Source organism: Perca fluviatilis, chromosome 10 (genome assembly GCF_010015445.1).
Source record: "Perca fluviatilis chromosome 10, GENO_Pfluv_1.0, whole genome shotgun sequence".
Lineage (NCBI taxonomy): Eukaryota > Metazoa > Chordata > Actinopteri > Perciformes > Percidae > Perca > Perca fluviatilis.
This window is the reverse complement of record NC_053121.1, coordinates 30066009-30332541: the sequence shown is the minus strand read 5'-3', so window position 1 is coordinate 30332541 and position 266533 is coordinate 30066009. Positions and strand designations below refer to the sequence as shown.

At 39.3% G+C, this 266533-nt stretch overlaps 5 protein-coding genes across 14 annotated transcripts; 2 read left to right on the top strand and 3 right to left on the bottom strand.

Moving 5' to 3' along the window:
- Nucleotides 1–49914: 49914 nt before the first annotated feature.
- gria2b (glutamate receptor, ionotropic, AMPA 2b) lies at nt 49915–104569 on the bottom strand. 8 transcript variants are annotated; one of them, XM_039813728.1, is made up of 16 exons: nt 104202–104568; nt 103937–104077; nt 75733–75972; nt 66389–66585; nt 63315–63368; nt 63042–63200; nt 61468–61635; nt 60253–60357; nt 59991–60098; nt 59292–59498; nt 58832–59199; nt 57132–57330; nt 56432–56679; nt 55019–55133; nt 52690–52824; nt 49915–52043 (listed from the first exon to the last, which is right to left on the bottom strand). In XM_039813728.1, the coding sequence occupies exons 1-16, from the start codon at nt 104284–104286 to the stop codon at nt 51879–51881; spliced, it is 2694 nt and encodes an 897-aa protein (XP_039669662.1). In that variant the 5' UTR covers nt 104287–104568; the 3' UTR covers nt 49915–51878. The 8 variants fall into 8 exon arrangements, 6 of the variants coding, with proteins under 6 accessions (XP_039669662.1, XP_039669663.1, XP_039669664.1 ...); XM_039813729.1 differs by lacking the exon at nt 55019–55133 and adding an exon at nt 54410–54524; XM_039813730.1 differs by having other exon boundaries at nt 51909–52043; nt 52576–52824.
- An 8526-nt stretch (nt 104570–113095) lies between these two features.
- On the bottom strand, nt 113096–139636 carry glrbb (glycine receptor, beta b). Its single transcript, XM_039814341.1, has 10 exons — nt 139283–139636; nt 135385–135523; nt 132794–132900; nt 131508–131575; nt 125324–125550; nt 123796–123878; nt 123042–123182; nt 121142–121294; nt 117811–118103; nt 113096–114681 (listed from the first exon to the last, which is right to left on the bottom strand). The coding sequence occupies exons 2-10, from the start codon at nt 135504–135506 to the stop codon at nt 114385–114387; spliced, it is 1491 nt and encodes a 496-aa protein (XP_039670275.1). The 5' UTR covers nt 135507–135523; nt 139283–139636; the 3' UTR covers nt 113096–114384.
- Nucleotides 139637–147849: 8213 nt separating this feature from the next.
- Nucleotides 147850–192733, top strand: pdgfc (platelet derived growth factor c). 3 transcript variants are annotated; one of them, XM_039812588.1, is made up of 6 exons: nt 147850–148609; nt 177605–177797; nt 182378–182558; nt 189863–190070; nt 190320–190540; nt 191583–192733. In XM_039812588.1, exons 1-6 carry the CDS (start codon nt 148432–148434, stop codon nt 191694–191696), a joined length of 1095 nt encoding a protein of 364 aa, XP_039668522.1. In that variant the 5' UTR covers nt 147850–148431; the 3' UTR covers nt 191697–192733. The 3 variants fall into 3 exon arrangements, with proteins under 3 accessions (XP_039668522.1, XP_039668523.1, XP_039668524.1); XM_039812589.1 differs by having other exon boundaries at nt 147851–148609; nt 190323–190540; XM_039812590.1 differs by lacking the exon at nt 147850–148609 and adding an exon at nt 161349–161394.
- Nucleotides 192734–229622: 36889 nt separating this feature from the next.
- neil3 (nei-like DNA glycosylase 3) lies at nt 229623–241594 on the top strand. The gene is made up of 10 exons (XM_039813901.1): nt 229623–229963; nt 230093–230202; nt 233637–233771; nt 234167–234380; nt 235389–235463; nt 235784–235950; nt 237393–237556; nt 239894–240308; nt 240609–240789; nt 240971–241594. The coding sequence occupies exons 1-10, from the start codon at nt 229859–229861 to the stop codon at nt 241151–241153; spliced, it is 1749 nt and encodes a 582-aa protein (XP_039669835.1). The 5' UTR covers nt 229623–229858; the 3' UTR covers nt 241154–241594.
- Nucleotides 241590–256281, bottom strand: aga (aspartylglucosaminidase). Its single transcript, XM_039813903.1, has 9 exons — nt 255897–256281; nt 252258–252411; nt 250831–250943; nt 249951–250063; nt 246847–246955; nt 246274–246349; nt 244087–244194; nt 242558–242691; nt 241590–241805 (listed from the first exon to the last, which is right to left on the bottom strand). The coding sequence occupies exons 1-9, from the start codon at nt 256003–256005 to the stop codon at nt 241705–241707; spliced, it is 1017 nt and encodes a 338-aa protein (XP_039669837.1). The 5' UTR covers nt 256006–256281; the 3' UTR covers nt 241590–241704.
- Between the last annotated feature and the right edge of the window lie 10252 nt (nt 256282–266533).

Below are 266533 nucleotides of genomic sequence, written 5' to 3'. Positions count from 1 at the left end.
AGGAGCACTGTGCAAGCGATAATATTGAAATGGAAGGAGTATCAGACCACTACAAATCTACGAAGACCCGGCCGTCCCTCTAAACTTTCAGCTCATACAATGAGAAGACTGATCAGAGATGCAGCCAAGAGGCCCATGATCACTCTGGATGAACTGCAGAGATCTACAGCTGAGGTGGGAGACTCTGTCCATAGGACAACAATCAGTCATATACTGCACAAATCTGGCCTTTATGGAAGAGAGGCAAGAAGAAAGCCATTTCTTAAAGATACCCATAAAAAGTGTCGTTTAAAGTTTGCCAAAAGCCACCTGGGAGACACACCAAACATGTGGAAGAAGTTGCTGTGGTCAGATGAAACCAAAATCGAACTTTTTGGCAACAATGCAAAACGTTATGTTTGGCGTAAAAGCAACACACCTCATCACCCTGAACACACCATCCCCACTGTCAAACATGGTGGTGGCAGCATCATGGTTTGGGCCTGCTTTTCTTCAGCAGGGACAGGGAAGATGGTTAAAATTGATGGGAAGATGGATGGAGCCAAATACAGGACCATTCTGGAAGAAAACCTGATGGAGTCTGCAAAAGACCTGAGACTGGGACGGAGATTTGTCTTCCAACAAGACAATGATCCAAAACATAAAGCAAAATCTACAATGGAATGGTTCACAAATAAACATATCCAGGTGTTAGAATGGCCAAGTCAAAGTCCAGACCTGAATCCAATCGAGAATCTGTGGAAAGAACTGAAAACTGCTGTTCACAAACGCTCTCCATCCAACCTCACTGAGCTCGAGCTGTTTTGCAAGGAGGAATGGGCAAAAATGTCAGTCTCTCGATGTGCAAAACTGATAGAGACATACCCCAAGCGACTTACAGCTGTAATCGCAGCAAAAGGTGGCGCTACAAAGTATTAACTTAAGGGGGCTGAATAATTTTGCACGCCCAATATTTCAGTTTTTTATTTGTTTAAAAGGTTTGAAATATCCAATAAATTTTGTTCCACTTCATGATTGTGTCCCACTTGTTGTTGATTCTTCACAAAAAATTACAGTTTTATATCTTTATGTTTGAGGCCTGAAATGTGGCAAAAGGTCGAAAAGTTCAAGGGGGCCGAATACTTTCGCAAGGCACTGTAATAGGGAGTGAGATAGGGAGTGAACAGGCTCTCCATAGACAGGCTCTGCGACAGCTGACAGCACAGGGAGAGAACAGATTTAAAGCAGAGTTGTAATTAAAATATGTTCAGTGAACCAAAGTCGCCTACATCAAACGTGAGTTGTCAACAACGCGTCACCAACTGGGAAATTCCGTTATCAAAATCCAGCCCGAGTTTCCTACCTCTGATTCCCACAGGACGTTACGTGAATGGTGACGTTTTCACTAGGAAAAACGTTTTTCCGATGTCCATGAACGCACGGTGAGTAGTGATTGGGTTAATGACGTCTTCCTGAAAGAATTTGCGCTGAGCTTCATTAGTGTGTCAAGAAAATAAAAGTCTATTGTTTTACAATCCAAAACACACGTGTGGTTCAGACAGGGGGCCATTGTGCAGTCAAGCAGTTTAAACTGATTTTGATCTTGATTGTGTATTATGTATCCTAAAGCTCCCAATATTAATTATTCTTATCTTATTGTTCTTATCTTCTTATTCGAGCAGATGGCTTATTCAGTTGTCCTACTCCCTCCCTCATCTCAGCTCACTCCTAACTGTTTCAAACACAAGTAATGAAGTAAGATTTTGCAGGAGCATGCAGAAATGCCAATGTTGAAAGTGTATTATGCATAAAAATGGGATTCAACGTATTACAAATAAGATATCCAGCTGTAACTGTCAGTGCTTTCCTTGTGTGCATACACTGTGGAAAGCACTGACAGCAGAAAGTGAATCACATTGATTGAGTAAAGAGAAAAGAGTGGCTGGCAATTTGTGATTTAATGTATAGAAACTGTGCCATGTCATTTTGGTGAACACAACAGAACTATTCTAAGAAAAACATTACAGTTTGAGAAAAGACTTACTGCACCTTAAATATTGTATAAAATGGTGTTTTCTAGCTATGAGGTCTGGTACATTCAAATCCCAAGTCCCAAGTCCCAATCTAACTGAATTTGACTGTAGGCAGGGAAAAAACATATAATTCTGGATTATATATAGAAACGTGATACAAATCTGAATGCACATGAATAATACTAGAAATGACTGTGCTACATGTTGCATTAGATGCTGCATTAGCTTTGCATGAAAAATGCATCTCCCTCAGGCTCCTAAATGTACCTTCTCTTATGTGTATGCCCAGTCTGAACAGATGAACTGTTGCTTCCTGAGTGTCTAGTGAAATATACTGTAAACTGTAAGACTGTAAAAATAACTGCTGTGTGTTTTTTCCATCAGCGCTCTCTGTCTGCACCAAATCACTTTAGTGATGGAGTGTTTCTTGCACTTGTGGGATCGTTTCCATAGCGACTGTCTAGATGTGGCAAGTTGTGTCTCAGTACTACCCCCCCACAGCTCATACAAAATGTTAAAATGTGAATGGTGTGCTTGAGTTCTGTCTCTTGTGTGGATGTCTGACTCAACTGTCTCAAAATTTGAGAGAGTAGAGTGAACAAATGTTTGCACATTGCTGATAATGTGGCCCATATAAGAAGTAAGGGTTAGAAAACTAATCTTCTTTACTATATAAATAAAATGCTTAAATGGTGCAAAACGTGTTGAAGTAAAAAAGGACATCATCAGACAACCGTCAATGTCATATTCTATCTAGACCAATGCAAAGAGGCTATGCTGATATCAGCTGTTACTTGTTCGAAGAAATCCACATTTGCCTACAATACATAAAAAGTGTCAACAATTCCGTCTCTGCAGCCACAAAACAAAACGAAACAAAATTATATCTAAGAAAGTGACCATAATCATGCCATGCATGCTTTAATCTCAATTTATTAAAAGCAGTCTCTACAATACAACATGCTGGTGGATGCTTCTAATGCCCTAATGCTTTATAATTATTGTAGCATAGCTGGAACTAGGGAGCTCTTGCAGTGCCATGTTCTACCTACACAGCCAAACAGGGCCACCAAGACCACTTTGTGATGAAAAATGCATCATTTACACCCACAGAGTGTCTTCTCTCTTGTCTCTTTGTTCATGCGGTTTTCTGACATGAAGCCTTCTCTTTTGGGAGATGAGAAACTAGAAATACCTTGACCTCCTTGTGTCAAACCCCTCCCGTCTCACAGGGTGAAGCTCTCTGGTGGCCAAGCTGACAGTGACAAACTGACAATAGCTGAATGCTCCACTTCACATTTCTAACCTTTGTCTGAAAGTGCATCTTTTTCTTTGTTCAATTCTCTGTAGAGCTGGAGAGAGAGAGAGAGAGAGAGAGAGAGAGAGAGAGAGAGAGAGAGGGTGGTTGACTAAGAAAAATAACTTTTAGCTCTCCAAGGACGTTTTACCTGAAGTCACATGGGGTTAATACGACAGATATGTCACAGATCCGGGACAGCATGTTGCTCAAGGACACATGGGTGGACATGATAGCATGCAAATGATTTAAATTGCACAACAAAAGTTTTTTTGGGGGGGAATCTTACAACAGGAAAGTTTTTACTCGTTCCTATTCTATCTACAGTATGTTGTGTAAGACACTTATAAAGTGTACAGTATGTGCTTGTTTTCATTCATTTTTGCTGTGTGTGTGCGCGTCTCAAAATCTTTGATGATTTTCTCCTTGCAGTTCTTTACGGAATTCTTGAACTTTGTACATTTTGTCACGTTGACTATAATATATCCGATAATAAAATCCCTTTGTCTGACTTTGGGGACGTCACGTACGTTTAGCAGCATGAGTTCAAGCTAGGTGTGAGATAATGAGACAGGACACCAGTTGGCAAGCTGCTGTCACCACTTTAGCACAGATGGTTTGACACAAATGCCTCATTCCAGGAACTGCGGGAAAATGCTAAATATGCACCCATGAATGGCAGTTTTGATTTCGTGAAAATAATTGCTCTGTATCGGGCTTGAGATGTGTCAAAATGACCTGCTTGCTGATTTAAACAGCACACACGCATGTTTATGTGTGTGGCCCAAAGAAGAATGTCTCATTGTGCAGACAGTGGAGGACAGGATGATAAAAGTACAGTTACTTCCAAACTGCAGCTAAAATGTCCCAATACTTTAGTTTTTTTCCTCAGCTCTGATGTTCTTGAATACATTTGAAAAAATGGCAGCTGGAATAACAAGTTACATTTTAGAATCATATTTCATTCTGGACCATGTGGGTATGTACTACAAAATCATGAGGCATAAATCGTACATGTTGCTTATATTTGGGTGCCCAGATTTGTCAGAGCTGTCATGCCAGAAATAGAATCTTATGTCATTCACATGAGAATATTTTGGTAGCACAGCATATGGGTTAAGACATTGGCGCCACAATAGAAGACACCATCGATGCCTTGCAATGCCTCAAAGGCACTAGAAAGCACTAGAAACAACTGGTACAGAAACAGGTGTCATTGCATGTTTTTGACATTCCTGGCAGTTCAAATTGCAAGTGTGTTTCATCATAGAATAGGTATGAGGTAAATCAGATTTGAGTAGCAATTTGGCCCAGCTTGCAATGTAAATGCATGCAGCCTCATGATAATCTACTTCACTTCAGACAGGGAGGCAATGTCCATTTAACACAATCCTTGTTGTTAAATGTGATTTTTCTTTTTCTTTTGTTCGCTGCTATATTTCAAGTCACATCTTAAGAAAACTTATTTAATGCTGAAAATGATGGCACATACTGATTTCATGGTATCCAAGAGAAAAAGGTCCAGGGGGAATTGGGAGTGCCGGTAATTTAGCTTGTCTATCAAAGTGCTTTAATCCCCTCCCTCTCACCAGCATCCTGCCTCTCTGCTGAGGGTAGAAGCTGGCACTGATAAATGAGATGAAATAACATTTGGACAGTACAAAGTCGGCAGCAGGGCCTCTGCTCTCATCTCTCCTCCTCTGGGGACTGGAGAGAATAATAACAGAAGTGGAGATAGTAAGTAAGAGGGAGAAAACGAGAGACAAAGGAGGAAAAGGAAGAATTGCAATACTACGTTAATCTCTCTGAGGAGAGGACAAAAAGAAAACAGAAAGTGAGAGTGACCACAGAATATGCATGAGAAATTTCAAGAGAAAGAAGAAGAGAAAAAATATATTAAAGGAATAGTTCAACATACATGATATCTTGCGGACATTTGAATGAGAAGATTTATAGCATGCCTATATCTAACTGTTCAAGATAAGGCTACAGCCAGTGTCTGGTTATCTTAGCTTAGCATAACAACCTGCAGGGAGAAACGACTAGCCTGGCTTTGTCCAAACACAAATCTGTCTTACCTAGCATTTAAAGGCTCACTAATTAGTACGTTATAGCTCTAGTGTTAAATCCGTACAAAACCAAACTGCAAAAATGACAAGTTGTGGTTTGACTCTTTCTTAGTCGGGCATTTTTACTTTTCATGTTTTGTACGGATTAATCAGATGAGATATAACGTGTTTATCAGTGAGTTTTCAAGTTACTAATCTAGCTGTTATTTCCTTTTTCCAGTCGTTGTGCTAAGCTAACTGCCTGCTGCCAATAGCTAAAAGACAGATATAACTCTCGGCAAGAAAGTGAATAAGTTATGGCCTACAGTGCCTAGTGGGTCAGTCATTACAAACTCATGTTGGCAACAACATGTTGTTCGACCCATGAAACTTTATTTTAAATTCTAATGGAGTTTTCAAAGATACCAAAATGTGTCACTCAACGTAACATCATATGGTTTCAATGAAGAACTTCAACAAGCTTATAGAGAATATATGATGCTGTCAGTAAGGAATATGATGATTTTAACAACCTTAAGGGGAAATAAAAGGGGAAAACTGATCGTTAACGATACCGTGATAGAAAAAAAAGACAGAGAATAGATAAACTACAGTATGGTGTAAGTGGGAGTGGTAAGTCGAAGAAAAAGAACAAGAAAGAAAGACAAAGACAGATAACGTCACAAATAGAGCAAGAAGGATGGAAGACAGCAGATAGAAAGAAAGAGAGATGTCATGGCTTTGGGGATTGAACTTGACACAGGGCAGGGCTGAATCCCTGGATTTGTAAGGGGAGCATCCATCATGTACCAGTCAGAATGAGATTGCTTCCTCCTACCTGCAGCACGGCAAACATGATATCATGTTTCGTTTACATGCTACATCTTGGAAACCCATACACAGGTGAGATGGGTACCACGTTTTCATTTCTGCACAATCTAATCTCTCTCTCAAAATAAGTAAACAGCAATCTTATGTCATTTTACATTAGGAATAATCAGAGGTGTAAAAGATCACGCCTCAAAAATCCACCCTCACCCTATATTATTTCCTTATATTACTGGATGCTTTATCATCATGTTAAAAGAGAAAATAACGGTTATATTAAAGGAGATATTTGGCAAAAATGTTTTACTTATTGTCAAAAAGCATACAAAAAGACCAAAAACAAGTATTGCCTTTGTAGCCAAAGCCTGATGTAGCTTAATTATGCCAGTGAGCATAAGTGGTGATCTGTTTCCTTCTGTTTCCAGTCTTCAAGTTAAGCTACAGGAACTGTCAGCAAGAAAGCAAATAAATGTAATTCTCAAAATGTTGCACTATTCCTTTAAAATAGTATTTTAAGGTATGGCATAACTAGTCCTTTTTTGACATTGATTCTTTATTCTATGGCTGTATAAGCATTTGGGTACATTTCTGTTTTCATTATAGCATTCATACTAGGACTGAAATAAGAATGGATCAATTAAACGTAATAACATAGACATCCAAATATTGGGTGAACTGTGGTTAAATGTAGTAGAAGGTTACATTGAATAAATACAAATTTCAGTTTGATCTACACACCACATATAACAGACAGTGGCTGTGTCATAATGTTTCTAACATTGGATAACAGGCAATGCTTTACAGTTTAGACAAATATATTTAGGTTTGTATTTATATTGCTCCTTTGCTCATGTCAAAAACATCAAAGCATAAACCTCCCTCGCTTTATTGTTCCTCCAGCTGCAATTTTATTGATGTTCCATTACTGCGTCACATCATCAGTTAGCTGTTGGAGAAATAAAAAGGATCCAGATATAATGAGTCATCTGCCAAACATGTACTGCTGAAGAACAGTTTGTGCTACATGAAGCACACTGTGTCAAGCACCAGCTGCATTAAAATATCACCCACTCAAGAAGCCTATATAGTGTGTGAAAGGAGCTGAGAAGAAAGAATGGAGGGAGGACTAAAGGCAAGACGGACGGAGAGACGATCTGAGGTAAAAAAAACAAAAATTTGATGGAGCGAGGAGGTGGATAAAGAAAGGTAAAAAAAAACAACCACCAAACTGGAGGGTGAGCAGACAAAAACAGGAAGGGAATAAGAAGAGGAACACAAGCAATGAGACATTTTTGAAGATGAAGCAAGCACGACATTTGGAGAAAAAAATACCAAAAAATGATACTACAGACAGTCATAAATACTAGAAAAGGCGTACCAGAAAGATAGATTCACTCACCTTTATAGCTGATAAACTTTAGTCCACCAGGTTGCACTGTTGCACTTCAATCCCAGTGAGTAAGGAGCCTGTCTTGACCTTATGTGAGGGGGAGGTGGAGGAGGAGATCATACAGCAATTTTCAAAAGATTTACAAAGGCAGTGAATCTGAAAAATACATGTAAGAGAGGAGGTTACAGGACACGGCTGCAATTAAAACCAGACAGCACCCAGCTGAAGACAGCAATAGATCTGAAACAACAGGTCACAGAGACGATATATTTGCATTGGTAAATGCTGACAAAGCAGTGGATGCATGAAGAAGAATGTAACAAAGAGTGATTGCACTATAACCAAATGCAGTAGCTCTAAAATGACACTAAACCAGCACTGTTTGATAAACTGAATTAGATTTAAAACATGTTTGAAACACATTTTCTCACAGAACAAATAACAGAAGGATGCTTCAACTGCATGTCTCATAATGTGCTGCTAAAAGCTGTGGATTTCATAAAAGTTTAATTTGTTTAACAGAACAACAAGCCGGATTTGACAATCTTACCCAGATTACTAATTCATTATTACACAGAAGAAACTACTGCCACTCCCAAAACAGGAACTGTTGAGTCAAATCTAAAAATATATTTGTTAACTGCAACTCTAATTCCAGTACAGTGTAGTTGTCGTCAATGATTAAAGGACAAAAATGAATCCTTGAATTGAAAATGACAGTGATAGAGGAGACATGTAAAACATCTGCTTCTTACTCCAAAGCCCAGGACAAACCCAAACGTGTTAATTACATCTTGTGATGTTGCGTCAAACCATCTCTGTCTCCATTTCTGTCTGCACCCATCAACACCTTGAATACATTTGTGAAAATAATGTGCTTGGAATAAGCAGTGCTTCTCGCTAAATTTCATCTTTACAGAATGCTAATGAAAGAACAAGCTAATGGATACCATCTAATAATGGTAGAGTCTAAGTAAAATAATGTGTGACAATTTGTGATGCATTAATGTGTCAATGTTTGTGGTTAGTGGCTTTAATTTCTTAATTCTCTGGCAAATATAATAAACCAGATATCCCTAACGCAGCTAAAGTGGATGGATATTTCCCTTTCTATAACAGCTACAATACATGGGGATGGTTTTGTGTGGTAAAACAATGTTGTGCTTATAATCCAAGACAATTTCAGATGCAGTGCGTTTCTTAATCTTCATCTGCGCCACATATCACAGTTACAGTGTAATAAGTCACCTTTACTGGTAAAAAATGGACAAACTGTGTTTTTGCCTGAAATAAATAATGTTAATCAAAAGGGTAGAAGCTGAAAAAACTGATAAATTATTGGCAAATGAAAAATATTTCAATACTGTGCATCCCTAATTTATACTATTTTATGCTGTGCTACCACTTAACGCTGGTTGTAATGCTTCATGCTGTGCATACACTAAATTCAGCCCATCCAAAGGCCAATTTAAGGCTAAAACAAAACCCCTATGTGCTGTTTGTCACAGATGAACCTTGATGGTGACTGGCTGGCTACTTCCAGACTCACACAGAGAGGCCGCTACGCAACACAGCCACCCTTCCAAGACCCCCTCTGATGCACACACAAACACAGAAAAGTCTAGATACACACAAAACAAGGCAGAACACACTGCCATCCCATAATATTATCCCTGCTGGATACTTTGAGACCCCCACCCACCTCCAACAGCTCAGGCTGAAGACACAGGGAGGTGAATCAAGGTGCAGAGAGTGTACAGTGGTCTCAGAGCTGATACAATCGACTCTTCCTGTCAATCTCCTGCCGCCGCACGCACACGCACACACACACACACACACACACACACACACACACACACACACACACACACACACACACACACACACACACACACACACACACACACAGGCACTACCTGGAGGTCAGTGAGTGGATTGGCTGAGAAATGTTTGCCTTACCCAAGCATGATGTTGATTAAATTAACTCCCACTATTACACACTCACTCCCACAAGACATGTCACTCCCACTGGAGAGGGAATTAGACCAGAGAGAGAGAGAGAGAGAGAGAGAGAGAGAGAGAGAGAGAGAGAGAGAGAGAGAGAGAGAGAGAGGGAGAGAGAGAGAGAAATGGGGAACTGAAGGTGACAAGAGAGACAGAGACGGAGACCGAGATAAGCTCAATCATTTTAAGGATAAGCTGTTTTAGCTACTCAACCACATTCATTGAATCTCCATCAGTCTCATCCAGTCAGTGGACCCGGCAAATCAGTACAGAATAATTTGACAGTTCTGAAGGAAGTGCTAGGACCACTGGAAACCAAATCTGCTCTTTTAGTGGTTAAATTACAGATGCCACTGAATAGTGTAGGAAAGTTGCTGTAGGAAACCATGGCAGCTGGCAGCTCTAGAGGTATGAACAATCTTTACTTCAATACGCAAAAACACCAACATCAGTAAATTGTACGCAAGTGGCTCATGTTCACCAGCTCAGCTCGATGTTTTACACCAACCGATGCCATTGAGCCTTTTCTGGATGGGATGTTTTGTAGTTTTTGCTCTGTGATTCTCTATATTCTACATGTATTTGTACATTCTTTAGATAGGATATTTATAATGAATCGTTTCTTGTTTGTCTGCATTACATGTTGTATGCAACATGTCACATTTGGATGCCTATTTATAGTAAGTAAGTAAGTAAAGTTTATTTCTATAGCACATTTAAAAACAGCTTTGCACTGACCAAAGTGCTGTACATAGCGCATTAGCCACAGGGTAATAAAATAAAAATTAATTACACTTATAAATCAGTGATTTAGACTAAAACGACATCAAAAGACAAACACTTAATTACAAACATAGCAGGATAAGACAATTAAAATGCTGGGAAGGCCAATGTAAAAAGGTGAGTTTTGAGCCTGGCTTTGAATATCTCAATTGAAGGGGCATTTCTGATGTCAGGTGGCAGTCGGTTCCAGCAAAAGAAAAGGCTCTGTCTCCTTTTTGCTTAAGCATGGGATCATGGGACATGAAAGAGACCTTGGCTGGAGGATCTGAGGGACCTGTCCTGGGAGTTACGTGGGGATGAATGATATCTGCTATGTAGCTGGGGGCCAGGGCGTGAAGAGCTAAAAACCATCAACAGTATTTTAAATTGTATCCTAGACTGGACTGGAAGCTGTAGTATACCTATTGCTTAAGCAGCCATACTCAATGTTTCAATATTAACAGTGGATCACATACTCTACTACGCTTTTAGTGATGAACCCAGAGAAAATATTGTCTTTCAGCTCATGGTTTTGGTTTTCCGGCCAACAACCCTGCCGTTTTGAAAGTAAAAAAAAATCTCGAAAATACCCACCCCATGGACTTTATTGCTATGGTCACAGTGATTGCCCTGTGAATTCTTTACTTTAAAACGTTGGTGACATACACAATCTAAGTAAGTGGCTTTTATCCTGAAGAGGAAAAGTTCTGCCAAAACATAAAATTAAAGAGTCAAAAAGTTTGCATCACAGTTATAAAAGTGCAGCTTTCTCCTATTTTCAAAGATCATAACATAGGCCAGTTTTTTCTCGGGCTGGCATTTCTCTTTAAGAAAGCTTAATACAGGATTCATTTTCTACTGAGAACATTATTCAAATGTTCAACGGAGTGGGTGCCAGCAAAATCAGTTAAAGTCCTAATTATATGCCGGGATTTCTGTCTCCCAGCCCACTCTGTTCTTACAGCAGCAACAGCAGCAGCAACAGCAGCAGCAGCAGCAGCAAGGAGAAATTCTATTGCACCTGGGAAATGAGAGACAAAATGGTGAGCAACAGTATCTTCCAATGGCACATCTATCTCGTTAGAATTTACAGAAAATAAAGTGGCATAATGTGATCAATCTGTACCTGTTCAATTATCTAACTTTGGTATTGCTGGTTCTGTCCTACTTGCTTCCTTTGCACTGTACTGTATACGAGGTCCAGTTTTTAGAACTATAAAAAGTCCTTGTTTTTGATGTATTTTGCGCTTTGATAACCAAATGAAAGTCAAAAGAAGTTGACAGCAACATATTTCAACAGTAGCATTCTTGAGATCTCTGTGGTAGTTCTGCCAAGGCTTACAAAAAAGGGTTTTTTAGGAGGTTATGCAATTCCGCGCCAGTTTTTTTTTTTTGTTTTCCACCCACTCTGCACATTGTTAATACTGAATGTCCTTGCTCACTTGCTTTTCTGTTGGGAACCATGTGTTCATCATCCTTTAAAATATGCCTTCTTGGTCTTCTCTCCTATAACAAAGGCTGCCTTCACCCTCATAACCTTCACTGTCTCCTCACGTCTTTGGCTTTCCTTGAACCGTTTGGAGCCTTGCAACCACATTACATACTTAAAATAAAGAAGGATTATCTGTACTCTATCTACATCACAGGCACTTTGATTTTTCACACCTGTTTATGAGAGACTGTTGACTCATGATAGTATTTATATTCCATATGCATATGCGTCACGTTATTTTAGTACCAAATTGCTGTTTCCCTCAGGAAGTGTATGAACCAGACGGTATGATTAGTCTTCATTGGCGATAACAGATATCCAGTGAGTAGAAGATAATTATAATTATCATGGTGGGAGAATGAGTTTTTTAGGAAAAGCTCAAAGCCAACATATTAAAGTCCCAGCGCTAACTTTATGACAGCTGGTGTGGCAGCAGTTCCTTTGCATCCCACCTGCCATGGTGTGACGCCAAGTCAAAGATCAGATTTCCACAGTGCCCCAGCACCTCCAAGAGAGTATGAGATTCAGTTAAAGCCCACTGAGGAACTCCTAGCAGGTGTACACAGCAGATGAGTGCTTAAGACAGTTAATGTCACATATCACACACACACACACACACACACACACACACACACACACGGCCATCCTCTGCATCACAAATGAAATTAAAAGTAATGGATTTCAAAATCAAAGTTAGTTTGTGCAAAATGAGTTGCTTCTGAAATAAAAAAAGAAAGTGACAATCTTTTCTGATATAAAAAGAAAAAGAAGAAATGCTCGCTAAGAGATCATCACGCCTCTTTGGCTAACACTTGAACCAAAGTTGAACATTGCTGACATTTAACTGTGTTTCTGGGAGTTGTTCAGTGTCACAAAGGTCTTTTCTGCTTCTTTTTTTTATTTTTTTTAAATGCAACAGAAGACATTGACAGATTATGAGTGAACGCATGGCTGCATATTCTGCCCGGATGGAACTACTTTAAATGTCAGTTTGGATCAGCACCTTTGTGCCCTTTTTGTTGAATGGCAACAAGACACACTGTGGGGCAATGTGTTGTATGCTCGATGGTGTTTTTAAGCCCCCAACGTCGACTTCAAGGCAGCGCTGCGATGTCGATTTCAAGGCACCTAACCCTAACCTTAACCCTAACCCTAACCATTGCCTAACCCTAGTGCCTTCCAGGCAGCGCTGCCTGGAAGACGACGTTGGGGGCATAAAACACCAAACACCATGTTGTATACGAAGATAGAGATTTTAAATTCTGTGTCCTGACCAAGATACATTCAACAGATAAATGGGCAAATGTATCATTCACAGTAATGTGAAGGACAGTTAATACAGGGATCCATCTTGGGTGAGGAGTGGCTTTGCTTAAAAATAGTCAAATACAACTTCTCCGACACTGAGGATTAAATACTTTGGATTTCAGCCTGCTGTATGATAATAAACGTATAAATAATTTCATCATGAACTGGAGTGACCATTTCTATTGGATCAGATGTTTCTTATTTGATGATAACAACAACAATACATTGCTGCCAGTCTTTATAAATGATAATATAAGCTGGTTGGCACTTGGAAACCTGAAGTGAATGTTGGCAGGGAGCAGCACTAGATTTATGAAACAAGCAAAAAACATGCCAAGGAAGGAAACCAAGACAATTATGTTCAAAATGTAGTAAAAAACCTGATAACACTTGCAGATAATCTCACTGAGATCAAGATGTCTTTCGCACAAGAGACCTGAGCACAGCGGGGAGAAAGGAGAACAAGCAAAAGCTAGACAAAACTAAAATTTAAAATCTGCCATTGGGAAAAGACATTAAACTTTTTTAATCTTATGTAATGAGGTCCATTTATAAGGTGCAAAGCAGTGAAAGGAAGTCTTTCCAAGTTCAGGATTTACCCCGAGGGGTAACAAGAGTCAAACAGTTGAACAGGCCTGGGATCTGGTCTGCTGAGCAGCGGTTTTAATTTAGAGAAGAGAAGTGATATACGGAGTCAGCTGTAGCAGGAGACCTTCATGAATAAAAATGATAGAATTAAGTTCTCTTCTTATTGCTAGTGAAGACCAGCCTACCTTTTTCATATAGTACATAGTAATGAGTATGATATGTATCTCCTGTAATCAAATGCAGAGCACAATGATAAAATGAGAGTTTTTTTTAGGTAAAATAAGCTGTATGAGAACAAAGGATATCTCCAACGTACAGTACATACATTACATGACTGGCATTTTACCATCTCAGCCTGGAACATACCCCCTATTCAGGTATAGGCGCATGGTGGGCCTGAGTCTGACACTAGATACTAAGAATACAAAATAACCACACAAAAAAGCATTCATTCAAAATGTCTCAGTTACTGCTGAAATCACAGTTTACCTTTGGGCAGATGCACGCCAATGAGTGCGCCAGTCGTAACAGAATTTGATTTACTGCAGGATTATTCTACCATCCCTTCACAAGTTGACAGTGACCAATCAGTCAGCACTTAGAGGAGCTAATGATGCATACCTGTTTTCAATGTCACTGATTGAGCAGATAAATCCACACCTACATTACAAACGGAACTACAACAAAACATCATACATCACCACAGTGAGGCTGACCCCCTTTCAACAGACCATCACACAAATAAACCACACACACACAGACACACACATACACACGCACACACGCGCACAAACACCATCACTGACAAAACATCATTGACTTTCAGGATAAAATGGGATGCTAAGATCTTTCTGAGGTGTCAAAGTCACACACTTGCAGACCCAAACATGACACGTTGCGATCACTCAAACCACTGTCAAACTTTTCGTAAAACTTCACAAGAAAGTATTTTAGGTATAAAAAATCAACCGTTAGATTAAATGTCATTTTTTAAAGTGTCATTTCTGATTGCGACACTGTTGAGACATTGTTATTTAGCCTGATTGAAACTCCTAACTTATAAAGGAATTGAAAACTATTGTTTAAGCAGCAGTGCCAGAGTGCTCTGTATGACCATAGCTGGTCTGTGTTTATTGAAGTCATACCAGCATCTTGCCATAGTAGAAAACAGAGGTCGCTGGCTAAAGCTGCTGCTGTTTACAATTTAGTACTGTGTTGATTTGGTGCTTAGGAGCCGTCGTTGCCCTGGGCATCATCATCATCAAAGGCAGACCTTCATGTCAGGCTGTGTACAAATCCTCTGGCTGGGGATCGACAAAGTTTGACCTCAACCAGAGTATTATGTAAATCATCTATAACTACAAAACGTGATGGGAAGTTCAGGGGAAAATCAAAAAACAAAATGTTGCTTGCCATTGTGTTATGAGTCAAGTACTGAAGATATTGAAGAAGTATGTTCTCTTCTGCCAGCTGAGCGTAAGAATTTGAAATGAGAAAATAGAAGAAAAAGATTGTAAGACATGACATGTGGCATTTTCAAAATGGAGAACTTTGAAGATAGATGTGTTGGTAAATTTGGGTTAAGTAACTTATTTTCTGTTGGAATGGCAACTAATAATTTTTTAATAATAATTCTAATAATAAACATTTTGTCTAATTTTTTTAACCACAAATCATTTCATATAGCCAATTCATATTGGGTGTTTTAGAAGGAAGACACTTCCAATTGCATAGGCACATGTTCTTTATATATGACCACATATGTACTGAGCCTCATGCTCATGTCCCCATACACTCAAAAAATAGGCTACCTTAACTACACACACCCACACACCTTTCAAACTCTTCTATGTCTGGCAGAATCTAAACACTCACATATTGTTTTTTCTGCAACACAAAACAATTCAGACAGTCATTGTTAGCACAAATAGCTAAAACATAGAACTGGCCTTTTCGTTCAGGCACCAGGCAAGAAAAATCCTCCCCTTTCCAAAATCAAATTTCTTTTCAATGCTTCCAACTGTGGGCACACAATGACACCTGAGCTGAAACCACACAGGAAGATCAGCCAGGGCTAATTCTGCCTCTGTATTGGACAACTCTATTAACCATAATCCCCTTTGGCGCGCCAGAGGTGAATCCAACACACGGCTGCTATTGAGGAGGAATTAGGCTTCACGTTGAGGGTTTACAGCCTAATGTCATGAGGGGACAGGAAGTTTTTGGTGCTTTTTGAAAGAGCTGGAGAGGGGGGTAAAAGATATTAGCTGGATGTTAGGAGTGAAATGATTCATGAATGAAAAATGGGACTTAGCACCTCTGTGAAATGAAGACTTTACAGGATGCATTTTTAATGCCTAAATTCTGAACTTATTCAGCCTTATACATATAGGCACACTTATCCAGATTCTTGAAGAGTTTAAGATGAACATGGAAAGTTATCCATGGAAGTATAATGTCAGCTTAATATTCTAAAAAGGTACTTTGAAGAATATTTGAAGCATGGGAAGATTTCAGAAAAGGTTTGAACATTAAGAGAAAACCTAACTGCAATTTTTTTTGCTCAGATCTGAGACATGTCAAAGGTTTTTTTTTTCCATCTCTATCCCTCAAGATTTTGTTCGTAAAAAATAATGTATGTAAATCTGCAAATGTCATCTAACATCTATTAGATGAGTAAACACAGGTCTAAGGGGATGCCAATATCACTCATGTTTTAAATCTACAGTTCAACGATTAGTCTCTGGAGAAAACATGCAATAAACCCTTTTTCCTAAAACAAACAAACCCCAAAAAATAACAGTTTTTTTTTGTTTGGTGCCATGAAACAACTCTAACAAATGATACATATGAATTTAAAGTTTAATAACATACATATAAAACTTTCTGAAAATGTTCTTTTTTTAACTTAAACATTAAGTAAGCAATGCATGTATGATCAATCTTGTTTTTACAGCTTCATATTCTATGCACCACAGGGGGCAGCTGAATGATGTGGTTTGGCTTGAAGCAGGCATCTGTTACTCAGTCTAACTGAACCAATTTAGACAGCAAAAAGACAATTCATGTGCTGGTGATTCATCATTATGTCTCCATAACAACCGTAGTATTTATGTAATGCTGTAATTGTCAAATGTTCAATATAAACAGGCTTTTATAATTTGGTTTTGATGGCTGACTATACAGTATTTCTCAGGAACTGGGACATCTTGCCTATATTTAACTGTATTTTCTTTTCTACAAATGGATTCATCTGCTGAATCCTTGCAAGAGGCTTTCTATAAAAAAACATGTGCCCAGTCTGCCTGCTCAAAAAGATGAACATATACACACAATACATATGGGTTTGATGATGCGGAAGTTGCCACTTAATTATATGCATATAGTGGTATATTTAGACAACTGAATTCACTGTTTAAAATTGATTACAAATGAAGTCTCTGTGAGATTGTGTAATGCTGACAGTCACGTTTAGAGTCTGATTATTTGTTCGATGTTTACTGTCTTGTCAGTAAAAAAGTCAAAGTGACACACCTATTAATTAATTGCAAGAACAATGTCAGGTGTACATTGTGGGATGTACTGTATTATAAAACATTGCTACCGTGTTTGTTAAAGCAGCATTAATCAAAAGTTTGTCCTGAAGGGGGGCAGAAAAACAGCTTGACAGTTATTAGCTTATTGTTGTCACAGCTAACGCGTGTTTGCAAACAGTTGTATACTTATACATCCAGCATACTCGAAGCAGCGTTAGCATGAATTACCTCCGCAAAGGAGGTTGTGTTTTTCGGTTTGCTTTGTCTGTTGGTTTGTTTGTCAGCAGGATTACGGAAATACTACTTGCCAGATTTTAAAAAAACGTGGTGGAAGGGTGTAGTATGAGGATGAACCCATTACATTTTGGAGGGGATTTGTATCACAGTTCTTTTTTTTCACTTGCAGTTCCCCACTGGGAAAATTCACAATCCATTGACATTGCGAGGGCATGGCTTGGCAGAAATTTGCCCTTCTAGTTTAGAGGCGAGTTTTAAGCCAGCCAAAGAATGTAAGTCCAGTTAATTAAAAGTCCCATTGCATGAAAATGTCACTTTATGAGGTTTTTTAACATTAGTGTTCCCCAAGCCTGCCTATGGGCCCCCAGTGGCTAGAAATGGCGATAGGTGTAAACCGAGCCCTGGGTATCCTGCTCTGCCTTTGAGAAAATGAAAGCTCAGATGGGCCGATCTGGAATCTGCTCCTGATGAGGTCATAAGGAGCAAGGTTACCTCCCCTTTTTCTGCTTTGTCCGCCCAGAGAATTTGGCCCACCCATGAGAGAGAGAGACATCATGGCTTTCAAATGAGCAAAGTGGCAGTTGGTCAAGGCCACACCCCCACCTTCCACCTTGCCCCCCCTCTCTCCTCCTCAATAGCTACAGACACAGAAATGGCACATCCTAAGGAAAGCTCATTGTGGGACTGGCTCTAGTGGCTGTAATTCTGCAACAAGGCTGAATTTCGGGAAAGAGACTTCAGATACAGTACTAGGGGACCACTAAGGCATATATACAAGTATCCAAAGAGCACCATGTCATGGGACCTTTAACACATCTGTTTTGGTCTTCACTAACATCAGCTCTTCTAAATGTTCTACATTCCTCAGTAGCTGTATGCACACTGTGTTTGTCTGTTCTTTGGTCCTGGGCATGTAGCATACAGTGCCGTCAGTCTATTTGAAAACCTTTAAATATACAAGTTGTAAAATGTGAATAAGCTCAAAAGCTTTGTAGAGCTGCAGAAATCTGTACAATTCAAAACACATTCAGGAGTTACATTATATATATATATATATATATACAGTGCCTTGCGAAAGTATTCGGCCCCCTTGAACGTTTCGACCTTTTGCCACATTTCAGGCCTCAAACATAAAGATATAAAACTGTAATTTTTTGTGAAGAATCAACAACAAGTGGGTCCCAATTATGAAGTGGAATGAAATTCATTGGCTATTTCAAACTTTTTTAACAAATAAAAAACTGAAAAAGTGGGCGTGCAAAATTATTCAGCCCCTTTACTTTCAGTGCAGCAAACTCTCTCCAGAAGTTCAGTGAGGATCTCTGAATGATCCAATGTTGACCTAAATGACTAATGATGATAAATAGAATCCAGCTGTGTGTAATCAAGTCTCCGTATAAATGCACCTGCTCTGTGATAGTCTCAGAGGTCCGTGTAAAGCGCAGAGAGCATCATGAAGAACAAGGAACACACCAGGCAGGTCCGAGATACTGTTGTGGAGAAGTTTAAAGCCGGATTTGGATACAAAAAGATTTCCCAAGCTTTAAACATCCCAAGGAGCACTGTGCAAGTGATAATATTGAAATGGAAGGAGTATCAGACCACTACAAATCTACGAAGACCCGGCCGTCCCTCTAAACTTTCAGCTCATACAATGAGAAGACTTATCAGAGATGCAGCCAAGAGGCCCATAATCACTCTGGATGAACTGCAGAGATCTACAGCTGAGGTGGGAGACTCTGTCCATAGGACAACAATCAGTCGTATACTGCACAAATCTGGCCTTTATGGAAGAGTGGCAAGAAGAAAGCCATTTCTTAAAGATATCCATAAAAAGTGTCGTTTAAAGTTTGCCAAAAGCCACCTGGGAGACACACCAAACATGTGGAAGAAGGTGCTGTGGTCAGATGAAACCAAAATCGAACTTTTTGGCAACAATGCAAAACGTTATGTTTGGCGTAAAAGCAACACAGCTCATCACCCTGAACACACCATCCCCACTGTCAAACATGGTGGTGGCAGCATCATGGTTTGGGCCTGCTTTTCTTCAGCAGGGACAGGGAAGATGGTTAAAATTGATGGGAAGATGGATGGAGCCAAATACCGGACCATTCTGGAAGAAAACCTGATGGAGTCTGCAAAAGACCTGAGACCGACGGAGATTTGTCTTCCAACAAGACAATGATCCAAAAACATAAAGCAAAATCTACAATGGAATGGTTCACAAATAAACATATCCAGGTGTTAGAATGGCCAAGTCAAAGTCCAGACCTGAATCCAATCTAGAATCTGTGGAAAGAACTGAAAACTGCTGTTCACAAACGCTCTCCATCCAACCTCACTGAGCTTGAGCTGTTTTGCAAGGAGGAATGGGCAAAAATGTCAGTCTCCGATGTGCAAAACTGATAGAGACATACCCCGCGTACACTTACAGTTGCAATCGCGGCAAAAGGTGGCGCTACAAAGTATTAACTTAAGGGGGCTGAATAATTTTGCACCCAATATTTCAGTTTTTATTTGTTTAAAAGGTTTGAAATATCCAATAAATTTCGTTCATCTTCATGATTGTGTCCCTCTTGTTGTTGATTCTTCACAAAAAATTACAGTTTTATATCTTTATGTTTGAGGCCTGAAATGTGGCAAAAGGTCGAAAAGTTCAAGGGGGCCGAATACTTTCGCAAGGCACTGTATATATATATATATATATATATTTTTTTTTTTAACCTGTTCTTTTCCTCATCTTCATTATTCCTGCATTCAATTTTATGTTCTACATTTATCAGGGCTCGCTCTGTTGACCCCCAGAGATTGTGTTTGAATGTATTTATTGTCAGCTTTGGGTTTAACGGAATGGAAAAAGCAATAGTGATAAGAACATGAACAGTGGAGTGAGATGTTCTGTTTTAAAGACATTATGGCTGCATTGTGTTCTGGTATATTGAGGCTACTGTCAGTGGGGAAACTGATATCTTGGCTTCTTCATAATGGAATTTTCACTGTAGGCCCATGGTTGTTGAATGAACAAAGTGTTTTGACTAGAATAAGCCCTACTTTTTTATTTTTAAGAGTGACATCTTCTGTTAAACTGCAATAGATGCTCTAAAAAATTAATCATGAGTCATTTCAAATACATTTTTCATTTAAGACCTTTGAAGTTTCATTGGGTTTTGCTTTGTTCCACTCTATATGGCTTTTAATGTCTAAAATACTGTTATTACACCTTAACAGAAACATACCCCTATATCAGTCATACCACACATTATGCTCAGTACCAGTACAAAATATGTGTAGAGTCCAATAGTGCAGTTGCTGCCAAAGCTCGACAGTGACTTAGATTATGGGAAACCCATCACTGTTTGATAACATGGGCCTGCGGAAAAGCCTCATTGTAAGCTCCAACAAAAAGGCTGCATTGATTTGTGGTAGCAACCACACAAAGCCCAGTCCGCCCCTACTTCCACCGTCCTCAATGAACAACTTTATCTTCTGGTGAGTGCAAAAGCTGATTCAACATTTTCACCTGTGGCTCAGCCCTCTTCCCCTCAAAAAAAAAAAAAGTATCATCTCAGCAGACAGGAGGGCAAATGAAGTTTCACCTTAGTTTTTTTTCTCAGTGAAGTTCCACAGAATAATACTAGAGAAAGAAGGTCACTGCCCGAGTGCCCGTGGCTGCTTACATTTTCTCTTTTTTTGGACTGACTTGTACGGTGTTGACTTCTGATCATAACAACGATGACGTGATGAAGATTATGATGTGCTACTTTGTTCAATTCCTCAGAGGAGCAGTCTTGTTAACGTGTGTAAGCTTTCTCTTCAGCGGAGGCAAGAGGTTATTTTAAACGTTTTAATAGGGCAAATACTTTGAAGATTGAAAATTTGCATTGAAGATTTGAACCTTTTGAAACATCCTCCCTGCTAAAGAACCATCTCCTCTCTGAAGAACTCAAACAATCTCCCTACCTTGGTATTTTTTATAAAATAGGTACAAAATAAGTCCTACTTTTCTTTCACAATGTCATAATAATTTGGAAAATCTTTAAAGGTCCTATGACATGCTGCTTTTTGGATGCTTTTATATAAGCCTTATTGGTCCCCTAATACTGTATCTGAAGTCTCTTTCCCGAAATTCAGCCTTGGTGCAGAATTACAGCCACTAGAGCCAGTCCCACAATGAGCTTTCCTTAGGATATGCCATTTCTGTGTCTGTAGCTTTAAATGCTATTGAGGAGGAGAGAGGGGGGGCAAGGTGGAGGGTGAGATATGGCCTTGACCAACTGCCACTTTGCTTGTTTGCAAGCCATGATGTCTCTCTCTCTCTCTCATGGGTGGGCCAAATTCTCTGGGCGGGCAAAGCAGAGAAAGGGGAGGTAACCTTGCTCCTTATGACCTCATAAGGAGCAGATTCCAGATCGGCCCATCTGAGCTTTCATTTTCTCAAAGGCAGAGCAGGATACCCAGGGCTCGGTTTACACCTATCGCCATTTCTAGCCACTGGGGTACCATAGGCAGGCTGGGGGAACGCATATTAATGTTAAAAAACCTCATAAAGTGACATTTTCAGGCCATGCGACCTTTAACAGTCAGGGCCCACTGACTATTTTTTTCTTCCCCAGAGCCTTTAACTTTATTGTATCTCCAACTGTGCAAACTCCATCCACCAAGAAAGAGCTTCGAAATTTGGTTGATAAAATATATATATATATATATATATATATATATATATATATACTGTATATATGCATATATACAGGTTTGAGAATGCTCAATAGTAACACTGTTATTCAGTCCATCCAGAAAAAAGCTATTATGCGATCGCATGATTCAATGCATAATCAGCCAAAGTCCGCATATTCATGCGGGGGCCGCATTTTTTCAAATATGCCGCACTTTCGGCGCATAAATTGCCGATTTCCGTGCAAAATATGCGGTGCTTGCATGATTTCATAATCCCTGCATTTTCGTTGCAAAAAGTCACATATATCTAAGCAGAAAGTTGAAAAAAATGTTGCGTTTACTTCACACAAGAGCAGCCATTTTCCCCTGTTGCCATGGTAACGTTATGAAGTGACGTAATTACGCGATGTGAACATCATTGAAAAGCAGGTGTTGGAGGTTGAGACTTTGAGTCTCTTAAGTTGGTATCTAATAAGAAAGCTATCTTAATATCTGATGTCTACTCAAATTTCTTTGTTTAAGTCTCTTTTGTATCTTTTATTTCCCTCTGTTTAGACTTTTATTTTTACTTTAATATTATTTGTATATATTTTTGTATCTTATTTGTTTACTTATTGCAATGACTGAATATCTGTAAACTATTTTTGGAAATTAATTTTAAAAAAAGCAGGGTGTTGGGGGAATCACTTTTTCTTCTCTTTTTCATCAAACCGCAGTTTTTGCAAGTTCCCGCAATTTTTGCAAGTTCCCGCATTTTTTGCAAGTTCCCGCATTTTTTGCAAGTTCTCCCAATTTCATTGCATAAAATTGCATAAATATCCCGCATATTCCATCACATATTTTAAGAAAACGTGCCGCATAATCAAGGATTTTTGCCCGCAACAATCACAAATTTTTCTGGAAGGACTGGTTATTGCTACAAAGGGCAGCTCAGATTGTTGTATGACTTTTAAAGCAGGTTAGGTGGATTTGGTGTGTTCAAGGATGCGTTTGCACAACATTAAGGCTACATTTTAATCCTAAAGATTTCAGTCCTGGTTGACATGGTGACACCTGTAGTTACTGGTGGAAAAAGTGTGGTTTAATGCTACAGCACATACAACAGAGGAGCAAATGAGATTATGTTGAGATGTATGTATTTGTTTTCCACACAACAGCAGGAAAAAGGAGTGTGTAACCTTGCTGGGATGTTGGAGGTGTGCAGCATGCAATCCTTAATTTAACAGCTCCCCGCTGCTCCCTAATCCCTGCCACATTTAAAACTGACAAAAAATTATGAAAATGACTATTGTCTTGTTTCATAGATGCTTTTTTGATGACCTCAGTGACTGGTTGAATGCTTTTAATGGGATGCGGCAGCAGAAGGATGTCTGGTTTGCAATAGCAGTAACAGCTGAGAGTGAACAGTAAACAGTGAGGCTGTCATTGATGAAATCAGATTTTAAAGCAGTAATGCTGGATTACATGCATACATCATTTCCAGTGAATCCCTTGTGCGTTTGACAGCAATTTGAATGCAGCGATGGTATGGCGGACTCTGCCATTTACAATAAAAACTACTTGGGTTTGATTTTTACAAATGTACTAAAATCTTGAGGAGGATAGCTTTAAAGCCTCTGACAAATGGGTTAAAAATCTTCTCCATAATGTTAAGTATGTATGAATAAATAAAGTTTGGGAAAAAATCCATTTATTTTTAAACACTCAAAAACTCATAGGGCCCTATTTTAACGATCTGAAACGCAAGTGTGAAACGCCAAACGCAAGTAGCTTTGTGGGCTGATCTCTGGCGCTGTTGCTATTATACCGGCGGGTTAGATGAGTCTTGCGCCCGACGCAAATCTTAAATGGGTTGGTCTGAAGTAGCTAGGTGTGGTTTGGGCGTAACGTGAAAATAACCAATCAGAGCGTCATCTCACATTCCCTTTAAGAGCAGGCGTATTGGTCCGTGGCGGATTATTTACCTCTAATATTTCCTCATTTATGTCATCAACACATCCATGATTCATGGAAATGTTGTGTACAACACAAGCGCATTTTCATTAATATTTTTCTTTGTAATTAAGTATGGTTTTCAAAAATGGGAACTGCTGTAGATGAGAGAAGTGTATGCGCGTTGTGCACACGCTACATTATGGCCAAGCATTCGTCCCTAAAATAGCATCTGAATAACGCGCTACTGACTTTAGACTAGCGCCACTGACTTTAGGCCAGGTTTTTCCTGGTCAGTGGCGGAATTGTTTTCTGAAACTGCAAAATAGCACCAAGTAACGTTTGCGCCTGAACACGCCTCCTCTTTTCGCTGAACCGCCCCCGGGAGCACAAATACATTCCCTAATTTACCGACGTGCGTCTGTGGAGGGAAAAGTCCGCTGTGCATCGGGTGCAAAATAGGAATGATACATGCGTCGGTGTACAAAGGTAATTACGCTGAGTGCAAGATAGGGCCCATAATCAGCTTGATCTGGTCCATATGGGTGTGGTTTAACTGTTGCAGTGCTGCCATTTAGAGCAAATAACCCCACATCATATTTTATTATGTTGCTAAGCTCAGCTGTGCTTGGTGCACAGAAATGTGTGGTATCACCTTTTTCCAACTCAGTTCCGTGTTCTTTCCCATCTACATCAAACCAGTGACAAAAGCCAGGACAAAAGCACAAATACAGAAATCGCTCATGTGGAATAATTAGAACGGTTAGAACTTTGGCAAAAAACTGTGTCCTTGTTGGATCCAGTTGCTCAGGGTAAGAATCCAATTAAGAAAAATGATTTTTTTTTTTGCAAGGGCCTTACAGTATATAGGTGCACATTCCGGTCAGAGTGACATCTCAAACACAAAAGGGTCACCCTGCTTTTGTCACCTCGATGTAGAAGGTACTCATCTCAGCCAATACTGGTGGACAAATGAAGTTTAACCTTTGTGTGGTCACTATGTGCATCAACATACAGACCAGCAGCAGCAGCTTTCCAGTCCAATCAGCATTCACAACACATCTGACAAGCGTTACAGAAGCATGACCACCATCTTCTGGAGACTAAATCCTACATGTTTTGGCAAGTAAAGGAGAAACGTGTGCTGAATGTTATTCGACAAGTCAACCCATGAAAAAAAGATTAGGTTGATTTCTTAGATCAAGATCATCAAATACAGTGTGGTCGTTTTTTCTAGAAAGCTGTGTAACATCTGCGAGATGTTTTAATTTGATCTACGCAACAGAGTTTGAATATAATGTGTGACCTGGAACAGGAAGTGAGGTGAATGCTGTGTCCAATTAAAATCAAAACTGCTAAGCTGACAGACAAGCCTGCATGATGCACCCATGCTTGGTCATCACCCAACTGCAACACCCACACAGACAAATCCATCCATCTCCCCAGTTTCCCGTATAGCAAGCATTGCAGTTACCATAGTCCTTGATCTGTTGTTGGTGCCTTTTAAGCCTCACTTCTAATGGAACAGGACGGCCAAGCCAAGGCATCATTTCACACATCAAACCTAATCAGGCATTCAAAATGGCCTCATCCCCCTTAGTGACCTGCAGCCCAACACTGTGTACTGATTAATCTCACCCTGCAACACTATTTGTCTAGTTCACCATATTCCAGCTCAATCTTAGCTGACTTCCATCCTTTTAAAAGAGAAAACAAACAAGGGCATGTATGCATCTGGTTCATGTGTGCATCCATGTCTAAGTGTGTGTTTGTGAGTGTATGCACGCCATCTGCTCTAGCCGTGCACATCAGCAGTGGACATTACAGGGTGAGACGAGAGGTCCTGGAGCAGATGTGCCAGAGGAGGGGGTTGACATTGACTGAAATGGGAGCAGAGGTGAGATAACCAAGGGAGTTTATCAGCATGTCACTGAGCTCATTAACAAAAAGCATCACTTGTATATTTCTCATTACCCAAAAATATCACAGCACCTCCAAAATGATGGTTTGACCTCTGGCCTCAGGTTGTAAATCACACATTTGGAACAGCATACGCACGGATGCAGTGCATGCTAGAAAGACTGAACCCACCAACCTTTGTAAAAAAAATGAATGAAGATGTTTACAACCAAAATTGTTACGTTTCAGTGAAGAGCAAATGCAGACACAACACAGAGCCAGAGTGGGAATTAACAGGTTTATTCAAAGTACTTAAGTACAAGTCCAGGTTTCCGGAAAGGGGAAAAGCATGTCCAGGTTTCCAGGGAGACGAACAGGTCCAGTGGGTTCCGGGCAGGGGTGGTTCCGTCAGAGTAATACAGTTGTCGGCTAGTGGTGAGGTCCAGTGGTGGTTGTCTGGTCCGGTGGATGGCAAGAGTGAAGCGGTAGCAGGAGTCAGGTTCCAATAGTAGCTGAGGCACAAGAGAAAGGATCAGGACAGGCAAATATACAAATGACAAAAACAGGTAGCGAGGTTTGTCAGGAGCAAGACTAACTGTGGTTGTCTTGACTATGATCTGACGCAGAGTGGAGGATTAACCGGGTATATGAAGCAGAGGTTGATTGTGGTAGATGAGATGCAGCTGGAACCCTGACTCCCGCATACTAGACTCCACTCCTGCAGTTAGGACAGACAGAGGGGAGGGAGAGAGGAGAGACTTAACAAAAATGGCAGAGAAAAATCCTGCTGAATGTGACTCTCCTTGAGCGATGGACCTCAGGAAAACATTATCTGTAACATGAAGCATTAAAAGCCAAACACGGTGTCGTCATATCCACTAATGGTTGCATGGGAGGGATCGTAATATCTGCACATGTGAATTTGCCCAGAACATAAACAATCTTGTCACTGACTCAACAAACACGTAAAAAGCCCTCAAACATAATACTGAGGTGTCAGAGCACTACAGCTGGTGGCTGGTCCACAACAAAGGATATACTGCACACACAGTAGTGTTGTCTGTGAGAACACTTGAAGCCAAAACATATGCAACTCAATGACGCTCTTTAAAGGCCAAAGAGGCAAGTGACTGAATGGGGCTGCTGCTGGTGGTGCATACAGATGGGAAGTGGGTGGAGAGTGATTTATTGTTAAGCGACGGAGTGGGTGGGATGGTGACGAGAGGGCTGTCGCAAAAAGCACAGACGTACAACTTCGATACAGGAGCAGGTGTGCAGCTTTACTAAAGCAATGCATTAATGTTGAATGGAGAAACAGATGATTAAATATATATCACAGCATGATTGCATTATCAGTGTGTGTGTGTGTGTGTGTGTGTGTGTGTCTGTGTGAATCATATGTGTAATTCATGTAGAGGTGTTTCATGTGCTTAAGGCAACTTTGGTTTATTAATGATCTTACATCAGAAATACTCAAAAGTTTAGGAAAGAAATAAGGAATAAAAAAGTTCTGTGTCTGTGTGTAACTGTCTAAAATGTAATGTGAATACAGGCATGACCATAGATGCAGTATGGTAAACTCTAAATATTGTTACTACAATTATGGGTTCCTAGTTGCAAACAGTTTGCAAAAAAATGCTTTGATTGAATGTTTGCATGTTGTAAATCACCATACTCATTACCAGGATTTAATTCTACTTTTATACTGACAAAACCAGATTGTTGTGGCAACATTTTTCTACCAATTTCTAGCATATCTGTGCATGGCAACTATGTTACAGTATGGCTAGGGAAAATCAGCAACATATATATATATATATATATATATATATATATATATATATATATATATATATATATATATATATATTCAACAATATATTCCAAAATGTTCTGGAAAGAATGTCACATAATTTAGACTTTCTTGTCTTTGCTTATAAATAGCAACCATTGATTTACTAGCAAGGACTACATCATCAACCAGATACGTTTTGAACAATGTAATAATGAAATATGATTTGAATGCGTTGTGAAGTTGCTTGTAGTCATCAGTTGACTTGATGTTAACTGCATTTGGGGGGGCTTCGGTAGGCCCCAGGCACGACAGTCCCCCTTCGGACCTACAGAAGAGGAGAAAAGAGAGGAACAGAAATAGGGTGGGAGGGAGGGGTGCAGAATGCGGGAGCGAATTAGAGGAGAGGGTTAGGTGGGTATTTATAGGAATACCGGAGAGGCGTGTTTGAGGTGTGGCCCTGTTCCTGAAACTCTGCTATGTAGCGTAAAATACAACGCAACTGGCATGCTAACAATAAATCCACTTCACGGTTACTGTTGACCAATTAGTCGAGAAGCTTTATGCTCCGGGACATGCAGAGCACAGTAGGTTAAGGAATCCCAGACAGCTGGAAGCGTCTCTAAACATATGTTTTGAAGCATAAGCTGTTATATAGCCAACAGCACTATAACAGCAGAGACAGGCTTCCCTTCTCGTGTCTCTGGTGCTTTCTTTGTTTGTTGTTCTCTTTGAAATGCATGTTACTTAGGAGTGCTTTAATCCAAACCACAATCTTTTTCCTGATCTTAACTAGTCATTTTGGTGCCTAATCTCAACTTTCGTCGCTGCAAAATGCTCATTTTGTGGACTAAATTTAACCATAACGTCCACCGAAATGATTGATGATGAAGTGATTTGTACCCGGCTCAAAGTCACCTATTTCTTAAAAATTAAATACATTTCTAATCTTGAACAGCAGCAGGTAAATACGTCATCTAGAGACTCATTGTAAATGTCTAAAACCTTTCACCATCTCCGACCAGGAGCTAAGGAAAAGGTAAGCAGCACACGTCATGCTGATGTAATGAAGTTCTCAAAGTCCCGTGCTACCCTCCAGTGTTCGAACTATACCGTGGCCTTCGGGGGAGCCCACTTTTTTTCCACACGGGGTCGTGCGCTTGCAACTTACAATGACTTACAAAGATACATAACAGCTACAAGTGTATGCACTACAGGATTTACCCTATCATACTTTATCGACAGGAATAGATAGGGCAAACAGCCAGCCACAAATATATAAACAAAGCATCAGGCTGTTTTTGAGATTTCACATGAACAACGGTGAAAGTTACTCAGGCTACCGAAGAATACCAGAATTCGCACCCCAAGCTTCCATCCTTAACAAACAGCCATGTATATGGGCTCTTCCAGGCTCTCCACTGCTGGCTGTTCCAATTTAACGGGAGAGAGGAGCGAGAGGGGTTAGGATCATCTTCAGCCAGAGACGACATTATTTCTTCAGCTTCTTCTTGCGTTGTCACGCCGGTGGGAGGTGTGCTAAGTGGGCTTGCAGCAGGTGAATTAGTCGTGCTATTAACGTCATCGCTACACAGTTTCTTAGTAAAACCAAAATTAATTATACTGTTCCTTTTTTTTTTTTGCCATGGCTATATGATGCTTACTGCCGAATGGATTTCAAGGACTTTGCGCACCGATTAATGGCCTCCAATGTTTATATTTTTTCTACGAATCTTTGAGTTAACATGTAGCCTACTAAACATGAGTTGGATTTGCACCGCACGCCCACGCCTTGATGCTCATAACAAAGAATAGTATGTATAGTTTTCTTTATTGAAGTGAATTGGGTTTAAATCACCATCACGCATGGATTATATTTTTGAAGTTTTACACATTATAATCCACGATTATCACATTACACAAAACTGAAATTGCACGTCAAAATGACACATTGTCAATTTTTTTAGAGACCCCACAAAATTTCACAAATCACGTTTTCAGGGGAGCCCATGTCTTATTAAGGGGAGCCGAGCTCCCCCTAGCTCCCCCGTAGTTCGCACCCTGCTACCCTCTCATACCCTCTTTTTGACCACATTGTTCTCCCTTTCTTTTCCTCACCTCCTTTCCCTTTGCTTGTTACTTTTTACCATTATCCTGTTTTCCCAGTGCTTCCCTATTTTTTTTGCGAAGGGTTTATGGACGCCTGGATGAACCCAAAACCTCAGGCAGGCAAACTGCAGGCACAAGAGACGGGATTAGAGGTTGAAAACATACAAGAACAACAAATAAGCAAAGTTGGCTGGAACGTGACTAACTGTGAAAGTTTTGTCTACTATCTGACTCTGAGTTGAGGAAGAACGGGGTATGTGAAGCAGAGGTTGATTGTGGCTGATGACAAGCAGCTGGACACCTGACTTTCGCACACCTGGCTCCACCCCTGCAGTTTTGACATTGTATTGTACATTTGTGTCGTTGTATATTAGAATTAGAATTTTACATAAATATGAAGAACACAGACTCGGTTTTACAGGGAAAACGCAATACAGTCGCTGCTTCCTAAACAGGAAGGAAAGCTGGCAAAAAAAAAAAATTGCCGACGCTGTAGATGTTTAAATCACAACTCCAATATCACTTCCCCATCAGTCAGGACCAAGATCTGACCATAATTACACTTGGGCTTTCCATAAACTGTCGTTGCTTTAGCCTTTTATTTCAGTTGCAACCCTGGCAGTGGGAAGCGACCGTGAGAGCAAATAAAAAATATAAAAACATAATTCAAACCGATGTGCGCATTGGCGACACACGGCTCAAGAAGCCGATATGTAATTCCCTCCCATTAAAATATATATATTTCATACAAATACCAATCAGGGAATGTTAACGGGGTTGTCGGTCTCTAAATGTTTTAACTTTGCGCGCCTCTCTCCCTCTTCTCCCTCTCTCTCTCTCTCGCGCACGCCTGATCTTCTTTAAGAACGGTGACGCCGTTATCAATCGAGTATTGATTGGTCAGTAGGCGGTGCTTTTACACCGGTTGATCTCTGATCTCCAACTTAACCTGCTCCCGACCATGTTAGGCGTCCAGCATGAGTTACCACGGCGATAGAACCCGAAAACAAGTGATCCACCTTCGTGATACAGAAAATCCTGGGTTGAACCTGAAGTTAGCTCGCTAACGCCAAATCCTGCTTCGTAGTACAGGCCTCTGGTGTTTCTGAAAGCTTCACAGACAAAATTGATAGGGCCTAGTCATTTTTATCATTTCACAGCCTTATTTTGAATCAAAAGTGTAATACGACATTGAGAAAATATGAAATAGGTTATTCAATGCTAATTCTTTAACACAGAGCAACACATTATATACATTTACATTATATTTGAATAGTTGTTATAGTATATAGTAACTAACACTCTCAGTATAGTTTTGGTATAAGCCTACAATATATGTTCAGGTACAGCAAGTAGCCTACTTTATCTCTGAAGGTGTTGTCAATAATACTCTGTACTGTTTTATAATTACAAGTTTGTGTAATTTGGGGTTTCTGTAGCCAGTGACATTTCATTATTTGTATTTTATTTTCAATGCAGATGTAATGGCATTGTACGTTTTTATTTGAAGGCTGTGGCTTTGTGTAAACACAACCCCAATTATCATCATTGGGTTTGAGATGCTGTGAATACCTTGTCTGATAGGCTACAGTATTGTGGCATAGTATCAGGACATCCTGGCTAGTGTCTGTCACACACGGCTAGGGGCGAATGGCTGGATGATGGGCGTGTTTGAGAGAAAGTTCAGGGCTGTTTTTTAGCCCCAGTCCATCCCATCTATCCATCCCTGGGTTTTTGTACATACCGCGGAATACATGATTAGGCGCACTTTAAGCTTCCCCTCCCATCTCTTTATGGGAAACTCCCACTTTCCCGTTGACCCTCCCATGAATGCATATGCATGACACGGAAAAGCGCAATTTGCCATTTTCAGTTCCCGCTTTTACCTCAGTATGGCCTGTTTGTAAATACCTCGCTATGCTTTTACGCACATGTTGTGGGCGCAAAAGTGTTAGTACATCTGGCCCAAAGTCTCTCTCTTTGAGTGCATCATTCATTGCTGAGCTTTACAAAGCACTCTCATTGTTAAAATTTAATTGAGTAAACACAAGTGCTTTTCTACGTCCTTGCGTGGCTGTTAATGGCATCATGCTTGACTAACACCTAATTTAACCTGGAGTTACAGTTTCCTAACACATTTTATTATTAATAATTTATAAGAGTTTCATAAGGGCCATTACCGAAGATTGTATTAGTAAATTAGGGCCGTCAGGACTTACTTTCCCCAACTAAGCAGCTCTGATGCTTTCCCAAGGGAAATGAAGAAATATGCAATAGACAAAAGAGACCATTGAAGCCCGTCTTGGGGATGGAATTAAATATTCCACTCTGCCACTGAGATCATCTTAATATGTATTCATATTATTGCAATGTGCATACAGGAGCCTACAGTATGTACTGCCCACACAATGGTACTAAGAACAGGGAACATCATAAATAATCCTACATTCTGTATTGTAAACACTGTAAAAAGTCTAAATTATCCCTAATTGACCCTCACTGATTGTGGTTGGAGTCACCATGGTCACTAACAATACGAATCAACAAGTCAAGAGGCATTTCTTTGAGAGTACATGAACAGACATATCAAGGACGGCTGGGTAGTTACCCCTCAGTAATAACATGTCCCATGATGCAGTTTGAATGCAAATATTTGAATTGACCCTGAAGAGAAGGCTTTCTCCTTGCTGACATTGTAGGTTACCAGTGAAAATAAGATAACTATTTCCACCAACCATTTTCATCATTCCCTTCAGATCACAGAAGCCTGTCTCAAAATCTGAATAGAGTTATACGATTGTAACCCAATATATCCAGTCATTAGTTCTGAAAAACTTGAAAGTATTTTCTTGTTTGCCTTCTTTGAATACAACACTACAGAATAATCAGTAAACTTCTCAACTTTCCACTAAAATGTTCAAAATTTCTTTTTATTTAATCTAAATGCAAATAATGAAGTACAATCATTTTCCATTCAAAGTAGCAAACCTTGATGTTGTGTTTATGTATGTGCATGTATTAATTTTGTGCGGACATGCATCTGTACATACAATTAAATTATGGACTCACCCCCTATTTGGGAATATAATTGGGTCCCCACAGGCATTAACTATTAACATTAAATGTCAATGCCCTCCTAAGTAAAAAAATAATTATCAGTGCCGGCTGTGTATACACTATAATAAACGATGAAATAAATCTTATTAACAACTACCCACAAAAATTGATTATCTTCACATTACCTCCCTTCCGATGTGTGAACTAAGAAATTATCCAAGTAACTTTAACTATGCAGCGATCAGGATTTCCAGATCCAATAGCCTTGAGGCTGTATAGGCAGACTGTTCACACACCATCCCCCTTCATGACAACAGTATCTTTCTTTTATCTATGAAATATTCTGAATGTACACTGCTAGCTTTTCACGGAGTACTGGAATATGTTGTTTCTGGAAAGCACTGTATACATCACTCATATAGTCATTTTAAAAAGGAAATTCAGCTGACACTCCAACACTCTTATCCATAACCCACATGAAGTGCACCAATGCATTTTTAGAACACTAACATTACAAGCAGTCAAACAATGGACGGGTAAGAGCCAGGGCTTTGGCAGTATTTGTGAGAAATGGTCCTTCATAATTGAGGTTTGATGGCGATACAAGGTTATAATCAGCAACAGCAACAAATAAAAAGGCAGGAAGAAAAGATTGAAAGTGTTTTTTTTTTCATTATGCAAGACAAGACTTTGATTTGATTCATATTTCAGCCCTTGATTGGGAAGGAAGTTTGTGTGTACTGGGGAGGGGAATTGCTAATGTTTATTGAAATCCTTTTACATTTGTTTATTATCTCAATCCTTAGTGTTGGAGAGGAAAGATTTGCAAAAAGGATATTTTTTTTTAAATCAAATATTTGTTGTATGAGAAAAAGGAAAAAACTGGATGACATTTCTGCTACACCTCAAAGTACCTGCATAATGTAGGTACTGCAACACCCAAATCAGAAATCTCCATTTTTTTTTTCTCATAACCTGGAAGATATTTTTTTTTTCTAAGTTTGCTCCATAATTCCCTACATTCATATCTTAACATTCATTTAGTGGCTCCATTATACAGTATTGCAATAATGAAAATGAGAGCTGCTATGGGCAATATTCTAGAGGTCTAGATAGGCCAACTGTAATACTTGTAGATGCATTTCACTGCCTATTCTAAAAATGAGAATCCTTTAATATTGGAAAATTAAAAGCAGTGCATTCATTTCTGTTCTTCAAGAGACTTGAAAACGGAGGTCCACTTATTGGTTGGCTGTCAATACAGGCCCTTTGTTTGCTTTGGAATCAGAAGGCACATAGCTTACTGCTAAAAGTAGTTTGAAGAATTAGCTAACGGCAACCCTGCAACATTTGTTATAATGGGTTTTGAGTTATTGACTCCTGTCTGCCCATTTCCTTAACAATATTCAAACCAGTCTCTGTCTGACCGCACATGTAGCCAGGTGTCTAAATGCCTCAAGCCAGCCAACAATGTTTTGAATCTAACCAATTCAGCTGATCACTTCTATAACTATGGATTCAATTTAGTTCCCTGTTCTTGGCATGAAAGTGGTGGTCTCAGAAGACAGACACAAATAAGACTACATTACACACACTCATTAATTCAGTGTTGATCGAAAGCTGTCCCCAAGTGTGGCCTGTCCTTTTGACATCAGCGTCCAGGTCTCGCCACCAGCTGTTTCTGGGTCGACCTCTTCCTTTTCCCTTGGGGATTCCCCCCAAAGATAGGTGTGGAGGGTGTAAATTATTAGTAAATTATACTAATCTTACATAGGTAGTCTTCACAAAGTTTCCAGTTTTATAACTGTGGCGGTAGAACATAACAAAATCAAAGGTTTTGGGTTCATTTATATGATCCCATTGTTATAATATATGCAATATGTTTCACATTAATGACAGCAATGTATTGCGATGAAAGCATTTTCTAGATTACATACATTTTAAATCTGTTGATGTGGATTTAAATCCAAATTAAATATAGAAACAGAAGATTAGGTGACTGAGGATTGAACCGTGGGGGACACCACAAGGAATAAAGTTGGTGATGATGATGGATTAATTTCTGAATATTTAGTTAAACTGTTTCACTGTGACTGAGAAAGTAACCATTTAAGTAAAGTCAGACTGACCCATAAATGCAAGGAGATGTACTGTATGTTAATGTACAATAAATGGATTAATATACACTAACAATGCTGATGAATGGATTAATGCTGGTCAAATACATTTCAAATAATCACAAAACAAACTGGAACGTTCTTTACTCAGCTGTTTTCTATCATAAAATAGGGTTTTAATTATTAATTGGGGCAAAAAAATGACTTGATGGGCTCTGAGGCAGCATATTCAAATCAGAATGGAGTGTGTAATGCTCCTGTCTTCATCAGCTCGACCAAATATTTTATAAGCAACTTTATATATGAACATTATCAAGTCAGCGTATTGAGGCACCTTAGTGCACATATTTCAAAGGACTAATGCCAACACTGTGGAAAGCCAATTTGTAGCGGAAGAATGATTCTGTTCTCTTCGGCTAAATTATTAACAGGCAACTACAATGGGTATTTTTAGTTTTCCACACCTTACAATATTAATACTATTAACCATACCTGCCCATCACCTTTAAAACTGTGGACGTTTAATTGCAGCATTAACCAAATTTGCCAACAAAGCAACAACGACTGCTGGGCTGTGAGGAAAATTTAATAAGATGGCAGTATTTTTATTTTCATGTCCTCACATTTGTCTTAAAATCCTAGATGGCCCAGAATGTATAATGTTAAATTATCTCAGAAATCTTTGATTTATAATTAAAACATAATTATTGATATACTTATATGACTATCTTGATTAATTTGTTTTTATATATATATTACTTCTGAGGCTTTAACATTATTAATTTACCACTTGCTGAACAACACTTTAAAACTATCAAATGAGAGACATTCCCACACACAGTTTTGTTAATCCCTTGCGATATTCTTAGCCAAAAGAAGAATGAAAAATATGTCTTTCACTTTTTCAATTTCACCAATTAAATAATGCATTAGAGTGATTCCCATCTGAAGCGTGAAGAGGGCATGTCCTGGACTTCAAGTCACTGATGTGTCTCTCTCTGAAAACCACATTGAGGGTTTCAGTCGGAGTTCCATATGAGGGCCTCTCTTTCCTAAATGCCATGGGCAATCTTTGTTCATTCAACTGTATAACGACAGAGGTTATTGCAAAGTATACCAGGGATCTATGGGAGATTGGAAACTAGATGCAAATGGCTTACCTTATCCACAGGCTTGTTGATGCTGGCTTTCATATTCAGAGACAACTAGCAGGATAATGGCAGAGAGAGTCTTGCTGCAGGCGTAAGATGTTAGGTGGCAAATATTAGTTGTAGATTTGTGTTGGTTGTGGGTTTGCTGATGCTTAGATCGTTTTTAGTCACTGCTTAAAAGAAATGTTTGCTAGCACAAGTTGGCGGTGGAAGTTGGCTGCCATGGATGTGCTCTCTGAGCCCATAGACTTTTAATAGGACTTACCTTGTGTTCATTAAAATAACTCTTGTAGGCTCTTGGAAAGTTTTAAGCCTTCATTGTTTAAAAAATTCATACCTCAAAGAGTAGTACAAAGTGTATCTTGTTTGCAGTTCCAGGTGTACTTTAAACTGTTTGACCAACATATCTTTTATTTTTTTGTTGCACTACTACGTTTGGCCACTGGGGCACCTCGGCAGGAAGGTGACTGGTCGCACTGTTTATCAGTATTTAATACTATCCATTCTTATTCTTAAAACTGTAACAGCAGCTTGGGCTGCTGATGTTTTTTTTATTTATGATTCTGATATACTGTATAAATAAGCTTTTTAGGAAAGAGAATAAATAGAATAGTTGCACAGGGGTTATCTTTTGAGTGCAGGTTCATCTTTTTTTGTCGATTTTGGTTTAAGTGTTGATGAGTTGGTGGTGATTAGTTTATTGTTGATGTATTAGTCCATCCAAATCTGAGGAAAGATAATTGTATGTCTGTATGTTGGGTTTGTTGTTGGTTTGGTGGCAGAGTATATGGACAGAAAAAGAAGAGAGAGGTCTAATGCTGAGATAAATAGAAGTGCTGGGCTAGATCAGGAATGAAGCGGTAGGTGGGGGTTGGCGTGGGTTTCCATTTAGAAACAGATAACTGCTGAGGAGCACCTGTCGTCACAATCTGTCCACCTCCACAGTGAAGCTCTGTAATTCTAAGAATAAAAAAGCGGCTGCTTCAAATCTTTAGTTGTGGTATTCGGTTGAAATGTTTGATGTCGATCTGTATCTCTGCTTCTCCGTTTCTCATTAGTACTGCATTTCCTTCTCACACAAATACAACATCTCACTCACCGTCTTTTTCTCTGAAGCATCTATGGATGCTCTATTTTCTCATGTAGCACAGCATGGCTGCTGATGTCTCGCACTTTCTTAATAATCAATGGGAGGACAATATAACAAGGGACACCTACTATTGTGTGTCGCTTTCAAGGACAGGGCAGGACTCATTTTACCAGGTCATCCATTCCTATATCTGTGTTATCCTGTGCATGTGTGTCTTCCGCATTGTCTTTGAAAAATGTTGATGGATGAAGTTTATCTGGCGCAATGAGCGTAAACATAATATTGATGGGCGTGGCCCCTGGGTCTCCTGGTTAATAGGTTCTGACACCTTGGCATGGGCTTGATAGATCAGGGGCCAAATAGACGAAGGCTGCAGGCATGGAAAGCCTTATTACAGCCTGACAGAGAAGAGTAGTGGCTGAGATCCATCACCCTCTGGGGAACTGTGTGCATGTGTGTGTTTGCAGATTTAGAAAGAGTGGTGTGTGAGGGGGACATCACTGGCAAACGGAAATCTACTGAGTGCCAGGTTTCACACAAGGTGGGGCTGTTTTGCTGTCTGGACCAGTCTGTCACTAAGAAGCTTGAAAGCTCAACCCCATACTGTAGGTATTCCAATGGTATCTGTGGGGGAGGGGGGGAATAAGTCATATGGACAGACAGGTAAACCATTCATTGGACGGTTTTGTGTTATCCTTCATTTTCAGCGCTGAATTGTCCAAGATGGCTATTTTTTGCCTTTATTTTGGTCATATAGAGCTCATGAAAAACTACTGAGACCACAAATAGACCTCATATATCATGAATAACGGTAGACATGTAGAAACAGAATGAAAGGAGGCATCTTGCGATATATGTAATATTTTTTTCTATGTAAAACTGGCAAATATAGAGTAGGACACAAGCACAACACACATTCTTTTTAACCCATTTTTACTGAGTGATTAAATCCCTGCACTTACTTGCTTACATGCATGTGTTACCATGGTTACCAAATGCTATAGAGATCACTTCACATTAGCAGATGCATGTAAATTAAATAATTTATTTAGCTTTGAAATTCATACCAAAAAAGCCAGTCTGCTTTATAGACCGCGAATGAAGTGCACCTAATTGGAACAGGTGGACTGGGACCTGACACCTGTTCAGGCAGTCACAGTGCAGTTGTTTGGGGCAGCACCAGAGTTCACTTGACAGCCTAAATGAAGCAGACCAAACAGGCATACCCACCAGAGTTTCTTTGAACAGAACCAAACAAGTCAAGTGTGAAAGCACTGTACATCTGTTTTTCAGGCAATGGCGAAAAATCTTTTATTTTCTTTACTTCCACTCATAGTGACCAAACATACAGTGATTGTGAATCTTTGAACTGAACTGAACAAAATGATTCAAATCAGAAAAGTGACAAATCGACTGCGGGGGCCTATCTTTAAAAAGTGCACAGCAACGCTTACTCCTCTTTTTTCTTCAGCTTCACAGACAACAAAATATTGTAATCTGACCACATACTGATCAAGGTCTGCTCCAGCTTGGATAACACAGCTGGGTTTTTTGCCTCAAACTACTTGGCACTGATCATGTTAAACAGGATCACAGATTAACTATAATAATACATTTAGCCTGTCTTCCACATTTTCCACAATCAGGATTCTTCTACTGCTGGTGGTCACCAACATTGCAAAATCTAGTTGGTCACACCCACAGGTGCATGTGTTTGTGCTTGCAACTATCCCCTACAGACAAAGACAAGAAAACAACATAACACCTTTGCAAGATATTCCCCCTGGCTTCCCAATCAGTGACGGTGCCAAAAACCCGGCACTGCTGACAGACCTCCCAGCACCCTAAGCTGTTGAGTTGCGCCTTGTCCAATACACAGGCAGATTAATAACTTAAACAAGATTGCTGCCACCATAGTGTGGAATGTCATGGCCTTATGAACAAAGTTGGTTTCCAGATCCGGTGCAAGAAAAGGGAAGATCTTCCTGGTTTTCCAATGTTATCTAACGACTATTCAGCGCATTTATTTTCCTTTTTAGTCAGTATTTTCAGATACATTAGGAAAAGAGAACTTTGCACTACTACACCACCAACATCTCTCACTCTCTCTCTCTGAACCATCTATAGATGCTCTATTTTCTCATGTAGCACAACATGCCTGCTGATGTCTCACTAATTCTTAATGATCAATGGGAGGACACTGCAACTCTTGTGTACCATTTCCAAGGACAGGGCTGGACACATCCATCCCTATACCTGTGTGTCTTAAAACATGTTGATGGATGAAGTTTATCTGGAGCAATGAGCGTAAATATAGGTGGAATTTATATCTAATAGGAAAGAATAGGGCAGACCTTGGCTTTAGAACTGCTGAAGCCAAGGTCTGCCCCCACTGGTCATGGCCAACCAATCTGGGAAAGAAGTGAATGTAGTCCCAGCCAAGACACATGGTGCTATGACTTTTCCCTCGCGGATGGGAATCATCCTGCTGAACTGCGGCAGGCTACATCCTGTCCCCATCCGTCCCTGTCCACGGGTATTTTTTTCACCCACCCAGGAAATATTGTTTGAGTCTTATGGCCTGTTGGACAACTGACTTAAAGGACACCTTTAAAAGGTTTTTAGCCTTTCAATGTAATATAATATACAATGTAATGCAAGTGTACATGCTTATATTATAATACAAATTAAAATACAGCAAATATTGGCTGAGAAAAATATATTTTCTGCTTACAATAAATATACTGACTATTTGTTTCAAACATAATACTTAAAATGAGTTGTACACACTGTGTTCTGTGGGAAAAAGAGCAGGCAATTTGCCCAATACTGAATGTTACCATATTACACAGATGTCCTGCTGAATTCCACTGGGTACAGTAGGAACCATTAATCCAGTTGGGGAAACTCCAGGTGGTTAGTATCACTATGTTGCTGGAGGGGTTGTCCCAGAGGGGCTGTTTTTCATCCTTCTAAAGGCAATTTATTTTTTGGTTTAGTTTTTTTAGTTGTTAGTCTACAGGGCTTTGAGAACCCATCCCCAGTCTTTTACTTTATCTTGAATGTCCTGTCTTTTTTCTTGTACCCAGCTGCATATTTAGGGATGGTGGTCAATATAGGCCAGAGCTGAGGATGGATCTCTGATTCAATGGGTGGATCTGTGCCCAACAATCTTCAAATCTACACATGCTGTGAAGAAGTATTCCCAGTGGTTTAACATATCAAAATAACAACTGTATTAAACTCCATCACAGAGCATCCAACTTGGTATGTTCTCTGAAAATACTTCAGGGTTGCATGCAGGCTTCATCCCTGAACGAATTAGATCCTCCTGAAAGAAAATCAAAGGGCCTCCTCCTGAGGAGGTGTTTATGAGGGCGAAAACAGAGATGGAATCCTGGTGAGGAGACTATAAAAATGGTCATTCATCCATGACAACACTGTCAATCCACCCTCACCTCCCCTGCCAAGTGTTGGCCTTCTGTTCTACCTTGGCTTTTATAGCCAAACAAGCCCATACGTTCATAAATCTCCTGGGACCACTGCACGCTTCCACCTGGGCTCATGGAAATATGAAAAACAGGAACACATAAAAAAGATAAACAATGTATAAACTTTATTTAAATGTATATGGACCTCTGATAAAGAACAAAAAATAAATTAAATAAATAATGACACACAAGTGACCATCATTGACCTATTGCATTCCTTAGGCCCCTAAAGGGTCAACCCCAGCAAAATTGGTGAACTTTGACATGCAAATGTGTGCTGTTGACCAATAGCAAGCCATCTTGACAGGGCTGACCTTTGGTGGAACAGAGAGCCAGAGCGTCTACAATAGAGGAAGCTTGTGTTGCTCATCAGCTGTGTTGTACCAGCCACTTTTATGCAACCCTCCTGTGTTACGGTATAAACTGCTCCACAAAAGAGGCATGGTTTGCTGTTGTTGATTTTTTTTAATTCTCCCTTCAGTAACTCTTTATTTACTGAAAATATGTACAAAAACAGTGCTAGGATGTTTGCCATCAGTTAGCTCGCCAACAGTAGTTACCAACTAACCATTAGTTGTCACTACACCTCCAGGCTTCTAGAACCACATATTTTGCAAAGCTGTATGGATAAACTTCACCGTGCCACTTTCTGGTGTGACCGAACCATAACTCTAATTTCAACCACCATGCCTATCACCTTATCTTAAATCATATCTAAACCTAATCCTGACCTTGACCCTGAAACAGCCTTTTGAAGCAATAAGTCACGGCCGATGGGCTTTTTGAAAACGTCCTTACTCTTAAGGTCTAAAACTCAAAAGTACGCAAGTAAGCAAACACACACACATAAACATGCATCCAATCCCTCACCCTTATTCGCACATATGCACACACACTGCTGCCGATCAGCAGCAGGATGATCCTCTGCTCATGCATAGCTGAAAGGCAGTTTGCTCATGCGGATAGCATTGCAATCTACATAGGCTACATAAATCAGGGCAAGCCAGTGTGATTTAATCTCAGTAGCCTTCAGTGGACATGGAAGATCCATCTCCCAGACGAGAGGTCCATTTCCCTTAACGCCCCCTAACAATGCCAGCTCCATCGAAGACAAGATATTTGGAGGCAGATGGTGTCTGTCTGAGAGTGGAATCGTCCTTTGAAAACCAAATGAGTCCCATTTCTAAACGCCTCAGATCTCTGGCTACCATTTCATTTATTTCTAACTGAAATTAATATTTTTTTAGGAGGCCTTGATGTGAATGCAGCATCAGTGACAAATAAACATTTCATATTAAGCTCATACAACAGTCTATAAAATGAAACAAAAAACACAATTCAAATTGCAGGTCATTATCAATAGAAATCAATGTTTTGGAATAAAGGGGACTGGAAATAGCAAGGGACTGGCTTTTACAGCTCAAGATTGTTTTGCACAGATGGGAACTCACTGTGACACACCCCAAACAGCTGCTGCATAATTTATCCTTCGTCAGATGAGTTGCAATGTTGATTACCAATTTCCTATCAAAGTCATCATTATTTTGAAGATTCCTTCATGCATCATTTATAGTGCATCAACTAATGGTGGCATTTTACTGAGGGGGGTGTGTTTTGCCAAGTGCAGTATTTGATGTTTTCATGCCTTCTGTACTATATTGAATGTACATGCAAAATGACAAATATATACAAAAATATGCTTAAAATGTATTTTTATCTACACTTTTATTACACATCAGAGGGATCTTAAAAAAGAACTTTTATGGCCATCAGTGAATATTGAGTATTAGTTTTTACCTATAAAGATGACTTAGAAATTTGCACGTGTGAATCAGCCCCATAGGAAGCGCGCCAAAATTGGACATAGTGGCCAAACATGAACTCATCAATAGACATAACCCAACCCGACATCTCCGTTCCTCTGGCAGCCACAATCTACAGGTCCCCAAGTCCAAACTCCGCACTATGGGAGATAGGGACTTTCAAATGCCCTCCCAAACAATCTGAGGGCGCCACAATCTATAGAGGTTTTTAAAAATAAATTAAAGACCCACTTATTTTGTATTGCATTTTCTTAATATAATCGTTGTTTTCTTGCTGTCTTGTTTTTAACTGTTTTAATGTATACTGTTTTTATCTGTGCACCTGTAGCACTTTGAGATGTGTTCCTCATGTGTAAAGTACAATACAAATAAAATGTATTATTATTATTATTAAACAGTGGAATTGCAACTCTTGGCTCATCACGTGATGACCTCTGGCCTATAGACTCACATGGCGAAATATATTCTGGTATAAACATGATCAAAAATGGCAATGGTTGTTAAATACTGTTTTCGAACTATATTACACAGGAAAATTTTGTTTTCACCGTAAAAACAAATCTTCAAATGTGTTTTTATCTTTTCCGTACTTTTTTGTGGAATTGTTTTTAAATGTATAAGCAGAATTCCTGATCTGGCTTATTTAGATTTGTGGTGTCTTGTAAGCTCATGCTAGCTGGTCATAGTTGTACAGTATGCATGGCAGTAATAACAAATAAAATGCATTGATTCATACAAGGTTGTATCCTGGGTTGGGTAAAATGGGAAGAAATCCACAGTGCATATCCATACAGTAAATTTCTCTAAGCTGGATTTTATCTATTGGTATGATCCATTTTCTTGAGAGCTCACAGCAGCATCTAAGGATGGCCTCCCTCTGTACATCGTCATATATCCTACAATATTATGAGACAGGCCATTAGTTTATTGCTCAGCCAGCATTTGCAAGCAAGTGAGTGTAAACAATGCGAAAAAATGTAAGTGGAGAGGAACTTTCACCAATACATGGCGAGAAAAGACAGAAATTTTTGTTACTGACTGATGTTTTTGTTTCGTTTGGGTTGCTGGCTTGAACATGACCAAATTACTCTGAGTCTAGGAAAATGGAAATGAAGATGGATCTTTGAACACACACACACACACACACACACACACACACACACACACACACACACACACACACACACACACACACACACACACACACACACACACACACACACACACAGACATCTGATTGATTGCAGTACATTTAGTACTTAACCTGTCACACCACTAAGGAAACTCATATATTACACAAATGTGATCAAAGTTGGCTTTATTTTGAATGTCACTGCTGTCAAACACAGCTGCTGCGTCTGCTAAGTTGCATCTGTGGCATTTGCAGAAGAAATGCCACCTCAAAGCAGCTCGCACACCTTCGATGTGCTTGAAGCGATAGAAAACAACAGAACAACAGCTTGCCATGGTCCGTAACCATGGCAATGTGTTCGGCCTCGTTACAAGAGAGAAGCTCTCGGTCCATTTTAAATCACCTCTCACTGCCACTCTATCCCAAATCACACATGATTGTATACCCGCTCCACAGATGAAATACAACAGCTATTTGTTTTATTCTCATGGGTGACTTAAAATGGTGGTATGCACGGAAAAGCAGCCCCCCCCACTCCTCTCGCACTCCAACAAGCAGCTACAGGGATGACACACAGTACTGGAACATGAGAAACCCAGCTAACACTGTTGCCATGACAACCCTGCCAGAGGATAACTGTTTTACAGCATAGAACACTACCCACTACCTTGGCTGCCTCAGAAAGATGTTAGTCTTCTTTGCTCTGTATGACATTGGTGAGATGCTTTGGTAGTTACTCAGGGTTTCTTATCACTCACTGTGGTGATTAGACTACTGCACTTCCAGAAAAAGAGTTCTCCCCCCATTAGAGCTATAGACAAATGAAAGAAGTAAACGCCAATGGACCATTCTATTGTTGGCTGTGAAGTAATTAATCGACAATTGTTACATCTGCATTGGAAATGTAACTGATTTTAGGAGTTGTACCCCAACTCATAACCATATCTCTTTACCATCTCAATTTCTATTCAGTACCAGATTAAAACAAAATAAAGGCACATAGCTATCATTTATAACAATATTTTATCAGGAACATTGTCATCTAGCTTCTGGATGATCAGAAGGATTTTTAACCTCAGCAGTACAAAAAAAACGTCATTCTTTCCTTATAAGAAAGGTTAAAGCAAAATTTAGTTTCAAATACACAAAGAGCCCTCTGTTACATGTTCATGCTTTTTATGGGGACTTATGGAGTCAGCAGTGTGGGTTTATAGTTTATCTGGTAATGCTATTGCATATTTTTTCTTTCTTAATGTAATATCAGTTTGTACATTGTTTTTCTTTGTCTCATTATTAATGTCATCAGTCGCCAGGCTTTTCACTTTTTTTCCTACTTTCTTACTGTAAGCAGGGCCCCCAAAACAAATCCTTAATTCTATTGATCCCTAAGGCAAAACCAGATTCCAATTAATTAGATAAAACAATTATGTGTGACCTATTTATCAAAAAAATATTTCCACCAAAGGAAACAATGGGCATTACATATTGTAATCTTGTTCTGTCGTAGTAAACATCCCTTTGCTATTGGGGTTTGCAAGGCACACACAAATCCTTGTCAATGGTCATCTGAATCATTGTGATGTAAATTAATCTGATCCAGCATTAGCATTGCTGTCTTAGTAGGTAAGGTGCTAAGAGGACTGGACATTGCTATCCTCTGCCATTAACCTGAGCTGCTGCTGAGCTCGATGGTAGAGCTATCATTGTCATTTCAGTTGCATATGTTTTGAAATTAAATACTTTTCGTGACCTATCATATCCATAGTATGTTCCATGTTCCATTGGCTTATGAAATGGGTAAAACAGTAAATATTATTGTGACATGAATTGTCACCTTGGTTGAATTCTGGTGACATTTAGGTGACGTGTTGTTTTAAACTGGATAGAACAATGACATCCTGACATTACCTGAAACAAAAGATTGAAAGCAGTGGTTCAGGTATATGACAATGAGTATGGCAATTCATTGATGAAATTTGTAAACACTTCTGGTTGCAACAAGCTGTTGCATCTTAAATCGGCACCATCATTGCTATGTGAGAATTTTTGTGCCATTGCTGCCTTTTAATGAGGCCAAGGCAGGCAGTCAGGCCTTAGTTAATAAAGCTGCAGATGAAGAATTGCCATGGCTGTGCTATTGACGTCTCCTATAAGGGGTGGCAGATTCAGGCCATTCTGTGTGTACCTTCTGTCATCATTAGCTTCAGGCCAGGGAGGATCCTATCAGAACATCCATTGACAACCAGCAATGTGAAATGCTGGAGGAAGAGAGAGAGAGACAGTGCTCGCACCACTGAGGCTGATTGCTCACATGGGTGAAGATTCATTTTGGTTAACCATCCCTCCATGCCGTGATTGGCTGAACTAATGGCCCATAAGCACACTTGATTACACAAAGGTGGTGAGACTGATTGGTGGAATGATAGCGTCGCTCCTACGGAATGTAACTTCAATAAGTAAGCAAAAAAAGCAATAAATGGCAAGAAACCTCGGGTTACTCTCATAAAGGAGCAAAATGCTTGCCATGTAGCCATAGGACAATCCTAACCTTTAAGAAGTCATTGGTCTTAAAGTAAAAGCTAAAAGTACAAAAAGCTAGACTGATTATGGTTATGCAAATCTCTTTATTTAAGCAAACAGCAATATGGTGCTTAAAAAAGAAAGGAACTTACATGGAAAGGTAGCCTATAAAAACTGAAATAATAAGATTTGCTTATGTTTGTATTCACCTTTAAAAAGCACACATTTCGCTGTTTTAAAGGCAAAATACAATTTTTTGAGAGAATATGGCTTTATGTCAAACTGTGGATATCACAACTAAATCCTTCTGTCATTTAAGAAATTAGAATCTAAGAAGACATATAACAGGAAGGCTTAATTCTTCAACACATTTAAGCTGAAGAGGGACAGTAACTCTCATACATTTCTATCTTTCAAATTCCAAGACTTTACTTACTTTTCTTATTTAATTTCATTTTATGAGATGGTTTTATATTCAAGCTAATCATTGTCTGTCCTTTTTTAATTTTCAAGTAACTCCCATGGGCCTGTCAAGTTATATTAATCTATGGACATATCTTAAATGCTTTCTGACTGCTGGTGATGTGCACTTGGGTTGCTTTTATCATAACAACTCTTGCATACCATAAGTCTAGCTGTAAACTGTCCATGAATCACACAATCTATCTGTGAGACACAGTATAAGCGTCAATGTCCTCACTGCTCTCTAGCTTTAGTAGACATTAATTTCAGATGATCAGGATATGTGAGTGGAGTGTTGCTGGAGTATGTGGAGAGCAAAGTATGATTTTAGCCTAGAATGAAGAGTGCCTTTTTAGAAAGTCAAAGTGTTTGAAGACACTGTCCAACATCCAAGTCCAACATGAACATTCTACAGTGTCATGTATGTAGGTAAAAACATCAAAGTTTGAAAAGGCGGGATTAACTAAAACAGTTAAAATAAGGTAAAGTCTGCACAAAAATATTAAAAATAAAAATGTAATAGTGCAGAATCAGGTACAGGATGTGAAATCAAACAGTGACAGTGAACCTCTATTCATCTACTCAAAGGGAAGTCAATTTGGAATCATAAGAAAACAGAGCTTCACAGCTTGGATCGACAGCCTACAGTAAAACTCAAGGTTGAATCCTTGGTACAAAAGATGAGCTACTGCCTTTAAAACAGATCTGATTATTGGTAGGGAACTAATGCAGCCGGTTAAATTAGTTCACATTGATTTCAGGTAAATGGTAACATTAATTGAGCAACTCCAGTGCAGTTGTTCCCAATTGCAAAACTGATGTACTCTGAATTTGTTACAGCTCTAATTCGCCGCTCCCTACCAAATATTTCCAGGACCAGCAGCACCTCGCTCCTCATAACTCTAAACGGTGTACTGTATTTAGCTAAAACACTCACTTTTTGGACAAGCTGGGTATTTATTTATTTTATTTTTGTTTCAGAAGAGTATCTAATAAAATGGCCGCAGAGTTAACGTAGTACATTAAGACTTCAACCACTATGGTGCCAATCGTCTTGAGAGAAAGAATCTTGTTTTCCTGCTCAGAGATCAGTTATCAGTTGCCAAGTTGTTAACATCAAACCCAAAAGTGCATGGCTGGGAGAGATACTTATTGATAACGGTTACTGTGGCCTATGATTCATGTCACATTCACAGCTTTTTTATATGTAAAAATGTCCAACAATCAAGCTCTTATCCTAAAAAAACACAAAAAGAAATACACAGGTGCTGAAGAAACAGTCGATACAACAGCCAGTAAAACATTTTCTGTTTCCACAGTCCACTTACTATAAGGAGCGTGGCCAAACATGATTTGAATATGATGTAATTAACTTCAAGGTGTGATGGAAAATGAATACAAAGTACGGTAGAGGAACATACTGTATAGCCTGATAGGGAGAAAAAAAAGGATTATCTTTATGGAGCAGAGGGAAGTCAAACCATCTTCATGGAGATATGTGACATTCATTACCACACAGCAGAAGGAGGGTGGACTAAATAAGGCACCTCATCATTCTACTGCTTTAAACTCATAACTAGGGGATTTATTCTCCTCCATGGATTGTAACAAGCTACAATGGCTTAGCCTCGAGTTACCATGGTGCCATTTGTGGACAAAATCCTGTATTTACAAAAATACAGTTTTTAAAGAATAAATCCTAATTCATTGTGTATGTTCTTGTATGTAGAAAGTAACACAATTGGCATTGGGTCAAATGTAAGGGCCAGGAATGCTGCAGTAAATGATTAGATTATCTGAATAGGAAACTTTACATTGACCGTTGTTGAAATACCTCAACGAAGTGTTCCTGACTTTAAAAAAGGAATTACTTTGGGTAAAAAATTCCTACAATATTTATTATTTGAAAAAACCAAAATATCATTTAAGTAAGCATGTAATAATATTCTGTAAACTTTTACTAACTTTACTTAAACCAATTATCATGTAAAAATATTGTACAAAATAAAGGTCCTCGCCTACACAGGTATTTCAGTTATCTGGCTGATTCAGCAGTAAATTGTGCTTATTTTAGTCTTGGTTGCCAAAGCTCTAAATGGGTTTTGGGGACAAACTGCAGTCTAGACCCGTTGATTGTCAACTTTCTTTGGGACAGCCCGAAATTGCCAAATGTTAGAGAGTCTTAGCGCACAAACTCAAGTGTAACTCTGTAGTGTGACTGCCGCCTTAGTTCATTAAGTTTGGTGTCATCGAGTTACTCCCAGCAAGGCTTCACCCAGTCTCAACCTGAGGGCTAATCAGCCAGAGTAATTGAAAACGTGTGGGTGTGCAGAGATTTAAACAGGAGAGTCGGAGGCCCTGTTTACACGTACATGGTTATTTTGAAAACGGAGACATTTCCCTTTGTTTGTGCCCATCGTTTACACGCAAACAGAGAATTCGCCTCTGAAAACGAGTCTTTCTAAAGCCTCCGGACAGAGTGGAGATTTTGGAAAACTTTGGTTGCACGTTTGCATGTAAACTGAGACAAAAAGAGGTTTAGGCAGCCGAGGAAGTGAGGAAGAGAAGAGAAAGGAAGCAATTTGTTGCGATTCGTTGCTGTTGTTGCTATTTCTGGGATTCAAATTGGCTAATGTGGGCTTGAGCTTCTCGTTACACTGCCACCTACAGGTTTGGCATGCTCTTGACGGCATTGACGGCATATATACATGGGTACGTGTAAACTGACAGCTGTGCACAATGTTATTTTTGAAAACGGAGAGGTTGAAATGTCCGTTTATGAAAATAATCGGCCAAGTGTAAACGTAGCAGGAGTGTTGTCAATCAAGCACACTCTGCACACAATCGTGAGGAGTGGTCTAATCAGGGAAGTTAACCATTTGTGATTGGACCACGGGTGTGTGTGTAGGGCTTTCACTACAGCTACACAGACAGATGACTACTTAATTCATGTAATCAAAAAAAAATACTTCAAGAAATGTAGAAAAAAGATTTAACTGGTATTTAAATATGTTAACTCATCATGGTCCATCTCATTTAAACCTTTCTGTCCATTTAAGACATTTTATTAACGGGGTTAAACATAAACATTACATCAATTGTTCTGTGATGCTTTCCTCAGAATAAATAACAACTCATTCTGAATGAATTACACACACAGAGATAATAAGAGATCAGTCACTTTTATTTAGAAAGAGTCCCAAAAAATAATCAAGTTAGCACACATTCCATATACAAAATGTCAGTGAGAATAGCCTGAATATGCAATGAAGTTGATAAGCAACTACGGTATATGTTTCTGTTGTTACATCACAACAGTGATAATAATAACATAGTTTACCTCCCTTTGTGTTGCAGTGGTTGACTAATTCATATGTCAATTTCACAAAAGAAGATCAAATAAAATGTGTCTTATAATTAGAAGTGCTTGTCTGTACTAGTTTTGTAAGTAACTTATGGACAGCAAATTTTCTAAATAAGTAACCAAATTTAGTATTGAATGGAAGCAGAGTAGTTCTGACACCATAATGAAAAGGGGCTATAAGTTTTCATATTCAAACTTTTTATATAAAATATATGCATATTTGTATATATTGTATGTCTAACATTGTATTTCCAATTTTAAACAATTAACCTCACAACGTCAACATTTAAATGAAAATGCATGTTTGGCAGTAATGAAATAAACGTATGTAGTATTTGCGGCAACAACATGCAACTGGTGCTACTTTATTGTCAGATCAATGCAAAATACATGGAGACTGGAAAACAAAGCGTAAATGCTATTGTATCAGCACTGTCATTGCCACCAACTGTACATCTAGTTACAAAAGTTACAGATTGTATCATTTACATTCACTGAGATGACAGTGATTGATTATATTAAGACTATATTAATATCTACTGTCACTAGAATTTGGCACTCTTAACTTATTTGGCATTTGAAACCACCACGAAAACCATGTGGATGTTGATGCCTCTTTTTGATGTCACTTCAAAATGTGATGCGATAATACCAGACCATACTATTTTTGTTTTGCATTAATGGCATGTAAACACGTGAATTTCCTCTTGAAAGTAGAACAACCCTGGTTCTCGTCAGAAAACAACAAAAGCACTGAAGCAAACAGAGACAAAAGTATAAAGCAAAAATCGCTGCACCAACTCCAACAAGAAAAACATAGAAGAATTGATTCCAAATGTCAAGCATTGACATATATTTCATATCAACACCAAATGTTAAAGAATAAAATATACAGGAAAGTTTAGAATAGGAATTAATTACATGACTTCAACATCTCAGCCCCATATGCAATGTATTTGGCATTAAAAATATGGAACTAGAAGCTGTTTAGTATTTTTTACTCACACATTAAGATGTTTATATCCAACCAGTATGTAAGCAAGTTTATTTAAAAGCTATTTTGTGAAAATACATAAAAATATTTTTTTTTCAATAAACTTTTTTTGGAGATTTTCTTAGGAAAAAAAAAAGGACAATTTCACATCTTAATGCAGATGATATCAAGTGTGCTTGAAAATCCTGTTTGGCGGTGGTGGCTACAGAAACAGTGTGTTTTTGACGACATCTTTCCTTGACGCACACACACCCATGCTCTTCACTCACACACCCCTGCGCATGCGCACATATACACACACACACACACACACACACACACACACACACACACACACACACACACACACACACACACACACACACACACACACACATACACACACATACACACCAACAGTTGAGATGACTGAAACTCTGACTCCTAGAAGCAGCCGTTGGCGTCAATCAAGCTCTCGTTTCTGTCTCAGTCCAGTCCAGACAGTGAGATATGAAAGCATGGTGTCATCAGTTTAGAAAAAAAGAGGCTCCCTTTTATATTCCGAGATGTAATTCCACTCAGAGAGAGAGGTGTTTTATACGGTGAGAAATAGAGACAGAGAGCAACAATACAAGTCTTTGTGAGACACAAAATGTAGCCTCCATCTCCTACCTTTCCTTTTTCACCAGACAGAGACAGAAAAAGCGCTGGAACAGAAGGAGGGCCGAAGAGGACAGAAAAAAATCGCTCTATATAAACCATTGTAAGGCACTCAGAAGTTTCTCATTGATCAGGACAGATCTGTCAGGCTGACGTTTAATCCCATGTCAGGTCTCACATAAGGGACAGCATGGACAGCTTTAGGAAACTCTGGAGTCATCACCCGACCATTCTCCCCAGTACTCCCAGTGACGGAAAGTCTTGCTTTGTTCCTCATGGCGTCCCCAAATGTCATCTAAACACATGGAAGTCACGTGTACAAGCAGACACAAGCAATCACAGACATTAACACATTCACAACCACAAGAATCCACACACAAACAAGGAAGCAACATGTTAGGTTAGCGGATATCCACATCTGTAAGCTTAAAAGATTATAAATGTTCAAAACATGACTATGTAGATGAGAACTAAATATGATATCCATGGGTAACACAATGTGAGATTCAAATGATCATGTAAAGACTTATGCATGGTCATTGCAAGCATTATTGTTGAAATGTGTTACTAGGACAGAGGTATTATCAAGCATGGCCATCAACAGTCATACATGAAAATGGTTTCAAATAGCAAGGAAACTTAAATGGACAAACACAGTTTTAATTTTTAAAAAGGGGAATATCTCTCTCTCTCTCTCAATAAATCATAAATCACCAGTACATACGATCCTTTGGCCAACCTCTTCATTCACTAACACTGAAGGATGGAAAGGATGGAGCCAAAAAAGCGTGCATTTGGGGGGAATTTATGAAAACCTCGTTCCCTACCCCCTAAATTTTTACACTTTCGATCCCATATACGTTGTAACCTTCCTTATAAGTTGCAAAATTCTGTGAATTCTGCGAGGAAGTTGGATTAATATTCTGTGCATTCTTTGCCACCTTCATTCGTTTCGCCTCGGCTCGGGACTTGTAACAGAACTCAATCAAGGCCACCAGCATGGCCAAACCGAGTCCTCCGACCAGAATGTAGAAGACCCCAGCCACGTTGCTCAGGCTGAGGGCGCTCGTCTTCTCCTGCGAAATGCACACGAGACAGAGGTCAGCGGCAGGGCAAGGGTGAAAAGTTGAAAGATTTAAAAATGTACATGAATAAAACAATCACATCCACAACAAAAACTAAAAATGCACACAAATGCACCACTATACCTAATAACAATAATACATTTTTCGACAGCCAATAATATCTAAAAAGCACAGAAAATAACAAGACATAACACACAGGTGCTTTTTTTATTTTGGGTAAATTTAAAGCAATGTGGGTAAGGTTAGTACTATAATCATAATGAAATGCAGCAGCAGTTTGTGTGCAGTGCATATAAAGTCTATGTGTTGTGGATCTACATCCGAAATTTGTACTGTACAAGGACCATTTACATGGGTTGCCCATTACAAAGGGCTAAGCTGTTACAAACGTGCTCAAAGACCTTACTTATAGACAGAGACAAGAAGGAAGACAGCTTACTAATAAACCAATTGGGGTCTGACACATAGAGTACAGTGAGTTTTCTTTAGCATATAAAACACCCATGTATTCATTTAAGGTGGATGCCAAATGGATACATAGGGCTCTACCTTTTCAAAGTGGTGCACAATATGTGTGTGTGTGTGTGTGTGTGTGTGTGTGTGTGTGTGTGTGTGTGTGTGTGTGTGTGTGTGTGTGTGTGTGTGTGTGTGTGTAGAAAGTGACAACATGGCAGCCATAGACAACACAGTTACAGTTACATATTTTAAAGTTTGGAGTATTTAACTGACAAGACAGAGGTGAGTATCAATTATCAAGGAAAAGAAACAAGTGCCAACTGAGGAAAGAGAATCACTCAGAACAAAGTGCTTCATTTTTTTTCACACAGATCATTTCATTAATAATTGATGTCTGTGGTTTTATGGAGCTTTACAGTGGGAAAAAGGTAGGTGAAGGAGCAGTTGGCTATTTTAATTATTATTATTTTTTTTAGAAATGGTGGATTTCTCATAATTTGTGAGATATTTAAAGTGATAAGAGTGAGACGTAACTGTTGTCTGTGAAATCAGTGTGAACTTCAATAATAACACTCTAAGATCAACACGAGGCCACGCAAAAAAACAACAACACAAGACTCACACAGTACTACACAGTGAAAGACAGTGATACAAATACAACAGAGGACATTTAACACCATTGGACACCCTTAATAGATGGTCCAGAGATTAGCCAATCACTGTCAGATTTCAGTATTCAGTGCTGTGAGCGTTTCCTTTGTGTAACTGCGTCCAAATTTTTTAATTGATAAATATCTCATGAAAGCTTTTTTGTAAGAAAAAAGCTTTCCATTTCATTTGTCATTGGATATTGGGGAGCTGGAAAGAGGATTTAATGGGTCATTTTGATAAAAGAGTGCACATTTCAAGAATGACATTACATGCATTACTGTATTATAAAATAATATAAATGGTATTAATCATTAGTAGGTCTGCAGGCATTAGTAAATTACATCTTACCAAGGCATCTCATGCTTTGTTTGTGCATTTGCTTGAAATGATTTATCATTACTTTAAATGGGGTCATTCCCTCTAATAATTATGAGTGTGCTTGAATCACATAGAACCTGCAGCGACTAACCTTACTTCCAGAGTCCTTGGCTCCACATTCACCCTTATCGTACCACCATTTGTTTTTCAGCTTGTCTAAGACTCCTTGCTCACTGAGTTTCAATACCGCAAGGTTTACTGGCGTTCTTCACGTGGAAAATAACATAAATAACATTATCAATGTTATTTTATGTTATTATTACATTTACACTGATTAAACTTTTTTTTTTTCTGTCTTTGATTCTCTTTCTTACATTTCTTTCTCTTCTTTCCGTTGCAGTGGCGATGGACGTTGATGCGCCATTTGGCCTAAGCAAAAGCGAGTTTTGCAGAGCCAAATGTGCATTAACGTATCGCCTGAAGTAAGCAGCAAGGGCAACAGATATACTGTATGTCCAAGTACAGTGAGCCAATGGGAAGAGGCCAAGCTACTGAACTCGTGCTACATGTCTTGCACTTTCTTTAGAGACCTGATTTTCAGTACGTGCTGATGATTCACGTTGCTGAGGGTTGCTAGCTTTGCAGCTGATTCAGCAGGTGACTGGCCTGCTGTCAGTGTGGATTGGGATCCTGTGCTGGTTTGCTGCTTACTTTTGGGAGTTGCAATGAGTTACCCATCACTTTGCTCACTGGGGCTGACCTTGGAATCACCTCCCCCGCTGCCGCACTCTCCTTTGTCGTACCACCATTTGTTTTTCAATTTGTCCAACAGGCCTTGCTCATTCAGTTTTAGTACTGCGAGGTTAACCGCATTTCTTGAAACGATAAAACATACTTGTAAGACAGGGTGAGCCACTTATCAATTGTCTGTCTATCACTCCCTCATTTTAGAGATTAAAAAATAGATTTATGTCTATTGTCCCCCCCACCCCCCTCTTATGGCATTTGGGTAGTTATATCACAAAATAGCTATCTTATATAATCAGGATCAAATGTGAGTGTAACATGAATGTTTGTCAAAGGTGGCAGAGCTTAGCCGTAACACAACAGAGAGGACAGAGTGCTAAGACTAGGGGGACTAGTGGCTACAGCAACGTACTCACATCCACAACATACATATAACAGTGTCTGGCAAGTGACTCCACTAAAAGAGAGACAGCAAAACAGCAGTAATGGGGAAAAAATGGTTAGACCTCATGGAAATATGTCAAAACATGCAACATTCCCTCAATAAATCACCATCTAACCCAACTACCCATTAAATTATCTATGTGTTTAGGGATGGAGGGAGTTTTTAGTGCAACTGATCCAATTGAGGGGCACATTGAGAAAAAGGCTATTGCTCAAAATCAAAATGGCTTCAATAATCAACATTAGACAATGCATATTAAATACATATTGAAACCCAAGCAGTGCCACAATTAAGACGTATACAATTTTTGTTACCTCCAATTTTTTCCACAAAGGAAATGTTCATTAAGTCATTACATAAAACAAGTGTACTGCAAGGGTTTAGCAAAAACACAATAAGTAAATACACATTTAACTTTACATTCCTAAAATATCTTATCATGAACATACAAACTAATCAACCATTCAAAGTTAATCCATTGAGAAAAAGAGCAAAACGACAAGGCAACATGTTAAGCATATAGAAACATGGAAAAACACATAAGCTAGGACAGTACTAGACAGAAAGACTGTAGGAGAGCAATCTAAATTTAGATTACCGTAATGGGTGAAGCAATAGAAAAGGTTCAGATTAAGATTCAAAATCTTTTTAATAAGAGTAACTAATTAGAATAGGTATGAAAAACCCTGCTGAAATCCAGCCTGGATCAGAAGAAAGAGTCTCAATATACTCTGTAAGTCATTAATAATAGTAATTTGGAAAATTATTGGATCAAATTAGTCAATTATTTAAAAAAAAATGACTAACATTTTTTTTGCAATTTATCGACTTACAATAAATTGCAATGGTTTTAAAGAATTTGAAGGGGAAGGGGCGTTACCTCATCTCCTTATACAAACCAGAGACAAATAAGCAAAGCTACATCAGGGTAGGTGGGATACTATAACAACATTGGACACATTGTTATACTATTCCACCCACCTTAATGAGGATCCTTTCGGCGTGGCGATCCCGTAGCCTTTGGAGTCCAGGTTGCCTCCCACCTTCATGGTGTCGCAGGGTTTTCGCTGCTCGATGTACTCGTTCATGGTGGACTCCAGCAGGTAGGCATACTTCCCCTTGGACTTGCGGACCCTCAGAACCCCTTCAGCTGTGGTTTTCACAAACACAGAGGGCTCCGCACTGCGCATGTATGTCCACATTTTGTCAAAGAGGGCAATTTTTGAGCGCTGTTTTAGAAAAAAGACAATGGAAGAAGCACCTTTTGTTAATACAATAAGTTTATGAACGCTTCCAGACACATTATTACTTCCATGAAACATTGCATGTAATGCTGATATGATTTTTTTTACTGAATCAAAGCTTAAAATGACAATTATTATATAAATCTATTTGAGGTAGGTAAGATTTTTCTTTTTTTTTCATGAAAATCACAAGATTGCTTTGCCAGGTGCAGACTTCTGGCCTCCAAAACTTAATTTTCAGTCCATGTTATGGGACAAAACCTTGCTACCTACTAAAATTTCAATATTCTCCTTCAAGGAAGATTTAATTTCCTGCACCAAGTTGTATTTTCAGAAGAGGAGCATGGTTCACTGAGAAGTAAAGTAAGTTGCATTTAACTATCAAAAGCTAAAACCTTGTTTCCACAGGTGTAGAATACAAAGAGAGGATCTCTTACCCTAAAAAACTCTTTAGTAGAGCCAGAGTCCAGAGTCCCATAGGCTATTTCGGTCTGTTTTGCAAGGTCCTCTGCACTTTCAATGGGAGAGACCATCCTCTCAACAGTTAGGAAAGCAGCCAGGTTAGCGGTGTAGGAGGAGATGATGATTAAAGTGAAGAACCACCAAACTCCACCAACAATGCGCCCAGACAGAGATCTATTGAAAATAACAGATAAAGAAATATTCACTTGTGCTTATCATTCAAGCACTGTTTTAACAAATCATTCAGTATCAACAACAGATTCTGCACTAAGTGAATGTGATTTCATTGAAATTTCATGTGTTAAAAAAGAAAGTTTTCTAGAGGGATATTTTGAAGCAAGTGAAGTGATTTACTGAATTACTATAAAAGACAGATATTGTCAGATTTGTACTATTATTTTAACAAAAAAGGTCAAAAAGGTTCAAAGTATGATGTCCCTGTTGGAGAAATAAACTAACATAATAAAACACTAACACTATCAACTGATCCAAAGTCATGCTGACAACCGTCACATCATCAGGAAGAGATGTAGAAGACACGTTGATTCATCCCTTTGGAATTCATGACTCTAACTTTACTTATAAGTGTCTGCTCTCACAAGTTATTCAATCTATACATATAAAAGTTTATCCAACCCTGATTTTGATTAGGAGACAGACCGGACCTACAGGATGTGTAAGAAAAATAATACAAAATAAAAGAGGGATATGATATAATTTTTTAGCCACTGATGAATAAATAATTGCACAGCAGGATGGCTCCTACCACCACTGACATTGCGTATGTTTAAATATTTACAGCCCTGCTGGTGGCCCAGGTTGTAAAGCTCATTGCCAACCAGCAAACAACAGTGTTATTTGAATGAGAGCATTTTTTATAAATCTAAAGATTCTCTCAAGAAATGAGCAAAATGTTAATGTCAAAGCTGATCATCCTCTTTGTCCATTGATTCTAGTCCATCAAATAGATACGGATACTTTACTCTGGACTTTTAATTGGTGGACCAACTAGTCTCACATTGCCAGACCTATCTCCACAGCGCTGCAGAGGAAGGTTTGGCTAGTTTTAGATGAAGTTATCTGTTCACACAATACAGTAGCGTGAGCTATTTAAATTATCTGGATACATGGTTTAACATAATTTGCTCTAACCAGTGTATCGCTATGTGTATTTTGTCCCTAGCAAATCCCCACCAACCAGTCCCAAAACGTCCCATTTAGAGAGTAACTGCCGTAAATATATTCTTTGTAAATTTTTACAATCATTGCCCGAAAGAACCAAGCAGGCGTGCCTTATAACACAAACCAAATTTTCCCTAAAACTTGCCATTTTCAGCTTGTAACATTGCACAGAGGTTCCGGTTAATGTTGCTCGATGCAACCGGAGTTTAAAGTTAACTCAAAGAAAGTGAAAAGTGAGGGACATCCGGCGTAACTTCCTGCGGCACCGGAATTCATTCATAAATGAACCGTCATCAATATACTGTAGAACATGGACCAAGAGACTGCTAAAAACACATTTGCAAAATCATAGTTGCCAATGAACTCTGTAAGCAGTTACTGTTGAGTGTGAAAAAGCCCACTTACATTCCAAGTTATTAATGCATAAAGTCACCAGTTACTTCTGGTTGATTAAACTGAGAAAAATCCGCAGTCGTTGATTTGTCTGACCTACCTAGGTGATATGTCACAGCCTTGGCGCATGAACGCTCCGAGGGAGAACCACAGGCTGTTGAATATGCCAAACTCGTTTGTCGACTCATTGGTCTGGATCTGCCCGTCCTCATACTCTTCAGTGTGCCACTCATATGGGCTGAAGCGGCTGACGAGGAACAGCACCACGCTGACACCGATATAGGCAAAAACAATACACATCCAGATCTCGTAAGCCAGCGGGTCCAAGAAAGAAAAGACTCCTGGTTTGGATTTCTGAGGCTTCTTTATCATGATAGAGATTCCCAGAGACATGAAGGGTTTGGAGAAGTCAATCACCTCTTCTCGTACCAGAGTGATGGTCAGAGGAGCCACTGCAATGTCTGCTTTCTATCCACAACAAAGACAAAATAGAATACCGGATAAAGTGGCATGTGGTGTTAATTTAGGACGTTAGTTACATCGTATTTAAGACAACTCACCCCATAAACTAACTCTCCAACCATCCCGTTCCAGATTTTGGTCTCTGCATCTCTGGCGCCATATTTCCCATCTGACACTATTTTCAGTTGATATTTGAAGCCGCAGTGCTTTGCTATCTCTGCAGCTAGATCTACACAGTAACCCTCGTAGCGCTCATTGTCTACAAAAAGGTCAGCGTTCTTTTTCAGCATTACATATGGAGCTTCCTGAAGGACAGAGACAAAAACACCACTCAGCACAAGAGGATTGAATTACAATGTTAAAAGCAGCTTCAATAACAACAGATTTCACATCAGGCTGACAGGTCATTATTGATACAAGAGAGCACTGGTCTAAAACAAAGCACATACTTGTAGCAAGAAATTAGAGGCCTGGTGTTATTCTGGTTGTCAATGTGAATACAAGATTGACACAGAAGAGGTGTGCTACAACAGAAAAAAACTATCCTCTCCTTAATCGACAACGTGAAATTCAAAATACCTTAATCATATAGGCAAATTTAGTCTAAATAAAATACAGTTCTATTTAAAAAAACAACAAAAGAAACTAAATTATTGAGGTTATCCTTGGCATTGAAAATGTGGCACCATACGTTGGTTTAGGAGCTAACTGTTTCTCCAGCTACTTAACACCAGAAGGGTGACAATGAAAAGACAATTGAAGCAGTTTATGCTGCAATCATATATTATAATATTTACCAAGATGGTGGTGACAATAACTGTTTTGTTTTCCATTCCTGTTGTGTCATTTGCAAAGACATCAGATTTAGTGACAGCCATTCTGTCAACTTCATTCCAGTATCCAATCTGTTGATAGAAAAAGCAGTAATATTCATGAAACGTGTATGGTTAATCTTGAGTGCTACTGTAAGATTGCGGCTTCACATAATCTGAAAAAGACTATTAAATTAAATATGTATTTAACTTCATTTCTAAAGAAGGGGTCCATCCAGATGCTTACCTTTACAGGGCCATTGGTCTTTAATTCCATTATGTTCACTGAATAGTTGACTCTCTTGCCATGTTGATCAAACTGGATGTTTCCTGTCAGGCCTTCCACACGCACCTTAGAGATAGCAAACTGAACCTTTACAACATGGCATCTTCACTACCACTGCTTATTCAAATGAAAACAGAGTTTTGATGTGTTATGTATAATATACTGTACTGCATTCTGATTGAAACAGGTAGTTGGATGTGAGTTAATGTGGATGGAAACATGTAAGCCTTGGAGAAGTCTCTGAACCTATTGGCTTTAAGGCACAGTGGACATGGGTGTTGTGTTATTCTCTTCTCTTCTACAAAGTTAGTGCCATGATCCTAAATTACTATAAATGGGGTTTCATGTCGAACATAAAGAAACTAGCACTGTCCAGATTGGAGATGAGATCGCAGCGTGTGTTGAGAAAAAAATATTTTCCATCTTTTTTCTTATTTGGCAGCCAAATTAAATAACAAAAGGGCTCATGCAGGAAGGACCATACGTAGGATTGATTGTATCCTGTGGAGTTTTCTTGTAAACACAGTTATGTTTAAATGCAGTGTTTCTAACCAAAACACATTGGGTGTATCTTTGAGGCCTGACAAACATGTTAAATTAATTGTATTTCTTAGAAAACATGTGCATAAAGCATGGGCTTCTCATGTGGCATGTTTTACACAGAGAAAGTGGCACTGATGTGTTTTATCTGGGTGTTTTGTTTAGGGCTGCTATGGCTGCAGGCACCAGGCTTTTGCCATAGCAAGCTCTCTTGCACCTCAGGGACCTGTGCCTGCATCCAGAGGGCAGAATGGTGAAATGGTGGTTGAGTGGGTATGTGTTGTCCTGTGCTATTGTGGTTGCAATGCGTGAGATGGCCTTGAAATTGAGCTCTGGGAGTTAGCTACATCCTTAAAAACACTTTGACTTCACATTGGCTGTCAGGCTTCATTTCTCAGCAGGAGTTAAGCTAATGTTGTCTTGATTCAAAGCTCAGAGGACAGTCTGTGGGTAGACCTTTGTTTCTCTGTAAGTATATCTGTATTTGTCTACACAAATGGTGAAAACATCAGTCTTTAGTCAATCTCTGTGAAGCACTTTCTGTGGGTGTTTTATGCATTTTCGAATGGAGATCTGCTGTTACCACGGCAACAAGTCTTAACCAACAAAAGGATGTGTGTATGTGCAATGTGTTACCTGTTTCAGTGCTCGCTCGATCTCAACTCCCTGAGCCCAGGGAACAGCAGGATTGGCCAGGCAGTCACCATTGTTTGCCCTCCTGGTGAATTCAATTTGCTGTTTGTGCAGGTAGCGAAAGGCCTCTGTCATTACCTGCACGGCGTCGTAGGTCAATGCTGATGTGTACTAGAGCAAGACAGTGGGAAAAGATGTTGGCAACGGGGTTGTCAGAGAGGTAGGAATCCCTCAGCCTAACCCTAACTACTAACCACAATGTCAACTCTCTCCCAACCCTGATATAGCTTATATTAATGTGCAATAGACTTCAGTTCTTGTTTAAGAACTGTTAAAACTCATCAATCGGCCATTCCGTTGCACTGGATAACATGTTCTTTCATTACATAATGTACATGGGCACTGTAGTTCATTTTGAGTTGAACCAATATGTGTTCTGCCACCTTAAATACTAACAAGAGCTACAAATCCACAGCTGAAAATAGTCCATTACACAAACACTAAATTGTACTCCTGATTGAGTAAGATTTGCTAAAATTGTCTACAATAGTGCAAATCTATAGGGGTCAAGGACATAGTTCGTTTTTGTCACTTGTTATTTATTGGTGGACAGATTTCCAACAAAACAACTTTACTTCCATTTCAGCAAAACGAGCAGATCTGTGGGGTCTCAATTAGCAGGAATGAGATGCTTTGCTTCATTGCAAATGACTTTGTGACTTGTCTCAACAGCATCTGTGCATCTAAATATTATTCTGCGATGGTTTAAGGCAAACTGCAAAGGAAGTGTCAGGTCTGTGCCTCAAACCATGGGTCTTGAACACAGCCTCGCCTCATCAATTCTTTAGGGAAGAATAATTAGTTGAAAAATAAGGCTAAGGTTGAGCCATAAATTCAACTATCGCACAAATGGGGATGACCAACATGAGCTTAAAAAAAGTATCATCCTCTGAAGTTCTAAAAACATGCACACATCACACCACCTGCTCATTATCCTCACTGGTATTTAAGCATCTTGTCCCAATTAGAGTGCATATTATATGTTTGGTGGTCTTTTTTTATTGTTTATGCTGTATCTATGGTCTGTGCTGTTCTGAGCTGCAAATGTCAGAGTGATTTTTCACCCAGACTTGAACCACTTGGAGCAACCTGGCTGTGTGGCAATAACAGATCTTGAACTTTGACAATTGTGCTGACAAAGGGTGGGAGAATATGTTTGGCCATGGCAGATATTTCAAATGTGAGTAGTTCACAGAGACAAAGAGTGGGAGGTGAATTTAGTTCTGAGAAAGCTAATACTATTAGTTACAGCAAATGCTAGTATAGGCAGTAAATAGAATAAATAACTTTCATAATTCAATATCATAACATCCTGTTTTTATTTACATTGCATGTATATGAAAGTATATAATTTGTATTAAACATGATAGCACTTAGCTAATGGGGCAATGTATGTGCTGTTGTGTAACAGTGCACAATAATCTTTATTTATAGATGTGTTTAATAATGCACAGTGTGTATGTGGCTGTAAAGTTGGGTGATGCAGATGGAGACAGCATAAATATCCTTAAACTCACCCTTATTTTACTGTCGGCACCAGGATACTCCTTTTCTTCTAGTGCCTCCCATCTCTGGTCAAACTTGGACACCAAAGGATCTTCAAAATCAACAATCTGAAAGCCTGACACATTTGCACCTCCATACTGGATTTTCGATAGATCCCCATCAATGAAACCCTGGAAACAAAAATTGAGACCCAGATGTTTATGTGCTCTTTATACAAGGCATTTTAGACACATATAAAGTGAAAACACAATTCTTGAACAAACATAGAAGTTGTGTAAACTTACCAGATTGGCTATAATGTAGTGGTAGCCTTTAACATGTCTGCCAATTGTGATGACCTGCATGGTTATGGGACACACAAATTATAAGCTCCCACTGGAATAAAGAAATAAGTCTTGGGCAAACAAAATAGTATAATAAAAGTATCTGAAAGTGTCTTTCATAATACAGTTTTGTCATGTCATGTGATTAATTGCTATTTCAAAGCTTTTTCAGTCATCTCTATTATTTTGGAAAACTTTCATTGTAAATCCTTAAAGAGTTTGACAACCGGAGATAAGACAATCATACATGTAATAATAGTTATATCCAAACTACACAAATCTACCATTATATTTAGACATTATAATTTGTCACTCACAGCCCTAACATAGCTGACACTCCTGGCCATTATAATGGAATGAAAAAAACTGTGGCGTTCACAGTCACAAATACTGCCACACAGAGATATACAATTCCACATACACTTCCCTTATCGTTAGAGCAGAAAAGCAGAAAATAACTCAGCTATGTACCATTTTTGTATCTCACATAAATAAGACACCTGAAACTAATCCTGCTGCTTGACTGGAACCTCCGTTTGTCAGGGCCGTTACTTGAAGCAGATTTGAATAATAACGTCTAGTTTCTCCTGCTGTACGTAAATGTCTTTGACACGAAGCAAGAAATTTCCACCTGAACGGATTCTGTTTTTCCTAGATAAACAGGAGCCGAGGCTGCAGGCATTGATTTCATTCAGCATTCAGTTAAACAGATGTTGGCATGCTTTAAATGCTAATCAATAAGCCTCTCTCCTGGGTAAAAGGTGGAGTAAATATAGCCTGTTTATGTGCATCTGTTTTGCCTTTAATTGCAGTTTTGTTTACAGCCTAAATGAACAATTAGTGTGATTGTTGTGGTGCCTTTCTAAATCTGCTTGGCTGCCGGGTCCATGTGACAATGTTGTTTTTGTAAGTGCTGTATCAAATGCAGATATTTTGGCTGAATATCACTTTTGTCCCACTGGAGTAATTAAAGGACAATAGGATTGTTAGCAATTACTGCATTCCCTTGTTGTTTAAAAAATACTGTCGATAATTTGCTAGTGTTATTTACACTTTTCCATTTTTTCTATTCTATTCTTACATTGTAAGATATTTTTATTTTCCTTTATTCTTGGCTTCAAATTAAATATAGTGACCAGATACAAAAAAGAGTGTACCAATGCAATGCACTAATTGTGTAAAATTATTATATTATTATATTATTATATTATTATTATTATTATTATTATTATTATAGTATTTTTCTGTAGTACTGTAGTTAGTAAAAGTCTTGTTTTGGTTTGTCTATTGGCTTGACTGAGTTGTGATTTACCTAATATACTTGGTCTGGTACAATATGACCAGTAGCTTATGGTGGCTAAAGTTAGCTAATTTTAGCAAATTTTAGGTAGATATTGCTGTGTAATTAATAAGTCTCTACTACTCTCTAACATCCTGTGCATTTCCATTGTGGCAACATTGGCTACTATTCAACAATAGTTACTCTCACTTTCAGGTGAGTCCCAATTGAGAACCAGATAACACAATCAGTAGATTGTGTTGCCCAATATTGGTGTTCTAATGCAACACTGAAAACACAAATGAAAAAATGATAAAGAAAACTAAAAGGAATCAACAAAACCCACATCATACTTAGCCTATACTCATATCTTTAAAATATCAGTAGATTTAGCACATTGGTGAAATTTCAGATCGACGAAACACTTCAGCAAAACCTAATAAAACTTCCCAGGTAAGCGAGTCAGACCTCTTTAACAAAAAATAATAATAACAAAATTATCCTATGCAATTGTAATAATTTGCATTCTGACAGTTTAGGAAAAGAGAAACCAATATCACCAGAATATATTCAGGCGCTGCTCAGTAGATTATATCAGCAGCAAGATATCTCACATTGCCAGACCTTCCTCCGCAGCGCTGCAAAGGAAGGTCTGGCTAGTCCACATTCTGAAATGGTAGAAAAGGGTGCTCTGGCTTATTGGCATTTCTTTAAACCAATCACAATCGTCTTGGGCGGCGCTAAGCGCAGGACGCAATGACGGTGTCTCTGCAAAATAGCCCGGGAAGGAACTTTCAAACGTTGTTTTTGTCATGCAAAAGAAAACTCAAATTCGACAGACTAGTCTAGCTATCTGTCTCGATTTAACCTGCCGAGATCTGAGGAGTGGTTAACCATAGTCCTCATAAATCGACCAAAGTTTAAAATGCCAACACAAAGAAGCGGAAGGTGACGGACATCCGGACGAAAATTAGGGACATCCGGCGGAATTTCTGGCGGCACCTTCACAATCCCGGAAATGAAACGTCGTCGATATAGACTGGCAGCTAACAGCAACTAACAGAAGCCTGTGTTGTCAGCAGTGTTCATATATGGAACCAAAACCATATCTTAAAAAAAGTAGTGCATGTCATTGTGTAGCAAACAGGGGCACGCTATTAGATGCTGAGAGGATCAAAAGAAGATGGAGTAAGCCAACAGGCAGTCTGCAAACTATTATTCCCTCCATTGTCTCCCTCCATGTCTCTGATAGTAAAGAGAAGATCATAAGAAAAGAAGATAGTATCTTCCTTGTGTTTCTGTCAACCCAGAGGCCTGCCTCACCCAGTGTTAACACCCAATCCAGAAGCCACATAAATGTTGAATGAAAAGTTAGAAGAAGACAAACTGGACCTGACCAACCCACGGCAGTCAGACTCCTAAGAGAAGACACTGTAAGTGCATTATTTGTTCCCTCAGTTGAAAACATGGCAGCAGCATCCCATATTCCTTTACCTGAATCCCAGTACACCTAACGTCAGCAGTGGAACACAAAACTGTTTCACTTACTGCCACATCAAAGAAAGACAACACAACAACACCACACCCCCTGTGCTAAAACTGTTGGTTTGGACAACAAGTCTGAAGTGCAGGTTTTCAATGGATTCCTGCATTTATTTAAGTTTGCTCTCATGGTTCATCAGGTTAAAATATTTAAAGTTGTTACAGGATGTTTTTTGTTGTGGTACAGCGGTGTATAGAACCCTCGACACTCTACCTGCTCCATGATGTCTTTCACTTTGTCCTGTTCACAGTCCAGGATCACCCTCCTTTCTTTCTTGTTCTCCAAATCTTGGAACAGAGAGCGGTAGGCCTCATCCTTCTTCTCATCTTTCAGGTTTCCCACATTGATGGCTGTCACTTGCCACTTCCTTTCTGCTGCTGTGTCCAAAACAACCTGCAGCGTCGTAAGCCCTGAGGACGGAAAGAAAGTGAAATTAAAACATTATTCGTGCTCTCTGTCTGACTGATTTATCCATGCCATTCTTTGTTACTGAGGACTTTTGGAGAACTATTGAGGTTTTCAGAGATGTCCTGCTGACAAATGGGACCACAAACATTGTATCACATTGGAAAGGTAGGAATAAAGAATACATTATACATTTTGTTTTTGCACAGTTTGTCTCTTTGTTGTCTCTTTCAGCTCAAGTTATGCATTTAATTTTGGTTTTCCTGAAACCAGCTTTCCGAATTTGGTTGTATATGATTTTCTGTGGGCTTGTTGTAAGGTCACATCCATACAAACTTCAGAAGTAGCCACTAGGAAGGAAAGTCATGAGAGCAAAAACCAATGGCAGAAGCAGAAAAAAATCTGAAAATAAACTCATAACAATTGTATCAGACGAGATTTATTCAAAACCATGGGTAAATCTTTCACTTCAGACTATCACTGTCTGCTTATTCAACCCCTGTGGAGGTTTTACAGAGACGAAATGCCTTATGTAAGAGCTCATCAAGATGAGTCACAGGGGTTCTGGTATGAACCTGACCAACATGTGGGAGGAAAGTGTGTCTAACAACACGCTTGACTGCATCAATACCAAAAGTTTTATATTGCTGATTTATGTTTAAACACGTTTTTCTTTTCAATCTTTTAAACAATTTAGTCTAGACAAAAACAATCTCTACTAAATGTCCATTTAAAATAACTATGTAACTTTGAAATGTTTCTTAAACGATGTAATATTTAATTTGATGATCATAAATGACATGTAACAGCAAACAAGATGCTATATTTATTTAGTTTTTTTTTTTATGTCTTTGCCCGGGTCCGATTTTTTCGGCAGGTAGACGGCGCTACAGTCACACATTCTGACCGGTCACAGATTTCGGCGTAACACCGGAAAAGCCTGTGTTAGTGTATCCAGCCAGGGAAAAGGGTAGCAGGAGATCTCTTTATATAGGCCTAATTGTTTTTAAATTTAATTTAATTTTAGAAGTTATCTGTTGTGGCTATGGCTGGTTCAGGGGCAGGGCCATCACAGAAAAAAAAAATGATTAAACGAAGAACAACTAAAAGCTAAAAGGGAAAGTGATAGACAATGGGTAAAAAACCTGAGTCAATCTCGGTCTGACTTTTAGCAGATGGAGACAATTATGGGATTGTAAATGATTCAAAATGGACCCCGAATTGGCCCTCAGGTATGTAATTTGTCTATTTTATTCATGAATTAACTTCAATGCGCAATTTGGTTGCAAGTCAGTAGCCTACATGAAATGACATCCCCCGTCCATTTAGCACCTGGTTTTGATACATTTTCAGTCAGTGTTTATGTTGGCCTACTATTTTCTTCTCCCTTGTCCCCCTGTACTTGTGTAAAGTGTTCTTAGGTTTCATGAAATGCGCTATGTAAATCTAAGTTATTATTATTAAGTTTGTACAACAAACTCTTAATGCTTTGGCTCGTGAGATAGTGACAGTGATACCAGGTTTAGCTTATGATACATCCAAAGTAAGCTAAATTACTGTATACAACACTTGAAATGCAACGATGCATCTGTAACGTATTCTCTTATTGTAAATGAATGATTTTCTGTCTGAGCAAAACATTCATTGCAACTATATGACCTCCCAGTAACGCTAACTCAGTAATACAGCACCGTAAATAAAAGACCTTTATGACAGCAGGCGTGGTAAAAACACTTGCTCTTTTGTCCAAAGTGGCCGCTAGAATCAACACAAACTGAAAGTTACATGTAGCCACTTTAAGCTTTTCACCGTATCACACAGCCTTTATTAGATGAAGTTTGCTCAGTTGTCATGGAGCTATAGCTCCATCACTGTAGCTCCATCACTTTTCGTTCTTCTGAGGACTTTTACTTTTTAAAAAGTCAATAACGAACTGTCAAGCTCAATGTTTCAGCCAATATGGAAGAAAAGTCCTAAAAGTGCTCAGAATAATCAAAAGTTTGAACATCTACTGTTCCATGACAGCTGAGGAAACTTCCAGAACAAGTGAACACATATACCTTGAGTGGAGATAGTTTTGACGACTGTTGTTTCCAAGAAAAATAATTAACCATTCAAGCTCAATTTAATGGATGTTGCTTCCCTTTCCCAACCTTTCGCTTGGTCTTTAGGGAAGGTATAGATAACCATGTGGTGTCCTCCATCCCGCCATCATCCCTCACTGGCTTCCCACCAGTGAAAATGATCTAAATGTGTTTGGTTGAAGCACTCAGCCTGGCTGGAGGCAGCTTACCTCGGTTTGTTGTAGAAGTGGGTGAGTGTTAATAAAACAATCTTTACATCAATACTATCCTATATGCTTGCCTGTTTCATTCTTTACCCCAAAACGAATCAAAACTAAGTGATACAGTAGAGAACAGACACAGGCTGCCATATGTGAGTAAGTCAATTAAACGTTGCACCTTTCCATCAATCTGTGTGCAGTCTGTTAGAGGCAAAGACCACAGTCTCCATTTGAACTTATATTCCTATCACACTCTCTATCTAGTTTCCCAGCTGAATCTCTGCAGATATTGATCCCTGGTCTGCAGAGGGCAGTTTGAAAGCAGTTTGATAAAAATGGTTGAGTGTTTCATTCCACGATGCTACAGCGGGGTGAATTACAGATGTAATCAATTTAATGTGACGCAGCGGTGATTTTATGATGGTGGGGAGGAAATGGAGGCTTGCAGTTTTATCTGAATTAACTATACATCACAATTACAGTAAGGTCATTATGCTGTGGTTACATTTGACTATTTCATCAATGCTTATTACAAGAGATAATTAAAAATAATAGTGATTTACAGAGAAGATAAAGCAAGGACAAAAGAAAATGTTAGCCTAAAGGTTAAATCTGCAATAATGGTGGTTCAGGTTAAATGATAATTCTACATGATGAGTGTCTTTGAACTGTATGTGAGAGTGGGTCTGTCCTTGAATCAGGCATGTCACACATGTAAAATGTGGCTCTATCTGTTTAAACATGATTGTAAATGTCTTATTATACTGGGCGATTTGATATTTTCTCACATTTTAAATGGTATATGTATTATTTTCTGAAAAAGCTCTGATGCCTAAATTAATATAATTACATGTCTATTATTTACAAAGTAGCAGCTTCTCCTACTTAGAGCAAGAGAGTAATGTTTACTGTAATGTTGGAAAAGTCCTGAGTTTAATAAATATGTATATTGATCAAAATACAAATTAAAATATATAATATATTTTATAGTATAATCTACTCACATTGTGCAATTTCAAATATACAAAATAAGTTAAAATAACAAAATGCATAACTTCATGTCACTGTGGTCACAGCCTTTGTGTTATGCATTATTTTTTAGATAACCACCTCACTCATACAATTTGTTAACAGTTTAATCAGTGTTCTATATTAGGCCACAAGGTAACCAACCGTAGCAACACAACATTACTTGCATTACTCAGTCCATCTCTATCAAAAGCACCTTCCAAAACTCCAAAGCCTTCAGACCCACACGTTGCATCTATTGTATTAAACATATAAAAATATATTAGGCATTGTGGTTTAACAAGCAGCCAGGAAACAATTTTGAGGAATTCACTGACCATCATGAGCTAACACTAACTGCACAGCCCTGCAGAAGTCCTTTCCTCACAGTGAAGCTTCAGGGTTTACACACAACACAACCTCTAACTCTGAACTTAACCCTGGTAACTCCTGAAAGCACTGGCTAGCTAGCGAGCGAAGAACACACATGTAAATAAGACAATTTTGTAGTTATCAAAAGGTGCAATCCTCCTCTCTTGGATCACCATTTCCCACTACCTGCAACCCCAGAGCCAAGCTAACACATCTCAGACGACTCAGAAGTCTCTGCATGTGCACACAGAAACAAACCTTAACTCTGGGTAAGACTGCCATATAAGCCAACCCCTACAATGTTAGGGGGCTAAATGTGACTGAAACAACAAGTAATGCTTTACTGCCCATGGTTTAAATGGAAATAGACTGGAGTTAGTTTGGCTCAAGGGATTAACATTGCTGGGAAAAAGCCTGACATCCAGGGCGTATCTCATGTGCTGGATGTCCCTACCCTGCTCGCTATCTCTGCTATCGGGTCTTAGCGCCAAACAGGACGGTTGTGATTGGTTTAAAGAAACAAAAACAAGCCAGAGCGTTTTGTCCCCTATCCCAGACCAGGTAGGCATTGTAGCCAAACCATACTTCATTGCTGACACAGCGCTTTGGAGAGAGGTCTGGCAATGCGAGACTAGACTGGAATGGACTGAATTATATAATACAACAGTTTAAATTAGTGTCTTCAGTGAGTTAATAATATCCACAACATCATTAAAAGGTCAGTTCACCACTGCTTAGACACTTCTAATGGCTTTCTTTCTCCAATCTGCTGCACATCAGTCTACTCCAGATATTATATATCTATGTATCTGTACAGTGGATCTTGTGATATAATAAAGAATAATATACAGTAACACCTTTGTTGCTGCTCCAAATCAAGAACTCAAGAAGATACTTGGCTCCACTGATTTCCTCTGCAGTTCACAGACTGCTTTATGATGCATATTCTATATTATGCCATCCATTCAAACAGACATGTTCCAAACAATGCACTGGAGAGTAAAGATGTTATGTGACCTCACATTTACCACTAAGTTGCCCTGGATTTAAAAGGTCAGGTGAGAATTAGGAGACATGAATTGTTCAAAATAGAATTCTGTTATTCAGAAATTTGATAAAACATAGAGGTAATCACAACTGTGATGTTGTAGTAATAGTAAACCATAACTTCCTTTGAGAGAGTGAGAAGATGATCTCTTCTCTTTGAGTGATCGCACATGAAGCCTTGACTGTGAAAGCTGAACTTCATGCACATTGACCAACAACATCTCAATGAGTTTATGTATGTGCCTGCATGAGAATATGCATAGTATGATGCAAAACTATTCAAATGAGGCAAGAAAAGGCTCATAAATAATGCATAGAGGAAAGCAATTCAATACGTACAATTACAGCTCCATATTAGCTATAATCTCTTTGCTTCATCCACCGTGGTATAGGTCCAACATCCTTCCCCAGGTATACAGTACATGTCAACTTACTGCATAATACCAAATGAAGCATCAATTAAATCAATTGGTAAGTGGTTATATGCTCTGTTTGAAAGATATGACAGCAGACTTTTGTGATTGCATGCAGCGCTGCAATAAGAGAAAAAATCTGTAAATGGTAATTTCCTTAGGAAGAAGGAAAAGGGCATTCATCCTCTCATGGATGGCCATGACTTTTTGAATTCTTTGAATTTGTTAAATAATATCATGACAGGTCCACAGGTCATACATTTTACAACATATACATAGTGTCAACAAAAGTAAGAAAAATGAAAAAAAAACAGCTATTGGGCTTTTCAAATTGAGTGATGTGTGATAAATGTTAGCTCAATATTCACTCTTCTTTTGGCTCTGTTTTACTTTCCACTACCTCTGAGGGAAATATCCACCTTTTTATCTGCTACATGTTCAACTGCGTTCACCAGCTAGGGCCGAGCACCAGCTGGACAGCAATAACTAAAGCCATAACCACAGCAAAACAAAATGGCTAAAGACACAGCAAACAGTGTGGACACCCACAAGCTTGGCTTTCCTAAAAAAGCTCTTTATAGAGCTAAGGGTAACTTCAGCATTAGATGAGGGATAGGCAACCACAACACTTACCTAAAGTTAGGGAAAGATCAAGGCTATGGTTAAAAGACAAAGTTTGACATTGGATGTAAATCTAATACAGTTCCTAAGGTTACTGGGCTGCTTTTATAGGAATGGTGATTAAAGACCCAGGTTGTAAAAGAAAAACTATTTCCTTTTCCTTTCCCTTATTTGTTCATTTCCTATTAATCCAAGAGGCGGTACTTTAATATTAAATATTTAGTAAGAAAATGCATTTATAAAAGTCTGACTGAGAACATGTCTGTATTAGTGCCTATCCACCCACATACACATTCATTATCTGAACTGACTAACTGACAACAGCTGACAATGGTAGTGCTGGTTCATAGTCTTAATGTGCTAATAGAATTCATCACAACCAGTGGCAACGCTATGGCTTTGTCTCCCGCTCAGTCACTTACAATCTCTCTCTCTTTCTTTCTCTCTCTCTGTCTCTCTCCACAATCCAGTTGCCATGGGAATGAGTGGATCACACTGACCTAATTAGACAGCCATGCCATGATGAAATATGCACAACAGGCCCTTATACTGTAGCCATCGCTGACGTACAGTATAGAGGCAGGTCAGAGCTAGCATTAGCATGAGGACAATCTAAAACAGCAGGTTGGAACCTGTCCTCTGATTTAGGAGAGGGGCAATATTTAGTTCTACTGTCAGAACAAGGATGACTGGGAAGATTAGCAATGGATTCTGGCAGAAGAGCATGTGGAAAGAGATGAGAGGGAGGGTACAGCATAACAGAGATACTGTAGTTAGATCCAGCATGTGCATGTCAGGCGAAAAGGTGCAGTGAGAGACTTTAAGTGATGTGAAACGGTAAGTTAGAGATAACAGAGAACATAAAATGCACTAAATCCTTCCTAAGCCACTGGCACTATACTGTATTCAACCCAAACACTAGTGTATAGAAATTATAGTACTATTACTCTCAGTGTATTAGTTAAATGTTCTGGTAAAAGCCATCTTTGGGCATTTGTGAAATATCATTCAAAACCTTCAAAGTGCTTTTTGGAAGTGATTCCCAAACTCCTGCTTTTAGTGTGCAGAAAATAAAAAATAATGAATGATTCATCTTCAATAATGACAAGTAAAAAAGGGGACTTAGGACGTGTAACCTGAAAGCCGAACATCCCTATCAGACAGAAAAAAGGAACTCTTGATAGTGTTATTCCACTGAAACTGGATAATATTGAGGTCTTAAGTCTCTTCTTTCATTGAACTCTATCTGTAGAAGAGATGTCTTTTTCATTGTGGGACCAAATGAGTAACATGCAAGCAGCAAAGAGAGATAACACGCAAGCAGCAGTCATGTGTTTCCGTTATTGTTTTTACACTTCACACAAGGCTTTCCATGTTGTGTGATATTTAGACACTAGATGTGAGTGGTAAGGCTGATAAAGCATGATTCAGATGGCAAAGAAAATCGTCTGCTAAATTAAAATTTCTGCTAAATTAAAATTTCCAGATTTAATATCAGTGTGGAATTGAAAAAAAATCACTGATGGAATATATCGAAGAATAGATGGAATATATATATATATATATATATATATATATATATATGTGTGTTAAAATTTCCAGACTTAATATCATTGTGGAATTGAAAAAAATCACTGATGAAAGATATCGAAGAATAAATGGAATATATAATATAATAATAATACTTAATATCAGTGTGGAATTGAAAAAAAATCACTGATAAAAGATATCGAAGAATAGATGGAATATATATATATATATATATATATATATATATATATATTTGAATATGAAGTAAGTCTGGATATTACATTTTCAGGTTGGACAATTGTTTTCATCTTGCACACAATCAGTCCATGGTCTTATCCAGGATCGCTATTACAGGTGTACAGGCTGAACATAGAGACACTCTTACTTCTGACTGCAACATTTATGATTTTGCTTTACTTAAATATGCAGACTGATAAATAATGAGTGACCAGATAATCATCAATTTAAATTGCTGTGTGTGTGTGTGTGTGTGTGTGTGTGTGTGTGTGTGTGTGTGTGTGTGTGTCTAGTATATTTAGTGTGAGAGTATCTGTCTCCTCACTAAAAAGAGCCATTTACCCTTAGGCCAACAGTACAAGACTGGGTAGCTCCCAGGTGTGAATGTGAGTTTACTGTGTGAATGTGAAGCAGTTCAAAGCTGAATAAGAACTTAAACTCAATGCTCAACAAACCATACATAGAATAGACAACAAATTGTTCAATATCAGAGTACGTGTTCAGATCTCATAACTTCAGGAGGTTTTAAGATTCTCCTCTGACACTACTGCATAATATTCAACAACTAACTGTCTGCATAATTACATACAGTACAGGCCAAAAGTTTGGACAAACCTTCTCATTCAATGCGTTTTCTTTATTTTCATGACTATTTACATTGTACATTCTCACTGAAGGCATCAAAACTATGACTACTTTGATAACTCTGCAAACCCTTGGTGTTCTCTCAATGAGCTTCATGAGGTAGTCACCTGAAATGGTTTTCACTTCACAGGTGTGCCTTGTCAGGGTTAATTAGTGGAATTGTTTCCCTTATTAATAAAAAAAGCAAAGGGTGGCTACTTTGAAGAATCTAAAATATAAGACATGTTTTCATTTATTTCACACTTTTTTGTTAAGTACATAATTCCATATGTGTTCATTCATAGTTTTGATCCCTTCAGTGAGAATCTACAATGTAAATAGTCATGAAAATAAAAGGAAACGCATTGAATGAGAAGGTGTGTCCAAACTTTTGGCCTGTACTGTACAGAAAGTACATGTATCTTCTGTCTACCACTGTAATGGCCAGCTGTGAAGCCAGATGCAACTTTGTATTACTCAGTGTTCATATCAGCAAACACATAATGCAAACAAATCACACCTCTATGTGGGATGAGTGTGGAAGTGCCTGACTGCCTCCCCTCCCCTCGATATTTCGGAAAATAGACTCTCACAAACATGAGGTGCTATAGTTGATTCTTTGTGACAAGCTATTTGGCAGGCACCAAAATGCCTTTTACCTCTATTTACCGATGCTGCGTTACATGTATACAGTGTGTTACAGGTGTTAGTGCTGAAATAAGCAGTTTGACATTCACATTGTTTAAGCAAAGGGCAATGGACGATGTCATGTTAAAATGGAAAACATTTAATTTTCAATCAAGCTCTAAATATGCCTGCTCTAAATATGTAGCTAAAGCCCCATACTGTATGTATTCCATTAGACTATGCCTCCCAGTCCAACTTCCAATGGAAACACATCAAAACAGGAAAACAGGTAATTCCATTATGCCAAAAATGGTGGCAACTTTTGGGAAAACAGATCTGGAAAGAAGCTATCAAAAGAGAAATAATGAGGTCTTACTGGTCTGACTTACCTCGATCGCTGTCGTACAGGTAGGCAAACTTGTCCCACTTGTAGTACTCGATTAGGCTGAGGAGGGGCCCCTTGATATCAGGTCTCATCTGGATGATAAACTGCTGATTCCCATCCAGAGGGAAGCTGGGCGTAATGAAGGAGACATGGAGCGTCCCACAAAATGACGTGATGGTGTTGACAGACTTTTTGTCGTAGAATCCGAAAATGGCGTACACTCCTCTTGAGAACTGTGAACAGACTGAAGCAGAGGAAAGAGGTTTGTTAAGGTGTGTTGCATGATGTTTAGCACACATACTCTAAATCTTGATGTCTAGTGGGTAAAGGGTCTCTCTGTAGTTTTTCTTTCATGCCAGGAATTATCTGGTCAGAACAATGACATTTTTTTCTTTTTGAAACAAACTCTTCCGACATTTATTTGCGATGCTTTCACAGCTCTTGGCCATAACTCAGAAGAATGTATATATCCAAGACTTTTATTACAATCCTTTAGTGCACATTAAGGCCTCACACAACTGTTAAGGGTCGCCTCTTTATGTTTCTCTTTCAGCTGATTAATGGATAGCCTTCCATAAGCTCTGCCAGGGGAGTGCTTGTATTTAACAGTAAAAGATCCACTGTATGCCAGTCACTTTGTGAAACTTTCATGAGTTGTCCTATGTCTTTTTGATACAGTGGGAATAAGCGATGTTGAGTATGTCATGCATTCACCATAACTGCACATTAATTATTAATATGGGATAGCCATCTGTGTTGATTTGCTGTAATGGCGTTTGATTTTTGCTCAGGCAGAAAACCAAAAACCATTCCTCCTATAAGATGTGATATATCCGCTCTGTTGCCTCTTCGGTCCGGTCTCTGGTCTCTTTGTCCACCGCCACCAGTGTCTGGACTCCATCGGGGGGTTTTGTTCCTGTTCTCTACCCCCTTGAAATATATTATTGATTCGATGGAGTCTAATCTCCAAAAGACTTTGTACATTTCATATTATACAGTTGTACAATAAATAATTTTGCATATCTGCAAACGAAGTCTCTCCTGATTGAATTAGCAGTATACTGTATGTGTCCAAGGTAGATTTTATACCATTCTTTATGCATCTTTTTCGGAGGCCATTAGATCTAAATGATCATCTTTGTTAGGATCCATTTAGGGTAAGCAAACAGCATTTATGATGACTCTGTGTGTTTGCACCAGATTATTTGTATTACGTCCTCATCTTGTTGACTCTGCAAAATCACCTTTGTTCAATAATTCATGACCCATGCTCAGGTACATACGGCACAGTACCTTTTCTAGCCTCAAACATTCATTATGCACCGACCAGAAAATGGCACTCTGCACTGAAGATAAACATGAATACTGAATTTCTAAGTAATCATGAGGTTGCAGGCTGTTCCTCTAACATTGTACCAGGGTCAGCAGGTTGGCATGTTGCTTGTAAATGTGTATTGATCAAATGTAAGTTAATCAGGCTTATTGACCTGGACATATGTGTTCTCCAATGTAATTAATCAAATGAGTCATTTCCTTTTCCACAATACTGGGATGACTTGCTGACGAAGGGAACTGGAGTCCATACATCATCTATTAGCTATAGTAGTTTGGTGTAAGTACTGTAGGCATGCTGCCACTTCTGCAGTGACTGTGGCAGCTATCATTGATGAATTGAAACATGCTGGGTAAGAGGAAAGAGTGACTGCTGTGGTCTTAGCAACATGGGAATGAAGGAATGTTACCAACATATATACAGTACATCAGGGTTCGAAATGACTTAGGACTCTTGGGGGGTCCCCTAAAATGTAAGTATAAAAAATACTGAAGACTACCTTGCTACACTATATACTGCAGGCAAAATTATATTGACATATTTTGAAGGTGGGATAATGGTCTTGGGATGTTGTACATGGTTTGGGCTAGTCCCAGTATTGTAGTGGTGTCTGGAGAAGTGGATTGGCTATAATCTAACAGGTAACCCTCTAATTCTGGAGCAACAAAGTTACAGCACCTTATATAAATCCCTGACATGACAAAGTGGATAACAGGTCATTCTTTCCTTGAGCAAGGAATTTAACTAAGTTACCTAAATCCACCAGGTGTACTCATTATGGCAGCACCATGCACCTTCAAAGGGTTTGATCAAATACAAATGGCATTTCTCATCCCTTATGTTAATGGAATTTGTAAAACAACTAGCGGCTGGATTGAGTAATAATGATGTCTATAAAGACTGTACCTACATTAGATAGTTTACTTTGTTTTAAAGTAGTCAATCTATAACCTGAACTAAAATCTTTAGGGACACGTTTAAAAAAAAAAAAGTAAGATATTCTAACATGACTGAAAGCCATTAAAATGACAATAATCCAATAGTAACCACATTATTCAAAATCACTGACTGGACAATTAGGTTGTTATGCTAGCTTTGAATAACTAGTCTAACTGCTATATGTCTGCTGTTAGCTGGCAGATTATTTGGCTTCATACCTATGCTTCATACACATACAGCTAGCAAGAAACGTTGACAAACGCACTCTTCTAATCATTACGTTACACTGGGTATCTAAGTTAGTTAATGCAACTTTTGATATAGGAACACCAACTCCAAATATTTTACTATAATAAGCAATTATTATGGAGATATAAACATAATCGAAGCACTTACAGGATTTTCATTAGGGATTTCACTCTTTGTGAGGCTTCGTTTTTGCCGCGTTCAACAATAACATACGTGTCTGCGCCATAGACTGTACTGTATGCGCCGGAAGACCACAACAACAATCTGTGATGCTATTAGCTGCCCTGATTGCTGCCCAATTGCGCTAGGAAATAAATTTATTATTGTTATAAATATAAAACGTCACTAAAGACCTATAATTTTCACAATCATTTTTAATGTTAAAAATATTTGTCGGGGACCCCCCAAAATCTAAAAATAAATTCTTATAGGGGGTCCCTAATGACTTATGGGGGGTCCGGGACCCCCCCAGACCCCCCTCATTTCGAACCCTGCAGTACATGTTATGTTAAGAGGGAAAGTTTTGGAAAGGTTTTTGCTTTAATGTTTCACACATACACAGAGTGTACTTTTTACAGCCACTTTATACTGTTAAGCACCAAGCAGCTTCATTAGTGAAGTTTGGGTCGAAATTAACAGCAGCTCATTAAAAATTGTCCCTGGTGACTGAATCAAGCTGCCTGCAGTTTTGGGGCTTTATCTATTCTCAAACTTTGTCCCTGCTGAGCAAGACAGACTCACTTGGACCATAAAGATCTTAAATCTAACTGAAAACCAATTCCTTCTGTCTCCACTAGAGTTGTGAGGTTGGAGGAGATATTCCAGGCACCCACAGTTCCTGAAGTAAAAGTCCAATTTATTTTTTCCATAGACTATGGTACAGTAGGTGCCTGACTTAAACAGCTCTGATGGACATGCAGCAACTTATTTATCAATATAAAAGACAAGCATCTGTGTTAGAATGAAAAATTAATTATATTTGGCTGGTTATACATAATTTGCACCCACACTAATTGTACCATCCCGTGAGCCATGTTTAAGAGTAAGTTTATTACTTTAGTCAAGTACACCAAGCGATATTTTGTGAGGCTGTGAGAGTGTTACTTCAAAATCTGATTTTCTACTTAGACTCTGGTATTCAAAGCATTCATCCCATAATCAAAAAACAGCTACTTCATCCTTAAGAATACATCAAACACCGCTGTCTTTTACCCCCCAGAGTCCCAAAACATGCAGAGCTCATCAAGAATGGCCCAAAATAAACAGAGGCAAGGCCAGCTTTAATCCACCGCCGGTGTCTATATGCTGCCGAAATCTTTACCGATCCGTCGACTCAAGCAATTAAATGTTCATCACAGTCATCCGAGACAAACCATTAATGGCAGTCCGATCACCTCCATCAATCTGTGGCACCGTTCCTAATCTTTGTAGCAGATGACAGTGGCCAGTGATGTGGTCACAGAGAAATCTGACCTCACTAATCTAATTTCACTTTTGTCTAACTGGGAGCTAATAGAACCCAAAGTGTGTCGTCCGTCTAACTGTCGCAATCTAATTGGAAAATGATTACGTACAATCCAGTGAAGGCAATGAAACATTCCTCAGATGAGAGGTTAGGTTCCATTTTAAACAAGTCATGGCACTCTGTTCATGGGTAACAGCTGAATGAACTGAGAACAATGAAAATGTTTCCTTTTAATTTGATTTCAGGTATTACATTTATATTGTTTTAGGACAGATTTGTCTGAAAATGTACTGAGAAAAAAACTGAGTGATAGTAAAGACGGGAATATTAGTATGGTGCTTTGTGAAGACAAAGCTGTTGGACAATGTAGAAACTCTGTGCCCAGTTCTCACCAAGTAAATATCATTTATGCATATCCTTTGTTTCACAGTGGACTCCCCATGCTACTTTATTGTCCAGCATTACATCCCATTTATTACTTCAGATTATCTACTGTAGCAGATGAAATAGAAGTTCATGTAAATTCATGTCATATAGTATTTTGCGTTCAAACTTGTATGCCTGGCTTACATCTGTTCCTCGAAGAAAATGAAACATCCAATCTCATCATGGCCTCACAGGACAGAATGATTCTAGCAACCCTTATTTCCACCCCCTGAAGCTAACAGAGCTGTAGAGTTTTCTTCTGTCCCTGTGTCACATCCGTTCATTTTCATGTTTCTCAGGCTTTCTTTGCTGGCGCTCTCTCTCGCTCATGAGCTTGCTGAGTTTGCCCAGAATTAAAACTCTCTGAGCTCATGCTTAGAGACTGGATATCCCCATGACTGTGCATCAGCTTATGCCAGAGCGAACAGTTTGACAACATGTTACTTTATTACCAAGTATGGTAATTCACATCCAGAACCCATGCAATACCCATTTCTCCATGCAGCAGCTGTTCAGAGAGGATTTTGCTGGCTCTGGAACGTGACAGCAAAACAATGAAGAGCAAGAGGTTTTTAATGGGCGAGACATCTATGTGTGCCTCTTAAATGAGGAATTTAGAAATGTTAAATTAGGGAAGAAAAGCCAGCCACAAACAGTAACATTTAGAAACAGTGAGGATTGAGGAAAAAGCCATTAAGCATCAGTCACATCTGACCGCTTTTCAATGAAACCAGGGAGTATTTATCCTCAGAAATCCTCCTCCAAACACAGAAAAAGAAGCTGGGTAAATCTTTTTTTTTTCTGGTGTTGATGAGGTCACCCTAATTTGTAACCATGAGCAAAATGTTGAAACAAATCTTATTATTGCTTACTGCTGGGTTTGAAAGCTGTGGTATAGACCCAGTTTTCTCTCTCTATCATTCTGTTCAAAAAGATAAACTGAAAGAAAATACAGTTCTTACTTAATCTGGGAATGTTTTAGTAAGATAAACACACTGTTGACCTGGGGACATGTAATCCTGACATTGTAGTTACAGACAACAGTGCATAGCGCATAATACACTGCATGTAAAATTGCATGCATGTCTGGTTTCTCTGTGTTCGGTCGTTGGTGTGTTAACTGGTTGGTCTAAAAATTCCTTCTGAAAAGTTTTTAATCCTTTCATCTGTAAACCAGTAATGTCAAAGGAAATGAGCCTTTTGACAAGGATAATGTGAAACATAAGGTGTATTCCTAAGAGATAGCTGTAGAACAAGAGCAGGGCAGACAACCATTACTGTATGTCTCTGGGTTATTAAGCTGCATTTAAAATGTCATTGAAAGTGTTGTTATTTAATAAAAGAACAAGTATATCAGAAGAACACCACACTCTTCAGGGTGAGCCATGGTTTCTATATCCTCTTGCAAAAAAAAAAAAAAAAAAGCGGGGGGGGTGGGAAAATTGGGGGGGGAAAAAAAAAAAAACCGAAAAAAGAAACAAAAAAAGGGCGGGGCAGAGAGAAAATTTTTTTTTTTTTTGGGGGGGGAATTTTTTTTTTTTTTTTGGGGAAAGTTTGGGGGGGGGGGGGGGGGAGGTTTTTGGTTTGTGTTTGGTTTTTTTTTTTTCCGATACCGGTGCTAAAGCGATACTTTTAAAATGGTGCCAGTGCCTAAATGGTGCCTGAACCGAAAAAAAAGATGAGCACTAATCTACAGTCTGCAACATTAAAGAACGGCTTGTTTATTGCTAAGGCCATATGATTTAATAATAATGTAATGACAATAACGTATAACAATAACTTATTTCACCAGTAAATTGATGTTAAACAACTAAAATAACCACCAGATTGGGAAAAGGGTATTTTACAAACACTCTGAATGCACCATGAGGCTTAGGCTACCAGTTTAAAATGAACGCACTGCTGTGTTGTTTTTCCGACAACGGCAGCTGCAGACTGTTACTTCCTGGGGTTGGAATCCTCAACAGTGAAATACAGTCACACTTTGTCAACGTTTAACATTAGCTGTCAGCATTTTAACCGTGTTTAATCCAGCTACTAGCTAACGGTAGGCTAACATCTACTGCCAAGTGTAGTGTTAACTAGCACCACGTGCAGCGATGCTTCCGTTGCCTGCAATGGCCGTTTTGGCGCATCACAGAGAAGTGCAGGCATTTCAGTGGCACCGAAATGAGGCACCGAAATCCGCGTTACTATTCAGGCCGGTAGATAACGGTCGTTTCGGCACCGGCGCCATATTAGCACCAGGTTTCCGTACCCAAATCTAGTATGGGGTGGCTGTGACTCAGAGGTAGAGCTGTCGCCCCTCAACAACAACACTGGCGATTCAATCCCAGGCTCCTCTGGCCACATGTCAAAGTATCCCCGAATAAGACACAGAACCCCAAGTTGGTTAAATGCAGTAATTGAATTTCACTACATTGTACTGTCAATTGGATGTGACGATTCAAGAATAGTTTCATATAGGCTCTCGTCGGACACTTGGGGGTCATTAGAAGGTCCTAATCACCTCATTATCACCAGCATGTTAAATTTGCCGCAGCAGTGAGTGTGGCACTGTGTTTCACCTTCCAAGGAGAAGGTGCACCCTGTAAAATATATTTAGCCGTCCCAATTAGCTGACCTCATTTCCACCCCCATGGCACTGAAGGCATCTCCACCACTCCACTAATGTTTACATTACTGCTGTGTCGCTGATCAAAGATTACACTTGCATAAATGAACTGCTAATAAAACATCAGAATTCAGCTCACATCTAATATGCCTTGCATCAGTGGGGCATTTTATTAGGGGTAATTTATTTGGTCATTTAGCAAACGTTTTTATTTCTATGTTTGCAAATTCAAGTAGTTTGATGCTCTCAAATGAGACCCCAAAACCTACAGATGTGTACACCAAGGTTTGATCACAATGAAAATGCTTATGAAGCCATTGTTATATTAATATGTTCTGTATGTTTAAATGTGATTGGTATCATACCACATTTAGGCTTGAAGACATTTGCGTTGTGCTTCAGTTATAATATTGAAAAAATATTTAGACCTAGTGACTTTAGGTTTTAGGAAACTTTGGAATTAGTCAATTTAATTAAGAATTAGTAAAATAACTGGATACATGAAAGACATGAGCAAGAAAATGTGTAATTGAAGCCTTTACAGTAGGTATTCATGCAGCTCTAAGGATTAGCGAGGGCATTCATTAAATCAGCAGTGGACACTACTATCTGATATTTAATGGAAGACCAACAGAGGCCCAATGCATCAGCAAAATGATGACTCAGTTTAACACTCACATACATAGAGACCACGTCACTGTGGTGATGATCATCAGCAGTCCAGTCACAGCTAACAGAACTGACTGTTAGATATCTCACCCTGTCCAACACTTCTGTTCTCACCACAGCCTCTGGGCTTTGGGACTTTTATGTAAAACTGATCTGTCACCAGTTTGCAAGGCGGCTTAAAGCCACCACCCCTTTCACCAGAGCAACCTGAGCACATTTGTCACTGATAGTTGCTGTACGGCTGGATTTTGACCTTGTATATCTCCAAAATAACTGGACAAACTAGGTGATATGTCACTGCCCTCTTAAACAACCCATATGACTGGTGCAAAAACAACCGGTGATGGATTTCTAAACTGCCACCGGTTGTTTTAGGTATAATTTAGGCAACTAAAACTGCTTAGTTAAGGTTAGGAACAAATAACTTTCAGCATTCAATTAAACAATATGTCGACTGTTGGTGAGAAACAGGATGAGAACCACAGTCCTCAGTGCCAAAATCACACACTTTCTACACCCAACCAACATCTCCAGCCTTCTTGCTCAGACTTTTTGCAGTGTAACATTGCTACACTTCTGCCTGTTGATACTAAATGGAAACATACATTTTTGAAGAAGATGTGTGCTTTTGTTTGGTGAGCATATTTTTGTGGGAAAGGTCTTTGTCTATGAGTGTAGACCAACATATTCTAAAGACAACCTTGTCTCATAAAAAAACATATTCATGTACAACAAATTGTCATCAGCAAACCGTTTTAAAGGAAACAAGGTTGATTACTTTTCTATACTGAACATGCTCAGCATCAACATATCTCATTTGTTAATCCTGCAATATGCTCCTGGTAACTTAATCAGCATTATATTTTAATGGTTATGTTAAGCCAACTCATACATGGATAAAGAAAAGGTTTGACATTTATGGAAATACACACTTTTGCCGAGTGTTAGATGACAAGATTGATACCACTCTCATATCTGTATGCTAAGCATGTAGCTGCAGCCAGCAACTGGATAGTTTATCATAAATACATGAAGCAGCTACCTTGGATCTGCCCAACAGTAAAAAAAAAAAAAAAAAGATCACGCCTACCTGCACTTCTAAAGCTCAAAATTGTGCATGATAACTACTTGTTCACTCATCATCAACACTGTTCTGGCTTGTAAATATATATCTGAATTGATAGACTTTCCAAATAAAATTTAAAAAAAGTGATGTTTCTACTTAAATTTTGACAGCAGACACCTTTCAAGCATTTAAAAATACTTCATGTTTTGACTCCTCTTTGTTTTGAGTCCTCCTGTCTCTCTTACAGTGAAGCAAGGGCAACTCAAATATGCTTTTGAAACCCAAATCATTCCTTTCTACCTCTTGTAATGTCAGACTGGATGACTCTTTCTTTATTAAGTACTTGCTCCCTTATCATTCCACCTCATGCAGAGATGTTTCTAACTGGAGGCTCTGACACAAGAACAATTTTGACTTTCATCTTCTATTCTCGTCTCAATTAATACACTGTTTAGCCCTCAGCTGAATTCCTATTCACACAATTCCCAAAGGAGTTTTTTAGGTTAAAGGATTATTTAAGATTGTATATGCATCACCAGGCTGGGACCTGCAACACTTAAGGTAAGCAAAATATGTATCAATAAGCATAATCAAATTTATGGAGCGTAGGCAGGGTTTTATAACTTCTAAGAGCTTTGTCTGCAGCCAATAACAACATGATCTGGTTTCGTTCACTCTGTAGACCGTTGCCAGGGTAACATATTTCAGCCATGTTCCCTCTCTACACTGCAGAAAATATTCACCTTGGCACATCATTTAATGTAGTGTTGAGGCTTTAAATGTCATTTTCCGAAAGCAACTGACAAAATCAGCCAGATGGGTTAGATTCCTGCTCCTGCACCACTTCTTTCAAAACATTTATCAAAATTACCATTAATAAAACATGTAAAAGGGTTAAATTAACTCAAAATTCCTATATCACGAAACAAACTTACTTCGGAAAATAGTGTTATTATGAAATTCTTTTGAATGAAACGTGCATAGCAGCACCACAGACTGTTGCCTTGGTGACAGCTCTCAGTCAGCCTGAGTGGCCGATAGGAAGACTTCTGTGAGGTGTCACTGTGGGCCAGCGAGGCGCACTTGGGGGTGTTTTTGTCTGCCTTCGAGCAGCTCTTCCGGCAGCTGGTCTCTAAAAGAACAGTACAGCTCAGTTCTTATCAATTTCTGAGTCCCCCTCCTCCCATCTCCCATCCTATTTATCTCGGTCTCCTTCCCTCTTTCTCCCTCTGTCGCTTTGTTCACTGACCTGTTTCCTGGAGGCTTTCTGACGGCTGTGGATGGAGGATGTAGGTTTCACAAGAACAGAGTCTGATGAATGTTCTCTATACTAAAGGCACACTAGGCAATTGTTGTACAGCGCCCCCAATGTCTCAATTGTCCTTTCAGCTTGCCTTTTCTTATAGGCACCTTTGATAGCTGCAGGGATGGGGTGAGGAGTGGCTGCGTGGAGCCCTGTAAGATGCCTGAACAGCTCATACAGGCCAGTTATTGATGAAGTATGACTGCTGACTGTAGCTGTATCATCATTATTTTTCAATATCAATATCATTAAGGACATCAAAACAGCTCCACTGATGTTATACATAAAGGTCTGTGTATTAGTTATCATTTGTAATATTCAGCCAATGAAAACAGCATATTATATATGATTGGGTGGCTCTGGAGTAGATTTTTCAAGTCATTTTTCAAGTGAGGGTTACCTCAGCTTGGGAAAATCCTCTACAACATCCTATACAATAAACTCTAACAAAAAGATGCCACCAAGTTGCATTGGTGTAAGCGCCAAGGTTTTTGGAGCTTGGTAAAAGTGAAAAAGTGTCATGTAAACAACTGAAAACCACTTAATCTGTTTCTTACAAGCACCGTGAATTTAAGTGCAATAAGACTCTTTCAGGGCTCTCAAGTGTCACGCATTGAGCGTGACAGTCACTCATTTCGGTCTTTTGTCACGCACTCCCGCCACACATTGTATTTCTCACGCAGAAAAACTATTTATAATAAATTGAATATGCCGCAGCGCCCAAAATGTCTCTGCCGGCGCCGCTCTCACTATGGAACCGGCAGGAATCAAGCGCGTCTCCCCTGCAGTTCTTAGTCGAGCCTGCCACTTATCAGCCAATCAAAAAAAAGAAAGGGGCTACACAATAGCCAATCAGAAAATAGCATTATTGTATCTGGGTAAGATCTGGGTAACAACCAATGGAAAAAAGCAAAGAGCAGCGTACAGCCACTTCCCTAAACGTTCGCTCATTCAGAGACCAGAGACCCAAACGGGGCTCTGTGTCTGTCAGGAGGTCTGAGATCTACCGTATCAGCAGAGTAATCACGTAATGCACAGCAGACTATGGTGCAGGTAGATTATTTTCTGAAATATATTGACTATTATAACTTTATTTTTCTCAAAATATCACGACTCCTCCAAAACTCAGATAACACAGATATATTTTGAATGTGCACAAAGTTTTGGACATGAGCAGAAATGTTGCTCAAACAAATCTGAAATATTATAGTCCAGGGGTTTATTAATTCATTAATGAATTTATCATTGACGTGAATAATTGTCATATGCACATTTAAGGAGTTTAGGCTACTTCCTCAACAAAAGATGGAAAAGAAAAAGGAAGAGTAAATGATGCTAGGCTGTGCAGTGTGCTGACTCAGATATAATTAGAAAAGCTGATCTACAGGAGAATAAATAGATGAAAACAATACAGAATGCCTGAGAGCCTTACTGCAATATATTCCATTATGTTTTTATATTTGGATTATAATCTATGTGTACCTTTTACATAAAGATTTCCAGCATCAATTAATTCAGAAAAAGGTATAAATAGGTGCATACAAATTCACCAGAATGCAGGAAATGAAGAGTTTAATGCTCAAATTTTCTGGGGGAGGATCCCCCAGACCCCTCTGCATCATAAGTCACCATGCGGAAATTGTATAATTACTTTGTATTTGGTTGAATTGTCAGTGCCATGTGTCAAATCTTTTCTTGTGTAAATCTGAGCAATTATTAATAATAACATAAAAAAATACTAATAATAATATTATTAATTTTTTTTTTTGGGGGGGGGGGAGATGTCACTCATGCCTGTCTTCAAAACTTGAGAGCCCTGCTCTTTTATCGGAACAGCAGTGCAATTTGTGATATGATAGCAGCTTTCCTGATTTGTTCTAACAAAGTCAGGAACATCATTTTAAATTAACTTGACTTCAGTGACTAAAGGTGTGTGATTGTTAGTGTTGCTCTCAGCGTAATGTGCTAACCAAAACCACTGTGTTGTAATTCGCGGTTCAGCCATGTGACTTGACTTTTAAACACTGATCTGGATCACACAGCTTTTCTGGAGGACACTCACTCAGAAACACTGCATATTTAAAAAAGAAAACACTATCATTGGACCAGCGTGAGATACTAAATCCCTTATAATGTAACCTATAATCTAACCGAAACAAAATTATGCTGTCCTTTGATCATTGTTTTCTTTTAGATTTATTAACATAAAAACAGACACAGACAACTCAGTCCTACATCTTAGATCTGAAGAAAGAGAAACACTGTGTTGCGTTGCTGTGCACACCAATCCATTCCACTAAGCACAATACAGAATTCTTTGGCCATATCGATTCTGCAAAGACGATCCATACATACGCAGCTACTTTGTTGGCATTCCATCTGCCTCCTGTAATAAAACATACCGTATGTCCACTGACCTTTAGTGGAAATACCAAAGGAGACTTTAGATCTGCTGTTCTATGTCCTAATGATCTTGGAACAAGCCCGAGCAAAATTAGTTACATCTATAAAAACACAGCTTCATCCAACATCTGAGGGAGCAGCTGCAGATGAATAAGGACCAACTCGGTGAGGTGGATCAAAGCAAAGAGACAATACACATGATCTTGTCTTTGATGGCTCATTTCTCAAATAAAAGCAGGTATTTAATAAATGTATAGTAGCCACAGACGTGGCCAGCGCAACCAAATAGGGGCCGGTCTTTAATTAAGGCTGGAAAATAGTGAGGAAGTGTGGATTAAACTTGTACTCCTAATAGCCAGACTGATCTCATAAAGTGGCGTATGTATGACACGCCAATTCGTATGCGGTTTTTGCGTGTTTATCAACACCTTTCGGCCGCCGTTGACCAACATTACGTGTGAATTTTCGCCGTAGCGAGTAGCATGAAAGGACGTAAGTCTGCAGAGGGAGGTTGGTTGGTTGGTTGGTTGGTTGGGGTGGGGGATGGGTAAAACACAAGACTTTCACCGTATTCATTTTTTTAAGCCATCCTCAAAGTTTCTTTCCTAAACCCAACCGTTTATTGTTTTCCTAAGCGTGTGACGTTGGTCACCGTCATGTTTTTGTCATTTTTTTGTGTGTTACTAAAGCCTTTTTCAATGTTCTTTTCCTAAACCCAACGTTTTTTCTTTTCTTTTTTTTCTTTTGTTCTCGCGATAGTACGGAACATTCTCGCGATAAGACGTTGCGTGGTGTGTATGTTTACATCCGCTGTATACAGCGTAGACATACACGTGGATTGCTCAAAATGCGTACAGATAACACGCCATTTGGCTTAGGAAAGTGGCGTGTATGTTTACGCAAAGTCATGATGCCATGTTGTAATAGCTCACATGAAAAATTCAGTGTAATGTACCGTTATACAGAATTCCATCAGTACAACCGCGGAGTCACACCAATCTGTTGCTCCAAAGTTCTCTTTTTAACAAAAATACTGTTTTCATTAACTAATTACTGCCGTTTCATTTAATTTTTTTATGTTGTTGTTTTATTGAGCAAGGTTAAGTTCTAATCAATGGTCAATCAAAGTCAACCTTCCTGTAGATGTTTAGATGTTTGTGGCTTTGTTAGTCCACATGTCTGCACCTCAAATAGTTGATTTTTATGCCTGCAGGAACTAGAATGACTTTGTCCTTTGAGCTCAAAAAACTCAAAACAAAAAAAAATGACAAAATGGAAGTGACTAGAAATTGTTAGTCAATTAAACAATACTTCTATTAGAGAAGAAAAAATGAGCGGATTGGTGAGTAACCATGAATGTTATGGACAAGTTCATGCAAATCTCCCACTAGAGACTGTATTGGACTTGAGCTTTAAATGGAAGGTTTTAAGTGTGCATTAACAGCAAGGCATCAACGGTGGACAGATCAGAAAACAGGGAGGCTTCTTACTAAAATATTTTAAGATATACTTGTACAATATTAGAAAAGGCATGTCTCTTATATAAGCCTGTTTCAAATACAGCCCTTCAGGTAAACAAAGTATAATTTACTGTAAATGGAGACGATGAGATGCACACTGATTCAGTGTGATGATTTGCATGAAACATCCTACTGAGAGTGAGAGGAAGCCAGCAACTCCTGATAATCCCCAGTGCTCCCTTGTACTGCTTAAAACACTTTTGACATTGTGTCTTTGTCAAAGCTTTAAATAAGTGGCATAAAAACGAAAAATGGAGATTACACAATACTCCGACTTCAAAAGGAAGCTAACGGAGTTGTGACCTTCCGGAGGCCTCGGTTTTCAACAATAAAGTGAGCATTAAAAAGTCAAATTTAACGTCTTCATACAAATCTGACTATTTTTTATGAATGACAGAAGGCTGCATTGTTGTGCAGGCACAATACTGTACAAAACATAACTTCTTATAGACAGAACAGTGGTCCATGACATACTGATATTTTCTCAGCAGTAATCTTTTTGAATGGCTGAAAAATAAATACCATTGTACAGTATAGCAGTGTATTAACGTATTAAATGTGATTAGGATGGTAATGTAGTAGAAATTGTGAGGATTATGGATGGTTTTACCTTCAAGTATTCAGGTATCTCAGGTATTTTTCTAACTCCGTTCAGTCAAACTTGCTCTATTTGCAATGAAGTCTGGATAACGAAGCAGCGACACGCTGGCATTGTGATGGCTATTGGCAAAGTCCTCTTCTTTGCAATACATATCTTCTGATTCCTGCTGATGACATTATATTGGAGCATAGATCCGGGTGTAAAATCTACTTAAAAAGACTGTATTATTCTCTGGTTTATCTGTTTGGTTATCAGACCCTTGGATAGAATTCTCGGTCAGTTGGTTCACCACTTTGGTCCAGACTTAAATATATCATCAACTATTGGATGGATTATTGTAAAATTTTGAACAGACAGTCGTGGTGCCCAGAGGATGAAGCCCACTGATTGTGGTGATCCTCTGACTTATCCTCTAGCGCTACAATGAGGTTGGAATGTCTCAACAGCTATTGACAAGATTGCCATGACATTTGGTTCAGACTAGGAATGGGCCTGAATCAATATTTTATTCTAAAGTTATTATGCCCAAGATATCATCAATCTTTCCCAAATTACTACTATTAGTGTTAAATACTGTGAAATTACTTCACAACATATTCACATTGGACTTAATCAAACCTAACAAACTAAACAATGAACTGTATCCTGCAGGGTGCTGATAGTTAAAAGGCAGAATGTTAGAGAGAGTTAGAAGTTATTTGTCTTTCTTTCTTCTTTTCTTGACAATTATCATAAACTGCATTTGTAAAAGAGCCATTAATGTAACCGGGCTACAAGTAGAAAAAAAATTGGTACAAATCTGAAAACCCTTGTGTCTATCATCTGAAATCCTATAGGCAGAACTAAGAGATAATAAAAGGTCAGCATTTGGATGTATTATAACAGATGTAACGCTATTACTCTTGTTTTTCTTTTGTTTCCGGACAGAAAATGGTGAAATCAGAAAATATAAAAACATAATTTATGCAACTCCCCCCTTTTCTCAGTGTTTCTCCTGCTTTTTTATCACAGCAGTGGAGATGTGGAGCTGCTAAAATATGTTAGGGCTCTTTTTTCCAGCTTGTGTCATCTTGAAATGTTTCTGCTGGACTTGACTGCTAAATCATACTGTAGGTCCCAACCCATCATGTTCCAAACTCAGAGCCTACCTGGACATGAGCAACTTTACTCTTGTCCACTTCAGGACCAACAGTCTAACTTTAGTTTCACTGCGTTTAAATAGGAGATGGCAGTTGGGAGTCAGTTCGGAGTTGCCTCTTGCCTGCTGCAACATAATACTCGCTGCCTGTCTGCTGTCTGTGCGTGTCTGTTTGTTTGGCCTCTCTTTCAGACATCTGTTACACATAATGATCTCACCTGCCAGTGGACATGGTTGCTGACCTAGCTTTTGTGGGCCCGCCGCTGGCCGAAGTCTGACAGTATCTGTCTCTGCCTCGTCACATTTCCCTTGTAATTATTTTCTTATCTCCTTCTAACTGTCCATGTCATTGTCCATTTAATTGTTTCGTCCTAGCACCTAGTATATACTTGGCTGTCTAAGCGTGTGAGGGTGATGGGCTCAGTACACTTCATTCAGTTACACGTTGTTTCCGATATATACTTTTTTGTAATATCAAATCACTGTATCATATTGTTTTGTGATTGATTAATTTGCACATCTGCTGATTACTACTACCACTACCAATGAGATGAGATTATTTAGAGTTTATGGTGAATATGATTCCATTTGTGGTGCAGACAGCATTGAAATTTACAGGATGAAACCTGTGTTCTGGCTTATAAATAAGGATACATTAGCTAAAAAGCTAATGCACCAGTAGTTTACAGTTCATAGTCTGTCACTCTTTCTAGTTTTTGTCTCAGGCTGTTGTAACTGGTGGTTTTGGACTCCTTTCTGCAGGTATTTTTCCCTTTGTCTAATTTTGAAATGCTTTAACAATAACCTTGCAAGTTGGGGACATACTGTTCTCATTTGTCTTTATCTCTGAGAGCAGCAGAGTAATAGACCAAAACTACACCAAAAAAACAAACAAAGAAGAACGTAAAAACACCCCCGCACAAACCTTCCTGACACAATGAAGCATCCACTGCACAGCCACCCTAAACAACAGAAAAATGTCCTGTTTCCATTCCATGAGCTCCCTGCACTGAATCCATCTACAGACCCATGAGACGGAGCAGATCAAAGAAACTGCCCACAGACTTTGGCCTTACGGGCCTTCACATAACACCCAAGGTTCCTTTATGTAATAGGGACAAACATCTTCTCAAAACTAGGGGAGCAAGACGGGTACACGGCTGAAAACCAAGTCAACTCTCCCTGTGAGAGTTTACTCTCAAACACAGAAAATGTTTCAGTTCTCTGCATTGAAAGCTTTTTCAACTTTATGGTCCCCCAGGGGAAATATTTCCTGCAGCCAGGTAACACATCACACAGAGACTTAAGCATAAAAGACTCAACATTTGATGATAGTATGATATGAATTTCTCTTTCCAATACTATGTTCTTACTTTGTGGGATGTTTTTTTGTCATGTTGAGTCATTTTATTATCATTAACTACTCATGGTGGGTTTGAATGAGCTTGAACTAATAGTAAAGATCTATTGTAGATGTAACAAAGTGATTTGAGTTTGTCAACTTTGTGAAACATAAGTACATATAAATATAAATTTTTGGTGTTGTTCCCTTAAAATCAAAAAATATATTTTTTTCTGGGCTAACATTTTGCAGAAGCATTTATTAATAATACACACAGATGCACAGACAATCAATTTACCGTCACTAGTCCACAATGCAAAGCAGACATGCAACATATTCTTTCTTTTCTTCTTTTGGAATTGCCATCACTTTTGCCACCCAGCTAAATACAAGAATTTTAGATCTGTTTACTGAAGAACGCTGCAAGTCATTCTGGGAAAAGCAGGAAATCAGTAACTATAGAAGAAAAGGCACACAAAGAGAATAAGAGTCCAGTAATTAAACAGATGGCAAAATGTCATTACAAAATAACTCCTAGAATGCAAAGTGTTCACATTTAAAAACTAAACTAAAAAAACATCTAAAGTTGGCTTTTGTTGTGTTCTGTTCTGTATTGTTCTGTATGAGCAGGGAACATTGGACAGTGCAGTATCAGTTTCACAGCCTGCACCTTTTTAATGCATGAAAACATTTCTATACCATTGCAGAAAATGCAAATGACGAGCCAACAGCTGCTGAAATGCATTGGCTACAGTCCAGATGATACCTTTTGTTTAAGCAGGCAGACCATCAGGAGACAAGTTCCTACAAGAACACAATAGCACTGTCTGCAAAACAGACATTGCTGAGCAGCACTGCTGACAACATAAAGAAATGTTTCAAGTGAATTTAAAGATCTAAATTAAGTGGACAGAGTTAAGAGACAGAGCTGAGAAAAAGTGCAGACATTCAAGGAAATGCAATCATCAGCCCTGCATGTTGATTTATTGGGTTGTTTGGAGGCATGGCACTGTAGGTTTTACAGAGACAGATTGTTTAACAAAAGGTTAAGCAGGTGAGAAAACAGTTGATGTGAGTCAGCATTACACAGAATGCGACAGAGGATAAATTATGCTTCTAATTAGGCAATGTGAAATCATTATGTATAATTTTGAATACAATGCTGTCAGTATGCATAAATGTACTTTTTGTGAATTAAGTAGAGTATGAGTAGATTGATATCCTTAATATTGGGTCACACTGGAGGTAGTCTTGCATTGCCAGACCTTCCTTCGCAGGGCTGCGGAGGAAAGTCTGGCAATGCTTGTCCATACAGCATTCCGGGATGGGAGAAAAACGTGCTCTGGTTTATTGGCATTTCTTTAAACCAGTGGATATAGACTACACTGAAGGTAAACGCCTACTTTGCTGTAAAAAACAGGCACTCCAAGATTTCTTTCCCTGATCATATCCACCTTGAGCCTGAGTCATGCTGACCTTTTTAAAGGACACAGCCTGCCCAAAGACAGTCACTCTTACATTTCCAATACATTTACATTTTGTTCAGGGAGACATAACATTAGAACAACAGAGGTAAAGGGGCATGTCTGTCTGCTCACTGCACTCTTGCTCTGCTTATCACACCATAAAGACATTCTGGCTTTGTCCTGTCATTTTCATTTATAATTTTTCATTTCTTTATCTTTCTCTCTCTCTCTCTCTCTCTCTCTCTCTCTCTCTCTCTCCACACATGCACGCACACACACACACACACACACACACACACACACACACACACACACACACACACACACACACACACACACACACACACACACAAACTCTAATAAATTTGCCAAGAGCACCCTGTAAGACCAGACAAGGCAACAGGATCAAATGTTACAGTAATCACCACAATGATGGGAAGGGCAGATTCTCTTCTATGAATGCTTATGAGCATCTCCCTTTAGCAGAACAGGTTATTTGGTGAATTAAAGAAAAAAAAATATATATATATATATTTTTTGGGGTATTTTAGGCCTTCATTTGACAGGACAGCTGAAGACATGAAAGGGGAGAGAGAGGGGGGAAGGACATGCCGGCTGCATCGAGGTGTAAAACTCTATATATGGCCGCCCGCTCTAACTACTACGAATTAAAGGAAATTTGACTCATTCTCAGTCAAGTGAACTTCAAGTTGAACGAAAAATATTTCAGTGTGTTGGCGACGACAGTTACCTTTAGGGACCAAAACGTCTGGTTAAGTTTAGGAAAAAGATCGGTTTGGATTAAAACACTACCAAGAAACGATCACGCGTTTCCTGGGTGAAAGTATTTTGTTTTCGCCCAGAGGCAAACTCTGCTCCCTGGTTTGAAGGCGCTGTGTTTTATGACCCACCTAGTCATAATCCACGACGTTCCACTTTCCGTGCGGAGCTTAGCACCACCCATGAACCAGAGCACGTTTTTCTCCCATTCCTGAATGCCGTGAGGACTAGCCAGACCCTCCTACGCAGCGCTGTGGAGGAAGGTCTGCCAACCCATCCATCCCAACCACCTCCCTACGCTGCCCCCAGCATTCATATACAGCAGCAGTCATTGTGGTTCATACAGCAAAAAATACGTGGAATGCTTACGAATTACAGTGCTTAACTTTTCATAGTTTTATGTCGGTTCAGAGCCTGAGCTCAATATGTGCCGTCACCGCGTTGCTAACAGTAGTCATGTTTGGTTTAAACATTCAGTATGATAATATTAGGTGTTTGCTTACCGGTGAATGAGACGTGAATTACAATTGCAGTCCTTTCCCCGCTCGCTCTGAAGCAGCAACGCAGCGGCGCTCGTGCACGTCCGTGTGTGGGTCGGAGTGCCGAGGGCAGGGGGAGGGGTTAAACGGAGACCCGAGGACATGCTACTTTTAAATCTTGCTAGGTTTTCAACATTACCAACCCTGCCTTTAGTGTTGATGTATTATAATTTGAGCTTTTTACTGTTACTTTACAACAATAACAAACAAATAAAATTCTTAAAACTTTTTTCAAGTCCATCTGCTTTACGATGGCCATGAACTATGTCGAAATGCTTCTCCAGTGCCGAGAATAGTTTGCCACTTTATTGGGATGTGTTTTTTCATTAATTACAGATTTCAACAACTCTATAGTGCAAAAAACAATAGCAAAAACTAGATACTAACTAACTTTAGACTTTAGGTCAACATTGAGTTATATGTTTAAATATGTTTATTTTCAGTACAGAGTCATTTATTTCTGTCAAATAACCATGACTGGCTGTTGATTAATACATATTTTATAAACCTAAATGACTTCATTGTTGTGAATATGACCATCTGCTAATGTTTGTATGTGTCTTTAAGCTGCTACTGAATCTTTATTCAACCAAGCTTTATGGATGCAGTTGTGAAACAATGCTCTTCATCATATCAGTAATGAGTTCTATGGCAGCTGATCTGTAATCTTTGTAGCCAACCTGCCTCTCTCACACAGTGCCTGACTCTTAGAATAGATTTAGCTTCTGCCATGTAGACAGCCCAATACCTGACGTATTCACATACCGAAACAGTTAGAGTAAATGGTGTTGTTGGCGTTGATGCTGTTGTCGCTGTACAAGTTTTTAGAGCTTGACAAAAGGCTTCAGAATAATGAGCGAGTTGTTCTTATTTATCAAAAGAAAGATGTGGAAGGGGACCTTTATGGCGTTTTTCCATTACATGGTACCTGCTCAACTCGCCTCAACTCTACTTGCCTTTTTTGCTTTTCCATTATGAAAAAAGTACCTGGTACCTGCCAACAGGTACTTTTTTTAGTATCACCACCATCGAGGTTCCAAGCGAGCTGAGGCGGTACCAAAAGGTGACGTGAAAACCTGCAGACTACTGATTGGTCAGAGAGAATCGTCACTAATCACTGCGTCATCATTGCTAGCGAGAGATGAGGGTGTCCTGAACAAACCCGGCATTTTGAAAACAACAGCCACATGCCCGAGAGTCAAAAACAACACACCTTCGATGTTCTGTTTGTGTCGCGTTAGATCACGGCAGTTTCCTGCAGCGTCGCTATGTCGACCACCCACGCTCGCTTCACCCATGAGGCGGGACTAAATCTGCAATGGAAACTGGAGGACGGGGCACCGCGGCCGAGTCAAGCCAAGCTGAGCCAAGCTGAACCGATCAGAGCTTGTACTAGCAGTGGGTAAGCATCAATAGAGAGGTAAAAAGGGGGGACAAAAGGAAATGATGATGCAGTGTGAATTCCAGAAATCAATGCCAATATTTCTGTTCCATTCTAAGATGCAGGATGGTGTCGTTTTACCAGTGAATAGAGCTTCAGCTAGGGCTGGGCGATATGGAGAAAATCAGATATTACGATATTCTTGACCAAATACCTCGATATCGATATTGCGGCGATATTCTAGGGTTGACAATTGGTGCTTTAACAAAATATCTTCACACTTAGATTTTAGATAAATAATCACCAGTAATGTGGACATAATGTCTAAGTGGGGAAAAGGCAAATAATAGAACAGCTAGTACAGTTTGGTAAGTTCAGAAGAGTACATCGCTTTACTGTAATGCAGAATTTAAAACCAGTAAAAGACAATTTGATTTAAAGATTTTGTTTTTGTCATAGACTGAAAGAAGAATTAATAATGCATGGATTGCAATTCACACATTCGTAATGCCTTGATGAAGACCTTGTGGTTGAAACGTTTAATTAAAGTGCTCATTGCTGTGATGACCAGCCACGGTACTAAATCTGCAATGGAAACAGGAGGATGGGGCACCGCGGCTGAGTCGAGCCGAGCTGAGCTGAGTAGAGCTAGCAGTGGGTAAGCGCCATTAAATAAAGGGCCAAGGATAAAGCCTTGGTTACATCTTTTTAGGATAAGGATCTGTGTTCTGTGGAGACAATCTCTGGATCTCTTTTTGCCAACAAAAAGCATACAAAGAAATACGTCTTGGGCACTGGTGCAGCGACACTTAGCGCTGGTACCTTAGACAAGAGAGAAATATGTATACTGTAACACTGTCTGAATGAATGAAACCCAATTCCTAGTGACTGAGGTAATTTTTCTGTGATGGAATTGAGCATGGAAATACATTCTTAAAATAATATTAACTCCCAGTCCACTTTCTAGCTTTTTTCCAACCACAGTTTATGGTCTTCATCAGTAAATGATATTGATTCTCTTGTCTTATCACTTTAAGTTCCATATGTTGTGTAATGACAACAGAGTCCACTCCATGATAAATGAATAAACTCTTTTCACTGATGAAGCAAGTAAGTGGATCTTGATTTAAGATTAGTATGTCAAGTAATAATTGGGATGTGTATGTATATTTCATGCATATATTTGTATGTAAAATCAAAATGCAATAGTTATTTTAAAGATGGTGTTTTTGACAGTTTTGGTGAGTTTGGTCCATTTCTGCTCTGAAACATATTTTAAAAAGTGACCCAGGTAACTCTCTTAAAGCCAGGAGGAAAACAACACAAGCCATAAGATTCTGTTAAAGTTTAGCTTTGTTTCGACCGTCCATCTACTAAATAATTTAAAGTCTTATTCTGGCTTAAACATCTTGTTTGATGCTTCTTGGGGTCAACGCGGTCGGGGCGGCGTGAATGGCATGCATGATCGCCGCAAGTCTGGTCTTTCATACCGACTGCAGTCAGAGCGGCTCAAAGAATGGACTACTTCTGCACTGTAGCCGATCATTGCAAGGGCGTTGTTACAAAATCTTGGAGGTGCACGGCTCGGTGAATGAACCAGCTTTTAGTGATTGGATACAAGACAATAGGGGACTTCCAGCCGAGAGCCTTTGAATCACGGTGTAATTGATGCTATCTCAGTCTTGTGTTTTATGAGGACAGAGCGATAAGGGCTTGGTTGAGGGCTGTATTCAGGGCAAGCAAAGATCCACAGAGGGTTCTTTAGACTCATTTTCTGACCGGCCAGCTCCCAGGCCTATTTAATATTTCACAGCTCCGTCTGAAATGGAGGAGAATGCACTTAATTAAGTATGAACATTAAATTGGCTATAACCAATGCTCTGCAGAGAATATATATTCAGTTCACGCTTTTGATCATTCAGCAAGGTCCCTGAATGCATGCGTACGTCCCTGAGATGCTATGTGCATGTAGATGCATGAAATTATAGTATGACGTGATTCAACCATGACAAACTAGAACTTTGAAGTGTTAAATCGCCGGCCGGCTGTCGTGACCTCAAACTGCTCTGCTGCTCTCAGAGGAGGAAGAGTGGCTTGCTTTGAAAGAGGTGGGTGTGAAATAAAAGCAAGGGAGCATGCTATAACAGAATATAAAGTTTAATTTGGCAGGCAAACACAGACACACACACACACACAATGCCAGGTGCACAGTGAAATATAAAGCTTTTCACTACATTAAAGGAGAAGTGCATCCCTAATGTACATAATATTGCTCTGCTACTTATAATTCATTGATGGGTCCATGATGATGTCCATTTTGATTTAAATAATTTAACGATTTGCAAGAAAAAGTGTGAGTTGTGAGCGAATGATGCGTGTGTCTCAGTCTTTCAAGTAACACAAAAGTTGTTAAAAATGGTGTCATATTTTGCACTGCTGATGACAAAAGTGCAAGCTGTAGCTGCTTTGCGTTCTGGAGACTGATAATTGGACATTACAGTAATGGAAAATTCAGACTTTAGAGAGATCCCATGCTTGAGACCCCTTATTTTCAAAGCAATGTCTACTTGTGACCCCTCATCAGAGTGTGCATAACTATGAGTTCAGAGTTCAATCGAAGAATGACTTTCCTTTTTGTTTCACTCAAAACTGCTTAGATACATTGTGTGACCCGTTGAGCCCTCATTTCTTAATTAATGATGGTCCTGTACAGTAACAAGGTTTTCTAATTTTGTTTTGTTTTTCCCAGCTGATCTGGACTCCCTTCCTCCCTCCATGTATGAGTGCCCTGGTCTATGTGCTATGTGTAGTGATGTCTATATGTCTAAAATGATGGTCATTGTTGTTTAGTTTTTTGTCTTTTGTTGTCAAAAATACCTTGTGATTTCTGTTGCAACCTAATTTCCCCACAGGGACAATAAACAAAACGAACTCCTAAAACTAAATCATACTGTTTTCTGGGTGCACTTTTAATCTTCAGTGTAGCTGTGCAGGAAATATTCCAGTATGAGCCATTGTGTCTACAATGGCAGTTTGTCCACAGAAACAAGGAATACTTTAGAAATGGCATATGCGTTGTATCTAATGCATTTGTTAATGGTAAGAAAATTATGTATTGATGCATTAAAGATCATAACCTGGCAACCAAAAACTTGTCCTTATTAATAAATTATCGCTGACCTATAAAGCACTAATAATATCCAATATGTAGAAGTGCAATATCTCATCTATATACTGTTTTTATAAGTCACAGCAATGCTTTTAAAATCCATAACATATTTATATTTAATGTTTATTTTTTATATTTGAATTTTTTTTTATTACTGTTTCATGTGTTAATATGTGTAAATATATGTGTGAATGCAGCCTCAGGATTGATACTTAATTTATTCGTATACTCAATGTACAATGACAATAACTGAATTCTATTCTATTCTACTACTAATCTATTAGTTAGAGTTTATAAACCCTTTGTAAAGTATACACTATTTAAAAGCTGAAATATACTACACCAAATAGAAACATAGCCCTAGAAATTCAACTTCCACAATACATATCTATTATTTTTAACAGCAGTGTAGTGTTTTAGGGTGCATTCATCATTTAACCACACAGGGTCTCAGAGGTGATTCTATTCTAGGAAGTTTGAACAAGAATCTCTTCAATATATTGCTCTGGGTGGACAGCACACCAATATAACTGCACACATATACATGCACACACACACACACACACACACACACACACACACACACACACACACACACACACACACACACACACACACACACACACACACACACACACACACACACACACAGTCAGAATGACTCCCCTGGTCTTGGCAGCAGATGCAGGCCTGTCCAGATGAACTGTTATTGATGGAGGAATGTATCATCTTCCCTCCCACTGTCTCTGACACACTGCATTGATGAAGTATGCTGCTGCACAGACCAAGTACAACCAGAGTGTGAAATGTCTGTGGGGCACAGATCCATATGTTCTAACTCTTATTTCATTAACTTAAATAATCTAATTAATAAATAATGGTCTGGCAAAGAAATAAAAGACTGATATACTTTATCAGACCATACTTTTATGATTGCATAAAGTCAGCAAATATCTGATAACATAAATATGTTAACAAGTGTTCTGTGCCATCTTTTGGTAGTCAAATCTGTCACTCAGTTTCTGTTGTTCACTTCAATACAATTTGATTTGGTTTCACATTTTCACTCGTTACCCACTTTATTAAAGACAAAGGTGCCTTTGTTGTGACCCACAGCCAAAGTAAGCAGCAGCTCCTTAGTAATGGAGTGTGTGGGGAGTCCTGGAGCTCATCAGAAAGCTTACACAAACCTGTAGTTATAATATTTTAGCTTTCAATATGCCATGTCAGCCTCAATATTTTCTTCTTTTATTCTCCACTGCGCGCTGTCTCATAAAGTACATTTTGACAAAAGGTAAAGTGGTGGTGTTAATGCACTTTAATTACACATGGAGGTGTCATTGTGAGGCAGACTGCCATCTACCGGCTTAAAAGCAATCCCCCCACCTCACCTCGCCCCTCCTAATTCTAACTCCCACTCAAGTAGTCAATTAGAGGAGGTAGACAGAGTACATGCACACACCGTTTTGAAAAACCAAAGTTATACAGTGCACACATTCGGCCTGGGTGCTATGTCGAGGGACAAGAAAAATCCTCAGACTATTAGCAGCCTTTTCAATATTTAATGTGACAGTCATTCACTCAGTTCAACATCACAAATCAAAGTTCACCCAGCCATGCGTTAGTTCATTTTCTATACTGACTCATTCCCTATTCAGGATCACTGATAACTTTGTGCAGGTCTCAGTAATTTGCCGTTTCAATAGCCCAACAGTAACTGAACTGAAGTTGTGTTGTTGAAGTGGAAGTGAACCAGACTCACAGTGTGTCACCCCACACTCTGAAATATCACAAGTGTCAGCTGCTTTGCATAAACCATCATGCGGGAGCTTCAGTTAGTCTTAATACCAAAATTATAGCTCAACCATTTTGAAGGATTGCAATACACTGATTTCACCCAAAACTGGAAGCCAGCAGTAATCATATGTGCTACAAAACAAGAATAGGAAACTAAACGGCTTTACTGGTGTTTATTTGCATTTTTCAAAACTGCATCATGCTAAAGTTTGTGTTTACTTTATGAATTGTTGCATTAGGTTCACTCCCTGACCTTTCTGGAGCATGTGCAAAATCAAAACATTTTAAGAAATGAGGCTATGGTAATTAATTGCATGACCCAGTTATTTGAAAATAAAACTCCAAGTAGCCTAAATTAAGTAAATTAATCACGCTAGAATTCTCCAAATTTGATCCTAATTGATTAAGATAACACAGTTAGGTGTTTATAAGCAACTGCTTGCTAAATTATAATTGAACCGAATCAAACACACACACACACAAACACACATGCGCACACACATTCTCTCTCTCTTTCTCTCTCTCTCTCTCTCTCTCTATCTCTCTCTCTATTTTGGGTAGAAGGAAACACATTTACACGGCCTATTCAGGATGTGGTTAATTTGCACTTTACTGCACAATTACAACAAGTTAGTCAAACGAAACAACTAATTTCTGATGCAATTGTAGGAGAGAGATTGCTGTAGCTGTCAACATCAAATGAGAAAACAATATTTCCAGAATCCCCCAACAAATTATCAAGTCTTTGCAAACATAGGGTAAGCTTTACTGTTTTCATTATTTCAAACAAGGGACAATGATATTTGCATGTTGAAGATCGACATGGCTCTCGATGCAATGAGGATATCCAAGCAGGAAACGTTTATATGGTAATGACATCGATTGAACCGATGCACCAATCAAAAGCGTTTGATTTATGTTTAGGGACTGTTGAAAGGAGTAGTCGCTTGGCAACCGCCTAATGAAATGTAAGAGCTGTGGCTGTTAAAGAAATTGCGCCCTTAGAACCTATTTGCTGTCTTTTTGCTGCGGCTTTTTCAAAGAAAGTAGCCAGCATCATGGTTCTTTTGATGAAAGAAAGGCACGATTGTAACTGATTCTCAGTGAAAACTCTCCGCTGTCTAAACGAAATATGGTGATGATGTTGGATGTGAGACAGGTAATCGTGATTTAGGTTTATTATCGCCTACTATTCCCCAAGGAACTGCCGATCATTGATTGGCCTCTGCTGTTAATTCATCGCATCCTATTACTGTAATCCTCAATGCAAATCTGTGTAGGCCTATGTATGTTGCCAACAATGTATGAACACCGCTCAATCGGAGCTGAGAAAAGACGAGACATCGGTACACACTGGGGGAAAAAAATGTCCATCTCAGCAAGTCCTATCTCGCGCTTTTCTTATTGAACATGAGAGAAGTCCCTAGTTAATGTGGCGAGATAAATTGAACATATAGCCAATTTGAAGTGCTGTTTTCTTGCAAGCATGGAATACGCAAGAACAAAGTCAGATCTCTACGTTGCCAACCTATAGAAATAACAAGAAACAGGTTGACGTTCGTTGGAATCAATTAAAATCTCACTCCAGTCCACTGACCGTAGTAACAAAAAAAAAGCATTCGGTTTAAAAGGCAGTTGGATGAAAGGTAAAAGTAGAATCGATATTTTTGCAGTCTAGCCTTATTTGATCTCTGAATCTGAAGGAATGAACATGGGTTAGATGTGACTGCAACCGACTGTTACTGTGGAAACCAACTTCCCCCTGCCTACACGATGCTAATTCATCCTCAACTACCCAGCTCAAAGCGTTGATAGGCTATGTTTGCTGACAGAATAGGCTCCAAATAAAACAGCTCAGATGATTTCCATCTCCATTGCAAGATACATTTATCCAAACTCATCAGATAAAAACGCACAAAACGGGCATACACAGTTTATAGATGACATGAACACTTGTAAAAAGCGATTCGTTTCCTTTTAAAATTGGGAAAATATGTTTGTCACTTACAGCAGTTGGTTACAGCAAAACTGTTCGCCACTTCCAGGTTGTCGATGTGGGGCGTCAATCTGAATTCCGAGGTGCCAAACTGAACCATTCCTATCCGAAACGCGCTGTACTCTTGGTCCGCGCCCCTTGGAAAGAGTCCCCCTGAAACCCAAATATAAAAATCAGCTACACTTGCACATTGTGCTCTGGTAAGAGACATTTTACGCAAAATGGTTTCATTTTTTTTTCAAGTCGTGTTTATGTTTGAACTAATGGGTATACCTACCAATTTGAACACTGGGTGAGCTTCCATGCACGCATCCCCATAAAACCAGAAGAACTGAAACGGGTAAATTCACTATCTTTTCCATGTCCACAGTTTAGGTGTCCACATCCACCAGGGGAGTCTGCTATTCCTCGATGTCTCCGGAGATGTTAGATCCGACACATATTGGAGACCCTCAGCCTTTGGGAGAAAGAATGAAAAATCTTCAGTAAGTGACCAATTTTTTCTGCAGGTGTCTCTCTGTGAAAGGACACCAGCAGTGAAGGAATGGTCGCCGGCAAGGCAGGTCTGCTGTCTCTTCTTCCGCTGCTCCACGTCGCTCTCCTCCTGCCGGCAGCTGATGCCTCCTCTAAACGCACAGGGACACTGCGCGCCTCCGCTCGGCGCGCCGGAGATCCTTTCAGCATCACACCCACAAGTGAGGAATGCTAATGAGAAGGCGGACAGAGACGAAAAGAGCCGAGTGGCAACTACTTGGTGACAAGAGTGCACATGTTGATTTCAATATAATGTCCTCGCTATGTGCGCAATTATAATGTTTAAACCTTCCTTTACAGAGTCCCAGTTTTCCAAAAGGTCAATCTGTTGTGATGTCAAATCTCAATTGTCAAAAGGATTTCCAACCCTACACTAAGAACCTCAAGTGGACTGCCTTGTCATCTTCCCCACCATGCTTAACCTGAATGATAAAGTAAATATTCCAAAAAACCTTCTTAAATATATTCATATAGTATCGCTTTTAAATGTTTACATGTATGAGACGATACATACACATTGACTGTAACTCAAAGATTGTGTTTATACATTTCATGCACGATACTGCTATACAGAGCTTGATATATTGAACAGACAAAAGCAGCAAATGAGAAACTGGAACCAGAGAATGTGTTGGCATGTTTGCTTGAAAAAGGACTGAAACAACAAAAAAAGATGATCAAATTAAATTTTTCTGTCCATCGACTAATCAGTTTATAGTTTCAGCTCTGAAGTTCGAGTGAGTAGGCTGATAAAGACTGCTTAAGATCACTTCACTCTTGCAGGGATCAGCAGTGGCAATCCTAGACTCTGGGGAGCCCCAGGCAAAGAAGCTCACTGAGGCCCCCCTCAATAATCATAACACCATGCACACACATCTGAGTATTTCAACAACAAAGGAGGAGTAACATGGACATATGTAACACCAAATATGAACTCACAATAATGCTTATTAGAACTCTGTAACATATTCTGAAACAGCTGGTGTTCTTTGCACATGATTTATACACAGCTAGACAAAAAACATAATCGGGGCCCCTTCTAGCTATAGGCAGAATGGTTTTGGACAACCCGGTCTAACGCCGGTGAAATAGTCACGTTATTTAGATTTATTGATATGTTTACAGGTCACGATTTTGACGTTTATTTTGTGTACACGTCACGAATTTTGAACGTGTAGAGGTCACGATTTCCGAACCTGCTCTGGGGGACGCAACAACGGGGAAATGAGGCGCCACACGCCGGTCACAACAACAGGACGGACCGCCACATGTGGGACGCGATCCCCGGGCGCATCCCTAGGCGCAGGGGCACACAACAATGGGGAAATGAAACGCCACAACAAAAGGATGGTTGTGGTTAGGAAAAGAAGAACGGGAAAAGGAACCGTCACACGCGGGACACGCCGACAATAGCGGGATGGTTGTGGTTAGGAAGAGAATAACGAGGAAAGGAACTGCAACACGCGGGACGCGATCCCCTGGTCTCCGGGGTCAAAGTCCTGTGTTGTTTGACCAATCCACCACCCCGACCAACCTCCCTGTGCGGACTTTCGCCTTATCAATACTACTCACTACCGTCATTGTTCTGTGATCACGAAATATGCTTCCCATTGAAATACATTGCTTTAAAATTCGTAATCACCACACGAAAAAAAATACATTATCGTGTCCTGTCCACGACTCAATAGATTCAATAACGTGATCATATCACAAACTGCCATGAGACTGAGGATGAGGCTGTTTTGGAGCAGCGGCGTTGCACTGAATAGTGCCTTTATGGGAGGTTTCAGGGGGGTTGTATATGTCATTGCAAAATGTGCCACTATGCGTGGCCTCTTTTTGGAGTTAGGTGGGGCGTGGGGGGCAACCATTTGCCTTGTTTGCCTCTCCTCAAGGTGCACCCCTGGGGTCAGACTTATGACCTTAAAACAGGATGAAGGTGTCCTTAACTACCATGCTACCATTGGCGCCACAGCAGCAGCATCAGCAGCAGCATCATCATCATCAGCAGCAGCCGTATATCTATATATACGTAAAAGCATGCCTCTAAAATCTATAATTCATTGTTTCTGCTGTTTTTCTGCCAACCACAATGCATGCACATCTATATTATAAGACTGAAGACAAGTCCAAAAGTATAATTTCCACATTAGCATTGAATATTTACTCAATGTGGGTCAATGTGCTGATTACCTTTGGTCTACAGATTTAAACTATCTAGAAGACATAATCCTTTCTCCTCTGATAGATCCTGAATGCATAATGGGATATATCTGAAGATATTTGCAACCTTAAGAACTGTTTTGTATAACTGACAAAATGTCAAAAAGGCAGCAAATGTATATATTGAATAGACAATTTGAATTGAGACCACCTTCAAACATTGTTTTGTTGGTCACTTGACAAACAAGTCTTCTCTTATTCATGTTAAAGGCCGACATTTCATACTGAAATAACTCATCAAGTGCATCAGCTGGAGGCAATCATTCATGCCCTCCAGGAATACCCATCAAATGAATCTCCTCTTTAACTTTGATCTAGCGCTTATTTTCACCCTCTGCATACAAATCCAATGTAAATCTATGGCTGGTTGTAACTGCCATTTTGAACAGGGTTAAATGGAGAAGAGCTGCCTCACAGCTAACAGGAAATAAATGGCATTCCTGTCTCCTTGTTTTATGACAGGCATATCTCAGCCTGCACAGAAAGATGTATATTATCCATTGCACAGTGTGAGATATATATATATATATATATATATATATATATATATATATATATATAATATACTGTATATAGCAATATGGGAGCAAACTAATGAGGCAGAGAGTGAGTGGGAGCTCAGGTTGGTGGCAGATAGAAGCAACAGTGTGTCAGATTTCAGCACCACGGACAGCACATCACATGCAACAGTGGCTTTTTTGCAACAAATCATTTAGCTCTATGAGTACACATGGGTGGGAATTTAAAGGAAATGTTTGGTATAACTTGGGTTCTATTTTCTTGGTCTTGGCCATCATTTCTATTGGATATACCAGTGTAGTCATCAAAGTAACTGCTGAAATTAGGCAACACAGCAACATTGCTTCAATAAAGTATGACAGCAATTTGTACACAAGCAGAAGATCAGATTAATCAGATATCTAAAAATGAAATAAAAAGAAATTGTGAGCACCCAAAATATAAGTAATATTTCATCATTGCACAGGAATTCCCAAATATTTTCTTAGAAATATCTGACACGTTTCCACGTGTTATTACTACTTCTGCTATGCGCCTCTGACTTTCTTTATTTTTATTTTTATTTTTTTATCTGTGATTCCCTTCAAGCCCATCACTATCCATCACCCCCACCCATCCATCCTACTTTGTCCCAGATTGATCATGTGTATACACACACATACACACACACACACACACACACACACACACACACACACACATAAGACAACTGTGTTAACACATTAACACACACGTGAAAATTAAAAAGAAATTGTCCCGTAGGCACCATTTTTGTTTGTTTTGTAACGTTTTTATAATAATAATAATAATAATCATATATTCATTTTTGGAAATGTTACTTTTAATGTTAATGCCTGAAGACAAATCCAACGTTCAGTTGAACTGCTTTTCACCGACTAAAAGACTCTCAAGGTTAGCAATTAGTTGATTCTATTTTCCCTACAATCAGTACAAGAAACATCTTGGAAATTAGTGGAAAATTATTCAGAAATTATGGACACCTAAAACTGGGGTTTGTTTAAAACCTGTATTTCTGCTTAAATCTTCTTACTGTTTCAATTCCTTACACTGTCATACCTTGTGTAAGCGATGTCACCATGTTCTCAGAATTCAGCAATAGCTACAATATTTATATTAACAATAGGAATGATGGCCAAAACTTCAAAAAATGAAACGTTCAGTTGTATGAAACCAGAATTTCCCTTTACTGCCAATACCTGTTGCCCTCTACACCCAAACCTTTGTTTTCTGGTGCCATTCTCATTGTAAATCCTACTCATGGCAGAGTACATAGCATGCTCAGCTACTTGTGTTTCACATACTCACATATGTTCATCTGTTTGACTTTGTCTGGAGGTTCGGTCGTGCATGGATTCACTCTGCTGCTGCTAGAATTAAATGTAATTTCAGTTCAATTATCTTAGAGCACGTTTCGCAATTTACTGAATTTGCAGCCTGAGAGATAATGTAACAGTTGCAATGCTGAAGAGCGCTTCAATGAGTTTTTAGACGTGAAATGAGAGTAACTCATAATCAAATCATGAACCCGCTGGCTGTGTAACAATGTTTACCTTTTGAGCAAATTTACACAAATAAACCTCAGGAGTGTGATGGAAATTTTACACATGCTAATGAAAGCATTTGGTCCTCCTGGAGAATCCAGCACTTTGTAGCTGCTCAAACCAAGTCAGTGACCTTTTGAGAAATGTTTAACCACTCAGTTTTGTATGTCCCAGAAATCCTGTGCAACTGCTTCCTAGAAAGCATTTACATTTCTGGCATTTAGTTGGTGCTCTTATCTAGGGAGACTTACAATGGGTAGCATTTTAGTGTCTCACTCAAGGGTTCAGCAACAACACTCTTATTTTCTGATGGATAACACTCGCTGTTATACTGTGGGGATCTGACACATGACCTTTTGGTAACATAATTTAATGGTTTTAATGATTCTCTTGCCGTCATTAGCTGCAGACAGTACACAGAAAGAATGGATACATGTTTCTGCAACTAGCTGGAAGTCCATAAGGAGCTACAAGGAAGTCTGTTTTCTCCTATATTGTTTTATTACAATTTAGGTTTAGACTGACCTTCAAAAAGAGTTTTGCTAACCTACATGTTTTTTGTATCCATCTGATCTGCATGTCTAAGTAGAAAACCTGGACAATAAAAATCACCAGGCAACTGTATTAGCTCTACCAAGACACTAGACACTGTGCTGCCCTCCAGGCTCTTGTAAGACATTGGAAAAATGATTTTTGATCGATATTATGTAGTGTTAAAAATTCAACACTCCTCTCCTTCAAGACAAATGGAATGATAACTCCAAATTAACGATTAAACAAATGAATGCAGGTTATGAATTCCATTACAGGAAATAATGCACATAATGCATTAGCGATCAATACTTTTGGGTATTCCTGTAAATTCATCGCGCTATAATATTTTATTATCTCAGGCAAACCGCTGATGCCAACAGCTGAGCACAAGAAACACCTGCAGCACAAACAAAATGCATTTAGAGGGGCATATGTATGTATTATGAATTATGTCAATGATGTTATTGTAAAAAAGAGGTACAGCATTTAGTGATATTCACACATTAGCTAATTCTAGGTACTACAACATTTAAACTAATCATTCCTCTTTATTTTGACAAGGTTTTGGTAATTCTCTATGTTGTGTCAATTGATCAGGAATTCAGTGCCTCTGTGACTTAGAAGTACATTACAGTTGCTGCTGACGTGACAGTGACTAAGAAGCTGTTTGAGCATACAGTGAAGAGGTGATGTGAATACATAACAAGGCCTTCGGACACACAGAAGTTGCTAAGCCAAGCATTTACTGCCATTAGAACAGTTCTGGGGAGTTAAAACCTGCAGGGATCGGTCCCAAGGTCAGAATGAGTGCTGAGACTGGACACTTTGACTGCATCAGCTTACGTCAATAGCATTCAATCTGTACCAATGTTGCACTGAGCTCCTTTTATAATTTGCCCTCCAAAACACAGTTTCAGCCTTGGATCAGATGAGAGGTTCAAAACTAATAACATAAAACCCATTCAAACCTTATATAAGTAATATCAAAGTAATAATGAATAAAATATTCATGTTTGTGTGCAGAGTTTTAAGAACACTGCAGCACTTGTATTCCAAAACTTTAGATTATGAAACTGACTCTTGCATTTAAAATTAGGCATATAATGGGTTCCTATTTGCTCACATAGTAGAGTTAATCACTGAAACATCAAAAGACAAAGTGATGTGCTAAAAGTGGGCTCCGAGGTATGAAAAGCATGTGACTTTGCAAATGTGAAGAAGTGTTGTGCTGATAAACAGCAGTCATTCGCTCATCAACATGGAATTAGTTTCCAGCTGTCTGTACTGTGTATTTCATCTCTTGCATCTATTTTTTTTAGTTCCCTCTGCCTTTTACTAATGATGCATCCTCCAGAACCCAAGCTGCTTGATCATATTCATGTTTCCATCTGAGCAGTCGCTGTTTTATGACCCTATGGTCATGAACACCCGTTCAAAATATCTGTTTCAAAACATAAAAATATCCATAAAAAATAGTGCAATTGTTTCCTATTCTTAAAATTGACATTATAATTGAAGACACACCATTCTAATTAGAAAGGGGCACATGGTCTAGCCCCTTATTCCCTCCACAATCAGGCTTTTCAGCCTTGTGTGAAAATGTGTGATTGTGGTGTTATTTCTCCTTTACCATCTTCCTGTCTCTCTTTACTCTATCTTTTCTCTGGTTTGGGCAGAACTAACTGTAATGACGGGACCCACAGTCATGGCTATTTTACAGATTGGTTGAGTCTGGCTGGAACTGAGCTCCTCGCCACCCTGACCTCTAACAGGAAATGACATCCTCCACACTTTCTTTACTTCCACATTTCAAGCTCTGCCAAAAGCCTGCCACCAAACGGCCACCATGCCCATGAGGGAATGGGAAATTGTAGCTGACCTGAAATCCACTGTGGAAAATAGCCTATTTTGTCATTGGTTTCAGATTTTAGTGTGACAATTCACTCATGACACTGTACAAATATGACAGTGAGTAAACAAAGAAACTAGCTAACAGATACACTCAAAATGAGAGTGCAGAAGTCACTGTAAGTGTAGGTAATGATGGTAGGTTAATCATATAGGTAGGTTATCATATCGTAGGTTGATCATACTAGTAAAATATGCCCTTGATAATGTGATATATTTTGATAGAAAAGTATTTACAACACTGAAGATAACATCACATGGATCTGGATGTATGTATTTCTGTGGCTAAGATAATGATGTAAAGGCACTTAGCCAGTTTCACAGTAAATGAGTTTCCAATAAGCCCTGTGGCCTCTTCTCCCCCACTGTTCCTTCACTAATCATTGCCTGACTGTCATGGTGGTTTTCTTGGTGGCCTGGTTGGCTGCCTGGTGAGAGGTCATGTTGGATTAGAAAGCACCCTGTGAGATATAGGTTACTGCACTGTGCTACTAGCAGGGTGCTGGGGTGTGGGGGTGGAGCGTCACACACACACACACACACACACACAACACACACACACACACACACACATACACACACACACGCACGCACACACACACATACACATACACATACATACACACACACGCACGCACACACACACACATACACACACACATGCACGCACACATACACACACACACACACACACACACACACACACACACACACACACACACACACACACAAAGAGATACGAGTCACACCAGTCACACCAGTCACACCCGTGACGAGGACTTTATTTGATAGATTTACTGTCCTGGTGTTGTGGATTTAGCCCCTTAGTGTTGTTATCTTGTACCATTGGTGGTCCATGAGTTATGTTTGTTGCAGGTAACAGCCTCAGCTAATAACCAGGAATATTAAATTGCAACTGCTAACTTGCTAAACATCACTTCTAAAGGTTTTCGACATTAATAATTTAATGTAGTTTTACCACTGAAAATATCTGGTTTATGTACCAACCTGAAACTATTTTAAGTGCATACACCTGTATTTTAGCATGAAGTGGCTTCAGCCCATTTTTTCTGTAAATGCCATTATCATACAACACACAATCTGGCACTACATCTGGCATTTTTATCTCCATATTACATTACTGTAAACAAATATAGATTTGGCCATTGGAGGGCACTGCAATGCAGAATCCTTGAGTTTCTGTTAGAGCTAAAATGTTATTGCTAAAATGACAGATACGTTTTTTTTTATTAATCTGTGAAAACATTTGCTTCTCTTGATGATTCATGTTTTATCTGTGCTTTTAGTAGCTTTTTCCACTTGAGTCTAGTTCCAGTCTGACTCCCATTCTGTGTCTCAGGCAGGTTTATGATAGTGACAGACAAAATTCCTTTCCCATGTCTGTAACCATGGCAGCCACAGATAGAGAGAGAGAGAGAAAGAGAGAGAGACAGAGAGAGAGAGAGAGAGAGAGAGAGAATAAATTGTGTTTTATGATTTTCTGTTAACCAAAAAAAAAAAAAAAGATTCCAGCAATTACAATTACAATTTTGCTCTCTTTACTAGAGCAATCCTAGTCCAATTTGCCTCTAAAACGTCATATTTATGACCCTGTTGTCATGACGTATGGTCAGCATCTACTTGCTTCATTAAGCTGGAGACAGATTTCATATGAGAAGTCTCGCAATGATAGTCAGGGGTCATTTTCCAGGCAGGTTTGCATGAATAATAGATGGCTGGTTTGGCTGGTAATGGTTGATTAGGAGAGGTCAAGCCTCGGTGGAAGAAACAGCTGTGTTGTTGTGTGATGTGCAGGATACATGTCGGCAAAAATCCAAACCGTATAGGTGCACTTTCATTGATAACAGTCACAGAAGAAGAACATACAGGGTTTAGGAATTCAAATCTGTGTTAATTTTTAATTACATCAAATGGTGAAAAGTCATTGGATCATTTATTTGTCTTTGCTTGTAAACTTCACAAACACATGGCCACAGCTCACTAGTGACCCATTTACACACGCTACAGTTGGGTGATGTTAAACAGTAAATTTGTTGGAAAGGTGGCAGTGTTACATAACCATCTGAACAGGAACAGTGTTTCACATATCCATTTATCTTCTCAAGAGCAAATCATAAGAATAACATTTTATAAATACTTTATATATATATATATATAACTTTATATATATATTTTTTTATTTTAAGATTTTATTTTGATAAACATGCAATTTGTTTAACATGCAATATAATTACAATGTTACACTTCGCAGTGAAGCTTAAATAAAACGCTTTAACTTATTAAACTTGCAGGCAGACTCCCACTTGGCAAGGAAGTGAAAAATCAAATAGCTATTTACAAATGCTCTTTTATAGATCTGTGCATCTTCTAGTCGGTTGGTACGGATTCAATCTTTCGTGGGTTATATCTGTATTAACCCTGTATTAACCCCAAATCCTGCATTAACCTCTCAAGTACAATTAACAATAAATTAAGTATTTCAATACAAGATGCTATATATCCATTTTATGTAAAGAAAGATTAAATAAGAATAATTGTTTAATACAAAAATGATGATAGCTGTATATTTGTATGTAAATACAAATGTGATAATAATAATAATAATAATAATAATAGTAGTAATAATAATAATAATAATAAATATACATTTTATTTTCTTCTTATGATTATTTTGTATGGGTATGATTCACATTTCTCTATGAGTGCGTTTACATGCACACTCATGCGCTTTCTCACTCTGATCTGGTTTTTGGAGTATCCCGGTTATCTGTCGCACATGTAAACATCATAACCTAGTTTTAGAAACCTGGATATGCTAGCTGGAGTACTTTGATAGAAACCAGGATACCTTGGCATTTAAACGTCTTATCAAGGTTAATGAACATTCTTTGTTAGTACCAAAAGTAGTGGCTAAGGTGGTGAGAACGCCTGCAGACAGACGATCAGAAACCTGGATTCTGTAATGATCATGTATACAGGGATATGAATAACCAGAGTTTTCAGGATAAGACTCAAAACCAGGATACTAGTGTGCATGTAAACACACTCAATATTAACTTTGGAATTAAACTTTTTGAATGTAATCAGATTAATAAAGCACTCACGGGAGGAAAGTGTGGGGGGGGCGGGGGTGAACAATACAAGATAATTACAAAATTTTCACAAGTATACGGACCAATAAACCACGTTGAAGAAGAGAAAGGAGAAAGGGAAGAGGGCTCGGGCGTACAGGTCAACCCTTTTGGCAGCAGAGGGGATGACTGGTTTCGGAGGAGGAGGTTTCTTGTTGTTCTTGGCATGGGATTTGCCGTGAGCACTGGCGATATCGATGGGCTTCCCGTAGCAGTCAAAGTTTGACAGCTCAAAGTCCCGCGGGAGCGAGCCCACAATGCTGAAGTCGTTGGTCCGCAGGTCTGATTTGGAGGTGCACACCTTCTTACAGCGAGTCTCCGCCACCTGGGTGCAGGAGAACAACATGAGGGAAAACAGAACTGATCATTAAATTCTGCAGCATTTCATCTGAAACGTATAAACCGAGATACGATTAGTCTAATAGTCTGAAAGCGCTGCTGGCCGCCCCTGAGGCAGTGTAACCAGACCAAAGTGGTTTAAAAATGACCGACTGAGCAGTGGACTGGGATTGTTGTGCATAGCGCAATGCACTCTGTCTAGTGGTACTAACAAAGATTATTCCATCCTGCAGAATAAATTATTCTTTCGGAAAAACAGTGATTAACTACAGTGGCTCTTGACTTTATTTAACTGTTACTTCAGTTAAACTAATCTCTACTGTATACTGACATACAGTAATATGTAGGACTACAGTGAGAATGTAATATATAAAATAAAAATGGTAAATGCTGATGCCCACACCCACATTTGCACCTGCCCCTCATTCCCTAATTATTTACCCAGTATTTATACCAGCCCCCTTTTCCCTGAGTCTTTGCCAGGTCATCTATAGCAGCCTTAGCATTCTAGCCCTTCCCTTAGTTACCTGCCTTCCTAACACCAGCCTTGTTTTGCTTCGCCTGCCTTCACTGATTAAATAGCTGTTACCAACTTTTTGCTTTTTTTTTGGCTAAACTATTTAAAAATGGCGGGTTTGTTCAGGACACCCCCGTCTGTCGCTAGCAATGATGACGCAGTGATTAGTGACGACTCTCTCCGACCAATCAGTAGTCTGCAGGTTTTCACGTCACCTTTTATTATGGCCTCAGCTCGCTTGGAACCTCGATGGAGATGATACTAAAAAAAGTACCTGCTGGCAGGTACCAGGGACTTTTTTTCATAATGAAAAACAAAAAAGGCGAGAAGAGTCGAGGCGAGTCGAGCAGGTACCATGTAATGGAAAAACGCCATACTATGTCCCCCACAGGTATATCTGTTTATCAATCTACTGTGTATGTACTGTATGGAGAGATGTATAGATACATGGATAGATATGTACACATACCACCACAACAGATGCCACAGACATCCACTAAACCCTTTTTGAACCACAGCCATCTGAGAGTCTATTCATGTCTGTCTGTTTATTTGCTATTAATCAGTTTTTCAATCTTTCTGTCAAGTGGGAAGAGTTTATGAGCTGACCAAACTCTCTCTCTCTTGTCCTTGGTTAAAATCCATGTCCTTTCTTTATAGATCCCTTGCTGGTTGACCAAACTGCACACATATATATCATGTAGAAACTGACTCTGCAACTCTACAATCATAGATTGGAAAAGGACAACTGAATGCTCCACTTTCGGATGTACTGTTCAACGCATAAAAAAAGTGCTGTAGGAATCATCTAAACTGTGAGGAACATTTAAATGAGGCTGTTTAGGACTTTGTTGGACTCAGACTAAAAACAGACCACACTTTGAAAGCCCAGTAAAGAAGCTGTTTGATCCTGAAGCTTGGACAGAACTCAAACTGATAAATCAAAACTACTGTTATTTAAAGAGAAAAAATACATAATTTTGGAGCCAAAATTAGATTTACTTTGTGCTCTACAATGTTGACTAATATGGTAGCTGTCTCATCTGGAGTCTTGTAACTCCTCTACACCCTCTGTGTGCCATCACAGTGGACAAACAGTGCTAATAAAAAACTATCAGCAAAAGGATGTAGTTTAATGTCGTCCAAAAAAAAAAATCCTTTTCATCAACTTCCCTGAAGGCCTGTGGGGTGAACGGGATGTAATCAGACTATAGATGCTTACTCACTGAAGTCATTAAGCTCATTAGAGCTTCATTATTTTGATTTGGTTTTGACAAGAAAACCTATTAAACCTCAATGGAATAATGTAATCCCCTCAAACCAAATGTGGTTCGGACAAAGGTAGACTCAGAGGTAAATGAATTTCAATTAGGCGTACAATTGAAAGACCCATAAAACATACTGCATGCCTGATGTGCATGTTAAGTGTCAGACTTGAGTCGTGACGAAACTGTGTGTTAGAGGCAATGGCAATTCTTAATGACTGGATTTCTGTTTTGCATTTAGATTAGATCTCTATGCCCCACTGTTACAAACCTGCCTGAGAATGTTTGAGCTGTAATATACATTTTGTCATTGTGTGCTCCTGTAGGTGGGAGCTTACTTATCATATACAGTACAGGCCAAAAGTTTGGACACACCTTCTCATTCAATGCATTTACTTTATTTTCATGACTATTTACATTGTAGATTCTCACTGAAGGCATCAAAACTATGAGTGAACACATATGGAATTATGTACTTAACAAAAAAGTGTGAAATAACTTTAGATTCCTCAAAGTAGTCACCCTTTGCTTTTTTTGATAGCACTGCAAACCCTTGGTGTTCTCTCAATGAGCTTCATGAGGTAGTCACCTGAAATGGTTTTCACTTCACAGGTGTGCCTTGTCAGGGTTAATTAGTGGAATTTTTCCCTTAATAATAAAAAAAGCAAAGGGTGACTACTTTGAAGAATCTAAAATATAAGACATGTTTTCAGTTATTTCACACTTTTTTGTTAAGTACATAATTCCATATGTGTTCATTCATAGTTTTGATGCCTTTAGTGAGAATCTACAATGTAAATAGTCATGAAAATAAATAAAAAAACGCATTGAGTGAGAAGGTGTGTCCAAACTTTTGGCCTGTACTGTACATAAACACAGACATATAAGCACCCGCTTACACAAAGCAACACTAAATTGTAAATTGTTCTTTTTTTTGACGATTATGTTTTGGCATTTGACCTTTGTTTTAGATAAAGTGACAGTGTGGATTCAGACGGGAAACAAGGGAAGTGAGAGAGGGGTAAGACATGCAACAAAGGTCCACGTCGAGAATCGTACCAGGGATGTTGCAATCATATACTATAAGTCTTAACCAATAGGCCAACAGGAAACCACCAAAACAAAATCTGACCATGAGGCAAGATCTCAATTGGCCTTACACTTAATGGATATGGAAAATACTACTATCACTGTAAAGAGGAGATTTTGCTGATTCCATGTGTACGAAGTCTGCACACTGTGGTTTGACCGAGTAAGAATATACAGTAACTCTTGTAATCTATGAACACACACAAGCAAACACACTTAAGTTATCAAAAAAAGATCTACTGACGTGCAAGGTGCTGACATGCAGCGGCGTCCCTCCGGTCCCGTTGACCGTGTTGTTCTTGGCAGTGGGGCTCTTCCCTGCAGCCTTCTCCTTGGATGCCATCTTGGCCTTCTCGGCCTCGATGCGCTTCGGGCTATTGAGCATCACTTGAACCACAGCGTACTCCACCAGCGAGGCGAAACCAAACAGCAGGCAAGCGATGAGCCAGATGTCGATGGCCTTGACGTAGGACACTTTGGGCAGCTCCGATGCCAGGGAGGTGCACTCCGAGGACAGAGAGAGCACCGAGAGGATGCCTAAACGAAGAGGAAAGTCAATTAACCTTGTCAGTCAGCAAAGTTAGAGGAAGTTAGATGTAAAGAAATTGAAATTCTAACTTTTCCCCTATCTATGATTAATACATCTTACTTCAACACTTCCTGTAATCTACTTATCTGATTAAAGAATAGGTAAAGCACAGCAATAAATCTGACCAGGCAATCAATGTCAAATTCTGTTACTTGACAGTTTTTAATATTTGGTGGTATGGACACATTTCGGTCCGTAATAAAAAAAGTAATAGCAATACCTAGCTAATCATGTGATATAGTGTCAACATATACCAACGACATGAAACAGTCCAACTCGTGAAGCCTAGATGTTTGATCCCACTGAGGAAAACCATTTGATCCACTAACTGCTGGGAGAACAAAACTATGCATTTCCTCTTCAAAGCACAAAATACTGAACAAATTAATCCTCCAATATGCACAAAAGCTGTAATAAAATGCTCACATCCACACAGGGTTTCTGAGAACATGACTGCAATTAGATATTCATGACCCTTCCTTTACCTCCTTTATTAGGACATCTCCAAGAGCTCAGACAGCCTATAATAGCAGTAATTAAAAAAAAATTTGTTTGTTTTTTTATCTATGATAGCTAACAGGATTACAGGTTTCGAGATCCCCCCCGCACAGCAGCAACTCTTTTAAGCTACAGTAGAAATCATTAAAACCACTGTCTTCAGATGGTATTATAACCACCACTGAATGGCTTTACTTCCCTTTCCCTTCCTATAATGATTTTTTAGAGAGATAATAAATACAATGGAATGACCAATGGGTTTTGCCTCCAGGCCTCAGTATGGTCACTCATCAAGGATGAGGTTCGTACAGGGTTCACAATTTATAATCTAACTGTTCCTTTCACACTGGTAACAAACTGAGCATTGTCATCCTGAAAACGGCCACCTATTATCCATGAAAAAAGTAAAACACGAAAGGTGGCGATACTACAATAGCTTTGTTTGCCTTGTTCCCCAATGACAGACTCAGCTGCGTGTACAAAATAAATCTGGACTTCAGACAGACAGACAGAAAAACTCAAACTCTCAAAAAATTGCCTATTTCTGGATTTAATGCAATGGTAAACCCCAAAACACACATTCTCAGTTAAATGAACACATGGGCACATATACACAAGGACACACACATAAATGCTCACACACAGAGAAGAGCAATAAATGAGAGTCGTCCCACACCTAAATGTTGACTGACCTGGACTGATCCCATTTAGAGAGAAGTCAGAGGAGGCTTCCAGGAGGAGTTGGAGTGATGATAGGATGAAAGTAGTGATAAACAACTGGAGGGAGGATGGAGGAAAGAAGGCAGTGGACGACTGGAGGGGGATAACAATGGACTATGGTATCCATGCAGCCCTGCACACACAGAGGTGCCCGCGTGATACGGTTTGTGGGTGACAATGACATATTATACACAGGTTCAACTATGGTGGAGTAAGAAAAAGTAAAAAGTGGAATGGCCCTTTTTCCAGCAAACACAGCTTGGTCAAAATTGTTAATATTGTATGTACATTTTACCATGTGCAGTGTACATACATGCAAAGCCTGCATGTATGGGAAATAAATTATGAATGAAACACATTCATATTACCAAACAAAGTATAATATTATGTCTTAATATATATATATATATATATATATATATATATATATATATATATATATATATATATATATATATATTAAGACATAATATAATGTTTGGTGACTTATAGCAAATGGAAAAAATAAATTAAGAAAATGGTAAACAATGAGGATGTGATGAGAAATTGTGCTTTAATAAAGGTATAAGTATAATCTATAAGTCTTCCATTTGGATCAAACAAAGTGTCTGAACCTAGTTCAAGAGTTTCTGCCCCTTTTCCATCATGCAGGTAAGGCTAGGACTGTGCCAACAACTAACACCGTGAGGGAGGCACAAGAGAGACACTAGAGATAGCTCATCTGTGATTTATTCAGTGTCTAAACAAAAACACACCATAAATTAAGCACTAGCAGTACTAAAGCATTCTAAGCACCTCCTTTGAGCTCAGGCTAACAGTCTCGTAATCTAGCTGGACCTTCTTCAAGTTAGAAAGATGTGTGCTTTTTCAGTTTGGAAAAACAGCACTACTCCTCAAACGCCTCAGCACACCCCTTCGTTAATTTGGGTTAATGGGGATCAGGTGTACCTTGTTGGCCAGCTGAGTGTCTCTCAGTCTCCTGAAAAACTCCTATTGGCCACAACTGATTAACATAAAGATTTACCAGAAACACAGCATGCACTTGTTTCCAGCCATTAGCTAAGCTTTGTACCTGCATATTTTAAACTTGAGTTGAATTGAGTAGCCAAAGCAATTTTGTCAGTGGAAATCTGTGTATGTGGCTAAAAAGGCATCACATCACAGTTCAACAGGAAAAGATGCAGGCTAGAAAACTGAATCCAGTGCAGTGTTTTTTTTTGTTTGTTTTGTTTTATGTTTTAGGCATTTAGGTAGTTTGATGTGAATGTTGGCAGACCGATGACAGACGTGGAAATCAAACCTATTAGCCTAAGTGCCGTTACTGCACTTAAATGGGCTTAAATGCCCATGTATTTAGACCTAAACTAGATAAATGCCTCCTAAAAGCACTAACTTACTTAAAGCACCACTGTGGTGGTTCCCGTCTGTCAATTACAGCTATATTCAGTGATTTGTGACATATAAAACAATACTGGACATGCCAACGTGCTTGATAGATAAAGTCCTTCATGGTGTCAAAGTGAATGATGTTGTCATGATGGAGATGAGTGGGGCCACAATGTCAATGATCCCTAAACACATTTATTTGATCAACTTCAATTTTCCCCCCATGGATCACACACAATCACAGTACCTCACCCACCCCTCTTTTTGATCTAACGTCCAACCATGCACTCAACCCTGGTTGAACAGCACGAGGAATATTTACACATTCTGTGTTTTGGTAAATGTTAGTGGAAGGTGGGGGAATTGATCAAATATTCCTTACCCAAAGGCACCCTGGCGGCACTCGCATCAGGGTTGATCCAGAAGGACAGCCATGAGAGGACTACAATGAGCAGAGTGGGAGCGTAAACACCCATCATGTAGAAGCCAACCTGTCTCCTTAGGGTGAAGATAACCTCTACACAAGTGTAGTACCCTATACCAGAAAGGATATAATGGTCAAATATGATTGATGATGAAATAACTTCAGTAAGAAACACAGCTTACCTTAAAAGTAAAATAAATTAGAATCAGACAGAGTACATAAGTTACTGGCACCATACATAATTGTATTCCAACAAGATACAAACAGCGTATAGCTCCTTTTAAATGAGATGAATTCATATTAATATCTCTTTGGAATTACAAGGTGGCGGATTTGAAAAAAAATCCCTGACTCGGCTGCTCTTAATTACAGTCCAAACGATGTGCCATGAACACATCATCAGACGACTTGGGTCAATTCAAAGAATTTGGCCCCTCATGACTTATTTCGGTCTAGAAATGTTAACTTCTTTCCGTTGATTGGAAACAGAGCAAGTGAGAGGAATTGCCCTATAGTGACTTGGTCTATTAAATCTGTATTAAACATTTAGAGGAAAGCTAGCAGCCAGGTTAAGTCCTCACACAGCTGTGTGCACCATTAGTAATAGAGAAAACTAAAAAGAAGTGAAATGAAAAGGTCAATGGGCATAAGGACTTTAACATCACTTTTTGCTAACTTCGTTAAAGCTTAGACCAGTTTGAGCACTCAGAGCAGCACTCCAAAAAGCACTGCTTTCAGTTTAAACATGTCTATTATATAGGAGACATTGATCTGTCCTCTGCCAGTTAGTATTTTTAGTGGATAGGAACATGTTCCTGTTTAGAGGAGGTTCTCATTCTTAACAGTACAGAATACATTTCCATTCATAAATGATCAATTCTACCCGATCCATCTCTACTGGAAATGTGGTCTTCCTTAGTCAAGCTTAAAGAAGTATGGAATAAGCATCATTACGCTTTAGACCTCCTACAGCCACGTTGTGTTTCTTCTCTTTGAGGCTGGTCGGTGGGTCCAATGGGGATGGTAGAGTGAATGGGCTGAAGTAATATTTAACTAGCCTGGGGATCTCTGGGTGAGCTTTATACGGCTTATAAGGGCTGCCTGTGTCGCAGAGCAGGCTCAAACCAGTCATACACAGAGGTGATCTTTGTGTCTGGCCAGGTTGCCATGGAAACCCGTTAAAAGGCTGACTCATTGCCAGCAGTGTGCCTCCCAAATGCGAGAGCTCTGTTGGCTGATAGAGATTTTCCATTTCATTGCGAATGTCGTTTTACCCTTACATTGGTCTGTATGCATGTATGGTACAGAACCAGGACCTTTTTTGTAGTTTTTCTTCTATTTTATTATATGAATACTCAGCCCTGCCAGCATCCTGTGCAAAAGGCCAGAGTTGACATCTTGTACATTAGTCTGAGTATGTTCAAGTTCATCGTAGCAACCTCCACCCAACATCTTGGAAATATCTATGTAGACACCCACAATTTCATAAAATTGTATAATGCAAATCAGATTTCCCATGCAAAGTGTGACTGGTGCTTACTGACAATCCAAGAACAAGACCCACTAAAGAAGTAACCAAATGGTTAAGATGGACAGATAAATACATTTGACTTTAACTATTCTGCTGATTGACAAATTGGTCCTAACCAAGACAAATAGTAATGTGTCAACAGAGGAAGGGCAGAAGACGAATTTCCATTAACATAAATGTATGCAATGCATGACTTAAAATATAAAAAATTACCCCAGCTTTACCAAATTGTTTGTCCAAACTTAATCCTTAAAATAACCCTGTTTCATTTTCATAACTTCATGTTTATAAATATGTAAAAAACTAGATTTAAGACAAGGACAGTACCTGTTCCAGAATAGAATTTGGTGCAGTTCCCATAATCAATATCTTCTTGTCTGATATCAAACTGTGGCAGAGCGATGGCGTCCATTTGCACCGGGTCTCCTGTCTGCCACATAAACCGCAGGTCGTCTGTGGTGTAGCCAACTGGATGAAAGAGGTACAAAGACGCAAAAAGAGTGAATACACGTATACATATACACGGTATGTATATATAATATATATATATATATATATATATATATATATATATATATATATTATATATACATACCGTGTATATGCCCACAATATCTGCCTACATGTTAAACACACAAACAAACAGAAACATACAATCAGAGCATACAAATATAACACTAACGCTCACTAGCAGAAAACGTGTCAGCAGTCAAGTTAGCCATTAGAGGCTAATGGCTTTAAGTTTTTTCGCTCATTCAAGTCTAAACTGCTTTGTAAACAAGATGCAATAACCACAATCAAGCTCAATTAGCTGTTAGGCTTAACAGCCTTAAAATATGATGAGTTATTCTACTTCTCTAAGTGTTCTCTACAGAAAGAGGCTTCTAAACACAAGCAAAACATTTTAATTTACACCAAAACTACTATTTTATAAAAACAACTATATTCCCAACTCATAAATACTGTATCTCCCAAATACCAATAAGCAGATATGTTAAAGTCCAACTCAAACCACATTCACAGAGCAGAAACATGGTTTGTGATTGGTAGTTTAAAGTGATATTAAATCAGGAAAACTCACAGCTTTCGAGTTGCATCTTACACCTCTGTGTGTCCATAGGGAACAATGTCAGATCTAGCGGACAGGAAAGGGTGACGGACAACCTGGAGGAGGATGAAGAAAATTCTGTTTTCAGGTTTTCATTATGCTGTGCTTTTGTTACCCTCTGCTATCCACACACTTGCACAAAAAGCCTTATTTGCATGCCACTAGTATTACTTTGACTCAAAATACTCAAAATTTCAGACATATTCACAAGGATTATCTCTGCAGACGTATGAAACCTAACACAGCAGAGTGTCGCTGTAGCCCCAACTAGTTTATATTGATGTGCTCTTGGAAGATAAAATGTTTTTCTGCCAAATGCTACAGTTTGCATGTAAACAATCTCGTAATAATTTAGGAATTTCCCTCTCGCAGCCCGCAGCCTCAATGATTTTTGAAACAGAAAGAAAAATAAATAAAGAAAAACCCAGGAAATTCTTGTAAGGGAAACAGGCCTTCCCTTACTGATTGAGATGCACACAGGACTAAAATAATCATTGCAGATTTGCAGTGCATTAAGAACACAAATTATCAATTATTACATTATCACATTAGGGTCTCCAGGGAAGAGTCCTACGCAACTAGGCCTTAAATCATATGATATGTCTTGCGTACACACATATTTAAAGCTGCATTAGGCAAGCTTTGACTGAGCCTGATAATGACATTAAATTGGCATTCTGTTTCACATGGCACTTCATTCATTCCGCCTGACATTGTGGTCATGTTAATTTTTGTTTATTTGGAGGGGGTGTTATTTTGTTTTGTTTTTCCCTAACCAATCAGTAATGATTGGTGTATCCATTCTATCTTTTTAAGTTGACATGGTAGTTTTCAGGAGCAGTTACTGTTTTTAACATTGATCAACAGCGACATGTTGATTTAGGAGTTGTTGTTTCTGTAAGTGGACTTACAACAACTCCTATGGCTTTTTTATCTCGTCTCCATTTTTCTGTCACTATTTTTCATAAATGTAGCCTTGTAGCTATATTTAATTCAAAGACAAAACACTGAAAAACTGAGATCAGCAAACCAAAATGAACCAAGGGAATTAAAATGTATCTTCATAATCTGCTGTGGGTGGAGACCTCTCTGTACCTAACAGTAAATCATGTGATTAAAGGTTCACTGTAAGATATGCGGTGAAAGGCAGAATTATTTGCAAAGTTTCAAGAAGATCGTTTTACCAGTTCATAACTTACATTTTTATACAAAGGCCTCATAACAGTGGTGGATATGATACTGTGTGGATATATTTTTGTTTTTAAATACTTTAAAGGTGATGTGACATTTTCCTGTAACAATGCATGCTGTTCACACTCACCGTTTGTACTACCTACCTACTAAAACTAATGCGCTTGTATAATTCGCATATTACCCATGTAATCGTCAGCCAGGACATGCAGAGCTGCCTCTAAGGCGGAAGTCAGGCGACGTAGTATAAAGAGTGTTTCACACATTTGAACAGGGAAGACAATGAAAAAAATCTAATCAAATTCATTACCTCATACTGATGAGGACGTCCCCGTTACGGAAAATGAAGAGAAGAATGTTCTCCTGAGTAACGTCATGAAAGTTGGCGCTCTTCTCGTTAGCGAAGAACAGGTCAGGTTTCCAGAGACATTTGAACATCTTTGGATCAACAGTGAGAGAATCCGACTTGAAGTCCTGCGGTAGCTTCAGCCTGGGGTCGTTCCAGCGCTGCCGCAGGAAGATGTTGACTCTGTAATCCTGTTAGGCACAACAGACAAGCACAGACGTGGTTAATGTTTGTATCATGTTGGCACTATTGGACAGACGTTAGGTGCTTTTAAAGGGATTAATGACCTCTCTTGCATTAATGGGATTCGGTTAATGCTTATTTTCTATTCACATTTTACATTAAGCTTTAAAAAGAAAGGTGCACATATGGACGGCAAAATGGCCGCTTTTTATTTTAATGTCCTTGGGACTCTGTTAGAGATCCCTCTCCATAACACTGAATGACATTATATATACTGCTCTTCTACCCATGTGCAGTTAAAGAATAAGAAAAAATCTTCCTGTGAGTTACTTTTCCTAGGATACAGCTGTTCCACCTTATTGACAGGTTACATTTTCTACATATTTCAAGTCATTGACAAGCAACATCTTCTCACAGTAAACAATTGAAGAACATCAACATACCACTTTAACGTGCCAAGTGACATTTTACAGCTGCAGCCAACACTCTCATCACATCTACTTTGAAGCAGTCAACATACAGAAAACATAGTCCAAGGGTCAAATGTTATCGATGCAGCGACATGTGATACTTAATGCCTCATTAGAGAGCTTATTAGTGAAATTTCCACATTCTTGTTGGTGGGAAAGTATCACTCAGTCTGGCTTTGGGACGTTGTTTTTTTTTTTGTGCCCGCTTTGATGGCGTGCCACAAGCTGTTCTGGGACCAGGTGTTAGGAAGGACTCATAATGCTGAGTGTGAAGATGGATGACATGTCAAATAAGGCTGCCAAAATACCAGCTGTATGTGGGTGGGTGTATGTGTGTGTGTGTGTGTGTGAGAGTGTGTGTGTGTGTGTGTGTGTGTTCCTGGGTACAAAATTAACTTCCATGTTCATCCCTTCATTGTTCCTAATTCTTGGGAAGAATATTGTTTTTTGTTTTCACTGCAGCAGCTTCTGTAGAGTCTGCTAAAAGCCAACATTTGTCATTGCTTTATGCTCTGCACTCTGGTGTTTAAAAAAAAAAAAAAAACACAATGGATTGAAGGTGTTCATGAAATCAGCAACAGGGCCCTTAATGGACCATGATAACATTCATATGTTACCACAAACCACACACGTATCAAAGATTGGACAAGGGATTCAAACATGGTGTTGCATTTATTACACTGACATCTGCTTAACCAGCTCATTGCATCCTATCCCCATTTCATATACATATGCGTGTTATTGTCTCTCTCTGGTTAAAAAACAAAACAATTGACCTTGTAGCTCAAATTCTTAGTAGTTTGTCAGTATAGTTTTAGAAAGTCTGATGCTGTTGTTTCCTCTGTAATGGATGTGTTTGGGTCACATGACCTGCAATTCCAACTTTGGCCACAATGATAGAAATCATCAAACCCTTCTCTGAGTGCCAGCATTAAAGGTGCTGTAGGTAGGATTGCGAAGATTCAGGACTGAGCCAAAAAATGTGAACATCGACAACTTCTCAGTCCCTCCCCCCTTTCTGCTAAAGCCCAAAACAGTCTCCTAAGCCCCTCCCTGCACAAGGGAGAATGAATGCGTGTGCATGAGCAGTGATTGACACGAAGTTAGACACCGTTAACTTTTGGTTAAATTTGGTGAATTACTTAGCCCACTTCCCTGTTTGTTAGCACGTTTAGAGTGGTACCAATGCATGCCTGGTGTTTTCCTGTTTAATTCAATACCATGCTCTTCATCCTTGCAGCAAAAGTGAGCTCACTACAACCTCTCATATACAACGAAGTGAAATCGCGGTCAACCCGCGATTAATTTCTAATGCGTTTAATGTTTCAAATTAACCTTACAGAAATCATTAAACACGTTAAGTTTGACAGCACTAAATGGCACGATCATTTTCATAATCATGATGCACACCCATGTTGATAGCTGACTGCCGTTTGCTAAGATATGGATAAAGACAGCCTATTTTAATGGGTCCTGCTCCTGGCACTTACCAGTACATCTTGCTGATGTGAAATGAACTCTGCTGTCTGTCCCTCATCATGTCCCTCTGTGAGCTTTTTGCATTTTGCTGCATCAGTCTCGAGAGACTTGGCCCTCTTTTCTTTGAATTTTTCCCATCCACCTTTCTCCTTACGTTTTCTACTAGCCATTGTCACGTCTAATGATGTAGGCCTATAGACTGGGTAAACCCAGCCCGATCTGCCGGTGATTTGATTTCGACCTGCAGTAGGCCTATTTTTTATTTAGTAGCATATAAGTGATTGTATTAGCGCCCCCTGCTGTTGGCTGTTAATATCGCTTTATTAGACTTTTTTGTGCCGACAGACGTCGGTTGGACGGACGTTCTGGACTTTTCCCAAACACACAGATTGTCAGCCCATACCTGCTACAGGCTGTAGGTGGTGCCAGATGAGCCGGATTTTTTTTATTTTTTATTACCTGCTTCATGTAGTTCTACTCGAACATAGGGTCAGTTTCAGCAAATATGACAGAAAGTTTTATAAGTCTTACCTACTGCACCTTTAAACTCAGTGATCCTCTAGTGAGTACATTTTAGTATCTCATTTTAAAGGTTTCTCTTGCTTTTTGTAAATGTGTAATTCCTTGCAAAATAGATTCTTACTGGAAACTATTTTAGTTACAGCCAGGTTTGAGCGTGAGAGACAACCAGCTGAACTAAATGTGGTTTTACAGTGCATCTGTTCTTCATGAAAGTACATTGGGTATTATATATTTTTTGTTTCTGCACTATGGTACCTTTATCTCCAGTAAAGCATTCTGCTACACACTGGACTGAACTGCCTGTGAATTTACTGAGATATACAGTAATATTACAAACAAGAGTCCTTTTTTCCTTTCTGCTAAGCTAGAAAGACACTTTCCACACTAAAACTCTTCCTCTGGACCAAAACAGCACATATACTAACTTATTTAGATCTTTTTGCTATATATATATATATATATATATATACACAAATACAAATTCTACATGCCGGTGTTTTCTTGTAACTCTGACCCTAGATTATTCTCCAATACGTTAGATCCAACATTGTGCAAGTGTTGATTATATAATTTTCATATGAAACTAAATGTCATACTGTATACATCTAGTATACACAGTGCATAAACAGATCATTTTCCTGGCAAAAATACACAACAGATACAATGTTGGATTGATCCATATAATTTGTTGTGGTATGCTGATGCACAATGTCTACAGTATGAGGAGACAAGAAACCACATGAAAGGTTTCCTTCTTCTCTATTGTATATGGATTATAAATAGGCAGGAACTATTTCAAAAACTCAGCTAGCACCATTTTATACACAAAGGTCTGAGGATGGTTTATAAATCCAGCTGTAATCCAGAATGTGCTTTATTTTCCTGCCAGTAAACATTTTTTGGGAGAAGGAGCAGCAGTCAAATTTTTTATATCTTATTTTGGAAAGCCAGTGCTCATTTCTATACAACCTAATTTTAGACTCAAATGTCCAACTAGTCCTCAAGTGACAGCACAAATAGCTACTGCTGGCTCTTCTCTGTCTGACAGAAACGCAAGCCAATTCCCACACCTTTGCCTTTCTGAAAACCAGACAAGGAAATATATCTTCCATCTGGCTCACTATCAAGCTGCCTGTACTGCATTTGATTCCTGAGATATTTAGCACAACCGCTTTTTGAATCAGCGAGGAAAACTCAAACTGAGAAGCAGTACAACAACAACAAAAAAACACACACCAATTTATTTCATTTCACAACATCAAATTAGTCATCCTCTCCTGATGGATACAATCATAAAGTGAAAATAGATATCTTAGTGGATGTGAGATGCTGTATGGTCTAGGGAGGTGTAAATGATGAGAGAGGATTTCCTGAGATCAGATACCCCACAGCGTTATAAATGGAATGGTAGAGGTGAACAGCTGTCACTTCGCTCTCCTCCTGGATTCGTTTTGAAGCTTCCTCACTTTCATTTTCTTTCTGTCTTTCGGCTGGGCGTCCAAGGGGACGAGGGAAGACAGATTTGCCATCTGGGAGTCCCTCATCTCTCTTTCTCTGGCTCAGTCTTGGCTCTTGCTCCTTCTCGATCCTATCTCTTTCCTTCTCCTGGCTTCTCTTTCTTGTAATTCTTCGCTATCTTGCTCCTTTCACTTTTTCTGTGCTTTTCTCTTACCTTTACTATACTCTACTTTATATAATGCATTCCCCTTTACTCTTTCTTATTTTTCTTCCTCCAACCTTTTCCAGTTCAATTTCCTCATTCTCTTATTCATCTTTGGTCTACTGTTTGGGTATGTCTTCCTTCTCTGTTCCTCTTCACTTTACTTTTAGCTTCCCCCCTTTTTTTCCCTCCTGCCCTTCGTTCTGACTTTCTGTCACTTTCACTTTCTGCTTACTATCTGATCTTTGTTTTCTTCCTCAGCTCTTTTCCACATTCATTTTTCCTGTCTCTTCCTCCTCCTGCCTGCTCTTCATTCCTTCTTTTTCTTCATTTTCTTCCCCTCATTTTTGTCTCCTCTTATGTTTTTTCCTCCATCATCCATGCAACCCCACAATATGTGTTTTAAGGATTTTATACGTTCAGCTTTTATCATCATAATTGGTCTGTAATTGGTCCTGGTGAGAAACTCTCTACAGGAAGATTTTTACACGGACACACTCTACTGATCCACTGCCAAAAGATATATTTCCAGAATACGTTTTCATGCAGCTCCAATTCCAGGATATAGGATCTAAGGCTTTGTTCAGAGTGCCACTCCTTATGAAATGAAGTAGGAGAACATTGATCACTGCTGTGGACTGATCCAGACCTGCAACAGGACTCTGGGGGCCAATTTCTAAAACCTACCGTAGCACTCTGTTTTTGTGAAGACTGATGTTGGCAGCATATTCCATAACTATAATTGGATTGTTCAGGCAAGACAAATTATTATAATGTCTTGCAAGTATTTGAGGCTTGTGTGCTTTGCTCTGCTTTTTATGTTTAGCTGTTTTGTTTGAGGAGTATGTAAGTTATATTTGCTCTCCATCACAACTGACCATTGACCAAACAATACCAGGATGTTTAAAATGTGAATAAAATGGAATTTGCGAGCAGCGCTGCATTGACAGCAGTTTGACAGCTTTGGCAAGAACATCAAAATGATGTCATTTCAGTTGTTAGTTCAGTTGTTTTTGTTAAACAAAGTAAAAGTTTATTTTATGGTATGTCAAATAAGAAATGCAAATCTGTCTTTTAACAAAATTCAAATTGCTTAACCATGTTGATACTATTCTGATGGTAATAGAAAAGAAAAATTGCACTGCAATTAAAGGTCATAATTTCAGACTCAGGTTTGGATTGATGACCCATCTTGTAACTAACAGGAAGTGCCTGCATGATTTGTGCAAGACAACATGCTTGTTTTATTACTGTGGTTTCAATTATTTTGTTGAGAATGTAGGTTTTGTCTTGGAATAAACCCTCTGGGTTGCATCCTGTAAAGCTGCGTTGCAGAAGAGTTTATGAGACAGAATCAAGTCAAACTGTGGCTAATGTCACACTGCACTGCATTCATTTCAATATCCTTGTCACATTATTGAACACATTTACTGAGACAGAGACAGTTAATGTGTGTTGGCTCCTCCCAGCAGCTTTAAATTAAAACACGGCGGTAAGCTAGGCTCATTAGAAACCTTGAGGAATGTTCCCTTTATTGTTTCCTAAGTGTTCAAGAGTCGACCCAGCGCCGTCCTTGAGTTTAATCTGTTCACTAGCATTCAAACTGCACTTCTTTATCAGCAATTAAGCCATCAGACAAATGAGGCATTAAAACTCCAGTCTTCATAATGATTCAGTGCTAAATGGTCTGATACCGGCTAGAAAACATGCGCATTCACCTTTCTTAGAACTTGTACGATAAAGCAGTTTTCAGCTTTGATCCACTGCATCTGATTGGCAGAAGTATTGATTATCAATACTGTCAGGCTAAAGTGGTATTGAAGTGAATTCTTACCATGGTCGTTTCTTGGATGGAGCCAAAACTGTTGATGAAAATGTTCACTCTGTCTTCCACAGGAATTCCTGGATTTAGAAAAAAGGGACGAAGAGTTTGTAGGATTAAGGCCGCTGTGTTACAGTAAACCCCTCTCGTCCTCTCTGCTAAGCTAGCACTCTAAACATATACATATATGGCATTTCTCACCCCTCAGCCTTTAGCATAAACTATTTAAATCCTTGATGAATGCTGACTGCTCACCCTCCTTTGAATAAACTGTTTCCTTTGAGGTGTTTACTGGAGGCTCAGGAACTTTACAGGTTAAATTATATCATGAAATTCGCAAAATGAATGTGCAGTATAGAGGTGGCATATACCTTACAACTCCAATGCATTAATTCAACCAAGAAAACTAACAAATATTCAACAAACACTTCTAGTGTTAGCTCAAAATTCTCTATAGGGTCTTTAAAAGCAGCTCACTATTTTATAGGCCTGCGCAAAGTAATGCACAAGGCACAGTTTAGGATGTCATTTGGGAGATTATGACATGGATGTTTATGGACGGGGAGCTTTCAGCCCACCCTGAAATCAAGAGCAGATGTTTGGCTGCTGGACCAGTCGCAGGCAGACAGAGAGGGAGCTGATTCCGCTCACAATACATCAAACACTGAGTCCCAGATACAGCTTCTGCTGCCAAGTGCCAGAGGATGGAAACTACCTGAAGACTGGTAAGACCATCAGTCAGACGTAGAGGTCATCAATCACCTCTTTGTTATTTTTATTGTTGTCCTCTGTGGGACTGAAAGCCTGGTGCAGTGTGACATTTACAGTACACTGTAAACACTGTAAATATGGATACTTGGTGGACAGTAAAAAAAAAAGATAAAACAGTGGCAGATTCTAGAGGCGGAGGTGTGAAAAACAGTAGTTAAATCAAATATACAAACTTCACACTGTAAATATGTATTATTTAATTCCCATAACAGCCTGTGTGTAAGTCAACACCTGTTGAACATGTTGAACATGTTTTTGAGGAAAGACAGTCAACCTGAGAACATCGGCTTACTGTAACATTGTTGTAGTACATGTTAAATATGCAAGTGTATGTGCAACAGGAAATACATTTTCGTTAATGTCTCATGCACCGTTTATGCAGACACTTGTCCCTGCACCAAGTCTATGAAAGAAATCTGGACCTACATATTCATAGTATACTCGTGTCTTTAATTAGCATGACAGCACCAGAGCAGAAATGTCAATTAAGAATAGACAGAGACAGATGAAGACGAAAAGAGACTTGCCTTTGAAGTTGGGCCTTATTCTGGGATCATAGGTGATCAGTAACCTGTTCAAGATGTTACTGGTTGAATTTTCAGGGACTCGGGCCAAATCCTCAGATGACAGCTGTCTGCAAACAAGAAAGACAGAGAGGGAACTGCAGGCACGATTACATTAGCAGGTCAAATTCCTGTCAGATGAACAGTGCAGATGAACAGCACACCCACTTCTACTCTGTATACTCTTTGATTAAACTATAACCTGAGAGAGCTACCAGTTAGGGATTAAATTAGCTTTTAACATTTGGACCAAGCAGGCAATGTTGAGTGGGGAAGTTGGAATGATTCTCCAGGCAGATAGGGAACATTTTTTTAACCTTCTAGAGCAATTACGCAACACCTTGACGTCATTTAGCGTCATATTTCTAACAAAGCCATGGGTCTACAGCCATGATAGCGGCTCCGTGAGGCTGTGCTTAGGTTTAACTGTGCTTTGAGCTAAATGCAAATGCCAGCCTGATGACATGCTGACAGTGATAATGCTCACATGCTCATATTTCATAGGTATGTTTACCATCTTAGAGTTTTATCACGCTAACATTTGCTATAGCACTACAGTACAGCAGATTGTCTAAGGAAATTGATTTTGGTTTCTATGAGGAAATGGTGTCAAATGCTTCATAGAATACAACAATATTATCAAGAATATTCAGTTCAGGTTCAAGTTCATTTGCAAAGTTAACGAATGAAAGACATGTTACCCAATTTTTCTTGATTTCATTTTAGTTGCCTGGACTCAATATATCTACCATGTGGGTGGCAAAGAGTAAACATGACTTTTCAAGACAAACAGTATATATTTTCAAAAAACAGCTGTCTACTAACAATTACCACCATAACATAATGTGGTGACTTTTAGAGAAGTTCAAGCAAACATGATTTGTTGTCTGAGGTTGACTGATGAAAAAACAATGGTACGGAGAGATGGAAAGGGGAGAACAGGATCTGGCAAGAAGAAAGAAGAAAAAGAAAGCCTCCCTGTGGGTGGCAATGATTTTCCTGCCAAAGAATTCCCCCTTCCCAAAGCACTTTACATATCATTATGTAAACCTTATCATGCACTGAGGATGAGTTAAAGTGCTCCATAGGAATGCCACACTGTGTGTGTACGTTCTGCGGTTCCTCTGATCAAAGTGAAACACATAATTCCCATCCACTAAACCTCTTTTTTTCTCTCTTTTAACAGGCCCTACTGACAACCTCAAGCACAACTGCTAAACTGGAACCAAGTGGTTCCCTTGATCCACAAAGGCATCCGCAGCACTAAACTCGAAATATGTCATACAGCTTACACTTGCCAATACTGGGCCTACATCAAACGGTTTTGCCCTCATTTCAAGAACTTTCATTGTCGAGCCATTTGTTACCATTTAAGGAAGTAGTGGATGCAGCTCTACACGGCATAGAGACAATGGGCAGTTCAAAAGGCATGTTGGGGAATATTCATGTTCATTCTGTTATTAGACATATACAGAATTTACCTTTTTAGTTTATCCATGACTTGACAACTTCCGTTTTTATTTAACACATTCTTCAACCTGATCTCACAGAATTCTGTGAAATGAACACGGCCCCTTAACTCAAAATCTGTGGCAGTTTCACGGAATCGTAAAACATTCCGGGATGGGCCCACGGAAGAATTCCGTTAAATACACGGCCCCTTAAGTTAAGGAAAAGGTGACACGGGGGAAGAACGGGACGGTTGGGTTCAGGAAAAGGTCGTGGGTGGGCTTACGGTTCCGTGACACGCGAGAAGAACGGGACGGAAAAGAAGAAAGCGACTTTAGGAAACTTGACACGCAGGACACGAACCCTGGTCTCCTGGGTGAAAGTCCTGTGTTTGACCCATCCACCACCCAACCAACCTCCTTACGCGGAATTTCGGCCTTACATACTACTCGCTACCGTAGTCGCTCTTGATGCTACGTCCTCATTGACTTTACATTGGCATTGTTTTCCGTCGTGGCCACACGGAATTTTCACACATTCTGTGCCACCACCACGTAATGCGTTGTTAACAGTTTGTGATCATTTCACGGGATTCTGTGAGACCAGGCTGTGCTAAACAGTTGCATATGATACTAGACATTTGCAGACCATCAGCAAAGAGTAAATAAGGAAATGCTAAGTGGCCAAGGTAGCATCAATCTTATACAAAAAGCTGTGACTTGAAAGTATTCTATGTTTTTTAACACCACATGCTTTTTCATGATTTCTGGGATGTCCATTGTTCCTAATTGACTGTGTTACAGTTTCATATCAGACTTGAGAAGCTCTGCAGTGAAGCAGCTGACGACTGAAAAGTAAGATCCATAGACAGAGTTATGCTTTAACTGAATGCTAAACGGCACCTGAAAAGGTCATTAAAGGGGAACTCCACCAATTCCACACAGAAATGTCAGTTTATTGGTCAATGGGGGTACTACCTAGCTAATGGCAACAGTAGTGTAATGTCTGTTCTGACTTTACATGAAGCACAGTACGTGTCATCTGTCATGTGTCATGAGTCATTTGCACTGTATGACAGCACATGGTGTGGTTTATCCCATACTTACGATGGACAGTAAACCTGCTTCCCTTTTTTCTTTCCCTTCTTTGTTCCTTTTTCTTTGGCAGATCCTCCCTCTAGACAAAGAGAGAGGACCAGGAGAAAGATGGCGAGCTTCTTAATGTACATTCTGGTGTGAGATGAGCCTGCGGAGGGAAAAACAACAAACCATTTATCCAAAGAAAAGGAGTCACAGCATTTACATTACTCAAGTTTAAAGGTCCCATGGCATGAAAACGTCACTTTAGGAGTTTTTTTAACATTAATATGCGTTAACCCAGCCTGCCTATGGTCCCCAAGTGGCTAGAAATGGTGATAGGTGTAAACCGAGCCCTGGGTATCCTGCTCTGCCTTTGAGAAAATGAAAGCTCAGATGGTCCGATCTGGAATGTGCTCCTTATGAGGTCATAAGGAGCAAGGTTACCTCCCCTTTCTCTGCTTTGCCCGCCCAGAGAATTTGGCCCACCAATGAGAGAGAGACATCATGGCTTTCAAACGAGCAAAGTGGCAGTTGGTCAAGGCCACAGACCCCACCCTCCACCTTGCCCCCCCTCTCTCCTCCTCAATAGCTACAGACACAGAAATGGCACATACTAAGGAAAGCTCATTGTGGGACTGGCTCTAGTGGCTGTAATTCTGCACCAAGGCTGAATTTCGGGAAAGAGACTTCAGATACAGTATTAGGGGACCACTAAGGCCTATATAAAAGCATCCAAAGAGCAACATGTCATGGGACCTTTAATAGTGTGCAATTTAATAACCCCCACTAAATTGTATTCTTGTCACATTCAACAGATCTCAGCATCCAATGGCAAATGTCACAGAGGACAGTGGCTACTTAAGCTTTGCCCTCAACGTGTTTTCTAGACACTGTGACTTTTCTCTTTACTTTCCTGACAAGACGCATTCCCATTTACTTAGCATGCATGTCACATACAGTTAATTTCTGAAATGTAAATAAATAAAATAATAAATCTGACATGGTTTAATCAAGTAGTGCAAGTTCAAGCATAAATCCAATCAGTGGATTAATGCACCTGGATAACGACGGTCGGTCATTCAGGACTTGTCAGGTGAATGTGACCCTGAAATATTGTCTACCTCAGTCTAGAGCCTGCAGAAAAAAGGTCTTAATAATGCTGATTTTGCATGCAGCTGTATATTGTCTTTTCTATCACCACAGTTCTGTTTCACGATCTTTATAAACTATATAATTTGGTTTGATCTATGATAACTGTAGTGTTATTGTTCAATCCATTCTCACACAACAAATACTAAAATGTAGGAGATAATGTGGTACTGTGTCTTTGCCATAAATCTCTTTGTTAGAAAATCCACAGCCAGCTAACAGTAACAGAACAATACATACAGTATACAAATGCACACTTCAAGGCACAGGTGGTGCACTTTTGCATTTCTTGATAGTGGTCATTAATCAGCTAGCAGCCATAGTACCTATGTGATTCATTCCCCATCTAGAAAACTGGTCCCCTTTCAGTGCATAGTGACACTGAGACCCACAGCTTAGCCAACAGCCTCACCCCCACCCTTCCAGCAAGACTGTGTATTAACTGAAGCAGTTTATTGTCTAGACAGAGACACTCTAACTTTCTCACTGCCTTGGCCTAGTAACTCCTCGACTGTTCGTCGCCCGCACATTGATCATAATATTCTCCAGCAGAAATTGTTTCAGCCACTCCATTTAGCGATTCTTGCAGAAATATTCTTGCAGGAATATTCCTGCAAACTGCGGGATTGTGTTACCATTGTGGAGGAGAAGGTGGTCACCATATGTCAACACTGACCCACACATATCAGATGGCAGCAGCTGAAGTTATCAGGAATGTTTTACTTGGCAACCAACCACATTTCTTAAAACAAAAACATTTCTTATGTGACCTACATACAATTTTCTACATGACAACTCCCATCTGGACAACTCCCATCATGACCATCTACTCCAGACACATGTTAAAATCTTGCTGCCACTCAAAATATGACCACTTGCATGAACATACAGCACATCATAGCAGTGTTTTCCAATTTCTTTTGGCTTGTTACCCTTTAATAACCAAGCAATGTCCCATTCCAACCCTTCCTCACAGGTTACATTTGTGTGTGAGCAGATTAACCAAAGAGGGTCATTGCTTTCTTACATTTAAAAAAAAAAATCTGAATCGTTATCCTAAAACTCTTCAGTAATCATGAGATTTTTTTTTTAAGTTAAACAAATAAACATCAGAAATGTTCTGTCTTCGGCACCCGGGTAGCTCTGTTGGTAGAGCGCCTGCCCATATGTAGAGGTTTACTCCTCGACGCAGTGGCCGGGGGTTTGACTCCGACCTGCGGCCCATTGCTGCATGTCGTTCCCCCTCTCTCTCCCCTTTTATGTCTTCAGCTGTCCTGTCAAAATAAAGGCCTAAAATGCCCAAAAACATTATCTTAAAAAATAAAAAATAAAAAATGTTCTGTCTTCTACTATCTTGTGAATTATGTCACAATGAATCATCTCACTATCCTTAAGATTTGTCTTGTGATCCATCCAAACCCTTGAAGGGCGACGTTGCGTCCTTAAATTTTACATTTTATTTATAGTTTTTAGAGTCGTAAAAGTCAATATTTCACAAGGGCAAAAAAACTGAGGAAAGTCATAAAAATAAACATAATTTTGAGCAGCAGAAACATTGTTTCTCCTTCTTCCTTGTCTTGTGGATCAACTTGTGACCCCTGTATGTATCACTGTATTAGGGGCTTTATGCATTTATGATAATATTAAAAACTGATTACCTGAAACCTGAACCTACATTTTTTCATTAAAAATATATCAAAAAATAAGTTAATTACAAGTTGCACAACTCCTCTCCAACAGACTCTGCTTTAGTACCCAGACTTTAACCTTAATCAAGTAGTTATCGGAAGGCTGTTTTGGGGGTTGATAATGCGAGGTATATTGGAGCAGATTTGAGTGACTTGTTTGGTTTTGTTGATCTTGTGCACTTTGTTGTGTGTATTGTATACATTTTAAGAGGTAACCAGGCTACCATGCACACCCATGCTAAACTGATTCTTTTGCAGATAGATGTGGGTTCAGCAGAGGACAACTCCATAAATTGACCACGGCTCTGCCTGAGTCAACTGTGCTACCGCTGAAGAACATTACCCTTACCTGTGTTTTACTACTGGCAATGTTAAAACTGCATAGTCTGGCTGACAGTGACTCAAGCAGCCTCACATGGTCTGCCCCATGGGTCCAAGGTCAATAAGCAATTCGGCTCTGCCCACATATTTTCCACAGGCTGTGCATTTTTTTCAGAATCTGGACCACAATCATGTAGTTCTATGGAAATTAATCAATGTGATAAGATAATAATCGCATATTAAATGTAAATGAGTGATTATTTTTCATAAGCTATTTAAGTTAACAGTGAAACACTAAAGGTATGGGATTTTGTGTAAAATTATATTTGATATTCACTGTTTTCTTTAATATGATACACTTCAATGGGCTATCCGGTGTTCTTATCTAACTGCAAAAACCAACGAGGAAAGGCCTGTGCAATATGCTTATCAAAAAACTGATATGCAGCCAATGCAATACAGCCAGTAGCCTATACGCAAACTACCGGAGCACTCACAACCTGTGGCTGCTGGTCGTGTTTGGTCTTTTTGGAACAAGAGAAAAGTAAGTGACAGAGGCTGACACTTGACCACAGCCGGAGCATCAGCAAAGCAGAAGGACTCGCGTGAGAACAGCACAGCAAACAGCGACCACCATGACGGGGGGGCATGCAGGAAGGAGAACAGGCTACATATGAACGCGAACATGCGAGTACACATCACATGAGCGCACGTTACGAACATAAATAACACGAAAGTCGTCCATCACAAATCATGCCACCACTTACCGTTTGGATTTGTCACCTGTCAATTCCTTCGAAAACTAGACCCGGTAAAGCTGACAGTGCGGTCGTTAACAGAGCCTTCTAGACCATACGCTGTCTTTCTTTCCCATTCTGTTCTCCGCGTCCACCACTTTTATTGTTGTTGCAGTTTGTTGAATGAATTTGTTGAAAAGTTACATCTCGGCAAAATGCCAAGTTTTTTTTTATTACCTCGCCCGGTTTGTTGTTATTTTGGAATCAGTGTGTGTATATATATATATGGCTGCTGTTCTTTCGCCTCAGCTCGGGAAGCCCAAGATGGAGGCTTGCGTGGTACCTGTCATGCAACATGCGCAGTAGCGGATGCACAGAGCTGGAGAGCGTCATTCCTCCCATCAGCACCACGGACAGCCGCTCTCCGCATCCACAACCACAGCTAAACGCTGAGACGTGACGTGACAGCCGGGGGGGTGAAAATGCTCTCCTTCACGTGATGGTAACAAACGTCTCACTATTTATGGCAGTGGCTGTGTGATATTTAGCGGCAGATGGACGTGAACAGTGAGGCATGAATGGACCATAAAACAGACACCGACGGCAAGTTATGGATGCAATATAGTTCAGGCACAGGCGATATAATGAGGGCTTCCATTTCTATGTTTATTATTATGAATTCAGCAGACTAGCTTTACATAGACTCATTTAATATGTAATTTTGAAATCGAATGGCCATTAGATTATCTTAATGTAGGCTAAAAGCATAGACTAATAGTGAATGAGGAAATGATACCATAAATCAACGTAGATTTGATCATAACTGAAATTATAGACCTATTTTACTCATTTGTTTGCAAATATTACTGATCTAAAAAAACATTTGGCATAATAAAAACAAAATGGCAAAACCACCACAAGGTCCATTAACTAGCTGTTACAGGAGCTTTCAAGCATGATCTTCATCAGCAGATGGAGAAAAAAGGTCATTCAAGTGACAAACTATCTGCTGAAGAAGATAATGTGATGTGATTAAACTCCAGAACAGATAGGCTACTAAATGGAGCTTGTGATGCAGAGACTGCTGTTTCCGAGGTCAATAACTCAGTTTGATCTGTTTGAGAGTCTGTCTGTTAAAATACACTTCCATCAATTTGGGAGTCATAGCAGGTTGATGTGTTTTTTTCCACTTTGGTGTTAGGTAACCCTTTTGTTTACATCTGTCTTGTGCGTGTGAATGAATCGAAAAACATACAGTATAGCTAACTGACAGAATGAGTGATAAATGAATGAATGGCTTATATTAGAAGCTTGAAACATATTTGGCAATGCACCAAACGGTCTCACCAAATATTATCAATTAATATGGTTGCATCATCGATTTTATATTTAAAGTCTATGAGTTAAGGAATTTTATGAAGCGCTTAGGACTTTTATGTGACACGAGATTGATGTTCCTCTTCAGTACAAAGTATTCTGTAGGGAGCTGAGGTTTCTGCTGGTGGTCACTAACATTTCAAGATGTCTTTCCGCTCAAGAAATTAAAGGCGGAGAAGCTCAACTAACAAAAGCAGTAGAATACTGCTCATTCCTGTCAGGAGTGTGTGTGTATTATATACTTAGATAAGCCTAATGTCTACAACTGCTAATATGATGGAGTTTTCTCTCTGAGAGCAGCCACTTACTGTAGATTAAATCTTTACAAACTTGTTTAAATAGATAGATAGATTGCTTTGTATTGATCCCTTATTGATTGAAGGAGGTTGAACAGTTTGTGATCAGGATGTGAGTGGTCTGCAGAGATTTTTGCTGCCCTTTTCCTGACCCTGGACCGGTACAGGTCCTGGATGGAGGGAAGGTCAGCTCCAATGATCCTCCCTGCAGAACCTAATTGTCCGTTGCAGTCTGGCCCTGTCTCCGTTTGGTGGCTGACCCAAACCAGACAGTGATGGAGGTGCAGAAACAGACAGACTGAATGATGGCTGAGTAGAAAGTGGTCAGCAGCTCCTTAGGCAGATTAAACTTCCTTAGCTGGAAGGAAGTATAACCTCTGCTGGGCCTTTTTCTGGACAGAGTCAACGTGGGGCGCCCATTTTAGGTCCTGTGAAACGGTTGATCCCAGAAACCTAAAGGAATCCATAGTGGACACTGTGTCGTTCTGGATGGTGAGGGGGGGGAGTGGGGGAGTACTTCTCCTAAAGTCCACTGTCATCTCCACAGTCTTCTTAGGGTTTAACTCCAGGTGGTTCTGACTGCACCATTGGACCAGCTGTTCCACCTCCTGTCTGTAAGCAGACTCATCATCCTGGATCAAACCAATGATGGTGGTGTCATCTGCCAACTTCAGGAGTTTTACAGACAGGTTCTTTGAGGTGCAGTCATTAGCGTAGAGGGAGAAAAGCAGCAGGGAGAGGACACACCCCTATGGGGCGCCAGTGCTGATGGACTGGGTTTTGGATGAGATGCTCCCCAGTCTGTCAATCAGGAAGCCGATGATCCACTGACAGGTGGTGGTGGTGGTATCGGTATTTCTTATTGAACCTCAGCTTTCCAATTTTAAATGTGGATGTCCAAATGGCTCAAATACAAAGGGGGGGTTTTTGGAAAGGGTTGTTTTGTTGGTTGTGTTTTGGGTGTTTTTTTTTTTTTTTTTTTTTTGTTTTTTTTTTTTTTTTTGTCAAAAATTTTTTTTTTTATTTTGGTGGTTGTATTTTTTTTTTTTTATGTTTTTTTGGAAAATGACTTGTAATCTGGATTTGATTGTGGGGCTTATATTTTTTTTCCCTAAAACTTTTTTCCTAAAGTCAAAAAAGAACTGTTTGTCATTTTCTAAACATTTTATGAGTTTTGTTGAAACACATTAATTAAAAGTACTGAACAGGAAGCCAGAACTTTTCTTCTCTCAGTGAAAATAAAAATCCAACACAGAAAACAACTGAGCTGATTTTTCCCACAATTTATGATCCGTATCTCATTCATCACTTTATGTCAAACAACTTGGGCGGCCTTTCCACATTGATCCCTGTAGTATAATTTTGACTGACAAGGCATTCCATTTGCATACACAAATTAATCCGCACCATATGCATAGAGATTAATGATTTATAACACAGGGCATGGTTCTGGTGTTACAATCAAAAGGCTTGCAATGCAGCACAAGGATCCTTTTGTGTTGTCTTCTAAAATGTTCACTGGCTGGCTTCAAGCCATGTGTCTGATGGACAACCATGTGCCGATCCAGAACTCCGTCAGGCTGAATTGAACCAATCTATTGCGGTATTATACCTGGCGCGCAGAGCACATTTCTACTACTACTGTAGCTCAGAAGAGTTATATGTGTTGTCACATTCTTATTCTAATGAAAATAAAGTTTTTGACAGAGGGAGACTTGCACAAGTGTTGCTACTAAACAGTTTTTCTGCTAAGAAACACGTTTTCAATTCAGCAGTGATGGATAGTTCCTTAACTGAATCCAGATAAGCTTCATGGACATAACTTCAGATCAGTGACAAGATAAATCGCTTTTAAGAGGAAGAAGCAGATGTTATATGTGCTGTCAAAGTGAATGAGACTTTAATGTAAATCTTGAAGGATGAAGATGAAACAAAAGGCCAGGACTAATGGCATTTCAATATTTGTAACTTTCTGTGTGTAAAGTGAATTTCATTTTGGATTTAGAGTCATTTTCATGAATGGTAACATTGTACATTGTTGCGAGTAAAGAAATAAGAAAATAGTAAGTGGGGATTATATGTAAATTGTACTGTGAAAATATTATTCATAGGACCTGATGTGTTCTCCTCAAGGGGAGTTACACAATGTGCCACTTTCCTTTTTTCCTGTTTATCTCCAAGCACCCCATACCCAAACTAAAATAGTTACTGTTCTTGAACTTTTTTTATTATAGTCCTTATCTTTGTCTCTTCTGAGTTTTATCGAAATTAAAACAAGTGATACTGTAATAAATCCACAAACCTATTTTTCCTTTTTTTTCTTTTAATTTCACTGTTGTGCTCAGTCCTGTTGCACAATATGCAGCTTTTGTTGCAGTGATACTGGGGTATAAAATGATTTACAATTCTGAGGCACGCCTATGTTTAGGTCACTGCTAATTAAGGGGGTTTTACATTTTCTTGTGATTACTTTTTTATTTCAAAATGTGCAAATAAACAAATAAACAAATAACAGAAACAGATCAATTCAGCTGGCTTGAGAAGAGTCCTTTATTTCATGGCTCAACTCATTCATTACAGCAGCACAGTGCACAGGCAGTTTCACAGAACATTGACATGTTCAGGTATTGGCATCTCTTCAGTTGCTGAGTGCTCCCTTTAGTTATTGATTAAGACCTTTCCCCTCTGTATGGTGCTTCCTCTACCTGACCTGTAAACAAAACATGTTTGAGGCCATGTTATACTTGGTAGAAATGAAGCACTTTAACGCAAGACAGATTTGCAACATCTGCCAACAACACAAACCAGTGATACTATCCAAATTGCACACAATCAGTATGTATACTTTGTATATTTAATAGGTCAGAGTAGAGATATGCATATCGTTCCAGACTTGCACCACACAGCGCTGGGCTCCAGTATAATACTATATTAATGAAGTTTAGCAGTGTGGTAGATTTGACCCCTTCATCAGTAAATAGGGCGGTTTGCCATAATACCATAGTCTTTTTCCGTCAGCAGATGTTAAGTATAAGTGCAACACTATCTACTATTATGATGGGAGGCATCAAGCCAGAAAGCTGTTCAGCAGGAGGGCTTCATCCCAGTATTGTTGGACTCTACTCAGGGGTAAGAAGGGGAATCCTGAAGGAGCAAGAGGTTCTTTCCAAAATGTGATGTCCAACATTTTTTTTTAAATGTTACGCTGAATAACAATACAACAGCTGTTCCTGAAATTGATTGTAAAGAAACAGGAGGTTGCTTACAACATAATAGCTCCTCTGTTTATGTGGTTAGATAAATTCCTGAAATGTTATAATATAACACTGCTCTTTCTTCAATATTTATATTAATCTTTTTTCTCTTTTTACCTCTACTCAACTACACTTCAAAGATACATATTGGGCTTTTTACCCCACTGTATGCATTTGACAGCTTTCAGATTGTGATATTACATACAAAACATGTGCAATGCCCTTGATTAAATACATCCTCTGAGTATATATTGCTGATAATGCTTCTGTACTTTTACTTTGAATGGAGGTATTTTATATTGTAGTATAGCTATGTTAATATATCGTACAGGTGATCATGTTACTGTGACCAGTTGAATATCAATAACAGATGACCACTCAGGAACAATGTAATCAATGTTAGGTTTTCTTACAAAATAAAGCAATTGATAGTTGAGTGCAATAACGCCACAGCAGAATAAATCTAAATGTCCAGATCCTCAGCAGCCAATGAAAAAAAATAATACATGCATGCATTTGAAGCCCTTATAGTGTCCAGCCGCATTTCAGAAGCAGTGGGTTCTCATCATGATAGTTGCCTGGGGTTTCGGAGTCATAATCATCTGTTTTTCTGTGGCAACTATAAACCAGGCACTGAAAAACAACAGTATAGACTTCTATAATGCACCAATAGTGGGTGTTTTTAGGGGTGGAAATCAAATATACTTGAAGGGGAAAGCCCCAGTTCCCCATTGACGCTGAACAGAACAGGCAGATAAGAAATGCATTATTTCATTAGACAGCATGTTAACGCTTTATCCTAGAATTTATACGAATCACACAATGGCAAAGGTATTTCCTTTAACATAGACTGGAGTCAAAACAAGTGTTGTTTTGTCCAGACATTTTCCACAGTACTTGCAACAGTAGCATCAACAAGTGTTCAAAGTGCAAATGCGTGACTGCAGCCCTGATGGGCACCACCAGGGGGCCCTGGTTTCAAAGCCAAGTGCAGCCAGGGGCAATTAATCACCAATATGCTACACTTTACAAATTTCACACTTAAACACAAGACTTAAACCTCTTAGCAAAATTAGCCAAAAACACCTATCCAAGGCATACCCAAAGTAAATTGGAAGCTGTTTTTGAACCAGTTGTACTACATGCATGCCTGTGGTTTCTTTTGAAAGGTAACACTCTGAGGTTTCTTCTGCAACAGTCAGGATCACTGTAAATGCTATTGGCTTTGAGTAATAGAAGTTGGAATATACTGGAAACGCTAAGGGGTTAATAATCACACAACTTAAGGACTCACTGATATAAAAGTGTGTCCACACAGTAAAGGACACAGAACCCTTAGAGCATTAGCACAACCTTGTATCTGTGATTCAATGAAAATAACGCATCTGGCACACCAATGAACGTAAATTTCAATTTGTTTTAAATTCCCAAGGAAATGTGAGTCATTTCTTTCTAAATTCCTCTAGTGGCACATTTCCCACTGCTCCCCGCAGGACCACACAGCAAAAGCTCATGCTGCTGCAGGAGCTTTTACCATATAAATGAAGTCATCTCAAAGGCCTTTTTCTTCAAGATGCAATAATGAGCTGTGATCTGGATGTAGGAAACATGTCCACTCCCGTGCGTTTCACTTTGTTTCACCTGGAACAAAACGGTTGTTTAGCAGACACTGTGACAGATGCGTTGTGTAATACAGACTGATTGGGAGAGGTCGTTTGACAGTATGTGCCCCGAAAAGGCAAGCAAGTCTAATGGGATTTAGAGTGAATTCTCTATTGTATACATTTCCATCTTCAGTCTGCTGGGTGGACACAGAACCCTCCTGGCAAGCATGTCTCTGGTGTCTGTATGCTAGCCGTGACCCTAAAGGTCTGCCTTGTTTCTAATTTCCACTGTTTATTACATTTCTTTGTATCAAAGCCTCCACACTTCCCAAGACCACCATGGAAGCCAAAATCAAATGTGGACAACAAGACAAAATACCCAGCTTTTACAGACAAAACCTGAGGGGTGAATGAGTGTGTATAAGTGTGTGTGTGTGTGTGTGTGTGTGTGTGTGTGCGTGCGTGCGTGTGCGTGTGCGTGTGCGTGTGCGTGTGTGCGTGTGCGAAAATGAGAAGTATTCCACAATGTGAAGTGCTGACATCTGCTGCAGGCCCTTGCAGGGCTGGAATGTGATACTCTCTTTTACACAAAGGGCCTTGGCCCTTGCAGCAGGCACAAGAAGACCTCTATATGCCCCTCTCCACAGGGGCAAAACATGTATGAAATAACTGTATCAATGCCCAATGACTTCTTTCCCAATCTAACTTTGATTAAAACCACACAACCTATCTGCATACCTTGATGTTGGGGAGATGGCTGCTCTGCTGCCTCTTTGAGGTGGTAGTTTCCGAGCTATGTGAGACTGGGGATACATTGCTGCAGCATTGCATCATGTGTCTGGCTCAATGGGTTCAATATGTCTCTAGCTCTCCTTTGATTGTTGTGTCTGTGCTGCAGCAGACTTACCATAGAGTGGGGGGATGCACTGGTGGGTTTTGCCAACAATAGAATGGGAGGACCCACATGAAACGCAGTTGATGAGGTACAACAGTGTGCCGGGGAGAAAGGAAATTGGGAACAGGAGGGACTATTGTTCCAAGCGGCGTTTAAGCTTTGATATGACAAATTGAGAAGCTCTTAAACATTTCCTTCCACAGAAACATTTAGGCAAAATGCACAACAGCGTGTTGAAGAGTCTTGCGTGGGTACACATTTATCTTTTATCTGTCTATGGGGAAAAGGATTCAAGGCTTTAAACAATCACTCCATGGTTAAACCAAGCTTACTTTTTCTTATGGAAAGTTTCCTTTTGAAAGATGAAGCTCCTGATTTGAATATGCACTGTGGACTTCATTGTTTAACCAAGTATATATCAATTTGATGGACCAAGATGCCCTTGGCAAAGAAGTGGGCCACAAATATGTAGCCCAATAGAAAAAAAAAAAAAAAAAAAAAAAAAAAAAAAAAAAAAAAAAAAAAAAAAAAAAAAAAAAAAAAAATTTTTTGTCTTACCCAAAATAGGCCAAATTGTTAAAATAAAGCTTTCACTGACATTAGACAACTATCCGGAAAACTATTTACATCACATAACATCATATTTTGTATTGTGTGAGAAAAGAGTGAATTATTCTACAAGGAAAACACATCTTCTCATCTTTAGTCTGTGACAAATTCAGCCACTGATTCTTGATCATTTTCTCACTGTAATTTTATTTCTTACTTTGCTGATTTTAGCAGTTTGGAGAAGGTTATTCTGAAAAATTTAGAATGAGACATATAACTCCAATAATATTAGACTTAAAACAATATATACTGTATATGTTGTTGTTTGTTGTGTAACGAACTCCAAAAATGTCCACTCAGTGTTAAAGTTATTTTTCTATTGTGGAGCCAATAGTCAAAAGTTATTTTTAGAATTACCTTGTGTCAAGACTCTTTTCTTCATAACAGACTGTGCTGAGCTGCTTTACTTTCTGTGAAACTGATTGCAACAAATGGAACTGCATTTACCAATTTGTGACTGAAAGTGGGTAAAACACCTCATTGGAACAGGCAGCAACGGAATAGTTAAGATGCCGGGGAGTTTCCTCGGCTGGGAAGTTGTACTTTATGTATAGCACCTGTTGTGCCGTCAGTTGGCAGTCTCCAAAAACCCAACCCCGGCCACGCCGCGATATTTTATCTCAGTCTCCACCAAGTTATGACTCAAGACCTCACCAGACAACAGAACCCGTCTCAGTGTTGCGAATGGTTTCTGGGTGCAGACTGTATCAGGTTGCTGCACTCTCTCGCTGTCTCTGTGTTGCTCTAATGCGTAAAGATCTGCGAGGATTTATTCAGACGGAGTCAAGAACGCAACGTGGACGCGTGCCTTAGCTAAAATGCATCTGTGCTTTTCTAATGATATCGTACCATAGATGATATGCCTGCATACGGACGCTTTTACAACTAATTCCAGGATTATAATTACTTAAAGCCAAGTTTTTTATAACTCAGTATCCAACTTTTCTCCGAACCAACAGGTGCGCACTTGCATTACGCAGAAGCGGCACGGTCTGCAAGCTTTGGATGAGGATTTGTCTTGATTTAGGGAGATATACATTTCACTTTTTCCAGAAGGACTGATGATTAAGATTATGTGGATTCTACTCTGCCTGTATCCTCTCCAAATGTGTCCAAAACAGCACTGGTGTCCTGTAGACGACGCATGCATGTTGTGATACAAACCATCCCGTCAACAGCGCTTTGTGATCGCCAACCACCACTCATCCAAATGATCCTTCCATTAATATTCCTTCTTGCATCGCTTCTCCAACAATATGGCTCGGAAGCTGAATCAAGTCATGTCAGCAAATTTCACCCTCCAAGTGTAAAGGAGCAAAACGGTGAGTTTTCCTTGTTGCTTCAGAAAAGTTATTGAATTTAACATGAACATGGGAATTTTTCGCACACATAAAATGTTTATTCTTACTGGGCTTAAAGCCATTCTTTTAAAATGCACATCTTGCTTGAGTTTAAACTGCAATGAATGAGAGCGTTTCATTCAGTTCAAACAGCATTATCCAGGATAGGAAGTGCAAAATTACCTTTTACCTTTAAAGTGTACCCGTGTATGTTTAAGGGGGAAAACCCTCTGAAATTGCATGTCCCCCGGGGGAAGTTTTCCCTGTGATCATAAAAACGGCTCCATTCATGCAGCAGTAGCCCCGGGCGATGTAATTTGCTTACCCTCCGAACTGAGCTGCACTATCATATTCAGAAATCCAGTTCTGTCAATGTTTAACGTTACGTCCACGTTAGGCTAAAGATGATGGTGTATGTCTACTTTGATTTGAATTAAGTAAATAATTACCCTCTGGTGATTTCTTGCCATCATTTTGCAATTTGGCAATCACGCTCTTTGCTGTTGTTGTAGTGTGTGTTGGCGTGCGTGTGTGGGCGCGAGCTTGTTTAGTAGAGCATAGGGCCATCATTCAAACTTTAATGAAACGATTTTATTTTTATTTTCTGGGGATGCAATTGATGCACTGATATGTGCAGATTGTTTTCTCATCCTGTTGGGATTTTCTTAATCCACTGATTATTTGCTTTCACCCTCAAGACACTCACTTACATTACATTAAGATACTCTATTAATGATTAATAAAGCATATATATATATATATAATACTTATGCTTTTTAGATCAGTTAAGAACCACTTATGGCCTCCTCCAGACACTTGCTGTGTCTTTTATATGCCAGCCATTGGACTGTTTGACCACTTTATGGTCTATGTTAATAAGTTGTTAATAAATGGATGTTGGCCCAGATGTCTTATAACTCTTTTCTAGAAGTTCAATCCATCAGACGGGCCTTCCTGAATAATTAAAGACCTAGCTAAAAAAAGACAAAGCAAGTGCTGTGCAGGAGGTTTCTCCAAAAGTTGAAAACTACAAAGCTGTTATTATAAATTACTTATAACTGATATATAAAGCATTAATATGGTATTTCTTAATTATTGAAAAAGCAAGTGCAATAAACAGTTAAATATTTGTATAGGACCGACATATTGACAGAGATGTATACAACAACATAAAGAGACAACAGAACCTCACAGGGTACAGTTGAAAGTAACAGCATGCCTGTACTGCAGATGTTGCACTAGTCTAACTTCATTCATTACTCAGCAATTATAGCCAGTGGGTTTGACTGGCCTAGTGTGAGGACATGCAGCGCTGACTTCACTACAGTAACAGTCAGGGCTGGGAAATCAGAGCCTCCCGCTGGGATCTCCAGGTTTAATCAGGACGGCTGAGAAAGGAAAACAACAGTGAGGAGAGAGGGGAGGGAGAGGGCTCAAGGAGGCGAAGGTGGAGGGGGCAGTGTGGGGTGGAGAGATGTTAAACTGTTTCAAAGAGCTCTTTGAAACAGCGGTCACACATTGGCTGAGGGCGAAGCTGGCCAGGCCGCCTGTAACCTTTGACCGGAGTGTCTCAGCGCTCACTGTTCTGGCGTGCTTGATTGCTGATGCTCTGTGAGACAATTTGATATCGATCTGAGGGAGGGGAGGGAGCCAGACCTGTCTGGCATGTTTAGTAGTAGTTGCAGAGAGAGTTATAGTCCCCGGTCGTATTAAACTTGGCAAGCAGCTGCTGATGACTCCATAAGATACCAGAGGGGGCTGTCTCCCAGTGAGGGCCAGTGCTGTGTGAAGTAACTATCTGTCACAATAAATGATTTGGACAAAAGTCTCAAAAGGCTAACAGAATGGGCATGAACTTTGCAATGTAAATTGTGTGTGTTGTGGTCATAAATAATGTGAACATTTCCTTCCTCTACCACTGAGGGTTATGTTACAATAACAAGCATCGCACATTTCATTTTCATGTGTTTGCCACATGGCTATAATGTTTCATGGTTATTAAGAAAAGCCATTGCTAGAAATGACATCTGCAGTTGCGCTACAAAAATGCTTTGTATGGTTTCAGAAATGAAATAGGGTTGAAAGCAAATGCATGTACCCCTCCACCCTGAACACCACCACAGGCTCTGGTTGTGTCTACAAGTTTCCCTTGTCTTTCTCTCATAATTATTTTACCCATGATGTTATTTGCATTTGAGGATATCAGGCTCATTTTTGGTCATGATGATTGATCAAAGGCCAATGCAGTCTGCAGTTACAGCACTGTAACTAAAGATTACAGTTAGTCTGGGTCAAATATTGAAAAGGTCAATGGTGACCCAAATGCATTGACCTTTTCAATAATTCAGTCAGGAACACTTGGCATAGATTTAACCATTTATTGCAACAAATGGAAATACAGTTATGCTTGTCGCTGATGGCTCCACTCTTGATAATGCTCCCTGGACCAGCCAAGCAGCATGCTAAGCTGAAACAGGGAGCGCTATGCAGAAACCCCCCTGGGTATAAAAGAGTGAGCCAAAAGAAAGACATAGAAAACCATTTAAAACTTTTGAGTCATGTAAGGACTCTGAACTAGAAAGATGGAGGCTGGGGAGGTCGAGGCAAAGCGTTGTCAGCAGCAGTAGTGAGTGAAGCAGCATGTGTAGCAGGGATCAGTGAGGAGGGAGTCATCTTTAAAAGGACCGCCTTGAGAATGGCTGTGATTGGTGTGTGTCAGATAGGAATGATAATTCAATCAGCGGGCGTATTACTTCTGTGCCCTGCCTGAATTTACGCTAAGCTTAATTTAACCAAAACTACAATATTTGTCTAACATTAAGAAATTGTTTTAGTTGCCTAACAACATGTGATGCAGGACATTAAACCACAGACGGCATTATGTTTCTTCCAAGAGGCATTTTAAAAGCAAATAAGTAGTCTATAAATGTTTTTTGTAGAAGGTAGTTGTGATCTGTTACAGCCTTTATAGTCCAAATAGACCCAGGCATATCACTGTAAAGCTGTAGCTGCACCTTGTCTTCAGGGTTAAAGGCCCATATAAGTGTGATTCATTACACTATCATGCCCTCTGATCATGCTACAGGTTTTTACAATGCCTCTTTCCATTAGGCTGTGATTTGCTGCCAGAGGCGACAGTTGTATAGCACTGCACATCCAGCTAAAGATGCATCTCAGCTTCCTAATCATCCTAGTCATCTCAGGGGGCGCCTCTTCATATCGTTTTTCTTATACTTAAGTTGTCTGGCTTCACTTTCCCGAAGAAGGTCAGGTTTTCACCCCCACCTAGCCCACCCATAAGCACAGGGTCTTATTAGAAAAATCCGGCTGCAAATATTAGTAGAAGATGTGGATTACCTGCAGATATTCCCACATATCCCCCGTGAGCTCCACTGGAGGAAGGTATGCAACACGCTTGACCTGCCAATGATCACAGAGGCTGCTGTTCCACTAAAGATTACGAGATTAGGGGGAGAACTGGGGTCATAAGGGTCACAGGCCCATGGGGACCATGTGCAGTTTTCCACGTATACATACATGGAGGGTTGAAGTTACAGAGGTGCATTGTGCATTCATAGATTGTGATGCAGACAAACAAAGTTTAAAGTGGGTGGGGAGAGAGAGTGGGTGGCCTTTAAGGTGTAATGTGAAGTGTACATCACCCCATTCATTGTTGGAAGGAGTTGTTTTAGTTATTTAGGCTTCCACAACTAAAAGTCCCATTAATTTATTAAATGGATAATGTTGGGTACCTAGCAGTTAAAGCACTTAAAGATTAGCAACTGCATTAGCAAATATCGGTTCATTCATCAAATGTCAAAGGTATAACCCTGCATACATACATACTCCCAAGATGCATTATGGTACCATCTAACCACAGAGCTTAAAATTCTGTTGGATGTGCCACTAATGTTGCGCTGAAGCAAAATGTTCTGCTTCATAGAAACCTGATAATGCATTCAGCTGTTTAAATGAACTTCCTTTTTTTTTTTTTAGAAGCAAACGGTAATTAATGCAATGACAGAGCATTCTGAATGTCTTCCCCTTTGAAATGACAGATGAAGCTCATGGGTATTGTCCTTTTTAGAGTCATCTTCCACACCTAACTGACAGCAAAGGGGTATGGGAATGTACAGTGATCAAAATTAAGTGAGTCCTCCCACTTCTTCCCAAGTCAGGTACCACTATGTTGCCTTAAATCATATATGCATGTCAAGTTAAGAAAAATGTCACTCACCTTCTCAGCCAATTGCTTATATTATTTATTAATTTATATACTCTAGGTGCAAGCTTCTTCTACCAGAAGTGTGGCAAATAGGCATTCCAGTTTCCACTATGTTATTTTGAAAGGTTTCCATAGTGCTTAAAGGAGAACTCTGGGCAATTTATACATGAACCTTGATCACTATAAATATGCGAGTACTGTCGATAGAAAAAAATACAACGACCAGAATCGGTCCTAGCAAACTGGAGTTGCTGCAGCTAATGCCCAGAGCTCCAGTTAGCTAAAATGGCAGTTGTGGGGGCATATTCTAAAGAGTGCCTTTGTGCCTCTTAACAGACACAAAACGCAATTAAAATGAACAGGGCCCTTACGTGACAACAAGATGCTTTTTCAACTCAGACATTCTGCCGGTTGCTAGCTCGCCCTGCTAGCTGCTAGCTGCCGTCTGGGATGAGTGTGAATTCAGCCAGGCTTTGGTGATAATCATCAGCAGTTCCATGTGTATTTGTAGCTCATTCATTTTGTGTGCGATCGATCTGGCGTTGGTGAGTAGGAGTCTTGGCAGTGGCGATCTGTGTGGTAGTTCCCTTAGCCGGGCTAGCAGGCCCGACCGGCATCCTTGCTTCTTTTGTCTCCCCGCCTTCGTCGCCTGGCGCGCCCGACAACAAACCACCGAGCGCCCGGTAGTCTGGTGGATGTCCTCTAGAGCAGTGGTTCCCAACATTTTTTTCTTGGCGCCCCCCCTACTCATGTCTAAGAAAAGCTGAGCCCCCCCCCCAAACCCTCACTCCACCCCCCGAAACCGAAGTTGAGGTAACTCTCGAGATAGAGCCTTACTTTCTTTTTTTGATACAGAGGAGTTATCAGCACTGTTACGTTTCTCCGCCATGTTTCATTCATAAAATAGTGATGCCGTGGCGGCAGGAAAAACGAGGATACAACAAAATATATAGTTTTCATACAGACTTTTGTATACATTATATATTCTAGTGTATTATCATAATTTGTTTAACATGTGCAAATATTTTTTTTTTACCTCAACCTCAAACCAGATAAAGACTTGCGCCCCCCCTGTGATCTTTGCCGCCCCCCCTAGGGGTGCCCGGACCCCAGGTTGGGAACCACTGCTCTAGAGTATAGGTCATGCCTTCGCGGCAAAATTTTTTTATTTCCCCCCCAAAAAATAGGAAATTGAGCATTGTAGTGGTTATGACCATATCAGTGACTATGTAACTACATGGAAACGGGCCAAATTATGTCTGTGCCTTGTACAGTAATAGCGTTAGAGAAGGCTAGCTTTAGTCTCGTAATTCTTACTCCAAGCTTCTTCCCTTGTGAACACCTCCGCTCTTCACTCTTCACACACTACGCTCCGATCTGCACACTACTGTTTACCTTTTCCTGCTACAACTGAATTCCCACGGGACTTCTGCGTGACACTACAGCTAGCCTGTCAGCATTTTAACCATTTAACCGGGACAATTTCATAGTGGTTGGTGTAAACCGGGACATTTTAGCGTCCGGACAGGCTTTTGTCAGGACTTGGGACAAGCAACTTAAAAACCGGGACATCTGGTCACCCTAGCTAAGACCAATTCTGGTCGTTTTTTTTCTATCGACAGTACTCACATATTTATAGCGATCAAGATTCACGAGTTCTCCTTTAACTCTATGTTTTAATTTGAAATTATAATACGCCTCTTAAACCTGTAAAACAGAAATAGCTGTTCTTGGAATCTGCATGCATTCTTTAATACAGGTCAGATGTTTCCTGAGCCCTGGGAAAGCTTGTTTCCAGTTAGAAGAGTCTGTACTGTGATGGATATGCTTGAATGAATAAATGAATGAATGCAGCACACTGCAGTTTATCATTGTAGTGGGCAGCAGCCGGTATGCTTGGTTGAATTAAAACCATCAAAAAAAGGACGGGTCGAATGTTCAATGAACTCAGCAGGAAGCAAAGAAGGCAGCAATTATACTTAGTAGGCCTATATCACTATTGTCAGGTGAAAACCACAGAAAAAGAGGTTTGTCAGGATAGTTAAAATGATTTCTTGTTTTCTCAGTGAAGCCAATGGATTTTTATACTTTAACAATGGATTTTCTGGTTTCACTGGCCTGTCCATTCTGAAAGTCACTAAACACATCAGTTCCCATGCAAACCTTTCAAATCTGCATTTATGTGATTTTTTTCACGATAGCGGCAGTAGAAACCCTCGACCTCTGAATACAGACAGGTCTATGTCTACTGCCGGGAGGAGTTTTTCCCCTCAACATCTCACTCTAGAGTGGGGGACCCTGGATAACAGTGTCTATGTTTTCCCTGTCAGCACTATTTGAACGTTGAGTGCTGTATTTGGCAAGCAAAGCATGCCACCGCCTGCCTGCTGTTTGTCATTTCAGGCGGCCAGAGCACCGTCTCCCCCACCTCTTCAACCAGCCAAGGGACTTTTCAAGGGATCTGGGTCACAGGCTCTACTGGAGAAGAAATGTTCTCCACAGACACCAAGTATGTCTGTGTCCAACTGTCAACTAGTGAAGTTTTCTTCACTTACAGCCAATGGTTTGGCCAGTGATCATCTACTGAAGTCAAAAAAGCAGTAATACCTTGTTTTCTAAAAAGTAGATAAGCATGATGCTTTGAATCTGCAATATTAAATATATTTTTTAGCATGTGTGGGCAACGGAACAAGCTGTATCAGGAAAAGCCTTGGCGGAGGTCTGCTTTCTTCGAGTGCCCTTCCAGTTAAGTTGATATGGTGAACTTGTTAGCAAAAAGTTCATTGATGGTAGTACTGTGTGCTTGTTTGTGTATTGTAACTTGCAACATTGATAACATAGACTGCATAACAAATATATTTTTTCTTTTATACAGTCTGTGATTGAAAGCAGAGGTCAGACTTGGAGAGCACAGATAATGTTAACGGCCGAGGCAACGAGCAATAGTTAATAAAGTTCAAAAGGGCAAATAGTCTATATATATATTTTGGGCTCCACCAACCACCTCTGAACTATCAACATGAAGTCCCCATATGAAGTACAACACGGTAATTTATCTAGTAGATATATATACAGCTACAGTATATGAATAAGTATAATGGATAGGCTAAGTTGGTTGGCAGTAAACTGATCACCTAAAACGTAGACTAAATATCACATAACAGTTGCAACAAAAGAGTACCTTCTGATAATGCTCCGAGAAGGACATTTGGGTAGATAAATATTCAATATAGTCAATATTTGCTTGGTCACAGAGCTGACAAAATGATGGATGTAGCAATGTCAGGTAAACTCTTGTAGAACTGTGATAGCAGGGGTTGCTACTGGCAACATAATGCCCCACTGAACCAACTGCTAGTGACATATATATATATATATATATATATATATATATATATAATATAAATATATATATATATATATATATATATATATATATATATATATATATATATATATATATAAATATAAATATATATATATATATATATATATATATATATATATATATATATATATATATATATATAATCATTATTTTATTTGTAAAATATTTGGTCATTATGCTATGAGGCACACCCTTGTCTCATTATTTGCTATTACTGAAGTGTCCTTAAGCAAGGCATTAACTCTAAGCTATGGGTGGCCAGCAATCGAAGGTCAGTGGGTTTACTTGCAGCTCCCAGGTGTGTCTGAAACTGTCTGAATAGAAATCAGGGTGTTGATGAGGAAATGCATTCATACTCAGCAAACATTGACAGGATAAATAATGTCTTTAAATAATATCTTTGATGTGGCTTTCCGAGTTTCTCCTCTTTCAGTTTCTTATCGGTTCAGTTCTGTAGTGGCCTCATTGTCCTGCCTCCATCGACTGCACTCCAATAATAAACCCACTTTCTGAAATATTACCAGTTTGCAGATAAGGATTGTCAGCGGGTTACACCATCAGCTTGGCAATATAATTTCAAATGTTTGGCTTTGTCAGTGTTACATTGCAAATGTTTGACTGGCAGTTATAAAGATTTAACATGACCACTTTCTCTCATAAGCAAAATAAATACAGATAACACTTCTATCATGTTTTGTTCCTTATCTACAAGATGAAATGACTTTCAGCGGAAGGACTTGGTGAATGTTATCAGCTGTTTCTGCACAATGACTCAAGTAGCTACAGTCTGACCAACTGGCACCGAGCAAAGCAGCTCCACATGAAGCAGACTGAATAAAACGCTATATAAATTCAATTTATTATTATTATTAATAAAACAAAAAAGGAAAAAAGACAATGAGCAATTGTGAGTCAAGTGCTGGCCTCTGAGAGCTCCCAGAGCATTGTTTCCTCAGCTCCCTTGTGTTTTTAGTTTTTTTTTCTTCTGTTTTACTGCCCTCACTGGCATATAGCTGTTGTTGGTCAATAACATCCAGACCACCAAACTGCAACCCCTCCCCACAATGACTACGCCTCGATATCCTGTCTATGAATATCACCAACAGGATTGGTGACAAAGCAGCCTTGGCGGAGGCCAACCCTCACCTGAAACGAGTCTAACTTACTGCCGAGACCCCGGACACAGCTCTCGCTTTGAGTGTAGTGATTGGATGGCCCTAAGAAGGGACCCCCTCACCCCATACTCCCGCAGCACCTCCCACAGTATCTCCTGGGTGACCCGGTGATACGCCTTCTCCAGATCCACAAAACACATGTAGATCGGATGGGCATACTCCCAGGCCACCTCCAGCATCCTTGCGAGAGTGAAGAGCTGGTCCGTTGTGGTCTCATCGTTGCTATTTGCAGATGATGTGGTCGTGATGGCAGCATCGGTCCGTGACCTTCAGTACTCACTGGATCGGTTCACAGCCGAATGTGAATCGGCTGGGATGAGGACCAGCACCTCTACATCTGAGGCCAAGTACTTTGGGGTCTTGTTCGCGTCCGTCCAGACCAAACTTTCTCATTTTAAAACTAAACAGTAAACGAAAATATGTTTCTGAAAAGAAATAGATACAAATATGAAATAAGAAATAGGCAATGCAGTAACAGCATCTTAATTTGATCAGCGCTGCCTAGTTTTACAGTTTGACTGCAGTTTACGAGCTGTAATTGACACAGCGTTAGAGACTCTTCGGTTTCTGATTGGTTGTTTTTCTTATGCCGTTAGGAGCACTAGGAGAAGGCAAAGGAACTTGATATATATATATTTTTTTATTTGACAAAAATAATATTTTTTTATGAAAGTTTCCAACTGTAGCTTTTAAAAAACGGAAAAGTTATACAGTAGAGTCACCCTTACCCAACTAACAAATCCTTCACAAACATATTCAGAATAATTTATCACATATCCATGGTTATATAAGGGTGCATTATAATGTGAGTTACACAATGGTAATTTATGTGCATTTTGCATTAAAAACCAAGCATGTCAAGGCAAGCAAAGCTATTTATCGTTAAGGTAAGTAGTATAAAAACTTTATTAAAAAAAGAGGATCTCTGAAAGATTGTTTAATCTCCTGTAAATGCTGGAAAGAATGATCATCATTCTTTTTGTTGCAAAACTGATTCCCCTTTAAAACAAAGACTTCCATTGATAACGCATTTGGATCAACTTAAGGCTGTAAGGGTTTGAAAAGCTGCCGGTATGGCACTGTTTTTATATGGACCTCAGTCGTACTGCAAGGATTGGTTGTCTTATGGCAACAGGAATTCCCCTGGACACAAAATCTTGGCAGCAAGATGAGTTGACCTTGGTTATCGACTCTGTAGCACATGTCTGCATAGCTTGTCATCACCTCCTATCAGAGAGGTATTTGAAAGTGTCCTGTAATGACTCTACTCATTATACCCTTATAATGCTGCAGACATTCAGTCATTCATTCTGAAACTGCATTATGGCAATACATTGTGCAAAGAAAACCTTTATTTTACATTATTATGACCATGAAATTACCTACATTTATTTCAGTCTGTCCCCTGCAGGACAGACATTTTCTAATAAAATTAGGTGTTTATGTTACATTTCTCCGAGAATGCCACAAAGACACTGTAGACAATGTAGCTACATTGCTTGATAGCAAAAACCGCACTGCCTCAGAGAACATAATATGCAAACTCATCAATGTGGCAGAAACAAACTCAACTGCTCTCACTTTTCCATGCCTCCCTTCCTCTTCATTATGATACAGAAGGCTCCTCGTGTGAAACTAAGCTACTAGATTCCTCCGATACAGACATTTCACGGTTATCAAGCACCATCATTTATGATGCTAATTTTAGAAAGCAGCAATGAGAGTTACTGATGCTTGAGGAGCCTCATACAGTTTAGAATACACATTGGACACATCAGTGCTGCTTTAATATGCTCTAGTTTGAGCAGTTGAAAGGAGGAATAAAATGAAGATGTGACTGTAGTTACAGAGTTTTACTGACCTCAAAACAGTATTGTGCTAAAAAAAAGGTGTGTGCTGTATTTACAGAATGCATTAGGGTCCATTTAATGTTCCTTGGAATGGGCTCATAAGCCAAGGTAATTAGTTAAATCAATAACACAATTAATGCCAAAACATTTTTGTTTTTTTTGTTTTTTAAAACAGCTTGTATTCTAAACAGTTACTGACTTACAGTGTATTGCTGCTCAGTTTGTGCTCGATCAGATTTAAACACAGTAAGGATTTACAAGGTAGTACAGATGGTGACTTGCTTGTCAGGTCATAATTTGGGTTATTTCTCACTACATATATTAACATATATTGTTTTAAACAAGTGCAGTTCCTTTAATTTGCCCACATTATGTGTGATTTGATACTTGTTACATGACAGGTTGCTGTAGAATACATTTCTAGTAAATGTCAATAATAGTAACTTGTAAGCTCACTAGTACGCTCATCTTTCCAGTTGATGACATTTCAGGTTTAGATTCATAGCACCCTTCAACCAATAAGGTCTTATTATACACAGCTGGTTGACAGTATTTTGGTTTGTTATTTACTTTTGTTGTGAACCAGCTCTGATAAAGAAAAGGGCTCATTTAGAGCCGGATAGGCTACTTTGACAAATAATAACCTTCTGATTTTTTATTACCTCTTTCACTCAATACTAAAGTAAATCACTTCTTACATGTGTATGTTTTCTGCAGTGCACTTTCCATTACCTGAAATACTTACAATACTAACTCATAAGTCATGCATGTCCATGGAAATCAAACCACCACTGTGTTTTCTTTATACCATTGGAGGAAAGTGAGAAAAGAACCAGAAGCTATTAAATGGAGATGTGAAATATCTCAGTTCTAATGCATTTAACGGGGGGAAATAAAAAACACACCTGTCCCAGTAATCATCAGCATAGCACCGTCCCTAGCTGGCTAGATTATGTCACCTAGCACATGGTGAGATGTGATATACGACACTATGCCAGTGGCATACAGAGACGGTAACCCAATCACACATACTATTTTGAGAATGTATGGCTTTTCCCAAAGCACAAATAGGTTTTCGGTGCAGACTGGATACGCTCTGCCCAGGCATGCTTACACTTGGATCCCCATGAGAGGGTATCCATTTCTACGGTCCAAATGGAATGAAAATGCACATTAGCTATTAGGTCTTATGACTGACTGGAATGATTTTGCCAACTGTGCGTGTGTGTGTGTTTGTGCGCATGTCTGTGTAGCTGTCTGCACATTGAACAGCAATATCTATTTAATAAAATAAATTACCTCTTACTCAAGCCAGCTTCTCTATAAACCAGGATTGTCTGTGGTACTGGAAAATGTTTCGTTTTCGTCGACATAGTTACTCTGGTAGCTTCTGCTGGTGATCTGGAATTTTACTCTACTCTAACAGTCACTAAAAATGGCAGTTGATACCAATGGTAATAGAGGACATACTTTAATGTCAAAAATTATTTTTAAGGGCAGCAGTCTACATAATATCCTGAAACTCTTGGCTTTGCCTTTTCTATTCAACTTCCAATTGTTCTTTGAGTAAACTATGTGCTACAATATGCAATCTGTAACGTTGTTGCAATGTAAGGACCCTGACTGATTTCTCTGGAAGAATCCACTTCATTCATTCAACAGCCCAGTTATTTATGACTGCTAAAGTACAGTAGCGGCACTCTTTCTACTAGCCCTTGCACTGTGTGCCAGTGCGTACAATGAGATGCCATGCTAAATGCTTGTAAATGTATCCTACTTGATGATTAAAAGGGAATTTGAATCCGGTTGTGGTTAGGTACTTAGTGCAGAGGTGTGGAGAGCAAACGGCTCTTTGCCCAGATGTTGCATGGCTCAGTACTAGTTGAGGAATACAACGTATGACAAATTCAGTCAAGTGGTGAAAACACAAGCAAGTTTAAAAAGGATCTGGAGTCACGCACAGGAACTAGATGATGTAATCAGAGGATGTCAAATAAGCTGAGAACTGGAAGTAATGTGATACGCCAATTGGTTAATAGTTTTTTGCCATGGAAGCCACCCACAAAGCATTGCATTAGCCAGTAAAGTAGTCTAGTAGGAAGTACTGGTCATGCTGCTATTACGAGATGGTAGGATGCATTTTGACTACACTGTTTAGAAACGTATATTATTATATGGAGAATCATAATCCTAGAGGTGTTTGGCTAGCTAAAAGGCATTTCTCACAGCTGACATTTTGACTTGTCGTAGCAGGAAAAGCACAGGTGAAACTAGTAAGCTTAATTTTGGCTCCACTCCACATTTAGGTGTGCCAGTAAGCTGTGCCAATGGGCCAGAATGCACAACACCAGGGTTTTGGAACTGACATAACTAAATTCAGTGCAGCTTTTTACTAATATTATTAGTGTTAAGTGAAGATTTTCACTGTAAGAAATGTCTATTCACTGTTGTTAGGGACACAACATGTTACAGCTGGAGACAAGTGAGTGTCTGGAAATCCTAAACAAAAGTTGTAAAATATCAAAATAATACATGTTGTGTAACTTCAAGGCCTTTAATCTTTATTGTATTTGAAGGTAGAGTTCTTGGTCTGGAGTGAGCGTGGAGTACGTTGTGTTGTGTATCCGGGTAGCTAATAATTAATGTGACATCAACTGGGCATGTTGCCACTCAAGTGTGTAATGGGCATCAGAAAAACATTATTTATTAGTGTTTTCATTGTTTCCAGCCTTGGCACACACGGTTGCTGTCTTCTGTTCTTTTCAGCAGATGTCTTTTTAGATTTATCTGCCTTAGTCGGGCCTAAATCACACTAAACATTTGGGGCTGTACGTAATACATCTGTGTACACAGTGAACAACTGCTACTGATTTGTTCAGTTGTGCACACAAACCTTTTTTGAGCACCATGTACAGATACTCAAACTAAAAACAAAACAAAAACCAAGAAAACATTTTTTTGCTTAACAGCTGGTCCGTGAGACATGCAGTACAAACATGCAATCACATACAATGAGTGCTCAGATTCAATAAATGATATATAGAGAGCATGCAGGTTCTTTTGGAGAATGTCCCTTTTTTTTACTGACTCTCTTCACATTTTTCCAATACTTTTTTTACTCCATTTTCTTCTTCATAGTGAAGATTGTGGGATAACAGCTTAAAAGTACACCTTCTGAATAAGAAATGCTGAGAGACAGACAGACTTAGAAGAGTATGACAGATTACCAACCGGTTAGTAGAAAAGGTGTTAAGCCCCTTCTCCCCCTCCTCCTTTTTATTTTCCCTCCAAGTTCTGTGTTCAGCTGCCTCTAATTAGGGCTTTTACAGACAGCAGCATTAAAATGGCCCCGGAAGCACGCCAAATAATGAGACACCATTGACAAGGCAGATCCTTCATGCAAAACTCTGTTTGTCAAAATCCATTTTTTCACTTTTTGCCTTGACAGCCAAGGTTTGTTCAGCACTTTGTCTGTCTTCACACCTGTTGACAGGCCTTAGCTGAGATTTGAAGCAGGTCACTGAGTTGGCTTGTTTTTGGCGTAGTTTGCAGAATCGGATGCTCGTGGTGATGGATTTTCTTGGGCAGATCATTGACATGTTTGCATGCTGTGGACATGAAGCATTTTTCACCACTTTGTTGCTGCCAGTATGTCTATGATGCTGAACAAAGTCAATTCATCACTCTGCTCTTAGAAAGCTTTTTTTTACAGATACAAATGAGAACAGAAAGCCACATTAATTCAGTAGCTACATGTCATGATTTTAAAAAAAATGCATTGCACTTCAAAGAGGCATGTTAGGAATTGCCAAAACACAAGCACGTTGTGACCAAATATATTTTCCAAAAATAAAATTGATAATAATGAGACCATACTACAACTTGAATTCACAATAATGTGGCCTTACATTATCAAAACATGGTCATTAAAAATGTGCTCTGCTTTTTAAAATGCTCTTAAAAATGATTGATAGTGTTAAGAATCAAAGAAAATGATGATACATCGAGGACCACTGTAGTTGCTTTTGATGCACATGAAAAAGGCTATAGTCTTCATTTACTACCAAATACGGGCTACTGTTATTAACAGAAATAACCCTTTGCTCCTATCCAGCGTTGCAAGAAGAGTAATATGAATATCTCCATAATACAAGTAAGTCATCTTAACTTGAACAAGTGCTCATAATTGACACAAATATCTTTTTGTAGCTATTAGATGATAATTGATCAGTTCTCATCAGGTCACTTATTAAATTAACAAATTGGTATTGTAAACAAAGAAGCATTAATAATGGGCAAAAATGTATCAGCTAACTGCCATAGGATATACACATTTTTCACAGCAGACATTTGGCTCGTCATATCAGAAACAGTACAGGTGTAATTAATTACATTAACAGCGACTGTGGAGCCGTCATTAATGAAATGAGTTTCACCTGTGCTTTTCCTGCTGTGGCAAGTCGAAAATACTCATGATTCCTGATTTTAGGATTTTGTCTTTTTAGCCAGCAGCTAAAAAGACACAACATCATGTACATAAACCATCCTCTTACCTCAAGCTGCTGTACCAAACTCACACGGACCAACTCCTGGTAAGACAGCAACCCTCTAAAATGTGTAGCATTAGGCTATTTTAACACATTACTCAATAGACTCAAATATTCACGTTCCTGTAATATGTTTTGGTCTCCACCAACTCCTAAGAGAAATATCTGGCTTTTAACTGCTAAACTAAAACTATGTTCATCAGCTAGCTGATAACTCTGTCTGCTGTTTGGTGCTAAGCAAAGTGTGAGCAGAGTGAGTTTGTCACTACAAGCGACACCTTTCACATTATGCATTATAATTTGTTACATTGTTAATATCAAAGTGTTGATTTGAGCAAGTTTCGGGTAATAATACCTATTCATTTGTGTGATAGGTAAATACATATTCAGTCCTGGTGGTCTAATATAAAGCAGATTTTTCTGGTCATTCACCCAACTATTTACAAGTCAGTAATGCATTTGTGATTTATAAGAAACTAACTCTGCAGTTCCTCATATATTGTACATGCTAATTACTGGTTGCTGCTTAGGCCACAGCTTGTGATTACATAATTCAGAAATGTAACTGAAGTTTTAGTAAGACGTATTAATGTGCATATCCACTTTCTACAAGCACTGAAGAGAAAGGCATGTGTTTTGTAACCATTTATCTCAGGAGGTAATTACACGGCTATTGTTCCTTAAGTGCACACTTCATGAATATGTATTGTTTCCAAAGATAAAATAAGGCTTTTAGTGGCTGGCTGTATTCTTCCATTTGCTGTTTATGTTTTTCTGATGACAACTGCATCAAACAGCAGGGTTAAGTTTAGAGGCAAATGGACACAGATGATTGAACGTTTTTTTTTTATGAGCAGCCATAGAGGAGTGTTGAAAGGCCTTTTGTCAAACGGTGGACAGTCAGAGGCTTAATGACCTGAGGAGACTATTAAAAAGGCAAACTGGGAGCTAAGTGCTTAGCGTCTCCATTTATTTGTCATTTTTCAAAACAATTCCCCAAAAAATAAAAATGAACAAAAAAATGTGTCCATATGTAAACTATAGCTGCAACAATCTTAAAGTGCCCATATTATGAAAAAATCACTTTTTCTGGGATTTGGGGTGTTCTTTTGTGTCTCTGGTGCTTCCACACACATACAAACTTTGAAAAAAATCCATCCATGCTGTTTTTAGTGAGATACAGTTTCTGAATGTGTCCTGCCTTCAGTCTCCTAGTGAGCTGTTCAAAAAAACTGTGACGTCACAGTCCGAAATGAGCTGGCTAACCACAACCGTTAGCTCGTTAGCATGCTAACCGTTAGCATTAGCATGCTAACGCTAATGCTAACGCTAGCATGCTACGTCGTTCTCAATAGCAAAGCACTGCTACAACACACACAAGTTCACCATAATCTACAAAAGAACTATTTACATGTGCGCCCTCATTTAGAAGTCTCCCAGTTAATCCTGCCTTGTAACTGACCAAAGTTGGAGAAACAGGCTTTCTTTTACTGTCTCTAGAGTTAGCTAGCTGACATGATCTACTTCTGAACTACTGAGCATGTGCGAGTGCAATCAAAGATAGTACAGAAGAAGAAGATGAAAAGAGGTCTCACTCTGTAGCTAAAACAGAAACCAGGTGAAAAGAGAATCTACAGCAGTGAGAGAGAGCTGTGCAGTACAACAACAATATGGTGTTTTTTGAAAATTAAACCATGTAAACCTATTCTGGTACAACCTTAAAATACAGTTATGAACCTGAAAATGAGCATAATATGGGCGCTTTAACCAAGATGGCGGCCATTTTTTTTTTGCTTTCTAAAACCTGTATACACTCCAGGGTATTTCTTTAAACAGTGCTGCTATAGTGTTAGAAATATAAATCCTTTGGAAACCCTTGGATGAATAGATCCATAGAGAGCTGCTCTGTGAGCAGCATTGCAATTATACAATAATTGTATTCCCCTCTTATGGGAATTAATCTGCAGACACTAAGTCACTGCCCTCGCCTTCAGACGTTTCCCCTCAGAAACATCAATTTTCCCATTTTCTAATCCTCAAATTGCTACTCATGTCTACTCTGAAAATCCAGGTACAAACTTGCCAGCCCTTTGGCAAATTGTTATGCTGGGATGTATGCACAGACATTGTTCCCTGGAGTTTGGAGGGCATGCATTTGGCTTTGGCATAGATAGTGCAAAGCAGTGGACTGAGTGGGTGCATGGTGGTGACTGAATTATTAGCAAAGAAAGCTTTTGACCAGGGGGTCATCAGTTTGAAGCCTGTGAGAATTTCCAGGCAGTGAAGAGACAATCTTTACCTCTTTAGACGACTGCCGTCATTTGCCGTCAAAGTGCTTTTGACCAAAGCAAGAAACCGTGGCTGTAGTGGGCTGTAACAGGCCTGTATCTGTGTGAGCGAGGGCAGGAAGTTACAGGAAAAGAACATTTGTGCTCTGCAAACCCTCCCTTGGTAAATAGAAGTTGAAAGGAATATACTTTCATTACCCTGAGTTCTGCAGTGCAACTCTTCTCTAGACAGGTGGGCCAAAAGGTTACGAAGGCTTGGTGGGGCGGCAGTAATTGGAGATCCAGGGCAACCCGATTTAAAGAAATCGATCTGTATCTGGAAGCAGAGCCAGAGACCAGAGAATTTTATTCTTAAACTGCCACAATTAAAATGTTCTTCTCCTTGTCTCCTTGTCTGCTGCTTTGGATTAATCATTCAATTTGCCACAGCTGAAAATCTCATCAGACCTTTAAAGGCTTTACCCAGATTTGCTTGCATTGCTCCAAGCTTCTTACAGGGTTGTTCAGAGGTTATGTTTGCAATGTAAATTGTTTGATTTTTTGGAATTCCAGACCGTTGTTTTGATTAGAAGGATATTACTTTGTGGCTACAATGCTCTAAATGTTTAAGAACCAGCAAATGTAGTACAGCGAGCTTTGGGAGGTCTATATTTCTCGGATTTTTATTTAGGATAACATTAAAGTAATGGGATAAGGGAAGGAAAATGTCTGAGGACAGATTCACTAAGTGTGTGAAGTTGGATGTTATCCAAGTTGCAACCTGGGTTTACTGAGATTCCAAGGCAGATATGGGCGGTCCCAGATTAGAAATCATTAGTTGGTAACGTTATTGAAATCTTCCAAACTGTTCATTGCAGATTTGAGTGTTTCTGTCTTGGAGCCACGAAGCTACAACGTGGATTGTGATCAGCTATCAATCCTCTCAGCTACGTTCATTGCAAAAACTGCATCTTTGATCAGTCTTAATCGCAGTGCCTGGATCTGGTACGGCAAAGCTGTCTTCCAATCTGGCTTGCCGCAGGTCAAACTGTAATTTTCTCCCAACATCCAGCTGTCCAGCTCACAGATGTGACTACAAAGCAGCCTGGAGCTACCGTCCACAGCTGTGGAGAGAGGTTTAAAAAAGATGTGGACCGTTCATCTGTCAGCACCTGGATCCCAGCCAGAAGGGGAGGTTAGCCCCATCTCCCAGTGTGTGTGAGAAAAATCTTACAGCATTTTTTTTGTGCTAAACTATCATTCCACAATTAACTTTGATATTGTTTCTAAGTTTGACAACTGACAAGGAAATTAAGGTCGACATTGGGCTACCTGCAGTAATGTAAATACAGGCCTTGGTTGTAATTTGAAGAGAGAAAGAGAGAGAGGTTCAGGCCTATACACGGTTGTACACGTGTTGAGATACAGTCAAACAAACATGAAATGCATTTGTACTGATGTACTTTATTTTATAAATGAAAAGGAAAAGTCGAATGATTGGAGAGGTTGGATGGGTTCATTTTTCATTTTATGGCTGATTTTGGTGCTGATATTATGTCTAAGTCCAGGCTCAGGGGCTCAGATGCGGAATACCATAGGGTCAACACAAATAGACGGCTGTAGTGAAAAGACGGACACTCAATCTCCCTTTCGCTGGATGCCAAACACAAGTGTGGGCACTAATTAGAGGCTCCAATGAATCATTCAGGGATGGGTAGCCATTGTAACCAGAGGAGAAGCTGTTGTGTGGTGACAAGTTTCAGTCGCTTTGCCGGAGGGCCCAAAGCCTGAGGGGTTGAAAGACTTTAGTTTAGGCTTGATGTGCCTGCTTTTAACAAACACTACTGCACACTACTGTGCATTTGCTATTATTAACAGCCTGCAGCTGTGGCTTGACAAAACCTTATCACATTTAGTAATCATTTTTCAGATAACATGTTGGGTAGCTTTTATAGAAGTTATGGAAGTTAAATCCTTCATGGGCTCCAGGGCTTCTTATATTATTCAACTCTGGCTATTTTTAATGGAAGAATTTACTGGATGTTGGTTTGTGTTTTAATTGTTTTCTAACAACTGTGAGCTAAGTTTGAGGCTTGTTATATTATCAAGTAATGAATAAATAAAACATAAATAAATATTCTTTTTAAATGAGGTTGGATTAGCTTGAAGTTCCTACACATCCAACAGTTGATGTGATTCCTGCTGCAGGAAAACAGAACTGTGTCCCAAGTTGTATCCTATTACGATAAAGTATACAATGTAGAATTTATTTATTTATTCTACCATTTCGTAATAATGGAAACATGTTCCTGGAGCTTTGTAATATACTATGAAATAATATAAGCTCCATTTTGTTTTTTTTTTTTTTTTTCATTTTTAATTTCTCATCACTAATCTTTTTGATACTACAAGCATATACCCATTATAGACCTCCTGTGGGAAAGCTGTAGATAGAATATGACAGTGTATACATACAAATGTATGTGTACACACACACACACACACACACACACACACACACACACACTAGTGGTATCAGGTTAGGCCATTTGATATGATCTGCAGATGTTTTGCTTTGACTCTGCAGCAGGTGTCATCAGATGTCCCTGCTGCCCACTTGGCCAGGTTGACCTCATGCTTTTAGAGAGATCCCCCCCCCACAGTCAGGCGACCACTGAGTGCAGCACCCCTGCTGGAAGTTATCTGCTCTGCTAAAGTCTTCTTGAGCAGTTTATTACCACCCTGCCCCCTTCTAGGTCTGGCCTCCCTGTAGACAGAGGGGCATTAAAATGGAGCATTTTTATAGCAGGGATCAATAAAGTATCACATTATTATATTACGACACAGTCAACCCAAGACGCTCAGTCCTATCAGAGCTTGGACTGATTACATTTCTTGTGACCTTTGACCTCCTCACTTAAATGGCTTTCATGGGTTATATGTGCCCACCTGTTGATGTTTGAGTGGTTTTAAAAAGTGAAGGCGACAGAAGATGGAGCTGTACTCTGGTCAGCAAATGCAAGATTATTAGTGTGATGTTTTGCATTTTTTTTTATCCACTTTGTGTCAGTGTTAAAAAGGGAGGAAACAGTTTATCTGAGAGCCCTGCTACTGTTTGCCATAATGGATCTTCACAGGTGTCAGTAAGCTTTCTGACATGCTCTTATCTCCTCCATGAGCAGTGATGTAACATATTTGTCTTGGGTCTCATCACACAAAGACACAGATTCTTCTCTCTTTTGAGGTGAAGCAGGTTAAAAAATAAAAGGTTGTTTTGTGTTGCCCAACCCTTGGATGCTTTAAATTTTAGCAAAATGTGAATTCATTTAAAAACCATAAGTAAAATGTATTGAAAGAATAGTATGTATGCTGTGACTACATATTGCATTGTGAAGTAGTTATAGGTGATAGGACAGTTAGTATTGGTGAGCCCCCTAGAGGTTTTGGGCCCAACTGCATTTGCACACTTTTCATTAATAGCTGTGTTACTGAAACTTCCATGACACATGTGACATAATATCAAACACCAGAGTATAATTTTAATTAAGATATACTAATTAAATATCAGTGTAGATCATGGCTATTTACTTGCCAACAATGGATGCTCTGTGACTTGGCTGATGACAGTGATGGGGCTTCTCTCCAATCCTGTCTGTTGATTATATATTATAATCTTCATCATTTATTTTATTAGTGGAAAAAAAAAATTATTTGCCAGTGTGAGCGAGGCAGAGGTCTGTTGTTTTTGCTCGAGGGCACTTCAGCAGGTCAGAGAGTATTTGCAGTTGCTGGTGGATAGTGATCGATATTATCTCTGATATTCTGCCATGAGATGTTTTCTAATCGCTGGGCCGGTCATGTGTGGAGATAAGCAAGATTATGTAAGCTTTGATCTTGCTGACAAACAAACTGTCTTGATTAAAAAACTGTCAAATATAGAAATAATTTTATGAAGAAAATGAAAAATAATGTGCAGCCACATTCTATACATAATACAGAGAGTACATTCATATGATATGAAGATATTCACAAAAAATACCAATTTTATTTTATTTTTCCACCGGGCAAGTGGATTGTGATATACTTTATGCACTTCAACAGACGTGCAATTGTTGAGACAAGTGTCTTTTTTTGGTGAGCGCCTGCTATCTTTCTGCCCTTATTTTTGCAACCTCTGCAGGGAATTTAGGTGTCTAACCTGTCACACCTGCTTCCTCTTCAGCACAACACACAAGCATGTGCCTGGCACATTAAATCGCTACAAAAGGGTCCCACACAAGCCAAATTATTTTTTAATGGTATAAAAGATTCCCATGCCGTGTTCAGCCCCTTTTTTGCTCGACTGACTGTAAACCCAAAAGCAATAAATATCCTAAGCAGGATGGGGAATTTACTGCACCTGTAGTTACCACTGCACCGTCTTAATAAGCAACAGATGTCGGAGCGATTGCATCAAGCCTGAAACGCATGCATCGGAAAAAGGGAATTCTTTGTTAGGTACAGTTTCATCACCTGACCAAATCTGCTTCAACTCTGTTCCTCAGGGCCTCACATTCATTTTGTCCAGCAGGTAACAGGGCTGAAATTAAAAACAATCCAGATTTAGTGTCAAAGTGACTCGGCTGTCGATTACGGGACAGGAAATAGCTGTCAGGAATGGTTATCCATGATGCATGAGGCTGCTTGGAGCATGAGGCTGCTGGGAGAACACCATATAGTAGTGGACCAATATTTAGCCCATATTGTGTGAAAATAACAATTTGGCCAATTTACTGAGCAAATACAAGCCCCGATGGCAGTGTAATACATATCAATTTGATTTGGCCCTAATAACACTTTTTTGTGTTTTTTTAATTTTGGTTAGGACCAATTGAAGCTGTAAATAATGGCTGTTCCCCTTTAAAAGTATCTTGTCTGACCTCATATTTAAGGACACCAGAGATATTTATTGCTTTCTTAGGGGTGAGTAGAGGGGTAGTGTAACAGTTCCTATAGCTTTCCAGAAGAAAGACATAGTTATGTGTACTATATCATGCTATTGACCACCAGATAAACTCCAAAGCTAAGGGCCAATGCAGTGAGACACTGTAATGATATCCTGTGAGGAAAGATGAATTTAGTGAGCCTAACAGAAGCCAGAATGAATGGTTCTCATTCCTCCCACTCCTTTTTTACGAGAAACATGCAGCAGTCTGGACAAAGGGGCTGCTCTCATTAGTTAATCTTTGCTTCAAGGCATCTAACATTTATTAATGCATCTGGGTATGCATGCACGTGTGTCTGTGTGTGGGTGTATATGTGTGTGCAAGGGCTTTGTAAGTGTGTGTGTGAGGGTGTATGGGATTGATTATTTGCTAATCTACAGTACTGTAGCCACTTTACTGTAATCATTGCGTAGATATATATATATATATATATATATATATATATATATATATATATATATATATATATATATGTATATATATATATATATATATATATATATATATATATATATATCTCATCACTAGTAGTGGTGGTAGTTGTTCAATGCTTGTGTGCACTAATGTAACATTGTGCACATGTGCATGGTTCACTGCATGTGCGCCCAAGTTTTGTTTTGGCAGGGGAAAGGTTAATGTTAAACAGCATGAATGGTTCACCCACTAACGTGTGAACAAAGCACAAAGGCTGCACTGTATGGGCTCCTATTTATTCAGAGTCACTTCCTCCCTTAATAGTCGGCTCTACTTTCCTCACAGAGGAAAAAAGTAGGTCAAGGAAAAGTCATGTTTAAGGTAATTCACTCTAGGGAACTTCTACTCTGATCATTAGATGACATTGGTTAACCCCGAGAGTGAGGTCATTTTTATGTGAAAGTTACACCCAGAATACAGCCCGACTGGTAGCCTGTCTCTGCATTTTACAGTACACGGAGGGTTAATCAGAGAGGGAGGATGTCAATGGGAAGGTTTAAAAGAGAGAAGCATGAAAAGACAGTATTGTTTATTAAAAAGTAAAAATAAAGAAAAGCTTCAGGAGAATAGGAAGGAAGCTGGTTTATGACCTTGTGGATCGTGATCAAATATTGGTTTGCAGCTGATGTACTCTGAAGGAGCACTCTATTAAGGAGTTTCTGCTTTGATGCAAGTAAACAAAAGATCCACAGCGAAGAATCACTTGGATAGTTCATTCTTGAGCTTAATGCACAAAGAACTGAACCGAACAGGAATGCAAAGCATTGTTCCCTAACTACTGCAATTACTTGTGATGAGTGCATAAGAATTAAGCAGGATATTCACAGACTTTTTGGATTAAGTATGATTTCATCCACGCAGGTCTCTGAAATACCTTTTCATCAGGACCTTATGTTTTCATGTCCAGGCATTCTTTTCTGCTTTATCCCCCTTTTCTCTGCAACATCAAGCTCAGATTTACCTTTCACATTCTCCTCATAATTGCAGTCTTAATAAAGAGGCATTCCGGTCACCAACAGATTTAGATTAGATTCAACTTTATTGTTATTGTGCAGAGCACAAGTACAAAGACAACGAAATGCAGTTTGCAGCTATGTGCAGGGTGGTAACATTATAAGAGTAGTAAGAATAAGTGTAGAATAAGCAAGATAAAAAAATATGAAGAGCAGCATAATATGGCTATGTATAGGTGTAATTACAGTATGTAGATTTGTAAATTATAAATCATAAATAGAACAGTATGGATTTAAGGAACTATGGACAGACAGAGCCCTTAAAAGCAGACATTGTTATATAATTGTGGAAGTCCATTGTTTTTGGCCACATCTTTTAATATCATATGTACACCTACTATCACACATGAAATGCAGTACATATTCATTATGCACGTTATGATCCTGTATGTTGGAGCCCACAGTGATGGGGATCTAATTAAAAACATGTCATTGTGATGGAGGGCCAAGCTTTAATAGCATGAAAGCTATTGACTTGTTTCCTCCTGAGCCAGCAAATGGATACAAGAACCGTCCATCAAACCTAGTGCATTGCCGCTACTTGCACCAAAGATTAAAAGAGTCTGCCATTGCTTTCTGTAGTTTCTGCAAAGGAATCAAAGCAATATTGACTGCAGGGGCAAAAAATGTGTCAGATTTATTTGAATATGATCAAATAATGTTGTTATTAACCCCATGAAGAAGGTGTTTTCCTGAACCACAAAATATGGCTTTGAGGCATCCAGTGCTAGTAAAATGTCGAGTTTTCTGTCGTCAAGCAATGCATGTATTCTTTTTTTGATTTGCCCGAAGAAGGTGGCCCTTATTTGGTGAGACAGTTTGTACTTGAGGCCAAACTCTTCTCACAGTTATGAAAGAGCCCGTTCATTGAGAAGTCATGCCTGGGCTTTGTTTTTCTTTGCATCTGGCACACTGTCATTCAATCTGTTCCCACCTGGCTTACCACCAAGCCCAAATGAAAACCTCAAAGTGATATCTGCAATCTGAAGTAATAGTTTTTTTTTTTTAAAGTGCCATTGTTGATTTATCTACTTACTCTGTTAGACAGCAGCAGTGGGGATGCCAGGAGAGAAAGTCCAGCGGTCATCAAGTTACAAATTGATAAAAAAAATGCTGTTTTTTTATTGGATTAGAGAGGGGTTGGATGCCCAACACAAAATTTTAAGGAAATCCCAAAAGAAAGTTCACTGATGACATGCAAAGTGTTTGGTATAGCATATGTAGATTATATACCATGAAAATTATTACTGTATGTAGCAAATTTGAACAATTATTAAATAGATAATTATTGACTCAACTTATTATATATTGACTTAACAATTGACCCCCCCACCCCCGAATTTACAGCAATCATAGCTGTTTCGTAACTAGGCACAGCAGGCCTGTCAAAATTTGGATTTCTCCACATGTTGAAGTAATGAGCGTGGATCTGTAGAGAAAGCAATATATTTTAAAGAAATTGGTGGGCCGTGTTTGTTTTTTATTATTGCCTTTCCAAATCTCCAAAATATAGGTCTAGGAGCTCTGTCCAGTTCCTAACCAGCCAATGGTTATGAACAGCGTAACACACTGGATAGTCCTCATCCTTAAAGCCTTTTCTCCTGTAACATTACAAATTAAAACATATACTGTTTGAAAATTTGAACAATAGAGCATAAATCTAACTTCTTGCTTGACCAAGTAAGTTAAGCAATCGGACAAGGACTAACTAGCTCTACATTCACTACAATATAAAAACACACCTGACATTTCAGGCTGCTTTTGTCTACCCTTGTCTGAAATCAAGGTTACATTGTTTTAAAACTTGATGGGCATTGCAACAGGGCGGTGAATTTAAATTCTCTTCGAATTTTTACTGACTTTAAATGACTGTAGAAAACAGACAGTCCTCTGCCGAAGTTGGTTTTGCTCACTTATTTTCAGTGACCCCTCCCTCAGACAGAGTTGTTGTCCTTGGAACCATACTGAGAAACTCAGAGTCGCTGTAGAACTGTTATTTGGTATTATACAGAGTGAGAACATGGCACAATCTTAACCTGCATGTGTTTTTGTTTCTATTGCAAGCAAACAACCTCAGAATGATTCAGCCTCCGGGTATGAATCACTTTTATTTTTATGGCAAAATAAAGAGTAATCAAGCTTGTGTTATGTGTTCCACCATAAATTGCATTAAACCCCTGCTGGTTCCTCTGACGGCTAGACATAAGGGATCGGAATGCATGCTGAATGATCATCAGTGGTACAAAAATGAATACTGCTTAAACAAATTGAGGATAGGCTTGGGATGGGATAAATGTATCAGCGTCAGAGACAGAAACACAGAACTTAGTATGTTGGTTGATGGGCTACTAATAATAGTATATTGAGCCAGTGTTAAAGTATAGCCTATTGTTGTGACAATTATGCGGGAAAAAAAACCCTATGTGAGTGTTGACAAGTGCTACATGTACACGCTACAATTCTTTTTACCTACTGTAATCATAAAAATCAGTGCAGGGTTTTGTCGCCTTAACTGTTGGCTTGTTGGCATCTGTGGTGCATTTTAATTCATTTTTTTCATTGATTTAGAGCACAGTATTCTTTATAGGACAAACTAACAAATATGCTGTTCTCTCAAATGTAGCTACAGCAATACATCATTTTGGTGCGTTTTAGCTGTGCATTTAATAAATAGCTCCAAGGCATGTTTAGCCTAGCTTAGCACAACGTTTGGAGGCAGGGTAAAACAGTTAGCCTAGCTTAACAGAGTGCATTCCACCAACTTGAAATGTCATCTTGAACACTCTGTATGTGCACTGCACCTGAAGAAATAGAACATGAGACATTGTAGTTTTACTAAATAGCTTACATATTGAAGCTTTTTCACCAACAGAAGTCAGAAGTCCTGCACTTAGTGTACTATGAATTTGATTGTCTTGGGATACTTTCATAACTCTGGACAAACCCCATCTGACACTTGGTTGTGTTAGTCTGGCTCAATGGATGTACATTGCCTGGATAAAGCCTGACAGCCGGCACGTGTTTCAAGTGCCGGATGTTCCTTCCCTTCCTCTATCGATTTTGCAAGGGCACCGTTGCTGCATCCGGGGCTTAACCGCCCAGGACGGCTGTGATTGGTTTAAAGAACTACAAACAAACAAGAGTGGGGGTTTTTTTCCCCTATCTCAGAATTGATAAGCGCTGAAGCCAGACCATACTCCAGCACTGACACAGCACTGTGGAGATAGGTCTGGCAATGTGAGACTACTAACGTGCTAGCTATTGTAACAAGATACGAAATGTAAATAAGATACCGAAAGGCATAGTTTTTCACTTTTGACAAAGACTGACTGTTTCCTCCTACATCCAGTGCTTGTGTCTAGTATTTCAGACTGTGTTGCAGTGCTGATGAAGGTGATTGTACAAGAGATTATAAATTATTTTGAAAATGATATATTGATGCTACATTGTATTGATTTTGATTGCCTAAAAGGTAACAAACAATATCTTTCTTCTCATGTACTCACATTTGATCTCTTATTTTGATCCGCTGAATAAATAACAGTCCTGTTATCAGCATGTGTTCAGGGGGTCGTCATTGCAATGGTTGTGAGGCTCAGGTGGAAGTATCCCGGCAGTTTTTCTGCTGAAGGTGACAGGGCCTGATGGGGCCCAGGGGAGCTGAGTGACAAGCTTCGTCACTGATTAAATCCTTCAGCCATTGGTCCCAGTGGGCCTTAATGGCTTTATGAGAGGAGCTTGGTGTAACCCATCTGGCAACAGTCCCTTTAAAGTAATTTGCACTAATGTTTTAGATTTGTGGAGTGATGCTAACAACCACCGTTACACAGGGAATATACATAGCCTACACATAATACAGCAATATACAAGTTTATGATTGTAGAGTTGCAGTGTTCAGGTAGATACAATCCAAATTAAATTTTCTTTCCAAACAACGGTGTATTTTTTACAGCGCACACAGACCAGCTGCCTCAAGCTCCTCCTCCCCCTCGTGAAGTTGCGTGTTGCGTTCATGACAGCGTCAACGTTACGGTACAGATCCATTTGTCCGACATGACTGAAGCGTGGTGTCGCGACGTCATGCATCCATGGTTGATGCTCCACGCCCTTGACCGGCAACTGATTGGATGAACGCGTGACGTGGGTCTGGCTTCTCGAGAATTTCAACAGAGTGTCATGGCGGCTCGTTGAGAATACAATCCAGTATTTTACGAAAATAGTTCACCGAAACGTGATTCTGAAAACATTTTAAGCGAGAAATAGGTCATGCAGTTGCTGAATCTGTCTTGATTGTCCTGATTTTCGTCTACTTCTACTGGATAGTCGCGTCACGTTCAACAGATTAATTTGCATAAAGATGGGCAATTAAATAATTTGCCACCTTAATCGTTCCATTGGGGCTTGTCTTTAACTTTGATATACACAAACACATGCAAGAAAATATAAACACACATAACAAAAAACTTTTAACGAAATATTGAGGATATTTGTATTGATAGAATTTCAATTTGTATTGGTTGCATGATAGAAATCGCTGAGGAGACAAACCAATCCAAGGCTGACCTATGAAAAGAAGCCTGGATCTGCAGCTGAGTCCCACTCAGGGCTATGCTCTGATAAACAAAAGATTGAAGTGTAGATATGGGGTGTGTAAGCTTGAAGAAGGGTGGAAATGGATAACAGCAACACATGCATATGTTGAATAACAAATATGAAAACAAAGATTTATCTTCCAGAAGAAACTTAACTAAACTGAACATACAACTCAGTGTTTCCCACAGGATAATTTACTTAATTCTACTTAAATACTTAATAATATTGTGTTTAATTTAACACGTATGTATGGGTAACCTGTTTGAGTAGGAGTAAGTCTTACCTTTTTATACTGGACAGTTGCTCAATATGTCATACTGCACAGTACTTGTTTGCGAAGTGCTTGACATGTTTATGTTTCAGATTATATGCATAGCGTCTTCTCCAAACCAAACTGACGAACCAATCAAACTGCTACAGTATACGCAAAGCACAAAACACAATCTGATTTCTGTTTTAGGAGTGCAAGATTCCCATCAGGAGAAGATCATAACAGTGTCTGGAGAGGGAATGGTCCACAGCCCAGACTTCCCACACACTTATCCCAGGAATACCGCGTTGGTCTGGAGACTAGTGGCGACCAATAACCTGAGGATCCAGCTCACTTTTGATGACAGGTTTGGTCTAGAGGACCCCGAAGATGGTATATGCAAGTAAGAACATACAGTAGTAGATTTATTATGTCTGTATAAATACAAGCATATGCAAGTAAAATAAATACATTTTAAAGGAAGAATGCCTTAAATTTGGGGGACAATGGCCTGCTGGTCATCTTATCAGTCTTGTTCTATGCTAACATATGATATATATATATATATATATATATATATATATATGGGATTTAGATAAATAAAGTGAACTTTATAATATTATAACACAGTATTTTTGATTATTATAATGCATCACATTATTTTGTAAGCTGTCCCTCTACTTTCTTTGTTCCTGTACTCCAACTGGGCTGATTAGGCCAATGTAATGTGTGCTAAAGGGTTAACATGCACCAAAAATATTGGGATTTTCCTGTGAGGGAGTGACAAACGTGCCAACTTCCAAAAAACTCTGTGTATTCTTGTGGTTTATAAATTTGGCTTCCTCAGTAGGCACGCCAGATACATGTTGGGCCAGGTTAAAGACGTGTCCTGCCTGTTTTGTCGTCCATCTTTAAAGATTTACAGTCAGTGTTTGGCCATTTGTGAAATTGCCTTTGGTCTGCCATGGCAGCTTGTGAATATTGAAAAACCAGCAGCAGAGTGATTTGTTTCATCCAGGACACCACGATGACGTGGTTCAGAACGGCATATTTACCTGATATTTTGAAAGACATGCACCACATCCTCAGACTGGCAAATTATAAACACAAACCTGCACATATTCATACAGTACACCCTCTGTTTTATTGAGGAACCCACTTTCAATTACTGCCTGGGTTTGCCTCTGTGGCCATTCAATTTAAACACGGATCCCGACCCCAACGATCGATTTACCCTCAGCGCATTATGCTCAGTGCCCTGCTGTCAACACAACTGACTGGTTAGCATCGAGAAGCCCAATCACTGGAAGGTGGAGAAGAGAGAGGGGAGGGTGATATCACTAGTCATTCCTGGAGAGCCCCCTAAAGGATAACAAGGTGAATGACAGTTCAAAGGTTTATGTTGTACATGGCAGCACTAGATTAACATGTATCTTTTGAGAAATCAACTGTATATATCAGGACATTTAAAGAAGATGTGAATCAGTATGCTTCTGTTCCAGTGACAGTGCCTAGGTGTTCACTTTCATTGATCAATAAAGTGTTTGATTGTTATTATTGTTACGTTATACTTCCTGTATCCTGTCTTTATTGGGGAACAAAAACATGAGTTCAGGTAATTCAAGCCCCCCAGCACACCTCTGTGCACGTTGACGAATGAGGTTAGTGTTGAAACCCTGTGAGGGAAAGTTCCACAGTGGGGCAGGGTGCAGATTGACAACTGTTGTGCCGCCCTGCCTGTACAAGACTGCACTAGTCAGTGTCCTCAGGGAGAGGGGCGAGAGACAATAACAACAGCCCCTTCCAGGGTCATGCAAGTCATCGCCACGTCTACCACTCCAGCTCTCACATTTTTTTGCTCCTTCCCCAGACTGAGGCCCAAAAGGTTTGGATCGGATCCCAAGATACACACTCTTGGCAGGGTTGGCAGGGAGATGAATGCAGCATGCAATCACAAGCAGAAACAGACACACACATTCACAAGTCTATGTGCTTGTCTTTTCTATCACCCTCTCTCCTTTCTGTCTCAAACACACACACCGTCTCTCTGTTCCACATACACATACACAAGCCTCCGGCCTAATCTGCATATCTACTTTATCTTTTATGTGTGTTTAAAAATGTATTCACAAAATTTCCCTTTAGAACTTCATTCCCCTCTTACCATATGGCAACAAAAACATTCATATACACTGTTATTGATACGCTGCACTTACCCTTGTGTCACGGCACAATGTGATGCAAATAAACACGACTGTAATCTTCTGTCCAGTGATTCACATGTATGGCAGGGGATAAAACAAACAACAGTGGGAGATGTGTTCGGCTTTGGTAGCAAGCCCGGAGCGAGAAGCCTTTCCTAGGATGAGAGGGATGCTGTGTAGTCAAGATGCTCATCTGCTATTCTGTTTGTCTGTGGCACGATGAAAAGCATTCTTACCAAATCCACTGGAGGAGAGGCATATTGGAGAGGGATTGGTCTTGCTACTGGTTGGCATGGCAGCGGAGTCGTGCTTGACGGCTCACAGACAGGACTGTTCTCAGAAAGGCATTTATGCTCTCTGTCTTCAGTCTGAAAGAAAATGACTGAAAAACTGTTTGTGTTGCTTATCTGCGTCATGTCGGTGCATTGGTATTGCATTTATAATATAAGAATGTAATAAAACTATGTAGGAGAAAGCTTTGTGAGTATTAAACACAGTTTCCTTGCAGTGTGCAGGAAGGTAATCCTATGTGCTAGTACTGTAACTGTATATGAGATTCCTTTTGTTGTTCCAATCCTGTTCACTGTGACTACGTACAGTTTGGTATGCATGTCAGTGCATTTGTAAATCTGATAAACCGCTGTTCGACATGGGGATTCTGAACACATGGCGATGTGTAATGATCGGGGCATCTTGCATTATTGATGAGCCATCTGTCAAAGCTCTGGAGCTGTCTGAGGGCTGATTTTTAGAGAGGAAAGCTTCTCTCTTCACTGACCTCCATCGAGAAGGCAGAGAGAAGCTAAACTGACATTTTATCCCTTTCCAAAAAACATTTCATGCCAGTCTGGTTTGCATTTATATAGATGAATGTTTCACAGTCCATGCAGTTGTCTAGCAGGTGTGCATTTAAACAGAATATATGATTTTGCAAAAGAACACTTTCAGTTTTACATTTCCCAATATGTTTGTTTGTGCAGATTACAAACGTCCTGTATAACTTTTCAAATCAAAGGCAACAGAGTCATTAAATGTATCAACCCCCCCTCCCCTTCAGTCCCCTTCATGTCCCTCCATGTTGTTTTATTGAAACCAGCTTGAACTGAATCTGTCAAGCTTGTGCAAAATGTAAACAATGTCCTTGAAATCCAAATATCCGAATTGGCAGCACTGAATGAGAGGTTAGCGTGCCTGTTGACGCAAATGGCAAAGTGATTAATCCCAGACTGTGAAGAGTCAGTGAAACAAGGCTTTATTGAATGCAGTGCAGCCACTGGTTATACACAGGTATAAAAAATAAAGGCTGAACTCCTGAACTGCGTGTCTTAAGTGCTGAGGTTGGCCGATGTTAGCCTTGGCACACCAAAGGAGTCTGGAGACATATGCTTCTGCACTTCATCATGTTTACTGGTATTATGGGTTGGCAGGGTGGCCGGTAAAGAGAGAGACTGTCATGTAATTACTGGGACGCAAAGTTTGATTCCCCACAACAAGCAACATAATGCATTTGTATATAGTTTTCTCAATTAAATTTTTTATCATTTTGTTTAGTGAAATTGAAAATGACACTAAATCCTTCAAACCTGTTTAACCCATCATGTTAAAACTAAACATTATTCCAAAAATGCCTGGGATTTTCTCACATACAATGCTTGATTTTCAACCACCAATAGCTTCTGCATTTTTTTAGTGATTGCTATGTTTGAAGCCAGAAAAATACTGTGTGATATAAACTCTGTTGCAGTCCAATTACATGAGTTATTTATGTGGGCATTGGAGAGGTTACACGGGAGCCAGACGAATCTGCGGCTATTAAAGAGGAGTTGCTGACATTGAAAGTAGAAATATGAACACTCAATATGATAAAGGTTAAGAGTTAAAAGTACATTATTGCAGAATGGTTTTGCAAAATACCTTCATATACTGTAGCTATTCATACTGTAGTTTTTGTTCATATTGATATCCAAACCTCATAGTCTGGTCAATGCCGCCCACCTAGAGCCAGCTTTGAGGTGTCTGCCTTTTAAAAGGATTTTTTTCCTCGTTGCTGTCACACCAAGTGCTTGTTAATGGGGGAATGTTGTGTCTCTGTAAATTATAGAGTGTGTTCTATACCTGCTCTTTGTGAAAAGTGAGACAACTGAGAATTTGTTTTGGAGTCCAGGTAAAGAGGCCTGCAGTCTCCCACAGTCAACATACAGTACATTACAGTATAATGAAATCAAAGTCTAATTAAAAACTATATTTCAATGACAGCAGTGTAATATGCCTGTCAAAAGGCTGCATCAGCAGCCATAACTGCAAAATAGCAAGAATAGATGCTAAATGCTGCACTGCCAACCTGAGATTTGTCCTACACTGGCAATATCTAGTTAATTGTTATAGATTTAATTCAAGCAGTAAATAAGAGACTAATATCATCTCTCACAGCTGAGATATTGTACCCTTTTTTTATAAGGTTAAACCTTTTATTTCCCTGGGCAGCTTTATTGATATTAACAACCTCATCTTCAAAATGGCAACACAGAGCTGAAGAGACAGCACCATGGCAAACATTTGAACTGCTGACGAGTTTACAACAATCAAGAATACATTCAAACGTCTAAATCTACCGTATGAAAGCTCAAACAAAGCCATTAGTAGCTGGAAGTTGTGGCATAACTTGGATAAAGACAATTTCATGATAATGGAGCGCAGTCTCAGAGTGGGCCCAATAACTGGTGACATCTCTGAGACTAAAATAATCAGTTTCTGCACTTTGTCTGTCTCACTCTACCAGATACGACTTTGTGGAGATAGAGGATCCGACTGAGAAGACCATCCTGGGTCGCTGGTGTGGGTCACAGTCGGCACCAGCTAGTCACACGTCCAAAGGCAGTCAGATCAGGATCCGCTTCATCTCTGATGAGTACTTCCCCACTGAGCCGGGATTCTGCGTCCGCTACTCCCTTCTGCCTGTGGTATGTACAGTGTCAATACTGAGGACTTTACGAATGTGCATTGTACGTTGTTGAGTGCTTACATAAGCTGTCATAGCATTTCTCTGCCTCTATCTCCAACTTCAGGGAGTTCACATGGCAGTAAGCAATGCCTGTCCACGCATGCATAATTAAAATAATTTGCTTGTTACATTACATGGTGTCTTAATTTGCAATCATCCATTTCTGCTTCTGTGCACCTGAGGTTTAAAGCATTGTTGGGGAGAGATTATGTTTAAGCACTATAGAACATCTGGCACCTGGATTATCATTTATTTTAGTTATGATGATGATACACACAAGCCAGGGCAGCTTATACACTCATACACAGATAAAACAAAGTGTCCACAATCTCTGCAATGACAGTAGAGAGTACAGCTAAGTTACCAAATCTACAACCTGAGTTTTTTCCCTCAAGAATTTGAATGGACCCTGCAATGTTTCGACAGCGTCAGACCGCAGAAAACAAATACAGATATATTGACTTTAAATGGTTTCAAACTCTGTAATTTTCTCATTTCCTGGGTCTAGTATTGTTTCCATTTTTAAATAAACTGTTATGTTCTATATTACTCTTCTATATAAAGCCACATACCCCGTTAACCTGCACTGTTTTTTTAGATTCAGTCTGACAGATGAGGTGTCTCAATTTCACTACTTCTTGAGACTGAGATGGAGAAAATAAGTGGCTTCACAGTCACAAAGAGGTCCTATGACCCTCGGGGATTCATTCAAGCCCCTGAAATGAAAGTAGGAATTAAGAGATAGAAGTGCTTTTTATGTGGAAAATTGCCACACTGATGTCTGTCTGTTACATTTTGTCTTTACGTTTTATCATCAGTAGTTCAAAAGTAATATCCCTTTTTTACAGTACCCCACTTCACAAAGATACCTATGTTATTTTACTCTGTACTTAGGACTGAAATATATTTCTGGCACTAAACCAACCTTTCCTCCTTTCTGCTCTTTCCGGTTACTTCACTTGTATTTGCCTGTAACATAGACTATAATCACTATGTCCATCCCTTGCTAATCCCTTGCTAATCTTTTTCCATTCACCTTTTAGACTTTTCCAATTGTGTCTAATTAAAGTTAAAGTGTGTGCATAGCATACGATTAAACTCATTCAGTATATCACCAGCTTTGCTTGAAGAGCTCAAGACTCAAGAAACAGCCAAAGTACCAATACAAAAAAAAGTGAATGACAAAAAGAGACACCCTTTTCAGCATGACATTAGCCAGATAATCAGACTCAATTGCCATTTTGTTTTACTTCATTAATTCAGCCTGATGTTGTGTTCATGTGCTCTGATTTCTCATATTGCATATTGTTTGCTTGTACAACTGCATCAATCCCATCCAGACTAGATGCAATTTTTAGAGAACTAAAAGGCATGCCCATGCCTTTTCCTGCCTACAAAGCTCTGATTGGTCGGTTGTTTTTACAACCAAGGGAAATGGCTATATAGCAAGACCAAGTTCAATCAATCAATTACATTTATACAACACTTTAACACACTTTTCATACATGTAAAATGTGGCACAAAGTGCTTTACAATTAAAAGCAATTGACCCCCCATCACATAAATGCATCCCCAGACACCCACAGACACACACCCACCGCCAACATCCACACACACCATCTCATACACACAATAAAACTAACATGTGACTGAGCACGGAAAAGCTAAGTTAAAAAGATGGGTTTTGTTGAATAGATGAACACACTAGAATGTGATTCAGGAGGGCTAGCTGGATTTTGCCATACCAGAAACACTATAGTTCTTTGGCTCCATTCTTTGAATTTTTACTTAATAGAGCAGCTCTGCCTCAAAGACATGCTTGCATAACTACTGTAAAATTTTTAGAAAAGACTTCTGTGACTGCTTTACTTCTTGCCATCTTTGTCTTGATCCTTCCTCTCCCTATTCCTCATTCTTTTTTACTCTCTTGCCTTTTTCTGTCCTGGTCTTCAGACCACACACAAACACACACACAGAGAATCCCTTCATCCCTGGTGCCTTCACTGACAAAAGCCCGGAGATAAACTGAAGCGACGACTGCCATGTTTTAACCTGTCATGTCTTAACATTGTTCACTTTCTTTAAGTAAACTCTACTCCTCATATGCCTAATGGCCTGCAGTGCTGTGAAATTTGACAAGCACAAATAGGCAACTGAATTCACTGATGGCACTTTGTGTTTTGTCTGGAATTTATTTTTCTGCTTCAAATGCTATTTTGTTCTCTTATTCCTCATTTACGTTTTATTGGCATTCTTAAAACCCTTAAAACCCAAAACAACTGACATGATGATAACATACTGAGTGTCAAGCTGAGTATCAAAGATGTATTTCTCAAAAGATATAAGTGAAAAGTCAGTCATTATGTGTGCTAGCTGCTAACTTTTCACTGGTGTTCTTTTTATTTGAGCAGCAGTCTATGCTATAGTAAAATCTGCAGAGGGTACATTCCTTTGAATTGTTTTGTAGATATTTTTCACATTAATCATTTCAATCATTAGGTTAAGTATCATTTGAAATTCCTCCTAATGTCAGTACCATCAGGTCAAGTGAAATCGTAGCCCATAATCACAGATTGGCCTCACAGGGCTTAATAATGTATACAGCATACAACATCCTCTATCCATAGACCCTCGACTTGGATGATAAAAAAAATTCCAAAATAAAACACTTTAACATGAAAATTGCATATTCACAGAATATTCAGACTATACTAGTATTGATAAAATCAGACTGGACAAATACGGATCAGGGAAGACATTGAGCGTCTTCCAGTTGCTAAACAAATTCAAAACAATACTTTTCTGATACCCACTTAAAAAAAATGGAACTTGTTTTGACACCCAGCCCTATTAATAATGTATCTAGCTAGCTACATTTCATAGTTTGATGCTGTATGTTATCCCTTTTGAAAAATATGACATTTTCTTAAATATTAAAATTTGAAAGTATGGGGTGCCCTAGCAGCTCACCTGGTTGAGTGTGCCCCATATACTGTTCTAAGGCTCTGTCCTTACAGAAGCGGCTCTGGTTCGACTCTGAACCGCAGCCCCTTGCTGTTATCCCCCTCTCTCTTGCTCCTCCCCCTCCCTTTCCTGTCTTCAGCTATTCTATCAAAAAACAGAAAAATGAAAAAAAAAATAATATATGGAATTAAAACACCACACACAACTGTGGATGTTTTGGCATTTACAAGTAAAATGTGATTATGCTGTAGTAGAATGAAACTCTTCTATGGTGTTCAAATGTCTGCCACTAAGTATATAATGGAATAAGAGACCGGGTTTGTCTTTCATATTCCAACTCAAGAAGGTGCGGAAACCATGAGGGGGGGGGAAGCTTTGGCCTCTGCACATTCAGTCTGGCTTCCCTTTGAACTTTCCTCTGACAGAGGAGCAGCACGCTAGAACAGCAGCACTCTGTTTCCTCTGTGGTCAACCAGCAGCTACTGGAACCTCGTGCCATGCAGGGGCCAGCACTTTAGTTTATATTTAAACAAGCAATAATTCCTCCCCACCACTTCCATGGAATGGATGGGGGTGGGAAAATAAAAACCCGGTCTGTAACTCACAGGAAGAGATTTTAGGAAAAGCAAAAGGGCAGAGGCAGAGGTTGTTAAAACATAGAAGAGAAAGGAGTCTGTTGAAGGGAGCATGAGGAGTGTTGAGTGGAGGGTCAATGGAGCAAACAAAACATGCATCATTGTCTCTGTGAGGTCCCAATTCAGAACTAAACCCCACTGCTATCTAGGCATGAAGATCACTATGCTAGTTTTCTTTCATTTGATGGATTGAAGAGTGTTTTACACACTCTGACTTGAATTGAGGGAGATAGGACAGAAGAAGTAAGGAATAAAATCCTATAAGCAGATGGCAATGACTGGTAAAAGCCATGCAGGAGGCTTACCGTTGGCATGATGACATTGAGGTCTGTTTTTACACCAACCTCAATTGCAGTGTGTGGCGTATAGTGACAGAAAAAAACACTTTCTTCACGCACAACAGACCTTGTTGCTTACTCAAAGCTCTCTTGTGCAAGGAAGTGGTTTGCAACTCCATGTGAAAGAGAAGATATTGTTTTCCAGAGCTCTCCCAAGATGCTATTTCAGAAGTCTCATCTCAACGTAGTTAGCTGAACCTGTCATTTTAGTTACCAGAAATAAGAGCATGCGGTTGTGCTCTGTAAGAACAAGGAGAGCTGGAAATGAGGTAATCACAGCTTGAAAACAAGGTTATTTCTTGAGGGACAGGGGGTTCAGGGAGTTTGATAAGAGGTGCATTACAAGCTTTCACACTTTGATTCTGTCTAAGGGTCATCAAGAAGAATGCAAACACATTCAGCCTTTTTTCCATTTAAAAAGCAAGTGCTCTTTTCAAAACACATAATTATTTCAATAGAGTTACATTGCAATCTTGTTAAATAAGCTGCTGCTGCCCATACATCATATGTATGTGCTTATATTGTAAGGTTCACAATTCACACAAAAAATTACCTCCACCGAGTCTGTCATTTCTACTTTGAGCCTTAGCCTCGCCTGCTGGCTCAGCTATTTTTTCATAAAAGATTGACATAAACTGCAACTAACTAAACATCAAATGCCATGTCTAGATTTGAGTTTAAAACCTTAAGTAAACAGCAAGTTGTTAAATCCGAAGGCAAATAATTAGCGTTGTATTAGATAACTTAAGAAAAATGCAATTTATGTGCATAATTATGCCAGAAAATGTTCTAATTTAGTCAGACATTTCAAACTCTTTACCAGAATCATGTATTTTCCTGATCATGTAGAAATAAGGATTTTGATAAATAAATTCATCTTCTGTTATATACTGCAAGCCATACATAAAAAGGCCTAATTCTTAACTATACAGTGTTGCCTACTGTAACACTGCTACACTATCATGGCCTTTATTTATGTAGGAGACTAACTAATGGATTCAAGACATTCTTGTGTTCCATTGCTCCTCCAATACTGTATGTGTGCATCAAGTCTTAAAGTGTGACACGTGACGCATGGGCGCTGCTCTAAATTCATGCCAGCAATTTGGTGGTCCATTTAAGTACTTTGTTTGTGAATTTCTTAAACAGGAGCTCTCATGTGCTACTTATAGCTTTATTCACACCATCTTGATGTGTCTATGAAGGATTGCCTGGCTTCTCTATCTTAAGCCGAGCTTGCAGAGCGCAGCTAATTGGGGGAGTGTTGCACCATCGACATTCACAAGCTGTTAATGGCTTCCAGTCCACGCCGTAAGCCACTGCCAAGGCTCAACTAATAAGAATCAGAGCTCTGCTCAGAGAAAGAGCTGTTAGATTTACTCTTACTATTTATGACTAGTCCTTTCTCCATAAGCATTCATTTTATGTTTGTGTCTGTTTATCTCAGTAGGTGACACATGAACCAAAGATATGTTCAGTGGTTATGAAGGCAGCCTCATTAGAATGAGTCAAATCTGTGGCATGAACACAGCTGCGCATCAGCTGTATTTTTCCAGCCTGTGGTGCAGCCATGTCAAACCACTGGCATCTTATTTTAACATCTATGCCAAAGGCACTTGGGGTTTAAGTGAATTGCATGGACTAAAATTGCCAATAAATCTAATAGGTGGTTACAGTACAGATGCCAATACACTTGCAGATCTGTTTTACTAACTAATAACCTGTCCGTTGTGCCTAGACAAGCTGAAAAAAGGACTATATGTCAATCTTAAATATCTCTGCTGGCTCTACTGGTGGATATAAAAAGCACTTTGAAATGAAATTATTTAAGCCACTTGATGGATAACGTTTGTCCAGGTGGTTTTACAGTGCCATGAATACTAGTTTTTAGCATAGGTAGGTAGTTAGTGTCATGGCCTCTGACGAAAGGAAAACCTTTCCCCTTCTAACCCCCATTTCTTAGTGGATTCCTTTCTAATTCAGCCATACGAGTCATCAAAGGGAAGACACAGATTCCTGGAATAATCTTTTTCTTTTCTAACATTTCTGCCTTTCCAAAAGCTTCAAGACACAGCTGCCAGAAGGCGATGTTTTCAATGTTGTTCTTTTTTTTTTTTATAAGTGTCACAATGTTTCCTTCTACGTGTCAGTCACATAAGATTAGGGAGACCAGCGAGCTGACATGTTGGACAAACGCAGCGTCACAGGACTGAAAGGTTTAACAGATTAGCCTCTTCTCTTGTGGGAGCACCACCATTCCAGGTATCAGTCTTCTCTGTGACTGCACGCTGTAGCCTGGAGGGCAGGCAGCTTGAAACAAGTAATACTGCTGCCTACGGGAGCTAAAGGAACAAATGTTGTGCAAAGTGGGCAGAGGAGGTGACAGTGATGTGATGAAACCTGAAAATTTCACATACAGTCAATAGTCATATGTGCCTTCTTGGAGTTCAGATGCATGATGACCTTGTTATTTTTTTCTCAACCAGAGAATATAAGCGGAGCCCCAGCCTTATATGCAGGATAACAGACTTCAGTTGAGGCAGCTACACACCCACAGTGACAGTTAGTCTTATATCAGGGATTGAACAAGAACTGAAGTTAAAAATATACATATTTAAATACATATTTTTCCACTTAGGTTTCCTACTTCCCACAGTGTTTGTTCAATGCATTGGTCAGTGTGGGAATGCTTTACAAAATATCATGCTGTCTGTAATCTTTAAGAGCTTTAGTCACAACTCTTCTAAACATTACCAGGCCTAAAACATAGAGCTTAAATTGGGTCCCAGATGGCCTGAACATTCATGGTTTCTGTTTAAACTCAACTCAAGTCCAAACCACTGTATCATTTAATGATCCTGAACCCAATTTAAACCCATTTTTTACCATGAATGTAAAAATATTTTACCATACCATTGCAAAGTCAAACTCCCCTTCTTTTTATGCCTTTACAGTTTTTCACATTGTAGAAATAAAGCACAATGTGTCACTCCTGACAAAGTTGTTCCTTCTGTGTAATTTTCCTGTTTTAGTATTCGTAACTGAGAGCAAGCTTACAAGCTCTTAAATGTCACAGAAAGTGTATGCTCTGTAAGTATTCTAAGGCAGTTGGTGCAATGAGGCGGTTTGGGGCATGGAAGCTACATTATGTGTCTATCATACCAGCTTTATATTGCTCTGGCAGGGAAAAAGAAGACTCTCTTAGTGTACAGGTCCATAAAACAGGGCATTTTCCTGTTGTAACTTTATAGATAAGCACTTCAATTACTGAATAAATGACCTTTCCACTCCGTCTCACTCCATCTCATCTACTGGTTTTCCCGCAGAGTGTATCAGAACCCGAAGTCCCTGTGGTTCTCCCTGCATCCCAGCAGGGTATTGAAGAGTTGTCAGAGGCTGTGGCAGGGCTGGGCACCATGGAGGAGGTCATGCAGTACCTGGAGCCGGAGCGATGGCAGCTGGATATGGAGGAGTTGTACAAACCTACATGGCATGTGCTGGGGAAAACCTTCATCCGTAATAAGAAGGCCAGAGGTAGGACACTTTCCAGCTTGTACATTTATATGAAATACAAAGGTTAACAATACAATTATGATAGTTTACAATTGCAGTAGATACAAGAGTCAAGCATAGTCAAAAAAAAGTACAATTTTAAAACATGGCATATTAGAGGAGTCATTGGACATAAACTGGAGCTACTCAATTATTAATTATTTCTCATTAAAAAATTGCAAACTTTGTTTCGACAGGAAGTGATTCTGATCATGTCTTTGTGTCTTTGAGGAGGAGTTGATCTCAATCTGTTGAGGGAGGACGTTCAACTGTACAGCTGCACTCCACGCAACTTCTCTGTATCCTTGCGTGAGGAGCTGAAGAGGACAGATGCCATTTTCTGGCCAAGCTGCCTCCTGGTGAAGCGCTGTGGTGGAAACTGTGCCTGCTGCTCTCACCGCTGCTATGACTGCCAATGTGTTCCCACCAGGGTCACCAAGAAATACCATGAGGTAAATATCAATCCCATCATGAAATGCTACAAGGAACATGAAACATGTTAATACAGTTACGTCTTTGGATTTTTAAGTGAATGGCAGTTTAGAATTTCAGAGGTTAAATTATGAAGCAGCAAATACTGGAATTGGATATGTTGGCTGAACCCGCTGTATGGTTTAATATTTACGCTGGCACTTGTCTCACATTGCCAGACCTATCTCCACAGCGCTGTGGATTAAGGTCTGGCTGTTTTTGCTGCCTCTTGGCCAGGACTCCCTTGAAAAAGAGGTTTTTAACCTCAGTGGGACTTTCCTGGTTAAATAAAGGTTAAATAAAATAAAAACACCACACATACACACAGACAGCAGAAGGTGAGGGACAGCCAATTATCCTGGAAATGTACTTCCATTGATCCACACTACCCTTGCACAAACCTAGACCTTAGACCAAATTATCAACTTTATATAGATAAATATTCATAAAAAAACATTGAATTTGTTGTGCATATCCTGTGATTCTGTGGCCTTTCCTAATTCCACCCTTTAACCAATATATTTTCCAATTTACAGTTAAGTTACAGCATAATGTAATATACTGATTGACATAATCTTTGTTGAGCACATTCATACTTACAATTTTCATAGTATTTCCATGAACTTTTTTTTTATGTAGTGTAACGATCAGGCCAACTTAACATGTTTGCCCCACACCCACTGTAGCAGTAAGGGTCTAAGAAAAGCAATCTTGACATTACAGTGCAAAATACTAGGGATTTAATTTTCTTGTCAGTTGCATACTTGGCTTCAGATAACATGTAATGCCAGGCATTTGTCATGGTATGGTTTGGAAATCGAGATTTGAAAGCCAGAAATGTGATGCAATTAAGTCACTGGCATTGTAAAACCTCTTTGGACAAATTATCTTTTTGTGCAATGGGTCAGAAAAGTAAGTTTTAACTTTAGGCCTTCACTGGAAACAAAATTGGTTACATTTCTGAATAATTTATCCACTGAGCATTCTTCCAGCTGTTAACTAAAGCATTGTCCTTGTTGACAGGTTCTACTGTTGAAACACCAAAGTGGTGTCAGAGGCCTGCAGAAGTCTATGACTGATGTGCCCTTGGAGCACCATGAGGAGTGTGCCTGTGTGTGTAAAGATGACGGGGACTGACCTCAGACATGTGTAATAGCTGCCACTGGAGTCACACAGGACATTAGAAATGAACCTCTGCCGCTGTTGCAACATTCTGTATCTCATCCACTTCCACTGGGAGCTAACAAGATTGTCCCTTTATTCTGTTGTCCTTTCGCTAATTGGATGAAGCAGAACAGAGTGGAATCTAATAACTCTTCTGAATGGATTCGAACTGCTGTGGAATACCAATAGTTTGCTCTGAGTGCATTTTAGAGAGACAAAAATTCACTGGAGCAGATCTGAACTATTGTTGCTCTGAAGACTATTTTTTTCAGCTCAGATAAGAACATTGAGGCGTTTTTGCCTCTTCTTGAGCTCTCTTTTATAGTTCAGCCAGCGTGGGCTGAGAATGTCATGGAAAATGGGAGCTTCTTTGTTCAAGTACTTTTTTATGTCAATAAGTAAGCTGGCTCCAGCTGCATTATTCCCTCTGCTCCTCTGTTATTACCTTCAAGGCAAAGAAAGGTGCTTTCTCATGAGCAGTTTTCCTTTGCTCCACTTTTGTTTCACCACATATTTAATCTGCAGCCACGGTATCGCTGAAATGCCTTGCTAATAAGACTGTATTATGTGTAAATATTTAATTTACATTTCCTTTCTGTACTACCGTACCTTTTCTACCAAAGATTCTCAAGGAGAAGATAAAAGTTGCACATGTAGAATCAATTGGGTGTTGTTCATTACAACTCTTAATTCAACCCATCTCAGCAATCTCAAATCTGCTAGCTTCAGGAAGGCCTAGCGTCAAGCCATTCTTGCTGTATTTGAGAATATTCATATTTGATATTTATTTGTTTAAAGAAAGGGAAATTTACATCCAAAATGTATTGTTTGCTACATGTGTCACTGTACAGTAGTATTGGCCTCCAGTTTTCTTTCTAAGTCATTTTACATTGCCATTGTGTCATGAATGTTTTTCATTTTCTGTATGCCAAAGTTATTTATCTCTTTTGCAATAACTGTTTGTGTATTTCTTTGTACTGAACATCAAAAATAAATTCTTCAATTTCTAATTGTAGTTACAGTACTTGTGGCTGGTGAACAAACTCAATAGAGAAGATACCGATGATCTAAAACAATAACAAACAATGTCCAAATAGTGGTATTTAGCTAAAGCTGGACTTGTGTTTAAAGACGTCACTGGAAGAAATTATTGTAATATTTTGGGGAAAAAATACTAGGCTATATGTAGTTTCCGTTATGTTATTAGTGTCTTTATTAGTACAAGTAAGTAGGAGAAACTCTGACAATTGGTAAATAAAGTAGGTTGAGAGGTTCTCTGTGAAGGATAGAAGCCTAATGTATACCATTCCACAAATGTGAAATGTGAGTCAAGAACCATATTCATCTGTGCAACATATTTGGCAAACTCACATAGTTAGTCTTTAATTCATTAGGTTTGAATGGATGAGCGGTGGGGGAAGATAAGAAGGGCATATGCATGTTGCACTGAATTATTAACCTGATTTTCTTTCAACACAAAACAGGGGGTTTCATAACAGTAAGCCATTTTTTCTTCATAGCATTCCTCTAAATGCACTTTACAAGTACTTCACAGAAAATCCACAACAAGACCAAGACAACTTGGGTTAAATGATCACGTACAAAAATTTGTAGGAGAAATCGAAGTAGATTTATTTGTGCAAGGCTTACCTAATGGTTATTCACAGTAGAGTTTGAGGCACCAGGTTTTATTGTGAACTTTTAACATATCAATCACATACAAAACATTAACTATGTTCCCAAGTTGGTGCATGCCACGTAATTCATTATCCAGGATGGTTGTGATGGGACTCTACAATGCTTCAATTTTGTACTAAAATGTCAAAGGGGCAAGTGAGTTGCCCTTCTTGTGTGACCCTTTAGGGCAAAAATGAAACCTTACTTCTATCCTAAATGCCAATCTTGAAACACTTGACTGTGATTTTGTGTAATTATATACTGTAGGTAGTACAGAGATGAACGTAAACCTTCAGCTCGTTTATCACAATAAGCTGAGCAAGAAAAAAAACGAAACCATCAGGAAAAGTAAATTAAAGAATTGAAAACCTTTAGGTTTCCAATGTTTTTTTTATCTTCAGTGTGTTAGTGTTAGTGCGTTAGTGATTAAGTTGGGACTTGGGCTCACAAAATGATCAATTGGCTTTGTGCATGAATGAGTAAGCCTGTGAGAGAGTGTGAGAGATGAAAATGAAGTATGATAGAGAGTGAGTTAGAGGACATCAATTGCCATTATGGTAACCGTCTATTTGTGAGTTACTCATATGTTTTTCCCATATCCTTACTAATATTACAAGCATTACCTTAAAACCTAAAGAGTAAGCACTTCTCGCTTAAGCCTTATCTATTGTTTCTTTAATTCACAAGCTCCTTATCAGACACTGAGCAGCGTTGTTCATTTTCCCCCTCGGCCATCAGGTCACCAATGAGGAGGTTCTCATTTGTCCATCTCACGCTGCTGTCCAGGCCAATTATTCTGATCTAATGTGCGCCCTGGCAGGCATCTGCGGTGACGCCAGATGCTTCTGCATAAACCCGCTGGCTCCCAGTTCCCAGTGTGGGTTTTATAATATTAAACAGACTGCCTTCCTTAGTCGGTGCAGTGTTTCTTTTCAAAGGGAACCTCACTGCACTGGCACAAGATGTGACACAGCATGGGCAGTTGGCTGGTTCGTGTGTGTGTGTGTGTGTGTGTGTGTGTGTGTGTGTGTGTGTGTGTGTGTGTGTGTGTGTGTGTGTGTGTGTGAGTGTGTGTGTGTGTGTGTGTGTGCGTGTGTGCGTGTGTGTGTGTGCGCAACTACAATCCACCACTTGACGCTTCCACCCTTCATCCACATGCCCCTCTGCTCATTGCTCATTGCCTCCTTCACTGTGAAACCAAAGTAGCCTCAGTCTTAAATTGCAGCATGATGCAGCTGGACCGCAGCATCACGGTGCAATTTAAGTGTCCCTACTTTACGCAAGAAACAACATTTTTAGTTCATTTAGTCTCAAAAAGGAAAAACAAACTCTTAACCTGCACCCAACTTGTGGGCTGAACAGACAAAGAAAAGTGCAGTGTGAATAGAAACTCAACTTTTCTAACGGGAAATCCAACCTGTACTGTCACTGTGCAGTACATTTCAACGGATAATGCAGACATTACGCCAGTGGTTCCAAAGCATCGCATATGTTACCCAAAAAAAACAGAAAAGCACAGAATCTCAAAGTCTTTTAATGCTTTTGGAGTTTGACACTAGCTCTGCCCAAAGGCTGAGGCACTGTGACAGTCGCTTTCTGCCTCCTCTACTCATGAATCATCTTTACAACAGGCCCAACACTCTCACCCCCACACCCCCTCCCACTCAGACTCATTTAATGGAATCACTGGACTAACCTCTAATGAATTACAGGTTTGACCTTTCCTCTGCATATCCCAATAGCTGAAAAGATAGCGCCTCCTACACCTCTATACACATCATTTGAGAAAATAATAGATCAAAACTCAGTGCAGTGTTTCGCAGATGTGAGAGTTGTCCCTGACATTCTTCTGTCAATGGAAAGTGTGGAGATTGCATCGTTTTTATATTCATCAGTCACTATTTTGTTACAAACAGGAAAAAATACACAATTTAAACGAAATATGACATTTCTGTGTACTGAGAAAGGATAATACGTTTTTGAAAGGACCCTATTTTAATTGCTCAAGCATATTGACAAGTGCAAGGCGGTAGGTTCTGGGTGCACATACTGTGTGGGTGTCTCTAAGAGCAACTGTTCATGTGCAGCAGCGCAAAGTACTAAAGGGCTATAGGTGAATAGGTACACTGTCAGCCAGTCACATTGCTGGTCTAGTTGCTCTGAAGCTTTGCCAATCACAGGGAAGCATGACAAGCAAGAGCTCAGCAAATGGAAAGACCTTCTCCAGGAAATCGTATTTTTGTCTGTATGGTGCAGAGAGGCCTAATGTGAAAACACAGCACCACCAATGATGGAGGCCAAAGGTGTGTGGTTTTTTATCTCATTTATACAACAATGATAGAAATAAATAATAAAACATGATGATGGAGCCATTTACATGATCGCATGAATCCAATAATATTTCAGTGTTCATTCTACTGTATCTCACGTTGTGAATGGTCACATCATGAAGTAAAATGAGACACAACAGTCTTTGCACTGTCAAAACATGAAATGTTAAAATGAAAGTTGGGAAGCAGGCTGTGATGGAATTACATCACATAATGTTGTCATGAGAGTCTTCAGTGGTTTCATTTAGATTAAAGTTTGCTGGCTTTCTTTCTGCTTGTTTTGCAGAATATAGAGAATATACTCCATTTGTCTGTTCCCGAAAGCTTGTAAACCCTGTGGCCCTGTCTCATCATCTCAACCGCCAGCACTTCAGCCAGCAACAACTGTGGTCTTGCAGTTTCCCCTTATCTCTGTCGTTTCCCATCACTGCAAAGTATTCCTATGCTACTCTGTTACTCAGTGCATATGCGCTGCCTTCAAATATATGCATCTAAATTTTCCCTTCAAATAAAACTGACATTTTGATTTCCACTCACGCAGCCATCGAGGGATATTGTGACATTTTTATGTCTTTGTAGCTATTCTCCAAGTGTTTTCCCTGAAGTGCCTTGCAAGTGCTTTTAGTATGCCCCCAATAAAACCATGGGTCACACCTTGCTGCAAGTGCATAGTTAGCTGTGCCTGTATGTAGAATGCTAATAATGCCAACAGGACATTTTAGAAACAATAAAGCAAAGATATAAAAGCTTTTCTTTCCCTACTTGTGCTACAGATGTCTGGTGAAAAAACAAACAACTATATTTAAAAATGTAATCCCAACCAACAAACTCAACAAAACACATTCAGTGTGAAACTTCATCACCTACAGTATGCTGCAGGAAGAAGAAAAAAAACAGATGTGTCCTGTCCTATTTTCCTTAAAGTCACACTTGTTGTATCTACAAGAGGACATCTTGGAAGATATACTATAGCCTTTGCAGAGCCCTCACATTTGCAACCATCCATCTCCTGTAACTGGCAACTGTCTATAAATCTTGACATGCAGTCTGGGAATCAAGCGCAACTTGAGGTTGTTTATAACAGTGCTGGGTCTTTGAGCACTGACTGATGGGGAAAATATGGCAGCCCCATCCGGATGACATCTCCAGCATCCCTAATTGGTTCACAGTATATGGAGGGAAAGGCCAAATTGACGGGTGCACGTTATGTTTTGATAATTACAGGGTGCTGCAGCAGTGGTCTTTTGGAGAACCGGCTGTTGTTCCTGGGAATGTAAGGTCCTCGACTTTAGTGTAGTATTAATCATGGGTCAGGAAATCATTTACACAGCAGCCCGGCAGAGGAGAGCTCTATGTTAAATATACTGTAGGTTGAATCATTTGACAGATGTCTCCCATTTCAGCCTTCATCTCCTCGTTACGTTGAACGTTTAACCACTCTACGTTACCACACCAAGATGAAAGGTTTTTACTCTGAACTCTATAATACACCATGCATTAAACGTCCTGCCATAAATCAAATATGTAAGTGTACAGTGTACAACAATTTTACCAAACATAAAAACCACAGGGAAAGTAGAATACTATACCTAAATGTATTGAAACTACTTGAAAGTTCAACATTTAGATTCTGTAGCATCAGGTGTAAATTGTATTGAGTCTGGCAAGTTGTCATCTCCCCTGCCTCAATTGTACTTTGTATCATGTCACTCTCAAATCGCTTAGCAAATGCCATCAGACTGAGACTTTATCCATGAGCCGGCACATCTGTGTGTGAGCTGCTTTCCTGTCATAGCATACCTCCGACAATACACATTACACATACACACACACACACACAATATGGTGGCAGTGTTGAAGATATACCCACGGTCCAGGACTGATGAGGTCTGACAAGCCTCTCACAGAGGTCCAACCCCGCCGACGGCCATAAGGGAAATGCATCCTTAATAGAAAGCAAGGCCAAAAGTCACAGATTCGTATGTCATCCAGTTAATTGGCAGTGTGTTTCACTAACCCTGGAGGAACACTTTGTGGGTCTCTAATGATGAATTCAAACTAAGGGGAAGGAAGCTCACTCTTTTTTAGTTTTTGGCATGCTATTTTAATATTCTTAAGGGCAAAAAATAAAAGTATTAAATAAAGTTCCATGGAATGAAGTAAATGTTGTTGTTTATACAGTACAGGCCAAAAGTTTGGACACACCTTCTCACTCAATGCGTTTTTTTATTTATTTTCATGACTATTTACATTGTAGATTCTCACTAAAGGCATCAAAACTATGAATGAACACATATGGAATTATGTACTTAACAAAAAAGTGTGAAATAACTGAAAACATGTCTTATATTTTAGATTCTTCAAAGTAGCCACCCTTTGCTTTTTTTATTAATAAGGGAAAAAATTCCACTAATTAACCCTGACAAGGCACACCTGTGAAGTGAAAACCATTTCAGGTGACTACCTCATGAAGCTCATTGAGAGAACACCAAGGGTTTGCAGCGCTATCAAAAAAAAGCAAAGGGTGACTACTTTGAGGAATCTAAAATATAAGACATGTTTTCAGTTATTTCACACTTTTTTGATAAGTACATAATTCCATATGTGTTCATTCATAGTTTTGATGCCTTCAGTGAGAATCTACAATGTAAATAGTCATGAAAATAAAGGAAATGCATTGAATGAGAAGGTGTGGCCTGTACTGTATTTCTCTGAGTAAAACAAAAGATGCTTGAGCTCCAAGCCTGAACAGTCAAACGGAATGTATTAGGATGAAACCAAATTCTCCAATTCAACAGTCGTGTCCTCAGTATGTAATCTCATGGAAAGGGGTTCGGCCATGTAAGTGAATCACTGAAATTAAAGTGGAAAGCTTCACATATGGTGATTAAGGTGAAATTGTCAAAACTAAATGTGGACAAGCCACAGCAGCCATTTAGTCATAGCAGGAAAAGCGCAGGTGTCATTTTTCATCAAGATGTGCCAGTTCCAGGGCCCACGTTCTGTACATGCTGGCTTATTGACATGGCTTACTGGGAATAGAGGCATTGTTAGTGTTATTGATTACATCTGTGATTTTCCTGATAATTAAAACTGTGTTCTGTGGGGAGGGGGAAGCCTAAACAGCTATCCACATATCGTCGCTGTTGGGCAGACACCTTGTATCTCCATATTCATCGTTTTCTTATTTTTTTCAGAAATCAATGCTATTGGTCACCCTTGACGTCTGTCTGTGGGTTGACAAATATTTAAACAGTGACAAGGCGATTTCGTCTGACTTCTGAGGTAAATAAATAAAATCTTTTCAATTTGCCTTTTTTTTTTTCATTTCCTGATAAACAATGGTTTTGGACATACAAGGATTTTACCTAACAGAGTTTTTAAATTTTGAGCAATAAAGTTGTACTAATTTTGTTAAATTGCATGAACTGGGGTAGACGCTCCATATTCATGCGCCATCTTGAAATACGTTAGCCGGTGAGGGACATACAGGACATACTGCTCCGCCTTTTGCATTTTCGCTGTCACATGATAAACTCACAGGTGCTGCTAATGCTGCTAATGGGTATTGTAGCTTCCCGGAAAGTTTGAAGAAGGAAACATGGAGGACCACATGTATTCAAAATCCAAATTTCAGGAACAGGAGTCTTCTTCTTCGCCCAGAAAAAGAAAAAGGATATTGAAAAGAGCAAGAGACAGACGTCATCAGAAAAAAGCGTGAAGGCTACTATAGCTGTAACACGAACTTTGAACTGCGTGGCGAGAGAGAGTTGATTGCGATATATGATCTCAACGCTAGATGGGAGAAAGTCCTACACCTTTAAGGTCCAATGTGTAAAGGACAGATTACTCTTTGGAATTGGCTACTGTCATGGCAAGTGATTGATGTTGTGACGTGCATGCTCTGTATGATCCTATGCGGTAAAGGTCACTCTCCCAGGGGACTGTGGGTAATTATTCACTTGGAGCCCCATGTGGCTGCCAGGGGACCTGGATCCAAACAATCCTCTGACACTGACAGATATCCAGCAGATAGATTGTGATCAAGTTTTAGTTTCACTTTTGCATCACTCTCTGCATTTATAGTTAGTTCACAAAAAAATAAAACCATAAGTATCATTTTGTGATACCTATGTTGTCCCTGCAGTGTCCCTTTTTTCTAGTTCCTGCCTCCTTTACTCAACTAGTCAGAGAGAAAATGAGAGAGACAGAGAGAGAGTGAGAGAGAGAGAAACAGAGAGAAACAGAGACAGAGTGAGAGCTCACAAGGGCTCTCTGTCAGATGCCAGACAGAGATTGATGGTTTCTAATGCCACTTTATGTTTCTTCCTGAGGGTGACAAGGTACCATGTGTAAACAAGACTTTTCCATAGTGTTATTTTAGAGATGTGTGTGAGGGTATTTTAAGCTTCACTGCATGGATGACCTCTTGATTTCTATCCTGTAAACAGATCCAGTGTGAGGGAAAAGGACGAAATCAAGAAAAATAAAATATGCACAATATCATGGTATTTGTTATGCTTTTTTCAAGTGAATTTCTTAAACATATATTACAAAGCATAAAAAGGATTAGTAGAACTAATCTTCGCTGTTATCTAAATTCTCTGAAGTGACAAAATGCCCTAAAGTTAAAATATTGGCATAAAAATTACAAGATAAAAAGATGGTACACTAAGTTAAATTAAGGAGGAACTGTTTCTAATTGCAGTATCTCCTTGTAAAAATTGTGATGTCGAAGCATAACTAAAATGTCTAGATGAATATTTAATATTCTCTGAAGACCCCTTTCTCTGACAGAATGTTGGTTTCACAGGAAGGGTAAAATATACGCACAGGATTGTGTGAAAGTTTTTGGAGGTCGCTTTGCATTTCAAGAGTTGAGAATAACATCTTGGATCAAGCGCCGGAGGCACTGGAGACTCTGACCATCAAATTATTTTCTTTGCTACATGCCTGGACTTGCCCCATTGCCTCATTTTTAGTCACACGCACAAATGGGCCGAGTCAAATGGTTTACGCATCCTGTTTTCTTTTTTCGACACTGTTTGAAATGAGGGTCACAGACCACATGTGAGGCACAACACTGGTCCCAGTCAGCAGTCCTCTAAATGTCCCATTCATGTCGAGGCACTGCTGGGCCAGTTCTTAAAAATCTAGTCGACTGATGTGGTCACTGGGAAAGAAAAAAAACACAACAGACGGGGTCATTTTACACTCCGGTAGCGAAGGTGTACACATTTAGGAAACCAGCCTTGGCTGATGACATGGGGCGTCTTCTTTCCTGCAGACTTTCCAGTCATTCAGCTTCTGGAAAATCTCGACACAACATCGCTTATAATTATAAGAGGTACCGGTGAACACCCAACATCAGTGCTGATAGCATCAGCGCAGCACTAATCTGAAGCAAATGTTTGTCTTCCTTGAAATCATTCGAGCACACTGCACAACTAGAAATTAGAGGCAGCCCTAAATATCCTGTTTAATTTAGTGAGACACACACCAAAGGCGAGCTCTGAATAAGTTAGCTCTGAATAAGTCAGCCTCTCTGTGTTTCCTCTCTCTGTTAACAATGTGGACAAGTATTTCAAATTAAGTCCTGAGTGAAGCTAAAATAAACTCTCGCATCGCATAACTTTATAAACATAGACTGGCCGGTCTCCTTTTAAGGAAGAAAAAACAATAGTTGAACATACCACCATTTCTGAAACATAACGGTGGGCAACATGTACTTTGAAGGGAGACCAAAGACAACATTAGATGCCAAGTGTTTGTCTCTCCTGCCAATCTCTTAAACTAACTAAGCCTCTTTACATTCATATACTCATAGTGCCACTCTTTTCTTGCTTGCTTACATTTTTCCCTGTTCAGTGTATGTTTTGTGGTAGCATTTTCTTCCACAAATGCCCAGTCTAGTCTAAAGGGGGTGCGCTTGACTTTGATCACCAGCTGTGTTTCTCTAAGCAGAACGTCAGGGGAGCTTGGTACATATCTTCAGCTGTGATTCCTTGAAGGCTGAGGAGTGTGTGAGGTAAACCAATTTACCTCACACTCTTCATTGTTCATATAATAGGCAAAGGGGTTCATTTTTGAAAGTCTTAATATCTTATTATCTAAATGTGGGTAGAAGTTTTGTTGTATTTACTACTGGTTTATCCTTTGCTTACCCTACAAAAAGGTAAGTCAAAGTTGTACTTATCGTTGGTAAAAGAAAAATTAAATAAATAATAACTTTAAAGTTATACCAAGACCAGTGTGTATAGACACTTTGAATTTACTTTGGGATTGGGACTTATGGGATTGGTTGCCTTCTGATTTGAAATGAAACAGAAAGGCCAGGCTGAACATTTCCAAAAAGAGACCTCAAATAGACCACAAATTAATTGTTTTTTAACTTGTGATGTTAGAAAACGGCCGTGTCATGACACACCGTGCCAGATTGCCGATGCTGACCATATTGGTATTGATTTTGATGTAGTCTCGCTTTGCCAGACCTTCCTCCACAGAGCTGCGGAGGAGGGTCTTGCAAGTCCACACAGCATTCCAGGATGGGAGAAAAACCTGCTCTGGTTTATTGGCATTTCTTTAAAGCAATCACAATCATGGGCGGCGCTAAGCTCCACACGGAGCCGATGCAAAATAGCCTCGGGAAGGAACTTGTTTTGGTGGAACGTGCACGTTCAAAAGTTGTTTTAGTCGTGAGAGAGCAAACTCAGATTGGACAGATAGTCTAGCTAGCTGTCTCAATTTACCCTGCAGAGATGAGGAGCAGTTAACCATATTCCTAAGGAAACGGACATCGGCGAAAAGACATGCATCCGGCGGAATTTCCTGCAGCACTGGAGCAATCCCAGAAGTGGAACGTCGAGGATATAGACAGATTTTTGATGTAACCTATCCTATTATAAAATGCAGTGTGTCTGTAATCAGTTGCATCCATTTAGTCACAGCAGGCCGGCGGGCAAATGCAGCAGGTTAAACGTGAATATATAATATTGACTTACACCTTCCAGTAGATTTTTCAGTGTTGTAGATAAAGTCAAAGATTGACTGGTGACTGACGACTGTTGTATGTGTAAATATGAGTCAACGTGGTTACCACCGTGCTTCAAATTGAGGCAAAACAAGGCTGCCTTGAAATGGGACAGGCCTTATCGAGCTGTTATGATGTCTTCGGTCTGGAAATGCAGACTTTGGAAGATCCAGTCCCTGAACTGGGACACAGCTATTGTTTAAGTGAATGCTCTTTCCATCAAATGCAACTGAGACTTCTGAGTGTTTGCTATTCATGTCTGCAAACACTCCCTGATGCTGGGTGTTGAAAATCCATCTTGTTCCAGATCTCTGGAGATACTGTGAACATTAAGGCTGCACAATAAATACATTGAATTAAATGAATAGCTATATTGATTACTGCAATCTGAAAACCAAAAGATGCTATAACCTAGTTTTAACAGGGACATATATGACAGTCAAATGGTATATGTCAAGCTGCTTGAATTAAATATTCACTAAGAATCTCTTCTTGCTTTGTTTAAATGCTGAAATAAAAATGAAATGGAAAACCGTGTCCACAGTTCACTGCAATTCATGTTGCAATTACTGAAACAATTGCATCATGTTTTTGTCGGTAATGCGGTGCAGCTGTTATCCAGTACAGAGGATAACCTCGGTCAATTACTGCTATCCTTTGTTGCAGGCGATCTTCTACTTTCCAATGAAGACATTTGTCATAACCTGTAAAGAGATTTGCTATCAGGATTTCAATATATGTTGTAGAAGAATAACCTTTGATGTCCGAATGACAAAATTCACTCCTCAATACAAAAGGTTTGCTTTGGTTTTCCAGGTCTCTTTTTCTCTTTGGACTATCTGGCATTTAGTGCACTGCATGGTTTTCATACTGTATCAACTGCTGCAGTTTTCCTAATAAAAATGTCTTTGAAGTCTGACTCAGATAAGATCAAACATTCTAATATAAAACTGTTACAGAATTATTAAATGCCGAACGTATCAACAAAAAAAAGAATTCCTATCCCTCTTTGTCGGTAAAGGCATCAAAGGCTTCTGACTCCCCCAGGTATTGGCTTGAATAGGTTAAAGTAGCATGATAGGACTTGTGCATTAGTGATGTACCACTGCTCTCTGGCAAAAGTCACCAACAAGTACACTTTTTGCACACAGAAAGCGTTTCTTGGTAATGGCAGTGTAATATTTAAATTAGTCAATAAGTTTGAAGAGCTTGAGGTTAATGAATGCCACAAAAACAAACTGGCAATCTGTTCAGAAACGCTTTAGTGCTTTTATTTCTGTAGCAACACAACATTTTCTGTGTACTGAGCCACCCAGCAATCCATAGAAACATTCAACACGGTATCAACATTGTTATCAAGCTCTGGATAATGGCATGGCAAATAAAAAAATAATTTTCCAGCAAACAGGAGTCTGCAATTCCTTTTTTTTCCAGTGGCATAGTTGTTAAAAAGATTCTTAACAGTGGTAAAAAGTTGTACTTTGGCATTTGCAGATCCTTTTAATAGAGTCTTAGCCTTCTGTTATTTATATTGACTGTTCAAAGAACAAGTATTGACTTCACTTTACATCTAACTATGATTTTTGCCCAGCTTGCACACTGTACATGCACAGCACTACGTGAAGTTGACGGGGCGTAGAGGCTGTTTTCATCCGAAAGCACAGTGTGCCAAGTAACTGCAGCTTAAATGAGGCTGTTTTTATTGGCTCCTTAGTGCTTGGCTCAGGGAGAGTTTAGCTTGAGCAGGCATAGCCTGCAGTGTCTTAAATAGCTTGTGAGGTCCTGACTTTGCTTTCAACTTCACTAGTGAGTGAGTCGCTTTGTAATTATTTTAACCACGAAACAATTATTTACATTCCATTTAATTGATAAAAGCTTCACCTCCACATGTGTTTGGGTTTTTTACAACATTGCATGATGCACGAGGTGTTACTAGCTCATACCACTGAACCCTCGTAAAAGCTCTGCTGAATATTACTGTGGCAAATGTGATGAGACTTTTCATTTAAGACCCAGGCTCAGCTACCATTTACAACGCAATGTGTTCGTGGTAGGAGCCTGTATTAAATGAGAACATGACTTCACAGTAGTGTACTGTAAATCAAATGCTGCTGCTTTATGTTCAAAATATGTGAGCGGAGCATTTACCATGCAGCACTTTGATCCCACAACACTTACAGTACATAAAGAACCTATAAAAGCCCCTTAGGCATTTCTAATGTGATATTGCCCAAAGGCAAAGAACATCAAACCTTTTCACCTTGTCAATGCATGACACTTTGGTCTGAATGATTGTCTAAGATTAATGATGTCTCTGTAGTTTTGGGATATCTCAGTCCTAGTCCACACATACAGGGGTCTTTTTTAAAACAGGGTTTTTCCCTCCTTTATTTTCAAAAAATATTACATCCACACATGCACTGTTCAAAAAACCAAATTCCGTCCAAATGAAAACCCCAAAACACAATTGAAGCGCTGTCAAGAGCATGCCAAACCAACAGGTTGTGATATAACCCTAACCCTAAAGTCATGTAGGCGAATCAGAAGCATGGAAAAAAGCTATTACCGGAAGGCTACTGCAATAGTGCATCGATCACTCCGTAGCACATTCTGACGCCTCTGTTCCCTTAATATCGTCGAAGAGTAACTGTACATTTATGTATAAACCATAGACTGTAAAAATAATTAACAGAATCTGTGACATCACCCATTGGTTTGTGGACTGCCGTTTTGAAGTCAGGAGTTTGGATTTTGGCCGTCGCCATCTTAGTATTTTGGAGCCAGAAGTGACCATATTTGGACAAAAGGGCAAGGCTGGGGAGGATGATGCGTCCAATAGTACGTGTCCACTGTCAAGCGTATTATAGTGTGTTACAAACCATTTGTTAAATAGTTCTACTAGCCTGGTCCTACCAGACTCTCGTACACAAGTCTGGCCACTCTCCATTGACAAGTGTTCCTTGAAGGCGGGTACTCTGCTGAAGTTTAAAACTATTGGATCTGCCCAGAACAACTCTGGATCTGCCATAACCAATTTCTAACATTTGGTTGTGACGTATGTCATGCGCATGTGCAACAAGAGGGGAGATTGACAAACTACCGGCTTAGCATCGCTAGCGTTCACCTTAGCCAACTTCCTTCCGGAACTACAACTCAAACAAGCGCACGACCTCAACTTCATCGTTCTCAGTCACTCCCTCTGTTCACTGATTGGACCGCCAAATATTTGGCCGGAGAAAACCCAATAATATACCCAGACGGAGTACTGAAGGAAAATGAAAATTGAGCGGAAGTATGTAGGAGGGCGGAGCCAGGCTAGTTCTATAGCGCTCATAAATGCTAAATAGTGGGAGTTAACAAAGTAAAGATGCACATGCTTACTCTCTCTGTTTTGTATTTGGCAACACTACAGTGTTAGCAATCAGCCAATCCTACATTAAAGATGCAGTAGGTAAGACTTATAAAACTAACTTTCAGTCATATTTGCTGAAACTGACCCTATGTTCCAGTAGAACTACATAAAGCAATTGATTTAAAAAAAATTCCAGCTCCTCTGGCACCACCCTGAGGGGAAGAGAGCTTGGCGGGGCTCGGCGGGGGGAAGGAAAAACAAAAACCCCCGGCCCCTTTTTTTTTAAAAAAAAAAACGGGGGGGGGGGGGGCGGGGGGGGGGGCCCCCCCCCCCCCCCCCCCCTTTTTTTTTTTTTTTTGGGGGGGGGGGGGGGGGGGGCCCGTTTGGGCTTTAGCAGAAAGGGGGGGAGGGACTGTGAAGTTGTTGATGTTCAAATTCTTTGGCGAAGTCCTGGATCTTCACAATCCTACCTACAACACCTTTAATCTTAAATGAGAGTCTGTGATTCATATGCAGTGTTGGGGAAGTTACTTTTAAAAAGTACTGTTTGCTCGTTACTCATTACTTTTTAAGAGTAATCTGTTACTTTACTTAATTACCCCCTATGGAAAGTAACTTTTTACTTTACTTGTTACTTTTACATTACTTTTAAAAGCAGGTGTCTCTAGCAGAGACTGAATTTAATTATACAAAAACTATCTTTGACCATAAAGCCAGTCTATGGTTTATCAGTGAAGTGTCTGAACTACACTGCAGACTGGATTCTCTACTCACAGAGTGACGGCTGATTGATTATGAACGAGTCCAGCGTGGGTTGAATGCACATCAGCAGGTCATCAGCATTACACGGTGTTAGTGTATGTAATGTCTGTAGCGACTTGTACTGGTCGCACAACCACGATGGTCCGTGCATGCGTCTATGACAATTTGTCATAGGCTTAAAACGCTGTCAAAAGTTAGCTTTGGCTGTGTTACCAGCCTCTGTCACGTCCTGTGTGGAGATTGTGAGCGCGCAGCTGAGAAGGCAGCGTCGCTGTCAAATCTGTCCCTGGGAAAAGTAACGTTGCGCCGAATTGAAAAAGGAACTACATTTCGCTACCAAATTTTCAGTAGTAGCGCGTTACACCCAAAAAAAGTAGTTATGTTACTGTATATGCATGCATATGAGCAACACTGGTAAATCCAATTAAAAACATTGCAATTATTAATAAAGTTTAATTCTAAGGCGACACTTACTAGATTATTCGATTTTATTTTGTAGCCAACTACATCAGGGTGATGTTGCACTTTTTACTGTAGGAAATATACTGTTGTTTGTGTGATTGTTTAACTATTTTGCATTGAAAAGGAAATCCTGTGTGTGGTAAGACTGATGATAGAGCAGAGTTGATATAAAAATGAACTCTGTGGGAGGAAGCATGCAGGCATTGGTGGTCTGCCACTGCTGGCACTGACTCAAAGTGTTTCCACTGGAGATGCCAAATGCAGGCTGTGCCAAGAGAGAGATGGATCAAGGCGACGGGCCGTGGTATTCCCATGTCTCTGATCACAGAAGGTAGACTCTGCAGGGGAACCTGGGAAAATCCGGAGGTGGGAACGGTTTCTAATTTGCTCTCTGAGCAGAGCTTCGACTCAAACCTCTGCGGTGCGTTTCCATTTAGATCAAAGGGCCCAACCCCAATTCCAAGCATGCAAACACAGTGAAACATCTGCAGGAGAATCCATGATATTTCCCCTGAGGATTTTCCAAGTGGACATATTAAAACAAACTTCTCCATGCTGCCGGCCACACCCCTGACCACTGGGGCTCTGACCACTCTGTGTCCACATCTGTGCTGGTTTGAGAGGAAAAAAAAACAAGAATGGTCTTCCTAATCGTGAGAAAATGAGCACAAACATTTTAAGTCTTTCGGATCTTTTTAGTTCACTCCATCTAAAATACAGTAGATAAATACTGCCGCTCACTGACATATTTATCGCAATGATAGGATGGGAAAAGTAATTTCTCCCATTGATAATTGCAAACACTTGTTTCTAATGCCTATCAACTGCCATTTTTTTACATACTTGAGGGATGATCTATGTTATGCTGCTATGTGTCAAAATATGAACTAGATATCCAAACCAACTAATCTGCACACAAATCATCTGCAATTATCTCATCCTTCTGGCAGATTTCCTTTCACATATACTCAGAAAAGGTTATATCACTAAATATGAGACTGAATCCTTTTTAATGGACGTTTTTGCTCTGTATAACCCCCTTGAATACACTATTCATACTTACCTCATCCACTTGACAAGACAGAGGAGTCTATCTCATACCTGTACTTTCAGAGGGTCTACACTCAACAACAAAAACACTTAATATGCTATTGTCAGATGATACGTGTCTTGCCCTTGTGTAAGACTTGCAGGGATGGTGCAACAGCCTGTTTGTCTGGTAAAAAGCCCCTCTCTAGCTTTCCTGGAGATAGCGTTGCTATGGAAATAGGCATCCTGGCTGGCACACAGGAGAGCATGCCTCTATAAGCAGTGTTACTGTATGCAAACATCTCCCTCAGGCAACACAGAAATGGGACTGAAAAGCTGCCTGAGGGCATGGTGGTTGAAAAAGGGTAAAAATGCCGTGCAGGATTTATGTGTGAACGCTTCATATGCTGACAGAAGTGAATAGGAAATTATTTCATCTCTCTCTCTCTCTCTCTCACACACACACACACACACACACACACACAAAGACACACATACACACACACAGAAATCGGTGCAAACACATACATCGTGCCACTTATCTAAATCTCTTAATCAGGGCAACAAAAATCCATCCATCATTAAAAAAGAAAACTAGAGAATGCATATTTTGAAGGAAATGCAGAATGATTGCAGCAAGCTAAAGTGCACTGTTTGAAAAACTTCAGACAATATCAGAGTCAAATAAACATTTGGATGCCTCTTTAGTCGGTTAAAAAAACTTATAGCGTAAGATGTTTGTCCCATCACTTAGTTACATGGTGTTTGAGAGGAACATAATTTTTTAAACAGAAATTGTGTGTGAAGGTAGTTTTATAAAGCTGAAAGTCAGAGGGGTAACGATGAGGAATGACATCACATCACCTGTAATTACGGAAAACTGGCTGGAGTAATGGGAGAAAGTACAACATGTTGTTAAAAATGTTAATGTTGTTATGTGTGGTAGGAATGAGTGAATGGATTGAAAGAGGGTTAAGTCATAAAAAAAAGCCATAATGAACAAAAAAACTTAGGTGTTACTGTTGCCAACAATCCCACCAATGAACTGAGTTCACATTTTGTGTGTTTTACAGATTCCTTTTTATGGATTTCCCATTCTGGTCAAATTTGCAAGGAAGCAAGTCAAATGAAATACAGCAACAGGGACACTTGAAGGCCAGTTTGGCAGAGAGAAAATGTGCTTGGTAATTTAAAAAGACTGGGTTTACATCTTTGAGACTGCAGCTCTGGTCAGAGACACAACCGGTTGCCGAGCAACCACACTGCCAGCTCCTGGATCTGAAAGTCTCTTGAGCTAACCCTTCCTGCACAGCGGGTTTCACCAGGAAGCCTTCCAAACACAAGTCAGACATTTCATTTAAAAAACTTGGTGTCAGTCTGGATTTTAAAACGGCAATTAATACACACATTTAGCCAGTTATATGATTGCAGTGTATGGGTTCAACAGCAAATAAGCTTTATATCAGTGTTTTTTTCAATAATGTACCCCTTTTGAATTGTTTCTTTAAGCCAAGTACCCCCTGACCAGCGCTAATCATTTTCGGTAGAAAAAAAGTGTATATAAACAGTACAGAGCTGTCAGCGATAGATTTACTAAACAACAGCCTTGTAACTGAAAAAACATTTAAATGCTAATGAGAAAAAAAGACAAAAACTTGGAAAAAGATGGAAGGAAGTAAGGCAAGAATAGGTCAAAATAGTATCAAAAACTTCAAAAACAGTGAGATAAGAAAAAAGCGAAGGACAGTAGAAGGAAGGAAGGCAAGATTAGGTCCATAGAATGCGACACAAATGTCACATTTTTGGTAGGAAAAAAATATTCTACATAAAGAGGAACAATGTTCTGGCCTTGTAACTATTAAACATATTTTGTTAAATATCTCACGTACCCCCTGCAGTCCTCCAAAGTACCCCTAGGGGTACACGTAGCCCCATTTGAGAAACACTGCTTTATATTGTAGATCATCCATATTACCAGTCAGAGGAATTTATCTTTTTTTTTTTTTTTTCTAAGATTTTTTTTGGGGCATATTTTAGGCCTTCATTGACAGGACAGCTGAAAAAATGAAAGGGGAGAATGACATACAGCAAAGGGCTGCAGGTCGGAGTCAAACCCAGGCCCACTGCGTCAAGGAGTAAATCTCTATATATGGGCGCCCGCTCTACCAACTGAGCTAACCGGGTGCCCAAGAAATTTATCTTTGACAACAGATATTTATAGATTGTTTTAGTGTGACTGCATAGAAAGTCAAAGAAAAGAATAGATACAAATGTGCCCTTGGTGGCACGTATGCTTAAGGAAAGATAAGACAAGAAAATGTTATTGTCATTATACTGCTGTGTAAGACAACAACACAAAAAAATTGCAACGCAATCCTTGATATTAAATAGCAATAATTAATATCAAAAACACTATTTAAAAAAAAGTTGAGCAGTAGTGTCGGATCAACAATGAACAATGGCAGCAATTGTGTGTACGTGTTGCAGTGGGTTCATGGGAGGGTGGGTTGGGTGTCAGGCCATTTTGACAGCTTTGAGGAAGAAGCTGTTTTCCATTCTGTTGGTGTGTGTGCATGTATTGTTGTGTTTGGCCTGCCAGAGGGGAGTAGTTTGATAATGTCGGAGGCCCTGCCTCCCATCAGCCTGGAAGATGTCCTTGACTGCCGGCAGCTGTGGCCCGATGATGTTTCTTAGACTAATGAAGCTCAGCGTAAATTCTTTCAGGAAGACTTCTAAACTTCATCCACCTCTCTCTCTTTCTAAAACTGATCAGCTGTTTCAAGGCTTTCACTTTTCAGTTAAACCAACCAGAATTGGCCATGAATTTCACGAGCCAATCACAGTATGGCACCCCTGCTTTAATTCCGTTCTTCTCTCTGCTGCTGTCAGTTGTCATTTCAGGCAAGGCGTCACTAGGAGTTAGATTTTTAAGTGGCACGTGGCAGCCGGAAATGACATGTCCTGACATGTCCTTCACGTAAGACGTAAAATATAACTTTTAACGTTAGATTTTACGTAAAATATAGACGTAAAATATATAAAATAACGTAAAAATATATAAAATAACCTAAATATAGACGTAAAATATATAAAATAACGTAAAAGAAACGGTTGGGTTTAGGAAAAGAAGAACGGGGAAAGCAAACGTGACTCGCGGGAAACAAGCCCCGGTCTTTGGGGTGAATGTTTTTCCCTTAGACACACATTCTTCCTCTTACTGCTACGCCGTCAATTCACATACAATCTCAATTGACATACCGAAAAAGTACCGGAAGTACATGCCACTGGCACGTGCCACATGCCACTTAAAAATCTAACTCCCTCTCCAAAGCATGCAACCCTCCCCTTCCACCTCCAGTCATCGTCACCCACAGCACCCTGGGTCCTCCTCCAGCAGACCGCTCCAGTCAGCTCCATCGGTCCGGTCTTTGGGCTCTTTCGGTCCGGTCTTTGCGCTCCTTCATTCCCACCACCAGTGTCTAGACTCCATCGGGAGGGATATGCCTCGGCTTCTCTACCCCTTTAAAATAATTTTTATAACGATGGAGTCTAATCTCCAAAGACTCTGTACATTTCATATTAAGCATATGTACAAATAAACCTTTGCATATTTGCAACAAAGTCTCTCCTGATTGAATATGACTCGACTTCCTAAAGTGGGTCCATGCACAGTCCTGGCTCTGTAAATGGGAAACAAACAACAACACTATTCCATTCATGCTCGTGCACAGGACAGGGGAAAGGCCATGGATGTATGAAGGGAAAGGCAGTGGGAGCAAGAGGGTCGGTAAATCTGGCACATGCTAACTTTCTGAAGGAGCACTGACTGGAGGGGTGTATATGTTTGGGGGTTGAGTTCAAATATCAACAAACTTAATCCAGGACCGCGGACTCCATCTTTCTTTTTTTTTTTCTCCATCTCCAAATTTCTGCTGCCTCATAGTCCTGTACCACTACTGCATCATGTTTATGTAAGTTTAAATCACTTTTTATAAAATGTTTCACGTTTGGCTTTTGAAATAACAGCACAAGGGAATGTATATCTTTATAGTTTCCACATTGTGCCTTTGAGAAATGTCTGTTCTTACTAGAGCATCTAAGAGCCCTGACACACCAACCCGATAGTCGGCCGTCGGACAGTCTGGCGAGGTCAGTGAGTCTGTTCGGTGTGTTCCGTGCCGTCGTCCGTCGAAGGAGCTGTCGGCCTGTAAGGTAGACCCTTGTGTGAGGTATCATTGAACTAAGCGGAGAGTTTCTTCTTCATTGTTGATGGTTTGGCCCGCAACCTATGCTTAAACCACGGCCCCTTCCATAACTGGTGACCCATTTAAGGAAGAGTCTTGTGTGAGGTATCATTGAACTCAGAAGAGACCTCCTTTTTTATTGGTAAAGGTTTGCCCGACCCTTATGCTTTTTGCTATATTTGATATTAATACACATCATTTGGGTCTAAAAAGGTCTTAAAGGAACACGCCGACTTATTGGGAATTTAGCTTATTCACCATAACCCCCAGAGTAAGACAAGTCCATACATACCCTTCTCATCTCCGTGCGTGCTGTAAAGCTGTCTGACTGCTCCAGCATTAGCTTAGCCCAGCACAGATCCTGCAGGTAACTGGTTCCAACTAGCCTACTGCTCTGTGACACTAGATAGTGACAAAATCGCCAACATGTTCCTGTTTACATGTTGTGATTTGTAGAGTCACGTACAGCATAGGCCCAATACGTAACATGAGACACAGCCATCTTCTATAGAATCTAGAATATAGTTCCCGGTTTGTTTACGGTTAGAAGATGACTGTGTCTCATGTTACGTTGTTTTTTGTACACGTTGTGACTCTACAAATCACAACATGTAAATAGGAACATGTTGGCGTTATTTTGTCACTTATGCGGAGCAGTAGGATTACTGGAACCATTCACCTGCCTGTTCTGTTATGGGCTGATGCCGCTGGAGCCGTCAGACAGCTTTACAGCACGCACGGAGATGAGAAGGGTATGTATCGACTTGTCTTACTCTGGGGGTTACGGTGAATAAGCAAAATTCCCAATAAGTCGGCGTGTTCCTTTAAGATATTCACATAAACAGACATTCATGGTTTCCGCTCATGTGGGGACTTCAGTATTTGGATAGTTTCTGCTTCAGACATGAAATATTTTTTACTGAATTTTTAATGACTTATTGAGGCGAGATCTGTATACATTTTTGATCCCAGTTCCATGTCCTCTGAACAGCAATACATCTGCTGCATATACATCAGTTTCAAGCGACACTTTGTCAGCGATTGGTCACACAAAACAGCCTATTCTAAAGTTCTTACTATGACAGACGACCCCAAATTAAATTGGTCCCTGTCTCTGATTTTCAATTTTCCTTTAACTCATTAGTGCTTTTTCATTTGATATGAGGCCATTGCGCAGAGATAATGACATCATGCTGCAAATTTAGTTTACAATATGAGGTTTTCTTTCTTCGGCACTTGGCTCTGCCATTATACACTGTGCCTGTGGGTGAGTGTTGAGACCTGGAATATTTGCTCATTAAAATGCCTAGAGATATTTCAGGCCTGGTTAAAGATCTGCTGTCTGGTGTGCAGATGAATTCCACCCTCCACTTCTTCGTGTTTTCCTCTTTCTCTCTTTGTAATCATGCTCTCTAAAAGGTTTGAGTATGATAGTGGATTGATGGTTCAAAGGGTTTCAGGATGCAAAATAAATTCTCTCTGACGCCACATAGTTAAGTAACAGTGTTTCCCCAGCTTGTTTACGAATATGTGGCCTTGTCTCCCTGCTTCTACTCTATAAAGAGAAGTCATATAGTCTAAGAAACATCAAAATTGTCATTAATGCTATGCTAATGCTATGCTAATGACACAGTTTGGCCTGAATGTGATCATAGTGTCCACATAGGTTCACATAGGTTTCTTACAAAAACTGGCATTTACAGTACTTGCAAGAATATAAAAAAATATAACAACAGCTAAATCAAACTCTATCCTTAGACATATAGTAAAGGTCCTAGGTATGTGGTTAATGTATAACCTTCAAAGTACGAATTATTTTCCAACTAGTAGGAAAAGATTTACAGTATCTAAACTTTAACTGCCCTACATGAATATATACACACTCACCTAAAGGATTATTAAGAACACAATACTAATACCGTGTTTGACCGTATCCTATCAATATGGGCCAACATTTCTAAAGAATACTTCCAGCACCTTGTTGAATCAATGACACAAAGAATTCAGGCAGTTCTGAAGGCGAAAGGGATCCCCCACACCATTACACCACCACCCACCACCAGCCTGCCCAGTGGGAACAAAGCATGACGGATCCATGTTCTCATTCTGTTTACGCCAAATTCTGACTCTACCATCTGAATGTCTCAACAAAAATCGAGACTCATCAGACCAGGCAACATTTTTCCAGTCTTCAATTGTCCAATTTTGGTGCGCTTGTGCAAATTGTAGCCTCATTTTCCTATTTTTAGTGGAGCTGAGTGGTACCTGGTGGGGTCTTCTGCTGGTGTAGCCCATCCGCCTCAAGGTTGTGCATGTTGTGGCTTCACAAATGCTTTGCTGCATACCTCGGTCGTAACGAGTGGTTATTTGAGTCAAAGTTGATCTTCTATCAGCTTGAATCACTCGGCCCATTTTCCTCTGACCTCTAGCATCAACAAGGCATTTCCCCCCCGGGACTGCAGCATACTGGATGGTTTTCCTTTTTCAGACCATTCTTTGTAAACCCTAGAAATGGTTGTGTGTGAAAATCCCAGTCACTGAGCAGATTGTGAAATACTCAAAACAGCCCATCTGGCACCAACAACCAAAGTTGCTTAGATCACCTTTCTTTCCCATTCTGACATTCAGTTTGGAGATCAGGAGATTGTCTAGACCTGGACCACACCCCTAAATGCATTGAAGCAGCTTCCATGTGATTTGTTGATTAGCTAATTTCATTAACGTGAAATTTAACAGGTGTTCCTAATAATCCTTTAGGTGAGTGTATATATATATAAACTGGAAGAACAAGTTTAGTGTCAATATATAAAGGTCTTATGTAGAAAAATAAAATATAAAGTATTTAAAATACATTATTTTAATAAGAGGAGAGGAAATAAAGGTGTGAGATAACTGAAAAAAAATAATTAGGGGAAGCATTTTGAATAATAGCATGTTATAAATTATAGAGATACAAATAACAAATGGTAAATGACAGTGGGAGAAATACTAAGATGAAGTTCCTCCATCTGTGTTGGTGGCTGGAGACGCACTGGGAAAGCACCTGTGTGAGACAGAGCCCATTATAGAGCCGGTACAAGGCCATTTCCACAGAGGGAGGACCACAAGTGGCCAATTAGATAATTAGAGCATCCCTTTTCTCCATGTCTTCCCCTCTGCTTCTCCTTTTCTATCTCTAGCTCAGAACAGAAATTTTACAGATGGAAAATTAAATCTTTAACCGTTGTGTAGGCCCAGCTGGATGCACAGGGAAAAAAACAGGGTAAAGGGTAGGAGGAGTATGTCATTTGTCTTTGTCAGCACGCCACAGGACATGTTTACTCTCTTAACCCAAGTCATTACTACAGCAGACTGTGGAGAATAATTACGTCTGGATGCATCTGGATTGTAGCATGCACTTAAAACTGGCCATTTGTGGAACTAAATAACACTTTTCACTTAATTTCAAGCACAGACTCATTCTTATCTATTTTAGTTTTTATTGTGATTTAGAAGAACTACATATTTAACTTATGTTGTGTCACAGTATGTTTACAGTTTGTTTAGATTCAATGCCAAAGGAGGAAATAGTACAACCAGGGTGTGGTGGTCAGAGTGGTGGTTGGACAGCATTTTACTTCAACACTGGGACTTATTGTCATATATCTCCATAACTAAAAGTCAATGTTGGTTTCTTTCAAAAATGAAGGTAGTAGTTTTAAATTTTCCATAAATCCTTTACCTATATTCAACATGTGCAGAGCCATAGGGAGCTGAAGCCTATCCCAGCACTTGTTAGGCAAAAGGCAAGGTTCATCCTGGACAGGTCGCCGTAACTGTGTCCTGGACTGTAGCCCATAAATAGTCCCACCATAAAACGACAATATGTAATTTTTACACTGTTACACGGATTAAAACGAACTATGTCTTAATTAGTGAGGAATACCATGTCTCCGTTGAAATGAAAATGCATCCACATAAAACTTTTTATGAGATCTGGACAATTTAAATTGACCAAATATAAAAAAAAATAAAGTTCTCTTTACAACCAGGAAGCTTAAATCCACCAATGGTTAAAAAAATTGAAATGAATATTAATTACACAGAAGTATTACACAGTGCTTATTAGAGTTGTGCTCCTATCCAGACTGTAGCACTAATTATCACTTTTTTGATTGAAAGCTTAGTGGGACATCCAAAAAACTGAAATGGCAACATCTGGGTCAAATTTGTCCTCCACGAATCAGCTTGTTGCAAAATGTGATTTAAAATAAATGATCGGGTGTACAGTGGCCTAAACCGCAACATCCCTGGTTCAAATAGATTGAAAGCAAACAGTTTGCCTAGTTTTTTTTACACATCCAGCCATTACAGAGCAACATTATCATTCATTTGGAGTCAAGTTTCTGTCCACCTGATGGATGTAAGTCCAATATTCACTTTCTTTTAGCTCTGTGTTTAATCTCTACCAACTCCTTAGGAAAACATCTGGCTCTTTAGCTGCTATATGCTCCACTATCTTCACCCGCTAAATGAGCTGAAACTCACTTTAAAGCTCTATATACCATGGTCTGGGTGAATACTCGATTCTGATTGGCTGTCCATAAAGGGTGTCCATAAAAAAGTGTTATAGGAAACCTACTAAAAGGAGTTCCAGTGAAACTGTTTACTGTTCTAAATGAATGCGCTACATTAAAACAAAAAGGAAATGTGAATCTGTCATTTCCAACATTGTCTGCTTCAGTGCCTCGTCCTCTGAACACCACAGGACGGCGCTAACGCACAAGCTGCAAGAACTAAGTTACACTGCCCCTCTGAACGGACTTTGTTTCAAAGCGAATAACGTTATCTCACATCCCGTTCACTATTCAGGTCGCTACTTCAGGCTGCGGCCGACAGTAACGTTACACATCGCGGATAAAATTGTTCATGAAAGTCGTATTGTTTTGGGGACAATGACATGGCTGGAAGCTTGTCTTGTTGTTAAACATACTGTCACATAATTATTTTTACTGATTACCAACTAGACACAATGTTATTGACTTTGAATCTTGCTAGCATAGCGTTAGCTTTCTGGGTGTTAGCTGAGCTGAAGGGTTCTACGAGCTGAGCGGACTATAAATATCTCCGGTTGGCAAGGGTGGCAAGTCGTATATAAGGTCAGTTCTGTTCCCTGGAGCACTGACCAACGTTTGCATTGCATAAGAACCTTATGGCATGGGAATGATTATTCCAGGTATTAGTCAAACCCTCAGGCACAACCAGGGAAACAGAGTTATTGTTTGGAAAAACTTATGATTTCGATTGTAAAACGTATTAAAATATGAATTAATGTTTAAAAAGAAAATTATTTGCCAAGTGACCATGGTATAAGCAGGTTAATGCCCTTTGTCGGACGGTTCACGCCTCACCGTCGTCCATTAATACCTGACAATGGACATCTCGTCAGGCATTAACCCTTACTTAAAGCTGAGGGGAGCAGCATATTCAGGTGATAATTCTCTGTAGGTTCATCCCTATGAGCGATCCCTTTGACATAGTCAAATAGTTCTCACTTTTTCATTTGATATGTTTTCAGAACAAAAATATTGATTATAGCCACTTTAAGGTAATATAATGCACCATTAATTACATTCTAAAGAATGGTTGTAGATATAATGTATGTTAAAGCTGACAACCAAACTTCATAATTCAAACTAATTAGATTATTATTGTTGAAAACAATGAACAGAGAGAGATGTTATGCTGCCAAAGCAATGGTGCTCACTGAAACAGACCAATTAAAACTCACACCGACACTGAGCACATTAGCATCCCTGTGAGTTGTGAGAGGCGGTGTATCAAAGAATAATAGAAGATGAGACTTGTTTTCCCTCGTCTTCCCTTCCCTTTTGAGCCCCGTGACATCCAGTGATAAATAATAGAACTCAAATGCAGCCTGAGGCAGCAGAGAACGCAGCAGCTCCCCAAAAATCAAGGCCTCAGATCAAAGGATAAGCTGTGGAAATCTATGCACCGAGCAAAGTAATGACTGTGTGCATGTGCGGGTGTATGATTATCTCAGAACTGTATAAGTGAGGGAGAGAGAGAGAGAGACACAGATATAATTAAAATGGTAGTGTTACACGGTTAAAGTTAACCTGGGCTCTAAAGGCTAACCTAGTTCGTAACATTAAATATATTGTCTCCTCCCTGCGTGTTTGCATTTAAATGAGACCTGAGCTGGCCTGGTTGTGCTGTGTTAACTGACTTAGGTTTCCACTTAAGTGGGAGGGTTTCTTTACCTTATGGGTTCCAAGCCTTCAGTTGGCTTGCCAAGGCTGCACTAGGTCATCCATGTGCTTAACAGACAAATAGGATGACATAACAAATGTAGAAGGAGATCATCTGGTGGGAGGTTTTTCAGCTGGTGACTGGTTGTGAATGTCAGCTGGAATTCTGCTCTATGTTGTCAAACCACAGATGGACCTGAACACAAAGCCAACTAGAAGGGCACTTTGTGAAAGTGAGAAATAAGTTGTGTATCTGCCCCGTGATTTGGATCTGCTATACACATTTCAATAGGTTCTCTCTTGGACCATGCTACATCCTTCCACCAAGTTTCAGAGAAATTGTGCCAGTAGGTTTTTTGTTTTTGTTTTCCCGTAATCCTGCTGTCAAACAGACAATCAAACAGAACTTAAAGCCTAACCCCCTTGGCAGAGGTAATAAATGATCATTAACTTGAGCCTGGAAACTACTATTTTCTGTAGAGGCACTTGTGGATTGTGCCTGGAGTTGAGAAAAAAAGTGCCTGGAATAATGCACTAAATTCCTCTGGAACATTCCTTTTGTAGTACTTGCCTCAAAAGATTTTTTTCAAAGAATAGGTGGGTGTCACAAACTCCATGAAATGATGATTCAGAGCAGCGTGCATCGCTGTTAACTGTGGAAAACATCAAATATGCACATGATCAAATCGATATCATATGTAACATCAGTCCCTCATTCAGGAACTGCTTGGATTGAATGCGATCAGGACGCTTCATGTCTTCAAATGCAGTCTCTAGTGCAGTACAAATTGCTCTAAACCACTGACCTAAGCTCCTGAAAGTGCAAAATATGTGTTTTGTTCAAATCAAATCAAAATTATGAAACAGTTAAGAACTCTCAGAGAGGTGATTGAGACCAAAGCTTCAGTTCTGTTGTTGCTGCATGTCAGCACTTTCGTTTATAAAGATGTGAATAGGTTTCTGCTCAATTATTACCAAGACAGTATTTTATGTGCATGGCTGAGCTCTGCGAATACATTCACTGAAATTGCGAGGAGTACAGTAAACATAATTTGTCAAAGAGATTTAGATTTATCCACTAACAAGTTGTTGGCACTGGATTTTGCTACAGCAATGCTCTGCCTGGATAGTTTACTAAAATATACTAAAGATAGTTGTTAGACTGACTGTAATGATACTGTGCTGCAGTGCAATATATATTTAGTAAAATCACAATGCAGTATAATTAGCTGTTACATGAGATAAACACATGGATGGGTCTGAAGGTATTTGCAGGTTTTTAAAATTTTAAATTTGGCTTCTAGACTGCTTTATGTATTTAGAATTAGTAAGTATTATTGTGAAATATGAGTGATTTGTGTTGGTTTCATTACATGCTACCAGCTGATGAGCCCCATTTAAGGCTATACCCAATATTATTTTTATTCATTAGCCTTCTACATTGTATATAGAAAAAAATTGCTTAAAACTGTCACGACTATAGTTATTAACATCTCCAAATCATCTTTTGTTTTTCAATTAATCGTTCAGTGTCTTTTGGCAGGGGTTGACTTGTTTAGAATAATAAACAAGGAGCTCTGCAAAATGATCTTTGTGACCAATTACAAAACAATTTCAATAGGTTTCTTTGTCAGCTGATTGATTGAGAAAAAAGTAAAATTTATAGATTTAATCAAGGGCAATCTTTTGGCTGCATTTACTCTTTGCAGTCTACAAATATTGTAATCTCCAAGTGTAATAAATATACAGGAATTTAACTTGGCAAGATATAGTGCTAAAACAAATTTAGGCAAGAAACATAACCTTAATTTTACTCAGTATCACAAGGCCAGTAGAAAAAAAAGGAAATGGGACCACTTTGTTTGGTGGAGTGCATACATGAAAATGAACAGTAATATTTGAGCATGGAAGTTTATTTTTGACCTTTTGGAACAAAATAAATTCAAGGATGTAGTGTTGCAATAGGGAACATTACATAATTGAAACGGCAAAGACTCTGGGCTTAAGACTGAAGAACTCTGGAAGCAGACAGCTACTGGCTCCTCATCAAATTCAGAATACAATTGGAGGTTCTTGTGATCACTTATAGAGCTCTGCGTGGTCAGGCCCCTGTCTACATTAGAGATAAGAGATCTTAGCCCCCTGTGTCTCGAAGGTCTTCTATTCAGGGTTTGTTGGTTGTTCATCACTCCAGACGAAGTTGGGGCTCCTTAACTTTGGAAGTCTCTGCCTATCGACTTGAAATGTTGTGGACAAATGATCATGAAGGCGACTCCAAAGTGACAAACCATCGTTGAACTGAGACCAATTACAATCCCTCCCCCATATACAGCCTCTTGTTATCACAGGACAAGTTTCATACATACATACATACAGACATAGGCCAAATGATGTCACTGACAGAGCCGAGGTCTAGGTCTGCTACAGAACATGACCAGCTCAGTCTTATTTAAGAGTAACACGCTGATGACCTCTAACTCACCCGGTAGAGCGTGTAGCATCCCATGTAGGCTCAGTCCTTGGCAACGGCCCGGGTTCGAATCTGACCAGCTGCCCTTTACTGTGTGCACTCTCTCCCTCCCCCATTTCCTGTCATCCTTCATCTGTTCGATTAAAGAAAATACCCTAAAAATAATATAAAAAAAAAGATTGACCCCCTGAAAAGCGGGATAAGGGGGGGGATAATAGGCTCGTTCGAGATGAGCCAGGTCTGCGCAGAATCAATCACCGGCGATTGCCTCCCAATGCATGACGGTTAGATTTGTGTCCGACTTGATCCCGACTTGCTCTGACGTCATGCACACGTGGTCAACGATAACCTCACGAGATCAAGGCGGCCGCAGCTTTGAGACGCAGGCAGCGCAGTTGCTTTTCACCGACTGAAAGACCCAGGCGGACCAAGGGCATGGTGGGAAACGCCGGCCTCTCAGCTGATCTAATAGCTGATTGGGTCAGAATCGACTCAACGTGATGACGTTTTATATAAACGTCTTTGAACTGGAGGGATTTTAACTGTTATTTGTCTGATTTAAAGGCTCATTCTGTACAAACCACATGTTGTGTGGCTGATCATGACGTTTAGAAGTCAGAGAAACTAAATCCGATCATCTACAGTCATCTACAGTCTACAGATCACATGTAGAGCATTTTGACAGCTACTCTGTCATAACAAAAACAACTGGAGACTTGTGTACAAGCTGATATATGGGTCTGATAACATTTTATTGAATCGGAATCGGACCACAGTGTTTCTGTCACTTCCTGTTCAGCCTGAAGGCTGCTGGAAACGGCTGGAAAACTGTCCGACTTGAGAGCGGATTTTTGTCACCGCGCCCTGCTGTTGCCGCCTGCTCTCGTCCATTTTACAGGCGAGGCGCAGCTCATCTCGAACGAGCCTAAAGTTTCACGGTGTTGCAGTGACGAAGACGTGGACTCTAGGTCCAAGTGACATCACTGTTGGGTGTGGTTACAGGTGCAAGAGAGCACCTTTCCAAACAATCACAATCACACCATCAGTGATCCTGGGTGTGGTCAGAGGTGAAACAGTCACGAAACCTTTAACCAGAGAGGGCAGCGAAACACTGCTTCTCAGCCTCATATCAAACTGCTCTTTCAGGACACTTTAGCAGGTTAACTCTGGGTTTGAACGCTGTTCTGGTTTGACAACATTATACTGAGATCTCCTCCCTGAGCTATAGCTTCATGTCCATTACCGCAAGTGCCATCGTTTACATCTAATTAAATGCGCCATTTTGAAATTAGGCAGGAGTGGCACGCAGTGCAGGAGCTAATGAGGATCCGAAATAAATAAACAAACAAACAATAATGATGTAAACTGACAATTAACTTTTCTTCCTGACGGCAGCTTTTGGATGCTGGAATAAAAAAAAAAAAGCTGGATGTCTGGATTTAAACTAATGCAGTTATTTTGATTCCTGATGTCGCACCAGTTCTCCCAAAGACAAGTACAACTGGTGTGAGCGGCAGGAAAGAAATTAGAGGTTCCTTTAAGAAGAGAGCATTACTGATGAAGAAGGGAACACTGCCACCTAGAGGAGAAATATGTTAATACTGAACTGTAGCTTTTTCTTGCAGCCATTTTGTTCCGAATAAATCCATCATTATCATGTCAAAAGCCACTAACTCGGCTTTTGGGTCGGGCTATTGACAGAGCTGTAGGGTGTCTGCTGTTTTACACAGAACATGTTGCCCCTTTGGCTGCCTCTGGCATGCATGTATGAGTGTTTCTGTGATATGTGTGTGTTGTTTTGTTGCAGCGATTCACTTCCCATTAAAAGAAACGGGGTTAGGTGTTTCCTGTGTTCCAGGTCATTCCGTGGTGGAGTCACTAACACGACTTCACAGGCTTCCCCCGCCCTGCTCAGCTGACCTCTCTATCTCCCAGTGGGCCTCCACATCTGAAAGGTGCTGTGTGTGAGTTGAGCGCTGGGATGTGGTTAGATGTGGTGAACTGGGCTGTGGAAAACTGAGGAGGCAGCTCACTGCTTTTTTTGTTTTTTGTTGAGTAGGGGCAGGATACCTGTCAAGTACATACTGTAGATGGAATAGCACTCTTCAGGATGTTTCCAGCTGAGAGGGCCAAACAATGGGGACTTTCTTATGAAGGTATTAAGGGACTGTGCGTGTGTTCTTGTGTTCAGGATGAAGTGGTGGAGTAGAGACTAACTAACTGTTGTTTTTCCCTTACCCAATGTGAGGAGAAGTCCAAGATGTGAACCAGAGAGAAAAGGCAGAAGTTACCATATATGTAGCTCAGCGTAAATTCTTTCAGGAAGACCTAACTCTTAATCAATGCTCTCTTCCTAAATCGAGGTAGCTGCTGGAGGCGTTCACCTTCCGGTTAAACCAATCAGAATCGGCCACGAATTCCGAGGGCCAATGACAGCGTCAAAACCCTGCTTTAAATCTCTCTCCCTGTGCCATCAGCTGTCGTTTCAGGCAAAGCGTACAACCCTCCACCTCCCCTTCCACCTCCAGTCATTGTCTTTCTCCGGCTGACCGCTCCGGAGCCTCCTTCGGCCTGGTCTTCGGGCTCCTTATCCGCCAACACCAGTGTCTGGATTCCAATGGGGGGTTATGATGGTTCTCTACCCCTATAAAAACTATTAGTATAAACTCCAAAGACTCTGTACATTTTATTATGCTGTACAATAACCATTTGCATATCTGCAAACAAGTCTCTCCTGATTGAAATATAGTTATTTAAATCTATAATATATAGCATGTTCACATTTGGAGGGTTGCAAATGAGATGCTTTAAAAATAGCATTATTAGCAGTCATCAGTTCCTGCCAAGCTGGTGGAGACAGACACATTGAAATGTGACCCTGGTGCTGCAAGTACTTTTGAAATCCCAGTTGCATAGCAACGCATCTCCATCTGCAGTTAAGCTTCTCTCCACCAAAGAAACAACTGCCATTTGTGCTTTACAGACAGTTTTATACAATAAAACTTTTCCAGAGAAAAACATAAGCACCTTTCTTTTTGAGGAGTATGGGCCTATTTTTTTACACTGTTAAAAAGATTGTGCCAGATTCTATGCAGTCCATGGCAAATCTTTACTTTCAACATAATATTTACTTTCTTTCAATAAAGACACTGTAACTTACATACTATCCAAATATCCCAAATGGAAAGTGATTATTTTTACAGAAAATACCTCGCTATGAGACAGAAATGGAAGAAAAAGATGTTTAAAATCACATAGTTGACTTAACATTCCTTATAGTGTAAAAGTAATTAATTATGCACTGCAAGTCGATAGCCAGCTCATTGCTTTATGCTCCACTTCCCAGCAGTTGAATAGGCTCTTGATTCTTGTTTAACTTCAGACCTTGTGAAATATTCATGAAACAGCCACCTAGACAGGCAGAATTGCAGTTTATTAACTATGTGTGTTTTAACACCAACAACACATCCTACATATACACACACACACAAACAGCTCATGAATACAAATACAGGTTCATGCTCTCATGAATTGTGTCATGTGACCACAGATGGTGCACAAAAAGACACATACGCATACATTTTTATACACCATATAAAGAGAGTAACAGCTGCACGCCAACTGCAATTCCCCAAATTTCGCAAAGGTTTTGGCAAGTCTCAAGGCAGTTTGCATCATCCATTAGGCATCTCATAATGGTTCAATGACATTTGTGGATTTGAGTTGCTGTGCAAGCTTGTACCTTCATTTAAAGTACACCTGTGTGTATCTCCTCTACGTGACACACACATAACACAGAGTAAAGAAGCACTGAATCTTTGAGCTGTTGATCAACAGCCGTATCAGTTATTTGTTACAGGGAAATCACCACTTTGTCAAAGCATCCCAAAGCAAGGCAAGTGTTTGCAATGGGCACACTGAATGATATAACCAAAACATGACCAAAGACAATTTCAAGGCTCTTTGTCATGTGCACAACAATGCCAGAAGTAGTCGTTAGCAATTTATTTCATCCAAATGAAACCAAAACAATTTAACACAAACTGGCTGATACAGTTCTGTGAGGGATATGAAATGTTGTGCTGCAATAACATGCACATTGTGGTGAAATGATGTTGTCAATAGACATTTAAAGTATTCTGAGACAGACAGCTGCTGATTCAAAAGTGCAGTAGTTTTTATTAACAGATTTCCTTCAACACTGTGCCCCTAAAATGGCTAGATATACTAGCTTTGCAACAGATAAGATGAATTCCATTATTATTTCAGTAATGATTGTACACAATATTGACTGAGGGTAAAATAATCCAATTGCACAAAACAACAACATGTCGGTAGCTGTACATGATTATTGAGGTACATTTAGGTCAGTATATATTATATTCATATCACCATAGTATCTTGTAGTTTTGGCCAAATAAACTGAAGAGTCGTTGCAGAAGAATGAAAGTATGATTCCACGTGTACAATTACTGCACTCAGCAGTGAGCACACATGCACAGACAGACAAAATGCAGACACACTTGCATACACACCTCTGTTTGTACATGCACTAGGTAGAGTTGTCCAAACACATTCTGAGGATCCAATTTGTCTTCCTCCTGTGTGTAACACCTGCGAGCGTGGTGCATTTATCTTGACACACCTTGACACTCCCCCCCCCCAGTGCTCATCAGTTTTCTGGCAACGCCTGGATGATCATCTAGATCCTGGAATACTGTACTTCTGTAGCTGCTCTTTTTACAGTTTAGCTGACAAACTGCAAGGCCCTGTGTTGCTCGCTCCATTGAGTCTATGTTCGAGTGTAGTCTTAGAGGTTTCACTGAGGAAAAAAAAAACAACCTTTAATGTTTAAGAGCCTATAGTATGCCCTTTCTTGTTCGTAGTCAAAGCAGATGCCACTGCCTTGATCTTGCAGCAAAACAAAATGAGCAATGGGTTTTCTTGGTGAGGGTTGGTGTGGGGGCACATGAGCAACTAAAAGTTTCACAGTTCAAACTGGTGCACAAAGCAAAGCAGGGCAAACAGCAACGCACCGTCAGGGCAACAGGAGTGTATAGGAAGTACAATAGACGTTAGGGTAAAAATATCAAAGTATAAATTAGCTATCAAAGCACTGTTTACTCTCATAAGACATGCCAAACATTGTGTTGTGTAGATCGGGTAAACTCAATAGACTAGAATCAGGTGGATAAAATAAATTAGAAGCAATATGAAAATCAGTCTGTCCTTAGCTGCAGAAACAACTTTAATACAAAGTAACCAGTATTTAGTCCAATATTGCAAAATGAGTGGATAGATATAGATATGTGTTTGTGCTTTGTTGTATTCTCAGAATTGACATCCCAAATGTATCCCAACCTTTGACCGCCTACTGTTTAACCCTTGGATGCAAGCCCTAAGGAGAACTTAACAGACTGCTAATGTGAAAAGTTACATTAATATGGAATATATGTATTCATAGATTTGTCGTTCATCTTTTCGGTCATTGTGGTCATTTTCATCAGATGACATGGCAGGGAACTTGCTCTAATATGTCTCATTCTGTGTAGGGAGAATAACTGCATATACTCAGGGGAACATGTTAGCTTTTATCCTGGGATACTGTAGGTCCTGGGGCAGGAGAGAGGACTGCAAGAAGGCACAATTTTTTTTTTTTTGCAACTTGGATTGAATTACATTATAATTTGTTGGGTATGACCCAGCTTTAAGTGCGCCACATCCCTTGGAACCAATGCGAGAGAGCAGCTTCGGATGTTAAAACACATTTTCGCTGAGTGTTGCCTTTTTTGAAGGAGGGCATGGCTGTACACTTGGCTGGAGAACATGGAGTCTGTCTATTTTTATCTGGCCCCACAGAAGGGCTTCTGGATGGTGAAACTGCAGCGCAAACAAGTTGTTGCAATTACGAAAGCAAGCCATGCAGAAAATCTTTTGACAATAATGCAAATTATAATTCCTTTGAATATCTTTCAGCCAGATGGGACACCTTAAATGAACATGGAAGAGGTATGGAAGGTAGTATGATAAGGCCATAAGGCTCACATCTGCCAGTTCAATTCAACCTGGAAAATAATAGATGGAGTTGGGTTGACACATCAAGGACATTTTCCAGAATTTGAATGTACCATGTAGTGTAAAATAAAGGTCCAACAGTGTACTGCTTGCTCTTTATATTTTACATTGACAGGACTATGACAATGTGTGTGGATCAGTGACACTAAAAAGGCCTATTTGTAATTCAGACTGAATACCCAAACATGGAGAAAAAGTCAATGATTTGAATACTTATTGTCATTCCTGTATGTACAGTACAGGCCAAAAGTTTGGACACACCTTCTCATTCAATGTGTTTCCTTTATTTTCATGACTATTTAAATTGTAGATTCTCACTGAAGGCATCAAAACTATGAATGAACACATATGGAAGTATGTACTTAACAAAAAAGTGTGAAATAACTGAAAACATGTCTTATATTTTAAATTCCTCAAAGTAGCCACCCTTTGCTTTTTTTGATAGCGCTGCAAACCCTTGGTGTTCTCTCAATGAGCTTCATGAGGTAGTCACCTGAAATGGTTTTCACTTCACAGGTGTGCCTTGTCAGGGTTAATTAGTGGAAGTTTTTCCCTTATTAATAAAAAAAGCAAAGGGTGACTACTTTGAAGAATCTAAAATATAAGACATGTTTTCAGTTATTTCACACTTTTTCAAAAATATAATTCCACAGGTTTATTCATAGTTTATCTATAAATAAATGTAAAAAAAAAATAGTTAGTCATGAAAATAAAAAGGAAACGCATTGAATGAGAAAGTGTGTCCAAACTTTTGGCCTGTACTGTAAGTATGTACACCTTCATTCATGTGTGTCACATTACATATCCATCTATCTATCTATCTATCTATCTATCTATCTATCTATCTATCTATCTATCTATCTATCTATCTATCTATCTATCTATCTATCTATCTCAAGAAACATATTATATTACAGGTTACGTCACAGACATGTCTTTGTGTGGGCAGCGAGCACAAGAATGATACAGCAGTGCCCTCAAGTGGACAGTCAATAAAACAACGCCCATCCTTACAGATACTTGGCACCTGTATGTTATCTCCAAAAATGAATGTTATAACAGGACAAAATACTCTAACACAATATGTTGGATTAAAGTAAATCCTTATATTTAAGACTACAGTAAATATGTTACACTTTATCAAGGGTTTGTATATTGATAATGTTGATCTTTAGAATAAAATAGAATAGAATAGATCTTTATAGTCATTGTTTTCAACAACGAAACACAGTTCAGCAGCTCCCAGAATTTATCACAGTTTAAATAACAAATATGAAATAGCAAAATTTAAATAGTAAAATATAAAAGCAACAATGAGGTGAGGTGACACTACATATGGGGTATATTATTTGTGACCCTACATTCAAAAACATATTGTAGGGGACATGCATTAAATAAAGATAATATCTTAAAAAATGCAATATAACGGTTCATATTCAAATGTGAAGTTCAACTGATCACTTAAATAGAGGTCCATGTCTGTTTGACTATATAAATATATATTTAGGCCAACGCTTCCAGTTGATGGAACTTCATGCAAGAATATAAGCTTTACAACAAGTGCCAAATAAGTTGAAAAATCTAAATGAGTCTGGATCTTTAGAAGACATCACAGCTTAGAAGTACTCAAAAAGTTTACACAAATTAGTTTAACATGCTATTTTAGATTGTAGGCTGAGCTGTATAACAAAGGAAATAAATACGTATTACATTATCTGGAGATTAGGGAAAGTCTTTCCCATGGGTGACCAAAGAATTAGAGATCTGTACTGCTTTTATTCAATCTCCCATGATTGGTGAAGTATTTTGAGTAAATAACTAAAGGAATCGACATAGGCTACGTGAATAGAAATAGGCTTATACAATGATTTGTAGGCTGTCTGCATACGTTGTGCAACATACCATTTCCAATAAAACCAGTTTTAAAAAAATGCAAACGTTGATTAAAGTTTACGTTGTGCAAATGTAACTGCCAGTGAAATCATCCTGTGAGTTGTTGTGATTTTTTGCGCACGGGTAGCAAAATTACGAATTCCACTACGGCCACGCCAAGACCCGCCCTACGAAGCAGCTCGATTGGTTGGGGTTAGGCATTTGACCCATGGATGTATTAAGGATTTGACCTCGAGTGGTTAAGGTTAGGGTTAGGGGATTGGTCAGGGGATAGGACCATGGATGTATTAAGGATAGGACCTGTACATGTAATGGACGCCTGGCCAATGGTAGTGTGTGAATGCTGTGGCCATAGTGGGAAAAAGCCCGGGTACATGCATTATGCAACATTGTATGCAACGCCTATTTCCGGATACAAACCGTACTACGCATGCGCGAAATTGAATCCAGTGGCGGGGAATCAGGACGACAACAAACTTGTATGATATTGCTAACATTCAAACGCAGAAGGGGACAGCTTTTACTGTTACTTACATTATTTTTAATATCTTAAGTCGAAGATGGTTGAAGGTCCGGGCTGTACATTAAACGGAGAGAAAATCCGTTCTAAAGTCCAAAAAGGACAAAAACTGAAGGAGATCAAAGGCAGTTTGACAACATCCACCGTGAGTTAGCGTTACATTATGTCACAATTTGCGCTGGGGTTTATATATGTCAATGGGTTCGTTAGCTAGCTAGTTATTAAGCTTGTTTCTGCTGCTGCATGCTGTTAACCATCTTGGGACTCTTTACAGAGAAACAACTCCGAGGGAAATGCCTTCCACAGGTTTAATGGTTGTCCGTACACTGGAGTTGAAACTCTGGGCAAGGAGCTCTTCATGTACTTCGGTCCAAGAGCGTTGAGGTAACGTTAAGTATACTGTGACTTTTAGCTAGCTCAGTGAATGCCCCCGGGTTTTAGGGTTAACGTTACGCCAAATCCGGTTTCAGATCATGTGACCTAATTGGGAATTTCATATTACTACTAATCATACTTGGTCACAAATTTTATTTTGATATCTGTTACTTAACGTGGTGCCTACATCATTTTTAGGACTAACGTTAAGCTATATGGTCACACATTTTGATAGCTCACTGATTCTTGGGAATTTGAATAAAACAGGTTTTAATTTTGAAAATAAAAAGTTAGTTAAATTACAAAATCTGAAGGTATATCATTATAGATCAAAGTGTTGGCAGTTCAGCAATGTACTGGTGCAACCTCCTCATTTTGTATTTTTTTCATAAAATAGACGTTTTTCCAGGTATTACTTTGTTTTTGTCAACACCGTCAGATACAATAAAAAGCATATTATGTTTTATTTATTTGGTCTAATATGTATTTAGAGTTTTTAAATCATTATCTGACATTTGTAGTACACAGATATGCTGTTAAATGTTGAATATTCACTTTCGTTCATTTTTTATACTGTTTCACGTGTACTCCTTTTTAAAAGATCTAATATACAACGTTTACTTTAAGCCTAAATAGAAAAAAGTAATGTTTTTTTATTTAACAAACATATATTTGTATTAAAAGAGACTTTTACTTTAATAACTCAACAGCACTGAAGAAACATATTGTAAGCATATTCATTTAAAACAAATAAAACTCCCTCTGACGGTGGTGACTTTAAAACTGACGGTGGTGACACTAATCTGGTGACAGTGGCCTCATAACAACATACAATTCCAAAATGTATACCACACAAGATGGCTTCTTGCTTAACAACTTAATTTTACTATTGGGTCCAAAAAATAACAATCCTGAGCATGTATATCATGTGAAATATGTTTTTGTCACCACCGTCAGACATCACCACCGTCAGGTTTTTTGTGACGTACAGTCTGACGGTGGTGACAAAAACCTCCAAATAGTCCTTAATAGAGGCTAGAATAAAATTGTTGATCACAATAAATACGGGCTCATGGCTGTGGTTCGGCCGCAGCCTCAAGGCCGAACCACGACGAAAACCTGACGGTGGTGATATCTGACGGTGGTGACGTCTGACGGTGGTGACAAAAACCTACTCTTTCACATGATATGCATGAGTTGTTCACATCTTGTTTCCCCTCTATTGCTAGCTACTTCAGACCTCTTCTTAAAAAGTATACATTTATGTCATAATCTAATCTAATATTTTTTATACAAAAGAGACGGTGTTGACATTCCAAAAATATGAACAAGTTTAAGAGAAAATAGCAAATTTAAGGGAGCTTGAGTGATCTTGAAGCATGCAGTAGAGCTGAAGGTTTGAAAATGGGGTCCTCAGGAATGTAGTTGACCGACTTTATTGCTTTTTATAAATATCTGACGGTGGTGACGAATATGTGGGACAACCACAAAATAATAGTAAATATTGTTAACTCACTGTTTGTAGTTTTTAAAACATATTGCAATGTACTATTGCATGTGGTAAAGATATTATTCAATTAAATTATTACTTTATGTCTTTTTAATCAAGTTGAAATGATTATCTCCTATCCCAGGACAACGGATTTTGTAGGCAGTGGGCCAGCAAATAATCATTAAATTAATAAAAATTAAACTATAAAAGAACCTTACATATGTGCAAAGGACCCCTTGATTATAACCTTGATTCTTTTTATTCATGAAAATGTTATTAATTTCCAACAGAATTGGCACTGTTCTTAGTGGAACATGTTTTTGCCAAAGTTTCAAAAATCAGTGAGCTGTGATTTCGGGTTAACCAACATCTGTGTGTTAGTGTTAATATTGTATTAGTTATTTTATTTGGCTCATTGCAGTTCTAACATGTTTTGGTCCTATAGTTCAACCATGTAAAGCACTTACTTAGTTTTAAAAACAGCTGTATAAATAAAGTTTTAAAGTTTTTTTGTTATTAATATAGTGCCATATATCAAGTTCAAGTTCATTTATTTAGATAGCACATTTAAACAGCCGCTAGACAGACCAAAGTTCTTTACAGAGCAAGCATATAAGAAAATAAAATTGTTTCTTTAAGCCAAGTACCCCCTGACCAGCGCTAATCATTTTTGGTAGAAAAAAAGTGTATATAAACAGGAACCATACAGCGCTGTCAGTGATAGATTTACTAAACCGCCTTGTAACTGAAAACAACTTGTAACAATTTAAATGCTAATGAGAAAAAGAGACAAAAACTGTAAAAAAGACAAAAACTTGGAAAAAGATGGTAGAGAGAAGGAAGGAAGGAAGTAAGGCAAGAACAGGTCAAAATAATATCAAAAACTTCAAAAACAGTGACATAAGAAGAAAAAAGTGAGAAACTTTGAAGGACAGTAGAAAGAAGGAAGGCAAGAATAGGTCCAAAGAAGGCGACACAAATGTCACATTTTTGGTTAGGAAAAAAAATTCTACATAAAGAAGAACAATGTTCTGGACAACAGCCTTGTAACTATTAAACATTTTGTTAAACATCTCACGTACCCCCTGCAGTCCTCCAAAGTACCCCTAGGGGTACACGTACCCCCATTTGAGAAACACTGCCATAGAGGATGTATTAGCTAGTAACATTAAAAATGTTACCTTAATGTCAAATTTGTTTGTTTGCCTTTGTGTTGTTTGTTGTATGTTGACGGACCATAATGAACAAGTTAATCTTGATTAGTGTAAGATGGGGTGGCCAATATTGATAAAATTCTTGATGTGATCTTAGATTGCAATATCAATATATAGATAAAATTACATTTTCTATCAGGTCAATTGAGAAACTGTTATGAACAAAATAACTGAACATGATTTGTCTTTTTTTTTGTGGCTAATCCAGTGAATCAGATACCCAATAAATCTACATACTTCTATAATGGATTTGCCTTGGACACAATAGTCTAATACAGCCAGAGATATTAAAGGCATAAAGTTACCGTATAAACAATATTGTATCATTTCTAACAGTTTACACCCTTTATAGTGTCTCACAATATATATGTATATCTTCATATAACCCAACCCTAATTGTAACAATTTATGAAGTCATAGTTATTTTAATCATCAAATAAAATCAGTCAGTCCTCAGTCCTTTATAGGATATATAGCTGTATTGGTGAGAGTAAGCAGGTAGATTAGATCCTTGTGTGAGAGCACTTCACCAGTTTGTGTGACTGTTAATAGACACACACTCACAAGCTACAGGTAGGTTGGAGCCTGTGACATTTCTATCACACAATGGAGGCTACAACCACCAGGCCACCTTTTGTGTCCTTTTATCGCCAAGTCTTATACAAATTGAGACATTGCTGTCTGTCAGTGAAATTTGTCTTTTCTTTGCTTCTTTCTTTCATGCTCACCTTTTTTAGAGTCCACTTTGGTATGAATGGATCAATGCGTATAAACCCTGCTGAGAGGAAGGAGAGGACTGGCTCCGTACCAGTGCTGGAAATACACCTGACTAACGACATTGTGTGCTTCTTTGACAGCACTGTGGAAATAAGGTAACAGACACACCAGCATAGCCTAGATAGAATGAGGTGATAGAAGTTCACCTTGGGGGTATGAGTCTCATTCAGTGAGTATGTCCTACATTAGGTTGTCTGAAGACGGTGGCTGTTGTCGCATGAAAAACACAGCCTCGACATTTGTCCTGTTCATTGACTGTAAGGTCCTGGTGTACTATTCAGTAGCCAGACAGACATTTATTTTTGCCGTCTGAAAATCTAACCTATGCTGTCCTATCTCATAACAAACGCACTGAAACAGTATATATGAAAAAACAGTTTTGAATTGGATAACCTCATAAATGGAGCAGTTGACCTCGTGGCACACTTTCAGGAACAGCAGCCATACGTTTTCTAAATTCCTCCAGTACTCTAAAGCAATGTGCTTGCAGGTTGACAGAGGACTGTGAGCAAAGGGTGAGGGCCATGGAGAGTCTGGATGTGTGCTCCTCCAAGTTCAGCTTCTCCCGCTCCGAGGAGGCAGTGAGGAGCCAAAGTAGCAGGATGCTCTGTGACGTTCTCCTAGACCAGGCCGTCATGCCAGGCGTCGGCAACATCATTAAAAACGAAGCCCTGTTTGACTCGGGCCTCCACCCAGCCGTGAAGGTATGGACAAGATGATGGATTGTGTACAGCAGAGGAACAAAAAAGAAAAAGAGAATAAAAATGCGAGACAACTCTCACAGAAAAAAAAAAGTGTAAGCCCTTGTATTATTGAGTGATGCATTGAAATGAGAAGGGTGAAACGGGGAGATGACAAACAAGCGCATTGCGACAGATGCACACAGATGTGCCTTCCACTGTGTGCAGTTTGGAATTGGAAATGTTTTTCATTTATTTCCATGAATGTCTTCATTGAGACTCAAATAGGGGTTTTACCTTTTGATTTCTAACATGTTTATAAAAAAAAAACTCACTCACTCAAATATGTATTATTTATGATCTGGAAACCATATCCTGTGAAATGGGAAAGAGCCAATGCTTCACATTGCTCTTAGGGAATATTTTCATTTTACCAAAAAAAGGAGGGTGGTTTTCTTTTTTTGATTTTATTGATTGGCCTATCCGTTGCCAGTTAGAGACACTGTGCGGCATGAATGCTGCTATTACTATTACTACAACAATTACCAGGGGCTTTGCTCTGCTCCCCTTTTAGAAAGTACAGTTGGGGTTTAAGAATATAACACATTCGACCAAAACCTAAATTTAGGACTTTTGGCCCCTTCTTCTTTTGGGACCACTGGATCTTTATGAGCTTACCCTCCATTATCGAGCCCCTTGGTGTCCCGAAAGAGCTGCAAGTGGTCTGTGTTTGAGTGCTTTAGATGTTCTTTATTTAAAAAAAAAAAAAAAAAAAGAGTCCGGTTCTTGCTGCCCAGGCTTCAACTCTTGAAAATGAATTGTATGTTATTTTTCGTTGTTGCATCATTTTAAATCCAGTTTTTCATTCATGTCTGGTGTTTTTATTGTTTATATGCTTGTGTTATTGATTTGCTGACTGTGAAGCGCCTTTCGTCTCTGTTTTTGAAATGAAGAGCTATACAAATAAGGTTTATTCACTCTCCCTGTGAACTGTAACTAACTGTGCAGCTTCATTCTTTTTTTTTTATTTAGGTTCAACAGCTGACAGACGAGCAGATCCACCACCTGGTGAAGATGACGCGTGATTTCACTCTTCTGTTTTACAAGGTTAGACGTTTGTACATAAATCGCAAAAACTTATGTATTTGAAACAGTTTTGGTGGCAAACGTAGCTCTGTATGTGCAGACACATTTACTTTAGGCATTTAGTTGACGCCTCATTTAGACTGACTTGCAATAATGGATTAACTTAAAATCCTGTATTGCTGAGGAAGGAGAGAAAAAACCCAAAGCCCTACTGCCAGGAGAATAGCTGAAACAAATGTTCCTGTCCATGCATAACAGACAAATATGGAAAGGTGAAAGTTTTTTTTTTCTCTTTATGCTTATCTTTTTATTCACTGGTCTGCCCTCCCCGTCTCTATCAGTGTCGCAAATCTGGCTCTCCCCTCTACAAACATTACAAAGTCTACAAACGTCCCCAGTGTGGCCAGTGCTTTCATGTCATCACAGCCTGTCGTCTTGGAGACAACGGCCGGATGACTTACTTCTGCCAGAGCTGTCAGAAGGGAGATCCCAGCGGGGTTGACATCAGGTAGAAATCCTCATAGACCTCTGGCACTTTGAATGAAAAGGTATTTTCTTGCATTCTTGTTGCTCGAATATGATACCAATGATGTTTCCAGTACCTGAAGTAAGATAAAACGCCATGCCCTTTTTTTCAGTAGTTTCAAGGGAATGCATACTATATATTCTAATTTTATATGAATAATAATTGTTTGGCTCACGTTACATTTAGTGTATTTACTTTTTGAGAATTAACTAGATGAGGCTTAGTAAATTCTTGCCAATAAAATGTTCCAATATAAAATAAACACCTTTTTTTTTTTTTTTGTAGGCTTTTGATTTTTCTTAATACATTTGAATGGTTTTAATGTAATACCAAAAGGCAACACTGTAAGCTAGGTGTCATTTTTCCAAACCTAGTCTTTGCAGAAAGTTCTAAAGCCTTTTTAGATAATATGTTCAAATTCAGAGAGGCCATCTTTGCAGGCAGATGGGCTTGGCAGGGAGTGGGAAGTGTTATGTGGGGGAAATTAATGCGCAGATAAGGCTGTGTTTGCCAGACAGGGCACAGGCTCAACACCTCCTGGGTTGTATTTGAGCAAAGCTTTGCGAGGGGTTAGAGCCTAAAGCCCTTACAACACATTACATAGCTGATAAAGCAATCTGTGAGGAAAGTTTCCCGAAAGCCGCTGCTGCTTTCCTCCTCCGTGGCTGTTGGCGTTGCAGATTTGCCTTCTTGTCAGACAGTCGAGCTTCATGTCAGAGCACTAACATGTACGCTTGGAGCAATTATACGAAATGCGTCGCCTTGTCGCATTTCTTCATCCTCAGCTCAAACTGCATGTTTGTCTAGTTAATGTTGCCTCTTCTCTTTGCCTGTGTTTTTACATAATTAGGTTCCAATAGTAGCGGCTGAATATTTCATATTTGTTGCTCATTTTGCATTTGCAGTTCCTAAGGACTAAGGAATCGAGGGCCTGTATGTTGACATATGCACACATTTAAAGTCATTCTGGTAAACTTTAAGGTAATACAATGAAATAGTAATTTATGTCACATTTCCCTGTATGGAAGAGTCATTTCCCCAAAAATCAAAATACACTCAGTTGGCAGTTGATTAGGTACACCTAGTTAAAACTAATGCGTCCATCATGAAGGTTATACTGTTCAGTTTTTGTTGAAACTTTTTAGAAAGTTGTTTCAACTGTATGGTCATTTTGGAGACTGTAGTTTGTAATATGTAGTCTACCATCATTGCTATAAATGGGGTGGACGAAATATTAGAAAATTTTGTCTGCCCTCATTGATGTGGCAGTTTTTTTTAATAGTGTTCTGAAAGTGTGTGTGTGTGTGTGTCTGTGTAAACTTATTCCTGCGTCAGTGCACACGTTCTGCTCATTGGTATGCCTGTTTTAGCAACAAAGGTTTGTAAGGATCACCAATAGTCACTCTTGCGTTTCCTTTATCTAGTAAGCTCCCAGTCAGAAACAGTTTGATTAGCTGGGCCTACAAGGAGAGAACCAATGACAACGTGGCTAAGAAGGAGGAAGAGGACTGGGCCTGTCAACTCTGCACGCTCATCAACCAGCCAGCAGCAAAAGCCTGTGATGCCTGCCTCACTCCAAGACCTGAGGGTGAGTGAAATGTTCTGTTCTTACAGTCACTGGGTTTAATGGGGTGACAGAAGGTCCTTGTTAGAAAGAGATAAAATAATAGTAGCTGTAGTTTAGTTGTTCAGCTGAATGGTCCCTGAATGATACTGTTTGCAATTGACCCCTAAGTACTTCTGAGTAAGGCACCAGACACCAAGCTGTCGAAGTGAAACTGCAGACCAGCACTCGGCCTGGTGTGTGTGTGTGTGTGTGTGTGTGTGTGTGTGTGTGTGTGTGTGTGTGTGTGTGTGTGTGTGTGTGTGTGTGTGTGTGTGTGTGTGTGTGTGTGTGTGTGTGTGTGTGTGTGTGTTGCCCAAGTAACAAGCGCATCTGTCCGTTGGCCATTTTTCTTTGACTTATCTTGAAATACATTATGGCAGCAGTCCCGGGTCTCTCTGTTGTAACCACCAAACCACAGTTGAATGGTTTACTTTTTTAGGATTAGCATACTGCCAAATTTCTATTCAGTTTTTAATTTTATTTTATTTCTTTTAATCACAGCTGATTGTACAGCTGTCTTTGGCCGGTTACACACTGGATGCGTCGCGCGAGCGTGTCAGCTGCGTGGCGTGTCCGTTTTCGGCTCCCATGTTAACAGGTTAGAGCTTACACACTGCCTGTGTGACATGCGCGGCTGGAGCCGTGCCGAAAACGCGTGCCTGCTAGAAATAGAACCGACGCCTATTTTTCACGCGACACGCAAGCGTGTTGGAAGCGTTTCCAGGCAAAATAGAATAGGAAAAGCTGTTTATATGTCGTTTAAACACGAATACATATTCATAAATGACATGTTGATGTTTGAAAGCCTCTAGGTTTTGATATAAATGTAATTTAAAAAAAATTAGTAATATTGCACCTGTCAGTACAGAACAAAATATTCTGTAGCCTATTTTGCCGTCAATACTGCCGACGTTGTCTTTGCTGTAATCCAATCAGTATATATTTATGTTTAACATGGTATTTCATTTTAGCAATGGGAAACATACATGTGTCCAGACAAGGCTAGCAGCAGCAGCGCCGCTTCAGACACGTTTGTGGTGTGTAAAGACATAGAAAAATCCACGCAGCTGACATGCTGATGAGACGAGACGTAATACATCTCTATAACAGCAGGCGGCGCTAATCTGTAATGTTGCCCAAGAAATGAAAACCGGCAGCTGATTGGACGAACGCGTCGCATGGGTTTGTTTTCTCCGTCATGGCGGCCAATCAGAATACGATCTCATATTGTACTAAAATAGTTCACTGAAACGTGTTTCTGAAAACATTTTAAGCGAGAAATAGGCCGTGCAGTTGTTGAATCTGTCTTCATTTCAGCTCAACAAAGGTCAGTTTAAAAGATTTTCATCAGATTTTGAGAGACTCTAGTCACCTCATCCCGATCGTCATTTCCGGGTGAGTCCCGATTTCCCTGCCGCCGACCGAACATGTCAGGTCGGCCAAAATGAACGCCGACAGCCCCCCAGATGGACAACGGCACGGGACACACCGAACAAATTTGAGTCACTGACCTCGCCAGACTGTCCCACGGCCGATAATCGGGTCAATGCGTCCCGGGCCTTAGTCAGTCGCTGGCTCCTACAGTTGGTTCAGATAATGTTGTCAATATAAACAAATAACACTTTGGACCAAAACATTGCGTACATTATATTTGAAATTAATTGTGATTACCGCGCAGAGACCCTTTTTTTTTTTTTTTTTTTAACTTTGACAAAAATGGGTATTTCCAATCCCCTCTGATTTGGTGTTTTAAAATAATAAAACATGACAAGGGGTATAAATACTTTGAGTTTTAATGGAGTTGTCCTCAACTGTCCAAAATAAGAGTAATATGAGTCTACTAGATCTAAATGTGCATACATGTACAAAGTTCCGATTTGCATTTGTATATTTACACCTTCTACTATTGACCACTAAGCTGCTTCACTAAACCAGTTGGGGGTTAAGTGCCTTGCTCAAGGGCACATTAATGGTTGTTGAGGGAGGGGAGAGTAATAGTTATTCACAGCTCTGTGTTAATGACTGATGTCAGGCATTGTAGTTCACCATTACTGAAAACATAAACTTATTTTCAGAGTATTTTCCTGCGGGGGCTTATTTCACAGAGTTTTGCATAAGGGCATCTTCAGCACAACAGATTGTGCAGCGTTTTATTTGACGACACAGCGTGGCAGTCTGCTGCTTACTGGTACATTTTATGTCAAGATAACCACTTGAAGCCAACAACAACCTGCATTTAATGAGAGCAGCCAGTTCATCAGAATAAGCTCCAGCTGCCGAACATAAAATGAGTTTTATACTCTGGCTCCATCTCCACAGTCCACGAAGATGACGTTAACACTGAGGCATCACCCTTCAACACTGATTTGATTAAATACCCCTGCACTGCCTTCAAGAAGCCACAAGAGGAGCTCAAAGTCAACTGGAGGAGTGCATTCGGCACTTCCACCCTTGTTTTCTCTGACTTGAGCAAGAAGCCAAAGCCTGTAAACTCCCCACTCTCCCCAGCCGGCAGTCATTTGAATTCCTTGGCGGCAGAGCGGGGTTTATATAAATACAGCGTCTGCCAAGGGACAACAAGCCCCAATTACGCCTCTGGTGGCTGGCAGAGGCAAAGTGCCGAGCTCTCCAACGGGGAATCACTGGCCTCCTACAGTCACCCATCCAAGAAAATGAGAATTGATCACAGTCCCTTTCCCGGTAACAATGCTCAAAATGGAGCCCCCAACTCTGGGTGAGTGAATCTCTCGCTTGGCTATTCATGAATAAGTTTATAACAAAAGAAGGTTTTTTTGCAACCTCAGGGAGATCTGTCTGTGGAATTTTTAATGCAACATTGTTAAAAATAAGTTTGGATTGATGAATAGCCATAGTAGGATATTGCAAACCATTATTTACCGACACATATCAGCACACACGGTTGAAGAGAGGTTGTTTGCTCGCTAATAAGGTTTGATGTGACAGGTATACTTGTGTTTTGTTTTCAGTTTATTTCAAACTAATAAGACTTTTTTTTTCCCCCCATTTCTGTCAGTATGCGCAAACTAGAAGCGACAAGCCACAGCTCCTCCATTTCTTCCAGTCCCAGTGTCCCTTGTTGTTCTTCCCATCGTCGTCCAGCTGTCCTCAGAGCCGTCCACAAGGAGGGGGAGAATAAGGGACGACAGTTCTATGCCTGCTCGCTTCCCAGAGAGACAAAGTGTAACTTCTTTGAGGTGAAAATGGAAAGCAACTCATCTCTATGGCATTGTGTGGCCTGGAAAATAAACAACTATGACTATAACCATTTGTTTTAACGTAGCGGTATCTCTAGTTTTAGCCACATTGCCAATATGTTGGCATCACATTTGAATGCTTGAAATAAAAGTTTATAAAACCTTATTTTCTCTGTTGCAGTGGGCTGACTTGCATTTCCCTTCTTGTCACCATGGGAAACGCTGTTTAATGAGGACAGTTCTGAAACTGGGACCCAACAATGGCCGGAATTTCTATACCTGCAGCTTTCGAAAGGGCAAACAGTGTGATTTTTTCCAGTGGGCAGAGAATGGACCAGGGGTATCCATCCTCCCTGGTTGTTAGTGTGTTTTAGCAATGCATTACTTCTACATGAAACCCAGATGCCTATATGTCATAAATTAATGTGTATATAAATTAATGGACATGGAAAGGGAACCGATAACTCATTAACGTCGTGAAATTTACAGATTTGTACTAAACTATACATTTATTGGAGAATAACAAAATCAACTGTATGACCTTCAGAGCATGCTCAACCACGTTTGTACAAAAATGTTAGCTAATGTACTTAATCAAGTGTGTAATCTCATTTGGTTTGTATCCTGTCCTATCAATGTCCATCTTTGAAGATGTATGTTTCACGCGTGCGTTTGTTGTATAACGTTTTTTTAGTGATTGCTGGAAGGTGTTTTTGTTGTTTCGTCAATTGTTGGAGCATGTGATGCAAGAACAATTTCCTTGTAAATGACAAGTTTCTCATCTTAATTAAATTTTCACATTGTTTTTACATTTTATTTATGAATTAAAACCCAAATCATCAGCATAAAAACACAGGATGGAGGGTGTTAATTCATTTCATCATATAAAAGAGATGCACAAAAATCATACACCATTTAAAGGCAGTCCACAGATTTCAGGAGTGGCACGTCTGACTCAGAGTCTGATACCATGTAGTGGAACTGGGAGAAGCCCGGGGCTTTGTTACAGGCCGCACCTTAAGAGATCAAAAGAGGAAAATAATTAAACAACATTTTTACTCCTTTCTTATGAAGGCCAAATGTAATACTGGTATTAAAATCAACATCCAAATATCCCAAAATACAAAAAACAGGCTTTCATGCTCACTGTCCAAGTCCCATTGATCAATCATGTCAAATGGCCAATGTTTTTATATATATATATATATATATATATATATATATATATATATATATATATATATATATATATATATATATATATATATATATATATATATATATATATATATATATATATATATATATATATATATATATATATATATATATATATCTATATATATTACTGTAGCAAGGCTAGAGATATTATTTGTATATAAATGATTTGTTTTGGTTAAGCATTTTAGTTAAAATAATAACCATTTAAAAAGAAGCCGTTGAGATTACGACAACAGTTTTTATTTGTCATACAGATAATTTATCTGTTCAGGCCAAATTTATACTGGATTGTCTTGTAATCGTTTTGAATAATCTTTTTTTCAAAACATTTATTAGGAAGTTTAACATGCTATCTGAATTATTTATAAAAATGGAAAAGCAAATGCATTTAAATAAAAAAAAAAAAAAGACTGCCCTTATCAATGTGATATGTGCATCCATCTGCTTGTCTACATCTCTGTAGATGTGTGTGTATATATCAGGTGTTTGTGTCTTCGTACCTTTGGCAGTAGCTGAACAGTCTGTATTTGTGAACCTTAACACTCACCATAATGGCCACTTGTGTTAGCACAGATGATGGCTCCGAAGAACTCCGAGTAATGCCTCTTGATTCTGGAAATGGCCGTCTTGCAGGCTGCCGAGGGATCTGCCCCGGCCCTCATCAGCTCCACGGCCAAATAACTGTTGGCAGAATAACATGCAGTTCACATGAGGGAAAACCAACAAGTGCAGTCAGGGTCACCAACCAGGATGATGATGGGTATGTGCTTGCGCCTCGCGGTTACGGCGTGGGATAAATCTGATGAAAACAAATCTGATGTCAAGAAACTAATTAAATATGATTTTTTTTAAGTAATACTTGGAGCCTCACTCCAGGAGAGTCGACTCGTCACACTACATTTTAGGTGTTCCCAAGTGTGTACAATCAGCAAATGGGGAGAAATTGTAGTAATTTACCATCACCGCAATGCAAATTGCTTGCTCTACACAGACACTGAGTGCCATTGACTCCATTAGCCTAGAGTCAAATTTATAAAACAATGAGTAACATATTGCAATTTCCTATAATTTACTTGTGTAAAAGTTTGGGATTTTAAAGTGGAAAAGTTCTAGTAACCTTTTTCCCTAGTGAATACTTCTGACAGGAGAAACTGTACCATGGTACCATGTTAGGTGTTATTTTCCACCAAAGATAGCAAGCCAATTAGTTTAAGTAAAATTCCCCTTTTTGGAGAGAGGTACTATGTATTTGAATGTGTCTCATAACACTTGCTAAAGATTCAGGATTTTGGGGACAGCATATATAGGACCATGACGAGAGATGACTTTTTAAAATGGCCTATTGGCTGGTGATGATGTGTTACTGCTTCATTTTGACAGTGAAGTCCCTAGGAAGGCTTGTAACCATACAAATGTGTGTGGCACGGAGAATGAATGATAAACACACTTCAGTTCACCAGTAGCAAGGTTTTTCTTGAAAAATGCAACCCCAGATCGTTACAGGAAGTGTCTCAAAAAAATATGATTCAGGCGGCCCCTTAGGTGTGGTTGTTGTGTGACTAGGAATGTAAAGCGGAGTGCAACTTTAAAAAAAAAAAAAAAACAGTTTGTGTACTCCACAAACTCTTCTGGATAAATAAATCTTCCAAACATAACCCTTCTGAGGCTGCCATATTCTCACAGCCTGCAAACAAACAGCAGCTTTAGTCTCTTAAAAAAAAAAATCTTGCCTTTTCTATGCAATGTAAAAATGACAGTTTTGGGGCAATGTAGTCAAGCTTCCACTCTCTGGTTCACACCAGAAATTGTTTAAAAATGTGTCACAGATGTCAATATTCTCTGAAACATAATTCTTCTGTCAAAGAAAAAGCCATGTAACAGTCCTACTATTCAAATAAGTACCAATAAACCCTGGTTATGGTGCACAAAGGAGTTGTGATCCAGTCAACATGTCTCATGGAATTAAATCCAACACTGTTAGAAAAAATCTGACAGATGACTATTAATAACAGGAAAATATATGCGTATACATTTCAAACTGAGGAAGAAACCATAAAACCAGCAAACAATAGGTACCTCGGCAGAAAGCGCATCATGAGGTCTCCGTCTCCGGTAGCAGCAGCACCACCAGCTGAGCTATCTGCATAGGCCCCTGCTCCAACGATAGGGGAGTCCCCAACACGACTGCAGGACAGGAATAAGACAAGATAAGGAAGGGTTTAAACATTGGCTAATGCCACATGGACAGAAAAAAAAAACAGTTTAACGCTATAGGGCCCTATTTTAACGATCTAAGTGCACAGCGCAAGTGCGTTTAGGGCGTGTCCAAATCCACTTTTGCTAGTTTGACGGCGGAAAAAAGGGTCTGTGCGCCGGGCGCATGGTTCAAAAGGGTTGTACTTAATGCCTTCATTAATGCATACTGTATGTTTGTTTTGGACGTAACATATAAAATAAACCAATCAGCGTGTCATCTCCCATTCCCTTTAAAAGCCAGGCGCGTTTGTACCTTGGCGCATTGCTATTATGATGGCGGATTTGCACCGTAATATTTTTATTTGTAATCTTTTGCATGTTTGTGTGCTGCTGCGCTTCCCTGTGTGTGTGTGTGTGTGTGTGTGTGTGTGTGTGTGTGTGTGTGTGTAACAAGCATAGTGTGTGCGTGCTGTGCATAAGCCTAGGCGCATTTTACTAATTTGTTGTTAAATTAACAATGAAATGCTGCGCTATTGACTTTAGACCAGGTTTTTGTTGGTCAATGGCGCGATCACTTCCCGCTGCCTCAAGATAGTAATACACCAAGAATTCACCTGAACACACCTCCCTGTAAGACCAGCACGCCCAAGGGCGCAAAGATGGGCGCAGGTGCATTTGCTATTTAAACAACGTGGGCGCTGGACAGGAAATTGACAACTGCGTTGGTCTTAAACTAGCAAAGACACTTGCGTCGGGCTTTGCGCTGCGCCGTGCCGGGTGCAAGATAGGGCCCATAGTGCGTAGTTTCTTTTGCCCCATGAGGAATTCTAAGTAATGACAACAACACTGTCGGCCGGTCCACATGATACAAGCCTTTAGTGATCGCGCACGCGCCCGCCACCCCTCCTCCACGCAGTTGCTAGTAGCCACGGAGGACACGGAGGATTAAAAAAAAACATGACTCTTCAGTCAACATGGCATCATGACTTTGCGTAAACATACACGCCACTTTCCTAAAGCCAAATGGCGTGTTATCTGTACGCATTGTGAGCTATCCACGTGTATGTCTACGCTGTATACAGCGGATGTAAACATACACACCACGTGGCGCGAGAACGTGCTGTGCTATCGCGAGTACAACGTCACACGCGTGTAAAAAAAAAACGGCTGAGTTTAGGAAAAGAACATTGGGAAAGGCTTTAGTAACACAAAAACACGACTGTGACCAACATCACACGCTTAGGAAAACAATAAAGGTTGGGTTTAGGAAAAGAACATTGGGGAAGGCTTAAAAAAAACAGTTGATAAACACCACACGCGGGACATGATCCCGTCTCTCCTGGGTGAAAGTCCTGAACCAACCCCAACCAACCAACCAACCAACCTACCTCTGCAGGACTTTTTATACTACTCGCTACGATAATTCACACGTAATGTAGGTCAATGGAGGCCAAACGACATTAATAAAACACGCTAAAAAGTGATTATGCATCTTTATAAGGCGCCAAAATGGCATACGAATTGGTGTGTCATACACATGCCACTTAATGAGATCAGTCTGCTTCAGAAGAGGTCATTATCGTCACTCGAGCTTCTGCGCGGGAAAGTCATCGGACGCCACAATCTTCTGAACACAGCCATACTGAGAAATCCAGAGACAGTTGTGTGGAGCTGATAGTCTTAATTAGCTTTGTAGCAATTCATTTGGCAATGGCTTGAATGTAACAGACGTTCATTAATATCAAAAAGTTACACACTAAAGCTTTAAAAAAAACATTGTATCTCTTGAAGACTTAATGAATGGCCACCATATAACTGCGACTCAGATTTGCAGCAACATCTCGTTTAGTATTACAATTCATTATGGAACCTTTTCAACTGAACTGAAACGTGTCAAACAGGAAAGAAAACAATTCCTAAACCTAAATCTTGAGCCCTTATAAACACAGTTATTGTTCTATTAAGAGTTCTCTATTAAAAGAGCCCATATATTTAATTATTCAAAAAGTAACGAAACTGAAAAAGCATGCCAAGACATGATATAGATTATGACACTAATCCACATACCCTGGAACTTTGTGAGTTAGTCCATTGGTCGACGTACCAGCAGCCACATGACCATCTTGATCAAGAGCAACCATTCCTGGTGCATAAAAAAAAAAAAAGAGTGGAATTGAAATGTCAGCCATCACCAGGGTATCCTAGTAGCTAAAGAAAGCTCAACAAAGTCGTTTAAAGCCCTTGTGTGAGATAGTGCTTATACTGCTGAAGGATTTTGGGAGCGTATTAAATTCCTAGCGACTCCAGGTGCCCTGATCTGTACATAAGTCTAGTTCAGACCATATTAAAATTGGGGCAGGTAAAAAGTTTAGTTTTGTAGAAGCAATAATTAATCGCTTTATTTTTTAGATTTGAGCTTTTGGACAGAAACGCAAATTCAAGCCCTCCAAACTGAATTGTTCCCTGCTTACCTGTACTTCAGTAGGTCTGCCTATGGTCCTTTTTGGCACAATATACTGCTAAACTCTCTCATCCATGTCTAGCTTCAACGAAGTGCTTAAATACTAAACTGTATAAAATGCCTGAGGAAAGCTGACTTCACATTCTGTGTTAACAGAAAAAAGAAGAAAAAAAACCTACCTATGGTGTCATGGGAGCGCGTATTAGCATGCTGCGCCCTGAGGTTCTGTTTCACTGTTGCCCTGGGCTTGTAGGGTCCACAGGACTTGGAAGGATCTGGAAACACATTCTTTTGACAGGACAGAAAACATCACTTTTGGCACAACGCGTGGGAAATTGCAGGCATTTGCTTTGATTGGATTTGTCATGTAATGAAAGAAAACTATCAGCACTATTGTCACCAAGTGTTTTGGCACCTAATAATATACGGTAGGGAGTCTTGTTATGATTGGACTATTTTTAAGTATCTTATTTACAGTGACTAAACCATTAAAATGAACAAAACGTCCCAGTTTAAATTCCTGCTGCAGCCAAAATGTGTCCTTCAGCAATCAAATCCCACGTTTTACTGAGACAGACAACCTACATGTAGTGTACCTGAGGGTAGTGTAGTCTGAGAAAAGCTTTCCCTGTCTCTCTACCTCGCCGAGTCTTCTCTGCTCTTATGAGTGACTGAATGCAACAGCTTGACCTGCAGGGAGGTTTTAAAAAGTGCATTCTGCTCCTTTGATGTTACATGTAAGTGGAATTCTGCTAGAAAATGTCAAATTTTGAGTTAAAGTGGACAGTCACAAAATGTGGGCCAAAAAAAAAGGTAAACTTCAATGGTAAAAGGTCTTTTCATATATAATGTGTATTTTTTATTTTTATTTTATCCGCATTACCTTTGTACAGGGCTTCCTTCATGCCAATGATAAAACCAAAGTTGGGATCAACTAGTCTGATTATGGAAATTCCTGTGCATTGTTCATAAATAAAAGTGTTATATGTAATTTCATGACGGTAATTGTTAAACCCTTGAAAACATTCTCTTTAATGACATGAGGTACAGTTGTTGTCCTGTGACCTCAGCAACAATCTGAAATTTTACACTCACAACAAAGTGCCAGCTGGATTATACAATGTGTTGGAAGTATCGAATGTGCGTATAGAGACCAGTACTTTATACTGTGGCATCCGTTTCGCGTCTTGTACCATTTGCCAGCATTTACTGCTGAATGCTTTCTATGTCTCTTGACCAAATCTATTACACATTTTGGTATGTACTTGCTAAATGAAGAGGAGACAGTGAAGATGCCACAGGCGGTAACGGACAGTATCCTTCCCCAAAGGGAGGCGTACATGTACTGTATATTGGATACACTCATGATACCAGGATTTCCAATGGAATGAATGAGGAGATTTAATTTGCTTGTTTCTTAGGAAGTGAATATGTTTTTTTTCTTGGTTTTTCATGTTTTAGTAGCCTACGTCATGAGAGACTCTCTGTCTGGAAAGGTTGTGGCCCATAACCCTAGCTCCTAACCCCTGTTTGTGATGTATTTGTTGTGCTGGTTGTGGCTAGAGATGCACCGATAGACCGCCCGTCGCGGACGTGGCGGTTTTTCGCGCTACGCCGCGCCATGACCGGCAACGCGGTCGTATGTCCTGACATATGCGGTCAATGCTAAAATTAACTGACAACATAAGTTATATGCGTTACAGTTCTCAAGGACGTGGGCACACACGGACGCGACGGCACAGTCTCTTTTCCTTTCTCTCAACTTCTCCGCCGTGTGTGGCGCGTACCCGCTCGCGGTGTGAAGCGCGTGTCCGCGCTATTCTCGCACATGTAGGGAACCTCGTGAATTAACCTGCACCATGTCAGCTGTTTGGAAATTCTTCAGCGTGTGTGCAGAAGATAACAAGTTTGCAATATGCAACACCTGCAAGGAAAAAGTAGGGCGTGGAGGGACGACACCAAAAACCAAAATCACATTTTTTGGGGGGGATATTGGATGGGAAAAGAAGGAAATGGTTCTAACATTGCACTTTAGATGTGTGTGAATTTCCCACACCAGGAGTCATTTATATAGTTAATAACTTTATAGTGATCCATTATCTGTTCAAAAATGTTTCTATATTCTATGCAAAATGTTCTATTAAAGAAAAGATAGAAAATAAATATTTGTGTGTGCTGTAAAGTGGTTAGAAAAAGTGAAATCGGAATTGGCTAAAATCAGTATCGGCTGGCCTAACTCAAAGAAAATCAGAATTGGCCTAGAAAGTTGTAATCTGTGCTAGAACTGAAGATCTTTGCCCAAACCCGACGGGACCCGATGGGTTCGGGCTTAATTTCTATTATTTTACACAGGCTCGGGCCGGGCTCGGGCTTGCGCTTCGGGCTGCATGGTACATGAGCGGTCAGCTGATGCGTTTCGATTGGCGTGAAAATGGATCCTGAGGAGGTGAAACGGTCTCTGGAGGACTTAATTAATTTCTTTGTTCCAACTTCCAAGTGGCCTATAGCCTCCGTTAATCATGAATAAATGATGTTTAAAAAATGTATAAATGACTCATTTTTTACGAAAGACAAAGGAGCTGTGTGCGTGCGGCGCAGTCTCTTTTTTTCTCTTCTCCTTTCCCCGAGTGGTGGCGCGGTGTCCCGGCCGGTGCGAAGCGCGTGTCCGACACTCTAATGATGCTGATAGACGGCATTTACAGTCGGGCTTTAAACGGGTTCGGGCTTTTAAAAAGCTGTCAATCAAAATGTACGGGTCGGGCTCGGGCCTTTTCGGGCCGAACTTTTAAGGCCCGATTACAGCTCTAATCTGTGCATCTCTAGTTGTGGCCACTAATAATTAACCCCACCTGTGTATATTGATTGTGAAATTGCCAGAATATACACTGAAGAATCTGGCATCTTGCACGAAACGTCCGTGGGGCAATATTAAAAAGTCAAATTGGAGCGCTGTCCCCGGTCTTTCCTTTTTCTTATTATTGTACTTCTAATTGACTGACTGATTTGCATGAACTGGGTGGTAGAAGTGATAAGATTTGTCTCTTCCTCAACCGCTGTTGAGATAACCTTGAACAAGGCACCTAGTAACTCCTAAGTTGAAGCGAACAGATTTCTTTTAAAGAATAGCAACAACCCAGCGCTGTAGGACAAAAGCAGACTTTTTTCATGAACTTCTTAAGTATGCCTGTCAGTTTTTCTACTTATTATCAATCTTTTAGAAGCAGCACGCCTGTAGCCAACAAAAGTGAGGAAAAAACACACTCTCTAATATACGCACACACACCTTTCGATAATTAGGTTGGCAGTTGCCCTTCAGCCACTGTGAGAAAATATTCACAGATTTGTTGGTAGTCAGGTCTTCGGCGATGAAGCCCATGTTTTCAGCAAACACAGAAGCTATAAACAGAGAAGTAATACTTTCAGGTCAAGTTACACATTCTGGTCCACACTGACCTTGGGTTATAGGAAAACAAAGGGTCACAAACAAAGGAGGGGCTGGAGGCAATCTCATTTCATTAAGGCTTGTAGCTTTGGCTTGTGAGGGAGGACGAGTCCTACATCGCTACTGTTTTGAACAGCAGTGACCTTACCGAATGGTATTTTAATTAAGATAATTTTTTGGAATCAGTGAATTGAATCTCACTGGGAAAACATGAAAACTATTTTTGGACAAATGAGCCATATTATTTGGTCTACAAGTCACTTACCACAGTGGAATAAATTTTTTCTATATTATATATATATTATGAACCCATGCTAAAAAATGAGGAAAAATCCAACCTTTAAGGACACAAATTTTCTTTGGGAATGAATAGTGTGTGTGTGTGTGTGTGTGTGTGTGTGTGTGTGTGTGTGTGTGTGTGTGTGTGTGTGTGTGTGTGTGTGTGTATATATATATATATATATAGCTTATTCTATGTTTGCAAAAATACATGAAATGCCAAATGAAGATAACTAATGCAAATTCAAATACCAAAAAAAAGTGTCTCCTTTCAACATATGTTGAATCTCTTTTGTGAAATAATCAGTAAATTGAATTTGCATACAGTAGGTTAGTTAAATAAGTGGATTTAGGATTGTTTAATGTTAAGATTATCCCGTCCAACATGAACCATGATTATATTTGACTTATACTTGTGGGCATTAATCCACACATACTGTACCTGACTCTCCCACTAGCAGTGTGTGGTCAGTGTGCTCCATCACAGCTCTTGCTACTCCAATGGCATTCTTGATTCTTCTTAGGTCTGCAACTGCACCCACCTCAATTGTATCCCTGGTAACAGAGAATACACACAAAACAAACATTACTACTGGTTTAGTGGACACAAGTTAAGTTCAAATGTAACCTGTGGCGTTTTTGACCTCAAGTAACTTACACACGAGTCAAGTCCATAAAATGCTACTCAGGCTAACATCAGTACCCAATGTCTGATATTATAATAATAATATACAGAAAAATAGAAACCCCCTTTACAGCGTGATGCAATTTACTTGAAATGCCCTGCAATAAATACTGCATCTGTTAAACCTATAGCATAGTGTCCAGTTTTGTTAGAGACAGACAAAAGTTGTGTTCTACTTTTTGAGGCTGTTGTGGCGATGTAATAGATTGCATCATAGAAAGGTGTTTCAAATAGTTATCCACCACAGCAAACTAACGTCTCCATGTTGCCAAAGAGTTGAGTCAAATTCTCCCAGACACAATATCAAAAATGTAACATTGTGCTTTAAAGATTTTACACAGCTAGTATTTGATTGCAGGGGTGTTCTATTGGATTGGGTTAAACTGTACAGGTGTCGATTATTGTGCTCAGTTTCAATAGGTCTGCCGGGGGTGATAGCCACTGTATTTCTTATGCAGCTATATTGGATAGTGTGTGGGATACTCTCCCTTTCCCACAATGTATTGAAGACTATGTAACCCCAAAAAAAGTTATTTTTCCCACTAAATGGTTAGAGTAATAATAACAAACTGCTTGTCTGTTATCCGTCAACGTGAGCTGACATTTGCCTCCCATGATAACGACTCAGTGTGTAAATGTTTGTAGTTAAGTAGTACTTGATAACTGGCAAGCTTTCAGATCCTAATGAGAATCTGAATTAGTGCTTTGTTAGAGAAAGGTCAACCAGTTACAGGCGAGCTGTAAATGTAAAAGATGCATAGACAGCACCAGCACAAACTGTAACAGTAATACTGACAGCTGCAGGTGCCTAATTAGAGTGGCCATTATAAAATCAATACCGATTATTTCTTTTCATTTATAGCTCTTTCTTGCTTATATTTTCTATGTTTTAGGCGATTCAGAATGACAGCAGCTTTCATCAAAAGTCCTTAAACATAAGACTTGCAAGGATAAAACTGGGCTTGTTCTGTCTTACACAGCTGCTTTTAGGATGCACATATGGCAGCTTGGATAGAAGAAAAAAAAAACAGCTGTTTAAATTCCAACTGCTTACGCACATATTCCATGTTTACAAATCTTCTGCTTAATCAAACTGCTTCATTATGCTGCATTACAAATGTTCTTTACCATGTCATTTCCCATTTCTACTTTCAATTAAAGTGTTGTTTGTGTCCATGGTTTACCCGTTCATGATCATGGCATCCAGTGTGGTCTCTCCAGACTCATCTGGGCTCCCGCCATAGCCTACACTGCCATCGCACTGCTCCATTTCACAGCGGGCACAGCCCTTCTCCACTGCATCCAACACCGAGCCACCGGACTGCAGGGCACTCCATGCTACAGTATGAAACAACACAGTGGGACATTCGTTATACTATATGCTACAAAACAGCCATTACAGATTAGAAGTAAACCCCCTCCACCAGCCTCTTGATATTACAGTGAATTCTGGCCATGCTGTTGTCATCCACCAAACATTTGGGATTCTTTAACTTAATCTTGGGAAAGGTTAGGGTCACTTAGAAACAACCATGCTGGGGCGACCTCTAGCTCACCCAGTACAACCCAGTCTCACGGCAGTTCGTGAAATGCTCACGTTATTTAAGCTATTGATTTGTGTTCACGGGGACGTTTTTTTTTTCCGTGGTGGCCAGCACGAAAATGTAAACTAATGTATTTAAATGGGAAGCATATGTCGTGGTCACAGCACGACTACAGTAGCGAGTAGTATGAAATGCCGAAAATCTGCGTAAGGTGGTTGGTTGGGTTGGTGGATGGGTCAAACAATTCCGGACTTTCACCCTGGTGGCCGGGGATCGCGTCCCGCGTGTGGCGTTTTGTTTCCCCGTTAACCGTCCCATTATTGTCGCGCGTTCCCTGCGGCCGTCTCCCGGCATGTGAGGCATCTTTTCCCTGTAGTTTTTTTCCTTAATCCAACCTCCGCCATCCCGTTATTGTCGCGCGTCCCCCGCGGCCGTGTCCCGGGGTGTGACGTTTGCTTTCCCCGTTAATCTCCGTATAGACCATTTCATGCTGGCCGACGAGAAAAACGTCCCCGTGAACACGAAGCAATCATAGACTGTTAATATTATACAGTCAATGGAATCAATAGATTAAAAAAAACGAGACCATTTCACGAACTGCCGTGAGACCGTGTTGCCCAGTGAGAGCGTTCATCCCATTTTGGCTGAGTCCTGCAGCGGCGTAGGGTTCGAATCCGACCTGCTGCCCTTTGCTGCGTGTCATCCCCCATCTCTCGCCCCCTTTCATGTCTATCCACTTTCAAATAAAGGGAAAAGCCCCCAAAAAATAGTCAAAAATAAATAAATAAATAAATAAAAACATGCTGAGAAAGAAAGTTTGTGTCCTGTTCTGATGAAACTTTACTGTGACACAATTTACATCTTGGTTTATAGCAATTTTGACAGCTAATGCACATTTTGCAAACTACATATTGCTTCGGTTGAGCGTAATATGTTTTAGAAAATAAATCTGTATTGAATCTGGGTTTTAAAAAGTCATCTTTTCTTATCCTAGAAATACCACACAACAATAATCTCCCAACTCGGCAGTGCTTTCTCCGAGATTGCGATTTTTAAATTGTGTTAAATATGTAGGGTTAAGTAATGAAATAAATAGAACCCATTAGTCCCGTTTACATTTCTGGGCAGACGAGTTAAAGGATCAGATGATGCATGAGATGACCAGTACGATGCATTCTAATTAACAAGGAATGTGAGCTGACAAGCATTTGGTCACTGATCCCCCAAGGGCCCATGGGGGATCAAAATACCAACTGCTAGCACTGTCACCAGCTTGCTAATAAATTCTCAGACCATCACACTGTGTTTAGCAGAATACTACCACAAAATCCTCCTTTTATTATTTATGATTTATCCATCTATAAATTCTGTCTGTCTTTGGTAAGTGCTCTCGTCTCAGCATATCATTCTTTTCTTTTTTTTTTTATATCAAACTCAGCATTACAATCCTTTTCACTTAGAAAATGCAGCAGAATGGAAGAAGAGATTAGGCAGCTATTGTCAGCTGCTTCTGTAAGCCCCCCTAGGGAAAAGAGATCTGCATGAGAGGATCAATAGTAGGGGCTCCCAGACTACACTTTTAAATATCTACCCACATAACAGATAGATGGGTCAGTTTTTCATTTCCATACCCCACTCAGGGAAAAGAGTTGATGTACATCGGATAAAATAAAGGGTATCCATCTATCAAATGGGGAGATTTTTTAGTTCACTTTAATCATCTGCAGGTTTTGATGTGTTGCTTGAGATGTTTTGAACACCATTTCTATCTTTCTATCTCCTCCCCCCCCCATGCTGATCTGTGCACCTGTTGGAAATCCACTTGACAGATTTGTCACAAGCCATGCTGAAATATTTTCAGTTTCAATTTGAACATGTCCAATGTATCATCCTGAAGGAAATCAAATTGACCTGGCAGACCTGGCAATGGTAGTTGGTTCTGCCCATTTCCTATCGCCACCTTTAACTCAGATGGTCTTACATACTTGTACAGTTAAGCTGTAGTGGAGACATACGCATATTGCAAAAAAGCACTTTATAGTAGTGTGAGGGGGGGAAATCCTGAACATACTGGTTATGGAGCCTGCCAGGCATTGCACTGCACCACACACTTACATTCTCTGTCGCCTTTCGTGATTGAAAATTCGCTCACAGGGTTCGATCTTGCAGTCATAATTAAACATTTAAATTATTTTCATTATTAATTAATCTGCAGATCATTTTCTTTATTACTGATTAATCAGTTGACAAAAAAATAAATAAATAGGAAAACATGCCCTTTACAATTTCCTAAATCCCAAGGAGATGTATTGAACTATTTATTTTTTGTTTAACCAACAATCCAAAACCTGAATAGATCTGAATTACTTTCACATTTGAAAAGCTGGAACCAGAGAATGGCTGATATATTTATTAATAATTTACTGAAATAATTAAATCGGTAGATCAAAAATAGTTCCCGATTCATTTCCTGTCAATCGACTAATTGTTTCAGCTCTAAACGTTTTCTACGAATTCTAATCAGGAATGAAATTAAACACAATATTAAACAAAAGAATCGAAGAAGGAAAAAAGATAACATCATTGCCATTTAAGCCTATTGAATTAAAGACTTAATCACTTCATTCATTTAGTTAACGCAACTACGTGTAGTTTTTTGGGGCATGATGACACAGTGTGCAAGTTACTGTTTTGCAACTAACACTTTTAGACATGTAGCCTGGCTGTTATTTAAGAATTTAAAGTAGATGCGTTCCACAACACACAAAGCAGAGGATATCCTAGCTCTGTGAGGATTCTCCCTGCATAAAAACACTTATTTACAGAATACTTTTGAGACCATTTAAGATCAATATTATCAAATATAATACCCTTTTGTACACCAATATAGGTACTTAGCAATTCATCTGGTGACCAAACTACTATTTTCATCTTCAAATTGAAAATGAAAGTTCAGTCAAAAGTTAAGAATATTTGCAGAATAGCCTATTCTGTATACACTAGTCTACCGTTATAAAGAAGAGTATATTGCAGCAATTCAACTGATCTGTCCAATGGATTATTTAACGCCCAGGCACATAGACAATGTGTTGGTGTTCAAAACGATGAAAACAAATAACCAACGTATACACTCGTCTATTCATTTTGGGTGCGTAATGTATTTGTTTGTGGTAAGATTTTGGCCACAATGTGTCACGACTGAACTCTAGGCTGGGCTGAATGAAAGTTTTAAACAATTCGGTGTAAAACACGTAGTAAGTAAGCTAACGTGTGGCCTACCTGCAGCCGTTGCATTCTTGAATGGCCACGTATTGATAACGAGAGGTAGTGATGTATGCCCAAGTGGAAACAGTACCGTTAAAGTAGGAATCAGGAGCGATACAAACATGTTGTCCTGACAAAACGCTGCATGGACATTACACCGACACAGAAGACTGCTAACGCTAGTTCCTATTCATTCCTATTTTTCACCCCCACCGTAAAGTATGTACTGTCACAGCAGAACGCGCAACATAGGAAAGTGTAATATCTAGTATGTTTAAAAAGAGAATTCGCTACACTTTGGTTTAACGTAACGATACAATTAAACTTCCTTGTTATGTCACATGCTTATGCTGCGTTCCAGACACAGTTTTTAGCCCGTAAGTTACGACTTCAAGTCACCAATCACGACTTGGTAGCGTTCCAGGCACCACAAACCCTTCTAGCTAGTGTTAGCTAGCTAGCGGCTACCTAACGTTCATAGATAGGCTATATGCCTAACGTTGACGTTAGCTATCTATGTTACTTTACGTTGCCTATTTATGTCTATTTATTTCTACTTATCACACAAAACTGTAACTGGGAGTACAACGATCTGGTACGAGTTCATGAGTAGTAAGTTACGGTTTGACTGCCGTTCCACTACTACATCCATGGTTCCAGGGCACTTTCACGGGTAGAAGGTTGTGAAAACACGAGTTACGGGTTGCCTGGAACGCAGCATAGTGGGCGGGTTCTTTTTTTTTAAAGGGGCAGTACAAATCCAATATTGGGAGATAGAGTGTCTACTCAGTTGGGAATCTGTCATGCACCAGCGGCTTGGTGATACAGAGCTGGCTAGGATAACAAAACAATCAGGTGCATAAAACAGCCCTGTGTAGCTAATGCAGCAGTTGCCTATACCAGACTTTTGTTCTTCTTTGTACTTCTGAACACTTCAAAATAAATGTGGGGAAATAACTGTATAGGGTCAGTGTAACGCTTATCAGTTCAATTTTCTAAGCACAAACGGACATTTGGAAAAACTGAAAATTGGGTTCCAATATCCAATTTTTAATTTTTTTATCCGCCTTGGCAAATTAAAAAATTGGATCTTTAACCTGTTTTTCCAAGTTTCTTTTTTTTTATTCAGAGGATCAGAAATTGAGAAAATTGCATCTGAGCTCCAATTATTCAATACTGCAATGGTATTCTCTTCCTCTACTTTGCGGAATATGCAGGTCATTAACTGCATATGGACCAAAGCAAAAAAAAAAACTGATAGACTTTGGGGTCAGAGGTGCTTGCAACTGATGGTTTCGAGTGTGTGTGTGTGTGTGTGTGGGAGATGGAGGGAGAGAACACCATTGCAGTATTGAATAATTTTGTAATTTTCTAAATTTATGTTCCTCTGAACAAAAACAGAAAATTGGAAAAACAGTTTGTCAAGGTGGAAAAAAATAAAAAATTGGATATTGGAACCCATTTTTCCGGTTTTTAAATGTCCGTTTGTGCTTAGAAAATTGAACTGCTATGCGTTACACTGACTGTATAGGCCTAGTGAATTAATTCTGAATTATTTTGTAGGCAGTCAATTATTCTGTATGATACAATTTTGAGAAATAATGTTTTGAGGTGTCAAAACATTTTTTTTTGAGGCATTGTCATATAAAACTGCATTGTCTAAAAAAGGACTAAGCTAGCTAATTAGACATGAAATGTGTAAATGTTAGAGACAAATGTCATACTGATGGGGCTGAGGAAGTGTTTTGTTTGGTTTAAAATCATTAGTAACATTGTGGTCATATTTCTGACATTACTCAAACATGTTTAGCTGTGTAGGCAGACTAATCATGCTAAATATTACATGCTCAATTCTGAGCATGTTGTAGCTGTTAAGAGCTGCTAATTGAAGGACCATAGACTGTTGCATTATGGTCTCCAGCCATCATAGGCAGCACTGAGCAGAAAGAAATCACCTACCATCTTGCATTTTATAGCAGCCATTTTGACATGTTGCTGCATTAATATTTATATACTGTCTATGGCATTAATAGCACATTTAATTCATAGCACCAAACATTGCATCCCATTCAGGGGAGCCAGTTGCAGGGCTCTGCTATTGTGCATGGTGGCTCATCAATAGCTTAAGGGGAAAATTAATCTACACAATTAATGTCACCTGACAGTCAAATCTGCTCTCAGAAAGTTCTATTAACTTTAATGGAAATCACCATATCAGAGTAAGTTTTGCTTAATGTTACTGACATCTATTTGTTTTTCTCCTGTTCTGAGAAGTTAACTTTCCCTCTGGTGAGTTTAGTATTTTCAACATTCTTCCATTAAAGAACTTAATGTGTATTGTAACTTAAATGAGTGGGTTGACTAGACAGCTCCTATAACATCCAATAATTCATACAGGTCTGCAGGATGGCCTTTGTACACTGGCAGTTTTCACTGGTTGCCCTCATTCACACCAGAGTGCTCAGACTTGACCGATTCAGCTGAAACGGGACTGTTGGCAGCTTGGGATCATGATGACTTTTCTTAAGGGGTTCATTCACTGCGGAGATGCAGGGAAACCAAGGTAAGTATTTGCTGCTTTTGCTTTTAGTAGATGTTACTGCTTGTGCTTTTAGTAGAGGTCTTGGCTCAGGACAGTATTGTTGTGCTTGGCGAATGTCAGCAAGCTGACTAAGCTGCCCTTGATGCTTACTGTTTCTCTGTCCAGTTTCAACTTTTCTGCTGTGTGCGTTACAAAGAGTCAGTTTGTTGGAAGCATGCATTTGTTGCAGGATCTTTATGACTGTGCTGCAGATCTTCTGCATCTGTAGCATCCAAGCAATGTTATTTGTTTTCTGTTTGGCACTGTATTCTTTCATGCTATTGATGACAGAAGTGTATTATAAATATTCATATTTGAATATTTAAAGTAATTTTTATACTTACAGTTTATGCTAATTTGGTCATAGTTATCTCATTTTGTTGGCATTATTTGGGTTTTTTCCTAATGGCTCACTGCAATCCAGGTAGAGGACATTTATTGTGTATTGGTATAGGGACATACATGACTGTCTTGCACTATTTCTGTGCAATTATTTACATAATGGACAAGATGGCTATTTTCATAAGATAAGTATCGGTTGTATGTGCTTTGCTGTTCTTTATGGGATCTAAACAGCTATTTCCTAATTTGGTTGGTTTTCAGGGAAGTGAGAGCACCTTGATTGCCTCTAATAGCAACATGCATTGCATGCATAAGTTAGAGCATGTTTCCCTTGTATGAAGATACTATTGCAGCATGTTCATTTGAGAGTATGTCAGGCCGATTACTGAGCTTCCGCTCGCTGCTTGCATTGTGAAGTTTTCATAAAGAGAGTAGAGCATAACTGTACGACCAGAATAATCAGACATTTGTTTGATGTGTCTGACTGATCTGATGTTAACAAAGTACATCAAAACTAAAGAGAGCTGAAAGTCCAAATAGATGTGTCCCCATTCAGAGGCTGAATCCTCCAAAGGATGTGTTCCACAAAGGTTTGTCCCTCAGAAGATCTGAAGTCTAAACTGAGCCTGCACCTTTTCCCAAAATGAGATGGTCTAACGATCTAAGACCACAATTAATTGGACATTCAGGCAGCGGTCCTCATCAACTCAAAAAGTAGAAGTTCAAGTCGATTAGCAGGCAGTTGCTCTCAAACGAACATAGTAGTTATTTGGGATAATGATAATAAAAAAGAAAAAAAAAATACAAATATCTAGTTGGCGAAAATGTCTATTGCTCCACTGTCAAAGTCCAAAAAGTAACTTTAATGTGATCATTCAAAGTTTTAGATTAGCATCAGACAGATATAAATCATCAAAACATAGAAATGTCAGTTCAGAAAGAGGCAGCAAAGGTTTCGTTTCCTATAAAGGAATGCCGGAAACAGAAGATGACCCCATTGAAATGAAAGAATATAGTGTAGCCCAAATGTATCATGATTGATTACTTTGTTTGTATGCTATAAATAAAGAGCAGACAATCAATACCGAAGCCCAGAAAAGTCCAACAGGCTCACAGATTATTATTTTTTTCTCTGTGCATGTATCATACAGTGGCAGTGTAGTTTAAGTCCTGTTCAAACCTGCGCTCCACTCCTTGTTTTTTTATGCTGGGTTCTGTTCATAAAAATAAATGACATAACCATCTGACACAGTTCACTCATACCTGCTGCTCAATATAGTGATTATTGGCCTATCAAAGAGGGAACAAATGATGAATGTTAACCTATAGATTTAATGGTTTGGATTTTGATTACAAGTCACACAAACTAAAATTCCCTTGCAGAGCAATTTAAACATGAAGTCATCAGTTATCTTTAATAATTTTAGCATATAACTCAATGTGCCATCAGTCCTTTCCTCATCTCCTTCAATTTACCTCCTGATAAGCAGTTGATTTTGACAGAGTGAAGGAAGTTTTGGCATTCTCTCCAAGTCACACCATATGGCACTGCCTTGACACTCCATACCTCATGCTGGGTCTGGAATTTTTTCTTTTCAAGTTCCTGGAATAATATATCCTGGCAGAGGAGGCAAAGTGTCCATCAGAATAGGAAAACATGATAGAATTGGATCCTCTCATTTCTTACCAAACAAGAAGAAAGCATAGGCCAGGCAGCGGAAACCCACAATATAGTCTAACCTTGAGACGTGGACGCCAACAGCGTGCCCTCTTTTACATTATTCATATGAAAAACACAATTTTCACTTATATTTTATTCATTGTTTTTTCCTTAAACAATGGAAAGTCCTAGTGTGATTTTGACAGGGGTGTCTGACGGAGAGAAAATGGATGAGAGAGAAAGAGAGTATTATTACTTTCACCTGTGTTATTGATCGAAATTAAAGAACAGCCGCTAAAAGAATAGCTTTTTAATAATAACTTCATCAGTCACCGATGTCCTTTGTAAATCGTTGCATAATGTCCTTCATAACAGTCTCAGAGGGCATACACAAAGTAGTATGGGTGAGTGCAATGGCCTCTTGATGCATGTGTGGATATCCAAACCACTCCACTGCTGTGTGTCTATAACACCTGATGGACAATGTCTGATGCTGATCAACAGCTGCTGACAAAATGTTATTGCAATATACAGTAGGAGACACAAATTATAGAACGAGTGATACTGGATTTCTGAGGGTTTTTTACATAACATAAACAAACTTCTTCTTGTTTTTCTAAAGAATTGTTACAATATGTACTGTATGCTACTAAGCAGGACATTTTGTATTTAAAAAAATAAACTCGCCAGTGCTCTCTGGTGGACAAACTATGTTAAGAAGGCACTTTCTAAATGACCAGAAACATCTTGGGATTTACTGTACTAGCAGTCAACGTAACTATACAGACACTCGATATGATATATCGTTAACAAGCCAATATACCTCCATATAGGTATTGGCCCATCCTATTTATTAGTCATCCTTAACTGTAATCCAAATAATATTGAACACATGGAGTGGGCAACATAGCACACGAGTGAAACTGATAGTCTCGCTTTGCCAGACCTTCCTCCACCGCGGCACTGCGGAGGAGGGTCTCGCTAGTCCACACAGCATTCCGGCATGGGAGAAAAACGTGCTCTGTTTGGCATTTCTTTGAACCAATCACAATCGTCTTGCTAAGCACCGGGAAAAGCTGCGGCGCCGCTGCAAAAATAGCCTCGGTAAGGAACTTGTTTTTGTGGATCGTGTACGTTCAATAGTTATTTTAGTCGCGCGACAGAAAACTCAGATTGGACAGATAGTCTAGCTAGCTGTCTGGATTTACCCTGCAGGGATCTGAGAAAAGGTTAACCATAATCCTCATTAATCGACCGGAGTTTAAAATGCCAACACAAAGAAAGCCCAAGGCAACGGATATCCGGCCTAAATGAGTGAAATCCGGCGGTATTTCCGTTGGCAATGGAGCAATCCAGGAAGTGGAACGTCAAGGATATAGACTAGAAACTACTAACAGTTTGGAGCAAGGTATTGTTGTCACTGGAATATTACCCCAAAACATATCCTAAACTCCTAGCTACTAGACCTAAGTGCATCTTATTTAACTCATGTTGACAAAGCTATTTCAGAAGCGTAGTAAAAGTGTTAAGTGAGGGTTATCCGATTTGGGTCAAAAGATTTTTTTTTTTCTAGAAACAAAATCCTATTAATATCATGTTTAAAAATATGTAGTGTGGTTGAAAAAAAGAAAAATTAGGATGTAGTGGTAAATGGTATGTAACATGATCAGCTAACCAAACCTATCCTTGACCTTATCTAGTTGCATCATACTGTATGTGCCACGCATGGATATCGTCTAAATAAGTAATGCATTATCCAATAGCAAAACTTTTTCTTGCGTTTTTCTTTCAATTATTAATTATTAATTAATTAATTAATATTCATAACACAGAGAAAAGTCAATAAGACCTTTTTTATAAAAATAATTGTTGTATCAGTCGTAGTAACAGTCAATTTAGTTTCTCAAAAGAAAAGTTTTTTTTTAAGTTTGGACATTTATGCATATAAATGATGGAAAACTGCTTCTGAAATAACGTTGTTCATTGTGAAGAAGTTGCATCCGGCCATGAGTAGGGGACTTTTTTCATACTTTTGTTAAAACTTCTTCATGAACCTGTTGATGTTGCAGTTGCTATAATAAACAGTTCATGACTGTGTTTACTTGAGGTAATACTATCTTTTATTTTTTGCCATATTTTACACAAATAAGAAAGTCAACCTTTTTCAGTTCATCCTCTGAACACAGAAAATGTAGTCCGAACAAAAAAGAAATCCACGGAAACCCCAAGAGTTTTTCTAATTATCTTGAATGCCAGCAAAGTCAATTAGCGCTTTCTGTACGGTTTTTTTTTTTCCCGGTAGTGTCCAAAACAGATGGTAACGAAGGTTTGTCCAGAGACCTGCCTTTGTAACACAGTTGCGAACGGAGAAGTTCAGATGGTGGCATTGACAGGTCTGTTAAACGATAAGTCGTCTTTCAAAGGCAATAAATATGGTAAAATGCCAGCTAGGGTAAGCTGCGATACCAGCTGTCGGCCACAAGAACAAGTAACAAATCTCCGTTGATGGCTGGCACTGGACGAAGTATTCTGTGGAACAGATCTGGCCTCAGAGAAAACATAACCTTAATCTATCAAACATCAGTTCATAAAGTACTCCCATCAGATTCTTTTTTTTATAAAGTCACAAAAATACTGAAGAAATTGTCCATTTTTCCCCTTTTTAAAGCATAGCCAAGAAGTACCTAGCTAATTGCTAATTTATACACACCTTCTCTGTCTGAAGTTTGGTGACCAACTGTGCTACTCACTGCTCATTAAACAATTGTTGGGGTGACCGTCGGTTATAAGCTTTCATTTTTTTGTCAATGAGAAAACCTTGTTTATATAAGTGAATCAACATTTAATTAATTTATATACAGTATTGCAGCGGTAATATACGTCATTGTAAACATGCCTTTATGAACTTATTATCATGCTTTTCATTTTAGTCTTGAGACACCAATCATAAAAAACTCAAAACTTTATCTATTTCTTGCTACATTATTGCTTTTCATATATTTAAGTGCTCATATTATACTCGTTTTCAGGTTCATAATTGTATTTAGAGATTGTACCAGAATAGATTTATGTGTTTAAATTTTCAAAAAACACCATATTTTGTTGTACTGCACATTGCTGCAGCTCCTCTTTTCACCCTCTGTGTTGAGCTCTCTGTTTTAGCTACAGAGTGAGGCATCTCACTTCTGTTCCATCTTTGTTGGGAGTCGCACATGCGCAGCAGCTAGGTAAGGACTGCTAGCTCGTCAGTTGCAGAGTATGAGGGCGTGCCACGCTAGCAGCTAGGCGAGCATTATAACGTGTGTTACAAAGTGACCACATTTGTCTCTGAAATAAAGGCTGGACTACAATAGAGCTGTTTGGAGCAGTTTGTGAACAGTGTTTTCTGTTGGAGATGGTAAGACCCTTTGGGGTGGACTTTGGGCTTTTCCACTTTGTAAACCTATAATGTGCACAAAAAAATATATATAACACAATAAAGGAAAGGAAAAAAAGCCAAAAAGCATAATATGAGCACTTTTATATACTTGCAACAATAAGTCGAAAAAGTTATACAGCTGATAAATCTTGAAGTTAATTTAAAAAGAAGTGATAAACTTTATTTTTCTAAATCTCAAAAGCATTCAGAATTGCAAAGCTCTTCTGCTCAGACATTTTGGCGGGAAGAGAACATTCCCCCCCCGGCTCTTTTCAGTGCAGTGGGGGCCGGCTTTTCATAATGCTCACGTTTTCAGTCAGCTGAAATGCCTACGTTGCATTTCACTGAATGTCAATACACTGTTGTACAGAGTTTTACATACTCTGCACGTATGTTAAAAATGGCAATGTCATTCAATAACAACCTTATTTGAGCCAATCAATTGCATAGACCATATACATTTTTTTTTAACAATCATGTCAGCTCTTGAGATGTTAGAAAATGTGCATCTTGAGTCAGCCATCTACATAGGCTTCAGGAGCTTAGCTGCAGCTGTATTATTTGTGATTGAAATACAGTATACAATGTGTTTTGAGTGTCATGCAAACTAGAGTTTCAGGCCATCTAGTGTTTTCTTTTTCATTTAGTGGAAGCTTGCTGAACAGACTGTAAAATATGCCTGATTAAAGATAAATCCATGCATGCGCTTCTAACTAACAGTCAGACTTTGAACTAACAGGAAGACTTTGCCTAGCTAGATACCATGTACACTGTGCTGCAGCTCCAGGGGGAAAATAGGCAAGTTTAGCAGAGTGTGCTGTACAGTGTGAACCACAGTGTGGTTCGTTGTCATGATCCAATCCTGTCTGTAGGTGGATGAATTCTTGGGAAAAACTTACAACCTAGTGTACATTCTGTTTTCTTTTACAAAAACTCAGATATACTCAAGGAATAAAGAGCCTGTTTCTGTGTGTACAGTGGGGCACAGTGTACTCTGCTACATCTGCTTTCAAGTTTGATTTAATGTAATTGTAGTATGAAATATTGTCTATTCTACTCTTTCCATCCAATTTTATTTAATTATTAATTAAATTAATTATTAATCATTTATTTTTTCCAGATCTCTTTTTTTGTTGTCGTCGTGTCCTTGATAATTGGTAGCCTTTGAGTAATACTCCATGAATGGCATACAGTCCAGACATATATTTCTCTTTTTGTACAAAAAGTGTCAACTGACAATTTATTTTCCATAATGTAGAGTAAGCAACATTTGTCTTGTGTACACCCTTCTTACACTGTACTCTCTAGTATTAACTATGGTTTAGTGAACTCTCTTTTGTATACTGCAGTTTTGTGATAAATTATGCAATAGGTTGTAGATTTTTTGCTGAAAAATTGGAAGAGAAAATGTAAGTATTACTCTTATTTATTTTGCATTTAATTTAAAGGAGATTCATCTCTCAGGAATCAATTTCAATAAAGTTGAACAACGAAGGCTCTTAAGCACATCAATGAAAAAAAAATTGGACTTGCGGATTAACTTAAAAAATACATTCAAGATCCCTTGCAAAGTTGCATCTGGGACAAGGCTCCTTAATTCTATTACGTACATTTCTGTGCTGCTCCTTCCATTTATCGAAATCAGTCTTCACTGCGCTTCTTGTTGTCACAACTAATAAATGTAAACCCCTCAGGAAATGATTTAAATGCCCTCCGCATGCTGCAGGTCTATAAAAGTCACTCTGCTGGGAGGGGAAATGCTGTTTAGACAAAGGGAAGTGACAGAACCGTGCTCATCATAGCTTTAGTAATCAAGCTAAGTCAATTGCAATGTAATTGTGCCTCTGATCCAGAGGATGGGGCTGAAGCATTAACCACACTTTGTTGTTCTGCTATTTTGTTTATGACAGATGTATGTCTAATGATAAAGCTGAAGTCATGGACTTGCATGACAATCGCATAATTGTAAATTGAATTTCAGCTCACATCAAAACAAAAATAGATACTTTCAATTATAAGTGGCTAGTTGAAAGCCTACTGATGTGTCTTAATTGTTTAAATAACGGTAAAGCCATCATAACAGCACAATTAAAAAAAAGAAAGAAAATAAGGTGGATGTTGGACTATTCTTCTGAAAATACAGTGTTGCCCAACTACTGCAAAAACCTGATCCCTAAACATATTTGAACAATGTTTCAGGGGGGTTGAGATGTCTTTAGAGGAAAAAAAAATTATTGGTAAATGTATCACAAAACCACAGGTATTACTCTGGAGATTTAAATTCCTTTTCACGCATAAGAGAGCAAAAAGAGGCACTTTTTCCAGCAGTGGCAGGGGCACGTCTCTTTTCTTTTTCGCTGTCTATTCCCTGCTGCCTGAGAAGTCCTGATAAGACACGCAAGTATCTGGGGAGGAGTAACCTCAGCATGCTGAGGTGGGATTCAAATTGTTTGATGGAGTGACTGATTAACTGTTTTTATTTTATTTTATTTTTTTATTTCAATTTTTTTAACTCCCTGGTGTTGCTGTGGAACACTTACCTTTGAAGTTGTGATGGTGGTGCCATTGCAGTTTTTCTGCCAAGCCACTGTGAATGATGGTAGGGATTAAATTATTTCTGTCATTGTATTACTGGCAGACACATAATTTGC

What these genes read in the sequence shown, in the direction of transcription:
- gria2b (XM_039813728.1), bottom strand. Translation starts at nt 104,286, where the DNA reads ATGGAAAAGATAGTGAATTTACCCGTTTCAGTTCTTCTGGTTTTATGG. An exon ending in TTTTGCTGTAACCAACTGCT is followed by an intron (nt 75,973 to 103,936) that starts GTAAGTGACAAA and finishes CCTCTGCTTCAG; the next exon opens with TCTGTTCACAGTTCTCAAGA. An exon ending in CCGAGGCGAAACGAATGAAG is followed by an intron (nt 52,044 to 52,689) that starts GTGGCAAAGAAT and finishes CCATGTGTTTAG; the next exon opens with ATGACATTTGGGGACGCCAT.
- glrbb (XM_039814341.1), bottom strand. Translation starts at nt 135,506, where the DNA reads ATGTACATTAAGAAGCTCGCCATCTTTCTCCTGGTCCTCTCTCTTTGT. An exon ending in CCATCCAAGAAACGACCATG is followed by an intron (nt 125,551 to 131,507) that starts GTAAGAATTCAC and finishes TGTGCCTAACAG; the next exon opens with GATTACAGAGTCAACATCTT. An exon ending in TAAGATGCAACTCGAAAGCT is followed by an intron (nt 123,183 to 123,795) that starts GTGAGTTTTCCT and finishes TCTTTCATCCAG; the next exon opens with TTGGCTACACCACAGACGAC.
- pdgfc (XM_039812588.1), top strand. Translation starts at nt 148,432, where the DNA reads ATGCATGTTGTGATACAAACCATCCCGTCAACAGCGCTTTGTGATCGC. An exon ending in CCCGAAGATGGTATATGCAA is followed by an intron (nt 177,798 to 182,377) that starts GTAAGAACATAC and finishes TCACTCTACCAG; the next exon opens with ATACGACTTTGTGGAGATAG. An exon ending in TCACCAAGAAATACCATGAG is followed by an intron (nt 190,541 to 191,582) that starts GTAAATATCAAT and finishes CCTTGTTGACAG; the next exon opens with GTTCTACTGTTGAAACACCA.
- neil3 (XM_039813901.1), top strand. Translation starts at nt 229,859, where the DNA reads ATGGTTGAAGGTCCGGGCTGTACATTAAACGGAGAGAAAATCCGTTCT. An exon ending in GCCTCCACCCAGCCGTGAAG is followed by an intron (nt 234,381 to 235,388) that starts GTATGGACAAGA and finishes TTTTTTATTTAG; the next exon opens with GTTCAACAGCTGACAGACGA. An exon ending in CCCAGCGGGGTTGACATCAG is followed by an intron (nt 235,951 to 237,392) that starts GTAGAAATCCTC and finishes TCCTTTATCTAG; the next exon opens with TAAGCTCCCAGTCAGAAACA.
- aga (XM_039813903.1), bottom strand. Translation starts at nt 256,005, where the DNA reads ATGTTTGTATCGCTCCTGATTCCTACTTTAACGGTACTGTTTCCACTT. An exon ending in GCGCTCCCATGACACCATAG is followed by an intron (nt 246,350 to 246,846) that starts GTAGGTTTTTTT and finishes TTTATGCACCAG; the next exon opens with GAATGGTTGCTCTTGATCAA. An exon ending in TAACACAAGTGGCCATTATG is followed by an intron (nt 241,806 to 242,557) that starts GTGAGTGTTAAG and finishes TGATCTCTTAAG; the next exon opens with GTGCGGCCTGTAACAAAGCC.